Source organism: Hypomesus nipponensis, chromosome 2 (assembly GCF_054491055.1).
Source record: "Hypomesus nipponensis isolate SF chromosome 2, ASM5449105v1, whole genome shotgun sequence".
Taxonomy (NCBI): Eukaryota; Metazoa; Chordata; class Actinopteri; order Osmeriformes; family Osmeridae; genus Hypomesus; species Hypomesus nipponensis.
The window spans coordinates 16933112-17217519 of NC_140362.1; the positions used below are offsets into that span (position 1 = coordinate 16933112).

The 284408-nt window shown below is 40.2% G+C and overlaps 23 protein-coding genes across 38 annotated transcripts in view; 10 read left to right on the plus strand and 13 right to left on the minus strand.

Annotated features, from left to right (window-relative positions):
- Nucleotides 1-23457: 23457 nt before the first annotated feature.
- arl4aa (ADP-ribosylation factor-like 4aa) lies at nucleotides 23458-26036 on the minus strand. Of its 2 annotated transcripts, none has more exons than XM_084708679.1 (2): nucleotides 25911-26036; nucleotides 23458-24943 (listed from the first exon to the last, which is right to left on the minus strand). In XM_084708679.1, exon 2 carries the CDS (start codon nucleotides 24840-24842, stop codon nucleotides 24243-24245), a length of 600 nt encoding a protein of 199 aa, XP_084564805.1. In that variant the 5' UTR covers nucleotides 24843-24943; nucleotides 25911-26036; the 3' UTR covers nucleotides 23458-24242. The 2 variants fall into 2 exon arrangements, with proteins under 2 accessions (XP_084564805.1, XP_084564806.1); XM_084708680.1 differs by lacking the exon at nucleotides 25911-26036 and adding an exon at nucleotides 25274-25434.
- Nucleotides 26037-26253: 217 nt separating this feature from the next.
- c2h7orf78 (chromosome 2 C7orf78 homolog) lies at nucleotides 26254-27544 on the minus strand. The gene is made up of 4 exons (XM_084671098.1): nucleotides 27056-27544; nucleotides 26812-26896; nucleotides 26545-26687; nucleotides 26254-26467 (listed from the first exon to the last, which is right to left on the minus strand). Exons 1-4 carry the CDS (start codon nucleotides 27476-27478, stop codon nucleotides 26384-26386), a joined length of 735 nt encoding a protein of 244 aa, XP_084527224.1. The 5' UTR covers nucleotides 27479-27544; the 3' UTR covers nucleotides 26254-26383.
- Nucleotides 27545-31737: 4193 nt separating this feature from the next.
- On the plus strand, nucleotides 31738-47181 carry vwde (von Willebrand factor D and EGF domains). Its single transcript, XM_084708681.1, has 31 exons — nucleotides 31738-32044; nucleotides 34908-35098; nucleotides 35452-35683; nucleotides 35893-35976; nucleotides 36381-36613; nucleotides 37018-37107; nucleotides 37301-37445; nucleotides 37798-38012; nucleotides 38130-38203; nucleotides 38355-38628; nucleotides 38824-39020; nucleotides 39135-40027; nucleotides 40281-40417; nucleotides 40566-40730; nucleotides 41719-41823; nucleotides 41995-42109; nucleotides 42566-42825; nucleotides 43219-43438; nucleotides 43586-43723; nucleotides 43874-44119; nucleotides 44220-44645; nucleotides 44765-44860; nucleotides 44977-45072; nucleotides 45186-45281; nucleotides 45470-45565; nucleotides 45651-45746; nucleotides 45899-45994; nucleotides 46110-46205; nucleotides 46349-46444; nucleotides 46566-46663; nucleotides 46772-47181. Exons 1-31 carry the CDS (start codon nucleotides 31969-31971, stop codon nucleotides 46784-46786), a joined length of 5397 nt encoding a protein of 1798 aa, XP_084564807.1. The 5' UTR covers nucleotides 31738-31968; the 3' UTR covers nucleotides 46787-47181.
- A 38-nt stretch (nucleotides 47182-47219) lies between these two features.
- On the minus strand, nucleotides 47220-49565 carry seraf (Schwann cell-specific EGF-like repeat autocrine factor). Its single transcript, XM_084708682.1, has 5 exons — nucleotides 49145-49565; nucleotides 48889-48984; nucleotides 48498-48602; nucleotides 48129-48224; nucleotides 47220-47939 (listed from the first exon to the last, which is right to left on the minus strand). Exons 1-5 carry the CDS (start codon nucleotides 49389-49391, stop codon nucleotides 47827-47829), a joined length of 657 nt encoding a protein of 218 aa, XP_084564808.1. The 5' UTR covers nucleotides 49392-49565; the 3' UTR covers nucleotides 47220-47826.
- Nucleotides 49566-51615: 2050 nt separating this feature from the next.
- On the minus strand, nucleotides 51616-55747 carry tmem106ba (transmembrane protein 106Ba). Of its 2 annotated transcripts, none has more exons than XM_084708683.1 (8): nucleotides 55593-55747; nucleotides 54792-54996; nucleotides 54512-54575; nucleotides 54261-54420; nucleotides 53990-54130; nucleotides 53436-53485; nucleotides 53291-53344; nucleotides 51616-53162 (listed from the first exon to the last, which is right to left on the minus strand). In XM_084708683.1, exons 2-8 carry the CDS (start codon nucleotides 54982-54984, stop codon nucleotides 53042-53044), a joined length of 783 nt encoding a protein of 260 aa, XP_084564809.1. In that variant the 5' UTR covers nucleotides 54985-54996; nucleotides 55593-55747; the 3' UTR covers nucleotides 51616-53041. The 2 variants fall into 2 exon arrangements, with proteins under 2 accessions (XP_084564809.1, XP_084564810.1); XM_084708684.1 differs by lacking the exon at nucleotides 55593-55747 and adding an exon at nucleotides 55374-55555.
- Nucleotides 55748-61191: 5444 nt separating this feature from the next.
- Nucleotides 61192-116397, plus strand: thsd7ab (thrombospondin, type I, domain containing 7Ab). The gene is made up of 29 exons (XM_084669146.1): nucleotides 61192-61345; nucleotides 81242-82076; nucleotides 84533-84781; nucleotides 85342-85528; nucleotides 87130-87196; nucleotides 88833-88988; nucleotides 89169-89372; nucleotides 90889-91083; nucleotides 92878-93136; nucleotides 96691-96806; nucleotides 97992-98127; nucleotides 98298-98401; nucleotides 99570-99764; nucleotides 100153-100419; nucleotides 102501-102679; nucleotides 103245-103250; nucleotides 103438-103571; nucleotides 103996-104149; nucleotides 105131-105272; nucleotides 106760-106875; nucleotides 107245-107362; nucleotides 108989-109134; nucleotides 109530-109704; nucleotides 109944-110117; nucleotides 110988-111083; nucleotides 111552-111634; nucleotides 111797-112010; nucleotides 112692-112779; nucleotides 113954-116397. Exons 1-29 carry the CDS (start codon nucleotides 61192-61194, stop codon nucleotides 114039-114041), a joined length of 5037 nt encoding a protein of 1678 aa, XP_084525272.1. The 3' UTR covers nucleotides 114042-116397.
- A 213-nt stretch (nucleotides 116398-116610) lies between these two features.
- Nucleotides 116611-120653, plus strand: LOC146301075 (neurexophilin-1). The gene is made up of 2 exons (XM_084670463.1): nucleotides 116611-116884; nucleotides 118945-120653. The coding sequence occupies exons 1-2, from the start codon at nucleotides 116804-116806 to the stop codon at nucleotides 119707-119709; spliced, it is 846 nt and encodes a 281-aa protein (XP_084526589.1). The 5' UTR covers nucleotides 116611-116803; the 3' UTR covers nucleotides 119710-120653.
- Nucleotides 120654-126113: 5460 nt separating this feature from the next.
- ica1 (islet cell autoantigen 1) lies at nucleotides 126114-131749 on the plus strand. Its single transcript, XM_084708685.1, has 14 exons — nucleotides 126114-126209; nucleotides 126841-126870; nucleotides 126969-127140; nucleotides 127409-127481; nucleotides 127681-127804; nucleotides 127974-128172; nucleotides 128436-128561; nucleotides 128782-128880; nucleotides 128961-129076; nucleotides 129186-129235; nucleotides 129317-129379; nucleotides 129538-129792; nucleotides 130352-130438; nucleotides 130608-131749. Exons 2-14 carry the CDS (start codon nucleotides 126854-126856, stop codon nucleotides 130721-130723), a joined length of 1497 nt encoding a protein of 498 aa, XP_084564811.1. The 5' UTR covers nucleotides 126114-126209; nucleotides 126841-126853; the 3' UTR covers nucleotides 130724-131749.
- Nucleotides 131722-142748, minus strand: glcci1b (glucocorticoid induced 1b). 3 transcript variants are annotated; one of them, XM_084708687.1, is made up of 9 exons: nucleotides 142589-142748; nucleotides 142054-142439; nucleotides 139899-140041; nucleotides 137543-137632; nucleotides 136055-136174; nucleotides 135222-135353; nucleotides 134729-134912; nucleotides 133956-134076; nucleotides 131722-133777 (listed from the first exon to the last, which is right to left on the minus strand). In XM_084708687.1, exons 2-9 carry the CDS (start codon nucleotides 142394-142396, stop codon nucleotides 133420-133422), a joined length of 1491 nt encoding a protein of 496 aa, XP_084564813.1. In that variant the 5' UTR covers nucleotides 142397-142439; nucleotides 142589-142748; the 3' UTR covers nucleotides 131722-133419. The 3 variants fall into 3 exon arrangements, with proteins under 3 accessions (XP_084564813.1, XP_084564812.1, XP_084564814.1); XM_084708686.1 differs by having other exon boundaries at nucleotides 136055-136177; XM_084708688.1 differs by lacking the exons at nucleotides 142054-142439; nucleotides 142589-142748 and adding an exon at nucleotides 141459-141614 and having other exon boundaries at nucleotides 136055-136177.
- Nucleotides 142749-143742: 994 nt separating this feature from the next.
- Nucleotides 143743-150585, minus strand: mios (missing oocyte, meiosis regulator, homolog (Drosophila)). Of its 2 annotated transcripts, none has more exons than XM_084708691.1 (12): nucleotides 150493-150585; nucleotides 148719-149598; nucleotides 148123-148603; nucleotides 147668-147766; nucleotides 147239-147493; nucleotides 146610-146779; nucleotides 146329-146394; nucleotides 145993-146151; nucleotides 145542-145694; nucleotides 145064-145268; nucleotides 144457-144586; nucleotides 143743-144306 (listed from the first exon to the last, which is right to left on the minus strand). In XM_084708691.1, exons 2-12 carry the CDS (start codon nucleotides 149538-149540, stop codon nucleotides 144216-144218), a joined length of 2631 nt encoding a protein of 876 aa, XP_084564817.1. In that variant the 5' UTR covers nucleotides 149541-149598; nucleotides 150493-150585; the 3' UTR covers nucleotides 143743-144215. The 2 variants fall into 2 exon arrangements, with proteins under 2 accessions (XP_084564817.1, XP_084564816.1); XM_084708690.1 differs by having other exon boundaries at nucleotides 145034-145268.
- A 616-nt stretch (nucleotides 150586-151201) lies between these two features.
- On the plus strand, nucleotides 151202-162885 carry col28a1b (collagen, type XXVIII, alpha 1b). The gene is made up of 35 exons (XM_084708693.1): nucleotides 151202-151349; nucleotides 151931-152076; nucleotides 152440-153005; nucleotides 153443-153463; nucleotides 153578-153637; nucleotides 153774-153827; nucleotides 153945-153989; nucleotides 154088-154114; nucleotides 154249-154293; nucleotides 154379-154423; nucleotides 155281-155334; nucleotides 155860-155928; nucleotides 156034-156102; nucleotides 156230-156298; nucleotides 156414-156482; nucleotides 156771-156839; nucleotides 156952-157020; nucleotides 157226-157294; nucleotides 157398-157469; nucleotides 157571-157639; nucleotides 157773-157844; nucleotides 158020-158088; nucleotides 158194-158262; nucleotides 158333-158401; nucleotides 158643-158711; nucleotides 158802-158870; nucleotides 158959-159027; nucleotides 159195-159263; nucleotides 159341-159421; nucleotides 159517-159552; nucleotides 159647-159683; nucleotides 159834-160388; nucleotides 160549-160718; nucleotides 160984-161257; nucleotides 161500-162885. Exons 2-35 carry the CDS (start codon nucleotides 151938-151940, stop codon nucleotides 161670-161672), a joined length of 3561 nt encoding a protein of 1186 aa, XP_084564819.1. The 5' UTR covers nucleotides 151202-151349; nucleotides 151931-151937; the 3' UTR covers nucleotides 161673-162885.
- ngly2 (N-glycanase 2) lies at nucleotides 162379-167785 on the minus strand. The gene is made up of 12 exons (XM_084708692.1): nucleotides 167139-167785; nucleotides 166852-166991; nucleotides 166472-166647; nucleotides 166157-166317; nucleotides 165706-165846; nucleotides 165326-165447; nucleotides 164989-165157; nucleotides 164549-164694; nucleotides 163822-163946; nucleotides 163601-163727; nucleotides 163291-163424; nucleotides 162379-162681 (listed from the first exon to the last, which is right to left on the minus strand). Exons 1-12 carry the CDS (start codon nucleotides 167603-167605, stop codon nucleotides 162556-162558), a joined length of 2034 nt encoding a protein of 677 aa, XP_084564818.1. The 5' UTR covers nucleotides 167606-167785; the 3' UTR covers nucleotides 162379-162555.
- A 637-nt stretch (nucleotides 167786-168422) lies between these two features.
- Nucleotides 168423-169557, plus strand: LOC146301081 (protachykinin). Its single transcript, XM_084708697.1, has 5 exons — nucleotides 168423-168726; nucleotides 168860-168959; nucleotides 169082-169105; nucleotides 169251-169307; nucleotides 169401-169557. The coding sequence occupies exons 1-5, from the start codon at nucleotides 168628-168630 to the stop codon at nucleotides 169409-169411; spliced, it is 291 nt and encodes a 96-aa protein (XP_084564823.1). The 5' UTR covers nucleotides 168423-168627; the 3' UTR covers nucleotides 169412-169557.
- A 236-nt stretch (nucleotides 169558-169793) lies between these two features.
- septin7b (septin 7b) lies at nucleotides 169794-179100 on the minus strand. 3 transcript variants are annotated; one of them, XM_084708696.1, is made up of 13 exons: nucleotides 179095-179100; nucleotides 177768-177870; nucleotides 176299-176405; nucleotides 175609-175709; nucleotides 175372-175506; nucleotides 174334-174451; nucleotides 173909-174001; nucleotides 173630-173726; nucleotides 173420-173471; nucleotides 173172-173300; nucleotides 171673-171808; nucleotides 170965-171107; nucleotides 169794-170839 (listed from the first exon to the last, which is right to left on the minus strand). In XM_084708696.1, the coding sequence occupies exons 1-13, from the start codon at nucleotides 179098-179100 to the stop codon at nucleotides 170800-170802; spliced, it is 1260 nt and encodes a 419-aa protein (XP_084564822.1). In that variant the 3' UTR covers nucleotides 169794-170799. The 3 variants fall into 3 exon arrangements, with proteins under 3 accessions (XP_084564822.1, XP_084564821.1, XP_084564820.1); XM_084708695.1 differs by lacking the exon at nucleotides 179095-179100 and adding an exon at nucleotides 172503-172523; XM_084708694.1 differs by lacking the exon at nucleotides 179095-179100 and having other exon boundaries at nucleotides 177768-177909.
- Nucleotides 179101-180910: 1810 nt separating this feature from the next.
- On the plus strand, nucleotides 180911-189781 carry nek10 (NIMA-related kinase 10). 4 transcript variants are annotated; one of them, XM_084708701.1, is made up of 36 exons: nucleotides 180911-181137; nucleotides 181235-181362; nucleotides 181509-181569; nucleotides 181648-181775; nucleotides 181855-181950; nucleotides 182071-182155; nucleotides 182241-182282; nucleotides 182366-182444; nucleotides 182623-182690; nucleotides 183014-183093; nucleotides 183191-183277; nucleotides 183452-183676; nucleotides 183791-183930; nucleotides 184022-184083; nucleotides 184178-184255; nucleotides 184347-184411; nucleotides 184489-184591; nucleotides 184720-184848; nucleotides 184936-185073; nucleotides 185189-185234; nucleotides 185327-185448; nucleotides 185577-185679; nucleotides 185781-185856; nucleotides 185980-186109; nucleotides 186222-186292; nucleotides 186455-186647; nucleotides 186739-186841; nucleotides 186987-187061; nucleotides 187147-187201; nucleotides 187308-187345; nucleotides 187499-187599; nucleotides 187704-187814; nucleotides 188045-188150; nucleotides 188223-188275; nucleotides 188757-188812; nucleotides 188968-189781. In XM_084708701.1, exons 2-36 carry the CDS (start codon nucleotides 181289-181291, stop codon nucleotides 188987-188989), a joined length of 3201 nt encoding a protein of 1066 aa, XP_084564827.1. In that variant the 5' UTR covers nucleotides 180911-181137; nucleotides 181235-181288; the 3' UTR covers nucleotides 188990-189781. The 4 variants fall into 4 exon arrangements, with proteins under 4 accessions (XP_084564827.1, XP_084564828.1, XP_084564826.1 ...); XM_084708702.1 differs by having other exon boundaries at nucleotides 181254-181362; XM_084708700.1 differs by having other exon boundaries at nucleotides 181281-181362.
- A 1087-nt stretch (nucleotides 189782-190868) lies between these two features.
- LOC146301084 (retinoic acid receptor beta-like) lies at nucleotides 190869-196619 on the minus strand. The gene is made up of 8 exons (XM_084708705.1): nucleotides 196469-196619; nucleotides 194738-194889; nucleotides 194120-194261; nucleotides 193006-193166; nucleotides 192557-192733; nucleotides 191563-191767; nucleotides 191322-191480; nucleotides 190869-191056 (listed from the first exon to the last, which is right to left on the minus strand). Exons 1-8 carry the CDS (start codon nucleotides 196617-196619, stop codon nucleotides 190869-190871), a joined length of 1335 nt encoding a protein of 444 aa, XP_084564831.1.
- A 3448-nt stretch (nucleotides 196620-200067) lies between these two features.
- Nucleotides 200068-205360, minus strand: nr1d2a (nuclear receptor subfamily 1, group D, member 2a). Its single transcript, XM_084708704.1, has 9 exons — nucleotides 205210-205360; nucleotides 204934-205086; nucleotides 203419-203652; nucleotides 203175-203263; nucleotides 202910-203054; nucleotides 202077-202777; nucleotides 201698-201874; nucleotides 201360-201570; nucleotides 200068-201189 (listed from the first exon to the last, which is right to left on the minus strand). Exons 2-9 carry the CDS (start codon nucleotides 204962-204964, stop codon nucleotides 200993-200995), a joined length of 1785 nt encoding a protein of 594 aa, XP_084564830.1. The 5' UTR covers nucleotides 204965-205086; nucleotides 205210-205360; the 3' UTR covers nucleotides 200068-200992.
- A 704-nt stretch (nucleotides 205361-206064) lies between these two features.
- Nucleotides 206065-209240, minus strand: LOC146301086 (ubiquitin-conjugating enzyme E2 E1-like). The gene is made up of 6 exons (XM_084708706.1): nucleotides 209117-209240; nucleotides 207757-207934; nucleotides 207336-207386; nucleotides 207028-207160; nucleotides 206525-206672; nucleotides 206065-206249 (listed from the first exon to the last, which is right to left on the minus strand). The coding sequence occupies exons 2-6, from the start codon at nucleotides 207903-207905 to the stop codon at nucleotides 206152-206154; spliced, it is 579 nt and encodes a 192-aa protein (XP_084564832.1). The 5' UTR covers nucleotides 207906-207934; nucleotides 209117-209240; the 3' UTR covers nucleotides 206065-206151.
- Nucleotides 209241-209724: 484 nt separating this feature from the next.
- Nucleotides 209725-221456, minus strand: ube2e2 (ubiquitin-conjugating enzyme E2E 2). The gene is made up of 6 exons (XM_084708707.1): nucleotides 221306-221456; nucleotides 219198-219380; nucleotides 218055-218105; nucleotides 211794-211926; nucleotides 210724-210871; nucleotides 209725-210478 (listed from the first exon to the last, which is right to left on the minus strand). Exons 2-6 carry the CDS (start codon nucleotides 219371-219373, stop codon nucleotides 210381-210383), a joined length of 606 nt encoding a protein of 201 aa, XP_084564833.1. The 5' UTR covers nucleotides 219374-219380; nucleotides 221306-221456; the 3' UTR covers nucleotides 209725-210380.
- A 20316-nt stretch (nucleotides 221457-241772) lies between these two features.
- znf385d (zinc finger protein 385D) lies at nucleotides 241773-267938 on the plus strand. Its single transcript, XM_084670475.1, has 8 exons — nucleotides 241773-241969; nucleotides 247854-247996; nucleotides 256913-257020; nucleotides 259605-259773; nucleotides 264499-264825; nucleotides 265470-265651; nucleotides 265743-265844; nucleotides 266466-267938. Exons 1-8 carry the CDS (start codon nucleotides 241888-241890, stop codon nucleotides 266700-266702), a joined length of 1350 nt encoding a protein of 449 aa, XP_084526601.1. The 5' UTR covers nucleotides 241773-241887; the 3' UTR covers nucleotides 266703-267938.
- A 5452-nt stretch (nucleotides 267939-273390) lies between these two features.
- On the plus strand, nucleotides 273391-275509 carry LOC146301089 (protein phosphatase 2C-like domain-containing protein 1). 2 transcript variants are annotated; one of them, XM_084708711.1, is made up of 4 exons: nucleotides 273391-273483; nucleotides 273668-274442; nucleotides 274590-274788; nucleotides 274864-275509. In XM_084708711.1, the coding sequence occupies exons 1-4, from the start codon at nucleotides 273481-273483 to the stop codon at nucleotides 275378-275380; spliced, it is 1494 nt and encodes a 497-aa protein (XP_084564837.1). In that variant the 5' UTR covers nucleotides 273391-273480; the 3' UTR covers nucleotides 275381-275509. The 2 variants fall into 2 exon arrangements, with proteins under 2 accessions (XP_084564837.1, XP_084564836.1); XM_084708710.1 differs by having other exon boundaries at nucleotides 274590-275509.
- Nucleotides 275510-275565: 56 nt separating this feature from the next.
- rab5ab (RAB5A, member RAS oncogene family, b) lies at nucleotides 275566-280613 on the minus strand. 5 transcript variants are annotated; one of them, XM_084708716.1, is made up of 6 exons: nucleotides 280507-280613; nucleotides 278597-278817; nucleotides 278187-278338; nucleotides 277653-277775; nucleotides 277411-277504; nucleotides 275566-277221 (listed from the first exon to the last, which is right to left on the minus strand). In XM_084708716.1, the coding sequence occupies exons 2-6, from the start codon at nucleotides 278760-278762 to the stop codon at nucleotides 277106-277108; spliced, it is 651 nt and encodes a 216-aa protein (XP_084564842.1). In that variant the 5' UTR covers nucleotides 278763-278817; nucleotides 280507-280613; the 3' UTR covers nucleotides 275566-277105. The 5 variants fall into 5 exon arrangements, with proteins under 5 accessions (XP_084564842.1, XP_084564840.1, XP_084564839.1 ...); XM_084708714.1 differs by lacking the exon at nucleotides 280507-280613 and adding an exon at nucleotides 280162-280463; XM_084708713.1 differs by lacking the exon at nucleotides 280507-280613 and adding an exon at nucleotides 280077-280463.
- efhb (EF-hand domain family, member B) overlaps nucleotides 280253-284408 on the plus strand; it is a 7729-nt gene continuing 3573 nt past the window's right edge. Inside the window, exons 1-9 of the mRNA XM_084708709.1 lie at nucleotides 280253-280441; nucleotides 280628-280690; nucleotides 282006-282149; nucleotides 282396-282576; nucleotides 282696-282806; nucleotides 282941-283070; nucleotides 283205-283288; nucleotides 283452-283519; nucleotides 284403-284408. The exon at nucleotides 284403-284408 is cut by the window's right edge and continues 149 nt beyond it. Coding sequence (XP_084564835.1) covers nucleotides 280373-280441; nucleotides 280628-280690; nucleotides 282006-282149; nucleotides 282396-282576; nucleotides 282696-282806; nucleotides 282941-283070; nucleotides 283205-283288; nucleotides 283452-283519; nucleotides 284403-284408 — 856 coding nt within the window. The 5' untranslated portion in view covers nucleotides 280253-280372. The remainder of the gene's footprint in view (nucleotides 280442-280627; nucleotides 280691-282005; nucleotides 282150-282395; nucleotides 282577-282695; nucleotides 282807-282940; nucleotides 283071-283204; nucleotides 283289-283451; nucleotides 283520-284402) is intronic.

The following is a 284408-nucleotide window of genomic DNA, read 5'->3' on the forward strand; positions in this document are numbered from 1 at the left end:
TGTGAATTACTGATTATCATCGGTTTCTTTCTCTGGTGTTTTTACAGACACATTAACCATGGTAGCTGCATGAAAATATGACAGCCATGTCAAATCTACTAAATAATGCACTTATTTCAATACACCTTAATTCCTTTCTGATGAGAATTCATGAGATATTCACCTGCGAGATGGAATACAGGTGGTAATGTTTAAGTCATACCTCTCACAGTTATTCTGTGATTCTTCAGTTCAGCTTAAGTATTTAAGTACTCAGATAAGGTTTTCTTACAACTTTCACTAAGTACATCACCTGGCATATGAATGTGTGCACTGGGAAAATAGACCCAAAAGAACTAAGACGTCAGTAGTGCTTAACATAATATGAGCAAACAGTTCACTGTATATTGGCCCAAAATTTTGGACTGAAAAATATATATTTCAATAGCATACATACCACTCACAGACTTTCAAAAGACACAGGACAAGAACAGTTTTCTTTTTGTTAAACAGACGAGAAGTAAGGAGTTGTGTTACAGTGTGAATGGCACACTTCCAAAAGCCTCCCCAAGCTTACATGATGTAACTTCTTGTAAATACCTTACATTTAGATCTAATAAAAAGAAGAACAAAGCATGTGGGAGAGCCCATGGCAGTTAGTTGACCGTTTCAAAACCACTCATGTGGGAATAAATTGTACTCTAGACCCCTGTTGTCTTGTTTTGGCAACGGAGGATTGAGGAATTGAGTGCTGAGCCAGGACAATATGTTTTTTCAAATGCCCCTTAGCCAATATTTATTTAGCTACAAGCTGGCATGTCTGAGGAGATTTGTAGAGCCAAGGCTACTGAGAAACCATGATTTTCTGCACATAACATGTTACAAACAACTTGTGATCAAAAAAGTCTTAAATATTCAAAGATCTGTGATGGAATCATTATTTTTATTTTTTATGAGAACACATATAACAATAATCAAGTCAAGTAATCAAATCAAATAACGAATTTGAAAAAAAGGACATACATATAAATACACTATAAATATGGGCACAAGAATGAATACGATCTTTCAAAAAGTGACCAACATTTATCTTTCTTTCAGAAAGATAGTAATAGGACACAGATGAGCAGCCATATGAGGAGTATCACTGTTCTTAACTAAAAGCTAAACTGCAGCATTGCCACAGAGAGGGAGAGAAAGAGAGAAAGGAAGGGGTTGGTGGTGGGCTACACAGACGGCCTTTATTTCTTTTTTTTGCCTTTAAAACAGATGGTTCCTTATGTGGCGAGCGGAAGTATCTGTTAACTCAGTTGGCTCGCTATTGGTGGCTGCCGGCCAACGACAACACCGGGATCGGGGAGTGCGAGCAACAGTGCAGTTTGCTATCTTCAGATGCACCGCGAACAGAAGGAAGGCAGGCTGCACATACTTACACGGCCATATCCATGGATGCCTGTGCCAGGATAGCTCACTACAGGCAACTACTCCACTCCACTCCTGCAAGTCCAGGCACGGGAAATTCAATGCAAATGAAAAAGAAAGTGATGATGAGAACTCTTTGTACCAAATGATGGCCAAAGATGTCAGTTGTAAACCTGTGGGGAGGTAGGCAGGTTGTTTGCTTTGTTTCATGCCCTGCTCTCCGGTGCATTTAAAGTGATGGTGTAGTGGTTCTACCCTTAAACAGTTAGTTATCGTTTGAAGTAGAATTGAAGAATATAAACCTATGACATTCAGGGAAACATTAGTGTTTGGTTGGTGTATATTTTCAAATAAAGTGTAACTGTTGGTTTCAGTCTGATGCAGTACATCCAAATGACAAATAACACAAATAAAAAATCATGGCAAATTCAAGAATATGAGTGAACTATTAGAGCTTGCACGTTCACAATAAATTCACTATGAGGTATGGATCCACATTTCTTTAACATGCTACCTTAAAACATTCTGCCTGTATGCTAATCAGTAGACTACATGGGCTTTTTATGTGGCATTCTTGATTCTCTAAATATAAGATTGATTTCATGATACAAACACATGTATCTTTACACCAAGGGGTTTGTAGTAGACATTGTGAGCCTATAGGACTCTAATGATCCATTTGGTTAATCTGTATGCTAATGCAGCAATATTGATACTCCACAGTTTGCAGTATTAAGTCTCACAAGAAATAGGACCAACAGTAGTAGCTCTGCAAAGACAGACCAAAGTCATACATATGGTGGCGAACACAGAAACCCAATCTCGTTGTTTCTTTCCATATGGTTGTATTTGTGTTGCATCTTTCCCACAGAGCAGTATACAGTTACCAACCTATATTTCCAGTTGTATTCTCACCTCGTGATGTCGAGTTCTAAGTGAAAATTGAAGGCAGAAGGCTTGTGTGACGGGATTAATTAAAGGGGGCCAAGTGAAGTCACACTCCTCATGGCAAACACACTCCAATCCTCAATTACACACAGTGCACAAAGCAATTAAAAGCTCCTTCTCCCCCTCTGTCCTATGGAGTTACCTGTGCCTGGATCAGGCTCTGTCTATAGCTAAAGCCCCAGGGGCCTTGGGAGCACCACTGGTCTGGTCCACAGGTAGGTAATTACAATTGATCAATGGGTGTTGGAGCAGGAATGACTTGGTTATTTTGGATGGGGCCTATTTAAGATGTCCTCTTGTCTGGTGACCATATTTTTTCTAGGGTTAGGGTCTTTGGTGTTTAGGTTTTAGTTAACTTAACTCATGTTTTGTTTAGTAGAGACATGTGAATCTGAAGACAAAACCCTATATTCTGTTTTTAACAGACTCCTAAAACATTGTTGTATAAGACATTTTTTGTCCTTCCCATATTTCTCTTTGTTGGAGAAACGGCTATTATCCTTCAATGCATCCATTAAACTGTAAATCTTCCTGCTAGCCCCTCTGTTTGACCATGGTGACATATGTGACACATATCTGATTGATTTAGATTTATTTTGTTGTCTGACTGCTCTTCTGGTACCATGTAAGCTTCAGTATGGAGCTGGAGCAAGGCTGAACCGGATAACACTGACACTGTTTTCTTTGTTGTGTTTTTTTTACTATCTGTCTCTCTGTCTGTTTCTCTGTCTCTCTCACACTCCCTCTTTCTTTCTCTCTTTGTCTTTCTCTCTCTTCTCCCTCTCCCCAATTCTCTCCTAGAGCACTTCTTAGCTGGAAGCTGTTTGCAGTCACTGTCTCTCCCGTCCCACATAAACACAAAGCCTTCAGGAGAAAATAAGTTATTCTACAATTTTTTTTGCACAAATCAGTGATTTTAAAGATTCTGAAAGTCCAGCCAAAAGCACCAAATCTGTTCATGTTGGTCCTTTGAGCCTTTTAGGATTATTGTATAATTTAGATTTTGAAAACTTGTTCCAAACCCCCCCACACACACTTTGTTTAGTTATGAATAATAATTAGGAAACCTGGGAGTGCCCTGAGCAAGTTCCATGGACCAAATCCAATACACACATAAGTCTGCAGTATCTCATTCCTAGTAGACTGGTTAGTCAGTCGTAAATGTCTGATATCAAAGACTGATATCTGACATGAGTGGTTTGTTACCTTTCATGTTTAATATGAGGTTCGGTGGTAATAACAAATATCAATGCCTTGACATTCTTTTTAGTCCAAGTGAGCATGCTAAAACTGAATGATTTGGAGGCAAAAGCCACAACAGTATATCCCAGGTGATCAACAGATTAATAGATAAACTGATATTATCTTTCTGGGATTATTAAATTACTCAGAAGTATTCTGTGTCTCTGTGTCTGTTTGTGTGCTGTGTTAACCCAATGAGCATCCTTTAAAAAAAACTGACCTAATTTCACCAATCCTTGGCTTCATTCTCATTGAAGCTGCAAATTGACATACTTCCCTTAAGATTTTGACATATTATTAAGATTTAATGGTGCAATTATAATCATTAAAAACAATGAATGATACTGAGGGCATATGATGAGCTATTCATTTAACCTAGTCTTCCTGTAATAATATTGAGACAGACAGTCTGCCAGTTATTAGATCATAATTAGCTGGTGCAATCTGTACTGAATTGGAGGAAATGACGCCAAGTTAGCAGCACAACAGAGCTCACTCCTTGTGTCTAGAGCACACAATGTTGTTAGAGGCCACAAACAACAACAAAATGGTTGTTTACAGATTGGACTTTATCAGTTAGTTTTCAGTTAGAGTTAATGATTGTAGTTGATAAAATAATTATGAAAACTGAGTAGCTAACACTACTCTATGGACAGTGCTGCCTATGAAAGCCAATTTGAATAGGAAAGAAAACAATTCACCTGGCAAGAAGCCAGATGGTTCCCAACCAAAACATAACTGGTCCAATAGTTTATTGTGATAGTGCTGCCACCCAGACACAAAACTATGTTTTGATTGTGTGTTGTCAATGTTTTCCCTCAGAATTGACCCAAATCAGAGGTCAATTGAGGGTTGAATCTGCCTCCCACAGCTTGTTGCCCATTTCTTACATTCTACATTTAGTAGACACTCTTATCCAGAGTGACTTACAGTAATAAAAGGGACATTCCCCCCTTGCCCAAGGACACAATGTCATTTGGCACGTCCAGGAATCGATCAGGCAACCTTCAGATGAATAGTCCGATTCCCAAACCGCTCAGCCATCTGACTCCCACTTAGTCCCACCTCTCTCCTTTTTTCACTCTTTCAATCTTTCTTTTATCTCTGAATAATGTTTGCCCCTTTTGACACATACACACACAGTACACAAACGCACACACACACAGGGACATATGAACACACACAAATATAAACACATACATCCAGCTTTTCATGCATGGCTAACTTTCTCTGCTCACTGATTTTCCTACTGTATGTGTCTATGTGTATATTTTGTGTGTGAATGCATTTGCATGTGTGTGTGCTTTTGAGTGTGTGTGTGTGTGTGTGTGCACACACACCCACACATTTGTGCATGGCCTGTGCCAGGTCTGTAATGAAAAATCTGCACCTTCAGCTGTTTTCCCTCACACACGAGAGAGCATTACACCATGGGCGCCCTTCTCCCACTCTACCCCAGGCAAACCTCCAAGTAGCATTCGCCCGAGCTGCCCTATTAATAATCAACATATTTGATTTTCAATATGCAACGTATTGTCTCTGGCTCCCAACTCTGTGGTATTCATGACGGAGACATCAGACGTATGGTGAGGCTTGAATTATTCAGGGAAGTCAGGAGTGTGGGAGAGGTGTCATCCCACCCTGGGGTGCCCAACATGCCTTGGGTGGGTGAGAATGTGAAACTGAGAACATGGAGCTCACCAACACATACATAGCCCCAGGCAGGCAGGGAGCTCAGTAGTGTATGCCAAGTCTTGCAATTAGATTTAATTTTCCTTGTCACAAGTTGTGAATTGTAGATATGTATGTACAATGTGCTTGGAATTCACTAAAGCTCCACTTTGACCTGATGATTTCATAGAGAGACATTTGCAATATATTACTAACTTGACCAGAAAACCATCTACAACAACATCTACAACTCATCGTCTTGACTACTAAATGAACACAAGGGGTTCTATTATGAACTCTATGCATTGCAGCCCAGGTTATATGTTGAGTGTAATTCTAGAAGAAGAATGTTGATAGGTCAGAGAGTTCAGATCCTGTTTGGAGACAGAACAACAACATGAGGTGAAGCCATGCTGCTCGGCCTACGGCTGTCTCTGGGCGTCATTGTTTGGGAGTGGTGGTGAGCAGGCAGTGTGTCCTGTGTTGATTACAGTACTGATGGGCATCCGTTTGTCACTGATCTAGCTAGCTCCAGCACCGAGCAGCGGGGTTCCCTGATTACTTAATTGCTTGTAAGAGCTCATTAAAGCTTCCTATCCATCATAAGTTGTATGGCGAGTATCAGAATTAGAAAAAGAGAGAGAGAGGGAGAGCGAGAGATGCAAGAACTCTGAGACAAGAACTCTTGATGACTGAAACTGAGCAAGACACGAGATAAGAGAGTGGAGCCACAATGGAGCTGTACACCTGTACCTGAGCTTAGCAGAGGTCCTGGATTCTAAACTAGGCATAATGTATATAATATAATCATGGTCTTCAAGTGGAACAGTAAAGAGACTGATGAGACCGTGGTCAAATGATGAGGGAGGAAGAAAGACGTCTTGCTCATTCCTTCTTCATCAGCTCAAAATGTGTCAATGATTTTAGGAATTTTGGAGATTAATTTAAAGCTATTGGATCTATAGCACAGAGAGCAACTACATTGAGAGCCATTACCAGGTGCAGTATTAGAATTGGAGGCTGTTCGTATTAATTGGTGATCATTTGCAAAGCGGGTGGAAAAAGCATCTTTTGCCAAGAGCAAGTCTTACAAGCCCCCAGCTGGGGTTGTCAGGGGCAGGCTTGTTGGCATTGTGGCAGCATATGTTTGGTGCCAAGAACACCATTGATTTGCATTTCTTTTATATCAATTTCACAAAGCAGAAATGCTCTCTCTTGTGCAGAAATGATTCAAATGTGAGTGTTGCAATTAATCACAAGTGAAATATATCAGCTGATGAAAAGCCATAATTCTACTTGCAAAATTTTTGGGAAAGTGGGAGCAATCAGTTACGCGTGTAACATCTGCACCACGCTAGCACTCAGCTTTTGATGAATGTGCCTTTAAAAACAGGGTGGCTTGGTACCATTCTAAACTGGCTTGAAGGGTAAAGAAGAAAAATAGCAGTGTGATCCTTAAAATATTGCAAATGCCATAAGTCATAAAAATAGTCCCACTGTCTCAAAAACACGTCGTAGTTCACAAGTAACTTGTGACGGCCCCCCAAAAATTGGATTTTAATCTTTTAAATATCAACAAAAGCTTACCAAATAACGTTGACAAAAATCATACAAAAGGTGTGCTTTTGGAGATATTTAGTTTATTTTTGTAATCAATATAGAAATAATTGTGTCATCCCGTGCAGTACCAGCACATGATTTGTTTCTTTGTTAAAATTGACTAAGAATGCCCAATATAACACACTAATATGACAGATCATACGGATCCTATAGGGACACCTAATTGATCCAATTAACCAATTAATTGTTTAGTAGGATTAAAGACTGTGCAGCCTTGTATCTGTGGCGAAACAGGATGGGCCTTGCCAAGAGATGGATAACAAGGTCCAGGTTTTCCCTTCATCTCCAAGATGGCTCCAGATTGGGAGGGGGCTTGAGACTGATTTACAGCCAACTGGTCCAGACCACACACTGAGACACACTATAATCCACGACATCTATTCCCATTCTAAAATGAAACAGTGTTCCTCAAGAACCATACTGCAGACTTTAACATATTTTTTTGTGAAAACCTCCAAACATGCCTAGTAATGTATTTTAGTGCTGAAAAGAAAAAGCTGAGTATTTCTCTCAATTGTATGGATACTTATTCTGGTGTGTTACAATATATCTGCTTCAGAGATCAAGTATCTCATCCCTGATTTATTGAAGCAGCAACAAAATGGTATTCTACAGTATTGGAACACTACTGTATTGTTCATAAAACTTTGGCAATAGTCTTGAAAATTCAAAGTTGTGGTTGTACATCTCCCTTCATATTTTCTGTCCTTAAAACAATCCCCATATATTAATATGGATGAAGGGAAGGAAAAAGTCAATATCAAGGGCTCTTTAGAGAAACTGTTTATTCTCTCTAGTGGAACTTTTCAATGAAGCCTTGAGTAATATTCCTGTAATTAGTCAGGCACCTACAGCAGCCCTCTTCGCTCCCTTAAACAGCTCCCAGTTGACTCCCCAACTAACATCACATTATGTACAGAGGTTGCATTTACCAACAAACCAAAAGCAAAACATAAACCACCAAAAACAAACTTTCAACAATGACCCTACTTTTTATCTAAACTTTTTCCCCTTGCACCTAGAATTTTAGTGAGTTTAATGGGCAAGAAAAGCAACAGCCCTTTTTTCTCCTTCCAAGGATAATGATTTACAAAATGCCTCTCATCAAAGAATTCATTAACAACGAACATTAATTAAAAAATAAATGAGTAAACATCAATATCAAATCTCAGCACTGTGGAAGTGAATACATTATGCACAGTAATGATGTTTGAAAGGGGCTTTAACACCTCTTTGGGACTCTGTTAAGCCCCTTACCTCTTAGGCAGTTGCTTATTTTGCAACTCTTTGTTGTTTAACAACAAAGAGAATGGGCTCTCATAATGTTATATTAATCAGCGGATTAATATTTCAATTTGATTTGCTTTATAGTTGAGGTGCTGTTGGCATTTCCATTTTCCCTCCATATGTGCAGCGATGTTAAGTGGTATCATTACCATTTTCTACCTGGGGGTTCAGGGAGATAACAGGCACCAGTGATAGCTCTATTCTACACAGGGAGAGGGAGGTTTTGGGGGGCACTCATGCATTTTTAAAGGACCTGTTTGGTGTGCCTTCACATCCATTATTCTCCAATGCTGCATGCAAACAGCTGAGTCACAGATTTTCTGCTCACGACAGGACAAGGAAAAACAAAAATCTCTTCGACTCCAAACTGGTGTCTAACATGAAGTACCGTAGAAATATGCCGTCGACATGACTAGATTTTGAAACGACAGTGACAGAAGGAATCCCATGAGATAGATGGAAGTAAAAACATGTATTTGAAAAGTTCATCACTGAAGGAAACCAAACAATGAGGCCATGGCAAAAACTAAGTACAGCCTTGTGAAAATAATGTGCCGCTAGGATTATTGGTTGGATAAAAACAGGTACAGTAGCTTGAACAACTGTAAGGTATTACAAGGTATGGAAACACTCCTGTCATGCCAAGGCATACATTAAGCCACGAAGATCAAAATGTACCTACATTTTTATTCAGAACATTGGGCCTACAGCATTTTTCGTTTGAGGCTGAATAATGTCACGTCTTCTCTCACACGATACATCAAACTTAATGTGAGGTTTGACACTGTTGGTGTTACCTGTGAGTTAATTTCTATAATGATCCCAATCCCTCAGCCAGCTAATCATACAGCTCATCTCTTAAAGAAAACAGAGGTGCAATTACAACATGGTTCATTTGTCATAAACACCATTCACTGGTATGCAAAAATAACATAATTACCAGACAGGTTTTGAGTGACAAGTCATTAGACAATTGTTCTCAACAGCTGATTATATGACAAGCACATCTCCCCACTGTAGACATATTACTAAGGTTAACTATTTAATTGTGAATAACAATGTTCACTTTCAGAGCAGTATTGCTGAAATACTGGTAAAAAATAATAATAACGTGCCAAGTTGAATACATCATTGCCAAAAGTTCCCAAACTAAGCAACAATGTCACTTTTTATTAATACACCATCCCAATCCAATACTCCATTCCTCTCTGCTTCAGAAGTCTGTGATTGGTGACCAATTCATCATAATGGGTTGCTCCATCTTTTACTATGACCCTTGCTCCTTTGTTTTAGTGGGCCATGATAGCATAATGATACAGTCAACAATCAACAATGCCCCAAGAGACCTGCGTGTGTATGTGTGTGTATGGACACAGGCATTCACATGCACACTTGCATTGGTGGGTGCACACGCATCCCCATGTGTGTCTGTGTGTGTGTCCCCTCTCACCCTTCATAATCAGAGGTCTGAAAGAGCCTCCTCTCACCCAGTGAATTGCTCACAGCTGTGGGCCCCTCGTCGCGCTGGCAGCCTCGGCCCTGTCATCGAGCGCCCGCCTATCTGACCTGCTAATTTGGAGCATATGTAAGTGCTCTTAAAGTGGCGGGCCTTTTGACATGCCACAAACAGCAGCTGTGGCAGCTGCCCCTGAGGAAAGCTTTATTTAATTCAATTACATCTTCAGGAGATATGTAAACGAGGAGCAGAGGTTGGGGCTGAGGGGGGAAGGAGGGTAGGTAAATTCGGGGTGGGGAATGGGTGCAGGATGGGTTGTGTGGGGAAAGGGTAAGAGGAGGGGGGTCAGGGAATTTTGAGGGAACACCCCCTTCTTGTGGCAGTGCCACGCCTCCAGCCTTGCCTCCCTTTACCCCCCTTTACCCCTCCAGAGACCCCCTCCATTCTCTGTCTCTATCTCTCTCTGCCACTTGTCACCCTGTGTCAAGGCCCAGGTGGCTTGATACGCAAATGATTGAGTGAATATCTGTTGCAGCCCTCTCTGCCCCCCCTTCAGCTGGCACGGAGGGGGGGGGATAATCAGGGTCAGGATCCTCTACCATACTGATCAGTGTGTCTCAACCCCCGGGCCGCCCTACAATTAATGCACCGTTGAAAGGGAGCAAAAATATTCGCCATCTGGCAATTAGGCTTCATAGCCTCTCTCCCTCTCTCTCTTTCCTTCCAACCCTCTCTGGGCTATAAATGCAATTGTGATCTTATTCTTACTCCAGATAGCTCCAGCTTCTAATACTGGCCCTAGGCCCAGTCTCTGCTCGGAGGGCCTATAGCCTTCTTGCACTGGAATGAGTGTGTGTGTGTGCGTAATCCAGGGCAATTCAGAAGCCCCTCTCAGCCCTTCAATGGAGATATAATAACGACTCTACACTCTTTTTTCTCCCCTCGTCATGTAGAATACAGCACATCTCGTAGTTCTCACAACACCAGCTGCCATTGGCCTGAAAAGGACCTGAAAGAGACCTGTGTCATCATGATCAAATTAACTCCTTCTCTGGAAGGGTGCAAAGGTTGTCAATGACACCCCCATTTGTGTTGGGGTTATTTCTACACATCAATGATGTTATGATTAGTCATTTAGCCTCACGACAATAGGCGCCAAATGCGCCTGAATGCCCTCTCGTTCCAAAGAGGAGCGAGAGTGGCGCTGTTGAAAGACAGTGATTTTTTTGTGCCTGTCTTTCCAGATTTTTTCCACCTCCATTGTGAGATTCAAATCGGAAGATGACAAAAAGAGTGATTAGCTTTGCCTTCAATCTAAAGGGGTTTTGAGTTGCAAATGCTAAACCTCAACATTTGGCTAGTGTGAATCAAGAACAGAGGACAATGGACAGGGGAAGTAGCAGGTCACAGATGTTTAAAGTTAAACAAAACAACAGACCCTCATGTAAAGTTGTACATTTACAGCAATATGTCAAAGGACTATGCCATACATTTAAGTAAAGAAACATTCCGAAACAAAACATTGTATGATATCATAGAGGGAGGAAGATAAAACATATTTTTTAAGAACTTGAACCAAAAGAGATCTAACATATGTCTGTGTACATGTTATATACTTGTGTCTGTACTACACGATTAGTCGAGGATCAAGCAATCCAACATCCTATTGTCTATTGCACAAAACAAAACATTCTTAATACTGCGAGACAGGAAAAGTTGTGTTCATTTGACAACAATAACACCTCTGACGGGAACTGTGGTCAGCCTCTCCTTCTTGACTGCGTGTGCCTCCCTTGATCCGATGACCTCGATCTTTCTCTGTAATTGCAACCACCAATCCCTACAGCGTCTCGCCAACATTGGGCTTTCCTGTAAGGGGATAATTACACACATTGAATTATTGAGAGTCATTATCAAAGCTTGTGCTTAACTTGTTTTGCTGTAGTGTAAGGTTCCTGTGATCTTGGGCAGTTATTACTTATTAACCAACTGGATGCTTTTCCACAGTCGGCGCTGTGTTGACGTGTGGCGTTAATGACGCACCCATCCTGTTTGCCCCCGTTTTAACTCCAGCTAAACGGCAGGAAAAATATTAGGGTTATGGCACATGCAGAGAAAATGAAGGAAAAATGTCTTTTTATTGGCCCAGATTAACACATTATCATAAAGGGAAATTAATTAAACCAGTATTTTGAATTGCCTGTGTACATAGCTGAGGAGATGGTTTTTTTCTGGGCCTGGTTAGGCTAAAAAAAATTCCACTGATGGTTTGAGCTGGGATGGGTCATGATCCGGTGCACAATACAATTGAACAAATAATACAATGTATGTTTTAATGACCAATAGACAGCTCAAGAAATCCATGATTTGATATATATGAGAAATTGAATGTATACAGTATTTTTTTTTTTTTATACATTAAGTAGAAAAATTATGAAACACTCCCAAACACACGTTCAATCTAAATGTACAGTGTTTTTACTAAAATTAGGGGGCCCAGGTATAGCATATGCCTGTGGACCGGTTGACGGCTCTAGAAAAACCCTGAATGACCTTTGTACCAGCCACCTGGCTCTATATTCAGCTGCAGTCAAATGTTATCAACTATGGAAATAGAAAGACAAACATTGAGGGGGAGAAACTGTGACAGACAACTGTGACCTGTGCTATTTTCACCACTCACCATGCACTTGGGCTTCAGACTGGGAATGGAAATAACATGGAGCCCAGAAAAGACATGACCAGAACAGATATCATATGTCAAAATGTGTGCTAAAAGGAGGTTGTGTATGGGGTCCTTTTTATAGGAACAGACAAGTCACAAACATGGTCGACCACACGCGAGATGGGAGACGGGAAACCATCAACACAGGCCCTTTTTGCACATGCAAATGTGGTGCTAGTAAGTGAGATGATGAGCTGCAGCCAACTAGTTGGCCGTGATGGGAGTGTGCAAACGTGCCCCTCCCATTACCCTAAAAAAAAGATCTCCTTTTCTACCTTCTCTTCTCCTTTTCCTCCTCTACTCATACCAAGTCTATACTCCCTATTCCTTTTCTTTATTTCCTCCGCTGCCATTTTGTCCTCTTGTCCCAGTCCATTTGCTCATCACGTCTCTGCACATGAACTCATCTGTGATTTCAAGCACTCCTCCCTGCATTGAACAAATGGGCAATAAGCACCACTTTGTACCTCTCCCTCTCCCCTTGCTGATCTCTTAGATCCAGAGTGAGGAGTCTGATTAAATAATCATTGGAGTAGCGATGTGTGCAGGAGCGCCTCTTCCCCCTGCTCCTCACCTTGGGGACATATTGTCCCCTGTCACTGGAACCTCGGGGACAGAAGGCTCCGCCGTAGGGAGGCTCAGCGGGGGAGCAAGGAGCTGATGAAACGGAGATCGGGTAATGAAGGCATGGCCCATGGCTTCCGCGGCTCCGCCATATGTTTCACCAAATGCAAATTGCCCCCAATTCAAACAACTTTTTCATCTTGATATATGCAAATGTGTTTATAAATACTGGCTTATAAATATAGCATTACAGTTTTAAAGAGGGAGCATTTCTTTCTGTCTTCCTTTCTGTTGTTGTCGACGGCTATGGTGGTGATGCATGCCATAGTTAATGAACAGGCTCGGACCTGCCGACGCTTAATGGCTTCCCGTGGGACAGGAAGTAGGGAGGCCCAAGAGGGAGTGCTCTATGTCCTAATCACCAATGAAAACCAGCACAACCAATGCAGCCACCAATCAGAAAAAAGCTACATTGTACCCTGAACCAATGAGAAATCAAAAGTGATGCATCGACTGAGACAGACATAGAGCTCAATGCACCTATACAACAAACTGTGACATTTCAAGACCAATATAGTGATCTTAATAAATTATCTTTAAATACGTATCTGACTCAAAATAAAATGATTACATAAAAAATGAAGAAAAGTTGAATCCCCTCACATCAATCCTGTCACCCAGCTCCTTTAGGGACAGATCACCTAAGCACAAGGGATTTCTGAGTGTGTGTGCTGGAAGGTATGAACACAAAACGTCAACATCAAAGAGGGAAAATGTGTTAAATAATAATAAAGCCTTGATTGGAGTCTAATTAACTTGATTGAACTACCCAGGAGTTGCAAGTTAGCCTTTATTTATGCTCTTTCAATTGGAGAAACTTAGTAGTTTGTCATCTTGTTCAAAAATATTTTTTAATTGTGTTACCTCCTCTGAAATGTATTTGGATGCTTGGCAAATATTCTCATGAACTTTTCATAACCTCCTGTGTCGTGTTTTAACAGTCCTTCTGTTATACAGTTTACCTTACAAACACGATACATACAGACTTGTCTATCTGGCTGTAGCAGACTAACGGCTGTTAGCCTGTCCAGCTGGGGGGCAGGAAGGTGTCAGTTGCCTCAGACCAGATCAGAACGGTCACAGCCCTGCTCGTTCCCTTGGAGATTGCACCTGAGTCACTGCCTGTGCCAACATCTTCATCCTTGCTCCAGCCTTGACGGGCTGGCAGCCCAGGACTAGACCATGTGGTGGGCTTGGGCCAAGTGGGTTAGGGCTCAGGGAGCTGGTGTAGGTGGCTGCTCACATGAAGCCTCACGCTTAATTTGTTCAACTGGTCTGCTTGTGTTTTCAAAGGTGCAATCAATATGACCGGGCAAGCAGTAGACAATGGAAAATATCACTTGCTGTCTTCTCTTTTCCATGCACACTCAGTTACAAACTCATAAAATTACAAATACACAGATGGACAGACAGACAGACAGACAGACAGACAGACAGACAGACAGACAGACAGACAGACAGACAGACAGACAGACAGACAGACAGACAGACAGACAGACACTAACAAATACCTACCAGTACATCATATCCTAGATGAAGCCTAAATCATGGGGACAAACTGAGGTGTTGTAGTTATTGTAACCTCTAGGTTTCTAGTCATCTCATTAGCCAGGCTGCTCCGCCGCTAATTTAGGGGGTTATGAACTGGATGTTAATTAATCTCACCGCTCACAGATACCGACGTCCCCAGTTACCCAACTGTGAGCGTGCATACAAAGCAGACGACAACCATCGCCATCACCCGAGTATGCTCAAGTGTTGTTGTTTATGGAAGAAGACTGCCAAGAACTGTGATTATTTGTACCAGGATGACAGCTGAAAACAACAAATGAACAGCACTTACTTTTTTGTGATGTGATTAGGTTTTTTTTTTTGGGGGGGGGGGGGGGGGTCAATGGCAAACTATTAGGAAGTTGGATTTGTTAATGGTGATGTCAATAATTTCTATATTCTGAGCATTAGGCACGATGTAAAGTAATTCTTTTAAATAGTAAAACTCAACTCAGTAAAAGTCAAAGTCTGGACAGACTGGACAACATACATGATATAGGCAATACATTGGACATCTTTGTACTATTGACCAACTGTCAAATTCTCAGATGGACAGACTGAGCAATGTCCCCACGAGGCAGACACTGTCCATTGGAATTACAACAGCTCCCTCTGCTGAGTGTTTGGTCAAATCAGAAATGAAAAATACCTCTGACAGGACATGCTGCTGTGGTACTGCTGGTGATGAAGATGAGGATGAGGAAGATCAATGTCAGCAGAGACAGTCCTGGTACTCATAAAGATGGTGTGTAACATCCTCATGAGACCATAGCATAACAAAAAGACACTTAGTCACAGTACCTCAGTGACTTGTTCATTAGGAATCTGATTAGTGTGAGGGTTACCATATAACATGCTAGCATTAGCATTTCCCACATTTGTCCCATTTGGGAATGACTTATATGCAGAATAAAAGATAAGCCACCATGACCTCTGTCAAATTAGCAATTAAATTAGTAATGCAAGATGCCTCTTCTAACTACAATTGTCAGTAATTGTTCTATTACCTACATTACTACTATTGTCCACTAGAGGACAGAGGAGTCTCAAACAACCAAAGCCATCATCACATTGACTAACCATCTCTTCTCATCTTAGATCATACAGTTTAAATCATGCAAGTCCCCTGCCAGTAAAATTAAATTTTATATGTAAAAATGCCCTCATTAAAAAGGGGGAATGCAATCTAAGTTCAAACCAATCATCAATAGACAAATGAAACATGGGCTTCCATTTAATCCATTTAAAATCCTTTAAAACATATAATGTATAACATATACAGCAGTCTACATTTTCAACACATTATCCCTTCACTATATTTCATACAACCAAAAATTCTACCACATACATTATGCAACACTGTCTCCACCTTGATAAGCTGCTTTGAGAGAGAACAAGGACTGTGGGAGGGAGATGAGCTCCCTGGTACTCACTAAAACAAATATATGGAATATCACATTACTACAAAACTCTGTAATGTTCACCCCCCACTGATGTTGAAACTGAGTCGCTCTCTCTCTTTCTCTCGTTTTATCTCCTTCTACCCATCCTTTTGAGTTCCCACATTATGATTATTCCCTCCAGACATCAACTATAAACAACTTCGAATGGGTATGCATGGGTATGTAATTGCCGAATTATAAATTCTTTAACACTGGGGATGTTGTTGGTTTTACTCTTTCCTATTCCCCAGTGCATACATATGAAAGGGGTGTATTTGTATTTATTTTGCTCAAAACCATAGCTACTATTAGTCCTCAAGCTTCATTCTGCACACATTATAATTAAGCCACTTATAAGGTAATATATTATTTATAAAGTTTGCAATTCAATGTTATGGACTCACTTGGGGTAACTTTAGAACAGTAATGGGCATTGGATAATAATCTGATGCAGAATGGACAAACATCAGGGCTACAGAAGAATAATCCCAAGAACAAACTGATCTTGAAAGGTTAACTTCAACCCATTATGATTTACAGAACTGGGTTCTCCAGTCCACAAACCCGTCCCCCTGCGGCCTAACCTTTAAGTAACAGCCACAGATTGCTCCACACTACTCACCTCACCCCTGTGTGCTGCAAGGAACTGAAGGTTTTTACAAACTTCAAACCTATTCTTGTCTTAAGTAAGTCTTAAGTTCTTAAGTTGCAGCTTGTGCATGTCACAATATCTTGTATGACTAACATTTAGGTCAAGGTTACCATTTATCATTCCAGACAGGTATAAATCCTGTTGTGGCTCAAGATCTCTGCCTGAATGTTCTCCTTCTTCCTTTTATTGCTGCTTTAACAGTAATGATCCTTCTCTCTATTCTATCTCTAATTCTAACCATATGATATATTTTACTTGCTGCTCACCTTACACTCTCCCAACGTTCTCACGCATTATTTTCTTTTTTTTGTGTCTCATGCACTGCCCCTTTTCTGCCTTCAGTTTCTCATTGTCTCTTTCAACAGCTACCTTGTCCGTACTCACCACTTTGAGAGTAAAATCAATGCATTTCTTAGGTGTCTTTATCTTTTTTTCCTTTCTTTTTAACCTTCTCTCTCCTTTTTATTCGTCTTCATCTCTTCCTCATCTCACTTTAGCTCAATTAGTATTCTATTAAAATCTTCAGTCTGCATTCACTTCCCTCCTCTCATTCTGCAGCTTCTATTTTTATTCCTCCATCTTCTTTTTCTCCAGATTGAACATAGCCTTTTTTCCATGACTTTTCTCTTTATCTCCACGCCATCTATTTCCTTTTCTATCCTCTCCCTCTTTTCTTCCAACCCCACTGTCTTTTTTGAGTCCATCAAAACCCTTGTGGACAACTTCCCTTTGTTTGTTTAACTCCTTCTCCTCTCCATCATCTTCTCATTATTTGCAATTCCTTTTCACATATTTCCCTGGATATCTTTCTCTTCTCCAGGCACTACTCCTTCCTGTCCAATGCATCATTTACCAACATAATGGTCTCCTTACATTTCTCAATTGTCTCATTTAGCAACGTCTCTCTCTCTCTCTTTGTATCTTCTCAACTTCACAATTACCTTTTCCCTTCCTGAATACTTCTCTCTCATCTTTCCTGTTCTCCATCTCCTTTCACTGTCGTTCCTCCCACTCCTCTATCAGGTCTTCTTAAACGGCTAGCTGTACATCTCTCAAAACTTTTTTTTTAACCTTGCCTTCCAGGATTTCCTGTTTGCCTCTCTCCACATCATGTGGTATACTATCTGTCACAACCTGCCTGTTATGAATCAGGTCAAGATAAGGACAATATATAGATATATAGAAGATTCTGACAAGAAACATGAGAGATGTTTGAACAGTTATTGTTGTTATTGTGAATGTCAATGCATTGATTGTCATGTTGATGTTCAATCATTCTTGAATTGCTGATGATGTCAGTTTTCTGACCTCAAATCACATTAAAAGTTTAATCAATTATTTTCAACTTCATTTATTTAGGGAAAATCTGTACGTTTTTTTCTTACATTCAAAACAATCAACAGACAAAAAAATTCACTAATACAACAAAAGGCACCTGAACAAAAATTTGAGGTACAAACATCTCCAGGATGTCAGTTCATGAAAAGAATGCAAAACCAGGTTGAATTGATGACGTATGTTTGCTTCTCTGTTTGTTCAATTACCTCATGCTGGGTGATCTCATGACTAATGCTGTCTTGTTTGCTTACAAGGTGTATCAGCCTAGTCATAGCAGGATAGGCTTTCATTGTCTGGTTGTGTGAATGATGAGTTCATTGTGTTTTTAAAGACTACACTACCGTTTCTGAAACACAGCCGAACAATGGATTGCACGGTTATGTAATAAACAGATTTTGGCATAATGTGAATACTGTACTCCTTCTAACATGGATAGTTATGTTCCATTTGAGTTTAGTCTTAGTGTGTTACATTGAAGACATATCTTCTCATCTACTGAAGAACCCATAAAACTAGATGTGCTTTAACAGGAAATTACTATGGTCTCACCTGTCAAATGTAATTCTAAATAATTCAAGATTTCAATTAAAGAGTGCCTACTTACTGTATGAATCCAAAGTCCTTTTTTTCTTTTTTTACAGGTAATTTCTAAAGAAAATCTCAAAAGTGTTAGAATTAGCATTAATCTATTTTATCATTGTACAATGTAGAGAGATCGTATTTTACTTCAGTGTTAATTAATTAATAAATATACGTAGCTCAAGTCACAGTTGACCAAAATGGCCCTTTATGACTGGGTTTAAATAGGACCCATATCAACAGTATACTGCTCTATGCCCCTTGAACAAAGGGGTTGAATGGCTAGGGTCTGGCCTAGCCCCACCTGTGGGTGGGAGAGTGAGTGGGAGAAAAAGGAGATGGAAATGGCAGTGAGTAAAAAAGGGAAATGGAGTAAGTCTGTCTGTTAGACAGGACAGTTTAGGGAAAGCAAAATGTTTCAATTTTCTCCATAAGCAACTTTATAAATAGGATAGTGTAGCAAATAAAAACCTGAGGCTCGCTTGTATTTTTGTTCATATCACAGGTGGTTACTAATCTGAGGAAGTGATTTAAATTTAAAGTGGTCAAATTGAATAAATTAATTTGATAAACAATTTCATTCTGTATATACACATGTTGGAAAACAAATGACTCAAAATTCAAACCTAGAACAAATTGAAAATCATGGGCCATAGAAGTTAAGGAACAAATAGCATTTGTTATCAAGGGATGCGAAAAAATAACATACAGCCCTCAAAGTGTCGCATTTTCACACCAAAATACAAAGCGCATACAGTATATCAAACTGCAGAGAGGCAGATGTTGACAACAGCAGATCAAGAATCACATTTGCATGTGTTTTTCTTCCCAGAAATACTCTCCATTTGGCTGCCGTTTAACCTTCCAACCCTGTGCAGGGCCAGTGCTAAAAACTTCCTGTCTCACAAGGAAACACCTGTTCTTGTGGAACAGGTTCTCCTAGACAGGCATGTCATTCTTCCTGTGGAGCTGGATGCCATTGTTTTTGCTCAAGCTGACAGTTGAACCTCGAAAAACAGGAGGAAAAAAGGTGTCAGCAACATGCAAACAATTTGTTACAAGGGTGTTCACAATAAAAATAGCAATATCACTGCTTAAAGGAATTTAGACAACTAACAGTCAGTCTAGTTGTAATGCATCCGTCCACGAAGGGACTGTCTATTCAGAGTCCACAACTACAGTGTCAACCAACCACAGTTATTGGTACACACAGGGAAGTATTTTGTATAGGTAACCTGTTCATTTTAGTGTATATTATTTTGACTTTAATCTGGACTGCTGTAACGCTTCAATTTCCCACTGTAATTGATAAAGCACTGGCCTACAGCACCTGCCTAAATAGTATGGGTATCCTTTAGCAGTGGCATCATCAAGTGCTTTTTCCTCTCTGGAGATTGCATTTCCTGTTTCCACTTAAATTACTTTCCCCTTATTCAGGTTTTTCCAACAAGCTTCCTGGCAATCCTTTTGTTCAATGGCATGGGCCTGCTGTCCATAATATTGGTCCACCATTACAACTTAAATGGCTTTAGAAATACAGCGTGTAATCCCTTCATTGTACAACAAAATGTGCAGCTTTATATTCTATTTTGCAGCATTGCAGCAAGAATGTCTTATGTAATATGTATTTTGTAGTAGTATTTTGAAGCATCTGCTTTTTCAGAATTATTGTTCTTTGTGAAAGAGAAAAATCCCTTGATTTTTTTGCATTTCAGGATGAAAGTAAGGGTGGAGCCAGCTCTTGTTTCAAATATCTACTTTTCCACTCAATCATTCCTTTTTGAGCAGGTGGGCCCCGATTGGGTATCAGAGACTACACAGAGATACTTTGTCTTTGCAGCCAGATACACAGTAGTAAGGTTCCAAGACTAACTACTGATCAGGTGCTAGGAGTCAAGTGTTTAGATCCAACGGACACAGTTTGGATACCAATTTCTGCAACCGAGTACATCCGTCCACCATGGGTGGTGTCGTCTCTTCTGGAATTCCATTCAAAGAATAACAAATTAAACTGTTATCCTGTTATCACCTTTATACATTTAATTAAAACGTCTCCAGTTTGAGAAACAAAAAAACTGTGATCTACAGTACGTGTAAAAATAACATGTTACAAATAAAAGTTACAGCAACTGCATCTGTTGATTACATGAAGGGTGTTCAAGTGCTGCAGAAAGCAAAGTACACAGCAGGTGTCATTTGGAGTTGAGAGAGAAAGACAAACCGCGAGAAAGAACAAGCAAAAAAAAGATATACAATCATGGAAAAAATAACCATGACACCAAGCACATGACTTGAAAAGTAAACATACCACTTTTATCACCCTTTTCAGTATTTGGGTAAAGCTAGAGGTAGAAACATTGATTTAACAGATTAACTATTGGCTCCATGCTGTTAATAATTAACATTTGAATCCTTACCCATGTGGACTTTGCCAAAGAAAGGACAGAGCTACTGGCTGGTGTAACAGAGAGGATTGTCCTCAGCAGACAAGGTGACCACTTTACTACAGAGTTTCCTACATTTTATCCATACACACGTACGCTCACAGCAGAGTAAATCCCATCTTTGTGACAGACAAAACAGCCGATTGATATACTGACAAATTTCATCTGGCAGTTGAATTACCATGTGTAACCTGAGTATGGTCTTACAAAATCAAGGAAGATCATTTAAAAAATGGAAGCCTTGCTAGTTGATTGTGTGGGTAAGGAAAACAAAAGGGCACTGTCTGAGAAACGTTGTTAGGAGGCTAAATGTTGGCTCAGCTTACTTGTGCAGGCAATGAACAAGGAAAGCTGCTCTTTGAGCTGCGGTTGAGAAAGAGAACAAGAGAGACCGATAGGAAGACAGAAAGACTGTACGAAAAAATGCAAGTGGAAATTTGAAAGAGAAGTGCTGAGAAAACAAATGTAAAGAGCGAGGAAGTGTGGAGGTGACATGATTTAGCTTCCTTCTGATAACAGATTTGTAGGTTTTTTTCTACACATACCCTCCATTGTGTCTTCCTAGACAGGAGTTTACCAGTGCACTAGACCAAATGAGTGCAAGGACAGCCTGTGATGAATGAAGACTATGCAGGATCAGGCTGTTACTGAAATCACCAGATGGGCTGGGAATCCTGACTTTAATTTATTTTGATTCATGACTGAGGAGGCCAGGGGGCATAATCTCCCCTTGAGTGTTCACTTGCATGGAGTCTGCAGAGGGTGGTACACTATCTCCCCATATGAAAGCCACACCATGACTTAAGTTAATTTCTGCAGAAAGCAGATAGACAAAAAGAATGTTGATTGTGAGAGACAAATAGTCCTGGAGCTTCTGTAATAATTGCCAAAAGAAAGTTATTCATCACAGACCCTGACAGTTTTACTTATCCTAAAGGAAAAAAGAAAAAGGGTGAGATTGATGGGGTAACTCCAGGCATTTTCTCAGCCATAAGAGACACACTTAAACAGATAAGGGGCATTCTTAAAAGCAAACTCATTGAACAGACTCTACTGCACTCAGTCAGTTACGTCTTATCTCTTCTTTTACATGGCCAGAAGATGCACATCTGAGAAGTAAAAAACAAGTGTAACCATTCAGACAGCCTCAATGTGAGCCTACAGGTGTAAAGATAAATGAAACGAAAAAGAAAAAAAAACATCTAAAAAGGATATTGATCTCACTTGAAAAGCTCCACTTTGCCTAGTTAAAAGCCTAACAGTTTCAGTTCTTTTTTTAAAATTTTTATTGTGTTTATTCAAAGCTCGTTATACAAAAAAATAGGAACTGCAATATCTAAAATATCACCTAGAAACATGGAACCTAGAAAGTGCACAAGTCAATCAGTTTGATTTATACTGTCAGTCGAAAACCAAAAACATTTGAGACAATGAGAAAAATAAAGAAATCTGAAGAAATGAATTCTCGCCTTGCAGTAGTGTCTGCTTTGCTAGTAGATAATATAATGCAATTATACACTGAAGTTATGTAATAGAAACAACTGAATAGACCTATGGAGATGTTTGATTATGACCTTGATTTTAAGAACACCATCTATTTATTTATTTTTATTCTAGGCAGTTGTAAAAAGACAGGTTATCCTTGCAAAGAAAAACAGAAGCTTTTCTTGATTTATCTCTATTCCTTCCTTAACTCCCCTTGCAGGGGGCTCTGTACATCCTACCAAGAGAGTCTGTGGGGACAATAAAGGAGGAATTTACATTTACTTTAAATAGGCCACTGGCTCCCAGAGATTGGAGAAAGAAAAATGAATCCTGTCAGTTACCCTGCATAATAAGTAGGAAGAATTATGCATATACTGTTACTTCCCTCTCTAAATACAAAGACTGAGAAATCTCAGAACTCAGCCGAATTACATACTTTGCCATTTAGGTTTATGGTTCACACACGGCTATAATATGTGAGAATAATACAGTAAATGTCACATTCACACATTCTTGTCATTTATGAATCCTAAAAAGTTTTACTTAACTGTTATTGATCAATGGAAGTAACTACTTTACAAATGGTATTATCAGCAGATGATATTGATAAATCACTATCTAAAATCAGAAGACAAGTCATGAAAGACAATACAGTAGGCTACATGGCATGCCATGTTGTCATATAGTAAAGGAGATTTGTGAACAGAAACAAGGTTAAAGAATTACAGACCCATCCCCACTCTTAATCTCAGTGGGCGAAAAAGAAGAAAAGTTCTCTCTGTATCAGTAATGTCTGTGGGAACATAGAAGTAGATAAAACCAGGCATCAATCCCTATCCATGAAAAGTACGTCAGCTGCAAAATAGCCTGCATTTCTGTTCAATATTTCAGCTGCTGCATTTAGTTTAGGATACTTCGATTCCAAGAGTTTGATTGAATGGCTTAGCAACATACATCACACCTTTCCCTTAAGCACTGTGGCAGCCAAAACATTGCGGTTATGATAATTTATTAAACATTAAAACAGAAAACATTCAGTCCAGTAACCATACAGAGACTGTTATACTGTAAAACCTAATGGGTGGTGTATTTTTAAGCTACTACAGTTTTGATCAGACAGTAAGCCGTATTGGGAAACATTGAGGCTGTAAACCAATCACGAGGTAAAATATAAAAGCGTGTTTAAGACAGATGTACAGAACAGTACTTCACTTTTGAGACAGTAAAGATGAAAATAAACTTAGTCAAAAAGACAAAACTACAAATACTATTGTATTTTACTCTTTCCCAGAGTCAAAGTTCACTTTCGGAAAGTCAATTATGTTCTTTCAATCCAGAGTACGATTATTTGCCTTACTGTTAGAATACTGTTTTGTTATTTAGAATGACCAGAAGGTAAATCTTTCCCATATATATATATATATTCATAATTCCTTCATAATAACCCATAAAATATAGTCTCACCCCTAAAACCTATTTCTTTGTAGAAAAATGCTGAATCCTTACATCCAAACATCACTCCACATGTGAACTTCTTCCCAGTGTTTCTTGTTCAACAGTTATAAGGTTTGTGGAAACTACAGCTAAAATTAGACATTTCATGTTTCTCTTTCCAACGGGCAATACAGTAGAAACTTAAAGCTTAACATCTGACTGATAAAACTCAGTGTGCAGATTCTTAAACTGCAGTGGAATGCCAGTGCCCACTCAGGTGCAAAATAATCCTCCAAATATCTTTCACATGTAAACTTTAAAAGTCCATCTCTCTCTTCTTTCATCATCTCTTCATTTGTTGTCTGAGCATCTTTCTCCTTTTGACAATCATATCATGGAGTCTCTCCAGGCCTTCCTTGAGCCCATCTCCTATAATGGCACAGGTGGGCTGAAGATGCCACGGGTTTGCTGGACCCAGTTCCTTCAGCGCAAGAGCCTTCTCAATCTCAGCCAGACCCATGGAATTTCTCAGGTCCTGTTTGTTCGCCACCACCAGCAGTGGCACTCCCTGGTTCTCTGACGACTTAGCAATCTTATGCAGCTCAGTCTTGGCCTCCTCCATACGTTCTGTGTCCACAGAGTCCACCACAAATATAATGCCATCAGTGCAGCGAGTGTATGATTTCCAGAGTGGACGTAACTTCTCCTGCCCACCTACATCCCAGAAGTGGAAGGTTACAGTCCCGTGACCCCCGAGGGACACTCTCACCTTTTCAGCATTGAAGCCCTTGGTGGGCACAGTGTTAACAAACTCATTGAACTGCAGTCTGTAAAGAACAGTCGTCTTCCCTGCAGAGTCCAGGCCCAGGATGGCAATGTGGAAAGACTGAAAGAATGGGATGCTTGAAAAGAAATTGTGCTGTTCTGATAATCCATTCCCCATATTTTCTTATGAGAAGGACAGGATTTAAAGGTTTAGAATGCCCACTTATCCAACAACGATGGTGAGGATTGGCTATCTTTCCTTAGGATTGCTGCTTTAACCTGAAAACATAAAGAATATAACTTTATCTAGGAGTAATCAATTATCTTAAAGTCCAGTCACAGCAAAGCAATCTGGTTCATATTAATTTGATGGTAAACATGCTAAAATAATACAATTTACTAATGCATTATTCTTAATAATGGTCACACATTTCAAAAACCAGGCAGGGACACACATTCTTACGGCAAAAATAAGTATAATGGCGTCGAAGCCTAATACAGGAAGCATGTTGCATATTGGCATATTGCCGTTGATTGCAAAACAGTGTCAAATGGCAATACCAGCAGTATACCTTGTATAACCAAAGAGTACACAAAAATGAAAACTACCGTAGGCTACATGCTTCGTCACGAAATGCTCCGTTTTTTAACACTACATTACATCAATTCACTTTGTAGCGTTTGATCTACGCTCAAACGACCATTATCCATTCCCAGTACAATCACGATACAGTTAGTAATGGCACAGTATGTTTCTTATGAACTGTGTATGTCGCACTGATTGCACTCTTCTACGTTGTCTACACAAAATCATTCCACAATACAGTGCAGGAAAGCAATTGGTCCGTGGACTGCGCTGTTTTACAGAGCAAGCAATTGGTTGAAGGGGTTGTCAAGATCCACTCGATATACGCCCACCTGTTGGTTTGATTATTTCTAACCTAGAGGTAGCTAACTCTGTATGTTTCTCGAGTAGCGTATGCCCTCCCTTTGTAAATAGTTATATCAAAACCATCGCGAAGCATATTAATTAGCCTACCGCCTATAGACTAGCTACAGTTGTCTAACTAAACACAGTTTTAATTTTTCTCTGGCGCTAAGATGTGACGGCTACAGTACGCTACTATGGCTGGCTTCTAGCCTAACGAAGAAATTGCACATGTACTGTAACGTTTGTCGACAGAATATGCATACGAAATCCTTGTAGGCTAAAATAAGTCACTATTGAGAACATTTCCCGACTTACCGTTTCAACATCACCATCCATTCTTTTGTGGTTAATTTATCAAGTGTGCAAGCATATCCCACTGCTGGCAAACTACAGAATTCGAAACAGCGCCGCCCCACGATTCATGTTTACGTTTAAACTGATTGGCCAAATGGCTAAGCGAAGACATCCTTAGGACTTCTCTAAAATAAAATTGAAACATAATTATAATAAGAGGCCTATCAGTTCTAGTTAGTTATGTGTACACAACATATTAACCTTGTCTTAATAAATAAATACATAAAAAGCTTATTTATCTTACGTAGCCTAATGAATGTTTTCCTTAATTGAAGATTTCTTATGAACTGTAACTCACAATCGAAACTGTACCATGTTGGGTTTATTAACTTAGTATTTAACATGCATTAACATGTATAAATATTTCAGATATTTCAGTAATAGTTTGCACATTGTGCCGCATGGGCAATAACAATGTTCAGAATCTGAAAGTGTCATCCATTCTTCCAGGAGCTGGATATCTTTTCTTCCACTCTGTCCATGAATGCACTATAGATTCCTCTCCTTCGCCTGTGTCTCTATAAAGCATAAAATATATCAGGAAACATTTTAACATTTTAGATGTGCATGTTGTGGAACATTCAACAAAACCCACTGTATATGAGGCTGATTTTGGAGGCCACAAAAGCTTAGGTAGAATAAGGTTGGCCTCCCATCTTGGTTCTGCTTGCTTGTAGGTGTTTATCTGACTAAATGTGTTCCTCGTATATAATTCTGGTTCATGTCTGGAACCAAGAACTGTAACAGAAAGGTAACCAGTTGTTAGAATGTGCAAAAAGTTCATCCAGCATTGTCTCTGATATACTGTAGAGTAGACCAAGCTATAGTCTCAAAGATGCTTTCTGAAGTAAACAATTCTCACTCATGTCCAGGTGCTGAGATTTGAAGTTTAAGCCATTGGGATCCCTTGTAGATGTAGTCACTATGTTTGGCAGGTCTTCATCAAGCTAAAGTCAACAACCAATAAAACAATAGTTTAATCATAGTGTAACAGGATTTATTCTCCTGATCCGTTGCCTTCATTTGGAATACCATTCAGCACCATCTGGTGTTCATACACCACAAGCACAAGCTGAAACAGGAATTCTGTCAAGATACTACCTTACCGGTCTAAAGTCATGTGGCTTCGGGCTCTTGTAGGGTCCAGTCGGATATTTTCCTGTTTTGACAAACATCAGCTTGGATTTGAATGAATCAGCGGGTCTGTAAGAAGTGTTGAACTGTGGGAGTGCTTTCTTCTGGTCAATCTCAGGTATAACCCCTGTGGAAACTCTAACAGGTCTGACAACTAACTCTCTGGAAGCAGCCAAACTTATGTTTCTGCCTTTACTTCGAGGGATTTTCAGAGATCTGTACAGTTTAGGAGTGAAATTTGGTGGCTTCAGGTTCCATAAATCAACCTGATTTGCAGATTCAGGGAGTGAAAAGTCCTTGCTTCTTGTGGTGGCTAAGTCTTGACTGGCAGAGAAGGAGGCTTTTCTGTCAAAATACACAGATTCTTGAGGAGCCAAATTACAATGAGGATTCATTGTGACACACAAATGCGAACAGTCCTATGCCATGAAAAGGTTAGCTTCTGGGGTTTCTATGTACAGAATGTGAGGTAACCTGGCTGGGGAAAGAAGATCAGAATAGTCGATGCAGTTTTCACTAAAATAACTAGAATTCTGGATTGAATAACAATTGAATAAACAATTCAGCATTGAAAAGACAGAAGATATATTATTGTTTAATTGGGTAACATTTCTTTGTACACTATTTTGCTTTTAAATGTTTTTCCCTTTTTGCATTCCTAAATACAATACAAAAAGTTTGAATGCCATTCTTACCTTACAATTTAAATGAAAGACCAGACAAATATAAAAGGTCTACATTTTACAGAAGAGACATGTTAAAAATCGCGGCTAGTTAAGGTTGTTGTGTTTGACACATGGAGAAGCCATCAGATACAAGGTTGCTTAGAAACCAATGTCTGAAGACATTACATACAGATTAAATCAGAAGACTACCACAGCATGGGTTGTCTTCTCAAAAGACTTAAAAAGAGCCTCCTAGCAATCACAGAACAATGTGCCCTCTGAAAGCCAAGATTAACATTGATAACCCAGAATTAAGTACCCGTATAATTATGCAAATATTGCAAGTACCTATTAGGATCATGACATTACATGAATTTGCACTGTAGAATTGTCATACATATCTTGTAAACACACATATACAACGAGAGTATGATCTTTTGGATTTTTTTTCAAGCTGTTGGTAAATGTACTGTGCTATCAATGTATTTACTTGCATTTGCATTTTAGACGCTCTTATCCAGTACAGGGACATTCCCCCGAGGCAAGTAGGGTGAAGTGCCTTGCCCAAGGACACAAAATAATTTAGCACGGCCGGGAATTCGAACCAGCAACCTTCTGATAACTACCCCAATTCCCTAACCGCTCAGCCATCTGACTCCCACTTCAATGTAATGATTGATGTAATGACGTACAGATGAATGATTTAAACTTGATTCACTGAGATATATGAATCTTTCAACCCAAGCTAGAATGTTAGGTCTGTTTATATGTATCAGAAACACAAAGATGTGAGAAAGACAGATTTTGTACCCTGTTTTCTTTTCAGCCAGAAGTAATTTGAAGGAACATTGCATCTAGATTGGGCTAAAGAAACAACACCAATGTATAATGCATTTTTGCATCATAGGATTCTGTAGTTTGTCAGTGGTTTCTTCGAGACACATGTAGAATGTGTACCAAATATTTACAGATTCAAAAGAAAACTGAAATTGACAATTAAGAAAGTGTATTTGGCATAAATTGTACCACTGTTTTATGACCTTAACACTTGCAATGCAATGTTGCAATTGTTTATGTCACCATGAGTGTCCAATGGAAGGCAATCTGTGTTCCATATGTGGGAAAATAGTTTTTCCAGCTAACTGACCTTTTCAATGTCCTGTGGTGAATGAGGAGACTTCAGTTGTGGCCCAGACAGTGAAAGGTTAAAATGACAGCTGTGATTTACTGGGGTCAGACTGATCTATTTTACGCAAATAGTCATCTGAATATGGAAGTTTATCTATGCAGTTGTTGTGGCAGACAATTAGATTGGATCTACAGAAACAGCTGATGAGAGAGGGGGTGAAGGCAAAAAGGAAACTTGATCTAGGGCTCTGGAGCCGGTGTGAGGACCTGACCTCACTAGCCCTATAAAGTTGAGAATCCGTGCCAGGGGTCAACGTTTGCCTTTTCAGCTTGCCTGCATGTTTGGATAAAGCTATCCATTGCATCCACTCCCCATTATAATTTACAACTAACGGGCACTTCAGGCTTTAACCAATTATGAAAAGGTTGTCAAAGCGATGAAGCAGAGATGCTTCTGTTGACTTCAGTGAACAGTGATTATTAAAATGTCGAATGCATAACAAGTGAAAGAAGCTGACTGCACAAACCAGCCTAATAGTTTTATGTTTGAACTGAAATTGTGAACTACCAGAATGTTAAGTAATGGTTCTCTTGAGAAGTTGGGCCGTAGAGATGGTTGACTAACTGGGTTGACTACTTAGCAGTTTCATGTTTCCTTAGCAGGAATTCTCTTACAGCTTCTGTTTTTAATGTTGAAAGAGCACTGCCACCATTGATTCATTACTACCCACCCTGTTAAATTCTCTTCTAATGGGCTTATTTATTCTGGTTAAGAATTTACAAGGTAATAATTATTATTATTTTGAATTTTATATATAGTGTGTCCTTCCGTTTTGAGGGTCTCAGGGTGCTACAGAAAAAGAAAGCAATCAAGCAAGGTACGTAAGCATTATAAATAAAACTGATTTAACTGTCTGTATTTTTTGTGCCCAGTGTAACAACATTCTAATTTTCCTGTTTGGTTCTCCATGGTGATGAAAGGTAATGAAAGAAAACCAGTTTGCAGGGTAGGCACTGTCACACATTTAAACAGTTCTCAGAGGAAGTGTAAATCTAGAATCAATATACAGTACCGTATACGTATGTTGAACCAAGGTATAAATCAGGGTGCAATTTTGATGCTATGTCCTCATTAGGGCAGAGCCAGACAAGGAGAGAGTGAGAGAGAACGAGAGAGAGAGAGAGAGAGAGAGAGAGAGAGAGAGAGAGAGAGAGAGAGAGAGAGAGAGAGAGAGAGAGAGAGAGAGAGAGAGAGAGAGAGAGAGAGAGAGATAGTTGTGGGCGGATAGTTGTGGAGTACAAGTCTCGACCTGCATGGTGTGGTTTCCTTTTTGTGTTATCGTCATCTCCATGGATAAAGTTATGAAACTCTAAAGCCTGTCACAAGATAAAAAATGAATAATCATTGCTCTCTTTGTCCTACACAGAGGCAAAAAAGAATGACTATAGGCTGCTGAAATAAACATCCTCAACATAATAAAGATAAGATACTGTAGATTGAGTGTTTGTAAAAAAGTTATTTTAATGCAATTAGGAGTTCTGTATGTCAGTAAGGTCAGTGTAATGACAAGCAGATTTGTTCCGAGGTTCACTTAATGAACACATTTTCAGGGGAGGAAGTGCTGCTATTTTCTCCCCACTTCATGTGAGCATAACTGATTGTAATTGCTTAAAATTGCTCAAAATGAGGTCATGTCAGCTTAAATGATCAAACTCACCTCAATTACTTTACATACTGCTTTGCAGTTAATAGATTAGACACAATTTGTATATTAATTATGTACAGCTACATAAGAAAAAAATTGCCTGATTAGGAATACAAAATAAAGATTTGATACAGAGGTAGATGAATCAGATTGAGGTAATTACAGGATATATCCCAGAGGCAATGGGAAAGGAAAATGTCTGTGTTTTACCTGATGGCTTTTCCAGGTTCACTTAGGCTGATGGTCCAAGAGATTTATGAAGGGGAGGTTGCTCCCTCTATTAACTGGAAATCAGGCAGACAAGGCCCTAAACAGGTCAGCCAGGAGTCCTCATATAGAGCAGAGGAAACTATGAAAGATCCTGTGTAAATAAAAGAATATAAGACCCTCAGAGTTCTTGCGGTGATTGGTCTCAACGTATTCAGTGTATATTACTGATTAATTTAACATTTTGAAGTGATAGCAAACCGTTCCAACTTCAATATTGATTGCATCTTAAACAACTCAATAATAGTCCCATGCATTTCATTCTCAAATAATACAGTTGAGTGATGGCAACATATAACACAGCATGTTTAAAAATATTCAACAGATATTTTATTGTGAAATTACACCATTGCCGTCATTACATCATGATGGGATTATGCTACTGTACTGTAAAAATGTGCAAAACATTGTGATAGCTCTCTTTATATTCAGTTTTACTGTAGATGCTTGCAATTGCATTGAGTTTGAAGGATATCATCATCGTTTATCACATATTTCATTAGTTCTTTTGTTTTTTAAAGATGTGAATATGTAATTGATGACACTGAATTAAGTCAACATCTAGTCGCCTATTAATCGATTATTAACGTTGACTGGTCTTCATTATACCTAAGAAATGAAGGAAATAATTAGCCTAATAGCCTACATGATAATAAAAGATTAAGAATAACTTAATGCGGCAAAAAGCTCAGTCAATCATTTCCATGAGGAACGATCCAAATAATGACTATATGGAAATTTCTGCTACTATCTTTCATGATTGAACTTTGTTTTATTGTTTATGCGTTTGAGATAATGTAGCGTTAAGATGCCCCTCCTAATGTGATGCTATAACCTACTTCTTGCTGAACTTGTAGCCACGCTCCGCAGTCCGGTGTGCATGAGAAGTGTGCTTGCTTGCTCGCTCGTCTTTCTCGGCTCTGAGGGACATTTTAAAAACGAATTCCCATTTGGTCGGACAAGGTTGTATTGGAATGCATGCCTGTTCAGCCTTTAGTCTTAACGCATTTAACAACTTGTTGTGGAAAACGGGCGATACATTTGAGTTAAGAAGAACCTTTCAAGTAACGAGGGACTTTCATTGGTCATTTTGACCATTTGCACATATTCTACTGGACGATGGGACGTCAAATTATATTGGAGATAGTTTCCTACGTTTTAATTTTCTTTCCAAATTCTATACATTGTGAAATAGGTATGTGTCTATGTTATGTAAATATATGTTTTACTGGAATGCTCTTAGAAACATCGACCGAGTCCTACATTAATTGCGGAATTCAACGTGTGACTTAGTTCTTTGGGAATAATAAGTAGGCAATCTAAAGTCACGTTGAAATATCTTTAAAACGTATGAAACACATTTTTGCACAATTTCATTGCTGAACATGTATGATTTATAAAAACTTTAGTTGATATATGTTGTCAATTTTCTAGTTTTAAGTGTATCGTGTCTATAGCTTTTGCCTGTCATTTATCCATCTTCCACCAATGCTGCTGATGTGTGGCATTTGTGGAAGTTGATGCCTGTCCATTCATCATTGCCATGTCATCCAAGGACAAATTCTTACTCTCTTTGGGACTGTAAACTATTGTGCCTTCACTGGAAACAGGAGAGCTTAAGGGTGTCTCAGGACACTGACCCTAGGAGTTGTGGCTGGGGGCTGGGTCGAAGTGCTGCTGTAGGGATGTTGGGAGTTTGTGTCGCCTCTTGGAACAACATGTCCTCCTGTTGTCAGTGTGTCATAGAAGGCTATCTCTCATGCTTGTGCAGTTGTTGCTTGACTTGTACATCTGAGGAGACTGGCAATTTAGAATAGTGTCTGTGGACCACATTATTGACTTAAGTTTAGTAAGCCATTCCCACAAATGTGTACATGGTTTCTGTTCTGACTTTCATGGTTTGGAAGTAATCATTAATCTGAAGGACCATTTATTCAGGTTTTCCGTAGTTAGACATTTTAGATTATTCTTTTTCATCTCCTATTCTTGTTCCCATTGTTCCTGAAGCTTGGTTGATTGTATGCTTGGGGTAGCTTAGAGCAAATGTCATTCATTTTGGTTCCAGTCCTGCCCATCATTTCTATTAGCATCCTGTACTTCTCAAAGAAACTGATTGTTTTTCCCTGCCTTTGACTTGAAGCTCTGCTTCTTTTTTGGCTTTCACTTTCTCCAGAAACATTGTAGGGTGTCCAGGGTTAACCAGTAACTCAAGGGGCAGTGGACCAGTCTGAGTTGGCAGGATTGGGATAAGTGTAGGAGCCTGAGTTTGTGGGGTGCATTAGTTTGGATGAAGTGGATAGCGACAGTCCTATTTGCAATGGGCTTGTCCTCTCTCATCAGCAATGTAGAGAGGATGTCTTTTATTGAAACATTTTTGTCCAACCCCTGTAGGTCTTACTTTGGTGAGACCTACAAACACATCCTGCCCAGACTGTTATTCTGTTTGACTTTGAAATCATTAATAATAATGATGTTAGCTTTGGCTGCAGCTTACTTCCTGGTCATAACTGGAAAGTCAATGTTCTGGAACTTATCCTCTTAAACTTGACACTTCCAAGTGCTGTCATTGACCCCAGCTGAGAGCTTTTAACTGAACACAGAAGGGCATAGTGGTGATATACAGTAGGGAACCAGAGATAACCACTCACCATTCCATCAGAAACATATACTTTCAGTAATAGAATACAGTACATTCAAAGACCATTTGTCACTTGAGTTGTTGCGTTACATTATTAAAGCAAATACACATGGTGGAACATTTACAACAAGTGAAATTCATTCTTTGCATATAACCAATAGATTCCTTAAGGCACACATGCTGCACAAGATCCTGCTGGGTTCCTTTAACCATCAAGGCACTTAATCAAGAGTGTACTCCTCCGGTTTTATAGGCACATTAAGGTCAAGGCCTGGTTTGGTTTTCCTTACTGCTTGCTCCCTTTGAGCCTGGGATTTCCTGTGCATGTTTTCCCTCTCCTCCCTCTGCCAAAGGGAGATGGGCATGGAGGCATGGGTGGACTGGGGAAGGAGCAGGGCGAGGCTTGGACGTGGTTCAATTTATTTGAGAAGGCTTGCGGTGAACCCCTATTTCTGAGAGGTGGAGAGTGACTATGGGACTGTTGCGCCTTCGTGGAGTCTTCTTTGAGGTGGGGAGGAAGATAGAGTTGCCTGACTGTTTTGGTGGGATTCGAAAGGAAATGGTAATATGAGCTGATGGGTTGTCCACTTGTTTGGTGGCAAGACAATACCTTTGTAATTGTCTTACAATGGAATAAGATTTTAGGGGTGTACTTAGCCAGAGGAATATCTGACACATGACCTTGGTTTTTGTAATGCTTTATCACGGAGGACCCACTGGTTGTGACATTACCATGATCTGTATCCAAACTAAGAAGGTCTTGATCCAGCAGGCATTGTCATTACTCTCTTTCTCCAAAGTCATTCCATCCTATTTCTTTCCTCTCCCTAATCCAGTTGTACCATTATCATATTTTTCAATCTCAACAAAGAAACATCTATAACGTCCCAGTCTTTGTGGCTTCTTGTGCTTCCATTTCACGATAGCAAAGTATTTTCTCTTTGGCATCCTTCTTGGTCTCTTAGGTCTTCATTTTGGCTTGACCCCTCAAAACAGTGGCTGGATTTTCAATTTGGCTCTTTGTCTTTGTTCTACTGGTGCAGCTGCTGCTGTGGTCTATTGGGGTGCATCAACACAGATCTAGCTCATCACTGGGTGAACTGTCCAGGGCTCAGGTCTTAATGAGGAAATAGTATGGGTTTGCACAGCCAAACGTATTTATTTAACAGAATTCTGAGGGTTCAAGTGGGTTAGTGTTGCTCAGGGAAGTAGGATGAGCCTTAAAGTTGAAATGTAAACAAGTGTTTCGGTCACAAAAAGTTAGAAGATTTTTTGAATTCATTGTTTGCTAAATGCATAGAATAAATGACTGTGATGTCATCATATGAGTGCTAGCTCCTAGATCATTTAGCACAAAGATACTCTTCCTGTGTCAATAATGAATGTTTACTCAACTTTGTGTGCATGTGTGTATGTCCAGTGCTCCCTCCAGAGTGTGCTCCAGGGGGGCACTCCCTGCTCCAGAACCCCTACCGCAGCACCAGTTTCAGCTCCGAAAAGCTGCAGCAGTCGCCCGTTCAGACCCTCATTTGCGACCACTCCCTCACACCTGGCTGGTACCGCTTCCAGATCTTTGACAAGCCAGCCGGAATGCCCACCAAATGTGTGGAGGTAAATGAGCAACTATTGTGATCATTTAGGTATTACCTTTTTGTTGTTTCTGTAATTCATTGTCAGTCCCAACTACCAAACCATCGGGGCTGTCATGCATCATTGCTCTCTCTTACCATCTCATGTCACAGCACATGATAGGCCAGCATCCCAAGGAAATACACAAAAACTAGGCATTCATTTGTTTTTGGTTTATTAATTTTCTGGGGTATGATGTATGTATAAATGTATTTTGACAGCCATTCATTAACACAACAGCTTAGCTTGAAGTACATGGTCCAGTGTTGCACTGTGGGATCTAGTTCCCAGCTTGGTTGACCTATGACCTGTCTTGCTCCAACTGCTCTGCCCAGGTGAACCACTGTGGCACCCAGGCTCCTGTGTGGCTGTCTCTGCGGGAGGGTGAAACTCTCCCCGGTCCCTTGGAGGTGAGGCAGCTGACGGCTTGTGCAACCTGGCACTTCTTCTCCAGCAGCAGCAAGGACTGCTGCCTGTTTCACATCCCTGTGACCGTGCGCAACTGTGGAGACTTCTACATCTACCTGCTGCAGCCCACGCAGGGCTGCATGGGTTACTGCGCCGAGGGTACAGCACCTCTCATTGTCAGTAGACCTAGTGTGATCATAGCTTGTGTGGTAACACTTTAACACAGCAGTACGTCTTAAAATAAATGCTGAAGTGATTTGTAGGACACATCCATTGTTGTCAGGTACACATTTCAAAGTTTGTTCTGTTACTTGATTTCATTTGTTAAAACCACTTACAGTAGAGTAACTTTTCTTCTACACCAACAGAGATGTCTAACACATCAGAATCGGTGGTAGCAGCCACAGCGGTCTGCGGTGCTGAAGAGGATCAAGTAGATGGAACATGTAGAGGTGAGGAGCTTCCCATCCCTTTGGCATTCTATATCCTGAGCCAGAGGAGGCTTTTGATAAAGCCACCAAAACAATTAGGGTTAGAGTTGGCACCATGCATTGGGGAATCTTCCACAGGGGGCCTTTACAGATCCTTTTAATGAGCTTAGCATTATGTATGATGTTGGCTAAAGTCATGAATAATACATTCCCATGCTTTAGAGTTCTGAGAGTGGTGGTGGAGGTCCAGTAGGTAGCCTTTTCCTGCACAATTTTATTGTGACCCAAGACACTAAAGCTTTAATAGTGTGACGTTGATGTTAAATAAATGTCACTCTTATCCCATTAAGAACTATCAGAACAATAACCTCTGGATGTGATTCTGTATTTCCATTTTAAAGATCAATAATTGTTCTCCCCCTTAGCCAAACAGCCCCCCTCGCCCTCTGTCCCAGTCATTGAGGCAGAGCTTTCAGGTAACACTATCTACCTGAAGTGCAGCTTTGAGAGCCAGAGTGTGAACACCTCGCTGGGCTATGTGGTGGCCTGGTCCCGACTTTCCCCTCAGGGCCGCAGAGAGGAACTCAAACAGGAGACGACTGTACAGACATCTGCCTTCATAGAGTTGGATGGCATCAATCTGCGGCTGGGGGATAAGGTAACTGTCTTACAGGACTGGCATTGCACTTTTAGACTACTGGTTTTGGTTTGGGCTGTGTAGGATCAGGATAATCTTTTTTCTAAATGAGTAAAACATTTAGTATCTGTATTCATTTGTGTATGTAAAATTTACAAATCCATGGATTTGATTCATAAATATTGACAGGAGGAACAGTTTTGTCACTCGACAAAAACTCAACATCACATAATTTTTTACAACATTTTACTTCGTCTTTGTGTTTATGACTTGACTCTAGCTATAAAGAGTTTTATACATCCTATTCAATATATTCCTTTCCTTTTAAGTGTGGTTCGTCTGTCTGTCAGTCATTGTCCCTCTCTCTCTCTATTTATTTATTTGCTCTGTTTCCCTCTCTCTTACTTCTTTTTATTCTCTGTCAGATTTACTGCAGCAGCTCCAGTTTCTTTCTGGACTCGCCGGACATTAATGGAAGGCCAGTGGAAAGTGAGGAGTTCTTTGCTGGGATCAGGGTACATCAAAGAGATCATGTACTATATAATAACAGTGATGTGGGTGTGTGTGTCTATTTGTGTGTGTGTGTTTGTGCAAGTAGGCCCTTTGTATGTCAGTGTGTCTTGGTTTTATAGGTTTGTAACATTTAACGGCTGTAAAGCCCTGATCTGCTTCCCTCATTCAGTCAATTTCTGTTTTTGGCCTCTACAGTTGAAACCAGAGAACAGTACAGTGTCTGAAGATGGGAGAGAGTATGAGCTGACTGTGGAAAGCACTGTTCCAATTCCCTGCCCAGGAGACTCCTCCTCAGCAGATCGGTGTTCCTTCTTCTTACACCTGAGCACAAGGAATCCAGGTAAAGACTTTGTAAGTAATTGGACATTCAGTCATTGTTTCCGTAAGTCATAGGCTACCTCTATGTCGTAGAGGTTTGCAAGTAGTGACATACTTCAAATCTATGAATCAAGATTTTATTTGGATAGTTTGCTAAATGTTACAATAGGCAAAAATATGAATCCAAAATGTTACATTAGTCCTATATTCGCCCGCACCGTTGATCAAACACACCTGCTCCGATATATGAAGCGCAACAACTACCTGTTACGCCACCAGAAAGGTAGTTGGTCACTGGTTTTAGTGTTTTAGTGTTTTGCTTTAGTGTTTCTATGTTGTTGTTCTTAACTATTCTTCTTGTCTGGTTCTTTAAGGAGAGGAACAGCAGAGTTCAGACGTGGTCTTGACCTCCTGTGTGGTGGAGCTATCCCAAAGTCCCTGTCGGAGCGGTGTGTGTAGCAAGGCTGTGGTCCACTTCATTGCTGTCACAGATTTCATAAAGGACGGGGACAGGACAACTGAGATAGTTGTTAAACCTGTAGTCACCAATAACTTCCTCTGGAACGGCTATATTCCACAGAGTGTGCAGGTAAAGGTTTACTCTCTTAGGCTGCCTTACATGTCGTACGACTTACGTACAATATGTAAGTACGTCCATTAGCTGTCTGAAATTGATTATTTGTTAGTTGCTGTGCTATATTCCCAGATCTTAGTAAAGGATGTTCCCTCGGCTTACTGCTACGCCTTCACTGACCCTCACATTATCACATTCGATGGCAGGTAACTTCCTTTCTTTGCTCCCTGTGTCCCCACATGCGTGTAGTTCAGTAAAATCAGACCTTTCCTGTATCATGACTCCGATCAATTATTGTACTTCAACACAAATACTGAAGTGTACCAATTGTTCGTTTTCAACTGTAATTACTCCTAGGCAGTATGACAACTACCATATTGGCACCTTTGTGCTGTACAAGAGCACACGCTGGCCCTTTGAAGTGCACGTGCGCCAGTGGGAGTGCGGCAGCGTGGTGCATGATGCATCCTGCGTGTGCGGCTTTGCAGTGCGGGATGCTGGGGACGTCATCGCATTCGACATGTGCAACGGCGAGCTGGGGAGCACTAAGCCACACATACATGTGAGGAACAGGGACCGAGGGAAGACTGGCATCCACATCACCAAGTCCTACCAGGGACGCAAGGTCACTGTGAGTAACTATCATGGCAGATAGGCATGGAGACCTACTGTTTACGGGTTATTTGAATATGTTGAAAGCATCGCGTTGACACGGGTCGAAGAAGAAGAATGACTATGATTTGAAATAAAAAATTCTTCATTCAAATCCGCCTGTAGAAGCCTACCACCGTTGACATTTGGACGCTTTCCTTCCTCCGTACGGTAGATGATGTTCTCATCTGGGGCGTTTGTGCGTGCAGACGTGGCTAACTGGGGGATGAGTCTGACCCTGAGAGCTCCCAGCTCAGACTGGTCTCACACCGAGGGCCTGTGCGGGACGTATGACGGACAGACGCACAATGACCTGCACACACCAGAGGGTGCCACTCTTGAGGACGTTCCTGATTTCATTGCTGCATGGAGGTTAGAAATGTGATAGTCATGTACGGATGTTTCTACATTGCTTGAGAGTACTGAAGACTGTGAGAAAAACATTTGGTGGGTCTTTATTATTTGCGGGTCTTTCTCTCATGACAGGCTCTCTCCTGGCAGCAGCTGGTTTGACACAGTCCCTTCCCATCCAAACACTCAAAGCCCCCACATATACTGCAACTGTGCAAGTGAGACAGACCCTTTATCTTCTAGAAGCCGGTCTCAATCACTCACTGTCTCAGACCCTTCCTGCTCTCACCATGGCAATGTGAGACTGCCGAGTGTCATCCCCACGTTGGACATTACAGCTGAGTACATCAACTCAGTGGAGCTGTTCAAAGCCCAGGACCACCATAGAACACCATCAGGACACTCCAACCAGCGTACTCAGGGTGAAGGCACTGCTGCCCAGCCTCCACAGAGAGGGTCTCCTGCGAGACATTCCAGTGGTGGACCATCCACTTCCATCCATCGCCGCTCAAATAACCAAAGAGCCAGGCGCCAGACTTATGTGGACATCTCAAAAAATCCCTACCAGAGCCTGAGTCAGTCTGACCTGGAAGGCTCAACATATTTCTTCCCTGAGGACCATGAGCCTGTACCCCAGCTTGAGACTTCTTCTCTCCCGACCTGGCCCACCCCATCTGGGCTAACCCAGCCCCAGGCCAGGCTCCGGTGCCAGCGTGTGGTGGCAAACTCTAGCATAGCGCTAGGCTGTGCCCGTCTATTGGGCAACGCCATAGTTAGTCGTTCTGTGGCTATGTGCATTGGTGACTTGCAGATGAAGGACGATCAGGAGTGGGTGGGCGCCACCCTGCCATTACTGGAGAACGAGTGTGAGAGGAGGCTGGTGGAGGAGAAGGGGCAAGGAGGAGAGGATCAGGATGTTCTTTCCTATCTCAAGTGTCCTAGCTTGTGTCATGGGAATGGGCAGTGCTCCCAGTGGGGCTGTGTGTGTTTCCCAGGGTTTGGCTCCTATGACTGCAGTGTGCTTGCTGGTAAGAAAAGTGGGAGGGTTAGATCATAACAACACAAATCAAAGATGTCTGCAACAGAACCAATGCTACACAGTAATACAAATTGTTTGCTTAGTGGAGCCCAACAGAATGCATGGCAGTGTATAGGGATAAAGCACTCAAAGAAAGCTACAACTACAAACAGTATCTTTGTCAGACCAAGCATGTTTTCCCCCGCCAAGCTTTTTGTGAATATTTGCTTTGTTTATTCCCATTTCCTTTTGGGTCTACGAAGACCAGGTCCCAGAGATATTGGAGCTGGAGAATGAAGGATTCTGTGATGTGAAGGAGGGAGACTGCTCCTCAGTGCAAGTCTATGGCCAAGGCTTCAAAGACTCTTACGAGCTCAAGTGTGAGTTTGTGAAAGAAAAGGTACTTTTCTGCTTCCACATCGTGCTTGTCTCGGCTTAAAGGTTTCAGATGGTCACAACCACTGATTACACTCTCTCCTCTGTTCTCCCCCTGTTCCTACCCTTTCACCCTCCCGCCCTCCCTTCCTGTTATTTTCTTTTCTTCCCAGTTTGCAGATGGAGAATGGTTTCTGGATGAGCCAGAGTTTGTGCAGGGTATCTACCTGGATGTCACTTCTCTGGAGTGTCCACTCCCCCTGCAGGACAGGGAGCCCCTTGCAGACTTTGACATGGAAACCTTCATTGACAGACCCCTTGCACGCTGGCAGATAAAAGTCAGTGAGAAATGTTAATGCATTAATAATGCAGAACCTCAATGCTTCAATAATGCTTCTGGCATGCCATGTCTAGAAGTTACTTTGTAACATTAAATACAGTAATTTAGTTATGAAGAATTTGACATTACATTGAAACCTAATCACATTATATAAAGACAAGGCCAACCGTGTACAGATCATAGAACTACAAAACTTGTAATTGTAGTTACATTCATGCATATACTAAACACAGTTTCAGAACAGAACTTCTCAAGTGAATAGTGTTCAACGGCTAGGAACATTCTGGCATGTTTGCCTCAGAACCAGATGGCTGCAAGATGGTGCAACGTTTACTGCAACAGCCGGCCTTACAGTTGTTAGTTCTGTAAACATCTGAGAATATGTCCAACATACATACCATATTCCATGGTGCCACAGCCCTAAAACACAACACGTTCTATGTAAACAGGTACTTTAGCTTTTGAAAATGTAATGACAGATGTTTAAATGTTTGATTAGATCATTATCCATGTTTTGCCATCCTGGTGCCAATGTGGGAAATTGTGGACTTTCCTCTGCAGTTAAAATACATCAACATAGCTTCTATAGTGTTTGTTAAGACTAGCTACCCCAAGTGCATTAAGCAGATTCACGTTCGAGCGAGTGCAGCAAAGACAACGAGCGAGTAGAGAAGCAATCGAGCGAGTGCAGAGAGGGCTCTCCTGGATTACTCTCACCCTCAAGTGCACCTACTTGTGCCCTCTCCGTGAAGGAACTTGTTCTCACTTCTCAGTACTGCTTGTCTCAAATTCACAAACAAGTTTGATTAACTTTGTGATATAAGTAAAGCCAGACCGACGTAAAATTGAGTGCTTTGCTGTTCCCACTGAAATGAGATGAACTTTTTGTACTTTTTGCTGTTGCTCGTAAGATGCTTTCAAGGGTGTTTGCAAACTCAACGGCAGAACTTGTGGCACCAAATGTAAACCATGAACTCTCTTGACAGGTGTCCAATGATGGCTATGGCTTCAGCAATGCCAAGATCTTAACTCTATTTGATGGAACTTGTCAGATCTGCAGCCTTAATGCTGAAGTCCTCTGCACACTTAAGGTGCGTTCTCATGTATCTAAAATGACAATATACAATGTTCCATTTGGATTGTTTGATTGTAATCAGATACTATAAGCAATTATCAGTCTTGTGAAGATACTTCTTGTGAATAAGTATAATTGCAATGTCAAGGTCCAAATTTAACTAAGTTTTCTAATACTTTCCTCTCAGGAGAAAACATGCAAAATTGATGGCCAGTGTCATGAAAAGGGGGACTTTAATTCCAACAGCCCTTGTCTGACATGCAATCCAGACTCCTCCAAATACACATGGTCTATTGCTGACAGTATGTGGACTATCCTCTGAAACATACACTTCCACAAATACATTTAACTTTTAACAAATTGTGACTTTTTATGCTAATAGATTGGAGAACTGTATTTAAAGAAGATACCCCACTTTGAAAGATTTCATTTGGATGGTAGATCTGTAGACCAAAAAGGCTAAATATATACTCGGTAAAGAACCGTACGCATCACGGTTAATATTCTGTTAATCGTATTTAGATTGGATGGGCATCTACGGTTGGTGTACAGGGGACTATCAAAATATAGTATGAACACCTACTCTAGTAGTAAATGCGAGTTTCTAATATTGTTATTAGAGTCTTTTTAATTATTTAATAGGAGGCTACTGTGTAGTGTGAGGTTTGTGTGTGTGTGTGTGTGTGTGTGTGTGTGTGTGTGCACGTCTGTATATATATATATATATATCTGTGCATTTGTGTATTTGTCACACTCAGAGAACAAGCCCCCAGTGTTCCAGTCAGCATCCACAGAGTATCTCCAGTCATTTCAGGGGGAGAACTTTGTGTATCAGCTGGTTGCTCAGGACCCAGAGGGCTCAGCGGTGTTGTTCACTCTGGATTCAGGTCCTAGAGAGGCGTCACTCTCCCCTGCTGGCCTACTTATCTGGAAGGCCACTTCTGTCACCACGGATACACACTCTTTCCACTTCACTGTCACAGATGATTGCAATTCTGAAGTTAAAGCTTCGGTTCAGGTATGGTGGCAAAGTGCCTGTCTATGGAGGGTTGCAGGCTGAGGGGTATCGACTAAAACAGTGTCTTCTTACCTAGGCATGGTTAGCCGACATTGTTCATTTTAGTTTAATATGCTCATGATTAAAACTGACATAATCTTTTGGGAAATGGATAGACAACGTTTTATGTCTAATTTGGCCACAAGAGGGAGCTCATGAAATGCAATCTTAAAATGCAATGATCTGCCCCCAATTTCTTTGTTTGGCTTTAGATTTTGTTCGTAAGGGAACTGGAGACATAGACAGATTCAATCACTATGCCATTAGTGATAAATATGATACAAAATGTATTTAATGTCATCAAAAGATGAACGAGACCACCTCTGTCTCCTTTCTTCTGTGTGCGTCCCTTAGGTCTCTGTGTTCCCTTGTGACTGTCTGAATGGAGCTTCCTGTGTTACGAATATTAACTTCCCCCCTGGCAGTGGGGAGTACCTGTGTGTCTGCCCTGACGGCTTTAAGGGGGACAGATGTGAGGTGGATATAGACGACTGTAAACCCAACCCCTGTCGACTGGCCCTCTGTATAGATGGGCCCAACTCTTTCTCCTGTATTTGTCCTGCTGGAATGACAGGTACAGTACATCCCATACACTCCTTTAGAACTAAAATATATATCAGATATTATAACGGGTATTAAGCAATGCATTAATACTTTTTTTCCTTCCAAAGCTGTACCCCTAATATGTGTTCCCTGAAGACTATGTGTTTGGGTCTCTCAGGTCATACGTGCAGAGAGGATGTAGATGAATGTGCCTCACAGCCATGTTTTCCTGGGGTGGGGTGCAGCAACACACCGGGCTCATTCAACTGTGGTTCCTGTCCAGAGGGCTACCATGGAGATGGGAAGAGGTGTAAACGTGAGTTTGCCTAAACACACACACACACACATGGAAATGCATGTCTTTAGGACTGCATAACTTTAGGTAACTTCATTGTCTTACCCGCCCACCTGTAATCTTACACACCATCCATAATCTGTGTAATGTGTCCTGTCTCCCCTCCTGAAGATAAGACAGTGGTTCCTGCTAAGGGTGATGAGCTTCCGGATACTCATAGAGTGACCCTACCTGCTGGGGGTTCCCATGGCTCAGCTAAAACCATGCCAACTGCCCCATTCCCCTGCTCCAGACGACCATGTCACCCAGGGGTGCAGTGCTTTGAGAGCACCCATGTGTCTGAAGGGTATATCTGTGGACCCTGTCCACCTGGGTACCACGGAAATGGACAGACCTGCAGCAGAAGAACCCCAATTGGTGAGAATCTCCCTTCATTTAAGTTCCTTCTAGGTTTGGCTATATCAACGTGAAGAAGTTCATTTTCAAGCCATACTCTCTAACTGTCAGTGTTTTACAGGGCAAATGCCAGTCACCGGCAGAGGTGGTGGACGGTCTCAGGGGATTGATCCAGACCCCAGTACGGAAACTGCATTTACATTCTCCTCTTTCTCAACCACTCAACCCAAGAAGGACCATGACGAAAGGAGAACATTTGAAGTTTCTCCTTCTGGTACCTCAAGAGAGCCTGTATCCTCTATTGACAAGAAAACCACCAACCCTAGAAACCAAACTATCTTTGCCCGTACAATGATCCACAGAGGCCAATCCAACAGGGAGGATTTGAACCCAGACCCCAGGGTCAGATGGGGGTCATTGCCTTCCATGTTGACCTGTTCAGATTCACCTTGCTTCTCTGGTGTCCCTTGTGAAGCAACAACCACAGGGTCCTTTAAATGTGGCCGCTGTCCGTATGGGTACACTGGAGATGGGATCATATGCAAAGGTCAGCTCCTCTGACTTTATAATGCAGACATGTGCATGCCCCTCTTAATTAGGTTTTGGAAAGGTACATTTGATATGCTTTTTTAGTTGTATAATAACATGTTAATGCTCATATCCTAGCTGTGTGTAGGTATCTATGTGGGAGGAACATGGAGTGTACTTTGCCCAACACCTGCACATGCAAAGAAGGATATACTGGATACAACTGCCACATAGGTGAAGTGCAGAGGGGATTCCATCCTCACTATTTAAACCTCTTGAAACTCTTAAACTCTTGACTCATGTTTCTCATTTCAATCCCTGGGCATTGTGTGGACTATCTTCATTTTCAGCTGTGTGTCGACCTGACTGTAAGAACCAAGGGAAGTGTGTGAAGCCCAATGTCTGTGCTTGTCTGGACGGCTACAGTGGACCCTCTTGTGAAGAAGGTAATCCTATGCTGGGTTTTATAGTATGTAATGTATGAGTAATTAACAAACAATATTCTGTCAAGATTGGTTGTTCTCCCAATGATAATGCTACAACCCCTTGTCCTCTCCAGCTAACTGTAAGCCATCTTGTCAACATGGAGGAACCTGTTTAGCCAGAAACCTCTGCACTTGCTCCTACGGCTACGTGGGACCAAGATGTGAAATCAGTGAGAGATAATCCTATGTGATAAGTTTTTTTTTTTTTACCTTAGCTCTATAATCCGAACCAGCATGAACTGGCTCACCCTTCTTACCGTAGATCTATATTGTAGGTGAAGGTTTTAATAATTTGTTTAAATGGATAGACAATGCACACAAGGTATTATTGACCCTGATATTGTGTTTCTCTGCCCAGTGGTATGTAACAGGCACTGTGAAAATGGAGGGGAGTGCATATCTCCTGATGTTTGTAAGTGCAAATCTGGCTGGTACGGACCAACATGCAACTCGGGTAAAATAAAAACAAAAGTGAAACATTCCAGACTACTCAGAAGATAAGATGAGATGTATCTGAGTGTAGTGTTCTTTGCGCCCAGCTGTGTGTAATCCAGTGTGTTTGAATGGCGGAACCTGCATCAAACCAAACATCTGTGCTTGTCCCAGTGGCTTCTATGGCTCTCAGTGTCAGATCGGTAAAAGCCTGTTTTACTCTATATTGATAAACAATATTTCATATTGTTAATATTCTGTCATTTGACAATGAGTTGGTAAAATACATGGACAAATATGACAACTGTCATATATGACAAATATGACTGCAACTGTTCTGTGGTCTGTGTTTCAGCCGTGTGTAGTCCTCCTTGTAAGAACAGTGGCCAGTGTATGAGGAACAACGTGTGCTCATGTCCCGAGGGTTACACAGGGAAGAGGTGCCAAAAGAGTAAGTCTGCACCTGAACAGTCACTGTAAAACATGCTACCTAACTCCACGGCTGTACTGTATGATAACAAATTTAACCTATCAACTCATGTCAAGTGAATGTATGTGTCCTCCAGGTGTGTGTGAGCCCATGTGCATGAACAAGGGAAAGTGTGTGAGTCCCAATACCTGCTCCTGTGCCTCTGGTTGGAGGGGCAACAGGTGTAATATACGTAAGTGATTGGAGTATATCCATTGCTGGATACATTTCTTCCATTGGAAACTTACGGCAATATAACATTGGTCTGTCAATGAATCTCAGTACTGAGTCAATTATTAACCTGGAGTTTCCTCACATGTTTCTCCTTCTGTGTAGCTGTGTGCTTACAGAAGTGTAAAAATGGTGGTGAGTGTGTGGGACCCAATACTTGCAATTGTCAAACAGGATGGGAGGGCTTGCATTGTCAAACACGTGAGTGCATCTATCTCATCAATATATTTTTGTTGTATTTTCAATCAAGCGTGTCAGGGTTTAGCTACTAGGTTGAATAATTGTCTTTGAAATGTCTCACAATGTCTTGCCTATTTTACAGCCATCTGTAAGAAAAGGTGCCTTAATGGAGGGAGATGTGTCCTGCCCGACTTCTGCCACTGCCGGAAGGGCAACACTGGTCCCACCTGTGGGCTAAAGGTTAGCATGAGGTCACATGTGGGCTACCTGACTGCGCATACGTTGTTTTTTAGAACTTTACGAAAAACCTTTACACTAAAAATTGTTTGAAATGTTTTACTATTATAGGCTCGACATGCATGAGTGAACAATGAGGAAGCAAAGGTTACAAAATGCACAAAGAAGACATGGCCTGGATCAAGACCTTTTGTTTTGTTATTGAGTATCTTTATGTGTGTGAATGAGAGGCAGAGAAAAAGAAAGTAAGCATGTGTTTTTTTACATGATCAGAGGGACTGGATATATTGCACTTGTCTAACTGTCCCTGTATATCACTACCTCATTGCTCATGGTAGCACATCCATGGGGACTGCATAAGAACTATGCAAAATATACTCTCAATCCCAGTGATGCAAATTCAGAATAACAGAAATCCCATATTCCACTGTTGGGAAAAGTGTGTTATGCAGTCTTCATGTAGGGCAGAAAAAAAGTAAAACATGTTGTGTACACGTTTAATAAAAGAACAAGTAACATAATTCTTCTAAAGTAGAAAATAACTTTTTTAGATTGTGTTTAGTTCCCGAAGAGACAAACCTTTGGCCCAGTTATTGGTTGATGTGAATCCTCCTTTATTGTACCAATACTGTTGTGCACTGTTTTCTATTCTTCATTTAACATCTTGGAGAGAATATTTTTTTTGTGAGTCTTTATATATTTTTTAAATAGTTTAGTAATATTGGCATGTGTTTCAATGATACAGATTAGCCTTAAGCTTTGTTTAGATACAACATAGCTGTTAACTGATAAAAGAAAGTTTTAAATACCATCGTAGATACTTGATCTTGTGGCTGAAACTAACATTAAAAGGTTTTTATTTTAGGAATCAGGTTTAATTACGTCACAATGTTGTAAATTCGTCATAAAATAAATTGATAACATAATTTTGAACTATGGATTGTTGTAAACTCTTACTGTAGTTTTAGCAACAACAGAAATGAACACACTTTTTTATTTATGAAATTGCACACATACATTTGTACAGTTACAAATTAGCTTAAAGTAGCATTAACTAAAAAAAACAGTTCACTTACAGTACAAAAGAAATGAGTAGCACCATCGAATGAACCAGTTTAGAGTGAATAATGGTCCACAGACATTTTTGAACGTCTGTTTAGTGTGGTTTAGAACGACTTTCTCTTCTTCTCACAACGCTGTCCGGAGAAAGGTGGGCGGCAGCGGCATGTTTCAGGAGACACACACTTCCCCCCGTTCAGACAGGGATGACTGCACACAGCTGAAAATGGATGAGAACGAGGCCAGAAACCGTTTAACAAAGTTCTTAATCTCACCTTTGTAGGCTAGAGCAGGTAAAAATGTATCTGAACCCTGTGAGCATATATGCCTTGGGGAAATGTGCGTGGTGATTTAAAGCCAAATGTATGTGTGAGACAGTGTCAATGGTGAATATGTAATTGTAACTCACCAGTGTGGCAGGCTCCCCCCAGCCAGCCCTCTGGACAGCTGCAGATTCCGGGGGCCACACAGCTGCCCTCATTCCTGCACCCCTGGGGGCAAATTGCTGGGGAAACATAGCCACATTCTAAAAATGCGTAGAACTAGTAAATCACCTCACAGATGGACATAAAATGTCCAGTTCAATAACTATTAAATGAACTGTTTACAGTTATTTTGTTAAAATACATGGAGTAGTTTGGCAGTAGAAATACTGTAGCTACCAGCTGTGTTCCATTTCATAAGCTGAGGGGTGAAAGTGCTGCTGGTGAGTACACTATCTGAGCTACCAGCATCTAAAGTGTTTTCACTTCAGTGGCACATGAGGATGTAAACAAACCTTCTTGGCATTTAGAGCCAGTCCAGCTTGAGGGGCAAATGCATTTGGCTACTCCATTGACAGCAATACAATCCCCTCCATTCCAGCACCCGCCATCGCAAGTCACTGCAAAATACACACACATCGTGTTATACACAGCTCAGTCTAAACTGCTGTCTAATGCAATACCTCTTCTTGTGTAGGTTAGAGTTTACTTATTCAACTGTGTGAAGCATACCCCATTCAAACACACACACACACACACACACAAACACGCACACACATACACAAACACAAACACACATACACACACACACACACACACAGTATTTCGTTGGTCTAAGCAGAAAATACATTCAGTTAAAATAATCCAAGAATTAAACAGCATCCATCCCAAACACTGACACAATACCTTTATGACAATATTTCCCCCCAAATCCAGGAGGGCATCTGCATTTCCCTGGGCGGAGGCACTCTCCCCCATTCTTGCATTTAGGATAGCAATTTGCTGCATTAGACACAATAAACTTGTCAGCATTGAAGAAACAGCTTTTATAACTGAATCGTAAAAACATATTGGACTCCGAATAATACATTGCTCCATCCAAATTGTAGGCAACTTTTCGCCATTTACAATTAGTCTCGAACAGAAACGGTTGTAACGTCACCATACTGGCAGGTCTCTCCCTCGTAACCCCGCGAGCAGAAACAGGTGTTGTTTCTGATGCAGATCCCTGCGTGCTTGCATGAAGGGTTGCAAATTGCTCTGGGATCAAAAACGAATGGTACCGCGACTCCTCGAGGAGCATCTGAACGCGCGGCGCAGAAGCCGACGAACGCAATCAAACTGACCAGAAAGGCGAGCCCTGTCTTCATAGAGGTTGGAAAGCAGAAGCGTTTAATCCCCATCCTCATGAACTGTTAGGCACTCGCAGTGGAAATAGAGAATGGATGGCACTGAAGTTAACTCCTTTTTAATTCCAAGAGTTCTTCACCTCCACTCCTGACCCAATAGAACAAACTACAACCAACTTTGAGGGCGATTCTTGAACGACTCTGTTTCAACCGAAGGGACATTTCTCCAACCCAACCCCCTCCTGGTGAGTGATTCGTTCACACAGAAGTACGCGGGTCCTCCCATTCATGCGCAGCACTCTTCCAAACTAGATACATTTAGAAGTGTCACAAATTTGATTTTAGGCTACTGCCTAAATATAGTTGATATTAGACTTATTTGTATTTGTAACAGTTGCTGCATATTTAGCATGGGCCTATTTGTGGTGTCCATTCGAATTGCCCGTAAGTGAAAACAGAATAATTTGGTTTCAGAGTGTATCATAAAGGTGTGCACTGATTGCCAAATGTAAATATTTTTTGCGCATTACTGACTGTTCTTCCACAAATAATTCGAATGCCAGGCCGGGACAGGTGTGTAGACTTATGAAACCCAGAGGCCTAAGTCTTCTTTTACTGAAATGTGTAGATGTTGTTCATAAACTGACTCAAATTAACAAAATGATTCAAAGAGATCCAATTTGCTAGACTGAAGAGCCGACTTGGAGAAAAGATTCGATAGCGAGTCATTGGGTCCGTTAGGTGGAAGAAAGGATTGTATTCATTTGTGCCGAAATAGTAGTGGCCTTAGTAGCCTATTGGGGGCAGGCATTTAACAGCCAAAACGACAACAAGTAGGCCTAGGCCTAAATATTGTTGACAAAATTGATGTTTTGATTAGGTGAGAGCCTATAGGCGACACTATATATCTGGAGATGTGTATATATATATATATATATATATATATATATATATATATATATATATGTGTGTGTCAATATACACAATATATATTTATATATTTAATTATTAATTATTGATTATATTAAAACACAGCTACTTAAAGCCATTGTTCCAAGGTCATTACACTTCTAAGACATGGGCCTAATGTAGTCTGGCTTGGAGCAATTATACTGTAGTGAATGGAGGAATGTTTTATGAACGTGTTCATTTCTAAGACGAACAACAAGGAAAGTGAGGTATGTAGGCTACAAAATAAACAATTAAAAGGCTAGCCTGAACCTCACTTTTTGCATGTAACAGGCAAAATGCATCATATGGTTTATTTGAACTTACAGTTAGCCTAATGCTGAGTTGCCTTTCCAAGAAAGTTCTAACAGCCGACCACATCTGGAGAAACAATTTCCTTACATCTGGAAAACAACGTTGAAATGATCTATCGGCGACAGGAAATGTCTCGTTCTAATGATGTTAACAGAACCATGTCTGTCAGGGTTGTTCCTATTTCTACTGCTTGGACTTGGAGTGCTCACATACTTGCCATGCTGTTGTCTGTGCATTTAATCGTCGATACACTATTATAGTTACTTCTCTGTGTTCCAGATGTTTTAAAGCGTGATGAGGAAGCTCAGTAGCCTAAGGCCGAACAAACAATTCCAAACCTTGAATTTCCGTTTGCTAAAATGAAGCCATCTCAGCCCACACTTCAGTGCACCTGTTAATATGTAGTTTTGAAGAGTATTACCCCAAATATTTCGCCATGCGATTTTGCTTTTTGTCTTTGTCTATTGAAATTAGAGTCCAACAACCCTAAACTTCTGTTGAGGAATTCTGGAGAGGAAGTTAAGTGTAGTTTAAATGACAGCAACAGATGTGAGCAAACCTCCCAGCACTGACCTCCAGTGCTGTTCTACATATGGAAGCAAAAAAAGTAACACACAGACATACATCGAGACGAGCACACAATCAAGACCCACTCAGAGATAATACAGGACAGTGAAATATATTGCATACAAACAATTTACCAAGTATAATGCTAATTTCAACCACCTTTCAGTGGTCACTAAACGTATTGGAGGTCAACTACATACAAGTTATCTTGATGGGAATGTTTGTATCAGCTACAGTATTACAGTTACAGTATTTAACACATACATTATCTGCTCTGGTGGTTTTAGTGCAAGTTTTGGTTTCCAATATCAAGTCTCTGCCATTGAAACCCCAGTCAAATCTCAGATTATGAGAGCTAGCGCCCTCTAATGAGTGTATTCGTTATTGCATTGTTTGACTGGTGTTTTCTTTAGACAACAGTCACTACACATGCCAACACGCAACTACTCAAATGTGTGGGGGAAAAAACAATTTTTATTTTCGCTCTTATGAAATACAAATACATAATTGCCTGTCTGCTTGAGTGTATGGGTGTTTGGCAGTGGTTTACATGGACAATGTCAACATTTACACCAACTGGGTATCAGATATGGCACATTAGGCAAATGCAAGTTGTATTATTGGATGCCAACACAATTCACCATCAAGTTCAATAGTCAATACATCATGACACTTCAACATTCAGCAAAATATGCAACAAACTGTGTGTGCGTGACATCACCAGGATAATAATCAGATAAACTTGTGGAATATCTATTAAGAGGAAGTATTTGTACATGCAAAATTGATTTTTAAAGACATATCACAGAAACAAACAAAATATGATGTATTTTATCCCACTGCAATAACTCACACACTCCAAACTAATAAGAGATAACTGTTCTAATTTCCTTATCACACAACAATCTTATCAAACAATTTGGGTTTACAATTGTTTTAATTTACATCATTTAACGCACATTACAGATATTGGTTATATAATCTTGATTTAAAAACAGACAATCTTAGCATGTATATAATACATCACATTCCAAAACGTCAAATTATATCACATTTAAAAATGTATCTCACTGAAACCCTGGAGTATGTTTAATGTACATTAAAACTTAAGAAAACTTGAGTAGAAGGAATGGGGTAAAAAGCAATCAAAAATGGTAAGGGCAAGTTAGTGGTGCTCATAATCAATGCATAACTAAAGAAGGCAAATATAAATGTGTGCTTGCTGAAAGGAGTCAGTCAAATCAGTTGACAATTAAAATAGTAGAAATGGTATCAACATAGGCGTTTAAGACGCTTTTAAAAGTACGGTCCTTTTGCTGTTTTGATGTGAATATGCTACTGCAGACCTAAGGTAAATCCATTACCAGTTGGAATGTAGAGAAATTTGAATACACTAATGCCTGAAAACAGACTAAATAATGTTTTGTTGGTGACAACAGCTTGAATGGTTCAAAGACTGGACTGAATTTTATAAGTGTGCAAACCTTTTGCTTACAGCAAGCACACTAACAAATGATTTCTATGAGTCTACTCAGGTATTCCATGGTATTGGATGGTTAGTGGTAACCTTCTCGCAGTCGTATAACAAAAACATGTTGCCTTATCCCTCACAGATTATTGTATTTCCCATACCTGGTTAAAGTGCATATTTCTTAAATGCCTGTGGACATTCTTTTGTAAAATCTTTGAGGACTTTGCCTACATGGGAGAGAACATCAACAAGGTGTATCAATGCAACCTTACAGTGACAAAGCCATCTTTTTCAACTGTCAGCTGACAATGAGATATTATTTTCCACACTTTCAGTAAAAAGTCAGCCGAAAGAAACTCCATGTTCTTCAGACAGTGGGATAACTATAGCTAATATGCCTGGAACCAATCTACTGGTAAACCTGCACATGTCCGTGCAATGAGGTGGTGTTACCCCCACAGTCCACATACTGGTACATTTCTTGGGATACCTGCTCCGCATGCCCAAAGTAGGTTGTGGTCACAGTAACCCTGAAAACACAAGATAAGAGGTCTTCCAAAGTGGCAAATGAGGATTTACAGTTGATCATCTTCAGTTACCAAAATGTTTCTGTCAGTGTAAAAGGTTAGGGTTGTATAATTTAATTGACAATACTTACTGCATCATTACAACAATGTTGTGCACTTTTATGGTCTGCAAAGTGCAGTAGTCACTGCAAGACAAAAAAATAAGTATACAGCCTAATAATTTCACGTCAACATTATATTCAAGTATGCCAAAATCATCTGCTATTAGATACTTACAACATATAACTCATCTCATCAGCAATGATGGTCGGGACCATGTAGTCAATCTTAAAACAAAGGGTTTGATACAGGAGATTTAGATATGATGTAATTAAATAATATGGGTTGAAAAACATATTCATGAGGCGATCAGGTCATTTTTGTCCCTGTGTCACAAATGAAATCTGTACAATGAGTAACTGAGTCATAAAATCCATTATCAAACAACTGATAAAGAAACAAAGACAGGCTCTAGACTACTGTCTATTTGACTCAATTGTAAAACTGTTCATTTCATCAAGGTTTTTAGATGTAATTAGAAGTAATACCAGTTAACTACAGTCACATGACAAATTCAGTTGAGAGGACTGTTCTCAGAAGGCATAGTAAATCAAACCATGTGGGGCACTTTGGAATTACTTAAAAGTAAACGTTTTTCAGCCTAACTAATCTGCATTACAAAGCTTTGTTCATTTTGTATTACCATGTCAAATGCAGTTAGGAATAATAACTAATTACAATAATGCATGTCCAATGGTTGTAGCTAAACATATTAGAAAATATGGACCAACCTGTTTCTGATCCAGTGGGATTATGGTTGTAACATTGCTAATTTTAGCCTTTCCAATGACTGTCTTAGAGAACTGCACTTGAGCTGTAATGTTGGTCAGTGATACAGCATAGTAGTTGTTATTGGTGATGTTCAGAGTGTTCTAAAAAGAAACACAATGTCAAGGCATAGCAGAATCACAGACTGACAAATCATCGATCAAATACATTAATTTCAACCCTTTGATGACAACACTGGATACATTATACGAGGCATAGGAAATATGACATTACTGTGATGTTGAGATAGACGATCCGCCTGTCCTGGTCATAGGAAACAAAGGCAGACTTCACCCCCACGTAGGAGACATCAATAGAGCGAGGGAAAAGGAAGAACACTGCCAGACCAGACAGCAGTAGGCAAACGGACACGGAAACACTGACATAGAGTTTTCTGTAGGATCAAAAAGACAGAAGTTGCAGAGAATTGCCACACATAACAAAAAAGTTGTTATGTGTGGCATAACTTTTAAGTTAGAACCTACGTTCTTCTTGGCCTTAGCCTTTGGTCACTGTATGGAATCAAAGCCACAAGCTGATTCTCTTGGCCTGTAAGAGAAATGACAAACATAGAGCTGATATTGTGTTGCAAATCTGTAGTTGCTCCATTTAATGACTGATACTATTTGATTTTATTCTCAAGTCTTTGTCTTATTCTCAGCCTTTGTTTCTGCCAGACTGAAAAAAGCTTATAACTTGTTCAATCAGCTATAAAATGCTACTGCATACATTTGTTGACATGCATTATTGGGCTTATTGTCATACCTCGCGGGATTCTACCAGTGCCCTGGCATGTGGGGCATGTGACACTGTCTCTGCCAGTGAATTCAACATAGGGGAATTGAGATACATCTCCATTTTTTCCATCCTCATCATTAGAAGTGTCTGTGTACTCCTGAGTAGACGTGAGGGGATCCTCATCTTTCTGCTTGGCCAAGTGTGAGTGTGACTTGCCCATGGTTCCAACCGTCTGTGTTTACAAGAGAAAAATGTATTATCAGATTAAGCAACTGGAAAAATGCCATTTAACCACATGCCCACACATTTGGTTATGAAATTGTCAATTTGCTGGTGTTAGACAATACCTCAACATTCGTTTCACTGTGCACATCTATAATGCCAACCTTTCTTATTCATTAAGCCACATGCGATCACAAAATAGTCAATATCGTGTGTAATGTCCATACTTGAGACTGGCACCAGTCAGCAAAATCGTTATAGCTATTCATTATGAGGCTAGAAGTTGTTGACGATATATTGTACGCCTATGGCCGCCATACTGTGCTGGCAACCGTATGCAGTACATAGTACACCGTGTACTCTCCCCTCTAAAAGGACTTAACCTACCTGCCAATATACTGTGAGCTGCTCGAGACAATTTCTTAATAAAAGCGTCGCATTTTTGCCTTTGTTAGCGTTTGATATGTCACGTCATTCACATCATGTCTGGTCAACAACAGTTATTATGGTGCACCACGATGCCGTTGGGGGATTCTCGCTCGGTGTGCTATTACTCTACGACGTGCTTCTAAAATTGCCGTTTACCATTAGGAAACATAATCTTACCTCTATGTCTTTTTAAAGGGTTTCACTTGTCATTCGCTTTTCTTCGTTAGGTAGTGCAGCTGTTTGTTATGTAAATACCATATACGACGACATGCGTGACAAAACGCCCCCTCTTTATTGGACAGACGTGGTGTGCAGCTTCATGACGTGGTGGCTTCTATCAGTGAAGTTTGATGGAAGGATAGGAGCGTAAGGAGTGTGTACTTTTTTACTTAATAGATGAGAGGAATATAACATGCGCTACAATAGCATAATGATGTCATTGCGTTGCAGCAATTTCATATCGCAGTTTAGAATAAAGGCCCAAGCAAGACGAGTAGAGTTTAGCATTTTAATTCTTCAAAATCTCAATGTCTGTCTGAAGCAGTTGTCAGAGGAGATAGGGAGGTTGACTCAAATAATAACTCATGGCGTACTAGCCGACTGTATTTTTTATGCAAACAAGATCGTTCAGAAGCCTACATTAGGATTGATAAGAAATACTGCGTTAGTGTTTCAGGAACATGCCTTGTGTAAAATATTCAATGTGTAGCCTATATCAGCCACATGATGGCAGTGTGCTTCAAGAAAAAAAAATTAAAGCCTAATTTATCTGGGATGCATTGAGCAGGCTCTCTGGCGCACACCATACTTGTTAAGTCCTGTTGAACTGCACCCTAGAGCGTTTACCATGCGGCTACCATATTTTAAATCTAAATGTGTTCATTTCTCTCCCTAAAACCCACTAGAGGACACTATTTAAAAGGATATTTTGAAAAATGTATTGTGGGGGGATGCCCCCAGACCCCCGTAGTTTTGCTGGGTCACAGGAAAGATAATAGGTTTTATCTAGGGGCTCAGTCCCCCCAAAAGTGTGAACCTAGATTTGCCCCTGTTGTGTATGTTCTCATTATAATAAGAATTTGAGTTGATTTAGTTGATATAGTTATTTGGCAAGTGCATCTCAGGTGATGTTACGGAGTAATCCAAAAGTAATGTAACTAGTGTGTAACTAGTTCAGCAGTGAGTAATCTAGTAACGTAACGCATGACTTAAAAAAAGAAACTAGTAGCCTAGGCTAATGTGTAATCTATTACTTTTTTTGAGTAACTACCCCAACTCTGTTTAGCAGTATTAAATCATTTTATAGGCTGCAGTCTTACGAGACGTTCTTATTCTCGGTCCCTTATTGCTTGTTGGTATGCGCTCCATATAAACATAACCTGACGGTACTCCATGATGTAGGCTAAGCCCACGATATAAATGTAGAAATTACCAGCAAATTGTACAACTGAACGAACCACGTGACCTTTTTCACCTTTGGACCGTGAGTTTTGCCTTTGTGAACGCAAACCGGATCAATTGAAAACTTTAAACAATGTAGCCTATCATCATTGATTCGATTCGATTGGTTGCAGAATTATTCATAGAGTATGAGTTTCTGCTAATTTGATAAAAACAACTTAATCAGCATAAGACCATGATAAGATGTAGTATGCCAAATTAAATATAGGAATGCTTTTGTTTTGGAAACACTTTGTCAGGGTCTTCCACTTTTACAATCCCAGATATTAAGGTACTTCAACTGTATGCAGTGTCTGCTTCAGCACACAATTCTCAGTTAATCTGAGTTACACAGTAGGAGGCAAAAAAAAAAAAGCCTTTAGCTCCAGTCTGAAGAGGCAGGTGAAGAGTTTTCTGTTCAATGCTGCCTGTGTGTCTCTGATAAAGCCAGAGAGAGTCATCTGGACATATCTACCCATTCCAGGTGTTAACACCTCAAACTACATATTGCAGATAAACACCATATTTAAAAGGGAAAGGAGTCTTGTTTATCTATAGAAACCAGGACTGTGTTGACATGTTTATACATGCAGTTCTAAATGGGATTGAGGTCTTGCTACAGCCCCTTGGAGGTTGACCATCATCCAATACGGTGCTCTACCCATTACTATAGAAAAGTAATATTACCACAAGGGTTGTTAGGCTTTATTAACCACCATAAGTAGTTATGAAAATCAACTAAACCCTGTTTGTGGGGGTCTTTAAATGTGTCGCTATCTGCTGATTGCCCTATTTTTAGACTGAGCGAAAGGGTCACTTGTTTCTTTTAGTTCTGACCTGGTTTTATTCACTTTAACATAGAATTCCACTTATTGGTCACATAGTTACATAGATCAGCCAATGCAGTTTCTTCTTTTTCTATAAATCAAACCATTTAATCAGCTGGGGAAAAAAACGTATGGCATATTTATTTAATTTGAATATAATAAATTATGTACACCTCATTGCACTATTTTCCATTATATTTCCACTATTAGTATGATTTAGACATTTGAGTCTGAATGGCTTGCCCTTTTGACCTCATTCAGTGTGGTGTTAATTTGGTCTCAACATGTGTCCAAGGTCAATTACTTAGCAGCTCATCTGGAATGCTGTGGGTTTTAATCTTGTTTTTTTTTCTCCATCAAGTTGGATTAACTCAGCATTCTATTTTAAGATTATTACAGCTGCTGCCATAACTGGGGTTGCAGTCTTTGGAATCACTAGATGACTAGACTTGACTAGAATGACTTTGGGACAACACTATAGTTGCCTTTTCTTGACATCCTAGACTAAATAAATATTATTAATGAAATATCAGGTCAAGACCCAACTGATATGAAACAAGCAGTCATTAAGCCACTTCTTAAAAACAGACCCTTGATCTTGGACTACGGGCCTATTTCTAATCTCTCTTTTTTATACTTGGAAAACAAATTTGTCCCAACTGTGCAACAGACTCTCCTGAAAGGTCCAACATTGGCAGACCCCATTCAGTCAAATCCCAGCTAGCATAGTCATGAGGTCCCACACTTACTCTTAGTCTATTCTTCTAAATGTCACTGTGGGGTTGACAAAATGCACCCCCAAAAACTATTGGCAGTGTTAGTTTAAAAATAGCAGTCATTTGTGGGAATGCATAGAAATGACCATTACACATAGAGACCCGTGCATGCACAAGCACAGGTTCACTTGTACACTAAGTCTGCCCTGGCTGCTTGTCATAACATATTAACATCGGGTCAGGCAGCCCCCTTCGTGGTTACTATGGCAGCAGTGAGTGAAAAGTGTCTGACTTTAGGCTGATTCTCCAGGCTCATCATTCCATAGAGAGCTGCAGCAGGGATTATACATTGGTCTAACACTTACAGTTCACTACTAGAGAGTATTCCCTTCACGTGTGAAGATTAAATGATTAAAAAATAGCATGAATAACCACTATTACATTTACCACTGCACTCTGCATTGTTCTTTTTGCAATGTTTGTGAAAACATTATCAGTGATGTAACGTGACTCACTGACCCATGCAGTATGTCAATTCCAAATTTATAGGAGCTCTGTCATGAAATGTTACTTTTTGGGTTTGCTAGTCAGTTTCTCTGCTTTTCTCGGGTGTTTATCTGCACACAAATTGTGGCACAGAATTTGCACCATATTCAGATTCTGAAATATAAGACCATCATATATATATATATATATATATATATATATATATATATATGATTTTTGTTTTACTTTTAAAGATGACCTGTTGTGACTGTGATGCAGTTTTGGTTAGCATTATATTATTTGACCTGTCACTCTAATGAACGCATCCAATGGTCAACAAATACGAGCATGGTTTATGGTCCTCAGTTCAAGTCACCACATTATTTTCTCCATCCAATAAAGGTGTAGCTTATCCTAATATCCAGCGTGCAAAAAAGTGCATATCTGCTGTCCACCTTTTTGATGTATCTCACATACATTCCTCAAACAATATGTTATTCCATTTCATGTGACTTGTATCATTTTTTGTATATGTTTTAAATCATACACAGTAGGGTTTCCAACTGGGTTCCTGCAAAGCTTTCTTCCTTAAAAATGTTGCTCTAACCCCACCATATTTTTTGCTCACATATGTTATTGCTCATGTTTGTTTTACTCTCTGAATATTATTTTCCAGGAGCGGTAAAGGATTTCTTAGCCTTTTAAAATGAAACCATACAACTGTCATTTCAATAAAGGCTGGGAAAATTTGAATGACAGCTGTTTATGCACTGTTGCTTTTGACCAAAGCATCTGTTTACAACAATCAGGTCTGTTAGACCTCAACTCTGGTTACATTCCAGAGTTCAGAGACATTGTGTTTTTTTCAATAAAATTATTTAACTTATCATTTCGCTTTGGGGATATAAAAGTGTGAACTCACAGTATGCTGTCAAAGATCCCTTATGGCTCACAGATGTCACAGACCAGTTACATTCAGATTTCTTTATGTCCTACCATATTTGACTTACAGAAATCGTATACATTTTCCCTCAGTTTTTTGCTTGGCAGGATTACATCTTTTATTAATATTGTTCCTTTATCTCTTGTATCTCTCGTACTATTTGCATTTTTACATTTTTATATTGTAAATTATTTGGCTACTTTATATTTTATTCTATATTTTTTATTAGTAATAGGTAGACTTGTACCTTTTAGTATAGTTAGACCACATATTTAAGTTTTAGGATTCCTTTATGTTTAATGTATGCACCTTCCTGACAAAATCAATTCCTTGTCTGTGCAAACTTTCATGGCAAATAAAACCCTTTCTGATCCTGACAATCTTCAATCAAACACCATATACTGCATGATTATTGTGCACACCCCTGCTTAGAACAATATTGCACATACATTTTCACTTATTCTCTTAGTTTCAAGGGACTCCCTCAACAGCAAACATGCACCATAAAGTCTTACATATCCCACATTATCTTTTTCTCCTGCCTTGATCTCTATTCTCTGCTGCTCTGAGCTGAGCTACGATCTCTCTCACACCCTCCTTCCCTCTATCGCTCTCTTTCTCTCTCTGATTCTAGGAGCTTTGTGTGCTTACTGTAGCTCCTACGCTCAGTGCGAGTGCTGCTTGTCTCCAACTGTCCTCCGAGGGCTGCTATAGCGAGGAGAGAAGAAGCGTTTGTCCTCAAGCCCTTGGCTGAAAACAAGAGAGGACAAAAGAGATAGAGGGAGAGAAAGAAGTAGAATATAACAGAGGAAAGCACATTTAGTTCCAAGATAAAGTGAGATAGGGAGAAAGGCGTAAATGAGCGAGCAAGTAACAGAGCAAGAGCAGAAAGAGAAGGGAGGGAGTACTGGCTAACAGAGGGAGAGAGAGAGAGCGAGGGAGAGAGAGAGAGCGAGGGAGAGAGAGAGGGAGACGGGTGTCACACTGCAGACGCACAGCCACAGTCACTGCTCCACAGCCAGAGGACAGAAGCAGAAACAGCAGCAAACAACAACAGCTACGATGGAGGAAGCAGACTCTATCATTCATCTGAAGCCTCATCCTTTTCATTGAAACCACATCTCTCTGGGACCATCCTGCCAAGAGAGGACGAGGAGAGGGAAAGAGTAAGAAAGGAAAGAGAGAGGGCGAAAGGAGTAGGGAATCTCACTCTGCCCTTCAAAAGGGGGTTGCACAGTCCCTTACTTGACTAAATTACGCATACAAACAGTCGTACTTAGCTTAGCTTTGGATGATTTGGGGCTGTTTCCGTCTGCTGGTGACATTCTGGACTGAGTGGATTTACTTTGCTCCTGTGGAGGACCATGGGGCTGTGCTGGAGGGGCACACAGATCCCTCACATAAGGACAGGGGATTGCCGGTACCTGCAGGTGACAATACTGTTGTTCTGTGGCATCTGGAAAGCAGCCCACACACAGACAGCAGACAACAGCAAGTCTGTCTACTTCTGGGAAACAGGTATTTCACTTCTTTTACAAAGAGTTTGAGGTAACTGGTCTGAAAAAAATGTACTGTAGTGAACTGTGGTGAAGCTGTTTGCTCCTTTTTGGTTAGAGTTAAAAAGCTGACTATGTTTCAGTGTGTTCTCATTGTGTTATGCAGGATATCTGAGTACAGTGAGACAATCCTTCAAACAGAACCTTGTACCTTGTTCAAATTCAAACCTTTAAGCTATTAGTTTTTTTTGCATGTTCCATGAATACGGAATGGTGATTCCATGGGCTTCCTTCTCACTGGCCTTTCTGAAACATAAGGCTCAAAGTAGATTGCATGCTGCATTAAATAGTGATTATCTCAACTCAAAGAGCTTACTCAATAAATATTCTTGCTTTGTCAATATTGGAGAATTGTGGACTTGGAAATTTGATTTAAAGAGCAATATGAAATCTCTTCATACATGGGTGATCACATGGAACACCTAGAGCTGGTGGGATTTATTTGAGATTGATTCTTATCTGTCTCCTTGGTGAGATCATGAGTGGAATATTGCTATTAAACAGGTAACAATGAAATGTTAGTAGACTGATGAGTATTTCCACACAGGATTATACTGATTGTATAGTGTCTTAAGTTCCTAACTCTTTGGTGCTCCCATCCCTGCTTAGGACCAGAGCCTCAGTGGCTGGTCTCTTCTCTCTTATGCCCCTGCCATTTTAAAGAGGATGTAGCCGAGTAAGGAGATTAAAGGAGCAAAGATTTAACTCAGGAAAAGCAGCCCAGGGAGTCAGGCATTCCTTTAGAGAGAGAGAGAGAGAGAGAGAGAGAGAGAGAGAGAGAGAGAGAGAGACAGAGAGAGAGAGAGAGAGAGAGAGAGAGAGAGAGAGAGAGAGAGAGAGAGAGGAAAAGGAAGAGAGAGAGGGTGGAGTACAAGACTATTTATCTTAACCTACATCCATCCCACTGTAGGTCATAGTGATTACACCTCTCTCCCACTCTAAAGCACTTCCTCCCACGCAAGACACACAAGCTCTCTCGTCAAAGTGAATTAGGTCTCTAGATTCCGACTCCTCTAGTTAACTAGTCCTCTCTTTAACTAAATGTAGAATATTGATTTGATATTAGTCATGGAGCTCTCTGTTCACATTTCTTTTCAGCAACCAGTAGATAGAGCACTGGTAGGAGCTGTCACACAAGACAGATTTAAAAAACAAAAAATGAAAGAAAGAAAATTAAAGTATTTGCATATGCATGTGTTTGTTCAGTTTTTTGTTGGCCAAGCTGTTTTCATAAAATGTAATGTTTTTGCACAGGAGAATGCAGTGAAGGGAATATTCTGCTGGAAAGCAATGTTCTGATGTTTGCATAATGATGAGTGTTGCTGAAATACAGCTCCTGTCTTCAAACCATAGGGAATTGGCTCACTTTGCTTTTATTGGTTTCTGTGAAAATATGATTTATCTGTTTTGGAGGTAAAACAATTTCAGTTATATTTTCCTCTGGATGGTTCCATTAAAATGAGGACTATGGAGACAGAATGCTCTGACCGACAGTACCCTACGATAGTGATGTTCTTGAAGGTGATGATGTTGACGCCTTGGGAATGATGATATTAATGATCACAAAGTTATTGGCTCGGATGTTGATGGTGATGATAATGATGTGTGAAGGGTTTCATGAGGCTGGGTGGGATTGTCTTAGTTTTGGTATACATTTTTTCTGCCTTTCATATTTTTCTTTGTCCCTGATGAATTTTCTCTTGCTCTCATGTTCTCTCTCTCTCTCTCTCTCTCTCTCTCTCTCTCTCTCTCTCTCTCTCTCTCTCTCTCTCTCTCTCTCTCTCTCTCTCTCTCTCTCTCTGTCTCTCTATCTCTCACTCTCTTTCACACACAGGAGAGAAACTCCCTCCCAGTTTGGTGCCGTGTTTGCTTCATTAGTTCCTGTTAGTGGAGTGACAGGCCTGGTTGGGGTTAGCTGTCAAGACTGTACTAGCAAAAATGCCTATCACAGACCAAAGCAATTACCAGTGTGTGTGTGTGTACCTGTGTGTGTGTGTGTGTGTCTACATCTGAAGTGCACTACCATGTGTGTGGTGTGTACTGTTTAGGACTTTTAAGGACTGGAGAACGATAACCCTGTTAGTGTTGTTGAGATCAATGTGGAGAACAGCACGACTACTGGCTGGCGTGTCTGTCATTACACACAGAATTTTTATATGCAAATCTAAGTAGTTTTGCAAGCACAGGGTGGATTGTTCTGGTGTGACACCAAGGCAACGCATTGTGTTTGGCAACACTTCACTGCTGTTGATTACGGATCTTTTGTGTTCAGTCTTTGTACAAGTCTTACAACTATACACACACTAATTTACATAAAGAAATCTCTGTTACCTAAAAAAACCTTAGAAATACTATATTTATTTTTGTATATTTACAACAACAAAAATCATGTCTTAACATTTGCATTTGGACTGGTCCAGGTTGCTAATCTGCCATTGGGATCCAGATTATCCATTATTCAGATTAGGTAGGAAACGTCCCTGGCTTCTGATCATCCCAATCCCATTTCACAGACTCACTTAGTTGGTCTACTCACGCTTCTCTGCACGTTTTCAACCCAGGCCTTTATAGTCACCTGATTCGTACACGGGCTATTCAGCTAATCACTCCTAATTGCTTTCAACCAACACATGCTGGCCAGTCACTCTATCCACCATATGGGTGTTTGAGTCTTACTACGAATCTCTCTGTGTGTGTGTGTGTGTGTGTGTCTGCATGATTGTGTATGTGCACCTTGTTTCTCTGAAAATACCTCTCACAAGCACAACACAATCCTCTCTGAGAGGCTCAAATATGTCATACAGTAATGCCCCCTCACCTTTTATAGCCGCAGACACTCAGAACTATGTGTCACCATGTTCTGCTGATGTCATTCCTGCATGAGAGGGGACAGTGAGGACATCTGACAGGCCATTGTTGACGGAATGCATTTACCCAGAACAATGGCTCAGGCAGTGAAACATGTCACCCTAGTTGTGACTCTGGGTGGCTCTCAACAACACCACCTGCTATTACGTCAAACAAAGTGAATGGTCGATCCAAGATAGAGAAGGAGCATTGTTTAGAAGGTCAAAAGGTTAATACTGTAAAGCAAGGTTGTAATTGTGCTGAAATTAATGCAGCCAATCATACTGGGCTGCGTTTCCTGAAAGCGTCGTAAGCCTAAATTGATCGTAGAATCCATCGTACGACAAATCCTAGTTTCGGAACGGCCCGTAAGTGTCTCTTAAGTGTCTCTTGAAAATTCGTAGCTTTTGAAAATGCAAAGATTAGCCTACTCCTTACGAGCATGTTTGGGAAACGCACGTAAGAAATATCGATGGTTTCGTTTCTTTCTCGATCGTTGCTACGATCCATCGTTATTGAGAAACGCAGCCCTGGACTGTACCATCCACACGCATACAGTATGGTAGACAAATGCAGGCCATTCTCAGTTGACAGCACTGTGAGTTGATAGATTATTCATGTCGTTGATTGCAGTTCAGCCTTCAGTGGCTGGTTCAGTCATTTATTACTCACAAAGGATGAAGTCCTGGCTACAATGCTGTGGACTTACAGGTCTTAAATGAATGGCCATGCTCCAGCACCTGGATAGACTGGCAACTGAATTGGGCAGGAAACAAGCATATGTCTGACTCAGTTAGTGATGCTGTCTTAAGACACAGTCATGGGAATAGAACTGGCATCATTCCAATGGATTGTATCCCTGGGAGATTCCCTCTTCATTTAGAGAGTGCATTTTAATTTGACCCTTTGTCACCCTCATTAGCATATAACCTGGGGACATACAAGCCTGTGCAATGTAATTGGCTGACCAATCTTTTAGACCCTTGGCAACAGTCTACTAATTTGGACTACGTAAGTAAGGTTATTCCCTTGGAGTTTCATTTTTTATTTAAGGAACTGGCCAATTGGTTTGCTTTTATTTTATCATAGCATGTTTTATCAAACAAATGTGTTATTTGGTTATAACACATACCAATTGATTCAGTTGTGGTTGTGGGCATAGATCCGAAGAGCACTACTAGAAGAATGCAACACCAGCTAAAGAACAGGTACTCCATGCACATATATTTAGGTAGCAAATGGAAGGAGTTATTTTGTTTACATTAAGACTTTTAAAATCTAAAAGCTGAACTAAAAGCTGAACTGCTGAACTGTGAATCAGTACTTCCTTAATATGTTGATAAAATAAAGGATGTTCAATGTCAAAATACTCTAAAAATTCTAGTCTTTTTAACTACATTGAAATGTGCTCATCAAAACCTTACATTTTGACCTATTTTATAGTTCTCAAAATCCGCAATGCTCTATTCCAAATAACCCTTTTTAAAATGGCCATCCTACAGTGACAAGAAGTTTGTTTAATCTAAATGGCAGAGCTTACACTAAAACCTGGTCATTACTGATATAGAAATGCTAGCTGGATTAGAGATAATATTTTATCCCAAAAACTTTATTTATAGTGACATAAGGGGATTTCCACCATTACACCATATTCTGACATATTCTGATGGTTTACAACATATGACATGTAGACGCCAACAATGTCATAAAGCTCTATGCCTTTGCACAATGTGTCATATGCATGGTGAACAAAAAACAGGTAATTTATAATGTTGAGATTACGCTGTGGGTTTTTTTTTTTATTATACTGTAGGACTGAACTGGATTTTGATCTTTCTATCTCTTTAAAGGAATGAGTGCATACTTGCAGCCTGTTAGCCTTCATAGAAAATGTCTGTCCAATTTATTGAAGCATAAACTAATCAAAACATTTTTTGATGTTAATAACACTTTCATAAACATTTCCTTAAAAGGCAGTGCGTGTCATAGTAAAAAATAATAAAAACACTCTTGCAGGAATAGTGGGCGAGGCCAGAAAAGTTTTGAGGTTCAATTTAAATTAAACCTTCACTTGCCCTAACCAATGAAGTGCAATCCCCACCATTAACCTTCAGTGTAACAACATTTTGTAATCACGAGTATGAGTTTCTCACAGAATGTCTGGATTTACGATTTACTAAACAATTATTGTTCAGTGCCAAAGCTGCCATGGCCATGCCCCGGTTGTTTGGTCCTGTTTGGTCCTGCCCTGGTGTTCGGTGTCTCCCTGGGTGTTCTCCAGTGCTGGTCTTGTCTGTCTCTCCTGGCTCCCTGCACCTCCTGTGTCTCGTTCTAATCATCCAGCAGTTGTCCATTGTGTAATCACCCGCCCTGTATATTTGTTTGTTCCCTGTGTCAGTCAACCATTGTCGCGTTCTTGTGGTATATGTTTTGAGTACCCCTGTGTTGTCCCTGGTTTACAATAAACCAGGGTTTACAAGAAACCTTGGTTCCTTAACCTGCCTGCCTCCTGCGTTTGGGTCCTTAACTCTGCACCCACAACGGGACAAAAACAGTGCATTTGGAAGATTAGCAATTCAGACATCAGGGGAGTTCTATTTTATATTTACTCTGATCTCTTGTAAGAAGCAATATGGCAGCTACAATGGTTTCAGAGCATTGGGGTTCATGAGAGAGGGAGCTACTACTGCAAGTAAGCAGTCCTGTATCTAGGGGGGCAACCGTCTATCTTTATAATAGGTTAATGACACAGTATTGCAGAACGAACTCTTTCTATTCATTGTTCAATCTAATCTTCCTCCATACATCCATCTGTTCATTAATTGTATTTCTATTTGATATGACATTGCAATGTCAGAGACTGGCCGCATAATCTAGAATTTGGGGATTTGGAAAACATTCTTTTTGTTTCTGTAAGCAATACAATTACGCCCCATTGACTGTGTTCACGATCCTCACTGACTGTGTTCACGATCCTCACTGACTGTGTTCACGACCCTCATTGACTGTGATCACGACCCTCTCCCTCATACGACCGAGGGTGTGCGGATACAGACAGGGAGGAAGAGTCTTCAATCCTCCCAAGATTCCTTCCCCGCCACATTCCCCTTCCCTGTCCCCATCTTTCATGTCACTTTCACACATGCGCAGGCTAATCACCTTCGCCAATCCCCTGGATTAGTGAGAAGGAAACAGATGGGATGGTATAAGAAAGAGCAGGCCAGGGCAGGCCAAGCCAGGCCAGGCCAGGCCAGGGAACCATGTCAAGTCTCTCTTTCCTCTGTTTGGAGGAGTCCTCATGTACAGTACATGTACAGTATGCATCTCCACTTTTCTTCTTTTTCTTCCCTCTCTTCTACTGTGAAAACCAGCCATTCATTTTTGGTAAGTTTGAGACTGGCATCTTACCTGTTCCTCTTTCTCCTCTCCTACCATCTCACTCTTTATCCATTCATCCATCCTTTGTATCCAGCCACCGTTTCTCTCTCTCTCTATTTCCATCCTCCCACTCAGTTGGCTCCCAAAGATGTTGAGAAAAGGGCCAGGAGTCACACGTGTCACTAAACCAGGTCCGCCAAAAACATTTCACACACACTATGAAAAGCATTGTAATTTACATGCAACTCTAGCAACCAACTCATTCCAACTTATTCCAACTCATTCCAACCAACTCATTCCACAAGTGGAAGCTTTTGCATCCACTCTAAAGCTTGATGGTTCCTGTGGGCCGTTCCTTGTGATAGCTTGCTGTAAGCATGTCATGTGACTGATAGAGGGGGAGAAATATGTTCTTTACTGTCTTTTCTCTGATTTGTGTTGTTGTGCATGTTGACATTTTCAAAACAATTGATCATACTATGGAAATCTTTCCATGGTTTATAAAAATTGATTTAGTGAAACATGATAAATGCTTGTCAAAGAGTATCATTAGGGGCTGACATATCACGGTCTTTGCGATTCATAAAATATCTTCATAAATTCCACTGTTTATGCTCGGTATCTGCAAAGTACAGTAATTTTCTTTCAGAGTTCTTTATTCCCACAACACACAATTGCAGCTGTCAATCATGGGGAAAAAAAAGCTCTTCTACTTCAAGCACACTGAAGACACTTGATTAAATAACCTGTACCCTTTATGTCAGCAGTGAAAGGAGCTCATTCGATAACTTGGCACTTGTGTTCACTTATTATCTTATTCATCCTCTCATACATCATCTACCAAAAGGGCATAGGTGTAAAAAGACATCTCTGATATAACAAAGCCATTTTTTCCAATAAATTCTCTTGATGGTTAACGTCTCCAAACATAGATACATAAATACAGTCTGAGAGCACCTATCAATGTAGGGGAGAGCAAGATCATAGACCATGACAGCAGTTTTTGCTAACCTGTTTGACATTTACCACACATCTGCTATACATACAGTATGCCGATTCGATTCTGTGTTCTAATACATCTTCTGACAAGGGAACATAAGTTAAAGGTAACCATCCATTTAGACATTTGCATAGACATTGGACCAGAAAAACCAAACACATTAAGCTATTGAATGATAAAACAATTTCCAGGCCCATGTAACTGCTATCTCAGTGTGATCAGGTTTTCTCAGTTGATGTGATCACGACTTCTAATTAAACAGCAGCAACTGAATGTAACATAAGCCTAGACTTCTCACTCTGCTCTCAGCTACCTTGGCTTCCAATACACCGATCTTATGGCTGGACTGCAGGCATTCAATGAAGATTGTGTTTTTCCAGAAAGTGTGGCTGATAGGATTATTATTATACAGCTGTCACAGCTGTCAGTCATGCCTCCAGCCCCCTCTTGCCATAGGCTGCCAACAGCGGTGTCCATGGCAACTGTGCTCACATGATAACTGTGTTATGTCAAAGCCTCTGGCTAGGTACCTGTACCTGTTGAACACCTGTCTGCTGCTAGTCAACTCAAACCTGATGGATGCTTAATGGGGGATCACTGAAGTCTCACTACATTGTTTGTGGAAGTAACATACTCTAAACAATAACACATAGGCTACTGACATTAGAGTATAATGAAAAAATACTGTAAAGTTTCGATTTTGTGTAATAGAAAATTGCAAACTAATTACAGAAACCAGGTTTATATGAAATGGCCTGCATATTTTCTCTGCAGTGATGTCCTTCACTTGGAATAAGGGCAACTGTTGAGACTAAATCTAATGTATGAGGATGTGTGGGTGAGTGTGCCTGAAGTTTTGTGTTGACTGCGTGGTATTACTGTAAGTGTGTGTGAAATGTAGGTCAGTTCTTCTGCTGTACTCTACTGATGAACTCCAGAGTGAGGATGTGGATGACTGTGAATGATCTGAAGGTGCCGTGTGTGTGTGTGTGAGAATGTATGTAAGTGTGTGTCTGTGTGTGTGTGTTTGTGTGTGTGTGTGTGTGTGAGTGAGAATGTATGTAAGTGTGTGCCTGTGTGTGTGTGTGTGTGCTACATCTGTACCCACTCATCCATCAACCGCTCCCCCACCACCACCACCATGACCACCCCGACTGATAACACATCTAAATCACTGTTAGAAGAGTCAGCGTGAGAGCTAAAGTCTATGAGCACCAAAAACTCTGGGTCAGCATTGAACGGTTTTTGCACCTCATTAAAAAAAGCTTGCTCTGATAAAATCGTTCTCTGGCCAATGGTTATATACAGATGATTAATATCATAAAGCGTGGTTGGAGGCCTTGACCCCGGTGTGGGACTCTGGCCCAAAGACACCGCTGCATGTGGTATTTACATGATTACCGACTTGAGTGGGGCACATCACGGAGGACAGGACGAGTTGGGATTGAGAAGTGTGATTATGGTGATTCACCATTCAGTTAATCAAATTGTGGGCAACAGAAAGAAAAATGAAATACAGAGGTAGAAAATGGAAATTACCATTTGTTATGAATAAATAAGAGGTGGAAAAGAGCAACTGCTAAGAATAAAAAAGTAAAAGAGGAATGATGGAGGAAGGGAGATAAAGGGTAAGGAACATAGGGAGAAAAAGAGATGGTGAATGGGAGGAATAGTGAACTGAGGATAAGTGACACAGCCAGGAATGCGTGGAAAGATGGAGACGGTGTCAGTGCCCTCTCTCCCCAGCGCACCACTATATCTTTGAAATGAACTGGCTTAAGTGTACTGCCTGGGAATAGCTAGTATTAACCTTTAAGGGTACTTGACATTATACTGGATTTTTGGGGGCCTGAGTCATATCGCATTCCTCCATGTATCAGCATACCCCTCCAGGGGTGCCTTTCTTTTCCAGGAGAGAAATACTGGGCATTACAATAGAAGAAAGAAAGTGAAGTGTGTGAAGTAGAATGGAGTAGAGAACTAAAATGAAGTAAGCCAAGCAAGGCAGCAGAGATGTAAATACTAAAGAAGATTATCAGGAAAAATAATTAACACTTCAAGATGAAAAAGTGTTCAGAAAGAAATAATATGCAATCCTGCCTTGAGTTCACACTGCTACAGTGCCAAAACCAATTATTTATCACTTATTATCAAAGTACAACATCCTCTTTTTATTACATGAATTTCTCTATAATTTTCAGCAAATATAGTGTGTACACCAAGAGGAATGTATGGACTCTAGCTAGAAGGAGCCTAGGCTCCACCATCACACTTATTTTATCTTTAAAATGTCTCTCCACCTCATGTTCCTCAAATCCTATCAAAGTAGTGATTCAACCTCAACCATCTTGGCCCATCTGCTCTTTGAATTGCAGGGGGTCAAGTAAAGTGGAGCGGTGTTTGATTTGGGGGAAATGGGGTCTTGGAGCAAGGATGCTGTTGGAGAGGCTTTGATCCCATATCTACTTTGGTGTCTTTGAACGTGTCTCTTTGGTTTAACCTGTGCCCCTGGTGCGGCATGGTCACTGGTCACAACAACAAAATAGCACTGTCTTGAATCCAACCAATAGGTTTTCTTTTGTATATTGACCAATAATCCAGTACATGCATTTTAGAGCATCTACAGTGCAACTTTTCAGAAAATAGAGTTGAAAGGACTTATACACATGAAACTGCTTAGCCCAACTCTAATTATTACATTGTAAAGCATAATGTAAAATCTTGTCAAAGATAAGAGATGAGGGAGGGGAACAGTTTGGATATAAATGGCATCTAATCTTTTTAACATCTGGTTTGCGACAACATCTACCTGCACTGTTCCCAAATCACTCTCAGAATTGCAGCTAATGTCCTCACAGTATCCTTTACAAACAAATACACATATGCACACGCATGCACACACACAGACACACACACACACACACACTCAAATCCTTCTGTCATCATGTTTATTATTTTCCCTTCTGTCCCCCATGCCACCTGACAGATGGATCTATGAGACGACATGTAGAGGAAGACCTGTGTGTCTGTCTGTTATGGTTTCTGCCACTATGCCCATGCTGCCTGTGTCATACTCTACTGTATGTGTGCCACCAGCTTGCATACCTGGCAGTGCTCCACCCTCCCACGCTCTGTCCTCCTGTCCCATTCTCTGATGATTTACTACTCAAATCAATGTTTAATGGATTCAACAAACTATATCCTCCCAGCCTGATGTCAAGAACAGATCACACCTTCAAGTGTGGAACGTTCCTGATGTGACATGTGTTTGCTAGCGAGGGAAAAGGTGTTTACATTTGAAGACAGTCATATTTTTGCCTTTCTGGAGAGGTTTTGAAAACTGATTATAAAGAACCAGGTTCTGAAACAGGAGAGATATGGGAAACATATTAGATCTTACCAAGGTGTGTTAAGTTCAATTTGCTCTTAAAAGAGAGGAGTTCCGTAAGTTGTCTCTGAGCTGAATAATGATGCTCCAGTATAAGAGGAAAAGGACACAAGATTGTTTGTGTCTTGAAAACAATGTCTCAAATTGCCGATGCAGAACAGGCCTCTTCCCCTTAATGGTTTCCTTTCTGTTTTGATCCATGAATAAGGGAAGAAGCTTTAGGGAGAACACACAAGCAAATCCATTATCTGAGTTTTCTGTTTGTGTGTGTGTGTGTGTGTGTGTGTGTGTGTGTTAAAGAGAGGAAGGTGTGAGCGTAAGAGAGAGGGGAGTATCCTCCCACTCCTGGGGTTCCTCTGATGTTTACCTGGCTAGAAGAGGTGTGTGCTCATTCATCTCAGCATCTCAGCTCTCACCTTCAGTGATAACGGGACATTCTTTATTGCACTGACCCTGTGTGATCACGGTGATGTGTGATCACAGTGACATGTGTGTGTTGGTGTGTGTGTGTGTGTGTGTGTATGTGTGTGTTTGAATGCTGGTTCCTTCCCCCATCAGCAGCAAGGTAGAAAATGACTTTCTTTTGCTGTCACATTGAAGCTATTTTTGTTTCCTCAAATGTTTTGCAAAAGCTATAACCAAAATTATAAGGAGCTGTAAGTGTTTAATTTGGATCTAATTAGTTTTCCTCTCATGTTGCTGTACTATAATTGAGCTCTGGTATTTATACTGATTATAGTTTAAAGGGCCAAAGATGGAAGACTACCATGGAATCATTATTAGGAACTCCCCATTGGCTGTATGATCCTTAATTTCTCTGAAATGCAGTCCAAAATGCCACCATAGCAACTTTGTCTAACCACATTGCACATTTCCAAACTGAAAAGAAGATACCGTATGGCCTATATTGTTTGAACAGTAAGCTTACAGTACATTGGATACAGTTCATTAACCATGTGGATGGTTCTGTGCCGCTGAACGTTAAAGGTTGCATCGCACAGAGCAAACATAATGCAGTGATTTATGCCACTGTGGGCCTACTGAGAGTCTCTCATGATTATTGACTCATCATTTTGTCCAGGTTTTAATATACTCTTTGGGGACCCTTTATGAGACCTCATAAGAAATGTCAAATCCTCAGTTTCTTATTGATATTGATTTCTAACTTTGAACCTTGTAACAATACTGCTGTAGAAAAGTGTCTAAGAATATCTCTGTAGTACCATGTTTAGTGTATAAATATCCCTTGTGTAGTATTTGGGTCTCTGGGGCCCATTTTCAATGTTTACTGAAAGAGGTAACACATTTAATTGCTGTGTTATACTGATACTCATTGGCCATGACTCACTTTCCGTGATCACATTTTCATTGAGTGCCCTCTGTGCACCCCCTTACACATGTATGCTACAGTACTGAGGTGGTGTTTTGGATTGGAGTGCTTGGGCTGTTCAGGGGTAATGACCGTACATGTGTAGCTGGTTAAAAAAGACAAACTAATAGAAAATGTTTGCTGGATGCCTTCTCTCTAATTGATTATCAATTGAATTAAATAGCTTGGGCTTGGTTTCTACAAAGCACTGGCCTTTCCTTTGATTTAGCGCTCTTACAATAACGACAAAGATGCATGTCCCTTCCATGAACGCTATTGATCTCCTCACAGCTTTTTCCCAGACGCCCCATATAATGTGCTCATTTGGCCAATTAACAGGCAGTGTCAGAGGACCAGGAAAGGGAGGTGGTTGGGAGAATCAGACTGCACATAAAGGCCTGAGATTGGGATCACAGATCTATCACCTCCACTCGATACCCTGGCTATTTCCGTGGCTCACCGTTAACAGGTCCCTCCTCATTTCAGCCTAGTAATTTCATTAGGAGCAATGCCGCTGTTCACTGCCAATCCAGCTGAGTTGATCCCACCTCCTTCGCTTTGCCCAATTTCTGTCATAGCAACCGTGAGGTGGGAGAACTACAGAAATAGCCTCCTAGTGAGGTTAACTCCTGTGTGCCTGGGTTGGGCACAGTACAACAAAGAAAGATTGCAACACAGCAGTTTGATGAATCCCTGGATGTCTTTAGAACAGAGTACAGCATACTTCACAGGGAACCTTTCCAATTGAAAGGATCTGTTCTGGTTCTGTTCTGCTACTCCTGGAAGAATCATTAGAAAATGTGTTGGATCAAAATAGTTCTTTGTTCGAAAAACACCTTTATTTTGTAAAATAATTTGAAAGAATATTTCAATGCACTATGCCCTATACTATGTTTTTTTTTTATCAGCAAAAGACCCATAGTTCTGTTCATGTTCCCTGGCATAGAATTCAGCAGCGCCCATTATAAATAATACAAAGGGGTTTGTTCTTCGTTACAGAGTTGACATGGAGCTTATTACCTCATCCTCCTCAGTGCTTGTCATTTCCTCAGCATCTACATAAGAACATTTTGAACACACAGACACATACACATACACACACACACACGTACACACAGACACACACACTCAACACATACGGTATACAGTAGGTGCAAAAGTGTTTAATGATGTGATATTTGCACTGCAGCGATGCTTGTGGGAGTTTACAAGGCCATCTTATATCTGAAGTTGTATTTCTCTTTATGTGTGTGTGAAATGTGAAATACAATTACAGAAAGAGCAGGTGTGTGATCCTATGGGAAAAGGAGCTGTCAATCATCAGAGCTATTCTTGGCCATTTAGGGATGGGTGAAAATGGCTGACTAGCTATACAGTAATGAATAATTGGGATAGAAGCAATTTGCAATACACATTTTGAAGTATGGTTGTCAGATTTAGTTTTTATATTTTACATATATCCACCTCAGTTTGTTTTTTGGTCAGGTGTTATGTTGCTTGAATGTATTGTTAATTTGTTTTTTGATATGAAGACATGGCTTGAAGGTCTATAGATTAAATCTGATTCACCCTAAGGTATGTTTATGTAGTTGTTTTCATCTTATTGTGCCTTACAGCTCATATGAAATAAAAGCAAACATGAAAAGACTTGACAGAAGGGGGTGGCTCAGCCTAATGGTGCGATCACAGTCTGTCTGTTTTGGCCCACTGTGTGTGTGTGTGTGTGTGTGTGTGTGTGTGTGTGTGTGTGTGTGTGTGTGAGGCTTATGACAAGCTTAGCTGAGATTTAACTTTCTCCACACAACACCTCCTACCTACCCTACTGCTGTTCGTGTGGTGTCCAAGCAGGATCCTAGTCCAACAAACGAGTATTAACACTTCCATGTTCTCAGTTTAGTGTTTTCTTAAGTTATCTTTTTGCAAAGCGTCCTTGCTGTGAATTCGAGTTAGCAGTCTGACATGTAACCATTTTCAATCATTGCATCAGCTATTGTTGCATTAATTATTTTCGTGCAGATCAGGATTGCGATGTGTTTGTAATTACACTGCACAATGTATCCTCAACAGTATGCAAAGTGTTTAGGGCTACCTTAAAGGTATATTAAGTACATAGGATACACCAAAATAATTATTGTTTGCTTGTAGTATTGAGATTGGTTATTGGGGTTTTTCGCATCCATTTTTAAATCTTCCATTTTATCCCATCAGTTTGTCTTGGACTAAACAACAAAGAGTTGTTTTGTAGTGTGTCCTCAGCTCAAGTTGTTGTTTTTTACTGAAGAAAAACAACATTGTGTCCGAGTGTTGTGTAACTCGACTATTGAATTCAGATGTAGAGAATAATCTATTGTGGGTGACGCAAATCAAATTGTTGGCACCAGCGTTTCCTGGGGGTGTTGAGATCTCAGCATGTGATTGGTCGTTTTATCTTAATAAAATGACAGTAACGTCATCTCATTGCTGTCCCTCAAGCAACCACCAGACATGCACACATTGGCACACCCACTTGTGCATGCACATTGACGTGCAAAAAGACACATCTACAGTCCTATAATCTTGCAAACACCCACATGCTCCATGAATGCAATGGGCACAATGTTATCATTGGCATACATGCACACTCATTTTCAACCACATATTAGCTCATCTTAATCCATCCAAGTCTGCATTATCAGTCATATAATTGACTGTAGAAGGCTTATCTCTAATATACCAAAGATAATGCCCACTGTTATTTGTGTGCACAATCACGTGGGATTCAAACCATAGCAGTACGGTCCAAGGAGAGCCATTAGATACATTAGATAGATACAGTCTCTTATACTTTCATGTGTCTTATATGTGACACTAAAGCCATCCATCACATATTGTATCAATAGTATTTTATGATTTCCAACCATAGCTTACTTGTAAATATGTTGGATCTGAATGACCAACCCATGGCATATAAAACCTGCTTGCAACTCTGATCACCCTTTCTGCTCCACTTCACTCAAAGGGCTTGACGAGGAAGTCTTAGACGCAAGTGCCTCTTCAGATTGGAGTCAAATACAGGAAACACACTTACATCATATGAATATTTAGTCCACTCCCAACGGGTACCAACTCAACTCTCTTCACTCATCACTGTTTAATTAAGGAAGTATAGATCTTGGATAGAAAAGTATGTACGTATGCATGCACATCTGTGCAATGCAATGAAAAGAAAAACAAGGACTAAAATAAGAGGGCCAGGATTGTGATAGGCAGATGTTTTTGCAGTGTGTGGCTAGCATTCCTAGTTTCGCCACAAAGCAAGCTTGTCAGAGCCTTGTCAACTAAGCGTGAATGTAATCACTTAAAAAACAAGCAGAAAACACAGAAAATATTTTTAAAAATGTAACTTCATGTACTGTGCTGTATATCTTTATTCCAGATGTTCCATATGATCCATATGTTAACCTACTCGTGTTCCTGCAAAATAAGCAACAATAATGGATGTTTACATTTAGTCATTTAGCAGACGCTCTTATCCAGAGTGACTTACATTAAGTACAGGGACATTCCCCCGAGGCAAGTAGGGTGAAGTGCCTTGCCCACAACGTCATTTTGCACGGCCGGGAATCGAACTGGCAACCTTCTGTTAATAGCCCGATTTCCTAACCGCTCAGCCATCTGACTCTACATGTTTGTGCACGTTTGTGCTGCACAAAGACATTTTTCACTGAAGCATTTCGACCCAAATGTAGTGTTGTAATGGTGTTTGCTTGCTTAACAGTCCCGATTGAAGTAGTATCTCCCTAAAATGCAAAAGGATAACTACATGAACCCGCAGACTGTTGTATTGGGAAGACAAGTACAAGTTAAATTAGATGGATTACTGATTTTGTGTTTGTGTTGCCACTTCATTCCTTCCATGACAGGTCTCTGAACTGAATAACGGCTTCCAATATGATCAAACATGTAATAGATCTAAAAATATGTTTTTTAATATGGATTTCTTACTGTACATCATAAATGTTTTTTGTTGTTGTTTTTTTTAAAGTAAAGTTGCCGTTTATATACACATAGTGATGTAATGACAATACAAATTATGTTCACTATCTATGGGGAGGCTTCCATTAAATATGCATAACATTTTACATATAGAGTATACAAGTTCATGTGAACATTAAATGGCAATTGCAAGTGACAGTATCATACATGTCCTGTAAGCTAACATATATAAGATGCTTATTAATTCAAATGACTTCATATACCATTAAGTACAAATGTAGTCCAATGTCGGACACAGAAACATTTACCTTGTAGGATGAGTGTTTGTGTGATTTTATCTTCATTCATGGATACTTCACTAGGAAGGGTCACTTTCCGTCTTCCCTAATTGGAACGAGGAACAAAGAGTAAAAGGAGCACTGTTTAATGTATGAATTGTATCATAGTTTTATGCAGTGCTTTTTGAAAGGGTTGACGATTCAGAATCATCACAGAAGCCATTAAACCATGCAACTCTGATTGTTGTATCCCATCTAATGAAATTCAGGTCAAGTGTGGGATAAAGAGCTTCAGTCAATGGTTTGTATAGTAGCAACACAACCAAGGGCACTGATCGCTCTGAACACAGGGTACATAATTATCCATGAATATTAAAAGCTGTAAGTTTTTCTTCAAACGTTAAGTGCTAGCCTCTGTTCAATTTCCTACTCTTCATTTAGCTTTTGAATATTTGTATACATTCTTGCAAACCCTGGATTTAGTAGTTAGCAAAGGGTTAGCAAACCCTGGTTCCCTTGGGCAAAGGGATGATGTTCATTTGATGGTTCAATGATATTCTTTCTAAACACAGTCCACAAGGAGTTGGGCTATTTAAATGCTAGCACAAAACCCCATGTAGAGGTCTCTTTATCCTCTTAACTTCTAGTCTCTCCCAAGTGGGATATAACAACCTTGCACGATGCAAAGCAGTCGGTTTCAAGATTTTGGTCAAACTAATTGCTCCACACAATGTGATAATGTTGGTTTTTGCCATAGGCTTACTCAAACATAGCTGGTTTGAGTGTCTCCTCCTCTAGATCTCTGAACTGCGATTGTTCTCCATATGGAGTAGGGTTGCTACCCGTCCCAGTTGTCAAGGGATTGTTTTCTTTGCTGAACGTTTTTTTGTAAAAATGTATTTCCCAATTTGAATTCCATAGTTTACAAAACGTCATTTGTAATTTTGTAATTTTGTCTATTGCTATTCTATTTTCATCCAGGCGATGTTCAAACATCTAGTTATGCGTCCATAGAACACAGCGAAGATTGGCCATGTGTACTTTTATTTTATTGGTGGCAACAATACAAAAACTTACTTCCACTTAAAATGGTTGTTTATTGACAGACACTGGGATCTCGAGAGCTCAGACATTCTACAAAAGGAAGTTTGGCCTGTTCCGTTGTGGTTTGTCTAAGTTGTCTTTCTACTGCCATTCTCTGAGCAGTGAGGCAGTGTTGAGGGCTCTACCTGGGACAAGGCTCCGTGAGCTCTCAAGGGAGAAACTAGTAGCTTTCAAGCTAGTCTCAACCTCTTCACTGTGTGTACAAATTAGATCCTCAGTCTAGAGCATGCCATAACTTGCCTGCCTCATCTAGTCATCGTGGCCCTACAAATTGACCCTACAGAAATAAAGGTAAGCTCCTCTGGAAGCAGTCATCAACTACGAATTGATTGCAGGTCTGTCTTTTCCGTTTACGTCACTGTCGCTCATGCGTAGCCTCGCACAGCATTAGCTGGCTAAAGGGGCACTGTTTGTAGACCAAGCTGACCTGCTTGATCCTTAAAGTGACCAGTGGCATGCAAGTGGCTACTCAGCCTGTCCAAGCTTCTGTGGCTGTAAGTGGATTGGTCACTAACACCACACATTCAATACTGCTCAGGGTGTTTGCATGCATGTAATTTCTGCACATGACGTTTGTGATATGGTGAGTAGGGGTAGAAAGAACGCAATGAGATGACTCTATCCAACGTGCCATCAATCACTTGGCAAATGCTCCTCAGTTTTGGGTGGCACAATAGAAACCTCCAATTACAAATTGGGGAGAGGCTATAAGAGGCTAAGAGCAGGATAGGACAGGGTGGCAATGGGCTGATGCATTGTGTGGTGACAAACTCGCCAATCTGCTTGAACTGATCTGTTATAATATTGCTGCAAATACTACCATTGGCCTGGGTAGGAGACAGAGCGATAGCATGTTGGGTGCAGAGGGGATCGGGAGCTTGTTTGTTGTGTCCCACTGTTCAGTTTCCTTGTATCAGGTTAAGGTGGTGTAATTATCCATGGAATTAGATTAATTTAGCTTAATTTAAGCATTATCTGTGCATGTGTTAGATGGTCTGTTTTGCACAGCTAACACATGCCCTAACACAAAGCAGGCTGTTTCGAGATTTTGGTCAAACTAATTGCTTCACACAATGTGAAATTGTTGGTTTCTGCCATAGGCTTACGTAAACATAGCTGGTTTGAATGTCTCCTCCTCCACACAGCTAACACATGCCCAAAACTCAAACTACACTTTCTTTGCAGCTTTTGCTCAAATTTTGTTGTGGGTGTTTCCATTTACACAAATGCCTAAGAGGATTTGCCTGGGTATGCTCCAGATATTTTACCCCCTCCTAGTTTTGGACTGAATACCACAGACATCCGATTTCTAAAGACTATTAAATAAACCCAGTCAGATTTTTGGCTAACCGATGCTTGGACATCCCCAGGATAACAGTCTACCATGTGGGTGGATCTTCTATGTTGATGTATGGGGGGAAACAAAGCAGCCATGTGGGGTCTGCTTTGAGGTTCCCGTGGACATGCTGACACACTGATTGATGCTAGTTTCTGCTATCTAGATCAGTAGCTGAGAGGAAAGATGAGTCTAGCGACAGGCTGCCATTTGAAGCTTTTGGGGGGTAGGATGATTACAGGAAATGCTGTCAAGTGTTCCCGCCAGACCTTGCTTTATCACTATTCTGCATTGGGTCCTTGGTTGACCTACATGGGTAAAGACAAGGTGGCCTCACCCTCACGCCCAATTGGGTGCCACCAAGCCCAGAGACACACTTGTACATCGTCAGCCGGCTACAAGAACAGGGGGTGGTATAAATTAAAGCTGTCCAAAATCCTGGTAGTCCAATGCCTCTGAATTACCAAGTCAGTGCACAACATGGTCACTGATTACGCTAGACTGGGTGGCTGTGTAACTGCACTAGTATTAAACCTCAGGGTTTAGCATGGGGGGGGGATTTCATGTGGACTTTTGAGCAGAAAATTATCTTCACATAAGATCGTTAACATCCTGTTTGTCTCTGTTGGATGGTACAAAGGCTTGATTGGGGTTACCTTTGACAGTATTGATTGTAATTGATTAGTGCCTGTGGATGTGGGCTAATTCTACATGCTGTTTTAACAGTTGTTATTTTTATTACTTTGGCTAGATTTTCAGAATGATCCATAAACAATTGTTATAGAACTCTGCAACTGAACTACATACATGGGTGTAACTCAGTGGTGGCATATTTTCCTATAATGTTATTATAAGTATTCATAATCAAACATAGAACAAGCCTTTTAAAACTAATTCTAGTATTTTTCCATGTAACTGTAAAGGCCCTTGCACACTGAGTCCGAAATTTGTGTCCGAAATGTTTGCATGTTAAAAATAAATACGACCTCACGTTATGTCAATCACGCTTACACACTGCCTCCGAAACTTTTGTCCGTCAAAAAAAGGTTTTCGCATTTATAGCCAGCATTTTAATAATTTTTTGGGCAATTCAGAGCCATCAAATTTGACGATTTGACGACGCATACAATTGTTTCGCACTCAGTGTGCAAGGCCTTAAGTCTGTCTGTGTTCTTGTCATCAGGACCATGGGGCAGGTGCATGGGCAGTGACTGTGGTCCCGGAGGCAGCCAAAGCAGGGCGGTGTGGTGTGCCCATGTTGATGGCTGGACTACCCTCCACACCAACTGTGACCAGGCCCAGCGGCCATCCAATCAACAGAACTGCTTCCGTGTCTGTGACTGGCACAAAGACCTCTATGACTGGCAGCTTGGCGCCTGGAACGTATGTGTGCCAGTGTCAGCAAGGACCTTTGGAGGCCTGCGGCCAACAGTGTGCGCTGGGGGCGAAGAGGGCACCCAGACTCGGGAGGTGGGTTGTATACTCAAGTCAGATGGAATGCCCGCAGAGGATATCATCTGTGAGTACTTTGAACCCAAGCCCCGTTTGGAGCAGGCCTGCCTCATTCCCTGCCCCCAGGACTGTGTTGTGTCCCAGTACTCCCCCTGGACTCCCTGCTCCAAAACATGTGGGACAGGCCTGCAGAATCGGGTCAGGAGTGTTCTGGTGCCCCCACTGTTTGAGGGAGCCGCCTGCCCCAACCTGACCGAGTTCCAGACCTGTAGAACAGCAACTTGCAAGGGGCCTGAGGGGATGTACAGCATGAGGATTGGGTCCTGGAGCCCCTGTTTCCTGCCTGAGAGCCGGCCGGTGCGTCAGGCAAAGCGCAGGAAGGGAAAGGGATCCGGGACCAGGGAGAGACCAGTGTTTAAAGACCCTGAGACCAGAGAGCTCATCCAGAAGAAGAGAACAAGGAACCGGCTAAACCGACAGGAAAGTCCATTTTGGGACATCCAGGTGGGCTACCAGACCCGCCAAGTCACCTGCACACACAGGAACGGAAGCACCATAGGACTGAGGTAAGTGGCTGTGTTTTTCTAGTCATGCCAGTGGATATGTGGGTGTACTTCTAGGTACAAGCTGCACGTCACAAGCTATTACACTAATGTGTAAACTTAGTACAGGGAAGGTTGTGCTTTCCAAGTGTAAGTAGATGTTAACGTTGATCTTATTTGGCAACACAACCTTCAACTGCCCCTTTCCAACTCCCCTTTATCTGTTACACTTCCTACAATTTTGTAAAAACTTATCACGCTAACACTTGTACACAATGTAATCTTTGTATAAAGTCCCAAATCTTTCTTCCCCTATCAGGGAATGGCTGGTGGGAAAATATTGTTAATCGCCCTGTCTTTGTCATGGCTTTCCTGTCAAAGCAGTGGAGCAGTCCTATCTGATGTGCCTTCTCATCTTTCACAGCTACCCTCACCTTGTGTGATCAAATTACTTCAGCCAGCACATTGTGGTGTCATTTGAAAAATCAAAATACTGTAAATATTGTTAATTTATGTTAAAAGCTCGATATCAATGCTATGGTAAATGAAGTAAGGATACATTTTAAATTGAAAAACATAACAGAAGCTTTTGCTAAATGTGTGTTTATGTAAATTACTCACACTTTTGAATCGGTTGAGAATTTCTATTGTTCTGCACAATTCATTTAATTGTGTAACAACCCAAATCAAAGAATGTCAATGTACAGAATAAGGCTTTTGTTCCCATTGTTCTTTGAGAACCTTTGGCTTGATTTATGTATTTGCTTTCATCCTAAGTGTCAATGGTTTCAGGTGTCACCAACATTTTTCTCTTCTGAAAACTTACATACTGTAGTCCCAGATCTCTAGAAAGAAGTCTGTCACAGTCAGGAGTAGATCTTTTCTTCATATAATGGATTTGTCACTTGCAGGGCTCAGATTTGATCAATTATGTACTAAATCTATTCGTTAATGCTGTGCTGGTGCCAACTTCTGCATTGGCTGGGATCAAATATTTCAAAGGAACCACAAAAACAACTCTCTTGCCCTGGGAGCATAAATATTCATCTTTGACTTGTTTATTTCTGGTTCTGAAATATTCATAGTTGTTTTTGCCACTTCAGAAAAGTGGAACAAACTTCTCACTGAAGCCGTAACCCAGTGATTTCTTGCAAGTTGAACATCTTGCTCAATTAATTTACTATTTTCTTTGATGTAAATGAGTCATTAGGGCATCCTTAAGTTTCATCCCATTTTGCCTCTCAACCTGTTTGGAGATCACCATGCACTGTTTTCATTTCAATGCACTTACTGTAGTTGCAGTTTTTAGGATGTATAGAAAAACTTACATCATGGCCTCTGAAGACTCAGTATGTCACTCGGAGCACTTTGGAAAGTATTTTGTTACATCATTAGCTTACATTTGCAACATTTTTCTTTATTGGCATCACTTTTTGACTGGGAGTATAAGCATTCCCTAAGCTCATTCTTTGATATTTCGAAGGCACTGAAAACCTCCCTTAAATGTTTAGTTTGTTCCATGAACTAGTCACTGGTCTCTTTTATTTATTTCACATAAAAATGTTCATACAAATAGCTTGTGATGGTCTGAAAGGGTAGCACAACTTGGTAGAACTGGTGAGGATTCAAAGCATGCTTGAAACATAACTATGATTTAAAGTGAAGATGTGTTTATGTTCCCTTCTTCTGTCAGCATAACAGGACAAAAAATGACTTATTTCCAGACCTAAAACCCCACAACAATTATTAGGCATAGACACCACAAAACTAAAGTGCTCGATTGACTGAGATGCAGCAATAATGAGTCTATGAACAGGTCTTTTATATATTTTATACCTCAGTGCAGTCTTGTTTTTCAATCATAGTGATCTCTCACACCAGGTGTTTTTTGGGCAAGACAGCAAAGCTTTAGTTATGCCCAGTGTCACTTCAGCACCAGATCAAAGAATATAAAACTGCTGTAATATATTGAGAAACAGGGGTATAAAGACAACTGTTCTTGTTAGGCATATGTAGAGAAGCTGGATGTGAAATGTTGTGGCGGCATCTAAATGAGAAGTTTCTAAATGAGGCAGAGCTGTAATTAGCGTTAATAGCTTGTCAGCTGCATCGCCTCAGGGAAAATAGAGGCATTGCAGACCGAAGAACAGAAAATGGTCGACTTTAGTTTGAATTCCTAATCATTTGAAAGGGCCTAAAGAGGCATCATTAGCGTCTCATGTCAGATGAATGATTAAAACACATCAGCTTCTGGTGATGCATTTGAAGTAACGTTTTTTCCATGCTTTATCCCACATATCAAAAGCATATGAAGGGTCATTTTTTTCTGTTACTTTTCTGTCATTGTGGGATGTTATACAAAGCCTTTTGGAGGAAAGACATTTGGATTGCAGTACCTTAGGATGTAGGTTACAATCATGTATACAGTACCGTCTTACACTGGTCTGTTCCTGGCTTTCTCTTTCCTCTTTCGGCTCTAGTCACTGTATACCGAGGGACCTGCCTCTGACAGTCCAGTCATGCCTGCTCTCCAGGGACTGTGAGCTGAGTGAATGGTCAAACTGGAGCACCTGCACCAAGACCTGCATGGATCCCAAGTCCCTCAGGGGCCAACGCTCCCGCAGCAGACAAGTTGTCCAGTTCCCTGTGGGGGAGGGCCAGGACTGCCCCTCCCTAGAGGAGACTGAGGCCTGTGAGCCTGAGGGGGATAGAGTTCCACCATGCGCCATGTGAGTGCAACTGGATAACATGGGGGATGCGTGCTGTAGGGCTGCTTGCATCATAATACTGTGCAGCTCACTGATGAGCTGTGTAATGTGATGTCTTAGCTAATTGCGTGAAGGTATCTGAGATTAACATAGTGTTTCTCTCCTTAGCAACCGTATTTTATACATTCTTCACAACACCGCAGTAACCTTTCACCGCTTTCCTGTCCAGGGGAAACAGTTAGTGGGATATAATCAATGTGTTTAGGAAACCCTGACTACATTCTTGCTGCTGATTTCCCACTTTTCACATCAGTGAAATCTCAAATAACATGAATAATTTATCAGTTGTTTTGAAAACTATGAGAATAACTTTAAAGGTAGTTGTTTCTATATGAAACCACAGTATGTTGTCAGGCAGAGTGATTGTCATAAAACAACCACTAAGTTTGTAAGGGATGCATTTTTGTAGCATGCCGTTCAAATGTGCTCAATATACAGTAGGCCTATCAGATTGTAAATAGGTTTTGACTGAACAGCACACCCACACACCTACGTTTCTGTCTAACCGTCGTCAATCACAGCTACACCTGGAGGACCACTGAGTGGAGCGATTGCCGAGTGGACTTGTTGCTAAGCCAACAGGACCGTCGGCGTGGCAACATGACGGGGCTGTGCGGGGGTGGTCTCCAAACCAGGGAGGTTTACTGTGTTCAGGCTAATGCCGAGCTACTTACCTACCTCAACAACCTCAAAGAGAAAGAAGGTAATGTAAACTCAAAGGTTCAATTGTCAAAGTCATGTTTTGGGCGTGTAAAAGTGTTCAAGACTCATGACCTGAGCAGTGTCACACCACTGAGAGGGGTGAGGGCATCTCGTAAGAGAATACTCACCCCTGAAGAACAACATTGTAGATTTAGGGTGAATTGATTTTGTAAGCCAGCAAACTTTACTTTAGTATTTTGTTATATCAATATAAAAACATTGTGATGCTCCTAATGTCAAACTTAGGTCTACCTTTTCACAACACATGTTCCACATTGATACATGCACCAGCAGTTTTTCATTTAATATTACAGTATGTAGACGTGATAGCATAGAGTAACTCTCACTTTGGCTAAAGTCAATGTACTTGTGTTTATTTGTCCCAGTGTGAGCACATTATCTTCTTTGAGTCTTGTTCCTCCCATGTATTCTAAGTACTGTCTGTTTCAAATCCCAAGCCTTACATGAACTCTGAATACTGTTACAAGACTAAGTTCAGGTCCGTTCATAATCATCTTTGAGGCCATGTCCTACTGTTCTAGTGGAACCTTTTTGGCCTTTGCGGCTTAACTACAAGGTGACACATTGACACTGACTGATCAGACTGACTTTAAGTCGAAGCAGTCATCTAATTAATCGTTAATGATATTAGCATTGATTCAACAAGCAGCAGTGTTAGTGATGGCTTAACTAAAGCAATAGCATTTTGTTTACATTGTAGTCTGTGTGATGTTGCATTAGTAAACTATAGAATAGGTGTCCATAATGCTCCATTTTCTTGTTTTGTGCAAGCACACCCAGCTACAGAATGTAGACATTTGAGAATCCATTGCTGGTCTTTATGGTTTCAATAGTAATATTCAGAGTAATATTGCAGTGTACTTCCTATTTAGAAGGCCTATTGCACGTAGAGCCATAGCAAGTTCTGACACATACAGGACATCAAACGTACATTGCATCAGTATGCAGTTAAAGATGAATGTGCCAAAGCTATATCCATTGTATGTGTTTATCAATGTATTTTAGTGTGTTTGGGTGTTTGTGTGTGTATGAATGTTTGTGTTTATGAGTTTGAATGTGTGCCGGGCTCGTTTCTGTTTGTACGTCTGCTAGTTAAGAGGGAGTCTTTTCTTATCTGACTGGCGCAGGATTTCCCTCCTTCGTCTGAAGGTAATCTTCCAGCAACTTACCAATGAGACAGAGAGACAGTGGCTAAGTGAGGCCTGCCGCAACCACCGCACTCATGCATAAACATGACCAAGTGCTGAGGAGAAGTTCCCTCAGGCCCATCTCCAGGATCAGCCGGGCCTCTCAGGATCGCTAAGCTTAACCATAATGGAAAAAACCAGGCCTGATCTTAGATCAGTTTCTTCAGGCATCTTCTCCCTACACTTCTATCGCTACCGAGTATGGAAATAGGATAGACTATACTTGGAGGGCAGTGTCTCACTCCCACCCATAATATATTCCACCCAGCTGGTAGATGTTGCATGTGTGTGTGTGCTTGTGTACTCTCCTATGCTGTATGTTTAGTGGCCCTCCGCCCTTCCATGTGTGTGGTTTGTCTGTGTAGTGTTGCTAATAGTAGCATCTCCCTCTTCACAGAGGGTCAGGCGCAAAGTCAGCAGATGCCTAGTGTACCCCCTCTCCTCTCTGTCAGCTTTGAGATCACAGGTAGGTGCTTTAGTCAAGCTGATTAACCAAGTCAATACCTCCTCTGCTTTCCCATTTATAGACTGCTTGTATATTTGGGCACTGTTTCCTCTCCTCTCCTCACCGTTCTTCCCCTCCCCTCCCTGCCCTCCACTCCCTCATCCTCTCCTTTCCTCTGTTCTCCCTCTCCTCTCTGTTCCTTCTCAGCCAGGTTTCATACTAGGTTTAAGTTAGGGCTTTAAGCGACTTATCAAATTACTGCCATGTCCAAGTTTAGAGTCAAAACATTATGGAAAGTATATGCAATCTGTTTTCAATTTCCTTTCCTACTCGAGAACACAAACGCGCTTACCAAATAAGGGAATGTTGCCCTTGTTGTAAGTGCATTGCCTAACAGATTAAGCATTGTGGAAGAATGGAAGAGCAGTGTTTTTCTTTAAATGCCATTGCTTGTTTCTTTATTAATCTCTATTTAAAACGAAGTGATGTAGATTAAACTCATCGAATGAAACATGGATTATCATTTGCCTACAAAAAATGTTTTGGTCTGGTTTTGGTTTATTTTCCATAGACTCTAGCCTTTTGCTGTCGTGCAGTGATGTATAATTATTAAAACTGGCAGCTCTTTAAGCTCATAATTATTATTTTTAAACAGTCAAAATGAGTTCTGCTTATCTATCTCTGTGAATGTGTGTGTGTTTGTGTGTGTGTGTGTGTAATAAACTGTGGCTCAGGGGTGTCAATTAGATAGTAAGCCCTTCATAGGGGGTTTGGACCATATGCCAGGTGAACAAGACCCTTTCTTATCAACAAGCACAACCTGTTCTCTGGATGCTGAGATGCTGTGAGATATTCTAGCTTTGAAGTGACAAACCCAGAGAGATCCACACAAACACAACTTTGAAAGACTCAGACACATTTCTGCCAGTACATTTGCAAAACATCCAGTAAATAGTTTCTCTCAGTTGGCTTCACTTACCCTCCTGCAAAGAAAAATACATCACTCCTATGTTCCACTGCTAAATTCTGGATGGGAATTCAGATAACCAAAAACATGCATCATCCATACCAATCCCTGAATCTGAAATTTGACAGTACAACCAGGGAACGTAAGCCAAAAAGTGATCCAGCATCAAATATGTATGAGTAGAGAAAATGAGACAGTGGAGCTTTCTCTAATACCTTCAAAGATTCATGTATCTTGTGTCTCCGGTGAATTAGGCTAGGCCTAGCTTCATTATGTTTCATGCGTTAGATGAAACTATTTGAATGGGAAAATCAAGGCTAATATATCATTCTGACATGTTAATGGTGGATAATAAACAAAACAAGGAAACATCAAGAAAGCTTCACAGAAATATGGCAGCACTTCACAGGGTGTGTTTTCATACTATTTTATGGTCTCTCCTTGGAGATTTATGTGCTGGGGTATAAAGTATATACAATGTAAACAGCTGATCATGGTTGGGTATTCTAAACAATTTATTTTTAAGGATTTTTCTGTCATTTCATCAGGCAAAGTTTTATGATAAATAAAATATAAAATTTAAACTGAATGAAAGTTGTTTTTGATGGAACAATTTTAGTTCATGACTGCATGAACAAAAACTACTCTAGACTAAAATGGTTTCTGAACCACAACCCTCCCTTCCTGTAGCATCCCCTCCAGTGGACAGCAAATTGTGTGAGGGTCGCGTCCCCAACACATCCCAACTGTGTATCACCCCCTGTCCAATTGAGTGTGAGGTGTCTCTGTGGGGAGCTTGGGGACCCTGCACCTTTGAGAACTGTGATGACCAAGCCGGGAAAAAAGGTATTTTTTTCTGATTACAATGGCATTCAAAGTGGCTAATCAAATTTGAATGACAACCAAATTACAAACTCATTACGACATATTTTTTACAAAATCTAATATCCATTTAAATTGCTTTTGAGAAAAAGTTTAATGAGGAGATGAGGATTCATGAATAAAATCGGTCATAATACTTCATAGGTTATAAAATCAGGACACGACAGATTGCCAACAAACCAACGGAGGGGCCAGGGGCCTGCCCACACCTGTTGGAGGCTGTGCCATGTGATGACCCCAGCTGCCATGACTGGCGACTGGTTAGCCTGGAGCCGTGTATTCCTGACAATGAGAAGGAGTGTGGCCCAGGATTGCAGACACCTCAGGTCCAATGCATCAACAGCAACGGTGAGACTGCAAAATATTTGAGTTGAAAATATAGATTTCTTTGTCTTAAATTATATTGATCTGTTCAATCATATTTTAGATAGCTTATTATAATGATTGTTTATTAGTGTATTGACTGAACAGTGTCAGGGTTGACACTCAAAAAAGTAATATATAATGCATCACTCATAAGAGTAATATATAATAACTTTTCTAATATTCTCAGATGAAAGTAACATGCTATGTCCCAATTGCATTTTTGGCCTTGCCCCTCAAAATGTCTGTCTTCTTACTCAATTCAAACAATGTCAAAAAGTGTAAATGACTGTTACAGTGTTTCTTACTAATCTGGAGTCGTTTTCAGTATCCTACAGATACCATGGAGACCATTGTTTCCTTTTCTTGACTTGCGATTGACCTACTTCCATGTCTAATGACAAAGCTGGGTTCTCAGTTATATAAAACAATTCCTATATTGCTCAAGGTGATCCCATTCTCTTTAGCAATCCTCTAACTCCTTTCTAAAAAGGAGGGGCTGGGGATGACTAGCGTGCTTGTTTGCTTCCCTCACTACCATTCATCTTGGTGGTTCCCTCTGGACACTGTCCCCTCAATCCTACTCTCCCTTCCTCAGGCCCCTCTCTCCTGCCTCAGTGCTACCCACTGTAGCAAGCTCAGCATGGCCACATCTTACCCTTTACAACACCCCCCACTTGAATGCACACATGCACACACACACACACACACACACACACATGCACACACTTTTTCCCTCTCTCCTCTGGCAATTAAACCTCACTCACACTAAATCAAATCAATTCTCTGTGGCCCAGGGTCTTGGGTACGCCCTCATCCTTTGCTGCACATTTTGCTGCACATTTTGTTTCACAGCAATGTTTATTACAATAGAACATGCTACAGTGGTGTAGCAAAAAGCTTACTCCTTCATTGACATTGAGTAAACACATTGAGTGAAGTATTTCTGGTTCTTTGTGAGGAACAGAGAATATCTCTGTTCTTTCCTGTCTCTGTATACATAAATTGATTGATCCCACACTCTTTCAGCTGATGAAAATTGATTTGTGTTGCTATGATTTTGAGCTAAACTATACCCTACCGATTGTTCACTTCAGTGTTTGCACCATAAGGTTCAATTAGAGTCCCTTGGAATTTCAGAAAATGGCACAGAACTCACATGGATTAACTTGAGACAAGTCGATATAAATGTCATTGAAACTTCACTGTCAGTAGCTCCCAGACATCACAAATGAGCTATTTGTACTTGTTGGAATTCCTGGTATTCTGTTCAGACAGGGAACGTTTGGTTCTCTAGCAAAGCAAATGGAAGCATCAACAGAAGGACAAATGTTTCCTAGAAACCCAATCGACTGCTTATATTGAGTGCTAAAATTTGGTACGATTCAGGTTATGTCAATATGCTGTAATATCAGAAACATTAGTAAAATGCAACACAATGTTTTTTTTTCCCCACAGTGTGATTTCAAATGATACAACCTCACACTGTTCTCATTCCCAGGGGAGCTGGTGGAGAGTGATCAATGTGGAGGAATTCCAGCCCCAGAGCCAATCCCCTGTGAAGTGCCATGTTCAAGGGACTGTGTCCTCAGTGACTGGACTCCTTGGTCAACCTGCTCCCAGACCTGCTCCAGCAAGACCATCGAGGGAAAACAGATGAGGACACGTTCGATACTGGCCTACAACGCCGGCGAAGGTGACTATCACACTGCTCTGCACTGTGGATCTGTTTTGCTTGCCTTTTTGCTTGTTTCTCTCTAGAATGTACAGGTTATACATTTTCTGTGTGTCTGCACATTCGCTTTGTTTCAATGGGCGTGTGTCTGTCTTAGTCTGCAGTCATGCTGTGTAATGTTGAAACATGTTGTTTGCTTCCTCACAGTAACTGCGATGGTAGTGGCATGGATCACAGTGATGGAGGGTAAAAGTCGCAATCAACTTGATTGCTTGTAGGGCAGTTTAACCTTTAGTGTATAGACTACACAAAAAATGGTAAACTACAGTAATTGTTCTTTTACTGCAAATTAGTTCATTGATAGTCATTAGAAAACATTTTCAGAGAATAGTGTTAGTGTCAGTATTTCCATAATATAAATGCTATGTGGAAAGATATATATATAAATACATTTGTTGTTGGAGTCGTCATGGTAATAATAAGTCTTTGTATTGATGTGGATTGTTTTTGTTAACATATTCTATATGCTCTCCAAAGGTCTGTCAAGGGTACCAAAGTTTCCAGAGCTTTTTGGTAAATTAGTTTGTTTTGGTAAATTAGGTTCGTTTTGAACTGGTGGTAGGCTAGTTGTGGTTGTTATGGTAGTTAGTTGTTTAGACAAACAGTATATGTAAGTCTGTGTTTGTTTAAAGTCCCATTTCAGATGTAAAGTGAAACCGCCTCTGTGAAACTTCCTCACATTACAAAATGGATTGTTTCTAGACATGTATATAATAGTAATAATTTTCTTGGAAAATATTATTTTGGCATGGAAATATTCTGCTTGTTGGAGCCCTTTCAGACTGCTGAATGTCATAATGTAACATTTCAGGCTAAGTGTAGCAAGTGCTTGCTCCGAGACCCAATACATTATGGATGCCTTTCAGAGCAAATTTGTGAATAAGTCAGCAAAGTGCTGAAATTCATACCGAAAACATTCATAAACCCATATTCTATGAAGTGTCCTTCTAGAAGCTAAAAAGCAGTGATCTTGTCACTTATTCAGCTGTGATGGTAGTTGTGATGACAGTTATAAATAGATATATCTCCTGTAAAACATTCTTTGAGAGTACCCTTTGCCCAACAAACCTTTTTTTGGGGGGTCGGTCAGAGCATCATTTGAAGCCAATTTGTCAAGGCTGTTAAGGCTATGGCGGAACCAGCAACTCGACATATTCAGCCAAGTTTAATTGTAGCAGTCAGCATAAAGGGAGTGTTACTTTTGTGCCATCAGGGTTAAATTTGTCTGAGTAGACAGTCTAGTCTGACATGCCTGAAAACACGTGTTCATTACGAGGTTGGGTTGCTTTCATCTCAGGGAAATACAGGTGAAAAGAACTAACACGTTACTCCACGTGGTCTCCATTACTTCTGAAAGCTGTGTGTCTGCAGCCAAGGGCTCTGAATTTCCCTCCAACTGGCTGCTTCAGTTGAGGCTAAATGGTGGCAGAGAGAGACAGAGCAAGAAAGAAATAGTCAGATGTGGGGCGGGGTTTGGGATCAAGTTGATCTTTTTTTTGTTGCACAACTGAAGTAGAGAAAAATACTCCAATTCGATTCAAACAGTTGACTAGCAGTTGGAGGAGATGAGCCTGGGAAAGCCTACTAAAGTGTCTCATAGGTTGACTGGTAACATTGTTTAACTACATACTGTACATTAAGTACTTGTCATGTCAGGGCACTATATACATGTCATGCACAGTACAACGATCAGAATTGTTATACATTCCCCAAACTAGAGTCTGTCTCTCCAATGGCTCCACTCTGTGTTCCCAGGTGGCTCTCTGTGTCCCAACAGCAGTGCTCTCCAGGACATGCGAAACTGTAATGAGCATGCGTGTACCGTATACCACTGGCAGACTAGTGTCTGGGGGCCTTGCACTGAAGACCCCTCAGCCTTGGCCCTTAACACCACCACCGTTACAAACCTCAAGGTCGTTGCCGACGCCGCTGACCAGGTTTCCTGCTCCATGGGAATGCAGACCCGCAAAGTCATCTGTGTCCGGGTGAACGTGGGACAGGTGCCACCGAAAAAGTAAGAACAATGGTCAAGGGTTTATGTGTTGCATGTATAATGTGCATGGATGCATGTTTGACTGTTTGAGGAGGTTGGCACAGGAAGAGATTTTTAGAGAGTACTCCACTAGCATTGAGTTTATAATACCTATCTTTAATTTACAGACAACGACAGACAAATAAATAAATATTCTGTCAGCTCAGTCTTTCTGGGCTTGTGCAATTTCCTACTAATGATAATGACAGTAATTAAGTGGATTTGATACTTAACGGCAATTAAACAACCACCATACAAGAGGCGAGCTGTGCATGTTGATAGCTCGGATGAACGCATACAGTAATGTAGTCTCAAGATGCATCACTGATTTTTCATTTAGCACTGAATCTGGTTCCAACCAGGCCATGTTTTTCTTTCTTCACTGACAATATGGAGAGTGAATGTCTGGTGATTTTACCATGTTAAGTTGCTATCTCTATGTTAATGTTCCAGTCTATGTCAGATCCTGAAGAAAAACACAAGGCAAATGTGCCTTACATGATGTGCTCTCCAAGGTGCTGAAAGGATTTCCCTTTGACTCTGGAACTTTCTTAAGGCCTTCAAAGGCAGATGCAAGAACAGCATGTTTTATCCTTTTAAGGCGATTAAAGCATAGCCTTGTCTTCATGTGATGGATCCTTACAATCCATGGTCGCCTTGTAATGTCTTTTAAGGATTCTGTTTGTCATGGTGTTGTGTTAGGATTACTGTTGTTTCTTACATTAAGGTTACATTAACTAAAAATTAACAATAGACCAACACCTGTAGTAAAAACATGGTACATAGGAATTCTATATCATGAAATAGTATTAAGTGTTAGTTGTATAGGTTATTACAAAAGTGTAGGAAGGCACAGTATGGGGGAGGGGTGTAAGGAGAAGTGGATGTTGTAAAGGGGCAGTTAAAGATTGAGTTTCCAGAACCAGATCATGTCCACATCCATTTACCTCTAGAAAAGCCCAACCCCCCATGCCAAACCTGCCTTGTGTAATAACTTTTACCACTAAACTGTCATGAAGTCTAACTGCATAACAGTTTCTTTGTAACTAGCTGTTGTGTCTAGCAAGGTTTGTCCAAAACCTACACATTCTAATGAGTTAAGACCTCACTAATAGAAAGGAAGGACGGATTGACCTGATTTCCGGTTGTTATCTATCTATGCTGTATTTGACTAGTTTCCCTGTACCCGACATACAGATGTGTCTGTCTTCCCCTCAGGGAGCGTTGAGCTATCTTCATACACCCCAAGGCAGTGAATCAAATACTGCATCACATGCGCACACGCACACACATCATATATTAAGAGGTCTAAAATAGACAAATATGTCATTTTCTTTTAGGCTACTATCATTTTATGCAGATAATTGCTGAGGTGTGAAAATCAACATGACGCTCTATTGACATCTTGAATGGTAAATGGCGTGTATGTGTTTTTTGTAATCACATTGAAGCAGGGAAAGCTGGGAAGGATGGGAAGAATGGGAAATAATAATTATGATTCTGTTAGACATCTGCGACATTAAGCGGAGACAATTGTTTTATGAATATGCTCAATCATATGTAACAAGCACCAGGCAAAGCACAATTATACCATGAACAGTGCCCTTACAAAACTACATTTACATTTATTCATTTAGCAGACGCTTTTATCCAAAGCGACTTCCAAGAGAGAGCTTTACAAAAGAGCATAGGTCACTGAACATAAAAACGAGATAGTCCCAAACATTGCAAGCAGCCAAAACATGAAGCATACATTGTGAAAAAGCTAAACAAGTGCCAAAAGGGAAGACCCATAAGAGCATGTAGTTATACAAGTTACAAATAAAACAACATGAACCACAAAAGTGCAGGACTGTACCTGTAAAAGAACAATCAACAGTAAAATATTACACAGCAAGTACAAGACTTAACTTCGTTATATCTAACCTACAATAGCAACAAGTCACTCAATAAGAGTCGTAGTGATCCTGGAGGAAACTAACAAATCCAGCTAAGCATTCTTAAGTGCCGTTGTACTCCCGGAACAAGTAAACTAGCAAGAAAACTAGCAATAAACTAGCAATAAACAGTTATTTTTCTAGCACAATTTCTTTGCCCTTGTGTAACGTCTTGAGATTTGACTGACAGCCAGGGAACAAACCACTATAAGGATGGAATAGTCACCACACAAAAAGAAGGGGGCAGTTTGATGCATAGAATCTTGGCTGCCTACAATTATTATTCTGACAGCTTCTTTTTCCTTTTGTTGTGTTGGCGCCTTCACATTTCTTTTAGACAAAATGACAATATGGATGTGACAGTTTGAAATGCGTTCTAAATGGTGATGTAGGCCTACACAGACTTGCCAGATTAAGGCAATAAAATCTGAATGAACTTCAGAAACAGTAAAAAGTATGTACTCTGGGGAATTTACAGTGACATTAAATACGGACTTTTGTCAAAAGTCATTAGGCCTTTTGGTATCTGAAGCTGTGTAGTTGACAGTTAAATTCCTTGACTTACTACAGTACGTTCTCGTCAGTCATGTGCTTATTTCTCTCTGAGCAGACTTTATTGGTAGATAGCAGAACAAATACATTTGCTTGGTTGCTCATCTTTGTAGCTTACAGGCCATGCAGCAACATTAGCTGGAATAAAAAGATTACAACTTGAAAAAGCTGTAATGCTTTTATTGCCTATTTAACTAGTGGCTGAGAATGAGACTTACTTGACAGTAAATGTGGCCCAGTGATACGTTTAGTGATTTAATTTAAATGATGACCAGTCATTACAGCATACACATTTACAGTAAATTAAAAGGGGACTCCTGAGTGGGAAGGATTTATTTATTTCTTGATTACTGTTAGTTTAGAATCAGTTTTGTGTGGTTTTAAGAGCGTTAAAAACCTTTGATCCAATCTATATATTATACATCAGTCTTTGGTATCCTTGTCGCTTACCTATTTCTAACAACTATTTGTAGGGGTTTAGAAACACACCAGGGGATTTATTTCACTTGAGAGGGATTAAGCTCTCGCTATTGATATTTTTTTAAGAATCTGATATTTCAAAACATCTGTACTATTATTAAATGTTGCATGTAAGACGCTCTATTTATGCATCCAACAACACCATGCTAATGAGTTGGAAACCCCAGAAAACCACAACCATTTTCACAAATGTTGAACCTGACCCAGATGATCAGCAGCAATGGGATGAGGAAACTGAGCTGCAACATCCTGTTAATCCCCGAGAGCTGCATATCTGAAAAATCAGATTACTCTAAGCATTTTTTTACCATTTATTTTGATCCACTAGCATTAAAAGTGACCCTGTTGGCTGGATTAAACATAACCCCTGTCTCGCAAAATATCAAGCCTCAATTCAACCCAGACTCCTAAGCGATTAAACTGATTACCTCGCAGTGACATATAGTTGTCTCTGGCTAATCTGCGCTAAGTCAGTAAACATTTCTGACATAAGTTAGACACAGACATGTAGCTTAATAGATAGGGCAATTGTATCAAATTTGACGTGTTTATTTGACTGCTTTTCAGGTGTCCCGAGGGTCCTCGTCCAGGCACAATGCGGCCCTGTCGACTAGCCTGTAAAAAGGATTGCATTTTGACCCCTTTCAGTGACTGGACACCATGCCCACCAGCTTGTGATGCAGGTACATTAAAAACAAGCCGTCCTCTACATCGTGAGAACTATGCATTCTATTCTATTAACATTGTATGCTTTCAACAACATTTCGGCATCTCATTTACACGTTTAATTTAAAAAAAGAAACGCTTTTCAAGTGAGTAATTTAATTGTGCTTGAAAAGTCCCCTTGAAATCTGACAGCTGAAGTCCCAACTATCACTCACATCTCACTAAATATAATCAACTTGACAAACTGGCATGTATGACAACCTTTAAGTGACCTCTTTTAGAATCCAGTGTACCCATGGGCTGCAAGTGTCACCCAGGACGTCATGTTGTTGTTTCATTCAGTGAAAGAAAAACAGCCCTCGGATTAGGTCACCTCTGTTAGACAGACATGAGACATTGTTGATTATGAAATCTATTTAATTGCTTTATAAAATTAAATAATTATATTGTAATTAATTGTTAATTTAACACTAAAGCCAAAATATTTCCCTTCTATATAACACTCCCAACAGTGGTTCAGTTGGTTTAGACCTGTAATATTTAGACCCTGTGTTTATACATGGTGACTTCCCACCCATACAGATTGAAAGTAGGGGTCAGAGATGTAGCCGGAGAAATGTCACCACAATAATTTGATCAAGTATTTGTCCAAGACCAAGTAAATCACTTTCTAGATTGAGGTCTGGCAGTGTCATGGGCTATAATACATTGCACTTCCGTTTCATAGAAAGAAAGTCCAGGGTTATGATTCCTCCATGGCATTGTTCATTGCTCAGATCTCCCAGGCCTTTGTGTGTGTTGTTTACGTGTTCTCCCCATACTCATGCCCATGTACCTGGCCAGGAAGTAGTGTGAGCACTTGGACTTGGCTCCTGGACGCCACTGTTAAGGCTGCCCAGTCCTCCTGGCGGCCCTGGGTGGAAGGACAGCAGGATGGGAAACATTCAGAGTAGAGTTTTCCAGTGTTAGTGGCGGCATGCATGTGTTTGCCATGGCTGTGATTTCTTCTTCTTCATGATTATTGAAAATAAATTACGTTTATATAACTTCACAAGACTCAAACTTGGAACTTCAGTCACCCATTGTCCATTTCAGAATAGAACGAAATCCACTCTGACATGTCTGTCAACTTGTTAGCATGAAATATCTTAGCATAATCTAATAGTGACTGTGTCTGCGATGGCTGTGCCTGTTCTTGGCAGCTGGTAACATTGTGAAGAGGAAACAATATCGGTACCGTCTCATCATCCAGCTACCAGCTAATGGAGGCCAAGACTGTCCAGAGGTGCTGAAGGAGGACAGGGACTGTCCGGCTCCAAAAGTCTGTCCTGGTTTTAGGTACAGTTACTGCATGTACTGTGGTTGTTTTTGTTCGTTTCTTTTGCAGAATCATCACACCCTATTGTATTAGTAACATATTGTACTTTTAGTACAATGTTAATGCTAAGGATGACAATGATGAGGATTATCACTACAAACATCTAGTTATCGTGAAAATTCTATTGCAGGTGGAAGTCCCACAAATGGAGGAGATGTCAGCTGGTGCCCTGGTTTATCAGACAAGACAGTCCAGGTGCTCAAGAGACATGTGGACCAGGACTTCAAACAAGAGGTACAGTCAAAATATTATTGTCCTTCACTTCAAATTCAAATGTGATGATGAAATGCGAGCCTTCGTTTCCTAAAACAACCAAATGAAAAGATTTTGGTGCACAGTTGGATCTGGAGACAAAAATAATTTTTCAGGCGTTTACAAAAGACAAACTTTGCTATTCAAACCATCACATCCTCCTACAATACAGCATGTAAAGAACCACGTGAAAAGGGGATGAAACTTTGACATATCTCTGTGTTTAACATATCTCTGTTAAAATGAGAATGTCTTTGCTGATCAGTCACCCACTTTAAAGTATTTTTCAACATTGTGATTAGTTTTCTGTAAGAGGGGTTCTTTGCTCTTCCCATGCAGCGTTAACGTTCAGAGCTATTTTGAGAAAGGTGCTAATTTCCCCCCTTGGCTGATTGCTGCACAGCACAACCTGTACATAATTTACCAATGCATATGATATTACAGTGCCATGGGGAGAGGATTCATTTATGAATTCTGCTTCAATTTATTCCAGTTCCATAACAAAAAGACAAATCTGTAAATCTAGTAAATACGCAGTTTTTTCTTTTTTGTAATTTCAATAGCAGACCAATTCATTTCGGTGAATTCTATAAAAAAGCTATTAACAGTAGTTGATTCTTAGCAAATAATACATAACATTTAATAGTTCAAAACAAACACACAAACATTCTTCACATGTTATACGCACATTTAGGTTATCAACCAAATAGAAAAGACAGCCTCCTGCAAGGCTCAGCAAAAATGCTGCTTTATTTAGAAAGGAAATCTGTCTTTACGGCGAAAGGGCTGAAATGCAATATCACCGGTAATTCCTTTTTCATTGAAAATATATAGAATTATTGGTCTCTTACCTTAGTTGGACTTCCTAAGGTGAATAATAATGTTTTATATATCACCAATGTTCTGGTATATGAAGTGGTGCAACTATTCCTTATGAGTCGTACAGTATCCTATAGAATACAAAGTATTCATATTTTAGTATACAGATACTCTACAGTATCAAGATATATCTATCCTTTTATTTATTTAGTAGTCACTTTCATTCAAAGTGAGACACAAATAGTGTTTTTATATAGTACATCAACAGCTTTTAAATCAATGAGACTACATCTAAACACTTAAACGGTCTCTCTTCTTTTCATTCCCTCAGCGGTATCCTGTCGCCAGCTAGACGGAACGCAGGCAGACATTGGAGAGTGTCTGAAGTTTGCCAATTCCATGCCCCTTATCTCTCAGCCCTGTCAGCTCCCCTGTCAGGATGACTGTCAGCTTACCAACTGGTCTAAGTTCTCCTCCTGCACAGCCGACTGTGTGGGGGTCCGGACCAGGAGGAGGATGCTCATAGGTAAGGATGACGAAGCATTACAGAGAGGAAACACCATGATGGAATGTGGTAGAAGGAAATACACAAGTGTTGTGCGAACACCTGCAAATTGTCTTAAGTTCTTAAGCTGTCCCTCACATGGCCTAGCATTCAGGTCGTACAAGGTCGCCCAATTGCTTTGGCACCCTTCACTATATAGTATGCTGTAAATCAATGTCTGTGTGGACCCTGTGACCTTGAGAAAGATATTCTAGGGTGTTGCATGCCAGGGTGCAGCTTAGCAATTAGTGACAGACACACAAGAGAGAGTGTGCACTGTATATGAGTGTCAGAGGAAGGGAGAGAGAAGGTATAGTAGTATACTTTTATATTGTACTTGACCTATAATATTTTTTCTTTTGTCCCCTAGGACGAAGCAAGAAGAAAGACAAGTGCAAGAACACCCAGATGTACCCTCTGAGTGAGACCCAGTACTGCCCGTGTGACAAGTACAATGCCCTGCCTGTAGGCAACTGGTCTGACTGCATCTTGCCAGAGGATGGCCGCGTGGAGAGCATTCTGGGCATGAGAGTCCAGGGTGACATCAAAGAGTGTGGCCAGGGTTACCGTTACCAGGCGATGGTGTGTTACGATCAAGAAAACAGACTGGTAGAAACTTCACGCTGCAACAGCCATGGTAATGCTCTGTGTGTGTGTGGCACAGCCCCCCCTGAGGTTGGTTTAATCCCCCCTGAGCCTGTCACTCAAGGGACAGATGTAATTGTATGATGCATTTCCTTGATAACTTTGGACCTTGACCAAGTTGTAAATGCACAGCAGGGCTTATGTAGAGCCATGTGGTCTGAGGCAAGGCCTCAAGGTTTGGATTGTTGACAGAAATGTTGTCATTATTTGTTGATCTAATGACAACATGATTGTAAAAACCTGAATGTGTGTCCGATATTGATATACAATATCAAAAGTAGCTCTATTTAGTAATATTTGGATTTTTTTAGCATCTACTACTGTAACTTACTTTGAAAGACACATTTGAATGTGTTTTGCAAGGTAGGAATTTATTTTTGAAACGTTTGATTTGAAACGTGATTCTTCTTTTTTAATGAAACATTTTACTGTCACCAAAATATAGATCAAAGATCTATATTTTGAATACTTAGAGAATGTAAGATTTGATCAATGCTGTTGAATTGCTTTGAACACAAGAAGATGCTGAAGATACTGAAAGAATGAATAGAATTTTGATTCTGATTCTGAAGAATTAATACATCAATGTCATGAAAATCTAAACAGGACACAAGCTGTCTTATGTTACTGTACTGTGGATATGAGTCAGAGATTAAGATTCACATCAGGAAATGTGTTGGTGGACAAGATAAAATTGCATCACAAATAAATAAGGACATAGAGCTTGACAGGCGGTGGGTGGTGCAGAGAGAACAGGGTAACAGCAGGGGGCTGGACTGGACCCTGTTTGGGGTTGTAGGATGGCAGGGGCTGGACTGGACCCTGTGTGGGGTCGTAGGATGGCAGGGGCTGGACTGGACTCTGTGTGGGGTTGTAAGATGTCAGAACCCTTGGCAGAGGTTGTATTTGACATGTTAGCAAAGGGCAGTAAGTCTCATTACTGTTCAAATGCTTGTTGATTGTTGGGGTACATTATTAGCATGGGAAAGAGAGGGTAAGTGGATAATTAGGAAGATGTGGGATTCTGATTAAATGATCATGGTTTGTTGTAAACCCTGATGAGAAAGGTTAGGTAACAGGTTTATCTGGTCTGGTATGATTACTGGATGCTTGTTTGTCCGTGAATGTGTCGACTTAAACTAGAGTCTGTGACTCATAGAAAGACTAAAGACTATAGAAAGACTTTGCCAAGGGCTTATGTCCAGATTCATGTGAACTACCATACATACTACATGATGTGACATACAAGACACCTTTAATGACTTTATGGTCTACAGTCTGAGGTCAAAGGGGATGATCCTGATTACAGAGGTCATGCTAAACCCAGTAGGATGCAGGATATTGACTTGGCTGAGAGCCATATCAGGTTTCTAAGAACAGATGAAAGTGTTTACTGTAATGTCATTTGGCAGTAAGCTATCACAGAGGCACCGCTCTGGAGGACAAACACGCTGTTTGACCACTGACAATTCGCTTTTCAAAAGAAACACTGCAAAGACCTAAAGACTTCTCACAGAATGGAGACAATTTGTCTGAAAGAGCATATTTTTCATTATTAAAAGGAGATATTTATCTTGTCAGATTGTCCATCTCATTGATTTAATACGGAAGGTTTCACATTCTAGAGCTGAATTTAACTTCAAAGAGATTCTTTTTATTGTGTTTGTCTTTTGTGTGAAAAATCCAGGCACACACCCTGCGTGTTTGACATTGAAACCAACTCTTAGCTCAGATAGACAACGTCTCACAATGTATTAGCCATAAACTATACATGTTTGTTTGAGCATCCGCAAATCAAAGCTCAGAGAATTCATTGAAAACATGCAGAGTGAGATGCATAAACCCCAGTCACCTGTCATGACCCAACAGTCAGTGGAGACAAATGTCATTGAACATTTTCCCAAAATAAAATAGTAGTAATGTATTTGTAGTATTTTAGCACATATTTCTCTGACTTTTGGAGGTGTCATTCATCATGAATTTAGAGGCTTCTAGCTACTTCTGACATTTTCTTTACTGGTTTTCGTTATGTCTTCTAATGTCTTCTCATCTCTGTCTCCATTAACTATACAGGCTACCTTGATGAGGCATGCATCATCCCCTGTCCATCTGACTGTAAGCTGAGTGAGTGGTCCAACTGGTCACGCTGCAGCAAGTCATGTGGCAGTGGGGTCAAAGTTCGCTCCAAGTGGCTTAGAGAGAAACCTTACAATGGTGGACGGCCCTGCCCCAAACTGGACCACATCAACCAGGTACTGTTCACCATCTGAAGCACAATCAAAATCTCATATCTGCAATGGTGAGAATGTAATTTCCCATAAAGGCATAAAAGCATTGAATGTTACATTAAAACCAAAAAGAACACTGATGAATACTCATAAAATAGAATCATACAATATGTAAGGGATAATGTATAAAATATGCCCTGACAGGGCGAAAAGCACCCCAACGCGAAGCGGAGGGGTGTAGCTTCGCTCTGAATATAATTAAATGTTTTATAATATAATTAGATACACTAAAATGTCTTTGCATGTTTTCAATACCTTCATTTCAAGCATCCTTTCTGCCCAGTTGAGATTCAGTTGGTTTGCTAAATAGAAACCTGCCTTTAATACTGTATGAATATTGAATGGATTTGTAGTCCTGGATTAAGGCCAAGCATCATGTAGGTTTTTTGTGGTTTGATTCTGAGCAGATCCACTATAATGCTGTATCAATCAAATATCTTGTTGTATGTGTATTTTGTCATTAATCTTGTTTTTACCATTGTGTGACTTTCATTTAACCGATGCTATCTGGAACCTCCTACCATTGCAGGCCCAGGTAAGAATAATGCTGTTTATATTCAAACTATAAAAAGTAAATGATTTAATGGCTTACAGAAATGGGTATATACTGTAGATAAAAGATCTCAAAGGACAATATCAACTTCCATCCATGTTCTAAAGGACCTCATGTAAGTTACATACATGTTTACAGTGTGTTTATTCTAAATACTCTGGATTTTCAGGTGTATGAGGTGGTGCCCTGCGCGAGTGACTGTACCCAATATGTGTGGCTGGCTGAGCCTTGGAGCGTGTGGAAGGTCAGCAACGTTGACCTGAAGGAGAACTGTGGAGAGGGTGTCCAAACAAGAAAAGTCAGGTAGGAATGTATCAAACGACACATCATTCTTCCTCTGACGAAAAGGAGGATTTGGGACTCACACTGTCTACTTAAATGCCCACATGCTGTAGGTTAAAGCATTGTGTGAGGTTTAAAACGTGTTTAAACAGGAATGCACTGGCACCCACATGCCATGGCCCCTGAACTATGAGAATGTAATAAAGTTGTCCCATCAGGACATGGACTTAGGTATCATCCTCTCAAGACCAAGAGATCCCAATCTATCTTTTTTTGCCAGCCTCAGTAGGGCCTTTGAATAGACAAGATCATCAATCCTTGTATTTTTTTTTAGACAAGTATCACAGTACCCATTTGTATTCCAATGGATTGTGTACTTATCATGAACATTATGTTTGATCTGAATGCCACCGTGTGTTCTATTGTATTCTCTGCTATGTCCCAGGTGCATGCTGAACACTATAGATGGTCCAGCAGACCCGGTGGAGGACTACCTGTGTGACCCAGAGGAGATGCCTCTGGGGGCCAGGGAGAGTCGGCTGCCTTGCCCTGAGGACTGCGTCCTCTCTGACTGGAGCTCCTGGAGCACCTGCCGCCTGGTGAGGCATCGCCACCGAAACACACACGAGGGTCAACATACTACATGGCATCTTTTTATTAATGTTTGCTTAACTCTGCCTGGGGTTTGCATTGCTCTAAAACTTAGCGAGGGTTCAAGCTAAATATATTAATTTCATTAATAATCATATTGAGTAAAGATGATCTTCAGAGTGCGGTATAAGCCTGAGAACAGATACATAGGTCATTTTTTATCAAAGTAGAAAAATACAGGGTATGCAGCAGCCAGTGTGCACTCTTTCCCTTTTGACACCTTTGACATGTGCTAAAAGCGAGATTTAACTGGTCCGACTTGGCCTGCTGTTCTCCCCTCATACCAGAACCATTGTTAATCACACAACATTCTTTTTGAGTGCTTGGCATGCTGACTTCCAGCAATTTGGATCTCAATGCGAGGGCACCAGTTGGGGATGCTATGATGTTTTATTCATGACGGCAGCGATGGAGTTCTTCTAGGAGCATCATTTCCCCTAATGTCCAACTGTGACCAATGACTATGCAAAGGCCAGTGTTGGAAAGGAATACTGTATGCATGTATGAGGGTTCTGTTGTTGTAGTTGAAAATACCAGAAAACTCCATATTTCATGACAGATTTATGCTTTTACCAGTCTATGACAATCCAGGAAATGATGACATGGCATTAAAACACGCTACGGTACTAATCCAATTTCTTCGGGAAATTAATTATGGAGCTTTAAACTAGAAAAGAATCTGAAACTGGCAGATTTCCACTGTTTAATTAACTTGACAGTTTGATAAAATGTGGATGTCATATTGGTAAGAGTTCTTTGTAGTAAAAAAGGGTCTTAGTTCTGGTTCAGTGATCTGTCTATATTTAATTATTATCACTAGCTGCTATATGGATTTCTTCCTAATTTATGCATAACAAATAAAATGTACATTTGCTTTCTCAACTCCCCATGTTTAAGACAAAAAGAAAATGGTGACTATTCCATTTCAGCCCTGCACAAGGAACAACAATCGGTTTCGGACAGCGTATCCTCTTCGAGGCCCAGGGGTGGGTAGACAGTGTCCAGAAACCACCGATAAAGACCCTTGTCACCTGAATGCAAACTGCTTTAATTACTTCTACAACATTACAGGTAAACAATACGTCACCAGACATTCTACTGGCAAATGCTACTGTGTCTGTCTTCGAACATCTTTATTTACTTGTGGAGCTTCCCAAACTAGAAATAACTAGGTCTGCAAACTTTGCTAACGTAGGATGTTATGCTGACGAGGCCTCCCTCTGGCTATATTAAAGTACTGGAATGTCCTATTGTACACATATTCCATTGTAGCTTACTGCATAATGAAGTAGTGCCATCCAGTGCAGTAGACTACGGTGGACTCAATGCAGAATATTCCAGTTAGACTTCAAAAATCACCGTATCTCTCCTGTCACTCCACTGCGAGTCCATAAGCACAGCTGAGATTTCTGTAAAGCTCTCTCAACTTCCCTCTTTTCCTTTCCTTTCTCTCTAGCTCGCTCACTATCTCTTTTCCTTTTTCTGTTATTCTACTGTGTTGCTCCCATCCTAGAGGCATACAAGTCTTCCAGAGCATAAGTACATGAAAGATGAGGAGATCATTATTGTACACTATTTTTTCACTGAAACCCTGAATTTTCTCTCTCTCTCTCTCTCTCTCTCTCTCTCTCTCTCTCTCTCTCTCTCTGGCTCTCTTTCTGGCTCTCTAAGGCACTCTCTCTCACTCACTCTCTCTCTCTTTGCAATCTCAATATTCCACTCCCCAGTGTGCAGCAGAGCTCTGCATGGCAGTTGAGTCAGGGCGAGACAGCCAAACTCTAAAAACAGCCCCTCATTTTCGTCAAGAGAAGAGAAGAACCTCTCAGTGACAGGGTTTAAACTAGAGACATGTGTTCCTCTCAAGGCGAAGGGCCAACTCCTCCTCATACTCCAGATTTAAATAATGTTCTTATAACTTTGTAAAGGGCATGCTCTTTGGTTCTTTTGAGCAGGTCTATTGGTTTCCACTAACTCCAGGAGTTGTATCAGAAGCAATCATTCTTAGAACCTTGGATATAACCTTTCTGACAGGCGAGACATCTAGTGTATCTCTCTTTACTCCTCAAATCTACTTTTATTCTACAGCAGAAGGGCTCAAACATTGACCGCACATTGTATTCAGCCTAGTTAAGCTATTAAGACGTGTTGAAAGGCAGATGTCCATCAGTGAGACAGACATGGTTTCAAACGGTCCTCAGATATTATATTTTTAGATATTATGTTTGTAGATACTGTTTGGAGTCAGGTGGCTAAGCGGTTAGGGAATTGGGCTAGTAATCTGAAGGTCGCCAGTTCGATTTCCAGCCGTGCAAAATTATGTTGTGTTCTTGGGCAAGGCACTTTACACTACTTGGGGAATGTCCCTGTACTTACTATAAGTCGCTCTGGATAAGGGTTAGTCTGCTAAATGACTAAATATAAATGTATTTCACATGCAATCGTCATGTTAAAGTACTTCGGTAATTCAATGTAAGAAACTAGGGTTCAGTACAAATCCTAGGTACTTTTTGGGTGTAATTTTGAGTTTAATTTAGGTTCCTCCTCTCTCTCTACCCCAGAGTGGAGCACCTGTCAGCTGAGCTCCAATGCTGTGTGTGGACCAGGTATCAAGACCAGGATGCTTGACTGTGTTCGCGGAGACGGCAAGTCCGTTGACCTCAGGTTCTGTGAGGAGGTGAGCCAGTCTGTTTTTTTAAATCTTATGACAATTACAAAATCTGTGGAAAATTCCTCAACAGATCTAGTTTCTCAGATTAAATCCTACGTTCTTTGGAAAAGAACAATGACATATAAACCCATAACCTTCTGGTCTATCTGCCTTATTCAGATGCACATTGGGTTTCGTATGGTAATGACTTTATAGCTAGCGTCACCACCCAGGCCAGTGCCCATCATGACTGGTGGCAGAGCAGAAGCTCTTGGGAATTGTATTATCCCAGGGTCAGGCAGAGGTCTGGCAGGAACAGACTGGCTGATGGTGCTGGCAGGACTCTGTGTCTGAGTGGATGAGGTAATTGAAGGATAATGTATGGCCCTGTCATAGCTGCGGCTGGAGAGGAAGTGGCTGCTGAACACATCCTGTGTGGTGGAGTGTCCTGTCAACTGTCAGATGTCTGAGTGGTCGGCCTGGTCAGTGTGTTCCCAGATGTGTGGACTGGAAGGTATGCAAACGACCACTTACAATCGTCACTTACAATTATCACTTGCAATCACATGCACAGAGATTTTTAAATATGTACTGTACAATCATACATACACACAAACACAGACCTATTACCATATATACAAAATGGAGCCCTATTATAGGCACCTTGTAATACATTAACACAAAATATAAGCACCGATCCATTAGTACTGGCGCATCCGTTCGCACTAAATCTCACATATAATGTCTTACCAATCTGTTGAGTTGATGTTATTGCATAAAATGAAATAATAATTTTTTGGGCTAGTTAGTTTTTTGCTCGAACTGTAAAAGCTTGTTATTAGACCAACCTTTTTGCCTCAGTAGAGTTAGGTCTATGGTTGCCTTTTAAAATTACCTTTTTATATTCCGTACAGTATTTTCCTTACAGCTTATATATCAATTCAACTCCATTACCAACAATTGTCTCTCCTGCCTGCCCCTCAATATAAAATAACCTCACACGATTAGAAACACATCACTCTCGCCTTGGATGGGAAGACTGGAAAAGAGACAGAGGTTTATTGAAGTGGGAGAGATTGCATCATGGCCTCGAAAGTGGCTGGTGATGGAACAGCGACAACCTCTCCTGTCCCCTGTTTGTTGTTGCACAGGATCAGACAATTGATTGTGACCCATTATATCTGTCTGCTCACAACCTGTGGGAGGCCCTTTGAAGTAATCTCTGTGTTGCACTGGAGGCTGGATCACAGGGAATAAGATAGAGAGAGTTTAAGAATGGTTAAAGCAGCCATGGGGATCCTTATTTGATCTATGGGGGAGGTGTCTTCTTGGGAGAATAACATGTAAGTTATAGTGTGTCTGTGTTTGTGTGTTGGGGCTGATTGGCATAACATATTAGCTTGTTACTCAAAATGGTGAAGAGATTTGTGTCTATGAGTAATTAACAAATTATTACTGTTGGTATTTTGAAAGCATGCTGTCTAGTTTAAAAGTTGGAGCTCAGTTCGTTTTTTTAAAGTTTTTTTATCATTTCTGTAGAAATGTTGACAGTTGTTTGCATACTGTGTGTTTAGAAGTGAAGAAATGTAATTTTACTTAAGTGGAAGAGTGGTGATTATCAACATAGTCAGAGGACAAAATAGCGTGGAAGGCCATCTTGAAGAACTCTTTAGCTAATACAAATGCAAGCATGCACACATACACAAACACAGCAATGTTTTGAATATTAAGTTGTGTTTTTCAGTTATGATAACAATATACTAATAGAAACTTAAATATTTTCAAAAGAAGTCAGATGCATTATGGAGTTGTGTTTTTCACCACTTTACATGAATATTTAAGAGTGGACTAACCCTATCAAAACTGTTAGGGGTGCTTAGTGATATTTCAACAAGCAATACAGTATGAGACATCAAAAAAACTGGTAATTCGGCTTTATCAGATGTTAACTGTTGTTACTGTCAAAGACCATGCAACAGTAAGGCCTAAGTCATTCACACACCTTTCATATCCGTTGTCTAAATTGGCTTATGCTGCTCCAGGACAAAAGTAAACCTAAACATATGTTGTATATTGATACCTTGAGGTGTTGTATCAGAGTGTCCCTTGTTGACGATGTCACATCCTGTGTGCGCTGCAGGTAGGATGTGGCGGAGGCGCATCGTGGTGCAGGCGTCCCAGGGGGACGGACGCCCATGCCCCACTCAGATGGAGCATTGGAAGCCCTGTCCAGTCAGACCCTGCTATCGCTGGGAGTACAGCCCCTGGTCCGAATGCAGAGTGGAGGTACACCAAATGTTTAAAATTGCTTTTATCCTTTCCAATGTATGTATACCCTTTGAACAACTTTTTCCGATCTTGATTCTGTTCTTAAACCTTGTATGTGGAAATTTTATAATTTTCTATCTCGACAGCTCAGATTTGTTTTTACTTGGCTTGCCATCAATTTTTTTTATCTCAACTTTACTTAAGTACATGGCATCCTGTAGTTACAAATTGTCTACAATATACCAATGCAATTAAATTATTGTTGATGTAATTAGTCTACAAGGTTTTCTTAGCTAGCTTAGTAAAGTGAGCTATACTGTAAACTTACCCATACTGAGATACTGAAACATATTAGGTACGTATTCTGCAAACTACTCAACTGCCTCCTCAATTACTTTCCATATCTACCTTAGGATGTTGTGTGTGGAGATGGCTTGCGCTTCAGGAACTTGACCTGCTATGTATCGGATGGCTTAAGCCAGGGTGAGGGCAGCCTAGTGGACGAGGAGTTATGTAGCAGTCTGGAGCTAGCTGTCAATGGAGACACAGAGATCACACTAAAGGAGGCCTGCACTCTCCCCTGCCCAGGTGACTGCAATGTAGTAGTACTGTACAATACCAAAAACAAGTCTAAAGAGTAAATTTATATACTGTCTCGGTATATTGTTTATATAGAATAATATGATTACATACATTGTAATGGTATCTCTGGGATTTCCTTAGCTTTACAATTATTTCCATGTTTTTATTCCGAAACTTATGTCCGAAGTACAGCAACTATGAAGAATATCAAGTGAAATGCTTTCTTTTCACCATCTCTCCCCTAGGTGAATGCTACTTGATGGAGTGGTCAGACTGGAGCTCATGCGTCAGCATGTGTGTCAAGGGAGCTGGGGTCGACTTTGGTTCAGTCCAGGTGCGTTCGCGGGCTGTCATGGCCCAGGAACCGGAGAACTTGCAGCTGTGTCCAGATCAGGACTGGGAATCCCGCCGCTGCACTGGTAAGACTTCAAGGAGCTAGCTACTGTGGTCAGTGTGATTAATTCTGCCCTATAGTGTAGGTGTCCACCAGAGCGCAAAATTCTAATTAGCTGGTTGATAACATAGACAGATGGGGTTCCACCAAATATCTACAGCAACAGCAGTTCTGTTGTTGTGCGGTCAATAAAAAGGGCCAAATAATAATAGAGGCATAGTATGTTGAATTCCAACAAACAAAACTCCAGGCATCGTACTCATGCATTAAATTGGTGCGCCGAAGAATCATGAGTAAATCACCATAGTCCACGAACACAACGCTTAACCCTAGAGCCAGTCTGAGGAGCTTCCTCCCTCTCTCAGACCACTCCTGCCTCCTAGACAGCCAGCCAGCCAGCCAGTTAGCCAGTCTGTCAATTAGTCAGTCAGTCAGTCAGTCTGGCGGGCAGTCAGCCCAGCACTGGGCTGACCTGGTTTCCCACCATCACTTCAGGGCTGAGGGGGAGGTGTGACCCATCTCTTGGAGAGGGGCAGCGGGTGGAATAAGGAGAGAAATGAAGGGAGGAAGACGTAAGGGAAAAATGATAAGAGTTGGGAGAAGGAAAGAAAAAGGGAGAAGAGAGGAGCGGAGGAAAGGGAGGGGAAGAGGATCATAATAAACAGTCCATCTTAAACCACTCACATCATGATAGCAGTATAAGATATGTTTAATTAAATGAAACACCAGCACTGATAAAAAGATGTTTCAAGGTTGAATGGTTCATTTACAATAGCTGGATAGCTTTCACTGGTGATTTAGCTCCCTAAGGATTTTTTTGGCCATTTGTAGCGCTAATGGGAATATTGATAAAACAATAATAGCTACCTTTGAGTTCTCCTTTGTCTTTTCTCAGATGGCAAGTGTTATGAATACAAGTGGATGAGCAGCACATGGACAGGATCTTCTCGCCTTACCTGGTGTCAACGCTCTGATGGACTCAACGTCACAGGTAAGGCCTTCTGGGATAGAGTTTTCTATGTTTACATTACAGTTACAATTTTCATTTTATTCATTTGCAGACACTTTTATCCAAAGTGATATTCAAAAGTTCTGAGGCGTACCAGCGGTGAACAATAACAATAGCTCGATAACATCTAAACTACAACGGTGCTGTATAGAGCTGCAAAAATCAACGTCATATCAAAAGTCCAACATCAAACAGTTTCATGGGTGCAGTCTCTTGCTTGACAGTGGTACAACATGATCTCAAATACGTGCAGAGAAGCAACAAATTCGCAGGTATCACAAGAAGTTGTGTATTGCAAAATTCTGCTTTTGGTGCCCTCAGATCATGCAAAAGACTAGCTTGACCTTAAAGACAATCTATACACATGGTAGATTATTGCAACAATGATGATTTCAATGTCCATCTTCGAATAAAGTATCTGATTCCACTTTGATGACCGTTGACCTTCAGGAGGATGTCCCCCCATTAATCCCCCTGTGGACAACAGCTCCTGCGACCCTCCGTGTCTGATGCCAAAGTCCTTCTGCACCGAGGTCAGCTGCTTTCTTTAAGGCTTTCAGTTGTGCGTTCACGCCAGCAGTTCAAATGGATGAAATAGACGAATTCCCACGCGTCCACCCTAAATCTAAAATGGTTGTCAATCGGACTCTCAAATAGTCGACGTGAACGTGTCTGTTGAACACTGCTCCCTGCAGGCTGGTGTTTGCATGTGCGAGGAAGGCTACACGGAGGTGCTGTCCACCAATGGCCTGCTGGAGCGCTGCACGCCCATCCCCATTCTGGAGATCCCCACTGCTGGGGACAAGAGAGGGGACGTGAAGACTAGTCGTGCTATAAACCCCACCCTTCCTACTACCATCCAGCCTGGACGCTCCGGACGCACCTGGTACTTGCAGCCCTTTGGACCAGGTGACCTCACACACCAAGACACTAAAACATAATCATCTTGGGTCTTTTATATGGACAGTAATCTCACACAAAATATCAAGACTTTGTTGTGTAAGGTATATGAGGTAAATACCATTTAATCAAACTATAATGCCCTGTGGACAATTCTGTATCTGGAACTGGGGAGATGTTTCAGTGCAGATGTGGTGATGCATGAGACGCAAAAGAGCCATCATGCTAATGATATGTTGTATGTTGCATCAGCAATAGCCTTTAGAGAAGCATGTGTTCTACAAACTATGTGTGCTTCATTAATCGGACCTACTCTACATTAACATTTCAAGGAAGCCAAAATGCTTTGTTGTAGCAATGATTTATAATTAGTCGCAACGCATCAATGTCCAACTGTTTTCCAACAGCTTGAGACTGATCCTACCAACCAGTTCTTCTCATCAGTTCTCAGAGGCAGGCATACTGTGTGCTGACAACTTGTATAGTTAATCTTCCCCAAAAAGTGTTGGTTTTGTTTTGGTCACGGCACATCTGAACACTCAATGTGTGTTCCAAAGGATCATCCCCGCCCTGTTTTTCTACACTCGATAACATGCCCTGCTGTGTCTATGGGGGGAAACGAATCGTTCCTCCTTGTCAGGGATTGCTGCTGCTATAATGAGCTGAACTGACAGGCCTCCTCCTCCACAGATGGGAAGCTGAAGATGTGGGTGTACGGTGTGGCAGCAGGAGCTTTCGTGCTCCTCATATTCATAGTGTCTATGATATACCTAGCATGGTGAGTCCGCCCCCCGCCCCCCCCAGACACCCAACCCCCGCCCCCTCTCCCTCCACCTGTCATTCCGAATCGTTCATAAAATATCACCCATCCCCCCCCCCCCCCCCAAGTTAGCTTTTATCTCTCTGTGCCATTGTTTCCCTGTTCCTCCCTTCCCACATCGTCTTTTTTTAATTTTATTTATGTTCTTTTTTGTTTCTTTGTGTTTCCATGCCATCTCGCGTGAGCAGCAGTTACTGTGCGATCCGGCGTTCTCTTCCAGCCACTGAATCTAACAGCAATGGGGCGGTGGTCTGGATGGGCCAAAATGCACATGAATTGACTTACACATGCCCAGATTGCCAAGAGTTAGCCCAAAACAGCGGCTAAGGAGGAAGCTGGGTGGCCCCTACGAGACTGACCCACCCCCTGACCCCCTTACCAGTGTCCAATATCTTGCCTTGACTGGCTGAGTGAAGTTGCTGCTGCAGGTGAAATTATCCAGAGGATCTTTTGAATTTGTCAGCGTTTTAGACCCTTAGACCCTTAGACCAGATACTAATGGTGTCCTGCTGCCCTCTGCTGGTGGTGATGATACATGAAGTATCCTTTTGTTGAGACCAGATAGTATTAGAACTAATACTAACTGCTACAGTATACCAGTCTCTTCATACATTTCATCTAACAGTTTACATCTCATTTAACATGCATCATCAATAACACATGGTTTATGTCTGTTTACATTATCTGTTGCCAATGGTCAAAGGCCCAGGTCAAACACTACAGTTGACTTACATGTACATGGAACTGTGAAGACAGTAGTTGTACACTTTCAAACTGTATTTCTTAGACATATTCAAATATAGTTTTACTTCTCTGTCTGATAATGTTAATGTTCTGGCTCTGACTGGAGCTTGATAAAGGTTATAGCTTGAAGCCATGGCAGCTATGAAACTTTTCTGAGATACTGCATGCAAATGAACACTGACTTAAACCTGCTTGATAATGCGATATGCTGTGTCATACTAACAGGCCTTTGTTCAATGTTTACTTTCAAATGGATGGCCAATGTTTGGGAAATATTACAACCAGAAATACATGTCTGTAGAATGTAAACTTGAAATGTTTTGCATGTATTTCAAAGATCGGTCAAAAGTTTATGGATTTATATAACAACATTTATTATTTTTCACAGCAAAAAGCCAAAGAAACCACAGAGACAGAGACAGAACAACCGATTGAAGCCTCTGACTCTAGCCTATGATGGGGATGCCGACATGTAGCTCCTGGATTATCTTCTTCTTCCCATCACCTTAACCTCTCATATCTACCCCATAGTAGAAAGGAAAACTGTGGAAATCTGATTATTCTCTCAATTACACTTTGATTACATGCCCCCATAGTTGGGAAAATAGGGATTAACTATTTTATTAACCAAGACTGATTTTGACTTAAACCATTTTATGTAGTTCTCTTTAATTACACTATTATTGCTTTTTTATATTTTCTTATGCAAGAGCCTTCAGCACCTCCTCCTTTACAATGCCTTTTTTGTTTGCCCCTTTTATCAGCCAAGACTGATTCCAAAACGGAAGGGCTGCATCCTACAAAGAGAGACAAACTTTGTTGTCTTTGAACACCAACAGCACAAGCTCAAACTCTTTCCTCATGCTTTCTGCTTGTCACTGAAGATGCTGAGTGGCCAGAGGCTCAGGATGCTCTGACGGTTTGCACATTGCCAAAAGTCACCGCGGGGAAGAGGAGGGAGAAAATCTCTATAAAAGGCTTGGATGTCTGTTCTCTAAATTCAACTGGATTTAAATTCAATTCTCTTTCTTTCTCCTTGGAAGAATGAACATGCAACTGTACAGAGCAGATGAGGAATACAATCACTCAGTAGTGGAACTATGGCCCCCCCCCCTTTCTTTTGTTTTAGGCACAATATTGCACTATATTAGTGCAGCATGATATGCACATGACTTCTACCTTGTATTGCCATAGAACGACAGGATAATATGCAGCTGGGGAGCAAACATAAACATTTCAGTGGAATTTCATACCATGGAAAGAATATCATTGCAGATGACACATTTATATTCTACAGTGTGGATGTAATGTATGATTAATGTGTATAGACTTAATTATTTTGTATTCACAAATTTTGGTTGTAAATTTGGTATATTTTGTGATATGTAAGGTTTTACTGGTTATATCCATCTGTCTCTGCCCATTGAATCATATAGCTATCGATCACTGACATAATGACAAACTGACAAACTTATTTTGATGGAAAATAAATTGATAAAAACATATATGTATAGTATAAATATTATATGAAAATAAAATGTTCCACAAGAAAATACACTTCAGTCTAAAACCAATGTCTAAAGCTAAAACAGGGTGTGACTAATGTGTTTTATTAAATTACATATTGTGTCTTACAAATGTTGCATCTGCCTTATTGTCAACATTCAATATTTTACAGAATTCTACTATATTGTATGTTTGCAGTCAAAATACATAGAGGGCCATTTTATTTTGCATTTATTATGCTGTCATATCAAAGTTTGACATTACTGCCTGTCCACTTGTCCAAAACTAGCTGATTTTTGTGCAGAGAAAAAGGCATGATGAAATAATATTATTCTATGTAAATGTGGCACTGGGTTATGGTGTAATTTCCCAGGTATAACATCACAACTGCTAGTCTGAACACCCAAGCATTGGTGTGTATTTTTTATACAAATAGGCTACAGACCATGCCTATGATTAGAAAGAAAAGTATTTTAAACAAATATTAAGCATTTTGAAGATCACATCTTTATTTTCCTCTGTATTTTGGTGCAAGCAAGTCTTCATTTAGTAACTTTTTCTTAATTTTGTGGAGCTCTGTTTAGATCTGTTTCATTTGCTCAAAGAACAAGTGTCCAAAAAAACTTTTGTCGAGCCCTGATTATAAAATTTCGGTTGTCTGTACCTAATCTGTGTCTGGGACAATGATCTATATATGGTAATAACAACAATCAATTTAATCAGATTTCGGTGAAAATCCAACCTATAGTATATTTTAGCACCACTCCACCTTTAAAGGGCTTAGAGGGCTGATAACTGATTCTGTCAAGTTTGGCATGTCTTGACATGTCATAAGGCTGTCATTTAAATATTTTTATTAACAAAAAGTGTCCCATGTCATAAATGACTTAACCAAACAAACTATGGAGTTTTTTCTGCAAAAGGTCAAATATACTGTAACATCAAACTGTATAAAAGAAGGTATGTGTAAGCAACTCACATACAACAGTTTAGGTTTTAATATTGAGCAAGCGTCGATAAGAAGCAAATACACTTGTGACTTGCTGGCCTCTATTCATCACAGTAAGAGCAAATGGAGAGGCAAATGTTTACTTTTTGTTGCAAACTTTAGTGTAAAAAAATCTTTTTTTATTTTTGAAAAGATATATATATGTATGTGTACATTTATTTTGTATTGCACAGAAATGTTTAGTTTGAATATTGCAAAGTGGGTGTATGATATTGCTGATTGTTGTGCTCATGATGCAAGTTGTGTGTTGTAAAAAAAAAACAAGACAAGGCTCTGCCATCAAAGGTTTTGTACATGTTGTTTATACAGTATATGTAAGGGAGAAACTGCAAAAAAATAAAATACCTACTGTACAGTACATTGAGGCTGCGCAAATGTTACAATTCATTACTTAGTCCACTAGATGTCAGTCTCACTCACTGCGAAAAGTTTGATTTCCTCGTCTTTTTTTCAAAGCCTCTCTCCCTCTGTGAACAGTAGAGCACACTATTTAAAACACCTCTCCACACTGACATTCAGACCTACAAACACCTCCATTCATGCAACACTGTGTCCAATACAGTAAATCAGAAGACCTTTTGAATCAATCCTTACTTAAACTAGATTTATTTTGTTTTTGTGAATCATCTTTTCTTGAGTATTACCTTTTTATTTAGAGTTATTTAACATCAACAATCCGACTTTTTGAGCGGTGGTTGAGTTGCGCTCTGAGGACAGGTTGGCATGACAAGTGAAGGACTGCTGAGAGGTATGAAGCCTGCATGTTGGTGTCGGATGGTCGTCCTGGCATTAATGATCTGCATGGTAAGTTGACTCAATTTTGAAGTCCTCTTTTTTCGGAATATCTCATGACATAGATACTGCATATATTCTAAGTATGTGTACATGTAAGTGATAAGGGTTCAACATGCCAGCATGGATAGCATAAAAAATTGGTTGGGTAATATAAAGATGTAATTGTTTTACATTAAATCTACACTAAATCATACCATCAGGTAAGGAGCGTGCCATGTTTTTAAGATCTTAATGTACAGCAAGCATAGTCTGTTAGGGGCAGCTTGATTTCCTTTGATTAAAGTAACATTTAATAATGCACTGCATAGTGAAGCTGCCAACAAGAAATAAACAGACCCAATCTCCTCTTACAAGTAATCTTCTCATTTAAGTCTTCAAACTATAATAACTCAAATTCTCTCCTGGTTTGAAGCCACAGTTGTATCCATTGTATCAAAAGGCAATTGGTATTTTCATTTTTATATGATACAATACCAGCAGAACCTGCAGATCTCAGAGTAACACTTGATGTGCTCAGACTGTGCTTCTAAATTGCTTGGCTATGCTTTAATGGAGTGATAGTAATTGTGTCATGCTCTGCGCATCCTAAGCTTTTGCCTCCAGCCCCTTTGACAGATTGACAGACCCATGGGAATCTTGCAAAACTTATTTTGGATGCCTTTGAACCAAGTCGTGTGTGAAATAATATGATTATGAATTTATCCTCTGGGTGAGTTGAACCACCCCCCATCCCCAACTCCCCCACCACAAAACCCCTTACTTTCAGTTCAGGTCACGGTGATAATTGTGCCCCTGGTATCTCTGAGGGTTGATATGGTTTCACAACAGTGTATGATAGTTTCCCCATGGCCATGATACACTATCGAGTCAACATAAACACATATACATTTTGAATTCCTTCAGTTTTGAATTCCGTCTGTAAACGACATGGGGAACGTTCATGACCCATATGGTAAAGTTATGGTAAACCATTACTTTTTTCAAAACGGCTATAACAATCAATCCTGATTCCTTAAAACGGATCAAGAAAGGATTCACTTGATGCCAGGCTACTTAAAAAGGGTGAGGTGAACATTATGAAGAAAGGTTTCCACAATGTGCTTTCAGTTTTAAACCAACTTGTCTAGTATTAGCAACTTGTCATCCACAGGACACATGCTGTATAATGCTAATGGCGAAAAGATGTACCACCATTTTCACAATTCAAACAAGCACACCCTCATTGCAATTCAGTCCTTTTCTCTCACACACACATTCACCTCTCTCTCAAGCATATCTAACTTGATATGAGTTGATAAAACTTCTCGTTTAGTCATTTTCACAAAATTAATCAATTGTAATGACTTGTTAAGGAAAGTACCAGGTTTTGAAAAAATCATTTTACTTAGTCATTTGACCAACCTCAATGTCTTGAAATTCCATGGAATATAGTTAACTTTTACCTACAGAGTTTTTTGGTTCTTTGTTGTATTGGGTGATCTATTAGGTGATCTTTGAATTTTTTTTCTTCAAATGTATGGGCACCTCGACCCATTACATCTGCAGCTGTTGCAGTTTTATCACTGCAATCTCAATGGCCTAACACAATGTCATACAGTGAACTTTCTGAATGAGAGAAGACCTTATTTTCAGAGTATTGATCTGGGGCTAAAGGTACAAAATGTAAAAGCTTCACCCAGATAGATCGTCTGTCACGTTTTCCACTAGAGGTTAGAGTATCTGTCACCATTCTCCATAGGGTGTTCCTGGGAATCGTAGTTCACTCACATGTGTGATTGTGAAGGGGGAGACTGAAGGAGTCATCAATCATCCATTCAGGCCACATTCAGCAGGTAATGGTGTGGTGTTGCATCATGTCTATTGAAGAAGCACTTCATTCATCTCCATGTTCAGCGGCAATATCTTTACTCTTTATAAAGGACACAATATAGTATTTGAAGCTGTTGATACTGTGTGTTATGGATTGTGTCAATGACTTTCAGGGTTGTTTGGGGTCATCCAATCAAAAGTCTGCTCGTGTTTTTTAATGGAGTAATTCTTTTAACAAAATTCCTTTTTTCGTTTTACAGGTTTCAAGTATCCATCATCCATTCACTTCAACAAGCTCAGATCTTAGAGATAGCTCTAAATCAAGTGTGAGGAACTTTTGGACAAGCAATAGCAAGGTGTTTTCCATAAGTCGGTTGCTGTCCCAGACACTTTATGGCAAAGAGAACCTCACCACCCTGGACCTGAACTATGATGAGTCAGAACCCTACTCCAAACAGGAACTTTGGGACTGGTTCCACAACTCCACCAACCTTCACATTGCTCGTTCCCGGGCCAAGAGGAGACCCATCGTTAAAACAGGCAAGTTCAAAAAGATGTTTGGCTGGGGTGACTTCCACTCCAACATCAAGACAGTCAAGCTCAATCTGCTGATCACTGGAAAGATCGTAGACCATGGCAATGGCACATTTAGTGTCTACTTCCGACATAATGCCACAGGCCAGGGTAACGTGTCAGTAGGACTGGTTCCTCCAACCAAGGCTGTGGAGTTCAAGCCGCATCAGCAGCAACAGTCAACTCTCGAGCCAAAAGACATCAAGTTGTTCAACTGCAGAGTGGAGTACGAGAAGGTGGAGAAGGGCACTAGGAACTCGCTGTGCGCCCACGACCCTTCACAGAGCTGCCCTCAGGAACAGACCCAGAGCCACGTGTCCTGGCTATGTTCCAAGCCCTTCAAAGTCATTTGCATATACATCGCCTTCTACAGCACCGACTACAAGCTAGTGCAGAAAGTGTGTCCTGACTACAACTACCACAGTGATACTCCCTACCTACCTACTGGGTGATTTTCTGATTGAATTATAGTAGAATATAGGAAAGGCACAGGAACAGGATATTGCATCTTGAAAGGTGTGTCATTTAGGACAAATTATGTTGTGTTGAAATCATGGATGATTTAGAATGTGTGTCCTAAAGCTTCTGTACCTCTGCTGCTTGTGAGTTGGCTGTGTCGTTCAGACCTTACATTTGGCCATTGTGAGAGCTTTAGGTGGCAACATTAACAAGCCTATGCATATTCTCTCCTCATGTATTTATCAAGTATATATTGGCTCTCAAAAGAAAACAATCCAGTCTGAGCCTTACCAAAGGTTTGTTAATTGTAATTGTGTAAATAACTGAAGGGGAAGTTAAATTGTCTTTGTTGATAGAATATCTTCCATCTTTTTCCGGCCAGCAGGTAATACAGTTTTTTTTCTTTATTTATGGAGGAATTTCATTACTGTGAATAAAATATACTTTAATATAAAAATATATATAAAAGATTACAATTTGTTGTACGTTAACAATTGGTTTTATAAGAACAATTCAAACCATAGCAAATGGCATCTACTATAATATCCCAATTTAATATAAGCAACAAGCGCACCCTCAGACAATAAGGTATATCACGCATTATAACACCATCATCATTTCTGACACCATGGTTTGTATTTATATTGAATTGGCTATTAAACTTTCATTATGAAAATGTGATGCCTGTAGCAGATTGTGAAGCATTTAGAGGAATATTCATTGTGCAAGGAACATTTTTATGAGGAAAATGGAAAATGGCCCTGCTCTCTATTGTTTGTCTATAGATCTACTGTATATGTATAAAAGGCACTTGAAATTAGATTCAATCAGTTATTGATTTCTATGTATAGGGAGTGTAATGAGGAGATCACCTAAGTCCGACACCTGTCTTATATATTGAGATTATTCATCTGCCATCAATACAAAAAATTTAAAAATAAAGACTTGCTTGAAATTGATACTGTTTGACCAATTTTTCCATTTAAACACAATCCAATTCAAGAGACATTTCGTGAAAAACCTTTAACAAACAACAACTCCTGTGCACATATTCATTTGTTCTGAACATAAACCCTTATAATTTTTCTTCAACGGTGTCACAACTACTGATGTTGTGATGTCTGCCATATCTCTGGTTCCAGATCGTCTCCCCTGGTTCAGTTGTCCTGGGCCAGCTTCATCCATGCCCCTCATCTCTCCCCTGGCTTTCCCAGAGACCCTGATTAATGTGGGCCGGGTGGGAGCTGTCAGAAATGGCAAAGAGAATCATGGGATTTCTCCTTCAGAGTCCCAATGACACCCAGCAGCTGCAGGAGTAAACAGATGACTAACCACTGGCCTTTTGGCAGCCACTGGAGAACCACAAGGGAGGAAGGCTGTAAACGTGGTACTGACATTTAGGTGGATTAGAAAGTTCTTGGGATTCTTGCTTCTCGTGTCAGTGGTAGTTACACTGGTAATTATCAGTGGACCTTTCCTTTTTCGGACCATAGTCAAACCATGATTGCCTAAGTTATTTTGGTAACTTCAGGATTTTGTGTAATTTCACAGAAAACATACGCCATACTAGTGTAGCAACACACAGCTTAGTATAATATATTCAATAACTATCATTAAAGTAGCTGATTAATGTTTTTTCAAATCATGTCCTGTGCAGAATTTGTGTCATGTTTGAGGTTAATTTCTATGTGAGATACCGTATTGACATATTAAAGGCTTTATCAGACAAAAGCTTGTAGTTTTTTGAAAGACTAATACATTGGTCTCCGTATTACTTTCCCGAAAATGAACACTCACTCATTGTGAATGTCTCATATCAGGAGAAACTACAGAGAATTAATTAACCTTTGTCATTTTAATTGCTTTAGTGACAGCTGTCCTTTGGCGGTGGAGCTATCCTAATGCACATACTGTGGGGTTGTCAATTGCTTTTTCAGTGAATAGATTAAAATGCCACCGAGGATAGACTCATTTCATTAGTCTGAGCTAAGGCCCCCCAGGCAGAACCAGGTATGAGCACTCCACCCCTAAGTAGACTGACAAACGAACAATACTATTAAATCCCATATGAAAAGAATGAATTGTGGCAACATGAAATTAAGTTTACGCTCTGTTTAATTCTTTCCCACAGCTCCCGTTGCATTTGAAATATAAACATCTCGCCACCTTGTAGCTCTTAGGAAAGCAGTGTTATTTAGGTCTTGTGATTGATTGACTGGTTGATTTCTAATCCTATATCATACGTATGTGGCAGAATTTGACAACAATCGGACCACCCAAGAACATACGTAGATACTACTGTACAACTCTGTCACAGTAAACATTTACAACTAAAATGTATCTTAATACGTAGTATCTAATTTGTAAATAGTTCTCATATGTGGATTCTTTAGAATTCTCACAATGAAGCACAAGCACACCTAATAACATCAACTAAGTCTTGCGTCATGTGCTTGGCTAACCTGTCTCAGATTACGGCTGTGAAACAATCATAGTCAGAATGTTTTTGAGCAGGGGGTTGGCTTTCAATTGATTTATGTCTAATAACCTCTCCTGGTGCCCCCTCTACTAAAGATGAGACGAACAGCCACTGTTTGTGACAGAGATCGACTAGGTGCGACAGAGAGAGAGAGGGATGGTGCACTTTTATAAAATGCATCACCATTAAATCAAGAAGTAACCTTGAACAAGTTCAGATCTATGCCAACAGTGTGACGTGATATCTGCCCCCAGTGCCACATAGCATGCCAAACAGCAAGGCCACAGAACTACAGTCCAGCACTGGGAAGAATAAAGGCTACCCTTGTTTCTCTCCAAGGGTAACCATTTTGTAGCAAATGCTTGTACCTCATAAATTGTGAGATTACAATTGTAAGGAAATTGAAGTTTGTACACATTTTCATAAAGTTGAAGTCATTTGGGAGTCAGTCATTCAAGAGTCAGATAGCTGAGCGGTTAGGGAATCGGGCTAGTAATCTGAGGGTTGCTAGATCGATTCCCGGCCGTGCCAAAAGACGTTGTGTCCTTGGGCAAGGCACTTCCCCCTACTTGCCTCGGGGGGTTTGTCCCTGTACTTGCTGTAAGTCGCTCTGGATGGGAGCGTCTGCTAAATGACTAAATGTAATTTAAGGTTCTTCTAAGCATGAAAACTAATTCTGTACAATGCAACATATAGCAACATACTGCACATCAGCTGCATAAACTTGAGGAAACTTGTCTCAGTCTAGTAGTTGCTTTGACAAAGATTTGAAAGATGGTCTGGTCACTGGCAGGACAGTACAGAGGTGAAAGGTTTATCACCAGATTCTCATTCTCCTGATGAAGTATCAGCAGCAGACAAGCTTTGGCCTTGTAGGCAAGACTGGAGGTATAGATTTATGTAGGTTTAAAGGTACAGGAGTTCCAAAATGTTTGAATCCCATGAGCAGAGTAAACAACTTCTTTAAAAAATCCCTACGATAATACGTTTGGTTTGTTGCATGAACTTCAAAGTTTTTCCTTTGAGGATTGACAGCCCCCCGAAGTGTGATCACAACGTTGGACCGACTGGCTGATTCCACGTAGGCCTTGGTTTACTTTATTTTCCCCTCGGCAACCACTTGCAGTAACTAGCGTTTGCAGCTGGAAATTCCAATCCAAGTGATATGGATTGAGGAGCTGGTTATGTTTGGGGCTCTTGTTTTCTCAGATTCTGCATTGAGAAGAATCTGTATCTGGCACAACTGGACACAATAGCAACATACATCAAGCAAAGGAAAATGGGTATATTTAACCTGCATAACTTGGGTGGTTGGTCAGCTGGATTGGATTTGCCATTCAACATAATAACAATGCAGAATAAAGACCAGCAATTTAAGACCATACACTACTGCGATTCAATTACATCCTTTTAGCACCTTTTTAGAACATCTTTCACAGTAGCCGTCAGTCTAACTTCAGTTCCCTACCCAGACCTCTGCATTGTGATATCCAGATATCTTAGCCTGGATGTTCTACTTCCTGGGACATGCAAGCCTGCTGCTGTGGGGCCATATTTCAGCATGTTGGAGTGCATGGAGAATTCCATGAAGGGTAAGGGATTATGGATTTTGGCCTCTAAGCTGCCTGAATGCCCAGTGAGGATGCCTCTGAGCACACTAATCTTCAAACACCAAGCAGACAAGTGATGACTGGGCACTGAGGATTTCTACTCAGGATCTAAATGAATTATGGTGACTTAGTGACAAAAATGTGGGTAGAAGTGGGCGCCATTTTGTGAGGAAGGTGTGAAGGATCTGACTTGTTCTCAAAGTAAATGTGTGGCGGCCTGGGGAATGGTGAAAATTTGACTTTTGGGGTAGGTTATTAGGCCTATACTAACTCTGTTGAATACAAATATGTTTAAATCACTCAGATATCTTTGTCACAATTAAAGTCACATCATTTTAGAGTTGTCCTGTGTCAAAAAGTGATAAGGGAGAAAACTGCATTCAAAGATTCCACTCCGTTTCATCATTCGATTTGGCTTGAGACTCTAGCTAACCATAATGTCCAAGTCTAATGTCCAAAACACGTTGAAATGATCTGTTTGTTTTTCATAAATAATAATATACTTTGTGTACATTACAATGAAGTTTAGGGTGTTAACTATACAAAACATCAAAAATCTCAATTTTGACAGAAAACGATTTTCGATCTTTTATGGCTTATTTCAACACTGAGCGGCCGCGACTTCCGACGGGTTTCCGCAGGCCGCCACACATCGGAACAACTGATGATGCTACAATCCAATATGAAATGGCTGGTTCCCCATCACCAGTCTTAATTACAGAGGTAAAAGTCAATTGCGTTACAGATTTATTAATTTCACAGCGTTACGTGGTGACCATTCTAAATGAGTATTGTGTCAGTGTTCTGACCACTACTAAATGTTTAGTTTACATCTGTTGGTCATGCTGTGACATTTTCATTCATTGCGTGGTAGAGTGTGAGGAAAGGGCTGTATAGCGATGAGGGCTCAGAATAGCTATAACAAAACCAAGGGTAGTTGTATGTCATCTGTTAAAGACTAAATCAATCAGGAAGTCTCCGGTGTGATAGAGATCACTTAAGAATTCATAACCTTACTTCTAGTCCTCTCCTAATTAAATTAGATCTCCGAAAAAAAATGCTTTCGGCCATTTAGTTTATCTTGTCAAGTTTAAGTAGACCAATGGCTTTGATAAAATTTAGGTCTTGGAGATAAGATTTGGAAGTGCATTATGCGGACTAGATACGCCGGAGGAGCAGTATGTAGCCTACTGGGAATCAGTGGAGATAAAGTAAAAAGATAAGAGGCTGCCAACCATTGGTGAGGTCAGAGGTTGAGGGTTTGATGTTGCCAGGTCACGTTTGCAACTGCCACGGTCGATTCTAGACTTGTGTCGCAGAAGCGATACAAACAAACATGTATTGTATCTGTGTATATCAACCACTGTTGTCACATGTCACATTGCTGGAGAAATCTTAAATTGAGTAAACACAATGTTTATTATCGTGAATCAATTTAATTAATATTCACTGCTGGTAGGAATTCCCTCAAGCTAGGATGAATGGAAATAATCTATCACAATTTAATAGACTTCTACCACAGAAGCATAATCTTGTTCAAGTGGGTCCTACAGTGGACATGATGTGATGAGTACCTACCCTAAGTTGTGCTGCCATCCTATGGCCACATGTTTTACAGCAGTATTTTGCTTCCTGATGGACAACTGCTGGTTCAGTGTGCCTTCCAGTCCCGTTTTATAGTGAATAATTCTAAACCTGACTATCATTTCCTCATTTATTATGTTTTAGAACTAGTAGCAGCTCAAAGTTCAAGTACAACTATCGTAATGCAGAGATGGCAAAAGTACCAAAAGAAAGAAAACACACTCAGGTAGAAGTACAGATACTCATGTTTGAAAAGACTGGTAAAAGTGAAAGTACTGACTACACTTTTTCATTCATGTTAAAGTAAAGAAGCATGGGTTTGAACATATACTTGAGTAAAAAGGAGCCATTACCTGTTTTAGTGTCACGCTCATGCCACCAAATACGTAATAAAATGTTGAAAAAAATGGTACATGGTTTGAAAATGTAAGAAGTAGAAAGTACAGATATTTGTCTAAAAAAGTTAAGGTAAAGTGAAAGTTAGAAGTTGTCAGAAAAATTACTTGTGAAGTAGGCCTACTGATACCAGAAAAACATCTACTTATTGTAAGTAGGATACAATAATGAAGCATTTGTACTTTGTTACTTCCCATTTCTGGTAATATTTACAAATATCACATAGGATAGGGCCTACATGTATTTCATCACCGTGTGCAACACCGCCCTTGCTCACTTAAAAATTGGAGAGTGGGTTAAAAGATAATGACGTCACCCAGTTTTCTGCGCAAGGATTGAAAAGAGCCGCAGCTGTATCATTACACACAGCCGACGGTTTGGAGGAGATTAAAATATATAAATGGTAGTCCATCGACACAATAAGGTATGTATATCAAGTACATGTTTATTGATGATATTCATAGATTATGTTCATTGATTGATATTTTCAGTTATAAAAATATCAAGAAGCCGATAGGGTACCGTCTTGTTTCAATACGATTGTGTTTTGAAGCCTTCCTAGGCTATTTGTTCTTGTGCGGTTGGGTATATACGCCGGACATTGCAATTATTCACAGACACAACATAATACATTTGCCACAATCCAGGCTATCCGTCTGATATCGTCAGGTCGCCTATGATGCGAGGAGCACCCAAGCAGGCCTCTCATTCAATCTGAGAACATGCTGGGAACTCTATTGGTGTATCTGGCCATAATTTAGAACTAACAGTGCACTAGACAGATGGCTATTAATAATAGTTTCGGATAGCGTATATTTCATTGAACTGCTGAAAAAATGTTTCATAGATAAATCAAACTGAAATTGGTCATTTCTACAATTAAATTTCCCGTAAATTGAGGCTGAACAGATGGCGTGCTCGTCTGCTAGCAACCCTTTTGGTTAATGTTTAATGCTAGGCAGGTGAAACACATAGGCTCTATACCCAGGCATGTAACCTGAGATGTCAGGTAAATGTGTACACACCTTTTGTCATCATATCTTCATGTGTTCCAGGTAACCTTAAAAAATGGAGGGAGGAAATTAGTGAGTATACAAACATGTTAACAAGCTATTTACAGCCTCAGTTAATTGTGTTAATTGATGTAAACAGCTTACACAGTTGTAATATGACATTTCTGCAGTGGCTACTCCAGGGAATACTTTGATCGCTTTATCCAAAGCCAGGACTCGTCTGTCGTGAACAAGTTTCAGAAGAGGTATTGGAAAACCAAACAGGCGCTCATCAAGGTCACTGGAAAGAAAGAGGATGAACATGTGGTGGCATCAGACGCAGACTTGGATGCCAAACTGGAGGTGAGAGGTTCAGAGAACTACATACAGTATAACATCTGGAATTTCTGGATGTCCTCTTGTCCTCTCACTTGATGATCTGCCCATCCTGCTACATGAACTGTGTAGTAAAATTTTGTATTGGACACTTTTCTGTGGATGTAAGATGTCCAGTGGTACAAAAAAAAAAGCTAAAACTATTCAAGCCTATCATCACCATGCCAACCCTCTGCTGATACAGTAGGATGATCATGAGTACATTGAGATTTGTGATATGTGAATGTGTCTGTAGGTGTTCCACTCTATCCAAAGAACATGTTTGGAGCTGCTGAAGGTAATCGAGCAGTATCAGAGAAGAATATGCTGTGAGTTTTCTTTAGCCACATGCACCTGGGGCAGAACTCACATTTGCTAAAAAATGATCATATCTTCTAATTTCTTCCCACGTTGAGTTGGTGTTAAAACCCAACCTCACAAAAGCTGTGTTAGACGCACATTCTGCTTGCCATTTCTGTCATGGACGCACAAGCACAATCTGTATTACATGTTCCCATATATCTGCAGTTCTGTCTCAGGAAGAGAATGAGCTGGGCCGCTTCCTTCGCTCCCAGGGCTCAGAGAACAAGACCAGGGCAGGCAAGATCATGCAAGCCACCGGGAAAGCCCTCTGCTTCTCGTCCCAACAGAGGTAGCATACTGGACAGTTGTCTCATGATGCCACAGTACACCTGGATTGTTTTTGTGTCACAGTGCTGTTTTACAAAGATAAGCTGTTGCAGGAAATGGGATAAGACAACACTGACAGCTATGTAGTACTCTGTTTTGGCAGTGAGCAGTACGTGGTCTGTTGTCCCTAGGCTGGCTCTGCGGAAGCCGTTGTGTCGGCTCTACCAGGAGGTGGAGACCTTCCGTTACCGGGCCATCTCTGACACTTGGCTGACGGTGAACCGGATGGAGCAGTCTAGAACAGAATACCGCGGAGCTCTACTCTGGATGAAAGACGTGTCTCAGGAACTTGATCCCGACACACACAAACAGATGGAGAAATTCCGCAAGGTCCGTAAGTAGCACTCCGTAAAATCTCCCAAAAAGTGTGGCTGAATTGTAAATAGTTGAGTCTGTTACACACTAGTCACACTAGAGGGCATAATATACATAATAGTTTTATTAACTGCATCGGCAAACCTATTGTTTTGTATTAGTGTGGTGTAACACTCGTGTAACTGTGTACATATACTGACCTACATAGTATATCATTGGATGTGCTGAAATTGTATGTGATTTCAGTGGCAACATATCTTATACTTTCTTCATCACAGGTTCAAACGCAAGTACGCACGACTAAAACAAGCTTCGACAAACTGAAGAATGATGTCTGCCAGAAAGTTGACTTGTTAGGAGCGAGTCGTTGCAATCTGCTCTCTCATGTTCTAACCATATACCAGGTACAGCACAAATATATGAACATATGATTCACACACCAAGTTCATTTATTTATTTCAGCTTTTTTATAATAATACTGGGGAGGGCTCCATACTTGTCCCATACATTTTGCCACATTCATACAAAGTCTAGCTTTTTCACATTGGTGATGACCCTGTTTGTGTTTGAAACATTTTTGAATGTGTGTCTACAAAAGGTGGTTTTGTTTAACTATAATTCCAGACGACTCTGTTGCACTTCTGGGAGAAGACGTCTCACACTATGGCCGCCATTCACGAGAGCTTTAAGGGTTGTCAGCATTATGAGTTCTCTACGCTCAAGGTGAGGATGACCTTCAGTGAAGCTGTATCATAGTATCAGAAGTCAGTATACAGTTTGTTGCTCTTGCTTGCTTTTGACAGAGTCTTCAAGACCCCATGGACAAACTGTCAGCTCAGGGATCGAAGAAAAAAGGGAAGAAGAGAGTTAAAGCAAAGTTTTGTGCTGGAGAGGAACCTCTCCAGACTGCAGATGGCCAGTGAGTGCAAATAATGACACTATTTCAAACATGTACGATCATACAGTGCTTGTTTGGAAGAACAGAAAAGTTGTTAGTTACGTGTTTTCGTCATGTACTGTGTCCGTAGGCTCATCTCAATCAACAGTGAAAATCCCAATGAAGAGTCCATCGAAGAAGGTAAAAGATGTCCTTCAGACAACACAATAGTAGCTGATTATAATGTTGTTTTTTTTTTTTACAAAAATGGTCTCATTGCAGCTCAAAGCAAAGCAGTTTCTGGCAAATTCTTTGAAGACATGGATTTAAGAAGACAAATTCCAGGTAATTTGAATCAACTTTATTGTCATTTTGTGAGTAAAGACCAAATAAATGCAGTACAAAGCAACTATACTTTCACTTGGAGTCCATTAATATCCATAAGATAATTTTAAATAGAAGTGGGGACCATGATTTTTCAATAATGTATCGACTGATTCTAGGAGCTGAGGATCTACTCTCAACATATCAGGAGCATGAGGGAGAAAGGGAAAGCATGGCCTTGCTGAACGAGATCCTGGGCAGCACATCATTGGATGAGGGTGAATTCTCGCGGGAGTGGAGTGAGGTGTTTGGAGAGGGTTGGATATCAGAGGGAAGTAGACCAGCAGAATCTCAGCAAGAAGATGAAGACTCCTTCTTTCTCCCATCTCATCTCCTGGACCAGAATATGAACAACCTCCAGTCGACCATCTCAGGTCAGAGGTTGTGTTATGATACTGTGTGTCTCTGTGTGGAACAGTCGTACAATGTGAGGAATAGTGTGTAAAATGCTGGTTCAACCAGATTGTGTCTGGTATAAAGTAAATGATGGAGAACCTACATCCCTAGCAAGTCAGGTAGCAGTTATTTTTGCAATGTTGCTGTGACCTGCCCATGAATCAATTTGGCATTAGAAAAATAGGCTCAAGAATGCTAAGTGATAAGCTTCAGCATGTCTTTTATTTTATTTTATCAAACAACCTTTTCCATTTAAATTTTGCCCTGAGCAAAGACTACAAATACCTCATCTTATAAAACATCTTATTCATCAGGGGCCGTGAATATTGCACAGATGCTTTACAACAATTTTAAAATAAGATATATTGTAGGTTGTTGGAGAGGACATGGGTAAAAAAAAAAGAAGATTTGCACATATTGTCTCATTTTGCAATAGTTCTTGCAAAGTTTTTAAATATAATGAAATGTCTTGTCACAGAACATGCTTTGTTGTGTTATGAGTGAACTCTCAAATCTAAATCTGCATCTCCATTTCAGAATGGGCCATGAGCATACCACAGCCTGTCGTCCAGGCAACAGAACAATCTGGAGCCAATCAGCACCCCTGCAGGCCAGCAGTGAGAGGTGTGCCAAACGAGGAAAACATGTGAAACTATTTGAAAGAAAAGGGTCTAGCTCATAAAAAATATTTCCATCCAAATGCCCGCTTTTGTATATTGCTTTTCCAAGAAAAATTAAATTAATATATTTCTTCAATGTCTGACACTGGCTTTTCTCCCTTTCTATTTTACAGAGACACCAGAGACATCTCAAAACCTTTCAGCCTGGTTCAATCTGTTTGCTGATCTTGACCCTCTATCAAACCCTGATGCTGTGGGTCGGAAAGATCACGAGCTTCACAACGCATAGATGCATTCTCAACAATATAATTGCACAAGACATGGTTATCTTCTATGGTCTGCAACAGTTTTGGGGTAATTTCTCTAAACCATTGTTACCCTGGACCAGTTTTTAATAGTGAAACAGAGTATAAGGCCATTCTTGTGTATTTGAATTTGACAGTTTAAGTGAATGTTGTTCAAGATGTTTTAACAACCAAAGTACTGTAAGCTCTGCATTAAGTTCTACTTTACATTCTAAGCATTATGATTCATCAATATTTTTTGTTTTGTAAACATTGTTGAAAACCCTAACTATACTTCAACTTCCACAATAGAAGATATTACACAAGCATGGGGTTTACATGTCAGTTTGTGCCTAAATATCCATCTAATAGCTGCATGTTTCATGTTTTTTTTCTTCGTATAATTGTATAATTATTTCAAGGACAGAGTCAACATAGATTATTGAAAGTGATCTGGCTTGTTCATTATGTAAACAAGTCTAATGGAGTTGAGGAGAAAAATAAAAAGACAGCCACACATACCACTGCACCTACAGGTAGAAGAGCTGTTGCATTGCTTGCTTAACCAAATCAGTGTAAAACGTATATTTTTTGACTTTTTCTCTACTTAATGTTCACAAAGAGAGTAAAGTGTACCCTTTTGGGCAAACACAGTTGTGTGAAATTAAAACAGAATTCTGCATATCTACAATTCTACCAATTCAAGTACTGTATGCCTTGAAACAAACATTTTTAGATATTCCAACTACCCCTTTAGCATTTACCAATAATGTTAAATATTGTGAAGAAATACAAGAAATGTAATTTTGATGCTTGCAAGATGTAAACAATTGTGTTTATTTGGGTAAATGATGTGCCTCAGACTCAAACATATTATGCTTTAGTTAACTTATATCATAGGTATATCATTATATGATTAGTTTATAAATAAAGAATAAAGCCAGTAATTATTACACTTAATACAACTGCCCTGCCCGCCTTAAAAAGTATGTACACAAAGTGGTATTTTTGTCAATTTTATTGAAAAAAAGTCTACATACAAAACATTAAATACACATAAGAAATGAAATATTAGTGCCAAACTTGGCAAACGTTGCTGAACTCACAATGCTTCACAATGGTTAGTATGATTCAAATGTATCATGGAGCTGTGAAATTAACAATAGGAAGATCCAACTAGGTCTGAGAGGAATTTTGCATATTGTTTTCTGTGTGTGTTATATTTGCAATTATTTAAAAGTGTATACCACAAATTGTACGAATGAACATGGCTAGATGACATCATTAATCTGTCAATCATATTGTCAAAAGGTTTGTACATGGTATTTGTACATACTTCAAATTACAATTTCAATAAGCACATACTTTATACACAGTTGCCTGGATCCTTCTGTTCAGTGATAGACAATGTGTATTAGTGTAGGTTTATTAATTGAATAAATGAATTGCACTTAATATAAATTCTTATTATCAATAATGGATTTGATTTCAATCTCTGCAATTAAGTGATTTGACCCAAAACACAACATCAGTTGTGTATAAAAACAAATCCTAACTGATCTATATAATAACAGAAATTTACTGTATGTTTCATGCTGTTTTAGTAGCACAACTGAACAGAACGTAATACAACTGCCTGTTTTGGAACTGTGGCACTGTAAGGATATCATTGGTAAACTAGTTGAAACTAGTTGCAAGGTGAAGCTAATGTTACAGAGAAGTATTTTTTGTTGTAGGACTGGACATATGTATCCATGGCCATACATAAGCCTAGTTTGGTGTCATGTCAGAAATTGCCTGCAGAGATAAAAAAAACAAAAACAATAAAACACTTTGGAGCACTTCCATAAATTAAAGAGATGGTCAATGTAGTCCTTGTGTACTAAAATGACCTGAGTAAATTCTTCAGAGGGACCTGAAGTGAGGCTGTGTGTAGTCTGTTTCCTACTTGTGGACATCTTTCTACCGTTCCTACAATTCCATCTTCTATTGCAAATAGGGGCACAAATAGGGTTTAGCTCAAGGTAGGATTTGTAATAATTCTATACGGCGTGTTGGGATAACACAAATCATGAGTAAGGTAGCTTTGGCACCTTTGTAAAAACACAAAGGTGGCACTAGGAGTAAGACTGTAGGGACAGTGCTCTGTAACTGGCTGTTTGGTCATTTCCACATCTTTCTTTTTAGACCTTAAATAAGACTTTTCTGGTGTGAGAGGTTGCTAACTTTTTCCTATTACACAACCACAACGCAATAATTTGATTAAACAAATGGGGAAATGTGAAATGTTTTGCTGGAAATTAAGTACTTCCCCAAAGATTTTTGCAATATTAACAGGCATGATATTCTTAAGAAGCTTACCCAAAATATAAATATGATTTTGTATTACTGGACAGCTAAATAAGCTGAATAGATAACAATTCTATGAATACGTGTTCCCCTATCACCATCTGTATTTCATTTTATAACATTTTTGGATTTTCTTTATTTTGATAGAACTCACAATACATTTATAACAGTCAGATCTCAAATTTTCAAAGAATAGTGAATGCTAGAATAGAAGGCTAAATTAGTGATGGAGAAAACAGTTTTCTAGCTGTTACAATGCAAATGAAAGGGTTATAATTGAACCAGGAAATACTTTTTTTTGTCAGGGAAACAAGGTAAAAGCTATGCTGTGATGCTTGGCCACACCTGAAAACTAGCTGGTAAGAAGGAAGTGTGGCGAGCCATCATGGCTTTTGATAATATCTGTGATTGTGGTGGTATTAGAAGAGCTAGGGTCTGTATCAGGACTGTCAGTGCCGTTGTCCGTATTGATGCCTGTGTCAGAGGTTATGGAGGAGAGAACTGAGTGGGCTGAAGAGAGCTGAGGAGGCAGGGCGGTGCTGGTCACCTTGGGCACGGCGCTGTCACTGTCGCCTGGTGTGGAGGAGGAGGAGGAGAAGAAGGAGGAGCAGAGGAGTTTGACCGGACAGAAGGCTGAGCCTCTGGGGATGAAATTCACTTTGTTTTTGTCAGGACAAGAGAAGAGGGGAAAGCCTTTTGACTTGCAGGACCTGCACGGAAGGACAATAAGAGAACATAAGTTAAGAAATTGCAATCGTAACAGTTACGAAACGGACTTTTGATACACGCTGATGCATAGCCACAAGCATGATACTCCCTAGAAGGTTAAGCACTTCTATACATCGAACCTTGCAACCAGGAAAGGCCGTAAGAACAGAGAAGACTTACACCATCTCGTCAAAAACTTTGACTCTCTCACAGCCTTCCGGAGGCTCCCGTTTGAACATGTAGCTGTTGTTAGGTTTAGGGGAGGTGGCAAACTTGAGAAGTGGTGAACTGCATCCACTATCTGAAAATAGAATGTTTAACTTCCATTTACAAACCAAGCACATTTGCATGACATCTAGGGATCTGTTTTACAAATGCTATGTTTACATACATACATACATACATACATACATACATACATACATACATACATACATACATACATACCCTTCAATTTAACTGGTACAGTAGTCAGTGAAAACAGTAATACATTGATCACACCAGAGTGAATAAACAATAAAGCAGTCATGCTTGGGGCAAACATCTTTTGCATGTATTGACTTCCTGAAGTTTGTGACCCATCTGCCTCAAGCAACTTCTCTTGGTATCCTATTGCTCGTTCACTTTTTCAAGCTGAAATGAGATGGATCTACAGTACTGTATGTGTCTATGAACTGTCTCTATTCACTGTGAACCTGACTGGAATAAACAGGATATAATAGTATATTTTTTAAAGATTGCATTTAAAAAGTATTTCTGTTTGACAACAATATGCACAGGAATCCAACAATGCTACAGCTAATGCTAACCTGATGACAGGTCAAGTATCAATCAATTGTGAACTGTGTCTTAATGACACGGCCAACCTCAAAGCACTATGCAGAAAAAGCATGAACTACAAAAACATTACGATTGTCATATTCCATGAATCTCTTTGTGTAGAAAAATGTCACCTTTGTCAGGCTCTTCTGCAGAGCAGGGTCTGCTATCAGAGAAATGGAGAGGGTCCGGGGTACAGCGCTGAGGAAGGGGGCTGGAGCCCCCACTGGAGGGGGCCTGGGTGTCCGTGTCCCGCACGGCCCCTCTGCGAGGATGGGATGGAAAAGGTGCCTGGCGTCCGTCCAACACATCCATAGCCTGACAGGTCAGAGGTTCCAAAAGGAGAAAGGGTGAGAGAGGATCTGGGAAGGAGTGACAGTAACATAGTACAGAGCAATGCACAGGTACAGTAGAGTGTCTTGTTTTTCATACTATCCTTGTATGCATTTTTGAATGGAAAAACGCAACTATAAATGCCGATGGCCATGCTTGATACACACAACTGCAGTTTGGTCTGGTGTTGTGAGCTATAGATAGATTTTCCGGTTCACTAGGTTTACTACCCCACATCACACAATTTATAGCTCTCTTTGCCTCTCAGCAATTCGATTTGCCTTGAGTGTGTACCTGTATTCCCTGCTTCCAGTCCTCTCTGATGAAAACATTCTCCAGCTCATGGTTGATGCCCTCCACACTGCTAGGCACTTTGAATATGAGGGACTTTGGCACAGGCATGTTGACCACTGGAAACACCTTGGCCTGGACGGAATGCAGAGTAAAGGTTTAAATCATTTCTTGAGTCAAGTCTGAATTCTAAATCTAAAACGCACTCTTGTCATTCAGTGTATTCCGAGCAATACAATGTGTATTTGCTCACATACACATTTGCTGTAAAGTTATAATTATGTAAATATATAATTTAACCACAAACACTAAAGAAGAACTGGGCATGCCCAGACACGTCTCTTTCTCCCTCCCTCCTTCTCAGTCAACACCAATAGAGACTCATTAACTACACTAACTCAATCAAGTACAACACTCCAGAAAACACAGTCCACTACTGTAAATAAAGGTACATTCCCATTGGTCTGAGCTAACCAGAAATAATTACACATCCTGAACCCCTAACGTGCACTCCCCAACTGAGTATGAATGCAATAAATCCTTTTTCTTTACCGTAGTAGTAAAACTGTGAACGTGTGGAATATGTCTTGAATAAGGTTTTTTGTACTAACAATCCAGTATCACATATGTCATCATGACACGATCCGTCACACAGTGTCACTTTTAATGACACAACATAATACAATACATAGATTGAGTACGGTAATAAGAGTGAGCATTTCTGTATCGTTCTACAGTCTCCGGAACAGGCATGATAGGCTTACACACTCACCTGACACTGGCATGATAGGCTTACACACTCACCTGACACTGGCATGATAGGCTTACACACTCACCTGAGACTGGCATGCGGCGGAGTGCTGCTGGCCCTGTGGCTGCAGAGAGCTCTGCTCCTTCTCTTTGCCCTGCCTGCTCAACTGTTTGGTGCGCTGCTGCTGCAGCCTGAGTTTCACGATCTGCTGAGTGAACACAAGAGGGTCAGGCTGCTTTACTTGGGTGAACATTTCGAACTGTTGGTTGAAGAACATTTCTGAAGAGTCATTTAAAAACCTGTTACGGTACATTCGGCGGTATAATAACATGATGGAGTTTCTCCTTTAAACATTAGGAAAGTCTCAAAGTAACTTAGGACTTAAACTGGATATTGTAGACATATAAAATGTTATGTGTAATCCTGCACACAGTGAAAATGTGTTCCTTCCCCTAACAAGATTCCATAGGTTTTGAATGGTACAGCATTCAATTTGTCCAGTCAATGAAGAGGCTTCCTGTGAACCCTTTTTGAAAAGTGATGTTTACCCAACATGTCTGCAATGTAATGACCCTGATTACATTTAAACGGGCCTACACCAGGGGTAGGTTTAAATACAGCGAATTATTGCAATTAGATGCAGAATACAAATGTGCATGACAGTCAAAGAGAAATAATCTGACATGATTGATGACTGAATTTTAAGACTAACCTATTGCAAAACAAAAGCATGTAACCGAATGTTCCCTTCAGGAAAATGAGTTATTGGGCTTAATTACTGGCTTAAAACAAGTTCATCCTGCCCTGGGTCATTGGGCCACTGCCTGCTGAACTCTGCTACTGTCTGCACTTTGACACGTTCTTATTTGTTTTATTGCTGTGGCTTTTCTCTTGAGAAACACTTAGCTTAGTACATAAAAGTATAACATCTCAACAATTCAATAAAAATAGGAAGTCTAACATCTGTTAAGTCACAGACATAAAACTTGAGCAATACTGCCTAACAAGACAACATATTGGATGTATTGATGGCATAAGGAGAAAGGCATTTATGAAGCAGATAAGGTTATCACTGTTCATCCTCACCACTTTTGTGTCATGGCCAAGCTGAAGGGGGAATGATATGGCTGTTACACCCTTAAGAGAAGTTCCTGAACTGTCTCTCAAAACAACAAGCCACAATGAGATGCAAGGTAGAAGCAGAGAGAGGGTAAATATAGACTGTGGTCAGGGGAGCTGGAGAGCTAATAGCTGCATGTGGGTGTTGGTCGGCCACTAACTCTGGGCTTCATGAATGGAAACCAACCTACAGAAGCGTAACATTTAGGCTGACCTCAAATCCTGACTATTAAAACACATTTCGAGCAATGGCTGAACCACAGGGCTTGAGAAAAAAAAACATACTGTAACAACTGGCTGGCCAGAGAAGAGCTATACAAAAACAAATAGGCTAACTCTTGCTGCAGGTATTCTGATCCATTTCATCTGAGCGGTACCATTACACTTTTGCTCCTGTTCATTTTGTTCTTGAGACCGGAAGGCTTACAGCACATTAGTAACGCTGGTTACCTACTTCTTTAAGGTGGTCTGCACTTCCCCAGGATGCTGATCGCTGGTGTGGATTCCCCAGCTCTCCTCCCTCCTCAATCCAACAACCAGGCGTCTGAAACACGCAAGCGCACATGCACACACACACATATTATATTCAAGCCTCTGTGGATAAATAAATACATCCACATCATTCCTTTCATTTGTTAATTATTTGTCAAATAAAAATCCATGTACGGATGAAAGCAAAGACTTGTGTGTGGGTCATAGCTACAATTGTGCAACAGTACTAAAGACACTAAACAGACCTAATATAAACCTACTGCTGCTGAACAAGACAGAAAACTGAAAAATATCCTGCTGTCAACAATTAGGAAAAAAGTCTGTAATCTATCCACAAAGGGTATAAAAGGGCAGTGCTGTCCATGTGGTTATCAGACTTAATGTAAATAAGGAAACCGTTAGAATATGTAAATATATGCAAACAAGACGCACCCGCTGAGAATGTTTCAAAAGCATGGTTGAAACCACAAACATCCCCTTGATTCAGCATATAATCAGTGACATTTATCTTCAAACAAACCCCCACATTTCTATGGGTGCTGGTTGACATAATATTATTACACAGTGAATGAGGCAAACACGGTCTGTAGAATGGAGTGAGCCGTTTGACCCTAGATGGATGCCATAAGTTTAGGGCATGTTCCCAGTTCTTAAACCTACCAGTCAGTCTGAGACTGTCAGTAGACTACAATAAGGCAGTTTAATGATGTAGGCTCCTTATCCTCTGGATATTCATTTATTTGGAAATACTGTCTGTTCATAAGAACTCCTAATTTTGTTTACCTTGGAAGTCCTCTGAATTTGTCATGTTTCTACTTTGACTTACGGCCGAGCTTTTGTACTATGTAGACTTTTGTGCCAGGTGTTATACCTGATAATAACCCAGTGAGATAAAGGCTATGTTCAACGGCTATCAACAGCTACCAACAGCTACCCTCACCAATGATTCCCCAACTGGTTCCTATACAACATCCTTGTGCAAGTCAGCTTGGTTCAACAACAGGAAATAATGCCTGTGGCTGAACGCGTATGAGATGGAATCCAAGTTGGTTTGTTTTAATGCACATAAGTGAAGAGCGACAAATTCCATACTGCTATTATTTGGCAGCTACTCATGTTTTGAAAAGGTGGGAACATATCTACAATCCATTTGCGTTATGTGAAATAATTGTCTTAGCTTGTGCATGTTAAAAAATGTAAGTGCTCAAGATAATATCTTTGAGAAATGTGTACCGATTGCTTCAAGCTGTTTTTTGATAGCACAACAAACGGCCACAATGTAACTGAAATGTTTAATCTGTACTGTGTAACTGAAGTTCATCTACTTGCAAACAGAATTATTTCATCATGACTAAATTCAATACTGCCTGAAGTAAAACAATTTTATACAGGACAAAAAAAAATATTAGCTTAAGCAAATCTGAAGCCTGTGTATAGTGAGTCTGTAGATTTAATACAGACATTCTCTGTATTCTCTAACCACAGGGCCTGGAGCAGACAGACCTATCCCGGAACATTGATTAGCATATGTATGGCCCCTCTGCTCCTCAATTCCCACACAAAAGACAGGCAGGCGGGCCAGCCACTATGAGGGCCAGGTGGTAAGCAGTGGGATTCCTTGCCTAAACCACAGCCTGAGGGACAGGTGCACACATATTCACCTCCATACACAGCTACGTTACAGCTCAAAGAAAAAGGCCAACTTGAACTTGTGTGCTACCCAATAAAAGTCTGGGAACATTTAATCTCTTTTGTGTCCTAAAAAGCGTTTGGAAAACCTTGTTAACAGGAAGTAGTCTGAACTGAGAATTTACAGTACATTTGTGTGCGTGTGTATTTGTGTGTGTGTGAGTGTGTGAGGTGGGGGTCTGTGCTGCAGTGTGGTCGAGTCTGGTCCACCACTGTGTTTAAAACACTCGTTTAGTTTTCACTTTGGAGGACTTGCAGAATGAAATGTGTGGTGAATGGAGGGTTAAAGGGATGAAGCCCATGTAAATGAGGATCCCCGGTCCCTGTTCAGCCTGATGAAAGGCTTCTGTTGGTGTGGAGGGAGCAGATGTGGTCAGTGGCTCTGCCGTCATCATACATATTCAATATTCATTCACAACCACCTCGAAAACCAAAGTGTTGTCAAATAAAATGTATTGAACGGTCAGTTCAATTGGGGAGATTATTTGGTTTTGACGTGTAGACAACTTCCCTGCATAATAAACATGACCATGTGCAATGCAGAATTCAAGACGTAAAGGCCAAAAGAAAACTTATGAAAGCACTTGGTAAAAGAACTGTGTATACTTTGTATGACTGTTCGCAGTTACCTGTGTGGCTTTGTCTTTCATGCAGGAGGGATAGGATTCATGGGAATCGCGAGGCCACTGGCCGGTAAGGTACGGCCCGGTAATAGCGTCCAGTGAAGACGTCCGCCAGATGGAACTGCGCACCTGCAGTTTGGACCGTTCAACTAATGTTGGATGGGGGAGGGCGGATTATCATACAGGGGTCAGATCGAAACACACACACACACAAACAGGCAAAAGGTAAATGTTGACCTAACCCACCCCTTACAAGGTTGTTAGGGTGAGAGGCTGTTTTAAAACTATTTCCCAAGTGCCCTCAGTGTAGTGAAAATGAAAATGACTCGGCATACCCGATAAGATAACATTTACACAACTTTCCTGAAGTAAATCTAGGACCAACGCTTTGCTACAGGCCATTTCTGGTTGTCATTTGGACTGTTCCTACAACAGGTTCCTAGACAAATCTGTTCAGCAAGAATTTACGTGACACCAAGTTGTAAGTGCTCACTTACTAGTAGCAACAGCAGTTTATAGCCAGCAATGGGGCAAATGAATAACAAGTTTAGCTTGAGAGGAAGACGGAAGTCGACTTTCAAACAAAGCATTTAAACAGTCATCAGACAGCAATTTAACACACATCATCTATCCACACAAGAATTCAAACACTGGCATCAACAGCAAAGTAGCTAGCATCATAGGATAATTGCACATTCATGTGGTAGTTGAGCAATGGGAGTGGTCACAGATGTTAAAGGTGATTAGGCTCCAAATAAGACTAACCTTGCAAGGCTGGAATTTACAAGCCAATGTATGTTATTCAATATATATATATATATATATATATATATATATATATATATATATATATATATATATTTTACATTTCATGATTGAGTTCACAATTTCCAGTCCAATCTTTCTGTATACAAAGTTGAAAGATTTAGCCAGGTTACAGTTTACAAAATGATTGTTTTCAAATTTACTCTTACTCTGCAGTTTGGTCGGTGTGACAATGAGTGAAGCCATTTCAGCACAGCCGGCACTTTGATAGGGATGGAGAGCCTCTTTGTTGGCCTACTTTGGTGTAAAGATGATGTCATGATGGTGAACCTAGAGGTCATGTGGTGGAATGTTGCCCATTACCATGGCCTTCACCCTTACAACCTTTAACCACCATCACACTCAGATGGGTGAGGAAGAGTGATTGGAAAACAACAGGATGACTGAGCAAGGATCAACCATGTCTATTATCTCTTTCAATGGAAACAGAGGCGAGTCTTTCGTACTTGTGGATGCATTTGTTGCATGTCAATTCAACTTGATACAGTAGATACATCTGTGTTCTTCACACACAACCGTATCTTTGTACGTACAGTTCAAATCAAGGCATGCATTACCTGCATTTTGAAACCAATGCCCATCCAAAGTCAAATATGTGCATTTGTGTGCTCCTAATCAACAACATCCGAGCCAACACTATCCAGATACACTTCCTTGTGCGCATCCCAATGCAATAGGACTGCCAATCCTGATTAGAACATAATATTGATGAAAAGGCTATGGAAAAAGCAGATCTCTTACCTGAATAGCCCAACGGCCCATAGCCTACACATGACAACATCGTAACACTCATCTTCTTGTGCAAACCATGCCCATGTTCAAGCAAACACACACAGGCTTGCCATATGCTCCAGATGTGTGTAGATATACTTTGTCATGGGACTGTTACACCTGTTCCTTTGCTTTTCTGAGTGTGGGGCCCTCTAAGAACTGTGAGCATTTATTCTTTTGAGTGACTCCCCCCCCACACACACCCCCACCCCACCCCACCCACCCACACCAGAAAAGCAACAGCTGGAGAGTGCAAGGGGACACCTGATGAGCTGTCTTGACAGTGTCTAATGCTGTCCTTGTGATTGATGCCTACTTCAGTTATTGCTGGTATGCAACCAAGCTATATCCTATGTTTTCGGATTAATAACTAAACTATCAATCATTTGTTTTATTGTTCTCCTAACAACCCAGTATGTTTCAATTGCATGTTGACTATGAGCAAAATAACTTCATAAGAAAACCTTAGTAGGCTTAGGGACATACTAATGCATAATCTTCATGTAATACCAGCACATTGTTTAGAAAACATAGCAACGACACAAATAAAACGACTAGCAGTTACCTCTGCAAACAGGTGAATGTGGACCCCGATCAGGTGAACATGAGCCGCGGTTGTCTGGGGACAGTCGCTGTCTCGTGGTTAACTTCGGTTCCCCAGTGCCATTTATACCAGGATTCGGTGTCGGACTGGGAGGACTTGAGCTGCTTATATTCACTGGTCCATTGTTGCTTCTAACGCAGACGGACTGCGAGTGTGTCGGGCTGATCTGGCCCCCGCGTAAGAGTTGATAGGGCACGATAGCACGGATGGGGAGCAAACGGCAGCTGTTGGGTGCACTGGATGATCCCTCATTGCTCCGTCGAACTCTCGACTGTTGTTGAAGCGAGTTGGTGGGAGTTGACATTCTGATTGAATTTGTATCACTTTAGAAAATTGTATTTCAGCCTCTGAAAAAAGAAAATATCAATTAGCCAACAAATGTAGTTTAGCTAGCTCGCTAACTTCCTTTACATTTTTTTCTTGTGAACTCGAGCTCATTGCAAACAGCTGCCTCTGACTGTGTGTGAAATGCCTTTTGCTGATGCCATGAACTTACCTGACGAATATCATGTCGATGTAGTCCGTGTTTCTCGACAACTCCGAATATAGCTCCAAACTTATTTTGACACTGAAACGATACCCTGAACATCGACTCTCCCTACCTCCTTCATGTCTAATGTAAATGTCTGACAGTTCTATCAGCAAGACTACTGGCTGATACACGTAGGCGGGCTACGATTTTTTGTTCTGATCATGTGGTTGGACAGCTAAATTGCACAGTAAAATTACTAATCTTTGTCCGATGTCTATATATACAATACAAGCAAGTGATATTGTTCAATAATCCGAAATAACAGTACGAATACACTTTGAAGTTTCACTGTGAAGAGGTGTGTGAAGTTCTACAAAACATTAAACATTTGCATAGAGGGTTTATTGGTGTCTTTGAGTTCCTCTTCAAAACAAAGGCTTTGAAAGTTTGTTGTTTAAATACAAATACATTGTATCTGAATGTAGACCTTAAATGAAAAATATGATAGATTTAAACACAAACTGATCAATATCTCCACAAATGGATACATTTTACAATAACGAATGCAATTCATTTTCAGATTTTACTTCAAAACAGTGTACAATTGCACTCAATTTGTCAACCCTGCTCCATTAGTTCACAAAGGGCACCCTATAAAACATCCCACACTGAGGCAGAGATTTGTGAAAGCAGCATACAGTAGCTTGCTCCCAAGCACCCCTCCCTCCCCATGACTAAGTGATCTAGCCAATTCTGGTGTAGGCCCCTCTCACTTACAATGCTTCCCCATGTCCAAGCTCAAGGAACGAGGGTGGCAGAGAAGAAAAACACATTAACAATGAGGCTTACACATAGCTGCCCCTCGCACTGCACCCAACCCTTGGTTGAAGTGTGGTATGCATATTTTGAGTGAGAAACAGAGGGCTCTCGCTTGTCTGTTTCTCTGCTCTCTCTTTGAGTCAATGGTGTTCCGGCAGCTGAAGTTCTTTATGTGGAGAACAATCTAAAGGGTCTTGTCGGAGTGCCTAGCAGCTGCTGTTTTTTTTCACAGACCACAGGCTGGGAGTGGGGAGGTGAATGCATTGACAACAACCCCCCTCTTCACCCCACCTCACCCACTGTCATCTGCATTGGATTGCACTTCCCAAAATATGTAGTAGAAGCAAGAAACAAGAAAATATAATTATATTTTTGTTTATTTTTCTGTATTCTTTATCAGCATTTACAAATGTTATGAGGAATTTCGAAGTCCTTTTTAATCCAGAAATAGCCCTGGACGTCTTAAAATATAACTAAAATGTATGGCACATATTATTATAGCTCAACATGTCTGAATAATCAAAATATAATCCTGATTCAGGTTAGATGAGAAGACCCCTGCATTGTATTCTGGTACAATCGCTCCAAGTCCTTCATTTATTAATTGCATACATGTCAGTAAAGAAATCTTGCCTCTTATGCCTAACCACACATTTATGTTAGGATATTGGGGTCTCACTCAACTCAAACTGTAACAGTTTTGAACACTATTTGTGTAGCCTGCTAGGTAGGCACATTACGGCCTAAGCTCAGTCCTGTGAGAGAGGTGCTCTAGTGAACCTACACAGGGGTCTAGTGTTAGTGGCTGTGGGTCCTAGAAGTGGATGAATCTCTAGCTGCTGTCTGAAGGCACCAGGTTCCCTGTGGTGTCCAGTTGCATGCATTTACAGGTGCAGGCTGAGACAGGGCATTCTGTGTGGTCTCTGTAAAGAAAAAACGAAAGTAAAAGAATGAACAAATCGTAAGACACCCAAACTATAAAGTGTCACACCTTTCCAAATATAGACTACCAGAACATAAGGTTTAGCTCTAAAGGATTTCGCAAGGTGTCTTATGTTCTTGACAGTGCTGACCTGAACCAGCTCAGCATGTGACCAGCGTGGCCGCCATGGCGACAGTTGTGGCACCAGGTGAACCAGTTGTTAAACTGAGCCAGTTTGTTCTCCCTGGTCAGGTCCACTTTTTCATCGGACTTCCCTGTGCCTGAACAAATAACCAGTATCAGTATAAGTAACTAGTATCACTAATGATTTGTTTTAGTATTACAGTAACAATATTAACATCTAGCAATTCGTACAGTATATTACATTTATAAAGTTAAAACTAAAACAATTTCTGCAATAGTAAACACCATGTAATGTACAGGACCTGCCCTACGTTAAAAATAATCTGTGAAGCACATTACAGATAGTGTTATGATTTGGACATGTACAGTACGACTGTATCATCTGTTTACATTTAAAATGTTGGTGACAATGGCAGCAGTAGCTCGTTGGCTCAGAAAACACACTCAAATTAAAGCTTACTTTGACCCTTAGCCATGGAGCACTATAGCTGCCCACCTCCCCAAATCTAGTCATTTTAGCATCTCAACCCTAGTTTAGACATCTGGTAGATGGTGTTAAATCTGGTTCTCAACCCAGAGCCTACCGGAGTGGCGTGCCCTGCCATGACCAGTACCTGGGCAGTTGGACACAGGTGTTCCCATGTTCATGAGGCAGAGGGCACAGCGAGGCAGGGGCTTCCTGCAGCCAGGGCAGCTGGTGACCTTTGACTTGGTAGGTGAGCCACTGACACCATACTGGCTAAAACCTCGGCCCTGGTGGGGCATGGCTGCACAGCTGTAGGAGATGGACTTCCCACAGAAGTTACAGCTCACAAACACCTGCGGGTTAACAAAACAAAGGTCAGGTGATAAGGACTTGTGAAACTAAAATGGAGTCAGCAGTCTCTGTGTATTCTGAAAACAAATAATTACAGTGTAAGCATGGGGGAAATAGGACATTTCTTCAACTAAAATAGGTAATGGTAAAGTAGTGGGTGTGAACATAAACTGCATTGTTTTATCGATAATTTTTAAGATGCATTTTCAATTCTATTAACAGTAGTTAATGGCTAGTTTTGAACATCCTGTTGGTAAATCCCGGAAGTAACTTGCCTGTGCTAATGGTTTAGAGCTGGGGTCTAGCTTGCTTCTGTGGATGTCGAACTCGGCCCGTTTGTGCCAGAATCTCCATGCATCCAGCAGGTTGCGGTAGTTCTCAATCCAGCATTGGACACGAGGGTCCTTCACCACCTCACCTGGAGAACCCTGGAAGATAGAAGATGGTCACCAAGGTATAACTTGTTTAACTACATGCTGTTATGGTTCTTCCCTTTGGGACTTTATTTAGTTTTCACAATGTATGCTTCATGTTTTGGTTACCCGCAATGTTTGGGGCACTCTCGTTGTTATGATCAGTGACCTATGCACTTTTGTAAAGCTCTCTTTTGGAAGTCACTTTGGATAAACGTGTCTGCTAAATGCATAAAAGGCACAAAAAACACAAGAAAACTGGATATTTGTCATGAAATGCTAGGAAAGCTAGGAATACACTTTCTTGGACTACCTTAAGCATGCAGAAGCTGGCTGTCTGGACATCCCCAGTGCGGTCGACGTAGCTCTCCATCAGGTCCACGCCGTCCTTGGTCAGACCCGTAAGCAGGATCCCCTCAAGGTTTCCCGCCTCCTTCATCTCTGTGGTTAGCTTCTCTACGTAACGAGGCAGCTGCACCAGTCACACACCGAATAGAAATATCACTCTTCATTAGTGTTCAAACGATGTGTATCAGAACAACGAAAGCAGTCTTTAGATGTCCCAAAGCAAATGATAGTGTCATACGTATATAACTTGAAAACAAGAGTTGAAGTTGTTATACACCATGGTGGTGCTAAAGGAGGTTACCTGGGCGTCACTAAGAAACATGCACGCGAACGCCACCCGATCCCTCACCGCCACACTGCTCTCATACTGCAGTAAAACAGAATTCAGAAAGCAGCACTCCTCCAAAAAACATAATTTCCTTTATTCAAAGTGAACAACCGAAATTGACTCATTAAGGAACTTAACATACGCCGCCCTATCCTTAATTAACACTCAACATCCCACTACGTGGTAAACTCATTTTGTAAAATAAAAATAAAAAATTGCAACATTTATTTAGAGAACTCATAAGTCGTACGCACCAGTACTCCATCATAGGCCCCAGCCTCACTCGTGAGAAAGGCAAACATGACACACAGGTAGGGGTTCTTCAGCTGAAGCCTCAAGGAACTGCACATCTCTCTCCAAAGAGAACTCTTCTCATCAGTGTAGCCAGACAGCGCCATGGCAACTACATTCAGGTTCACATCCCCTGGGAGGAACATTAGAGAAGCCACAGTTGGTTTCTCATCAGAGCTGAAAGTGTTGGGCTACATGTAAAACATGAGCTGTGTGAACATATGACGACGAGCACTGTTGACAGCAGCACGTTGTGTGTTCAGCGGTAATGCAACTTCGGTGATCCTTGAGGATGTGGAGGGATTGTGCAGTGCTGCATAGGAGATCCTTTAACACTACCTGTCTAATGACTTCTGCCTCTCAAATCACACCCAACACAAGTTCATTAGAACTTCCACCAGAGAACCATGACAAAGTTTGTGTAGGTGAGTCTACAAATTGCTTATTTTTTGCCCGACCGATGATGGATACTGATCTAAACTAAAGCGCTACCCTCCATGGTTGGTCCCTGATAAGTTTCTGATGAAACCCATTCGAGTTCACAACCCACTGCTGCTAAATTCTTCTAACTTAAGAACACCAGGACACCCACCCTTTTCTGTGGAGGCGCCCTTGTTCAGGATCTGGATGGCGCGGCGGATGTCCATGTTGAAGAGGGCCACAGCGGCAGCCCGCTCCCATTCGCCCTCCTGCTCCAGTGAGCGCAGGAAGGGCTCCACGTCAATGTCGGACCCCCTGCTGGTCCAGCCGCACAGCCGCAGCGCCAGGCTGCGCTCCTCGCTGTGATAGCGCCGCATGTCTGTCTGGCGCTCCGTGCAGCTCCAACAGCGGCGGTTCTCTGTCGTGCCTGGTGTAAGAGAAGAACAAGTTTGACTTGTGACTGCACACGATCAATGCGGATGTATTTTAGGAGCTGCTGGAAGTAATAAAGAGGAAATAATGGGAAATAAAAAAAAAGGTTTAAAGCCTGCTCGTTGGATCGTAATGGCATATGTTGTCATGCGTGTGTTATATTACTCACCTGAGCTCGACTTGACTATGTTCTTGATGCCAGAGTACACCAGAGACTGTTTGTTCCCCTGCTGTTTCAGCTCCATGTCCTCAGTGTACTGCTTCATGAGTGATACTTACATAGGAAATGCAACACCGATGTCTCAACTATTGGTACAATGGCATGGGTACAAGTGCAGCAGAGCAACTCACCCCCTCATTCCTATGCATAGTTAGTACAGTACAAGAAACTAGTGATTGGTAATGAACGTTCATACTTTACATATAGCTCCCATTTATTTTTATCAGCTTTTTGAACTTAAGACTAAATGTACAAATATATATCAAAATTGGTGCATGTAAGCATTAAGAAAAGTTGATTGTTGCAAGCACACAAGAACGCAGCAACTACACAATCAAGCCGATGTTACCTGATGACCATCTAGCAAAACCTGGCATGACTTCAGAACTCCTAGTAAAGGATATAGTAGAGGTCGTACCACAGAGACTTGAGCTGGGGGTCATGCCCCCCGGCAAGTAGATGATTCTTCCACACCTGCACCGTGTCATGGCCATATCTAGACTGGGCCCTCTGCCTCATTTTAGTGGCTATGTCCTGATCCACCGTACCTTCCGCTCCACCTTCGGAACACTCGTACAGGTGCCTCCCGCACGCCCACATGAGGGAGGTGGTGGAGCTCCACGCCAACGAGATGCGCTCGAACACGGTGAAGTCTGTCATGGCGCGGTTGGCTGCAGACACCACCACCATGCGGTTCTGAGAGGAGGGATGCCAAGCGAAGCTGCCTATGAGGCTGTCACAGGGCTGCACGCTGCGCTCGATGATGGTGGGCTCCGTCTCGTCTCCGATGGGCGTGGGCGTGTGCTGCATGTCGTAGAGGCGGACGATGTTGCTGTCCCGCGTCAGCGTGGCTAGCAGGCCTGTGCGTGTAGGGCACCAGGCCACCTGGAAACGGGTTAAATGCAACTTACACTCAAGACAGCCTGGGAGAGGTTTTTTCAACAACAAAAAATGAAAGCATACAAGATAGTAGGATAGCAAGATCACAAACATGTGATACCTTGGTAAGGGGTTTGGGTTGCTCTGTCAGCGTGAGAACGGGCTTCTCAAACTTCCTCAGGTCCCAGATGGCAACCTGGCCCTCAAAGAAGGAGGCCACACGATCATGGAAGTGGGGGTCCACTGTCACCCCTTGAATGGCTTTAGTATTGACAAAGGTCTTCTGGCTGGTGTTCCTCAGGTCAAAGATTGCAAGGTTACGGTGCATACCAGCCAGTAGTAGTTTTTGATCCCGTGGTAACCAGCAGAGAGATAGACATGCATCATTTTGTCCCAATTCATATAGAGGCTTGGTCACCACCATGCCTGAGTCTGTTTCCCCTGACAAGAGGCGGATTTTATCTGCTGCCATGCTAGCGTCTGAGGTAAACTTATTGCTATGTATGTCCCATATGAGAACGGAGAAGTCAGCTCTGTGTTTGTCTAGCCCAGCGGCTAACCAGTTGCTATCTACAGGGTTCCAGGCTAGGGTGTTACATTGGCGGGCATGCTTGGGTACAAACTCTTTCCCCACTAGCTCCTTGCATTTAGAGTTGTGACTCTGGCCCAGGCTAGTGAGGACTACCCTACCATTCGCCTGGCCTACCGCTAACAGGCACTCAGGCTCCTGCTTTGGATACCAGGCAACACATTTCATATATGGGGTATCTGAGTTGATAGCTAATAATGTAGCAGCGGTTTCCTCAGAGAGTGGGAGAGCTCCAGCTTTGGTCTCAGCGCTACCCACAGGTCCAATGCGATAGAGTCCAAGTTCCGAGTCACAGATGACATAACGGTCAGGGTGGTGAGGAGACCACAGAATGTCCGGCTTTGAGCCACTCATTGTTCAACAGTGAGGGCTTTTTTCAGCAGAATATTTTTTGGGGTTCAAACTCGGAAGGCTGGAAAGAGAAAACATAGTACATAACAGTGAATATGGTCCCATTGCAAATGTATTCTGGTTGTCCAATCTGACATTTTGTTTCTACAGGAAATCAGGGGTGCCACTTTGGGAGACGACTTGCGAGACTTGTGCATGTGAAGTGTCTTAGCGAAAGTAGATTTGCCAAGTAAATAAACAACACTTCCACTTTTACATTAAAAACAAAGCCATAGCGCCACCCTACCAATGTACACAAACACACACAACCCTTGAACACACAAGTCTTTATGTCTTTTGAAATCTATCTGAAGGATCCTATACTCAGAAACAAAGACGTACATTTCTAGATGTGGCTGTGTGGAAATTTGGAAAGTAACCAAATTTGCCTTTTCTGACAAATTTACTAAATGTGCTTTTCTCGTCTGTTTCAGGCAAAGTAATAAGAAATATATTGTTATTTTGGGAAAAGCTTGCTGGCTGATTTGAACACATTAGTTAGCAAAGAAAAACAGCTAACCGCTGCCATGTCGGTGCTGTGCAAATTATGTTCGTGGAAAACTCTAAAGTAAAAGTCATGTAGCTATCCGAGACACATTGGCGAATAAAAGGTAATGATTAGACATTACTTTAGACCTTTCAACACGCGTTCTATACTAATTGTACAGTAGCACATTTATCCAAGGAGCATTCAATTTAAAAAGAGCCTGTAAGTAAATTGTGCTAGCTAGCTAGATAGATAGCTGTAGGTGTGGTTGGTATCGTTGTTTGGCATTAGTCGAGTTTTGTAAAAGTTCTGATTATATTATTAATAACTGATAGTTAAAATAAATTGGATTGACTGAAGTAGATAACTTGATTACGCAACGAATTGCTTAACTTGAGTCCAAAAGGGTATATTAAAAGATAAACTTACAATCTGTCACTGACATGTCAAGGAGGTCTTGCGCCTTGTTATTGTGTAACACCCAACACATGTCCGTAGAAATCTCACTTCGGAGAAAACAAGGTTCCGGGTACGCACAACCTTTACTGAACCCTGGAGATGCATTAACGTAGTGTCCACTGAATGGCGCTATAATAAAAGACCAAACACACTTCATCATGCTGGTGCATAATGTTATTGTGTTGTATTTTTCCCCCGCAAAAAGGTCAGCTTTGAACCGTGCCGCGCAAAATTTCAAGACGCAGTTGCATGCAAGTTGCTTTAGGTAACTTTAGGCTACATAATTGTTTTATTTGTGTTAATGATTCCTGAAAATGCATGGGGAGATATCACGCACAGTAGTGTTCTTAGATCACGTTTTGTCAAAGTTTCACACTGGAAATATCACATTTTCAAATTAGAGTATTAAAGTAGAAGAACATAATCTCACCTAGTACGGCTTTGTGTTGCATCCAAAAAATATTTATAAGAAAACAGATCTAAACAATTTAGCTTGATTATACATTTAGAGACAATGAAATGTAATTGACTTCAACAATTGGATTGACCATTTATTAGTGTTGTGACACTTCCGTTCCATTTTGGCAGACCTAATAAGAAAATGCAATTGTGTCGCACACTGTAGACTCAAAAATTCGTTGCACAAAATGGGACAGACCACAGCTTTGGTGTTCTAAAGCTGCGCATCGCTCAATTACAGCCAAGCATCCACTTTGCAAAGCAGACTAACCAGTTCGTGTGTTGGAGATTTGGACGAGATGAGATGCTTTCCAATCCATGCAGACAAGTGATCAAGAAACGTTGGTTGCATTATAATTTAATACCAAGTAAGACCATTTATATTAGTCAATAATTCATTCTACTCTTTAAACTGCAACTGCAAACTTGAAACTTGTAACTTTGTAACTTGTTTTTTTAATTAACGTTTGAAATTGTGGCAAATAAGTTATGGTTTAAAAAGTGATGGGCCTAAATTGTTTAGAATGGTGGTTGATTCATATTTATCGTTGTTTTATGTTGTTTTAGTTTGTTTATGGTTATAACGATGAATCTAGTGTCTCATACATATTTATATATATACATATATTTATGTATTAATTACACAAAATCTAATCTTCAGTCAACTATAGAGAGTGAACATTGGTTAATTACAATGTCCTTAAGTGGGATCAGTGTATGTGTCTGTTAACATCGATGGCATTTGTAGCCTTTACCTTTATACAATATGTATGTATAGCAAAATTACTTACTCTGATGATTTTCTGCACTTGCCTTTTTGGAACATATAGACATATTATGCCTTTCCATGGAAAATGGACCTGTATGCCTACCATTTCAATTTTGAAAATATTATATTAAAAAATGTCACACTTTATGATGTGATCTAACTATGTTTATGTTATTTCAGGGTGTAGATGTTAACAACGGACATAATGGAGAAAGGAATGGCACTGTGCCTTTTACTGTTGGTTCTGATGCATGAAGCTGTGGGCCAGAGAAGGAAAAAGTTGGGGAAAAAAAACTACAACAGCCTACTCAAGGATAGAGGAAATGGTAAATTAAGTATCCACAGTTCTATGTTGATGGTTAGCAACTGTGAACATGAACCTTCCTGTTGACTGTATCCAATATCTGATGCACGTTTGACTTTCTATCGAAACAACATTCATTGTTTGGATTATTGCTGAACCATCCACCTGTTAAACAAAAGCAATTGAAGCTAAGCCTAAGGAATGTGTCTCCTATATGTGTAGCTCACCTGCCTGAAGCTATTTGATCACATTTACGTCAAATGGTCCTGGGCATCAGTAGCACCTCTTCTACAAGCCATAGTGACCTTTGACCTTAGCTTTGGGTTGCACAGAATCTGAAACAAGTGCACCACCATTGACATATACTTATCTGTCTCTCTCATAGATCTGACATGCTGCATGGACGTGGCCTTCCTCTTTGACAGTTCAGAGAACGCCAAAGACTTCCTGTTTGAGAAGCAAAAGTCCTTTGTGATCAATTTCAGCACCCGCCTTGCCAAGATGGAGGTTTCAGGCTGGACGCTAAAAGTGCGAATGGCCGCCCTCCAGTACAGCAGCTCTGTGACAATCGAACACGGTTTCTCCACCTGGCAGGACTTAGATGAATTCCAAAGGACTGTCATCTCCATGACTTACATCGGCCACGGCACCTACTCTACCTACGCTATCACCAATGCCACTCAGCTGTTTGCGCGGGAAACTACAAAGGATTGCGTCAGAGCTGCTGTGCTGATGAGTGACGGAGCAGACCACCCCCGGAACCCTGATGGTGTCAGAGCTGCAGAGGAGGCTAAAGGCCGTGGTGTCCTTCTTTTTGCAGTTGGATTGTCAGACCTGGCCTACCAGAGCCAGAACAGTGTGAAGCTCCGGGCTCTTGCCAGTCAGCCAACTCAGCGGTTTGTCCATAGTCTCACTGACCCACAGCTTGAGTATAAGTTACTCACAGAAATGGTGAGTTAGTCCTAAGTAGGCCTGCACAAGGGGTTGAGAAGGTGATGGGTTTTTACTCCCCAAAATAGGAGCATCATTACTGCATTGACGTGTGGTCTGTCTGATCATTTCACCAGTATGCAGCTATGAACCCCTCCCACCCTTCTTGTCTCTACCTTGTTCTGCCTCAGCCCACACTGTTCAGATGGAGAGGTCAAGCCTCTCAACGGTAGAATTATGTCAATGAAGAAGAGGACCTTGGCAGTACATTGACATTAATAAATGTATTAGTTATCAGTGCACATCGACTTTACCTTTCACTCATAGTATATACTACACAATCTTAATAAGATAATATTGAATTTGGAATCAGTGGTTACATTATTATAACATCATATAATATGTTAAGAATCAAAGGCCAGGGGTTAACAGGTTGTTTTTTATTGTTTTCTATTCAGGTTGATGTAACGATTGAAGGGGTAAGTGCTTTAACATTCAAATGACATTGCAAATGACAGATACAGGAAAAGTTATATTTTGGCAGATGAAAAACTCCACAACTGAAACTGACCTTGTGTCATTCACTGCATCAGTGTCCAAAGCCCAAAGTGTGTTTGTGTGAAAGAGGGGAACAAGGCCCTCCTGGGAACCCAGTAAGTACATTTTAGAATAAGTTTCCCAACAAAGGACTTTTACAAATCTACTGACTTAAATGATCGACAGTCTGACTCGTTTGTTAAGCCTGAAAAAGAGCAAGACTCCTGCTTTGTAACCTTTGGTTTCATCTAGGGTAAAAAGGGAGACCAGGGATACGCAGGACCACTGGGTCCAAAGGGATCAAGGGCAAGTATTACTATAAATACATTTATATACATTTACAACATTTTTATTAAATTGTATTGTAAATTCCATTGTTCATACAGTACCATAGCAGTAATGATGTGTACATTCTACTGTTAGGGAGACCCTGGAGTAAGTGGCTACCCTGGAAGTGAAGGCCCTGAGGTATGACGTCCTTCACTAATAACGTGTAATGATTCAATTGTTGTCTGAAATGAGTTCTGCAGTTCTAGGTGTTAAACACAGTTATTACTTCTTTATAGGGTAAACAAGGATTCAAAGGTGATAAGGTGAGACAGCCACATACGTATTCTTGTCAACAGATCCCCTTTGAACCAGATACTTCACACAAAGTTTACACAAAGTTGTTGGTGGTTGGCCTGAAACCTAAGGATGAATTCAGTTTGAATGTGTTATATTTTAGGGGATGAGAGGAGACTGTGGCACCCAGGGAGAAAAGGGTGATGTTGTAAGTAAAATGGTACTGTATTGTGTGCAATCGATACTGCAAATTATTTAATCTAAATGCAGTGTTACCACTGTGTACCTTCCAGGGCCCTGAGGGACCTATAGGTCTACAAGGACCGGGAGGAGAGCAGGTACAGTGTAAACATCATCGTATTCTGGAATACATTGTTTGCCATCTGCTTGAGAAATCTTAGACTCTTGACACCGCTTTTGATGATTTTTAGTTGGATAACAAGATAGAACCCTCCAAAACTCAACAGTTGAAAAACCTTTAAACATAGAATATTGATCGCATACACACGATGCAACAATTAGTGGACGAACACCCCCTCAACGCTCAAACACAACAGATGGTTGTGTCCATTTCACACTCATGCACTAATGGAATGTGAATATTGGATTATGCCTAATCTCAATACTAATATGGGTATCTAAAGCAGTGAATCCAGGCTTGCAGGATATTATTCTTATACAGGAGCACACTTTGTGTTGCAGGATTAGTGCTGGGACTTGGTTGCCCACTTCCTCCTCACTATCATTCTCTGTGGTATTGGCAAAGTGTCAGAAGCTCTGTTGTTTTGAGACTAGGTCCAGACTGGAATTAAATTGGATTAAAAAAAAAACTGATTTGGGGAATATTAGTTAGTTCAGGTCTAGGAGAGATTCATTGTACTGTAAGTTACTGCATATAATATAACCACTTTAGAGTGTGCAAGGTTACTTGGAAATATCTTTTCAGAATATTTACAAAGTATCATGGTTGAGCTGAATTTTCAACCTGTAGACTTTAGTAATACTGTAGATGTTTCTACTGTATAGTTTGTTACTTGAATGCTAGATTGAAACCAAGGTGAATACCACAGCCTTGTCAATAATATAAAGTAACTTGAAAAGTGTCATTGTACAGTATATGTACAGTACATATGCATATACATATACTGTCATATTGTTTTGTTGTATATTTCTGTGACTTTTCTTTCTTCTCCAGGGCGCCAGTGGACCCCCTGGAGACCCAGGTCCTGAGGGTCAGTTGGGACCTAAAGTAGGCATTCTGAGCCACCCGCAGCATTGATGCCAGAATACTAACACATAACATCTCTATTGTGACATTTGGTTGGTTTGCCAGAAAGGCTACAAGATCTGCCCTTTAAAATGAGTGACCTTTAAAAAAAGTTAATTTGAATGGCGATTTATCATTCACTGAAACAGCAAGCAGAGCTTTTCAACAAGGAGATGTATTATTATAACAGAATTAGACCAGACAAAAGTTATAAATGGAACAACCTAACCATTTTTGAAATGTCATAACATGCTACAAAGAACGTATTGGACATTTGGCTGGAATGAGTCCCATCAGTTTAAAGTAATTTCTACAGCTAACAGACAGACAGAACTCTTTTTGAGTTGACCGAGACTAGCTCTGTTTCCAAGGCACTGAAGATCCCATTACATCTCATTCATATTATTAAATCAAATAGATATAAACAAGTTGCTGTCATTGGATTAAACTAGTATTTCATGATATTGTATTATTCACACTCACAGTAATCCTGTTCTTCCTACACAGGGGGACAGAGGAGCAGCTGGTGCTTCTGGGCCCCGAGGAGATATAGGCATTGGATTCCCTGGTTCAAAGGTCATCTAAGGCAGTTCAAATTCCATCTAACTGATACAGTATACTGTACCATACATTCACATTATACATAGAAAAGAACAGATCAGACATGTCACGTGTCCACAGGGTGACAAGGGAAACCAGGGCCGAACAGGGCCTACAGGACCTACTGGAATAGGAGACCCAGGACAGCCAGTAAGTTAGAAGATCATTGCATTTCTTCCACAAAATTAGTTCCACAAACCAACCTACCAGTTTTGCTTTGACTCTGGACTACTATGCAATGCATGCTGATGCTTTGATTGTTTGATGGTCATTTTAGGGCCCCCCAGGACCACTTGGTGCACCAGGGATCCAAGGACCACCTGGGGAAGGGCTTATTGGAGCAAAGGTAGTCCAACCATAATATTGATAACATGTCTGTATCACCAAACATGTCCACAGATGCAAATCACAACTACTTCAACTAGAGTCTGTGTCAACTAAAATATTGGTCACTGTTTCAGGGGGATCGAGGCTACGACGGCCCCAGGGGCAGCCGAGGTCTTACCGGTTTTGGGGTCAAGGGTGGCAAGGTAATAGAGTCAGTTGGGTGAGCGGTTTGGGAGTCGGGCTAGTAATCAGAAGGTTGCCGGTTCGATTCCCGGCTGTGCAAAATGATGTTGTGTCCTTGGGCAAGGCACTTCACCCTACTTGCCTCGGGGAATGTCCCGGTACTTGAGTGTCTGCTAAAATGACTAAATGTAATGGATGGTACAGCTTTCACAGCAAGATGTCATGGCAACGGTATTGAGATTATTAGTATCATGTTTGCCTATCTGTTGTATCACCATATTATTGTGTGATTGTACGTTTTCACTCAGGGAAGTCAAGGTGAGCCTGGCATGCCTGGGCCAGATGGCCCCCCAGGGGAAGGGATCCAAGGAGAGAAGGTTGCTATTTGCTCTTATTCTTATTCCGTTTATGTGTTGTTTGTATTGTTGTATTCAGTTCAATATTCAATCCAGATGTAATGAACCATCTGATGAAGGCTCCTTTGTGCAGGGTAACCAAGGTCCTGTGGGACCCGTTGGCCCCAGAGGGTCTCCAGGATTGGGACTCATGGGTCCAAAGGTTAGTCTGAAACTGTTTGATCAAACTAGGACAGGCTGTCTTACACAGAATCATACACACGTAAAAATCATGACGCATAATTAGATCGATACAGTAGATACTTCAATGCTGAACATAAAAAATACATTTGAGATTAGAAAGCATGACAGGATTAACATCATCTATTAGGTACATGAGTTTATGAGATATGTATTTTTACCTGCAGGGAAACGAAGGATTCTCTGGTGAGCCAGGAATCCCAGGGGAGAGAGGTATAGGAGAACCAGGGCCCAAAGTAAGTCTGAACATTTGGTGTATTGTATCAAACAAAGTCACTCTCTGTGGACGTTGACGCACATTCAATGACACATTAATCTCTAAACATGTTGATGTTGTAGGGCGACCCAGGCGCTGAGGGTTTACCTGGTATTCCCGGTCTCTCTGGAGAGGATGGTATCCCTGGACAAAAGGTGGGCATAGAAGGTCTAATTTATTAGATATTTTATCAATTGAACTTGAACAAGATCTTGTCTTTTTTCTTTTCTTTAATTTTTCTTTCTAATTATATTAGGGTGACATGGGAATACAGGGACCCAGGGGACAAGATGGTGTACCTGGAAAAGGTGTCCCAGGGGAAAAAGTACAACAATTGATATTTGTATTGTATCATACTTACACTGTCAGATAGTGAGTCACACCCTTTATATTGTCCATGAACTAAAATGTTGAGTCCATAATTATAAATGATGACATGAGCAGTGTTGTTGTCCCAGGGCAACAGAGGAGACAGGGGCTCCAGGGGCCTAGGAGGTGCTGTAGGGCCTGTGGGGCCTATAGGACCAAAGGTATGTCCTCTATCAACTGTATATATATATATATATATATATATATACAGCCTATATATATATATATATATATATATATATATATAGGCTACCTTTGGAAAAACAACCAACTTTATTTGATAAAATGTTGACCTATAACGTGGATGGAGAGGTTAAAAATGTGTACTTCTTCTAGGGAGATCCGGGAAATACTGGACCACCAGGTCTCAGTGGACCACCTGGACGAGGAATGCCTGGTGCTAAGGTTTGGCTATAGTTATGTAGGCAACAGTGATGAACAGTGAAAATCTCAGTTCAAGTTTTATCGCCATGAGGTTATTTTTCCTGGTTCTGTTGTTGACACTGACAGGGTGATGCAGGTCCAGCTGGCCCACCGGGACCAGTCGGGGAATCAGGAATAGGAATAGCAGGTCCTAAGGTACAGTGCAACACACATATCCAAGTGTTGTATTTTGTACATAAAACACTGAATGTGTGACTATCTTCAGGGAGAGAGAGGGTTACCAGGATCCATTGGTCCAGCTGGACTTAAAGGAGTGGGCTACCCTGGTCCTGCAGTGAGTATCTAAATATTGTGTGGAAAACATTGCTGGGGAAATGGGAAGTCTGGAATTCGCTGCTTTGCCTGCTGTCACTGCATGCCGACTCTGGATTGATCAAATGATGGATGGTTAGATGGATGGACATTGGAATGATCTTGTCACGATGTATTACGCATTATTATTATTATTTATCAAGTTGTGTGTGCTATTAAACATAGTAGATGTGTACTTCACCATGTTATGTCATGGTCATCAGGGACCTCCAGGGCTGCCTGGACTAACAGGAGAGGTTGGCCCAGAAGGAAAAGGCTTACCTGGACCCAAGGTACTGAAGCAAATATGTTGACACATATCAAAACCTGTATTTGTTAATCCATCATCTGATTGATGTGGTTGAGCATGTCCTCGTGTTCAGGGAGATCGGGGTTTACCAGGCTCCAGTGGACCAGCTGGAAAACCAGGCATTGGCTTTATTGGTCCCAAGGTCAGAATCATTTATTACTGACTATGGGCCATAGTTTCATTGCCATGGTATCACTGATAACATGAAGATCGCATCTTGATCTGTGCAGGGTTCAATGGGTCAGACAGGAGCCCCTGGTCCTGAGGGGATGCCTGGAGAGGGTATTCAGGGACAAAAGGTACTGTTCCCTCCCACCTTATCATTAGGACAACCATGACAGGACATGACATAAACATGAGATATGAAGCAGGTGTACCGGTTGAAAAGTGTCTGTCAAAATGTCTAGTTTTATCTTATTCTGTGGTCTGACAGATGATGTGGTTCATCATTTCCTGATGTTTCCAGGGGGAATCAGGATTTCAGGGGATTCCTGGCCCCAGAGGCCCCCCTGGGCAGGGTCTCCAAGGAGAAAAGGTAAAATCTTTGTTTTGGTTGTTTATAATGTGATTATACAATTAAAATCTCAAAGAGGTTTTTTACTGGCCCTGTAGGGAGACCGTGGGATCAGAGGTGAACAGGGCAGAAAGGGGGAGAAAGGAGGGACAGGGGAGCCCGGAGCCATCGGACAGCTGGTACAGTACGCGTTGCTGTCATGAGTTATTAGAAGTCAGATAAAATCAGTGGAATCAGGTCATTTGAAAATGTATAGTAAATTGTGACTTCACAGGGTAAACTGGGACAAAAAGGAGAAGCTGGCCTTACAGTAAGTGTTGCTAATGACCTCACTCAAATTTCTGAGAAGTGATGTTATTGGACCAGATGTATTGGGGCACTATTTATGCCACTATCTATTACAGAGAGAGGAAGTCATCAAAATCATCAAATCAATATGTGGTACGTGATGCATGTTATCCTACCATACATGGTGTTTGCAGGGGGACCTTATCATGTTCACATTAATGGAATCAATCTATGTCATGACAGTGTTAATAGATTTGTCATTCCCATAAATTGGTACATTGTCATTAATTTGTCTAACCCCAGGCTGTGGAACAAAGTGTCGTGAGAACCCTCTAGAGCTGGTCTTTGTGATCGACGGCTCAGAAAGTGTTGGGCCCGAAAACTTCAAGGTGGTCAAGGAGTTTGTCAACGCCCTTGTTGATAATGCCTCCGTGGACCGCGAGACCACGCGTGTTGGAGTGGTCCTCTACAGCCACATTAACATGGTGGTGGTCGGCCTGAACCAGTTGTCCACCCGCGACCAGATCAAGACTGCCATCCGCTCCATGACCTACCTGGGGGAAGGAACCTTTACAGGCAGCGCTATTCAGACGGCCAACCAAGTGTTCCAGGAAGCCCGCGTTGGGGTGAGAAAGATGGCCATTGTCATCACGGACGGCCAGGCAGATGAAAGGGACTCTGTAAAGCTGGACGAGGCAGTGAAGGAGGCCCATGACAGTAACATTGAGATGTTTGTGATTGGTGTTGTTGACGAAAGTGACCCAATGAACATGGAGTTCATGGAGGATGTTCTTCTAATGGCCTCTGACCCAAACATGGAACATATCTACTTGATCAAAGACTTTAGCAAACTACCTGGTAAGCTTCATATTCAAAACTGTGCTTACACTCTTACAATGCAGTATATTCAAATGCACTTCAGGAATAAGTCCATAGGTGGCGATGTAAGACTAGCTGACTAGCTGGCTCTGGCTAGAACATAACATCTCTATTGTCTGTATTGTGATATTTCCATCAGCCTTGGAAAGCACCGTGCTTAACCATATCTGTGAAAGAGAGGAGGAAAAGGCTTTGTTTAGTTCCAGACTTTCTCCTGGAACCCCATTTGTGAACGTCATGGAAACCCCAAACAGGACGGACACTGATACGCCCACCGCCACTGGAGACTTCAGAAACACACAGATGGAGGTGAGGCACTGTAACACTCACATGGATTTTACTTTCAGGTTTTTCTTGTAGCTTTGATTGAGAAAAAGAATGAACCAAATCACTAAAACTTAACAAATGCCTGTAACCACACCAGCATCTTTTTTTAGACTGTAAATCCATAAATCCCCACTAATATCAATCCAAACCCCTCTAAATAGATTTCCATTTACAAAATCCAGTTACAAAATGCCCATTATACAGATTTACATTATACACATGAAATGTCTACCCTTCTCTGAGTCAGCCAGGCCTACCAGGACCAGGCCTAGTGGAGAAAGTCTTCATCCCGCAAGGACCCAAACCAGGGGACAGAGACACCTCGGAATTATACAGGGTTCCCTTGTTCGACAGAGAACCTTATAAGCCCCGTACAGAATTAATCCTCCCATCTGAAGTGAAAAGACCCACCCACAGCATGGCAGAGATTGCACCTCAGACCTCTACACCAAGAACCATCACAGAGAGCAAACCATCCCCTTCGACAGCCCAATTCTTCTCAAGGGACTCTTTTATGCAAGGTATCATACTGTATATCCTTGTGTGTTCTAAATGGTATTCCTTTTGTAAATAGCTGTATTTTCATGCAATCATGATCAATTATTCGGTTAATCCATATAACTATCAGGCACAGGCATATGTGTCAATATGTTAGTTTATAGGTGATTAATACCAAATCTACAGTAGCATATACTGTGGATTAAATCAGATACGGCACCTAATTGCAGTGTTTTGTCTTCTCTACTGCTACTGTTGTTTCCAGAGGCGAGATGCAGTCAGACTCTAGACCCTGGGCCATGTCGGGAATACGTTGTGAAATGGTACTATGACTCCATAGCAAATGGCTGTGCCCAATTTTGGTTTGGAGGCTGTCAAGGAAACAAGAACCAGTTTGAGACAGAGAAGAGCTGCAGAAAAGCTTGTGTCCAGGTCTAACAAACATACACTGGTTAACTAGATTTTACGGTGTTTGAATGTATTTACCGATTTTAACTATTTAAGGGGTACAGTAGCATTTCAACATGTAGTAAATGTGAGAATACAAAAATGTGGTATAGGGGCAGCACCTCACTGAAAATCCTATTTTTTATTTTATTTTCATAATGCTAGTCTTACATGTTTTGTTATATTATGGATGTCTTGGAACATTTTAGGTGATGGTCCTTGCCATAGAAAAGTACCATGTCAGCATGCAACTTCTATCATTAAATATACATGAACTGTTACAACTTCTATCTACCACCATTCATAACAAACTATTTTGCATGAAGAAAACCAGTGTCTGTGGACCCAACAGCGTATAAATCCATTTTGTGTCAAGAGGTTGATAATAAGGAGGAATCATCTTCTCCAGGACACGTAACTGAATGACTAATTTCTATAAGAAATGTAATTAGGCACTCTCTCTTCACTTGAAATCCCCTTTTGTGACACCAAGACAGTAGCATTACAAATAATTGATGGGATAATTATCCTGACAAAACACGGTATCTTTTTCCCCCTCTCTTTAACAGTGAATCCTTGAACTGAAATTATGGTGGGCACTTATGTCCAGGATGGATTCTTGTATCATTCTTCTGAGTTAACAGCTCTTGTTAAAAAAACTTGAGTGGTGTCCTCACACGATGACAAAGCCAGAACATGCTTTGATACAGTTGTTATTATTATAGAACATTTTAAGTCTAGAAAACTACAGGAAAAAAAGAAAGTCTCCAAGTTAGATTTGAAAATGAATATTTGCTTACAATTGGCTGACATTCACAAATTACACAGATTTCAACTAAATTTACATTCACATCATTCAGTGTTTCACATGAGATTACTTGTAGAATACAAGATATGAGAACATGACAATGTAGCCTGGATCATGTGCAGGATTTGGGTCCTTTCCACCATACAGACCAAAGTACAAGAGGGTGTTGGCTTCATATCCACTAATGTCCACCTGAGAGGAAGAATGAAAGACACTTAAATAGAATGGGAGCATGATTCATATATATAATATAGCATTTAGAGCTATATTTACTGTAGCATATTCTGTATGAAACTAACATGCTAAAGATCTTATTTACCATGTGTGTAAGTTTGCATACTGGTATGTATCTTCTCATTGGCCCAATACAATAAAACATGAACTATTGTGTTTTCACCTTGTTTGACTCAAGTGGAGATGAAAATAACATTTCTGAATCCATTACTTTTATTTTCACTCCGACATAAAAAAACATTTTATTTCAAGTTTAAAAGAATAATGAAAAAAACGACTACAGTGTTTATTAGGACATAAAGTCTAGTGGGCATATCACTTCACTTAAGTACAGCTGCAATTCATCCTACACATGGTTGGACACTTTGTGACACAAGCACAGATGACTCAACTAATAGAGAGAAGTACAATCTAAGAGTGATATCATTGATAGACAGTTTTGATCACTGTCATATTGGTGTGTACTGTTCGATATACAATACACACATCATCATGCATATATACATGTGTATGATTAGCTGACAAATAATACAGCAGTTGATTTATAAAGATTGAAAGATACTGTACCTGTTTTGTGATGTCGATCCTCCAGGGATTGACTTGTAGTCCGTCACACCAGCCCCCTCGCCCATATAGCCATGTGCCATGTTCATTGGGAACAGCTCCCTCCCGCACCCGCATGGCACATCCCAGCGCTGAACCTACACCGCAACCCAGCGCACCCACATAGGATCGAGAACAGAACATATAGCGATGGCCAGTCAATCAAATGTCGTCAAATGTACTTCAGGACTTTAAACTATAACATTGTATTGGTGATTTGTATTGCAAAGTGCAAACGCAATATGAAAAACATTTATTTCACAAACATTCGAACCTGCAGAGTCAAATATACGGGTGTTGTTGAACACGCCATTGACCAGAAAGTGGTGCGAAGTCACACAGAACTCCCCACAGCCATTCTCATCACTCCCGTGGCCTGTAATCACTGTATACAACTCCACCTGCAAAAACCACAAACAGAACAATGTACAGTGGATCAGTGACATTTCGTCATAGTTTACAATCAAAATGTTGTTGAAGAATCAGACAGCTTACCTTTTTGGTGGAGGCAGGAACAGTGAACTTTATTGGCTCATATTTCTTGTTGTAGCTTTTGTCAAAGGTTCCCCCACGGTACAATGACAGCAGATTGAAGGGATAAAGCTTGTCTACAGGATTACCTTTGAATGGCAAAAAACAATAATTTACATATGCTGAAATGAACTATATATTTACTGAATGTGTGTTCATTTGTATAGAGAACTGCATACAGACAATATTGAGTAAAGAGAATATTGCACAGTAGAATATACAAAATCCAGCATTGTCGTATCAAAGAAGAAAACCTACGACTTGAGAGAGCCATCCCCTTTGTCTGGGTGACTTATGAACAGCAAATTGATAGGACGTCCTCTACCTTCCAGTTGACAAATATATCTACTCAGGACACACCAGGAAGCTGCTCCATACACCTCTCTCTCAAAGACGGTGGCACAGAAAATGGTTCATAATGCTTTGGAGTAGTCCCAGTTCTCCACTCTCACAGTAGGACATGGGTTTCTATTGTATCTATGGTCTCTCTCTCTTTTGAGTTCAGTCCCTGTCAAAGAACTACTGTAGCAGATACACACCAGAGTTTGTTCCAGTCCACTCTTTATCTTAGCTTGACATGTTCTGCTCTTACTTCCTTCTACTGTATTTTATGACAAAAATGAACGATATGACTAAACAACGCGGTTACAGAAGCTATCATACAAATCCTATGGATAGAATTACGACACACCTGATTGATTGGTGTGACTAAATCGAAGGTTCAGTGAAACCACCCAGGGCATTGCCCAGGCCACTGTCTTCATTGTAAATGTACACCTCCCACTGTTCAACAGAGGCATCAGTGGGGACACGTCAGTGAGCCATCGTCCTGTTCCCCTGAAGGAACAACATGAACACACTGTTTAGACAGTGCAAACAGAATGCTGCTGACTCTAACATGAGATTATGATCAACGGTAACATTTGCTTCAGAGACAATAGCTTCAATCTGCAAAATGTTTTATAATTAAGCATTATGGGGTTGGGGAAAAAAGATAATTTGAATGAAATTCCAATTATTTAATATAAAATATTACTTTAGATACTCATTACGTTTTATGATATGACTTTCAAATGAGACTTAAGTGGGTTCTAAGGATACATTTTTGGACAAATGAATGACTGGTCGCACCTGCGAAACGCTGTTATCCAGCGGCCCAACTCCATGTTGCAGTAGAGACTAAAATGATCGCAGCACACATAGAGCTGCACAATGTGATCCCAGTGAGCACAGGTGCTGTCTCTCTGTCCAGGGCAGGACAGAGACGTGTCCAGCTCCAGCATGTCAAAATCTAACATGTCTGCCAAAATAGTGTAATAAAAAGACAAATATTGCTTTATCCAGATGAAAATAGCCATACAAACAACTTTGTTGAGAGTTAACTGATTGGATTACGATGGCAGACTGTGTCACATGGAAGTAGTAATTTGTTTAATAAACACGCAAGAATGCGAAGAATGAACTTAACCAAATGGCATGTCCACGGTAATGACCGCCCCTTTCTCCCCCTGCATTTGGACCTTATCATACACCGAGACCACCTTAGCTGGGCTTTGCAGTCGATTCTGAAGACTATTGTAGTAGTCAAACCTAAAAATAGAAAGGAGAAGCAGTTAGGTTTCTATGGGGCCAGGCCGGATGGCAACTGTTGGAAAAATTGACACTCTTTCAGGCAAACTTGAAATACTGTTTTTTGTTTTCTGTTTTGAGTATTTCAGAACAGCATCATTTTCTTAAATTACTATTCCCATTCATAGTAAAGAGAGTGTCATGCCTTGAAGTAATGACTTCAGGAATGACTTATGTACACATACAAATAATAGCTTACCACAGTAGTAGTCTACTTACCATTGAGCCTGCCAGTTGATGAATTTGAAGGTGGGGTAGAGGAACCAGCCCATCTCAGAGAGAGACCCCTGTTGGTCAATGCCAAAGAAGAAGTTTGGAGATGGGGTTGTCTGGAAAGACACATTCACCAGCTGTCCATGTCTACAAAACAAGATGAGTTGCTAAAAGGACATTCAAAAGCATGTGTGTCCATTTAGTAGACAATTTTATCCAAAGTGACTTACATAGGGGGATTTGAATTTGCTATCTCTTGATCTGCAGTGAAATGCTCTACCACTAAGCTAGACTTTTAAATACTTTTGATTTATATTCTAAAAACTATTAGTGCTAGATTTTATGTAACGAATAAAAATGGTTCATTAGCTTAAAGGTTAAATGTTAAGAGGGCTCAAATGGCTTACAGAAAAGTAACATGACTCCAGATTAAAGCCTTGCATAAGCCTGAACTTACAACAGGGCCTGGGCTACTGATGGCTCCAGATGCACCATGGCAGCAGGTATGCCTATTGGCTCAAAACACTCGTCTGCCACACAGTTCATATCCTGGATCGGACTACCACGAAGGGCATACACAAGGACACCTGACGCATTGGATTTGGCCATGTTCTGCACCTGTAAGAACACCACAACATTGTCAAATATTAGAAAATTACTCTTTGTGGATATGTTTTCATGATTTAAGTCTATCAGAAAGCAAACTGGAAGCATACAATTGAATGCACTTTCTTTCTAATCTTTCTTTTTTTATTTCAGCAACACAACTGACCTTGGTGAAAAAAGAGCAGTTGCCCTCAGATACCCAGGCAACAGCCCCTGTGACAGAAGGGAAAGGCTCACATCCGTTGCCTGCGTAAATAAGTTGGTTTGTCCTCTGCCCCCAGCGACCCGTCAACCAATCATATCTAGCATCGAGTCTCTTGACAATCACAGGCATCTTCCACACTGTCGGGTAAGACCACATTTTAGAATTGCACTACATATTTACAAATACAATGCTTTAGATTGTCAAGATGTGCCCTTGAAACAATTGTTGGGCAATCATTTTTTCATAATAGGCCTATATCAAGACAACTATCTGAGAGCCATCAGGGCCTGCAGGTTGAGCACTTCTTTCAAAGCTTCATAAAAACATACTTTGTTCCTTACATGTGGAGGAGAAAACAGCTTGAGAAAGACCACAGTTGTGTCCTGTACAGCCCCAGGAGTACAGAACACTGGGAATCCAGTTACCCAAAGAAAATACAGGCACCGGAGAGAAATGCAACCTGGACAAAACCTCTTTGTTTCTGTGAATATATATAAAACACTTGTCAAGTACATCATTCATTACATAGGAAGGACAAATCACTGCATAATACTTAATTGCTATACATTATCCACAAGAGTAGGTATGTTAAGGCCAACCAATTGAGATTTCACACGCAGATGCAAACCTTTTCATCGCCACGCGGTGAACTTGTTCCCTCATCCATAGCGCGTCACTGACGCTGGAGTCATCAATTGACAAGAAGAGAACTTGGGTGGTTTCGGGTAGTCCCTGAACTAAGCTAACTAGTGACGATTCTGAGTTCCACATGCATTCCAAAAAACCAGATTTGTTGGTAAAGGCATGAATTATTAGTGACCCTTGCGTTTCTGTTGGAGGCGGGTAAACAAATTCTCCATCCAAGGTTGTCACTTTGAAATCTTTTGCCTTATCCCTAGGCTCGAATCCCGTAACTTTTGGTGTTCTTTTTGATCTTAAGTCAACAGAGTCGCCGAAAATATTGGATGAAAGAAATGCACCCTCGTTGTCATCCAATTGTGTTGACTTAATACGCTTAAATCTCGACTCAACGGATATCACATGAGCTGTCATAAACAAACATATGACCAGAGTTTCTGAAGATAACCAAACCATGTTTCTGCAATATATCCGCTAATGTCTAGCAGATAACCGTGCCCACATCCGTATATATCCGAAAGAGAGCCGGCTGTTTCAATATTGCCATTACAGTAAAACGCGCATACATATATGGCTTTAGTGGACCATGTTCTGTCTCCTTTGGAGTCCTTAAGCTTCCTTGTTTACGTCAAGGAAGTTTTAATTTGATGGGCATGCCGTGCACTTCTACGGTGTCCCATAAGTGACCAAAAGCATTTGCCTATCCAAACGTGCGCGCAGCAAACAAAACAGGTGTTGTACCCTCAGATGCACCAAATCCTTAAAATCCGTAATTCAAATCGTTAAGGAACGAATGCGAACCAATACCTTTCTTGTTCCACGACATCGCATTCTGAGGAAATATACCCCAGCTATGATTACTAAAGACAATGTATTTTGTGAAGCAGGTTCAAAGTATTTCACATGGCTTTTCTTACCAATATATAGGTTCAAAGACATACGCTTTTTATTTTTTGCAGCCTAACTATACTGTTCAGCAGGTAAAACCTTACCAAAATATGAATTTCCTAATGAGTAGAGTGTACACGCCAAGATTTGTTTAAAACTACGCATTTTTGCATTTTGTGTGAGTACCAAAAATTAACAACTGCTTACTTTCTATAGTCGGTGCCCACTATTCAAAGCGAACCTCTGGCTGAACAGCGTTTAGCACAGATTAATAATGGACACTAATAGGTCCAAGTGACTGACTCATTACCCTTATTAAAAATCTATGCTCATAACAACTCAGAGATCAATCCCACACCCACTTCAGCTGTGCGTAAAAACGCCGCGCGCACTGTTGCCCTCTTGAGAGACTGCAATGAAGCGCCAGTGGAGAGGATGCATTTGTATTCTCTTTTCTCTGGCAAAAGAGTATTGCTGCAGAGCGTAGCTTTCTAACGCCAGCACCTTTAATTCCATCGGTGAAGTCATAAAAAACTTTTCCAGTCATAGCTAAAGTCAAATACTGCAGAAAACCGTTACGCACGCACACAATGAAGATACTTATGTTACTTATTGTAGTTTTCTTTGTTTTAACGAATATATTTTCCCAAGAAGTAAATTTTGACGACAACTGGAAAGACTTCGACGAGGTATGTTGTATGATATTGTTACAACGGATAGAATATTAAAACGTATGTATGTATCTTATTTTCTTCATCGTGTAAGCTTGGCTATAATGTGCCAATTATATATTTAGCTGTGCCTATTTCTCTTTAATTCCAGAAGTTGTGGAAATTGGAGCAATTTAAGGAAATCTTAAATAGAATGACCCGGAAATCTGGACCACGTCAATTCTTTGGTCTTATGGGGAAAAGGGGAACTGGTAAGAACTAATAATCTAAGTTTAGTACATGTTTATAACTCGTACTGAGATTTGTTCTGTAGTATCCTAGGCCCTATTTACCAATTATTTACTTTTCATTTTCATCATTTTTTTTTATGCAGCAAAAACACAAATAACACGGAAAAGTAGGTGGATGATCTATCTTTGATCCATGTGCATTATTACATTTTAAATACATAATTGAAAAAGGTCTGAAAATCCACTGGACTATTAATACTATTTACTGAGATGTCTGCAAAGCCTACATATTAAGAATTTTTCTCCTTTAAGGGCAAAAATTTCAGTCTTTTGTTGGACTGATGGGAAAAAGGAGCTCGGACGAACAAGGTACAGTACCCTACTCCCAAGTCTTTAGAGTGACAGTCAACAAGTCACACTTGGACATGGTGTATATTAAACTGAGTTATTTTCCTCTTTCAGATTCCATTTAAAGAACGACCTCCTCAACTAAGACTGATGGCATCAACATTATCTAGTCATTTACCTTTTAAGCATTAAACCATTTTTTTATGTGTGATGTGCCTAAAGTAGTATCTAAAGCACAAATAATGTCTGAATAAAACTTGTATCACTACAACGTTAATGGTTAGTGTTTAATTAATTTCAAATAAATATCCTTCGAACATGTAATCATATTGAAATGTAGGTCAATCATTTGCCACTGATCATGAAAAATAACACCTTCAGAATTTGACAATGCTGCCCTCTAGTGCACATTGAAATTCATTTTAGTATACAGTATATGTGTATGTAATGGTGTGTAGGTATCCACTTGTTTGTATTGTGTCACTATCAGTCACATGATTTCATTGCTTATCATCACAGGTTTATTTAGTGACTTTGTACAAATACAAATGAAAAATAAAATTAAAAATGCAGAGAATACAGATAATACATAGCCAAAGCAATGTGGTGTTGACTTTCATTTCTTGCTAATTCTGATCTTGGGTTATGTCAACTTACAGAAATACATTTTCCAGCTCCTTGCACACACTGACTACTGAATGTATTTAAAACAGTAAATCTTCCACAGGAACAGAAGTCTCAGAATCATTTTCTAACATACAAAAAAGTATTATGTAAATTGGCTCGGTATATAAAAATAAACTAACTGAAATGTAACACAAGTTATAAATGGTGGTGCAAGGCTAGTGGAAATTGCTAAACACAATAAAGCATTACAATTTCGGGGAAAACGCTTCAACAATTTTTTGGGGGATGAAAAGCCCAAGGTGCATTAGACTTTTTCCTATTTCCAATTTCTCCTGTTAACAAGGTGAGTGTTGTGACTGGAGAAACTTGTTGAATGTTAGGTTACACTGCATGGGGAGGTTGTTCATTACAAGGTTTACCTGTTAACCAAGTACATTTTGTTAATGCCATGTTTTTTGTTGCCATTTTAACTTCTCATGATCTTATCATGGAAGATACAGATAATATATAGATATATGCACGCACCTCTGCTTTTCCCTGTAAACAAATAAAACCTTCACCAAAAAAAGGATTGTACAACAGTGCATTTTTCATCAGTTGTTCATTCGAAAAAATGCAACCTCAGGGGAAGAGGAGAAGACCCAAGGTGAGGACAGTATTCAGTTATAATTTGGGTTTGGCCTAAAACAGTTAGATTTAGTTAACGTAAACACATTTCTTGGTTGAATCCACAGGCAGCGCTCTCTGGTGGTCATTTGTGACAGTACATGCAGAACCATGGCTGAGCTGGACCAAAGCTGTTCTGTTTGGTTCAGTGCCACACATAATAGGTTTCCTGGGCTGGCAATATTGGCAAGGTACAACATGGTGGTTCTGAAGACTCTTCTTAAAATATCTTGCCCTTCTTTTTGTTCTTTTCCAGGGTTCTGCAGGAGAATTTTAAAAAGCAAATGTTTGAATGGCAGACTTCCTTTGCTTACATATGAGAGGGTAAGAGATTCGAGTGGCTACAAGGGCAAGGCAGGTGTGTGTGGGAGAGATTACAGCATACCTGGATGCATCCATTTTCTGCTGCTCCAGGCGCTGCTGGGCCTCCCAGTTGGCCCTGTCCTCCTCCAACTGGCGGCGCTTCTCCTCCAGCTCCTTGTGCTGAGCCTCCAGGTTCTTCTTCATCTGCTCGTGACGCCGCTGCAGCTGCATGGCCAGGCCAGGCCAGGGAGAGCTTGTTAGTGTGTGATGATCCACACCCTTCAACTTTGATTTACCCCAAATCATATGCATATGCTTTCTTTAATTACACCTCAAATCAAATGGCCTGAAATCAGCTTTTTTTACACCTATACCATGGCAACAGATGAGTAATTATAAAAAGTCCCTTCAACAAATCTAAAATCATCAAGAGTTTGATGGCATGTTGGTCAACGAGAGAGGATTGAGCTCTACTGTCAACCTAAAAACAGGTTTGACATTCTTATAAGTCTGGCTTATAAGCTATTTCTAGCATTTCCCCAAGGAACTTTGCTTTTGCATTACAAATCTTGCACAACTAACAATCCGAACTAGGCACCAGATAAGGACCAGGTCTACTACACATCCGTTCACACACATGCAAACACTCCCTTGCAGGAAAGCATCCATTCTGCAGATCACCACAAACTCATTGAAACGTGAGGGCGTTAGACACGTTTCAGGAAGTTAGATGTGAAACCACAGAGCGTTGCTGGTGGGACAACATGACAGCCTGCAGAGGATCATTCACCTCAGCCTCGGAGTCTCTGAGCTTCTGGATCTTCTCCTTGACTTTCATCTCAAACACCTGCTCCATCTCCCCCTCCATCTTCTTCATCTTGGCCACGTGCTCCCTCCGCTCCTCTTCCATCTGAGCCAGGGGGCTTCTGCAGGGTCACAACATGTGCAAGAACACACAGCGAGCAAGAGGAAAAAAATACGCCAACAGTAGATCAATCATCTTAAAGTGAACCACAACACCCCCTCCTCCTACAGTGCTACAGTCTGTCCAGTAATGACAGCCCGCCCCCCCCCCCCTCCCCCCAAGGAACTGGAACAGAGACATTTAAAAACAGAGAACGGTAGGACATTGGAATGACAGGAACCCACAGGGCTGTGGCAGAAATGAAACCAGAGCCAAACTACATCATTTGGGGGTATAAGCAGTGCAGAAGAGTTAGCAATACATTCATCTTATTATTATTATAATAAGACAATGGCTTTGTGTTGTTAGCAAAGGTTATTAAAAACTTAAAATAAGGTAATCTCGAAAGTGATCATTCTATAACCACCATAGAAGGTAAAGTTGAATGACAGGGAGCTGCTATTCTATGGTGGATGGAAAACATGTAGGCCATTCAGCACAATGCAGCAACCGACGAACATGTTTTTTTTCTTCCAATTGTGTCTTTTAAGCTTGTGTAAGCTACAATCTGCAACTAGGGATGTAAAAAGCAGAAACACACACACACACACACACACACACACACACACACTTAACACTGGGAGAGAGTGGAAATGACAGGAAAGGGGGAAAAGGAGATCTTTCAGGAGATTCTGAAAAAAAAAACAACCACTTACATGCCTTCAACTGTGTCATTTCTACAAAAACAGAAACACACACACTTAACATGCAGTGATGAGACATGCACTTAAATGAAAAGCTAACTACAGAAAAAAAGATATTGAATACACAGATATACTTTCACAAAATTGACTAAATAATAAGCAAAGCTTTCAACAAAAAAGAAACTCCCATGAAGATGGTGTTTGTGTAAGCAATATAAATGAGCAGCCTGTGTGGGTGACTTAGCTGTGTTAGCATTGTGAGGCAGCTTGTCAGCATGGAATCTACGTATTGTAAATGACAAGCGCTTGTTTATGGTCTGCCAAGTGATACAGTCACGCAGTGCACAGTTGAATAGGCTCCCAATTAGGGTTGCAAAATTCCAGGAATTTTCTAACTGCACGCGTTAACGTAACATGATTGGCAGCTATGACAACCCAAAGTACAATTACAGTTATTTTGCTGTACTAGCATGTACTAAATCAAATACAAGAACGTAGGTTGTAGTTTGATTGTTTTTTGAGGACTGTTCATCCAGCCTATTTCCAACATTTCTGAAATTCTCCAGCTTAACTTCCCGCGTAACGTTTTTGGAAATTTACCGTAAACTATCCTCCCCATTGCAAACAAGACAAACAACACACAATTTGATCAATGTGTCTTGATAAAGTCAGGGGACTCACTTTGTAGACATTTGACCCTTGGCCCGATTGTTGTCCACTCCATTGTAGGTGACTGCAGCCAACTTCCTGCTGCGGTAGTTTTCATAGTGGACATTGTTGGTCACATCCTTGAGGTCCTGCATGTGGGTTCTGGGCCAAGGAAGATGGACAGATCATAATGCTCACACCTCAGAATAGATCCATCCCTACTTGTACAATATGATTATGTTCATGAATATTGGTATTTATATTGTTTACTACTTTTGTACCTGATAAGCATGTCTCGTAGTATGGTGAAATCACAATGGTCACTGTTTTCAACTGCAAAATAGGTGGAAATAGAACAGTATTAGACTAGCTATTCATTTTAATCACATTTGTATTGACCTATGGCATTAGCACCATAGAAAACCCTTTAGAGCCAGTACATCCATCTATAATGTGTGTAAATTGTGAGTGAAACCCTCTCTGTCAGACACCTTCAGCCACTCCCCATGGATACTGTCTCCCTCTGCACTTCTTTCCATCCACCTCGATAATGGTGTTGCTCCCCACCACAGCAAGGGGCAAGCGATCCTGACGAGGGGGGAAAAACAGGTTCAAAATAAATGGCGTGTGGATGGCATACGGCCCACTGTGTTCCATCTACATTCATCCAGATTTATTTGAAAACTCAATTTTTGTTATAAACTCTTTCCGTCCACATTAGCGTTTTCAAGCGCTTTCCAAAAGCTGATCGAATTGAATGGACTTCATACCTTGATCTTCTTCACCAGCCGGTTCTCCTCCTCGTCATCCGTTTCAGGGAATTCGTAGATCTTGATTTTGTGCTCCTGGATCTCCCTCATGATCTAAAAGTACATATTAGGTGGAGAGTTAAATGGTGGAGAGTAATAATATCCCAATGGTAGAAACATTATAATTCAATACAAAGGATACTCGGGACACCAAAATGTTTTACCTTGATACTATACCAATTATAATGCAATATTCTAAATACCACACCAAAGAAAAATGAAGCGTCTTTAAGGCAATAACAATTAGGGAAAATTATTAGGTTCTTTGGCCTCATACGTAGAAGCCAATTCATCACCACCCGGCACTTGTTGGAACTATCAATATGAATATCCCTGAGGGATATCATCCCAGTGCTGCCGAGAATATATAAGGGACCATTACTGACCTGCTTCTTGAACTGTTGGCATTCTTCTGGAGTAAGAGTGTCTGCTTTGGCGATGAGGGGGATGACGTTCACCTTCTCATGCAACCGTTTCATAAACTCAATGTCTAAGGGCTTCAGCCTGCAACAAGGGAAAAACAAAATGCGGCGGGGGGGGGGGGGGGGGGGGGCATCGCAAGAGTTGACTTAAGCCAAAGCAATACATTGATACTATTTCAAAGCATAACATAAGGGTTAGGTCACTTTTAAAGGACACCTGTGTGGAAACCAAAGAACAACGTCTCTGTTCAACTCCTGCATCTGGACTGGCTTTGCTCCCTGTCAGGGACAGTGTCATTGTGTCACTCCAGTGAGGGGGAGTGTGAGGTCAGTCAGCTGGTGGTGTGAGGACGTTGTGTGCGTGTGTGTGTGTGTGTGACCAGCATATGTTGCTCATCCTCAGCCATGAGAACAGCCCATGGGGACAGAATCCAGGATTGTACTGACACAACGTCCCCATAGGGGATAGTCACAGAAGAGAAGAAGGAAGGCAGTTAAGGACGAGGAGTCTCCTCCCTTGCCCTGTGCTTAATACATTCACAGTCCAGAAAACACTCTGGCGTCCATCTTATAACTCATTTGGCCATTTCCAAAGTTTCTACATAAGCTAGATTCTTACCCTCACTCCTTTTTAGAAAAATAAGCTGGTTTTTTTCTCTCTTTTACGCTCTGCCCTTTTCTCCTCTACTCGTGTCTCACTTCCTGCTCTCGCTGACCAGTGCGTCACTCAGCGCTGACCACATGACCCACACCTCCACAGACTTAGAGCTAGAGACCTGCATTTATTTTGAGAAAACTGTACAGTATGTCACGTGCGCACACACACAATACTTTTGTTGAGATATCACAATTATATTTGGGGCTACAATCCAAAGGTTCGGGGGAACCAGCCTCAACAAGAATTGCCTGATGACGCCACTGTGTGATTTCCATGACATTTCATTGACATTTCTACAGGTTGTGAAATATAATATCTCAATTTTCTCTCCCGTCCCGACCTACCCATGTCCTGAGGGGGCGATGAAGTAGAGACAGCATTGCACTCTGCTGTCGGGCATCTGCCGTCTGTTCACACGTGACTCTGAGTTCAGGTAGTCCTCAAACTTGCTGTCTATGTGGTCAATGACTGGTTGCCAGCTGCACGGTACAGACGGGTACAAATGAAGTGAGGAGAACCGGCACACTCAAACAAAATGGCCACCACTCTCAGAGAGAGTAGACATTGCAGTGGATACTTACCAATTACTGTTGTCCACAGCATCTCCAAATCCTGGGGTATCCACTATCGTGAGCAGTAGTTGAACTCCACCTTCCTTTACTAACACCTTAGACTGCTCCACCTAAGAAATAAGGATGTGATTAGGAGTTATTAGTCTGACACAATGGACAAAAGGCACATAGACACTTTATTGTATTAAATACAACAGTGACAGAAAACTAAAACGAAAGAGAAGACGTGTGGTTGTCATGGCATGTCCCAAACACATCGCACCATGCCTGGGATAAGAGGAGAGGAACAGTAACTAGACTGTACTGTCTCACAAGCTGCCCTCCAGTAAGTGATGTGTCAACACAGCACCTGTAGTACAGACTGTGTGCACGTTTAATGTGGCCTGTGATGCTCACCCTAGTAGTTGCAAGTATCAACCTGCAATGAGATACTGTGCCATTAGCCAACTATGCTGGAAAACGAGAAAAACTGTGCAGCATTTTGGAGTGATAGCGGTATGTGTGTGTAGCCAGACATAACACAGCATACTTAGAGGCCACCTCGTGCAGGCGTAACTGTTCTGAGATATGGAAAAGTATTTTTAATTGAGCTGATTCTCAACAACTGCTAACAAAACGGCTTGGCCATCCATGAAAATGTACTCTTGGAAGAGAGAAATGTTGCATGTCCTGTGCGTAATAGGATGAGACAGACATTACCTGCACAGTCTTTTTGATTCGATGTGAAGGCCCAGGGTACTCTGCTGAATACAGGTCTGTTAGGAACAGAGAGTTGATCAATGTGGACTTCCCCAGTCCTGATTCACCTAAAAGTAAAAAAGGATAAAGAGGTTAGGTTTCAATTATTGTTAATAAAATACATGGATTTGTTGTTCGTTCATGCAAAAAGGGATTTTAAACCCCACCCACAGTATCAGCACATTAAAGTATTCTCAGAGATAATTAGAAGAGTTCAAATTGTATAGGGTAAACGTTACTATTAAGCCCACCAAATCCGCTTTTCAGATATAAAAATTGTATTTATCCAAATAAAAGCAAACCAACAAACAATAAAAAGCTAATTTCATTAAAAGGAGGCAACACTGACATTTATCTAAGAGAATACACCTGTCTGAGTAACAGTATAAAGATTAGGACAACAGAGAGGGGCCTTGTTATCTTGCTAACTGTGTAGTCCAGGTTCTACAGCTGCAGCCAGCAAGCTTGGTTTCTACACTCCTACTGAATAGAATCATTTGGGCAGTGGTATTGACCCCTGTCAATTACGGCTTCGGCTCAGCCTCAAAGCTCAATGTTAAACAGGATGTCCCAGACTGTCCCAGAGTTGGACACTACTACGTGTGAGGTAACAAAGAGAAACGTTGATGTCCACTGGTACACTGTCATTGTGGTGCTATGTGCAGTGAGTACATGGTCTTTGCTGTCAAACTGTGCGCCAACTGCAGAATCATGTGGTTTGCCAAGCATGGTGAGATGTGGGCGTCACTGGTGATAATGCCAGTCCTCTCTCACACACTACCATGGTGATGCAACTCTGCAGGAACATGGTGGCTCACAGCTTAACAGAACGCAGTGGATAACTGGTGATGTTCCGACTCAAGTTGTCTACAAGATGGCAAACAAAAGGATTTAGCCCTTAGCAGACGAACTTCATGATAAACTGCCTAGAAATGTTTATGCTTTACATGTTTATGTAAAAGTCAGTCCCTGGTCAGGGCAACCGTTTTTGAACATAGTGGAAGGGTTTGGTGACAAATGTTTCTAAATTGCATCAATATACAGTAAATCCATGCACTGAACGTTTTTTGTTTGTTTTCAGAAATGCAGGATGGGCTATTCTTAGCTGTGACAGTTGAACTCTGTAGGTCTCAGCACAGGAAATGGTTTTGACCCTGAGAAATATTTTCACAGTGGCTCATGAGAATAAGCAGTCTGAGCTACCACATAAGAATGTAAAAAGCCAAAGTACGGAACTAATCCGAAGTAAAAAAAAAGTTTCTGAGCTTGAATGTCCAGTGTTAAAGTAAAAAAACTGAGGTGATCTCTCCTACCTTAAATGATTACAATCCCACATAATCATGGTGTATAATGGACTCATTTTGGCTGCACCTTCCCCCTCAACACTTTGTACATCAGAAAATGTAAGTGTGACCTCAATATTGTCTTACCCACGACCATGAGGGTGAACTCGAAGCCCCTCTTGACAGACTTCCTGTAGACTTGGTTGGGCAGGCTAGCAAAGCCCACATATCCCTCCAGATTCTTTTGCTGCTGAGAAGTAGATTTAAAGCACATACAAATCCAATCATAATCCAGGATTTCTTCTATTTTAGGGCATTATTTTCACCAAACAAAAAATATGATGACCATAACCAATACTTACAGCTATTTTGTGGGAAAACAAAAATCATCGTTCCAGAGTGAAAGAAAGAGCACCAGGCACAGATGGAAAAGTGTGAGGAGAAAACACAATAAGAATGGCATCCTTTAGATTCAAAAACACAGCAGAAACAATCTGTTTCATAAACCATAAAGCCTGGGGGAAAATGTAATATCCTAGAGGTAGTTTTCATTTTCAGTAGTTGTTCTATGGCTATAATTTTGTTGGAAGAGGCTTTGATTGACAGATCATTCAAATCAGTGATATAGCATTTTTTGCTGAATATGATTTTTTTGGTGACTGTGCAAAATAGAGAATGTCCGCTGCTTTAGAAATGACACTTTTCGATTGCAGATCCAACAAGGAAGTGGTGACAGGTGTACATTTGTTCAGGCAAGCCGTGAGCACTAATATGACTACAATGTACATGCTCATGCAGCCAATAATGTGTCATTGGGCACGTTCACAAGCAGTATTAACATCGGCCGTGAACTTCCAAATACCTATAATATATATATATATATATATATATATATATATATTATGATATCCAAATAGAAACTATAATATGTTACAGTATATAATACAGGGGCGATTCTAGGATCAGACCGTTAAGGGAGCTCAGCCCCCAATGAGAATGTTACATAGATACAGTGCCTTGCAAATGTGATAACCCCCCTTGCTAATAAGTCACTAATTTCACTGGATAGCAATTAATACATTTATTATTATGCAAAATATTTAATGAATTAAAAAACTAAAAGTCCCTTTCTTCATGAACTACCAGAATCAAATGAAACAATAATGATGTGTCAGCAATAAATAAACATTGTTTTAACACGTTAGAGCACTGAAACCTATTTAAGATCATAATTCAGAATAATTAAATAATTATTATTACATTTTGTTAGGGGTGCTGAGATGAAATTTAGGTGTGCTTGAGCACCCCTAAAAAGAGTCTAAAGTCGCCACTGATATAATACTTCCTTTACTTATTGGTATATTGCCAAATGAACTCGCTTATAATTAGCTATCTAGGCTACATGCCATAATATCGGACACATACAACATTTATAATTATCCATTAATAAATGGCTTATTAATAATTAATAAACAGCCATCTAAATCAGGTCTTTCAAAGTAAATATACCTAAGATAGCTCGACATCGTAGGACAGTAGTTAAGACTCAATGACCTGACATACTAGGTGCTCTTAGACTTCTGATAGCCATCAAAGCGTTAATAGAAGCTAGGTGTCAGATTTATTAGCTAAATAGTGCGCATGTAGCAGCAGATAGCAAGACTAGCTACCGTTAACTAGCGTCGATAAAAAAAAATCGAATAAAAACCCTACTTTTTTCTCAATGGAGCGTTAAGATTTCTATCCATTCCTATAGGGTTTTCAACAATATGATTTTTTAATATCTATTTTTGAGTATTGACTAAAGAGAGTGCAACCTTATTTTGAAGAACGTAAACTTTCGTTGTAGCTAACGCTATATGTTGTGCCGACCTTCTATGCAAGGTAGCAGACGCAGCAAAAACTATAAACAGTACTTTCATAAAAGTTTTCAATGTGTATTGCAGCCAACATTTGATATAATTAAGGGGTCTACATGCTAACTGACATATTTGTTTTAAATTTGTCGCAAGTAGTCGCTAGTTATTGAGCAAAGAAAAGGAGGTGGACCTGAAAATTCCGGTGCCATGATCGAGTCAGGCGGCGTTCTTCCCATCTTAGCCACATTCACACAGGCTAACTTAGGGTTTCTGAACGTTCGATCCACAAAGTCTATAATTATTTGTCAGTTGTTTAGCCATATGTTGCGTTCTATTGTCTACCCTACTACTGTAGCTTGATGGTACAGAGTAACTAACGCTGCTTACAAGCAAGATCCACCCAAACTAGCAATCTGAACAAATCATCGACAGGAAACTACCCACTCACTCCCTTCTGTAGGTAGTATGTTACTAGCGAGCTAGCCTACAGTAGCTAGTCTAACTTGTTAGATACAAGAACGTTACCCCTGCTTTACAGGGTAACCTAGTCTAATAACATTAGCTAGTCCTGCTGTAGCTTGTAAATCGTTTAGATAGCTAGCTAGCCAGCTACAGTAGCGTCCTGTGGGGGCGGACGACTGGGCGTTGGTTACCCACACAACTAGCCAGCAAACCTACACTATCTAGAAAGCACGGAAAATCACTTATTTCAAGAAATAATTTACCTAGTGCAAATACCACGAATATTAGTGCGACTAAGAACCAGATTTCCTAAATGTTTGGCGATCTAAAATGTACGCTCACCCATTAGCTATGTTGATGTTCCCGGCCGCTTCAGAAACCGATCATTCACAACCCGACATTCCCCTTACAAACTGAACATAGAAACGTCTTCCGTTTACGTACAACAAGTTGGCTCTATTGGAGCATACGTCAAATGAATGCGTACAAACATCGAGAATCGGAAAATGACCTCGCGTGCGCACTGTAATGTTCCCGCGATAGTATATTTTTACACGCTAAATATCTTGCTTTTCCTGCATAAAAAAAAATATATATATATAAACGTAATTATATAAATTTACATATTTTATAAATATATGTATAAAAGTTCACACTGCTAATTTATCGTTTAATTTCACTTGTTTTTGAGTTATGATCATCCTGAGATATGATATCCACCCAAATGAATGTGATGGAGTTTTTGATCAGTAAAAAAAAGTATGCATTTATATATAAGGTTGCTGTCAGAACAATAAGTTACATAACATGCCAGTGTCATTATAATTTAATGACGGCAGGTGAGGTGATGAGCGTCGTCTGTGTCCATAGTAACTAGGCTACACACTAACATTACATTTTCTGATTGGTTAAATATGATTGATTTCAAGTATAACCTTTTCTTATTTGACCATACCTTTGCCTGAAAAGTATAGCTGATAAACCAACAATAAACAAAAACCTTGATGAAAAGTATTTAAAAATATTCATGATAACTTGCGTGGTACAACTTTACTATGGTACCGAAGGCTGAACGGGATTAACAGCTCAATATTGTTTATTATGTTTAGGCTACCTACATTAACAAGCCGCAATAAAGACTTCAACAGTACTTCTGGACAGAGGTTGTGACTTCAGTTAGCTTACTAGCAAGACAGGTTAGTTGAAGTTTACCATACGCTGTCTGCGCTGTCGGTATCTGAAGATTAATGCCACATTTGTTTGTATGTTCGCATTTTATCTTCTGCTGTAAAGCATTTAGTTAAATCCTCAGATATTGGCCCATGGAATTCTTTTGCAGTTTTTAAAATGCCCAACCTGGTTAAAAACGTAAAGCCATCAGAAAAAATACTCCAAAAATCAAAAGGAATTGACTGCAACAAGTACGTTTTTGGTCATTGAAATGTTAAACATGTTGTACTTGCAACATGTTTGTATTTGCAAAATTTTGATCATATCATAATCAGAAAATACATGAAGCAAAAAGTAGTGTGCGTAAAGACTGACTGGATCCCCAAAATATTTTCAGCGAATCACGTGATCTTAAAAGGCTTCTGTCCCTACTTGCAACCACTGCTCCAAGAGAAAAGGTATAACAGTTCAAACCATTATGATCTTGGCAGGTGTGTGCGTCTTCTTACAGCAGAATGTGTCTTTTTGATATTTAGGTGGCAGCACTGAATCAAAGTAAAGTAAGACAAAGAGGAGGAAAATTCCAGACTTCTCTACTGCAAAATAATGTAACCACAAATAGGAGTGAGGTTCACACTGAAGCTTTGGCATTGGAAAAATTCAGGTTTGTTTCACCTGATGTAAGGTAAAAGATTCTTGAAGATATTACTTCCTCTTGACCCTCCCTTGTTTCCCTTTAACAGTGCAACTTATAGAAACCAAAGGGGTTTCAGCAGCCATCCCCTGCAAAAACAATTTTTGGAGATTCTCACCACTTTGGTCAAAAATAGACTCTGCAGGTAATTATAATGTAACACTGTTTTAATATTTATATAGTAAAGTTGTTGTCTGTTAATGTGTCTGTCGTTAAAGACCAAAAAAGAAAAATGTATATTCATATTTGTTTAATCACTTTGTAGTGAATGGATGAAGCATGCATCACCAAAGTCTGTCCATAGAGTGCTGATCTGTTTAAGGTTATTGATTAGGGAGCCACTTTATCAGGTAAATCCTCAAATTTTCTAATGAATTTAAGATGGGAACACTTGAAAACTCTTAATACGATAATGGTTATTGCCTTTGTTTGAAGACATTTTTTTATCAGCTCCAGGGTGTCACCTTTCTTGCCATGGTAAGTACTTTCTGACACATTAGTTTCATTAAATGATACTACTAGAATTACTACTAACACCAGTTTTCTCCGACACGCTGCAGTACATGGAGTCAGAATCCAGTGTTTATCTGCAAAGTGGGGAGCAGCCATTTGCTATGGAGAAACTGGTGACCATGACCTGTGAGTCACATGTACTCATTCATAAACACACACTTATGCATCTGCTCACACAGACACAAACACACAAATAAACACAGACAGATACACAGACACACACACACAAACACACGCACACAAAGGATTATGATATACCATAGTATGCCCTCCCTTAATGACTGTCAAATGTTTTTCTTCATAGGTATGTTTCAGAAACTATCTGCTGTGGAGGATCAAAGGGGGTGGGTTATAGAGAGTGGAGCTCATAAGGTACTGTACATAATTTAAGGACTCGGACTAGTTGTATCATATTAGTATGCCAAATTAGTATTATGTGTGTAACTGGTAACTGATCCTCCCCTCCCATTTCTTGTCATATGTTTCTAATGTCATTTAGCTTTTATATATTTCCTCTATGTGTCAGGCCCCCTTGTAAAGGAGACACTGGTCTCAGTGGGACTTCAGACCTACCCTGAATAAATACAGTTTTAATATGTCTTACTCTAGCCAATATTTCTAGCATATTCTGCAGTATCGTATTGTTTTTATATATAAACCAGTGTACAGTATTACTGGCTTTTGTTTACATTCAGACCCTGGTAAAACTTCTATCAACTAGAGAGAGTAATGTGTTGCTGGGTGCACTCCTAACTCTCACTACGTTGGCCGAGAGGTAACCTTCCCTTGAAACCCTTTTGGAAAATCCTATAAATTGAAAGATGTTTTGGTTTGCTAATGTCTGACCACATCCCGGCATCTCTTTGTTCCAGTTCAAAATGTAAGGAGAAGATAGGAGAACTGCCAGTAGTGGAAAACCTTATAGTGATACTTCAAGAATATGACTTACTTTCAAAGCGGTATGTGTGCCTCTCATAATAACATTCAACATTACGTACAGAACAGTACTTTGAAATAAAATGTTTTTCCCTCACAACCAACACTACTGCTTCATAGAATACAGTATTATGAACAGCTGTAGGTAACCTCTGTTTCCGCTGTGTGTGTGTGTGTGTGGGCATTCCTTCCTGCAGAATAAGCGCTGAGCTGCTAAGACTCCTCTCCCCTGTGGGGCGGGTGCGAGACCAGGTACGGGAGTGCGAGGGCCTTCCCGTTCTGCTCAGCCTACTCCACGGGGAGCACTTGAAGCTGCTGTGGAGCGTGGTGTGGGTTCTGGTCCAGCTGTGTGAGGAACCAGAAACCCGTGCGGAGATACATACCTGGGGAGGGGTGCAACAGATTCTCCACATTCTGAACAGGTGGGAAAACCTTGTGTGTTGGAACACAAATCAGCCCAACAGCAGCTTGTGTGGATGCGTACGCGTTGTCTATGTATGCAGTGGTCACGTGTGCTGGGTCTTGTCTTTTCTCAGTGAGCGTATGTATGTTTCGGACCGCTCTACCATTGAGGCACTCTCCAGCGCCAATGCAGCGGGCCGCATTCAAAGACAGCACATAAGTGAAGATCTTAGCCCCCAAGAGGAGATGGACAACACCATAGCCCTGCAGTCAGGTAAGGATCGAACTGCTACAGTGTAGCCTAAGCCGTTGATCATGAATAGTTTATCTATTTACTCCTTTACTTGAAACTATTACTTTCCTAGCATGTTGTGCAGCTCTAACTGAGCTTGTTCTGGATGACACAACTGCACATCATATAGTCCAGGTAGGAGAGCTTCTCCACAGACAGATTCCTTACATCTTGATGCAAGTGAAGCTTAGGTTACTTTTAAGTAAGATTGAAATGCCCTTCTTTACAGGAAAATGGGATCTATTCAATAGCAAAATTGATTTTACCAAAACGCTCTCAATGTGGACCTCAACCTAACACCTTACAGGTACCCCATATTATATTTCTACGATAGATTAACTTCCAAGGCAAAATATTGTGTTTTTCGTTGAATCACATTATGTTTTTGGTGTCGACAGTGCTACGCATTCCGGACTCTTCGTTTCCTCTTCAGCATGGAACAAAACCGTCATCTTTTTAAAAGGTTGCCTTATGAAAAAAAAAAAGTGGTTACTTTGTTCATTGCTTTGATCCTTCTGAGAGTGTGGTTTTCCTTTCTAGACTCTTTCCTACAGAACTTTTTGAGATGTTTATTGATGTTGGACATTACGTGCGAGATATCACACCCTACGAGGCGTTGCAAGCCAAAGTCTCTCTCTTCACTGTAAGAAATCAGTATTGCCTCTTACAATAAGAGTTGATTGTCTATTTTGATCGATTATCATAATGTTGTGTTTGGTTACCACTGTAAGAGTTAGCATGCTATTTTAAAAAACAATGTCTGGTGTTCAGGACGAGGAATTGGAGAGCCTGAGAGAAAACATAGAGGCTGTGGACCAGAACCGGCCTCCTCTGAGAATGATTAATGGCTACGCCATACTGGACCACCTTGGCACTGGGGCATTTGGCAGTGTGTTCAAGGTACTATCTTCAACAAATAAATCAATTATTATTACTTGTTGTTTAGGGACTGTTTGATGTGGACTTTCTCTCCTGTGTTGTTGAAAGGTACGAAAGCAGAGTGGACAGAACCTGTTGGCTCTGAAGGAGGTGAACCTCCACAACCCCGTGTTCGGCAAAGACAAGAGGGCCAGGGACAGCAATGTGGAAAAAATTGTGTCGGAACTCACTATAATTAAGGAACAGGTCTGTCATGTTTTTCACGGGTGATTTCATAACATGGAGATGTATCACTTGAAATGCATAATGTTCTTCATGCTCACTGGACAATTATTTTTTAAATTTCGATTTTTCCCCTAAGATGACTCATCCAAACATTGTGAAATATTACAAGACATTCTTGGAAGGTAAGCAGTATCCAAACAGTTTTGATGTAAAATGTATATGTATATATCCATTGTATATATCTTCTTTCAATTTGCTCTGCTTCGTTCTATAGGTGACCGACTGTACATTATCATGGAGTTGATTGAAGGTGTTCCTCTGGCCATCCATTTCAACTCACTGAAAGAAAAACAGCAACAAATGATGGAAGAAAGAGTTTGGAACATATTCATCCAGGTAACAAAGTATACACAGTAGACACATTGAACAAAAAGAAAAATGGGATTTTCACTCATGTCTCTATCAGACATGGAAAGTCTACATGTTGCCTGATCCTTTTCATGTTGATTGTCTCAATTTTGCAGATGTGTTTGGCATTAAGGTACCTGCACAAGGAGAAGAGGATCGTCCACCGAGACCTCACTCCTAATAATGTCATGCTGGGAGAGAGGGACAAAGTCACCATTAGTTAGTAGTTAAGATTGTTGGTTTCATATATATATATATCATTTATTTTATGATATATGTATTCAACCATTTAAAATAACTTGTGCCACACCTCTATCTAGCTGACTTTGGACTTGCAAAACAGAAACAGGAAAATAGCAAACTAACATCTGTTGTTGGAACCATCCTTTACTCCTGGTATGTTCTCATTAGGATAGTAATAACATTCAAACAAATACTTTTTGTTGATGTAATATTTATTCAATATTCATACTGTGTCAATATAACTACTCCATAAACAATGTAAATGTGTTCCTTTAGCCCAGAGATAGTGAAGAGTGAGCCGTATGGAGAGAAGGCAGACGTCTGGGCTTTGGGGTGTGTCCTCTACCAGATGGCTACCCTGAACCCTCCCTTTTACAGCAGCAACATGCTCTCCCTTGCCACAAAGGTGACATACACGCACACACGCGTCACACACTGACACACAAGCACATACTTTTTCCTATACACACAAACACACAAACACACAAACACACAAACACTGTGATGTGTTTTGAAAGATAGTGGAAGCTGACTACGAACCCGTGGTCGAAGAGGCTTTCTCAGATCGAATCCCAGACATGATTAAATGGTGAGATCAAGGAGTTGTTCAATACATATCATTATCATTATGTAAATCGGAACAAATCCTAACATTCCACGCTAAGAATCCAATAAAACAATGGAGGTAGTTGAAATGATGTGGAGGAATTGGTTCTGGGGTTCTGAATATAACTCAGTGTTCCTTTCCCAGGTGCCTGACTCCACAGGCAGATCTGCGTCCTGACATAGTGGCAGTCAGCTCCAAGATCTCTGACATCCTGATGAAGTTTATGGATGGCCTCTACATCAGCCAGCATACACTAGAGAAGAGAGCAGACCGAGACAGGAGGAGAGCACAGAAGTACTTCCTTGAAAGCCATCGAGGCAGTATGAGCATGTCTCAGGTGAGCCTTGACAACAACATTCCCATAGATATCTGTAAGGACAGTGGAAAGAAGTCAGATACAATTTTGTGTGCCTCTTTTTTTGGGGCAGATTGTTCAATTGAATCACTGCGAGAGGACAATTCAGGAGTCCAAGACAACACAATCTATTTTAACCTGCAGGTCACATAATAGCCAACACAACCTCACACAAGGTGGGTCTCTCTGTTGCTGGTCTAATTCAAAACTGGAATGAAGTAAAGAAGTAACATTTTAGATGACTCATAATTATGAAGTTCCAGTACCCCCTGAGGAATCTCTTGTAGCCATTGTGTTCACAGAATCTGTGCTTTCTGATAGGTGCTGACACAGATGATGATGTTGAGTCATCAGATACCAGAACCATCTCCACTGCATCTTCAACTAAAGACACTGGTGTGTATATCTTAACAACACTTTCCTTTCCACTTACTGAAATTAATTAGTAATTTTCTAAAACATTGTGTTTGTCATTATTAAGTGCCAGAAAAGTGCAGTGTCAGTGCCTCTGACCTACATGACCAACATCTAGCAGAGTGAGTCTCTACAAGTATTACACACACAAACACACATACTCCTGCATGTCAAGTGTATGTCACCAATGCTTTTGCCATAATAACATATGTTTATTTATTTTCTCAGGGGGGACTGTGCTATACCCAAGCCCAAACCTAGGCCAAGTAAAGTTTGAACACTGTCTATTAATCTATGACAACTTCAGTTCCCTAACGTTAAGAACTCACCAAGACCTAGTAAAATTTGTAGTTACATTGATAATAATTACGTTTACAGTAACAAATGTGTTACATCGTATATACGTGTATTTTTTATAGTGTCAGAAGGAATCTGCGTTTCCCATAAGAAGGTTCGTCAGATTGATGATCCTATCCACAGGCTCCTGGTCCAGCTGCATAAGATCATATACATCACCCAGGTAACCATCACCCAGGTTACTCAGTAGCAATGAGCACGGAGCTGCATTGGACAAAACCTTTAAAAATTGTACCTTCTGGGTTTTCAACTTGTCTGAATTCTCAGCTTCCTCCAGCTTTAAATCATAATGCCAAACGACGGGCGATTGAGCGATTCAAAAAGTCCCTTTTCCAGTATGGTAGCAGTCCCTACAATCTGAAGGTTGAACTCAATAAGGTTGGTGTATAATGTGACTCAGCTATCTTTGATCACTTTCACATTGGAAATCAGGCATTACCCAGTCTATTTGTAAAAGGTTGTGAAGTTTGATGGGAAATAATCTTATAAATTAGGTAATTTATGATGAAATAGATTACAAGATGCCCTACTCTATTTCACGATGACTTACCTCACAACCAAGGAATACAGGAAGTCCCATTTTAAATCCTCCTGTTCTTTGTCTTCAGCTCCTCCAGTGTTCTCCAGAGCTAATGGAGTCTGGCCCAGCTGGTTTAGAATGGTGGTCCCTGGTCCAGTCTTTTGGAGGAGACTCCATATCTGCCAACAGCTCAGGTATGTTTAACTCTTTAGAATAGAATCACAGGTATAATTTAGCTAAACTTGCTAATATCTCACGTTCTATAGATGAGCTGGGTGATGGAAATCTCAAGGATGGAATCACCTATGACCAGATGAAGGTGAGCATTTTATATTGAGATTGCATGAGGACATTATATTACAGTGCCCTTTTTGCACTGTCTGCTATGATCAAGCAGAGTTGTACCTTCTCAAGACCACATACTGAGGGTCTCTCTCTTGTCTCGCACTGAAATAGGCAACATTTACATACATTAAGGTTAACAATTAAGGTTAGCAATACCTATAGTAACACATTGTAGGTGCATAGAATTTGCTATGTAATTCAATGATATTAAGTGTTATTATTAGTTATCACAAAGGTGTAAAGTGAGCTTTGTATGATCAAACTCTTCACAGTGAGCCACTAGTCACTTAGCCACAGTTGAACCCACTTACCTACCTTTGTGATATTTCCAGGTTGTTAAAGTGGAGGCGGACAGGCAGAAAAGCTGGTGATTTTAGTTGTGTAACAAAGCATGTATCAATGTATATCAAGCACTTAGGTTACACATACATGATTACATACTGCCTGTATTGCAGGCCATCATAGAGGAGGTGCTGGAGGAGAATGAATACTATAACACCACAGCTAGCAGGTAACTAGGACCATATCAATAAGAAAAAAACGTGAACCATGTACAATACATTCTGTACATTTCCTACCATGAATTGAACTAGCACTATGGACTATGTGGTATATTTGTTTAGTATATTTTGGATTATGCTTGGTTCCTGATACCTTCTATTTTAGACTACAGGACAAGCCAGGATGAAGCTGGAGTGAACAAGAGCTATTCTGCAGCTGCAACCAAGTGACCTTCATGGTCCTATATCAGGATGTCTGCTCCAAATAATATGGACCCAGCAAATTATTATTCAGCTATGATCAGAATAGTTGATGTAAACTGTATACATACTATTGTTATATGTTATGCAAAAAAATCACACACACACTTGTAGTCAGACACACACAAGAATATGTATACATATAAGTACAAGCTCACATATACACACACATACACACACATCGCTATCTACTGTATGGGACATAATACATTAAATACTATACCGTGAACTATGCTTCCTTACATGTGTAGAGATTTGTAATTTATGATTTTCACTGATGTAACACTTTCATGACATTCTCAGGATCTAACGTTTGTGTCTTTACTGTTTTGTTGCGGAATTGCACATCACATAGCATGTTTATTGCCTCTATCTGGTTGGAATGTAATTGCACTTTACCACAGTCTGTATTGTATCAAATTGGCATATTTATGTATTTAAATGTACACAGTACAAGGGAAGCTTTGAAGCACTCAATACAGAACAAGGAATTGACAGCTACCTGAACTTCTTGTGTGAAATAAATATATTGGCGTGTGGACCCTTGTGATGACTGAGCTTCGCTGTGTACAGCAGCAGGTTGAAGTGTAATATCCCCACATGAACACAGGGGGGAGACTGAGCCCTGCAAATGAGAACTACGTCCAAGCAAATCTTAGTCAATCCCCATTTTCCATGGAAAGAAAAGAGATGGACCGTATTTTTTTTTAAATACGCTTGTGGAAATTAAAATGCAGATATGACTCATTTTCAAGAATGTAACTCGTAGATCATTATTATCTGACATGATCATGTTTAATATCACATACATTTGACAAAAATGCAACAATAATTATTGAGATAAGCATGGCCATACAATGGCCTGTAAATAATACGCTGATATGAACTGTAATAGCGCATATATAACAAAGCCAATCATGCAAGGAAAAAAATGCAGATGTAAACAGTTTTACTTAAAAGTAGGCACCTATCAAAAGCTTATAAACTACATCAGTTACAAATCCAATAGCCACCCCTCCTTTCAAAGAACTACATGCCATGTCATTCTGTTTCAAGATGGAATGTGAATCCATTCACACAACCACATTATTAAGACTTCATGAGAGGGTATGGCTCAGTAGTTATAGCACTTGACTGCGGTCAGCACAAGCAGATTCATATCCCTCCTGTACTGTATGTAGCTGTGGATAAAAGTATCTGCTACTTGAATACATTATTATAATTATAATATGAGTAACTTTTAGGACTGCACTACACAGATTGTTTTGTTGTATTTACAACACAAGAGCCTGCTACATACTGACCAACACACAGGTTACTCTTGAAAACTAGGTTATATCCAGTTATAAATGCAAAACATGTTACATATATTCTCTCCATTTTGTTCATGTCATTTATGTAAATATTGTACCATGTTCGTATTTACATTTCCCTTTTGACTCTTCACTTATTCCAGTAATTAAACTTTTTAAAGAATTTGCCTGATGATTTTTTTATGCAATGGGTGCTCATGAGCACATCAGTATCAGTAAAACTGTACCTAACTGGACAAGAATCCATCCATCTTGCACAAGTGAAAACATTCAAACTAACAATGTAGTGGTTTAATGAGGTAAAATATTAATTCATGTGATATATTTATCATGCAAACAAATCATAAAACAGAAAATTGAGCCTAAACTCTGAGGTAAAACCATAAGCAAACAATCTGTTGTGGTGTCTGTCGTTCTTATTGTTAGCATTTAGCTATGTGGCTCCTCTCTGAGCTTATTTCTGAGGTGCTGTTAATTTGACATATGGTTTACCTCAGGCAAATAGGCCAGAGTCTATGTAGTGCGCAGAGATAGTGACTGTGTGAGGGCCGCCATTCTGCTCTGCTCTCTTCCCCTCCGCCTCTGACTTCTCCAGGTTATCCAGGTCCTCAAGCATCTCCTGGATGAGAGGAGGCAAGGCACCCGGGATCTCCATCTTCAGATTGACCACACGCTCAGCTCCTGCGGGGAGAGAAAAACACTAGTAACATATATCTTTTTTTTTCAATTTATTTTCATGTCATACCCTAACCCTGAATTGCACTGTGTGCTTTCTGAATTTGTACATTGCAATTAAGATACCAACAGAGAGAAAACAGGAAAGGTGAGACATTGTGGAGAATGTTATACCAGGCATTTCTATAACTACATCAAATATATGTAGATTTACAGCTTAGTCTGGCTATTCAGATGTTGACTTCTGGGTCCACAGGAATTCACTTCTGACCTTTGGTGCTGATGGTCCGGAGGTCAGTGATCTTCATGAGGGCCTTGGGGAACATAAGGGGCATACTGGGACGACGCTTGCGGGAGTAGATCTTCAGGGCCTCTAATAGTGGCTCCTGGAGAACCTCCACCTTAGATGGTTCCTCCAAGCACTGCCGGTCTGTTGTGAGGGAAGAGAAGAGGGGACTGTGATAGGTTTCAAGGACATGGGTCATCTCAAAATTGAGTTTGAGTCGAAATACCTCCAGACACCAGACAGATGGCGCTAAGAAGGCCGCTCTCTGTGTCATCCATTTCCAGTGGCAAGAGCTGGCCGGCAAAGGTGAACACCAAGTCAGTGAGGGGACCAAAGCCAGCATTGTGGATCTGGTTGCGGGTAAGTGTCAGGCCATCAGAGAAGGTCATGGTGTCCTGGCCAGGGGTGTATCTGGTACAGATCCTCAAAATCTGTCAAAGGGGTGAAAAAAACAATGAAACACAGAGGGACAAAAAAGAAAGAAAATAAACAGTGATATATTATGGACATCTATCTCAGCCCACTTATATTTAAGTGTAGAGTAATAAAAAGATAAGGCATAACTAAACAGACTTTTAAAATAAACAGAGAACAGAGTAGGATGACTCTTTGAAAGAGTCATTACAAGTTTAGATCTAACACCATCAAAACTAAGGTCATCAAGTTCCGAATCACAATTCCACAAATAATAATCCCACGGTTCATTATAAAGCATACAATTATTGTAAAATGAACATAATCATGCTTATTAAAAGGGCTCCTGTTGAGGTAACAGCCACAAGGGACTCATCACTAATGCAAACCCAGCTTTTGATGGCTAGATTGAATGATAGCGTTGACACTGAATACCAGAGGAGATGGTGAGATGAAAGGGAATAAAACATGCGTTCGGTCTTACACTCTGACTGAACCCACCACAGTTTTCTGCCACGATGACAATCTGATGGGGGATCCATGAAGTGTGAACCACAGGACGCACTGTGGGTGAACTCCTCATAATCGGTCCGAATGATATTGGGTCTACTGTGTGTGTGTGTGTGTGCCTGTGTGCGTATGTGTGTGCTTGTGTCGTCCGTCAAATAATTTTTGACAGGCTAAATTACGCTTAACAACAATATTTCACCATCAATGTTCCCCTTAATTGCGCAGTCGTTATCTCATTAGGAAAACAACTATGATTTTTCACTGATATTCTTACGCATGTAGGATAAAGCGCTCACCAGAATATCCAGACAAGCAGCTTTGAGGAGCGTGATCTGGTCAGCAATGGTCAGGCCGGTAAACCCAGGTACACGTTTGGCAAACTCCACCACTTTGATAATACATTTGGTGGCCAGCTCACTGAACTTATCCCACAGACCCAAATCCAACTGTATCCTGTGGTCTGAGCTCGAATTCTACAGATGTATGGACACAAAGGGGGGTGGGTGGAGAGTGGAAAGAAATATAAAGGTCCAAGAATTCACTGTACTGTTGTCAGACAAAACATTTCAACCATAATTGATTGGACTAACACTGAGGCCCAACTCTAATACAACCACTACAGCTGTCAACCATTACAGCTTTTAAATAACATGATAAAAGAGGGTCATTAGACTTTGTTGATAGATGCAGTAGTGTTCTTGAGCCAAAGAACATCCATACTATGACCCTGAGAGCCATTACTCACTGTAGTGTATTTGCCCAACTGACAGAGAGATGGGAATGTATCTCTGTGGGCCCTGCAGATCTTCTCCACTATGAGGCCCAGCTCTGCCGTCAGCTCATAGGTCTCTATTACGGTCATCTTAACAGTCTCCTTCTTCCTTTTGCTCCTGTCGTTCCTCACAGCTGGACAAGAGAGTATAGAATGAGGAAATATATGGCTAAATAATTGACTACAACGAAAGCTGTAGTAGATTTACGTTGCCATGATAGAACAATGGATTAGGAAGAATCGTTCTCAAGATAAAAGGACTAAGGCTTTCCTGAAAAAAGTATGATATAATTAAAAACAAAACACTTGTCTTTCACGAACATACAGTATTTTCAAAATAAATAAATAACGAGAAATAATTTTAAGATACAAGCAACAACAACAGTCAGTCATATTTTTGTTCATATTATGTTAAATCTGAAAAAAGCATGTTTTATTTGTTACTGCTCTATGAAGCTTATCACACAGGTCACCAGTTGGACTATGGCAATGGCAGTTATTTACATGCACAAGAAGCTCCTCTTACACAACAAGAGCCCATATCCACAAACACACACACAAACTCACTCACACATCAGGCACATCCAGCACTCCCTGGATGTTTCTGCCCTATTTCATTTCTTGATCCCAACACCAAGCAGCGTCAATAATGCTAGTACAGTTGCAGCAGTTTGGTAGCAGTGTACATACCACACCCATGGTGGTGTTAAATGTAGTGGAAATGTCATATGTGTGAAATGTTGTGGGATTACTTGGATCACATCAAAAACGAGTGGTTATCTGTGAGCCACTCCAGTTGTAGATGTTACCTTATTGGTAATCTAGATGTTTTTGTGTTTAACAAATAAGAGTTTTTTATTTTGTTTTGTTTTTTAATATGACCAAGGGACCTTAACATCCTGAGTATATAATACCACGACTATAACTAATTGTTTCACATGCTGAGGGATTAGGAAATTACAAGTGGGAGAAATGTTGCTGGGCAGATTATCAGCAATACAGATATGATATAATGTTTATTAAAAATTTAAAGAAATAGGTTTAGGTGAGTTTCTAAAAAAGGTTCAGAAATGTGTCGGTCACTCACACTCCTTGGACATGCCCACTGCAAAGCACCTTTGTAGTCGACAGTACTGGCAACGGTTGCGGGTGATTTTGTTGATAATGCAGTTTTTTTCTCTGTGGCACGTAAAGGCTATGTTCTTCTGGACACTTCTACGGAAGAAACCCTAAATCACATGGCAAAAGTATTAATTGAATTGAATCAAATACTTCTACCTAATTTTACATAGGGCCTTTCGTATTCCACTTGATATTTTGTAAAAAAAAAAAAAAAATGTTTTTATCATATATCAAGTGGAATACAAAATTCTTTATTGAGAGAAGTGAATCTCCAACACATTCAGGAACTGGCCATCAGTTACACAAAATCAAAAGTTTAAAAGTTTTGTCTAAATGATCAGTTTACAAGGGCAAATTTCTTTTGTTTGTATGATCATAAACACTGTAGATTAACTAAACACAGTCACGTGTCCCATGGGGTTAGTTACTAATTAGCTGACTTATGTACACACACATACAGGCACTCACAACCCCACATAACTTTAAGACCAACACAAAGAAACAGAACATATTATTTGAAGATAGGTAGCTGTAGATTTAACGAGCATGGTAGTAAGATCCTGATTAGGATCTTACACCTCACCTTGCAGCCTTCACAGGCACTGACGCCATAGTGGTAACCAGAGGACTTATCCTGGCAGACAAAGCAGGGCTTGTAGGTGCGAGGAGGTGGCAGGGGAGACTGAGGATTGACAAACAGGTCTTCAGAGCTGGAGCTCTGGGTCTCTACAGCTGCTGACACAGAAGCCAGAGAAAGCAAGGAAAGATCATCACCATACATCATTATCCATATTGTGGATTACATATGGTCAATTCCTGTCCTGAAAATGTAATGACGGTGAACATTATGTGTATAATCTGTGTAGCTCACACAATAGTATCAAGTCCACTTGGGTAGAGGCTAAACAGTACTTCAGTTAGATAGTTTTTTCTCATTTGAGAGAAACACTGTTCAATTGCAGTTGGTTTTCGCCAATTACATGACACTATGAGCACTGGTCTGAAAGCAGGTGACATTACGTTAAGATGTTGAGTGACTTTTAATCATAAAATATATTCATGGTTACTTAATAGTGAACCTGAAAAAATGTCTTCCCAAATAAAATAAGCAAGCAATATGTAATTGTTGAGCAATTTAAAAAATATCAACTACAGTCACGACTCATGAGGCCTGATTCTCTGTTTACTTATACCACCTCCAGTATTACTACATGTACAGTAAGTTCACAGATAACAAAAAAGTCATAGATAAGAGTAAAACAAGAAAAATAGCTTATCTCGATCCCCTTGAATCTATGGCCTCAAGTTGAACTTACCCTCACCCTCAAGAGCACAGTCATTAGCATGTCCTCTCTCCCCCTGCAAAACAATGGTGGACTAGCATGCCACCAGATCCACTAACTAATGAATATGTGGAATGCTTTGTGAGGCTACGTGTGGGGTGACTTCTACTGGTCAAAGATGTTACATGTTAGGGTTGTGTAATTTCAAATGTGCATTTATATCAGAATATTACAAACTGTATCCTCTTTTCATTCTGGAGACACTTAGAGAATGCCAAACCACAAAGATTTTGCACATTAATACTCAAGTCATTATCTTCAAAATAGTCCTTTATTAACCTTATCCTAATAGAAGGTGCTCCATAATGTCATTCTTTTGTAATCATTGGTTCAACTGAAATGAAGTCATAACCACTTAATGTGGTATAAAGATGGAGAAATAATAACGGGTGTAGAGGTTTCTTGGAAGTTCTGCTTTGTTTTAGAAAAAGACAACCAGTCTGGGCCTTGTCTGACCTCTTGAGTTGGTGACCGTACAGTGAACCCAACCTAACCCCACAGTGACAATCCTGACCACATGACCACATAGGCTGTGATGTGATGCTCCATGCTCAAAAAACATATTTTCCTCTAAAGCCTTAATTTAAAATCTGAAGCATACATAACCTGAAATTAGAAGGGTTTGTACTGACCTGATTTGGAATAATTTAATTTGGAAATATAAAATAGTTTAGATTTGACTCAACGTTCTCGCATCTAAAGAATGTTTTCCAATTTCAGTTCACTAGCCAGAAATACAATTGATAACCTATTGCTTTGTTGTGAAAGATAAAGTAAATAGACAGTAATCCCCTACTTTTTCCAATATTTATGAAAACGTATTTGGGTAACTAGCAACTGATTTGCTAAATAGCATTTTAAACCACATCTGTTTGTGTTTCTTCAAACAACATCAACAGCATCCAAAGTCGGTGGAGAAATTATATGATTAAAATGATCAGATCATACAATGCACATAAAATGTAACCTACATTGCGCGCTCCGGCGCACTTGCCAATCCGCCTCAGTTAGTTCAGTGAAGCATGCCGAAAGCGATCGCTCCTGGAACATACAAGAACTTGCTGTATACAAATCCAGGATTTCTCCAGGTCCAACTGCAAAAAAATCTATGTAATCAAACATGATTGGTATTGCACGCGTTCCAACCAAAGTTTCTTCTCTTTCAAGATGTGTCCAGAAGAGGATGAACGAACGTTAACAACCCTATAGTCTAATCGCCACACTAATCTTAGATTCACCCTTTCAAAATAAATAACTACTTTTTAAAAGTATGTAAACGATCCGTATTATTCTGCATTTTAAAAATCAGATCGGATGTGCTCTAAAGACGTTTTCCATCGAGGTTTTCATCCCAAAAATGTTTGTACGTCCATTGTGCGCAGAGGGTCTCTCCGTCTAAGAAAAGCCCTACAAGCAGTGATCTGTTTTACATAACAAAGTTTGTTTAGGAGATCTTATATCTCATTTATTGATGGATGGGTTATGCTGTCTCAACACAACCTACTTCATACTAGTTATGTCACAGGGACGGGTAGAATTACTTAATATATGCGGATGAACTTTCCATGAACCTATTCCGCGGCTGCTAACCTTCAAATGACCCAAATACTGTCTGACATCACCAAGTACCAGGATTCCCTAACCAGAAGTGAAGAACTTCCATTGTTTTCGGTACTTTTGGTGAATATCTTGCTCGGAGTTCGATTTGCACTTTGATTCAAAATCAGATTATTAGTCTGCAGACGTAGGTATACTTTTGAATTGAATTACTATCTTGGTCTCAAAGAAAAGACTGCACAAGATGTACATCTTAGCGAGTTTATTTGTTAAATAGTGTTAAGATACAGCCAAATATCTGTATGTTATCTAAAGCTATGCAGTCATTTATGAGTACATTATGACCTGTACGATTTGTACCTTCAAGGAATGCTTGTGTCTGTAAAATAACTTTTAAATAAGTTTACTCTTGTTTGCTACTGTTGTTTGTATGTGCAATAGGCTACATCTGTGTTATAGTATGATACAGCAGAAATGTAAGTAAGCCTACATTTGGTAAATTATGATACAACTGTAGGTTTTTAGTGCCAGCTAGTCGAAGCCACTTAAACTGCACTTAAAGCACTTTCTCTTAATCCAACAAAAGAGGACATTCCAGTATTGGCATTCTTGTAAATAACATTTGTGTCCCTAAAAAATCAATACACTTTAACTTCCGTTTCTCTTAATCCATGCCCACTTCAATTTCTCAGTCGTGACATAAGTAAGACAAATTCACAGGGAGAGGGAATGGGTGTAATAATAACATCTTGTGCAAGATTTACTGTGTCAGAAAGATAGGATGGTAGAATCCCCCCCCCCCCCATTTCATAATTATGAGATCTAGAAAATTATCAACTGGAAACATTTCCCTCCTCCTAAACAAGAAGGTTTTAAAGGAAATCAAACAAACAAAACCAAAAACTGAAGCAGTTGATCTAGAAGGATATGTTTAAAAAACACTTGGTCTTCCTCATTGCCACTGCTAACCTCATTCATGGAGCACAGCTCCAATGCTAAAAGGCTAATTACCTAGTATCTCCCACACTCCAGGGAAGGGAGGTCATACAAAGGACAAGCTTGTGAAACATTCCTGTGGCTTGCTGCTGCTAGTCCTTCTGACTGCCAAGTCCCCAATCACTCTGTAAAAAAAATTATCTTGATTTGATACAACCATGGCATTTGATATGAAATCTATCTTATTATTTGTGCTGTAAGAAAAATATGGTGCATAGTTCTTGTTTTACTTCCACAATTCACTCGTTCTCTCTCCATCTTCTTCTGTAATTTGCTGTGATGGCGTCCAAAATCCAAGGAAAGGCATACCTTATCACAGAGCTCTGTGTTAGAAGTCAACAGACGATCAGCAGGATTAGATATGCTTTAAACCATAGGCTGCATAGATTTGCATTATCCTTTCAATAAAGCTCAGACAATCCCACCCACAGTGCTTTTGTTTAGACGGGAGAAGCACACGGGAAAATTCTAATGACAATCTGTAGTCCAATTCAATTTCATGAACATTAAGCAAATCTTATATGTATGTTCTCTTCTTTTTTTTTTTACAGATACCACTCGATATGCAAAATGTCAATATTTTGTGTAGTGCTACTTTCTAATGTAAGTAATATTGAATAACCACGGCATAGAGATTAATACGTTTAATAAAATATGTCATCATTTTATTATGGTTACAACATTTCAAAATCATTAAATTAAAAACACTGTGTTACAGCACAAAAAAGACAGTTCATATGAATTTGATCTCAGTTTTTTCCTGGTTGTTGAGTATTGAAACCTGACATCTTTGAGGAGCCATTTATAACCATCATACATCTTTTATACTGGCTTTTACACAAGAAGCAACAGGATGAGAGGGTGATATCTGCTTTAAAACCACTAGCTCTCAATCAAACTTCCTTTGAAAGTTTTGTTTGATTTTCCAGAGGATCCAGGCCTATTAACCAGTAAACAAAGGAAAACCATGGTCTTGATTGATGTGTGGTTGCCATGGTTTTTTCAATTGGTGCATTTTGGGGTGGAACCGGGATTGAGGACAGCCGTACTCAGGATTGAGATGCTAATCTATGTGGGATGTGTATTTGAAATCACTTGAAGTGTGTACGGTCTACACAGTATTTTAAAGATATGTTGTACATATACAGTAAAGTAATCATTACAATGAAAGAATTTCAATGAAAAACTTAACTTCAATGAATACAGTATAAGACAAATTTGGTTACATTTGTTTCTTCTGCTTAAAAAAAAAAGTCTATATGCTGAATGTCTCCACTCATGCTGTAAGAATCTTATTTTAACAGGAAAACATAGTGACCAGCCCATACAGACATTGAAGGAAGGTGCGCAGCTTTGAGTGTCAATGATGCATATCATGTATGTGCCATGTTGCACCATTTTCCCGTCAGTTGACTTTTATGTAAAATGCTGGGGTTGTTATTGCAATACTGCACAAATCAGGCAGTCCTATGACACTGAGTGCTCTTCAAGAAATCTTCAACTACAATGGAAATACCTTTTTTAGGTTTTCAACCACATGGTAATATACAACTAGTTTAAAAATGATTAGATTAAGAGAATACACTTGGATATAAAACTCTGCATTATTTTAAAAATAATATAATTTATCGTTGTGTTAAATGAAGAATTTATACATGTATGTTGTATGTATATACAGCAGTAGCACAGAAAATATGAGCCATGCCTATGACTGTTCTTGTGTGCTTCTCTCTTTTCAGTACATTATGTATCTAATATAAGACTGAGCTGTAGGTGGACAGCTACACCATGTGGACAGCATTGTTCAATACATTATTGTTTTTTCTTAAGATATAAATGCATTACTTGGGATATCCTGTATTTACTTAGGACAAATCCATGAATCATTTTTCTAACTGAAAAATCTAAAATCCAAGCTGTCCTGTAATTCCAAACAGCCAGGCTATGAAACATTGTGACAATTCTTTATACTTCATTTGAAGTGTACGATGTAAAGAATAAAATGCAAACACAGGCATTTAACTTAAGTATGTATTTATTTATACTATTTATATATGAGAGATATACATGGCTATTCACATGGGTTCCATGAAAGACAGACATAGGAAAAACATTTATGTTGCTGTGCTGGAGCATGGAAGAGAGCCTAAAAACCTGGAAGTTTAAACACCAAAATCAATGATGCTTTACAGCTTTGAGTTGGTAGCAAATCCGCAACACATTGTGCAAAGTAGTGTTGCTGCAAAAGGTATACTGTGCAGTTTCAGAAAGTAGTGAGGTGAAGATACCTGATAAAAGATTAACAAACATCAACGGTTCTGACAAGAATAAAACACACTATACACAAAGAAAAGTTGAAACGTCATTACAATAATAATAATAATTAGCAGCAATCATCGCACATTCCTTCTGATACTTATTTCCTTCTTTTTTTAAGTCTGGCGTGTTTTAGGAAATAAGTATAATGTTCCAAAATGAAACCAAGTTACAATGTTCATCAGACATCCTCTTAATTTAAATATACTGAACATCTCACATTCACTGTGTTCATGAGCACAACACTTTGGAATCAAATGGCTTTCTGAGAAACAAAAACCTATGTGGTTTTGAACTAGATCTTTTGTAAAGTCAGTGTAGTACTCACTTATGTCTTGAAAATAAAACAAGTGTTTCTAACTTTGCAAAACCATGAGCATCTCATACAGGTGTGTGTAACAAGTTATCAATTTCATGACCTCTTATGAATACAGAAGACAATTATTATTTTCTCTGACTCTTGTTTTAACACCAGGCAAAAAATATAAGAGCTTTACAATACAATCTAGAGAGTGTTACACAATTATGCAAAGATTGAGGATAGGCAGGTCCTGGTGGTGTTGCTAGGGGTCCTGGTTTTAAGGGCAGCATAGGGGCACAGCTGGAATGCACATGCTCCATAGGGTTCAAGGGTGCACTTTGAAGGCCAGTAGTTCTTCGGAGTGCAAGTTGTTGAGGGAGCGCAGCTCAGGCAGTTTGAGCAGCAGCTTGGTGAAAGTAGTGGCCCCATTGGAGTGGTTCGTCATGATAAGGTTCCGCAATGCTCGAATCAGGTTGTCCTGAAGGGCCTCCACAGAGTTCAGACCTTGGATCCCTGAACGATCTAACCCCCCAAAATTAAGTAGATTGTTAGCATCATGGCGTGGCTGTTAAGCATACAATTAAGCTGACATGGGAAAATTACACAGAATTTGGCTCACAATATAAATCGGAATTTTCAATATTATAGGAGCAATGGTAGACAGGAGAACTGGAAGAAGGAAGTGTCTGTACCGGCAGAGACAAGGACGACGGCAGTGAATAGGCTCATCTCGTCAGCGTCCAACTGCATAGTGGCCAGCTTCTCACTGAAGTCACACATGGCAGACAGTAACTCGCCAGCACCCAGAGACTGCAGGGTCTCCAGGCTGTATCGCTTGCCATTCAGAAAGGTGACGGTCCTGGCCGCAACATCAAACAACGAGGCTAAACGCACCATTAGCACCTGGCGGGGAAGGAGAGGAGATGGATTAGAGATGTGTATGACATAAAGAGATCCTTGATCATCACTGTGGTAGGAGAAAATGGTACATGGTTATGTGCTTGTCAAATGAGCTCACTTCGTTATTTACCTCAAAAGTCCCAGCTTTGAGCAGGCTGACTTGGTCGTGTTCGGAGAGGTCTCGGAAGCCAGGGATCTTCTTGGCAAACTCCACCACCTCCCGCACTGCCGGGGTGAAGCTCATGGAGAACTCCTCCCAGATCTCCTGGCTGGACTTGCAGGGTTCTACGTGGGGAGAGTCATTCACCTGTACAGACAGACATAGAGTATAAACCATCAGCAATAGAAGATATTGAAATATAGTGAGATATTTCTTATACTCAGTCTGATCACAAGAAAAACACTTAAATCAAATAGCTTTGTGAGAGTTACACATATTTTTCACATTTTAGCAAAATGTATATCCAAGACATGCTCATACAAAAGCTAGGTCTGCAAAGGGCACTCACCAGATGTGCCTTCTGGTCCACATTGTACACTGATCCACTGATACCATTGGAAACTGTTTGTTTGTTAATGTTGTGCTGGCTTTGGTGGTTGTCACCTATTATTCCACCAATGGTGGCACTGTTTAGGTGGTGCTGAGCCTTCTCATAAATCACCCTCTCTTCCCTGTATGGACCGCTGGTGATTGGTTGGCTGTTACTGTAGTGACTGTGCTGGTAACCATGCTGGTAGCCGCCAACAACACTGTGGTTCCAGCCATTCCAGTTGCCCTGCTGTTCTTCTATGCTGTGGTTGCTCTGCGTTTCCCTGGCAACTAAAAATGGTGATCCCTGGCACCGACTTGGTGAACTTTGCTTTCCACCATCATATGAGAAAGCACCCTTGTGCTGTCTGGCTGCCATAAAGACAGACTCATCTTCGCCGCTGTCGGATGAACATGAAGAGGCGGAGCTGGAATTGGTGTCCATAGAAACCATGGACTCAGAGTCCTGGGGACATTGCGGTGACGAGGGGTTGGAACATGAGGAGGAAGAGGAGGGGCAAGAGTCATTGGGGAGGGCGTCCATGGTGCGGGCTGGGCTCTGGGTGCCACTGAGCATGCTGTGGAGCTGACCACTGTTGCTCATCATGTTGTTCATGGCATTCTGCATCTCCAGAAGCATACGCTGCTTCTCCCGTTTTGGGATGCGGCCGAATCTGACAGCTGAGGTGGCGGAGGGGGTGGGGGGGACACACTTATTAGATAACATCAAACAATATCAACCAAGTGTAGCTTCCAGAAGATAGTTTTTCAGAAGATATTTCACAGTTAAAGCTCATTAGAGGGACAACTCACCATCCCTAGACATGCCCACAGCCAGGCACTTCTTGAACCTGCACTGCTGACAGCGATTTCTATTGATCCTTATGATGGTGCAGTTTTCCATCTTCAGACACTTCTTGTATTGGATATTCTGCTGGATGCTCCTCCTAAAGAACCCCTAACGAACAAGAACATGATACTCTTAATGTACTATTATTACAGTGTTTGAACACTGAGGAATGACTGAAAGAGTTGTGGGGGTTTGTGTGCAAAAACATGCAGCATGATGGTGTCTCACCTTGCAGCCTTCGCAGGCGTGGACGCCATAGTGGAACCCCGAAGCCACGTCACCACACACCTTACACAACAACACCATGCCATTGATCTCTGCAAGGCAAAACAGACCACCATTATTGCTGGTCGTTACAGACACATAACCAACTTGTCTACAGGACATATTCTAGGAGTTCAAATCCTCTCGCTATAACTTCTTATATGATTTATATGAGTATGGTGAGTTAAGAGTTGGGATTGTAACTTACTAGTAATACCACTTTTAGCTGAGGATGCAGATCGGCCAGTCTTTGCAGTGCCGTGACCACGTGAGTGTCCTTGTTTGGCTGGGGTAGGGGCGATATCCATCACCATGCCCACCGCTCGGCTGGGCAACGAGGGGCGAGGTGGGGAGGAGGACAGGAAGCTGCTGTTAGAGCTGTCACTCATACAGGACTCCAGGCTTGAGGAAGAGGTTGAAGAGATAAAGGCTATCACACCCCCTGAACAGAAAATAGGTAAAAATGAGAAGTTATAGCAGCTGGATTGAAAGCATTAACTGGCACTTGAGTTATAGTAGTTGTATTTAAGCCATTAGACTGACTAAATGCATCTGTGTAGTTTTACATAAGATTATGATGGTGCTGGCCTCTGGAAAACGTGTTTCCTTCATGGCTTTGTCGAGGCTACCGTAGTCTAAAAAAGCTTAAGCCAAAGATCAATGATACCAAAACTGTACCCATTTGTAAATGTCTGAACTTTTGAACTTTTTTTATTTTGGATTTTTAAAATTGTATATTGTTTTTATTGTGTGTTATTGTAGAACGGCCCATCCAGGGACGAGAGTTGAAAATTAGCACTTGCTATAATCTCTATGTGCATTACATTGGCTGCAAACTTTGCTCTACAGCTATGTTTATCTGCATTGTCCCTGTCAAATAATAAATAAATAAAATAGCAGGTCTACCTGCAATTGCATACATGCAATTGCAAACTGATAATTTTGACACATACAATTTCCCTTTAAAACGAATTAAAATGAGCCATCAAAACATCTGATAGAGCTGTCAATTAGGTCCGTTTTTGATAGTTTGGTAACATTTGTATATTGCCTATTTCTGACTCTTGGCTACAAGTATGTTGAAGCCCTCGACATCAGAGACAAAACTGTTTTTACAAAGCACAATACATTCACTTTAACTAGTGTTCAAAAGTTAGCTTGTGTTCCCTGACATTTTTAAAGGTGATTACATAACTATGGTTTCTATGGAGTAAAAATGTAGGTCAAAACAACTGTCTTTGGTTGTCTCACGTGGAACTGCATGCGGCAGTCGAGCCAACTCAGTATATAATTATGCAATGAACACGTCACAATCTCTTTTTGACCAATCAGCATTTAGAGTCAAGAAGCCCGTACAAAGGCACATGGCTTGGCTGTTAGGTCCATGTGAGTTAAGGAAAGGTGGAACATTGTTGTTGTGTCAAATACCCTATAGCACAGTGGCACTCCTAACCCATATCAACAGACTTCGGTTTAAATTCGAAAACATAAACATGTTCGCTTATTTTCGTTGGAACACCCAGACAGGGCATTATGACATAACTATTTGTTATATCGATGTGAATCGATAAACAAGTTAAAATGTGTCTCATTCATTCTTCAGTGTTCACCCTGTGGTTGTTATTGTAACAACGTAATCGGTGATTTTAACAATTTATTAGATTAAAAGATACATTGTAACTACACATTTTACTGTAGCCCGCAACGGTTCATTCTTACTTACCAAGCTTGCTTGATCCCATTTCTTCAGGCATCCTCTCAGGAAAGATACAGAAAGAAACCCGCTGACTGACAATATACTGTCAAGACCTCGCCAGTTCTCCCCCCCAAAAGTAGCCTACGAGATTTCTTGGCGCTGTAGGGTGCTGCTCAAGGTCTTCAATAAGAACAAGCACAAATGGTAAAACTCAGTATTCCGCACTTTTAAAGCGTAAATGAAACGTTTGCGTCCAAATGACAAAAATAATCAAATAATCTTCACTGACAAAATTGAAATCACCGTATTTTTTCAGAATCGTTGAACTAACAAGACGCCAGCACAATCGGACACATCCAAATTGTTTAGTTAGAAATTGTTGATTAAAATTTGAGGAACGCGAGAGGAACTCCCTTGCTCGTTTACTGTTCTGTACTAAATGTTCAGAATAGTTTCCATGTGACCCCGTTGTTGGCCACTCCCCCTTGACTGGCCGCTTGAGTCAGTTTAACCCAGTGACACACTTTTACAGACCAGAGGAGGAGTCAATTCATTGTGAACATAATATGCTGCCTGTCACGTTGCAGGCCACAATGTTCAACCAATGAGTATGCACTGTGTATGTGTATGTATTGAGTCATTTTATGATTAACTCTCTGTCTCTCTCATATACATATCTGATATATTTACATTTGCTTGAAACAGACATATACTATGAAACACGTTATAATCAGTTAAGGCTTTTAAGGCAAATATACCACTAAATGTGTACTTTTTAAATTGTAAACCTAGACCTACTGCTGTAGTCTAGAAGTACACTTCAAGTGAAAGTCTGTTGAGCTCAAATGTCAGATGTATACGACAGATGAAAGGCTCTTGAGTGTCCTAAAAGTTCAAGCAGACGAAAGAGACATGTCATGTCTTTTTTATGATGAAGATCATGAGTTAAGAGGAGGCTGAAATTGATTTGATAAAGTTATGCTTTTGGGATGACCGATTAAGAATCCATGTTCCAAGTCCTATTGCAGGATTTTTAGACCAAATTCATAGTTTGTGACATTTTATAACATGTAAAGCTCAAAAGTATTTAGAGGGACAAATGCCACACTAGGTGTTTTTTTTTTTTTACTAAATAAAGGTTTATACAATACATACTCCTTATATTTATTTTCATATTTATTGAGATAACTTAATCATGAGTCAAAAAATAATAATACACACACACACACGTCTGTCTCTGTGGGCTCATGTGGCGTAGCGCCTTGTCCACTGTTTGGCTGTTCTGTCATGCTCCGCTCGATTAGCTGTGTACTGGGTGGCGATGCTTCCAACAAGGGGATCAGCTAGACAGTTATGGGAGACAGAGGACACAGACATCAGACAATGACAGGCAGAATTAGAAAGCATTGAGCTTATAAGTTAGTTTGCCTTAATGATTGCCTAATTGTCAAAAACATCTCGGATTTCTTATTTAAATTGACTACCCATGACTGAATATCACCCATTTTCTACGTGAACAATTCCCCCCCAGTATCAGTGAAGAATTCCAGGAACACATCAAGAGTTGTCAAGAGTGCCTGTGTGCCCATGTACAAGTTGAACCAACCCCAAATCTTACCAGGGTTGCAGTCTGTGAGCAAGGAGCAGATGGACAACAGCACCTTGGAGATGGTGAGGGCTGGACTCCAGTTGTCCTTCAGGATGTCCAGACAAATTACTCCCTGGCTGTTGATATTGCAGTGGTAGATCCTTGTACGGAATGTTACCTAACATGAATGAATACAAGTCAATAGTGTAAGGAAGAAAAAATATATATAATCATCTGTCGATAGTATTATGAGTTTTATATGCAGATGACCCAAGTGCCCCCTGGTGGATGTTTAAGGCCACTTCATGGTAATGACAGTGACAGCAGACTGGCTTCATAGAATGCCATCCAAATTATTAGAAAAAATGTGTAGAAATAAAAAAGGCTGCAAATATGATAGTAGTACAAAATTACATTGTGACCAATGAATACGATTAAACCCAAAATTAAATTGAAAATCTATTTGGTCAAAATACATGTACTCAAAATAATTAGAAGGGTCATCAATTAAAAGAAAAACACTAAATGAGGACCTTGGGTGGTTTGAAGGGGTAATCAGGTGTGAAGGCAATGTCGAGGAAGAACACCCCTCCCTCATAAGCAGAGCCTGGCGGGCCCAGGATGGTTGACCTCCACTCATAGATGTTGTCTCCTTTGGGACCAGCGCTGGAAGCAAGCAATGTAATTGTGACAAAGTTGAATATGTTTCTTACCTCTTACCCTATCTCGCAACACAGACTAATAGGCAAGTGATACTCTGGCCTACTATAAGCAAAACTTGATGTGTTTGGAGACAATGGATTGTGGGGGAATATGTGTGACGAGGTGCAACAAAACCAACCTGCAGTTTGGCGGAGGGTCCAGTGTGATATCTGCCAGCTCTTTTTGAATTCTGCACATACAATAATGCAATTAGGTCAAACACAAAAATCTTGATTGCAGCCGTATTCTGTATTATAGAAGGACACATCAAGATTAGCTAATACTTCTCACAAATACCATATAAGCTCACATTAGCTGCCCACGATGACATTGTAAACCTGATTATGCTCATAATTACTTGGACAGTATTAAATACTTCCATCTTAAAAGCGACTTAAGAGCCATGTGGCAAACACACAAACATGACCGGTGTGGTGTTAACTTAAATTGTCATATTATTGTTCTTAATCATAATGGTCTGATAAAAAAACAAAATAAAATGAATTATTATTCAATCTCGTGTCATTAATATTATAAGCATTCCTTGGTATGTTAACTACCTCTTGGCGCTGGTAGATAGCAGCTTAGAGGTCTTGCTCATAGTGGCTTTGCAATCCCGCTTCTTGCAAGATATGTCCCCCTGTTTGTTTTGACTCAAGGAAGAAGATGTTGAAGAACTTGTTCTAGCATGTAAATCCTTATCAGACATACCACACTGACCAAGAGATGAGCAGGTACCTAAAAGGTGTGGAAAAAACAGTGGGGACACAAATGGGGATTTAAAACGATTAGCTAGCTTGGATTGCCACGTTAAAGTACACGCCATGTCTAACATATAAAGTGTAAAAGGCAATCACAATTAACAAATACCCACTCTGTGCATACAACAAACAGCTGTAAGGTTTGCTGGAATTTCTAACAAAGACTGGCAATGCTGGATCAAAACCAGTGTAGGCCTACAACTTTCCTGTTTTGGTGACACCATTGAACATGTTACCAAGAAGCTAGTAGAAGTGGATTTAAGATAGTCCAACAAATGTAGCTGATTTGTTACATTAAAGCGTCTTGTAAGAGGCCGTACAGTAACTTAGGAAACATGAACGTATCTGAAGCTAAAATTGGATGATAAAATAAAAGACTGCTAAGCTGTTATGACTGCTATATTGCCCGGCTGAAAAACTGGAGAAACGTTAAATTGGTTGTCAAATAGACAAAATTCAGCGCCTAAGAAAAAATGTCCTTGTTGTTAGAAGTCTGCTCGGCATGTGCAAGTTTGCACAATGGTCTTCCTTACACTGGTTTTCATGGATAATAATCAGTTCAAATTGATATCAAGCAAACTATGAACAGGTGAAGTGATTGAGATGTTTTCACATATTGTCCAAATCAAAGAAATAGCGGCGACATGTCCCTAACGCTAACTGGTGTCTTATGTTAGCTCATTAGAGCTCATATCAGGTTCAGCCAGCTAGTAGCAAGTTAGCCCAACCTCAAGTACTGGTTTTCAGTGTAGTACTAGCTACTTTAGTATTACTACTAGTTGGCTAGCTATCTAAATTACCTTGTCGACAGTTCGATTAAATTATGAACCTTTCAAGAATTACACAGTGTGACCCTTCAAACCTGTCAATGTATACGGCTAGTTAAGGTTAACTAACGCTAACTCTTAACATATCGTTGTCTAACGTTAGCTACCTAAACTCGCTGTTGTTGGCAGTATTTAGCCAACTGGCTAGCAAGCTAGAGCTAGAGGCGAGCTAGCCTTTTTAGCTTACTAGTACTAGTAAAGCCGGCCAGTGACTCAAGTAAACCGTCTTTGATCCATTGCTTTTTCCGTCCAACTATTTTCCCAATCTTTAAAATACACTTTATAACATTTACATTTATACCGACAGTGACAGTCTAATTTGTATAACTTACCCCTTTTGGATAATGGTCTGTATAGTCAACCCACTCTGCCTAGATTCGTGCCTAGCCAAACGGCGGAAGTAATCGAGCGATGGAATCGCAATGGAATCATGTCGCGCGCCGAGCCACAGTGATGGAACACACAGTCGGGGGAAAACGGGCTAGATTTGACAACCTGTTTCAAGTAATCAGCAATATAAATTTCCATCATTTGAATCAGGAAACTTTGTGACACGGTAAATTCCAAAGCCCTGGCTTTTATTTTGCAGAGGCTCACAAACGCTGTCTGTAGCCTATATGTAATTCCCATCGGATAAGGATATCACTTAAAAAAGGAAAATTCTGTACACATAATTGAAATATCCACGTGAATTCGTTGTAATTAAAAATACATGAAAAAGGTCCTAACTTTAGATACTAATTTAGAAAATGCCTATGCATCTGATACATGATGTAATGGCAGATCAAAGTGTGCATATTGATGTTATGGCAGATCAAAGTGTGCATATTGATGTGAGATGAGGAAGTGGCTTACGATTCCGCATATAATCCGATGTACTAAAATATGTTTACTGTCAAACAGAAACCAGATTACTCAGTAATGGAAGAAGTGAGCAGAATCACAAGCCGACCACAGTGTGTTTTATTGGGTGCTTCAGTAATACAAGTGCACAACAAACCACCCTTTCATTACAGAGGTGGAGGGTAGCCAGTAAATATACAAGTCCTGCCTCTTTCACAGGTCGACCTATACTTTTGGGGTCTGCCTCAAAAGCCTTTGAAAAAATACATACAGTACAAACAAAACCAGAGGGAGTTGAAGAGCATGACATTTCTTTTGATGCAAATCACCCTCCTTTTCCATGCATGTAACATTGATGACTGAAATATGTAAAAAAAAACAACAACAAAAAAAACACACAAAAAAAGTTATGTAAAAGAATATACATTGTTCCTGTAGCCACTAACAAAACAAGGATACATGTTGTATAGTTGAAGGACAATGAATGTTTAATACAATAATTCCAACTTTCAGATATTGGAAAATAAAAATCCCAATCTACTCTTTGTATAAAAAAAGCTTTCAAGTCAACAAGGAACAAAGAACAGTTCTTTACACAGAAAATGAAGATAAAGGTTGAGGAAGGGGAGGAGAAGGATAGGTATAGTGTTGCACTTAGTGAGTGTGCTTTAACAGACTGGGGAGAGAGAGGTAGAGAGAAGTACAGTGAGGAAGGGTTAGGAGTGGTAGAGGGAATGTCATCGTTTAGGGGATCTATGTGGCATATCTCTTTGTCCACTGCTTGGCTATTCTGTCATGTTCTGTTCTGTTGGTCAGATATTGTGTTGCGATGCTCCCCACCAGAGGGTCAGCTGTGAAGGACAAAGGGGGGGGGGGGGGGAACAGGCATTTATGAATGAAAATTGCATTGCAATTGCATTGTATGAATTGTAAATTAAGTTTGAGATGTTGGTTTAAAACATGTTATTAAAAGTAAATATACACAAGTAGTATTTTTAAGGACTGGGCAGTAGAAATGTAAATAAATACAATTAACAACAGCAGTTATAAAAAGTTGTAAATTGGAAAAAAACATTTTCTAGATTTAAAATCTTACCAGGGTTGCAGTCTGTGAGCAAGGAGCAGATGGACAACAGCACCTTGGAGATGGTGAGGGCTGGACTCCAGTTATCCTTCAGGATGTCCAGACAGATTACTCCCTGGCTGTTGATATTGCAGTGGTAGATCCTTGTACGGAATGTTACCTGGCGGAAATTAAAATACACCCATAAAATGTAAAAACGTTGAAAGAAAACATTGGTTATATTAACATAGCCTTCTGTTGTTGGAGTTTGTGAAAATGGAGTTTTGTTGAAATGTCGCTTTCACACTTTTAGTTTCATATAAGAGCGTCTGCTACATGACTAAATGTAAATATCAATGCAACTACGTTGACTGGCAAGACTGTAAACACATCACTGATTTAACTTGAGTTTCACATCTGTTTAGTCTTGACACCAACACTCTCCCTCAAACATACACATCTGGAGACCGTGACCCAGACCTTCCAGAGGAAACTTCTAATGAGCCTTGGCATTCCCCAAATCACAAAGGACAGGTTGTTATAAATAACTCCCACAATAATGTTCTCATGCCCAAGGTTGTCTGCGAGTCCTACTTATAGCTGCAAAGTGCCTTTTCAGCTGTCTGGAAGGTGGGGGATAAGAACTGTAGGATCTTTAGAAGTCTTTTTCTTTTTGTGAAGACTATGGATACATTGAGGAATTAGCTGCAGATCACTCATGTGGGGTGATGGGGGGGGGGGGGGGGGGGGTATTCAAGCCCTTTGGCTACTCAGTCAAACTGGAGCCTGCAGTTTTGTTTAAGTATGTTGTTACACCCAGAATTGCTAGTGACACAGCTCAAAGAACCAGAAACAGAGGGATAAAGTGTGTGTGTCAAACTCAGAATGAAGATAAGAGAAAGGAAGAATGAGTGCTCTAGTGCAGACAGAGTTAGTCCCCATTCATTTTAATAATGACATCAACTCAACAATCTAAACCACTCTGAAGAGCACATACTAAGACCATTCAAAGGACAGATTTTGTTTTTTTACAAACTGCCTCAATGAACACAACTTGTACAATAAAAGCTTTAGTACATCTAAAGAATTGTGACTGTGCTGACCTTGGGTGGTTTGAAGGGGTAATCAGGTGTGAAAGCGATGTCGAGGAAGAAGACACCTCCCTCGTAAACAGAGCCTGGCGGGCCCAGGATGGTTGACCTCCACTCATAGATGTTGTCTCCTTTGGGGCCGGCGCTAAAATCAAAACAAAGACTTGTCAATATTTTATGTATTGCAGAAAAAAGGAACGATTCCCAATCACCGCTAGCAGCCGGCTTGACTGTCTGAAAAGGTGAAATATCCATACCCATCTGTGAAAGAATGCTCTAATTAAGTAACATATTTTACTTCCAAGATTTGTAATCATTTTGAACAAGATGAAGGTCACATCCTAACGACCTCATAACCCGAACCTCCCAGATGACGCGTGAGATCACATGGTGGCTGCTCCCTGCATCACTGCCACCTCTGCAGATCTGACAACCACTGAGCTCCGGGATTAAGACAGTTTAAAGTACATGTCTGGACTGACGGTTGCCTGGCCCCTACCCTTGCCAGCAGGAGAGGGTTTGTGGATTGTTGGGGAGCTGTTCAAGCAGGCTAACCCTTCTGAACCAATGTCTCTTTTTAGACCAATAGAATGGGAGAGCTGAGGAGCACTGTCAAGGCCGGGGGTTCCTCAGATAAGTGGGAGGCTTGAAATGTACACTACAATTAAAACAAAAAAATTGAGGGTCTGACAAATGGGCCTCCATTAGTTGATGGCAAATCCTTTTCTGCCAGGCATTGGAGGTGAATATTAAATTATTGAATAGACTAATGACTCTTGAAAGTGTCTTTAATGCAAAAATATATATAAAATGTGTAATGGGCTTTAGACTACCAACCCATTTCATAAAGGTGTAAGCCTACATTTCCTAACGCTAACCTAGGCTCTGACTTTCATAATACCTCAAAGGATAACTTGAAACACATTTAGATAGAGACAGTTCAGTCAAACCATCCCACAAATGTTTAGAGCAAAACGATCTTACGCTGGACACGCAAAAGCAGTGGTGAATACAGATATGTAATATTAGTCTTTAATTCCTTGGTGACAAAATATGTAGTCTCTTCTAACAAAACCTTGAGCTAAATTTGAATCACTGCTTTGTGAATATGGACCATTTAGCTCATTCCAAATGTCAAGTCGCTTAAGGGAGTTGGGGGGGGGGGAACAAAGAAAAAGATCTGTGGCACCCTCTGCCTCTCAGTCTACATCTACACAGCCTCTGTCGCAAGAGAGGGCCAGCCCTCAACTACCTCCTCCTCTTTGTAGGGATGGGGGAAAATACTTCTACCAATAAGTCCCCACGGTCTATGGCCCTAGAAACATAAACATCCTATACATTTTGTATCCATAAAATTACGTTACTAATGGTTATGTCTTGCAAACAATATCTTCTGTGCAATCCCCTATACATCTGCAGCATGTCAGTGAAATTCCTTGATTCAGTGAGTATTTGGGTCAATTGTTCCAGGGGTCTGGGATACATTAGAGTGCGGGTGTCTGTGAGAATGCGCCCCAACCCCGTCCACTGAGTTTACACTCATGTGTGAACCCGCTTCAACAGCTGGAGCACTGCATACACAGCCGAGCACCCAAATAAAACAGCTTTAAGCTGCACTCATTTAAGCTGCTTTCACACGGCTGTGACACTGGTATGCATTTCTTTTTGTTACCGTTTCACTTTTTAAACCCCAGCCTTCCCAGTATCTTGTAAAAAATAACAGGTTCTCACTGCAATGAAAAGCTATCTAAATACTGCTCTTAACTCCATGAGTAATACAGTACATTTCAATAAAGCCAAAACACATATAAAACACAATTTTGTGAGTTAGTTCATGTCAGGTGAAAAATTGGGATAAGATGCAATTGCATGGTCATTAACAGATTAGTTGTTGTTGCTTTTTACATACATTTCTTGGATATGCTTCAAGAAAACATGTCCAAGTTGGAAACATAGAAAATGGATGTGTAACACAGGCCTATCCCTCCAGTCATACAGACAACATAAGATCTGCAGTTACTAAAAACAATCTTGATTTCAACCTGTGATCTGAAAGTAAAGAGACTAGAAATGAATTTCATTCAGTCTTTTGAATGAAGTTTCCCTTTAGCATCATTGTGCTGTGTGGGACTAGAGCCCTCTCTGCTCCCAAGAATACATAGTACAAAAATTAGGGTAATCTGAAGAGCGTGGTGTTTCCTTCCTATCATCTGGAATTACACTATAGGGTGTAATCACTGTCAAATCAGTGGCCTGCCTTGGGCTTTTGGCTGTATTGTCAGCTCTGTAATTCCCTTTGAGATAAGGGCTGTGGTCATGTTGATGAATCAGATGTAGACAGGTGATCAGCCTGGATCCCTGGGTCAGTCATCCAGCTCACAACAGGAGTGCACCAGCTAGTAACCCTGGGACTGTTACATTTTACATGCTTAAGGTGAACTTCTGTTTGTCTGTGTGTACACTGGTTTGCAAATATGCATGGCATGCAATGTACGATACTTTAAAAAAAAGACAAAAACATTCCAAAGATTTCATTTTTACGTAAGCTTTCACAAGCCATCTTGGAGAATGTAAATTGAGGTTAAGGATTAAGGTTCTCACCTTGTTTCACCTTTAAAGTAATGTAATTTTGTTTTGTTTTTGTCTTTTGCTTTTACAGGCCTACAATAAAATAAAACATTGCTACAAAAGTAACCAGACATACATTACATGGAGGCTGCCATTACTTTAAATACAATTGAGACCATCCCCAGAAAAAAATAAAGCTTATGTTATTGAACCCATTAGACCAAAGTGGTAATGGAATAGAATAAATGTTTACTTTTGAGTTATTTGTTCCTTAGCCCAAGATTGTACTGTTTGCTTTCACATCAGTTGTGGATTACCATCCTGTCAGTTTTAATGACCCTAAGCTGCTTCTGTGAAACCAGTTGTGTAATGGAAGCACTTCCCAACAAAATGTCCACATAATGCTTCACAATTGTTTACCTCTGCACCCTATTAATAACATTTAGGATAACTATTTGCAAGTAAGTACCTCACAAATTAGGACATGAAGAGTCTAATGACATGCATGAATCAAGACACAGGCTGTGTTAACTGTCAAACAAGTGCTGTAGCGTGAACATGAAGGATAAAAGAGGTGATGCTTGAGGTCTGGAGCAGAGCACCTTCAGTCACTGAGAATGCTTCATTAGACTGAACGCTCTTATTCTCTGGGAACAGAATGGTCACACCAGGACTAACAGCAACATTTATTTAAAATGTGTAAGCCATATTTTAGATTTTTCATTTCCCCAAGTATGCTGTAACTGGACTAAAATATTAATCAAGACAATAAAAAAATTAAAGCACAATTGTACACCAATTTAATTGGTTTGATTAACATGTGTCCTTGCTCTTGGACACATCACTGTTGTTGTTCCTAGGACCTAGGGCTACAGGGTGTTCCTTGTCTTTCATCATCATCATACACCCTCACCCAGGCTACTCAGCCGAAAGTTGATCAGACCTCAGGTGGAATCACTACAATAGTACCCATGGATCCCTGCACCATCATAAGGAATGCTCAACTGCTAACTTCAGTTTTATCTAACACATCTTCAAATAATGAAATATGTCTACAGGGTTGTCCGAGTAGTATAACTCAAATAGCATTAATGTATGCTAAAGAATTAAGAAAACACATTCTAAATGATCAAATGACAATGACAATATGCATTGACATTTCAAAGACTTTGAGGGCCTATAGTCATCAAATCGATAATCTGTCAGAAAACTGACTGACAAATTATGTTCCCGGACCATCTCTTACATGTATGCAAGCCATCTGCTAAAGTTGGTTGAATTTAAATAATTGAAGTACCCAATAAGAATATTAACAAAGTAGCATAAAGTAGTCAGTTCTGTGCACAGATTGTTTTTCCATCTGAGCTATCTGTCCCTTTTTCCTTGGCAGAAACACATCTGTCTGGACCATGCTTGTTGCAGTATTTTCTGTGCCTGGACAGACATTAATCTTGGATAGTCTCTCAGAATTCTATGAAGTTGATGAACAGATGAGTCATGAAGAAGAATTCCCAGAGGGCCTTCTGCCTGGGGCGTGCGCCACCCCTTTTCCCAGCCCCCAACCCTTCGGCCGCTCATGAATACTGATACCCAGAGCCATCTCTCTATGGCTCTGCTAATACCCAGTCAGCTCCCCGCTGTGTTTAATGGTAGGTCTGTGAAAAACGACTCTAGGTTTGTTACTCGCACAGTCCCTGAGGGGCACATCACCCTGCTGTCATCACAAACATGGAAATGATCCCATCAATGATGGGGGGGGGGGGGGGGGGGTAGTATGTCGAGTACAGTACCTTGTAAAGTACAGCATATCAAATGTGCACAATATTACTACAAGCAAGGCATCAGATAAAATATTCTGACATGGTTTAAGTATGTGTTTGACCTAAGGGCCTGCACCATCAGGCAGAGGCAGCTGAGTTTTTGGAAATCAAACAAGCATTACATGGTTTGGTTCAATGGAACACAAGCGACAGTATCTGTGTTGGAGATTGAGATCATAAGATCCACAAGATATTTGTAAAAGTTACTTCAAAATACTGTCTGGTCAATTCATTAATCCAGCCTCCTGAACCACCCTCAGGTCTCAAACTGAATTCTACCTTGAAAACGCATTTCAGCTTTTGGACGTCAGTTGCAGATTTCAATTTGCTGTTGTTCTTATCTCATCATTTGCTTCATACCGTAAAAACACACAAACTGCCTCTGCAAATACACTTATGACATCTGACTGAATAAATTCTGTGTCTAATCCCTTTTAATGCATGACAATGCCAAGGTAATGAGGGCTGCACAATTCTGTGAACAAGACAGGCTTCAAAGTGGCATTGAAAGACTTCCCATTGTCTTCAAAAGGTGGTCGAAACAACAAATTCATGTTAAGAGACAAGTGTAGAACAAAGCTGAAATAAACAGATTCAGTGGTTGTGTTTGCTTCATAGTACTTTCTATTTACCATGATAAATGTTTAACTTTATGATTCTGATCTGCTGCCCACTCAAGCATGAAAAGATCACAATTAATTTGAGGCAAATTTGATTTAAGAAGTGTCTCTTTTTTGGTCAAAATGTATGTTTTTCATCCTGAGATTCCAAAAACCTGGGCGAGTTTTGGATCAGAATTTTACAAGCTTTTTGAAAATAACTAACTTGACCAGCAGTGAGAAGTGTAAGGTAGACTATGATACCAACTTAACCATGCTAACATACCCAAGCAACTAGTGTCTTTTCTCCCAATTTAATCTTGCTTTTGCACTGCAGACGGGTTGAGTCAAGTTAGTCCCATGCAGTGGAAAGTGTCATACAACTGTTTTCAGTAAACCTCATTTTAGGAGGCTTTTAAACAAATTGTGGTCCTTGTGAACTCAACATCATACTCTGCCTTCAGTGCAAAAATAGAATAAGGCTACTTCTTGAAGTAGATTTGTAAGTTACCTACGTGTATTTACGTGTGTTTTGTTGGGAACAGGGGGTTCAAAGGGAGAGAGATCTAATAGAGATATCATCTAAAGGTATTTATGGTAAAAGTCTTACTTAGATGAGTCATACAAAAGCAATTAGCCTTGATTGTTTTAAACAGGAACTTGTAAATAAAAACATATCCGAAACAATTACAAAACCTACCACATCCACTTCATCTCCCTCAGTAAAAGCCTAATCTTGTCAGGCCTGGCCTCCATTTTCTTTCCTAATTTGCCTCTGAGTGCAGAATCTGAGGTAATTACTGTGGCTGTTCTAAACATAATCAATGACAACCTCACTTTGTGTTATTTAAGTTAATAAGGGCTGGCGTCTGCTCTCTGTCCCTAGGGATGCCTTTTGTCATTCAGTGTGGCTGATGGTTTGCCACTTGCCAGCGACCATATCTTTTCCTCAAAGGACAGACAGCCATGGCAGCAACACACAATGACCATTGTCTGTGGTATATCCCCAAAAGAACAGGGAAATACAAAAGGATTGAAACCGCTTCTGCAGAAGTCACCCTGTTGCATGTTCTTTTTTTAATTTGCTTTCCAGCACACTCTCTAGATACAAATGTCGCTTTTCATGCAGGGTTTAAGTATGTGAAACTTGTGTTATTTAAAGAGCAGCTCATTATGCTTTCATTCTTAGACACTGGAGTCATTTAATCTATTTGTGGATTCCAACCCTCTATCAACATCAAAAGAAGATCTCAAGACATTTCTGATTGTTAAGATTGTCTCCTTACCTGCAGTTTGGAGGTGGATCTAGTGTTATTTCTGCAAGTTCTTTTTGGATCCTGGAAAACAGTAATGAAATAGGTTTGAATCTAAATAAAAAAGCAAATCTCTGGTAGCTCTGATTGCAGGCTTTAAACAAATATACTTAATACTTTTAATTGATCAATTAAAATGAACAAACGTGTGATAAGACAAAATAATAAAAACCCAACAGCATATCTACATGTTGATAAGACCATAACTGATACTTACCTCAATTAACAACATCTCATAAAGCATGCAAGTAGATTCTTGACAGGTAAATCTATTTATTGGCCATAATGTATTATCGTAAATGAACTGCAATGCATCTAATGGTAGTGTGGAAGACATTCTTGATTTCTCCCACACTATGGACTGTTGTCTATGTGCATGTACAGTCTAGGTTAAAATAATGGTTCTCAGCAACAAAAATGTCTGTCCTTCAGTGTCCCTCAAAGAAGCCATTTACAAGATATTTATGTGAGAAGATATGTATACGCTAACTCTTTTATATCTTTGCTTTCTCCATTGGCCCAATGACAATACCAATTTAGCCAATACGATTACTACTAATGAATTCATAATATACAGGGCTAGTGTAAACAACAAGGGCAAGATGTATGAGGCTAATTCTGACACATCTGCAACACCATGGACAACTGAGCTGTTCAGCACATGATCGAGTCACAGAGGGATGTCAGTTGTGCACACGGAGGAATATGTTCGAAATATTAAAGAGATTTTCCTGTAGCCTCAGTTAACCTTGTGCTCAATGTGTTGCCTAATTCTGTCATAACCTTTCCCTCTGAAAAAAGCGTAGGATGGCAGAGTCAGGTTGAGAACGGAAGGTTGTGGTGCACTGCATGAGATGTTATATATAATGTATATACACAATCATTTTCAGAGAAGGTGCAAACATTTGTTTTACTTCTGTCAACTGATAGCATTACCATGTTCATTTTTGTTGTTGTTGCTATAACACGTACTTTTTAAGATAAACAAAATACCATGCCCCCATGAGAACTGTTAAGCAATTTCACATCTCCATCCCCCCCCCCCCCACACACACACACACACACACACACCCTAAAACCGTAATACCACTACAATAATCCAGATTTATGTTTCACCTCTTGGCACTGGTTGAGAGTTTGGCAGCAGTTTTACTTGAGATCTTGGTCTCCTTCTTTTTGGGCTGTGCTTGTTCCCGCTCCTGTTCGGTTGGTACTGATTCTCTTTGTTCAATGTCAGAGCTTCCCCCGCTGGTGCTGGGGCTGTCGTCCGGTCTCTGCACCTCACTGGACATCTTGGCCCTGGGATTAGACACACAACCGTGTGATGAGTTACTATCCTTGACACAGTGATGTAAAAAAAGTTATTTCAACAAAGTACAGCACAAAACTCACAAGATGACAATACGGGCCATGTGTGTAGATTTGCCAAATTGTGCTATGGTATATTTATTACAAAGCAATACATCAAATAAGACAAACATCTATTAATAATGTAGAGCCCAAAACACCAACTGCACCATTTAACTTCTTAAAGATGTGGCCCTCACATTGCCTTGATTGGTAGTACACTTCTTAATTTGGTCATCTTGATTTGAGAAACGGTTTCCCAGGTTTTAAATGATTTCTTGATGACATTGATCATTTTTATTGAGGGTAAAGCGGCATCTTAATTGCCTAAATGAATTGGGCCCACACTATAAACTATAATGCCCACATATGACTACCACCTTGTATTAAGATGAGGGATGGACACAACTTAATAAATTACCATTTTAAGACAAGCGTGCTTAAATACGGTTAATTATATGCAAAGGGTCTGTTTCACAAGATAATTGTACTTTCTTTGATAAACTACAGATGACTGATCTATATCGTATGAAAACGATACGACTTTTACCAAGTCTGTCCAGTCAATGCAAATTCAACTGAATCACTAGCCTCAAGAGAAAGTGTTCACACCAATCCTACCATGTCCCTCCAAAATACAAAATGTATTTTAAATTGAACCGAATAGGTTGCAATACTGTAAGTCGCTCTGGATAAGAGTGTCTGCTAAATGACTAAATGCAACTGGACATGACAATCTTGGTCGCCAAAAGTAAAACAACTGATATCGGGTAAAAAAATGTTTGTGTAGCCTACATATTAGACACCAACATTAGCCTCAATTAAAATTTGCAAGAGAGGTGACATGGTAACAGTCAACAATGTCAAATGTTAATGTGAAATACAATAGGCTATAACTAGCACAATGAATGTGATACTATGAACTTATGAGAATCGACTGTTTGATCGCTCAAATCAAAGGGACACTTCAAAGCAGCTGTCACAAAATCTAGCAAGATGGAGGAAGGAGCGTTTGAGCTCAGACAGCGCACAATAAACAAATTGTGCAACTCACTGAGTAGGCTATGTATCAGGCTGCGGTATGTTTATCTTATGGAGATAAACGCGTTTGAAGAAACGGTATAGTGACTTGAAAAGGTGCATGATATCAACAACTGCTCCGTCTTTTCCGTCGGCGTTCCATGATAAGGACATCATTGTTAAAATGTATCCACTTCACTCAGTCAAATGTATCGTTTTGCAAACACTTTTGTGTCCTCTAGCAACGCCGTGGGAATAATATCCTTTCTTACATTATACAATAACGTTTAACGCATCCGACATGCGCATATTAGCCTACCCTGTGGGCCTCTTGTACAGTGGGTTAAATTTGAACCAAAAATATATCACTTTCATGTTCGTTGATGCTTCTATATGTCACAACATTCTAAAACCGTCTCCCATTCAGGGTAAAACACAAATTAGGTTATGCCCCTTTCGCAAATGTCGCTGTCAAGACCATTGTATAGCACACATCATTAGCTGCCAGTGTAAGGAAAAGTAGCACCCGCTGTGATATACCCTGCTATGGGAAATTTAAATAGAAAGGCCTCCGGTTTAAAAACTCGCAAAAATACCAGTGACCATTTAGCAGGAATCTTCCTAAACGCAACAAGAGCTCACCAAGCTCGTCGAAGCAAGGGCTAAAAGAAGGGCTTGGAAATGTCTGAATAGACTACCCAACATTCTGGAGTGTCCACAATAAGCTTTGAGCACAGCGTCGGCACAAAGGGAGGCACGTCCCACACATTCCCCTCATTGGAAAACCCTACTTTCGTGGGACATTTACTTACTTTCTGTATATACAAGGGACAGTTAAATACGTAGGAAACGTTTACCTGGCAGCTGGCCGTCGATGCTGTATTCTCTTTAATAATTCCAGTTGAGAAATATATCCACACACGGCCGTCTACTCGCGCTCGTGTCCTTGCTATTTAACTGAAGGTAGCAACAGAAAAGCGATTACAGAAAACTGAGGCAGCCGGACCGGACCGCCTCCATGCGCGCTCCCAGATTGCTCGCGCGCTGCTCGTGCACAAGTGTCATAATCTTTGAGATGGAAAAATGTCGACTGTTAGAAGTTATAATTTTTTCGATCGAAATTAACGTAGCCAGACTGGGAACAGTCTGAAGAGAGATTTTAAATAATACATCGAATCTACAGAATACAAAAAATCTTAAAACAACGATGTGTGTTATTGTTTTTGTTGTTGTTTAGTTTAGTTTTGTGATGATGATGCAGTTTGTTTTATTTGAAAGTTGTTTTATTTCAAGGTCAAAGCAGAGTTTGTTGTCACATAATGATATGTGATTTTTATGTTGTCACATTATTTCTCTATCATAAATGGATTGTGAAACCAAACTAACAAACGTCCAACAAAAGCGTTTTCTAAATTGGCTCTCAAGGGTCAAGACAGCCGCTGTGTTATAAAATAAATAGCTAAAAATTAAGCAAGTCAAATTGTAGTACCTGGTTAGTTAACAAAGCAATTAACAATTGTAGACTACTCACTGGTAATAAGGACACAAGTTTTCTGATGGACAAACAACAAATTACATCTTCGCTTCCATGATTTCTTCACACTCCTTCCCCTATAAATGCTCATAGATCTGGATCCCCATTCTTAGGCATGCCTTTTGGATTACCCTTCTCAGCTTTTAGGGCAACATAACAATAGGCCTCTTGCCAATGAGGGGGCCGATAGCGACCTACTGGGCCAGCATTTGAATAGAGAAGGCTGCGGTGTGAGTCCTGCCCTGACAGGAGCCAAGGTCACGTCTGCACTGTGCAAAGGGGCTTTGTGATGGAAATGCAGGGTGTAAAGTTTAAACCACAGAACAATCTAAAACCTGGTCCTCCATGTTCCCCAGTCTCTTCACACCAGATCCAAATGACTAAGCATGCCAAAAGTCTCCTATGGCAGTGCCCTGTTATTGGCCTTTTCTTTGGCTTGGCAAGAGCTTTTGTGTGTGGAGTGTGGTGAGTCGAGTGACGTTAGATTCAAACAACTTTACACAGATGTGCTGCTTGGAAGTAAAGCATTGCAATTGCATCCATCTGTTGACTTAGTCACCTAGAATTCTACCAAATCTGTTGAACAAATGTGAAAGTGAATCAAAACATGTAAGTTAAATGTATACCTCTATTGTGTTATGGCTTTTGGGCAAGGCCAGCAATAGCACTGTAAATATTTTTGATATATTCATTAGCAAGTGATTTTATAATGGTGGGTTGGCTACATTTATTTATTCCAATTCCCATTGTTGAAGTCTCATCGCAAATACCCTCAATTAGTATGACAAAAATGTGGAATGTTCAGTTGTTGATGGAACGGTGCATCTATGTCCTTCATGGATTTGACAGAAATGCATAGAATTGGTAGTATTTAGTACCAACAAATGCATTCAGCACAATTACAGTACACTGGTATTTCTCTTCAACATCTCACCAATTGCTTTCTTTATCTTCATATTATATTCAGACTCATAACGCACACAGTTTTGTGTTGATTCCAATATACTAGAATACAATTGTATGTATGCTAGAATAGTGTTTAATCTGTTAAATATCAAGGCTGGAAACTATATATGTATCCAGGCCTAATATATTTTTTTTCACACTGCCAAATAGAATTGGATTGTAAAGGTTTTTACAATTAGAGTTATTTTTCCATGATGTATGTATGGAAAGACACAAATGTATTGAACGACAAGGACAGCTATTGTATAATTCTGTTTACTGGTTACATGAAACACGTTTTGTGATATGAGTGTACGTCCTTTTAAGGGACTCTCAAAAGCTCTAGGCTACTCTAAATTGATTGCTTAGTGATGACAATTCAAATCCCTTTATCAATGTGGAAGGACATTCCAAAAATAAGACATCTGTCAACTATAACTGTTACAAATGTTTTATGTTTTAAACTGTATTGTAATCCCTAAACACAAGAATTTACTTTTTTTTCTTTCTGACAAGACATACACAGCATGGTCATTGCGTCTTGAGCTTTATCCCCAGTAAGTGCATATTTATCCTTTTTGTAGAACACAAGGTGGGGCTGTGAGACCTGCTGTGTGAATCATTAGCAACCCTCTATTTCCTCACTCTCATGTCTGTATAGTTTACTTTCTAATGTCTGTGTTTTGGACGCCACTGTGACTGTTTGAAGTGAAAACGTCTGCAACCTGTCAGTTTCTCTTCCGTATAGGAAGGCTGGGAGACATTATGACATGGAGGAATGGGTATGATCCAAGGTCACATCATCGGTCCTTTACAGCAGGGGTTCTCAAAGTGGGGTCGCCGGACCCCTGGGGGTCCATGAACCATAGCCAGGGGGTCCTTTGCCATAAATCCTAACATTGTAAAATTAATTGTAAAATTCATGTATCATTAAAAAGTGAAAACATATATAATAATCTACAGATGGGGACCATTTGCACCAATAAAACAAGCCTATTGTGTCCATTTAAGAGCACAAAGGGTAAGCCGAATGGATGTTTATGGGGGGTCCTTGGAAAATGTTCAGCCCTGTAAGGGGTCCCTGGCCCCAAAAAGTTTGAGAACCCCTGCTTTACGGCATATCTTGATCCTCTGAACCCTTACATAGACTTTGTCTCTGTGTTATGTCTGGTAGGTTCTGATTATGTTTTTTTTATTGATGTTACCACATTTAATTTGAGCACAAGACATGTCCACAGAACATTTGAGTGTGCCATGACATTTTCATTAAGTTAGAGTATTAACATAAACATGTTTATTATATGTTTGTAGGAACTTGAGTACTAGCGGTATTAATGATGAATCAGTTATAACCACACAAAGGCACTGAGGCATTGGATCAATGAACTTAACCAGTTGTCTCTACAGTTGCAATAGGGTAAAGGAATTAACTTTGTTTTGTGTACTACTTAGATGCCCTTTCGTCTAATTAAAAAAAATAAAAAATAAAGGGAATAAACACATTTAACAGCAAAAAATAACTTTAAAAATAACTTCCAGGGTAGGAGTTGTTACAAAAAGACAGACAGATAAACAGACAAAACAAAGCAACAAGACACAGAGACGTGATTTGTAAAAATGTATTCTTTTAACTACATTTCTTGAATCTCCGGTATAAAGATTACGATAAATAAAACTATTTGGTATTTTTTATCTGGAATGCCCTTATTACATGGTGTCATAAAAATCAAAGCATTATATTCTCTGAATTTCTTATCTGGTGTGACATGAAGCATATCTAATCATAGAAAACAAATGTAATTGAGTTAGTGTTATCTTACCATGCAAGGAATGGAGATAATTCTTGTCATTATAGATCTGTGTGTGTCTTTGTGTATATTGTGGTAAACAACTTTATTTTCAACTCAAAACTAGTTAGCTAATTTTTTCATAGACTTTGTATTGCATTACACTTCTCTCACTACATTATACAATTTCTTTTGCCTTTCACTTTTATTCAATAGTATCCCCTACTCCTTTTATTGGCAGTTATTAGAAAGAACAGAATTAACTGTATGCAGTTCAACAGCTTGCCTGCAGATGACAGCAGTGTAATTTCTGTGTAATTTTCTGTGTAAAAACATAGAAATGCAAAGCTATTTCCTTTTAAACAGTTACTTAATGCCGGCATTTTATGTTTCTTGACATACACTAATGTTATAATTGTTTTCTATATTTTACAGTTTGTTCTAATTGAGCATTTCAAAAAAACAACAACAAAAACAATTTCACTTCTCCACTGTAGTAAGAGCTCATACACGTTGCTTGAACATTATGTTTTTGCTCTGCCCCTCAGCCTTATTCTTACTCAGTGACAAGAGAGGTTTCTCTTGTGGAGCGGCCACCAAGAAATAAGATGACAATCAGCAGATCTGTAGTTTGTGAAAAATTGTTTGAATCAAAGTTGGGCAGTATGTCAGTCTCATACAATTCCAATAATGTTTCAGTGCTTTGAACTGCTGAGAAAAGCAATTCAAACCTGACCAAAGCAGTTATGTCTAACTCAAAAGGTCTACCAAAAGAGGGAAATGGCTATGCTGACTTTAAAAACTGTGAGATCATGTTTGATTTTAATTGTAGATCTTTTTTGACAGCCTCAGAAATGTAATGCTATCACAATCATCTTATCTCGGTGCCTCATGTTGAGTTTAAAGGCAGGTTTTTTACTTGGTTGGTGCATTGTTGTGACTGGTACAGCAGACCTGCATTACATCCTCTATAAAGGACATCTCATTTGGTAGAGGGAGGGAGAGGTCCTTTTGGGAGGTGAGGGTAGGAAATTAAGTTAGAGAGACGTGAGTGAATTCTATTATGTGAAGAGAGCAGCAGCTGGTGGAGGGAGCTGCCTGTTTTGCTCCCAGACAGGATTGGGAAAAGACCCCTCTGCTCTCTGGCTCTCTCCACTTGATGACCAGAGAAAAGAGGTAGCCAGGGGAGATACACAGACCATCCACGATATCAGAGAAACTAGCTCTAATAATGTCATTATTGCTTTTATTTGATGTGATATGCATTGTAATCCTCGGGGTAAAATAAATGGTGTAAAGGGGACAATGTTTGGGGAGAAAGAGAGAGCGAAAGAGAGAGAGAGCGTTGTGCAGTGGTCCAAACCCCCACACACAGATATACACACACTCATATCCACAGGTTAAAAACACACAAGCAGACACATACATAAAGACAGTCGAACACAAAATATTATTATCTTCTCAAGCTCTCTCAGTTGGCTCATATTCAAAATAATGTGCTCTAAGTGAAAACCTGCTTCATTCCGACATTCAATTTAGCAGATTGTGTTTGTTTTTGGGGACAGACAGATAAGGCTTTTGATGAGATAAAGTGGATGATAACTTGCATCCACAGCGCTCTTTTGCTCAAAACCAAATTGTAGTGAGAAGCTCTGAGGAATTTTAAAAGACACATTTATCTGCCTCCGACAAAACCTCAATGCAATGAATAATTTATGCACAGGGAACTCTTCCTGGCTGCCCTTGGGGGTAGATGTCTTGGAGCGTAGAGCATCCGGGTCGCATACATAAGGTACTCCATGTACTCACACTCGGCCATCCATCAGTGTGTCATAGAAAGTTTACATAGGTGTTGTATCACTGGGCAAAAAAAACAAAACATTACACTGTGAATTACCAATGCAGCTCTTTTGGTTATTTAATGTGAGGCATAAATAAGAGCAGTAAAAAACAGAGCTGTGAGCAATACCCATTACTGATAGTGATGCATGGCTGAAAGGAATATAATGACTGTTTGGTAGAGGGTGAAGATGACTTTGTAACTTCACAACTGCTTAAAATTCTGCAGTATTGTGTTATTAGCTTTATCCTATCTTTCAGGCTTTGAAGGAAAACTTCCATCCTGTAACCAAGCCGTGATTTTCATTTGACATGGTTTTAAAGATTATATAAAGCATGAAATAACTAGCATAAGAACAAAACCATTTCAAATTTCCTTTGTTCTTTTATTTTATGTGTGGAAACTGGTCTTCCTTTATTTCAAAGGCATTCATTTCCTCTAACAGGCTTTGAGTGGTATTGGTACATTTTAGTGTTTACATTAGCATTATTATATTTATGTTAGTTCTGTTCAAAGCTTTGCTTTGACTACTAGGCTGATAGTACAGTATGGATTTCTTTTCTACGTTTTTGGTGAGGTCAAGAACCTACAGGAACTTATACATTTTTAAGTTGTTGAAACAACATCAGATAATCCAGGATATTCTTTACCAGCTCTCATACTTCCAGGTTTTCCCATATTTCTTCATTTCTAAAAATAATGAGACAACTTTTGCCTCTACGTCTCTCTCTCTCTTTTAAGATATGCTTTATCTGTCACATTGATTTGGATAGGTTGATGGATGGCTTGAATTTAAAACAGAATTAATACTGCTGTTGCACGCCAATGGGGTTTCCACCATGTCTTTGTAAAGTATATTTTGTTGATCTAATTAATGTTCACAGCTATTGGATCTTGTTATGTCTTTATACCAAACTTTGAATGGGGGTTGAAAGAAAAATAGGGTACTAAAGGGTTCACATGTTTTGGTTCACTCACAAATAAGCATGGGCATTTTGTGTATGATCCATGTAAAATACCATTTGATTTGTTTAGTTCTATAATAACATGCTGATTTGATGTTAGATGATCCAATAAATCAAATAGAAGATCCAAAATACTGGTTTAGCCAACTCCTGAAGCCTGGTTTATTCTGGTCCTCGGAGATTCTGATCCCACCATCAAGATAGATCAGGTTGACAGCGAGGAACATTGATTATCTTTCCCAGAGGTTGTCTGTGAAATAATCTGTGCACTGAAGTCCTGCCGGGGCTTTCAGTAGATAATTGACCTCCAAGCTTTCAAGGTTTCATGTTCTTTTAAAGACAGAGAGTTGTGTGTGTGGTATGATGTCTGCAAATGAGACTTATTCAAGGTATTGTTAGAATGTGACTTCTTTTGGAAATGGATTTGTTTCTCATTCACTATGGATATAGATTAGAAGTTTGTGACAACAACTGATAAAAGGTATTAAATGTTATAATTTCCAATAAACGGTTGTATATTTTGTCTTGTCGTTGTAAGTCATTATAGGTTACATTGTAGGTTAACAAAACATTTATATCAAATCAGCATATTCTATTTCTAACAGTTCATTATTTGTGGTTTACCATAGGCATCAAAGGCTTTGCTTACTGTACTGCCTTCCAGGACTTCATTTTTACTTATTAGCTCTTCTCTAGATGACTACAGCCAGTGGCTAAGTGCCTTACTTAAGGACAGCTATTCACCCCACACAGGAGACACATTAGTGTTGATCTCTCTACCAAAGGAATGAGCCTCACTATCATGGTTAATGTACTGTGTATACTGTACACACAGCATTCTTCAGACCCCTAGAGCTTACAATGCTGACCATAAACTTAATGGTTTCCCACTGTAGGTTAAAATATGGGGTTAAACCAATAAACCTATGACAAATATTGTTTTTATAAAGAATGATGTGAGCGTACCAGGTTATTTGCTACAAAAAATAAATGAGATGTTATCAATGTCTCTAAACTCCAGAAACTGCGTGAAGAACCAAGAGCAGCATCATTCCTCTTCAGGACAACAGTGTTATCGCTGTATAAGGGCAAAGTAACGTCTTCCTGCACCTGTTTTATCTTCCGTTTCCCATCATTCAATGAGACAGCCAGGATAATTAAATATTGATAGAGGAGCAGTAATTAATGATGAGTCTCTTCGCAATATTATCAGCCCCCGATTCCATCCAGAGGGCTCTGCTGATTGGGTGAGAGGGTCATAGAGACAAAACTCGTTTGTCAAGTCCTTTGACCTGGATCTTTGGTAATGGGACAGAATCAGCTATCGATGGAACTGAACAAAATTCACTGCACTCCCAGTCAGAAGCTACTGAGACAATGATATCCTCTCAGCAGTTTTAGGAGGAATCAGACCGTGTATATAGATTGTCAACCAGTCCGTTAGACCAAATTGTTGTGCGTATAAGCAATCATGTGCTGTTGAATGCTGTAGATATTTGTCTACACATCATGCAGTATAAAAAAACAAGAATTCTTATAAATAATGAATGTTTGACTGTTTGAGTTCACAGCTGGGAGCCACCCAGCTGGCTCAGGGGGTGGAGAGGGTCATGCAGTAATGGCAAGGTTGGTGGTTTGATCCCCGACACCTCCTGGCCATGTGTCCTTGAGCAAGACACTGAACCCCAAGATGCTCCTGATGAGCAGGCACCTGGCATGTCAGCTCTGCTACTGTCAGTGAGTGAATGGATGAATGAAAGGCAACTGTAATGCGCTTTGGGGGTGCATCTTAGTGCCACTAAAACACGCAATGTAAATGCAGTCCATTTACCATTTTACATCTATCAAGTCTAATCCATTAAGGATTTGGTGCAGAATATACTTTTTTTTTTTTACTTTCTGATCAAATTACAACAATCTTGTGAAGTAATTGAGATTAGATTTTTGCAGTAGTCAGTACAAGTGTCCGATCTGAATGATCTGACCTTTACTTTGCAAGTGAAAGAAAAAAAAGAAAAAAAAATGCTGTACAATGGAGACATTTGAAGGTGCTTGCTGTATGTATGTGTGCAGGTATTTGTGTGTGTGTGTTTGCAAGCGATCTCCTGTGTCTCCACTTTACCTGTGTGGACGTGCACGCCTGTGAGTGATGGCTCTGTGTCTGAGACAGGGTTGTGTGTGTGCAGCGGTGCGTGTAATGAACGTTACCATCAGCCCTTACTCCCTTCACTTCTCCTCCATCCCTCACTCTGCCATGCTTGCATTCTGTACAGGGATACTCGCACCTCCCACCTCCCCACAGAGCCCCCTGCGACCAGGACTGATCCTTTTTAAACACAAGAATTATGTACATGGAGCTATAAGACCGTTTCGTTTTTTTAAATTTTTTATTTCAGGTCATATGTATAAAAAATGTGTCTCTTTTTCTTTGGGCAGGTAGTGTTCGTGAGTGCATTTCTATCTCAATACGTGCTACAGTACGTATGTGAAAATGTGAAGTGTAATTTGATATATACTCTGCCATCTATTTGACAGAATAGAAACCAAATTGAGGCAATGAGGCATGCACATGACATATTTTTTTTACCAGGAATTCGTTGAAAATTTGAGAACACATATGTTCTTTAACTAGACTTCAAGGCTACATTAACCAAATTCCTAAAATGTTCAACCATGACACATCATACTGTAGCTCCAATGGCAGTGTTTTCTTGGCATTACAAGTCAACGGTAGCCAGTGTAAACCCATAAATGGGGAACCTCCAGCTGCAGTTGAGTTCCTAATGGCTCTCACACTGTATGTACAAGAAGTCGTAGACATCCCTTCACCACTGATACAAGCAGGACCATACTTCTTCAATGCTTGTCTGAGGCCTAGGAGCTGAACGTCTGAAATGTGTTCTGAGCTATTTTGATTGAAAATTAGCTAGTATCTTTATCAAGTGATCAAGTGCTCATCTACTCGACTATACTGTTCAGCTAAAATGATTTAGATGTGTCAAATATTTATGATACATGAGTGGAAAATGGAATAACAGTGTTTTTTAAAGGAGGTGAAAGGGATTTGAAATAAGTTATTAGATAGTTAAGGTAGCCTGCAGTATGTGTGGCTCTCTCTGTCCTCCTTTTGTTTAAAATTCAGCCATCGGGGCAAAAGGTATTAGCCATTTATCAGGCAACATCATGCCATCTAGCACAAAGTGCTGAATATGGGGAAAATGTGCAAGGGAGGCACATAGTGTGTTGAGAGTTAAGATGAGATGGGTTCACATGTGTGAATGACAAGTAGTTCTGTCATGAACTTTAACGATCAAATCAGATAAGATGCTGACTGTTTTTCATCTCTGAAACTGGAAATATGCATGGGTTTAGGTGGTGTGTGTGTATGTGTTAGTGTACTATGAGAGTAGGTAGGATGAGGTGATGTTAAGGCTGTGTTGAGTAGGATTCATTCTCAAGTGTGCAAACTAAACCTCCCATAGTATTTTTTACCTTAGAAATGGTTTCCATAATGCTTTTGCTCACACACACACATGCACACACACACACACACACACATAGACTTGCAAGGACACACTCACTCCCACACAACAGCTTGAATTCAATTCACTGGAAATGTTTGAGCTCTTTTCTGATTTCTGACTTTTAAGAGGATAAATGTGTGGTGTGTGTGCGCATATGTGTGTGTGTGGTGGTGGTGGTGGTGGTGTGGGTACCACCAACACAGAAAAACACAAACATATGGAAAGCATGTTACTTTCCACCATTCTCCTTCTTTAGCCTTATTGTTGCCATTATTGTCAATTAGCTCGACACATGGTCTACGGAACATGACTAATGGTGAGGAGTTATGCAAGGCGTACATATACCAGAACATTGTCAGCGATTACTGATGTGGTTGGAAAGGATATCTGTGGCTGACTGGCTGGGTACTGACATATTCAAAAAGAAGACTTCTAGAAGTTTCTAATTGATACCAGTTCAAGCTTCTGGGAAATGTTAAGAGTGCTGCTTTTATCCTTGTAAATGTCTTCTTAGAATCCATTATCACAGCTCACATCATTTCAAGAAAGTCTGTGTCTTATTTGTAACTAATACTTCTGTAAGGCTATGTAAATGATAGCTGGGAAACATAGTCATGAGTTTTAATCATAGGCATGAGTTCAAACAAACATACAGTATATCAAATACTGTATCAAACAAACACACTTTTGATGCCTATACGTGATGGACTTTATTCAGGATTGTGGACATCAGTTTTCGGTATACCATGAATTCCAAATTTGGCCATGTTTTGGTCAAATACATTTTATTATGGTTTTGACATAACAACATTTTCACAAGGTTGATGACTGAATATAGATGCTTATAGTTTTAATGGCGGTGAAGGAGTTATGGTTGGTAGAGCGTTAGGGAGTTAGGAGTTAGTAGTGAGTTAGAGTAACGGGGTTAGTAGAGGGTTAGGGGTAGTAAAGGGTTAAGGGTTGTCAGAGAGTTAGGGGTTAACAGGAGGTTAGGGTTAGTAGAAGGAGAAGCAGAACTAATTGATGTATAAAATGGTATGATAACATAAAGGGCTGTACTTAAATAGTTTTACCTCACCCTATCCGTTTGCACAGTGTGTGTGTTTGTGTGTGAGCATGTCTGACACACTGACAGCTCAGGAATGTAAGTCTTTTATGAGACAAAGCATTGCTCTCTCTTGTGAAACTTATTTCAGACGGGGGCAAACGGGAAACATGCACTTTGTCTGTCATGTTGAAGAATGGTTTTTCATTTTTTATTTGATTATTTTCTCATACATTAATAAGAAAGATACTTTTCAATTTATCATAACTTAGTATTCTACGACTTTAAATGCATTTTCAAAAGTACTTTATTTCTGTTAAGTAATATCTATAAATAAATCACTAACAATGCATCCTTACATATGAAACCTCCCCATCTCACCTCAAATGCAGGGACCAAACATTTAAATAGCCATATTATCAGATAAGCCCTCATTTAAAAATATTTATATATTCTGGCAGGAGAGCATGGCTTGAATGGTTTAAAAAATATCTAGTAAATATGCTTAAGAAGAGAACAAGTGAACTGTGTTTTACTGTGTTTGTCTTCCTGTAAATAGAAGTGGGAATGAAGGAGAGGTGCAAGAGCCATTTTGTAGACACCCTGTAGATATCTGTCTGAGTGCAGCACTCACACATGGCTGAAGAAGACAGGTAGATCAGTGGGGGGGCGTCCATCATCCATGGAGAAAGGACAAGGGAACCTTTAAGTCAGCAGGACCCATTGTTGAATGAAGGTCAGACACAACAGTGAAATGAAATAGGGTGGTACCAGAGGAAGGTAATGGAGGGAAAGAAGTTTACCTCCCATGCACTTTATGTTATCTTTTCAAACACCACTGTACTCTGTACTGTAACTTTGTACAAAACAGTCAAAAACAAGTTGGTGATTGTTTCTTGTTTTGTCAGGAAGGAAGAAATCGGGTAGGTTAAAGCTGTTTGCTGTATCATTAAACCCAAGCGCCACCTGACTAGTACAAAAGAGCTGAGAAAATGTGTGCTCTTTATTATGAATTTTCTTTTTTCTGCATAACAGAGGAATTGTGCTGTCTAAATACATGACGTTGATAACATCTTCCCCTTAACTATATTCACCTGGAATTAATCATGTTACCCAGAGGGGAGAATTTACAATCCAACCCCTCTTATATTTTCATGTGTATTTACCAGAGTAATTTTGTCCCAAATAATTATGTGTCCATGGTACCTGATGAAGAGAATATTGAGAAGCACTGCTCTCGACCCACAGCTATTCATTCAGTAGTAAATTACGTTACTGTGAGAGCAATGTACAATCTGCTCATTGTCAAAAATGTTACAACTAATAATTTGTACATTTTTTTGTAGATACGGAAACCTAAAATGAAGGTTTTTTTGATCATCACAAATAAGAGGATTATTCTGGGACATATATAGACAGCCGGATGGTGGTGAGAGAGAAAAAGATCCACAGGAAAAGCCTGTTTTTAATTACAAATGGGCAGTGGGAATGAGCTGAATATCCTCAGCTTTGGAAAGAAGAGATTTGCACTGGGATCAAAGGAGAAATGAGGGATGACAAATATCCCCAGGCAAAAGTCTGTTGGAATTTAACCGTCAGTCTAACCCCCAAGAATAGAAAGAGGGAGAAGGAGTAAGAAAAGAGAGGGTGTATAGTTAAATGGAAAGATACAGAGGGAGAGAAAATAATAGATAGAGTGACAGAAGAAGTGGAGTAGGGTCATGGCAATCTACCGGAGTGTTTGCCTTCCTCTGACTTTTTTTTCAGCCACATCTTGGCATCATTTTTACCCACAAATCACAAACAGGTGTGCGCAATGCTACAGTAATACACCACTTTTTACTACAATTGTAACCTCCTCTAGCCGCATGGGCATATACTGTTTCACAATATTTATTTTGCAGTCCTTGCAAATAGTGAAATCATTGCTCATAAAACTCCACCCAATTCCGCTGTCCCATTTCAGTGATCAACAAAGGACGGCTGAACTTTTTTCAGTCTTCATTTTTTGTGTGTGTACAGCTTAATATGTCACCAGACCCTGTCAGTGAAACTGTCAACTATGATGTTTAAGGCTTTGATGAATGAAGTTAGGTTACCAAAACAGGAAAAAAAGTCAGCTGTCTTTCCTCTCATTGCAAACACACAATAACCTCAAGCTTTGGGAGGTTTCCCAGCTTGGGCACACTATGAGTCCCCATCCTCTAAATGATTTGCCCAGTCAACCCCAGGCCCACTTTATGAGAACCTTTGTGTGCATTTGTAGACTGTTGTGAGGCCACAAAAGAGGATCAAACTAAATTAAAGAGGACTGCCAACTATTTTAACAAGCAATGGAAATTATTTGTTTAATTTTTGTCTTATCTATTAAATACAATTTTGCATAGTGTTTTTTTTTTATACAAACAAACAAAAAACAAAAACATTATATTTAGGTGTGCTTGCTCTCAGCAAGGCATCCTATTGTTATCTTACATAATTATAATTTCCCACTCTAAACTAGTCCCTGAATTTTTTGCATTACATAGACATGATGAACAGTGTCAACATGTATGTCTCCATCCTGAATGCGTTGCTTGTACTTCCATGAAGGTTCCTTTGCACGGTTTAGGAGACACTTAAGGCAAAAAGTGCTGCTAACGGTCGCTAACTAGCTAGCCACAGTCAGAAAAGTCACAACATCACACAACGTGTGCATTTGTAAGAAGGCCTGTACAACAAGTCTGGTTTAATGGAGACCAATGCAGTGGATGATAGTAAGTCTTAAGTCATTTTGCTACCTGCATAGCTAGCTACTACTGACAAAAAATACAGACCAGGGTGGTGTTATTGCAGGAAACATAGCTGCTTACATTCTCAATGTCACCCTGTTAGTTTTTGTAGCTGTTTGTTGGACATCTGAGTTAAAGTTTATTTTATGATTTTTGTACCCAAATGTTGATAGGTATGGTAATCTCACACCAAATACATTTATAAAACTTGAAAGCCCTGAAGAAGACTCTACTTGGTTTAACATGGCTGGCAAGTAGAGATGTGGTTGTTAAAAGTGCTAGATCAACATAACATAAGGGGTTAATACCCATGAGACTTTTGATGATGTCATGTATCTGTTAGCCTTTAAAGTGTTTTTATTAGCTTATTGAGTTAAGGATAAACAAGTGAACATACGCTTTTAAAATGGTACACCATTATTTCAGCGGTCAGGGAGTTGGCTACACAAGTTTTGGAGAATTGCCAAAATGTTTCAATTGCCAAGAACACGGTATATTGAGTCTCTGTATGGTGCACTGTATCTGAGGGAAATTTAATTCTAGAAGTCCTGTAATAGATTGTGCTGTCTGGGTTTGGAATTGTGTTTTCAATATCCGCTTCAATGGGCAAAACAACTTCTACCCTGTGCCAGCGTTGCAGCTATCCAGAAAAGTCTTATTTTATTCCCCTCAGGTTTCTTCCTACAACTGATCATAATCAGAATGTGCAACTTGATTCAATTTGCAAAAGCTAAAGCAAAGAGAACATGCACACACAGGATAAAACACATTAGAAATACATGTTTGGAATCATTTGTATATTTTTTCTCAAAGGAACATTCTAAAAGTCAAATGGTCATGAATTAAATATTCCACCTCTGATCTTTGATTCAAACGGCACAATAAAAAATAGGAATCCTCATGCATATTTGAAATCATCATAATTGTAAAATTGATTGATTCAAATCTCCTCAATGTTTTAGCAAACCATACTGGAAAATTGTGTTCATATTAAACATCCTTTTACTGTGCAAGAGATCTTCACTCACATGTTTTTTCATGGGTAAACAACTAAATGCTGAGTTAATGGAATGAAGAATAAAGCAGTACGACAATACGAGAGAGGTGTGTTAGATAATATAACATGCACAGCGTCAGAAGGTAATGAGAATACTTGGATTTCTAACCTAAGATGTCTAGACAGTGGGCCTCAACAAACTTACGCCAAAAGCCTAAACAGATCAAATCAACTGTTCCAGAGCTTGATCGGGATCAACCTTTAAGACATTTAAGATATTACAATTATTTAATAAGGGTTTCAAAAATGTGTTAGATAAGATAATGTGTTTATTCCTGGTTACTGTTGTCACTTTGGTCTAAAACCATTCTCAGGGCTCTGCAAGGGCCATCATGCGGAGACCTCTAGTCTCTGTACCTCAGAAGATATTGAATTTGAGCTGCACACTATGTCACTGTGTTCCTGTAGATAGGTGTTAGAGGAAAAGCTTAAATCATCGCTTTGAAGGAGGATGAAATAAGATAGTGTCTTGCTATTGCCCTGCTGGTTAAGGAAGAGCTCATCAAAGCTGAGTGGACAAAGTTGAACTCTTTAAATAATGCATGCTGTACCCTCTTGCCTCTGTTAGCCTTGCAAGATATGGGTGCATGGAAAACCATGTGTGCCAAAACGAGAAATTTTACGACACATTTGGCCGTCTTAAGATGAAGGGATTTGCCGTCTTAGCATTGCCATTTTTAAAAGTCAAAAATACCCCCCCCCCTGGTCTCCCAGATTATTTGAACCCAAACGTTGACAGGTATGGTAATATCACACCAAACTTTTGATAAAACTTTCCAGCATGCATTTAGTAGGCGCTGTTGAGTGGATACCTCAGCATGTTCTGAGTCTTCCTAACAAACAGCACTCTACTCAACTCAACACTAAGGAAGGCCCAGCTGGTTGACCAGTCCTCATCTGTCACCCAGTTAGTGTCTTCCAAGTTTCCATGAATCCCCTGTCATTCCTCACCTTTGTCAACCCAGATGCAAGATATTTCCACTTATATACCCACTGCCCAGGACCAGGGAATCGAGTCAAGAAAAGGCTGAATCTCCACAAAGCTCGTTTATTTCTTTAACCTTGATAGTGGCTTAGGGAGGATGGAGGAGGTGTCCATTTATCTTGTGCCTCAGTGGCGGCGGCTGAATTTATTGGACTTCTGGTGTCATCTATGACAAGGTGCACATTCTTTCTGTGCATTATGGGCTACATGATTGCGGTAGGGAAACTGTAAATTATTTCGAGGTTATGTACTTCTTGGAGTTATACATTCTGTTGAATTTATGGTTGGGAGCAGCCGTATGAAAAAATACAAAAAATACAAAATATACAATAATACTCAATGCTGACCAATGATAAATGCTTTGTGGAAGAGTATAGGCTACATCCATACCATTTTACCAGAAAGATTGGATATAATAGCATTGGAACTCTTGGATTTGGACTTATGCTTCCACTCATCATCAAACCATCTTATGAAAATGTAATCAGAAAGATAGAGTCTGTGTGACAAATTAAATACTGCTGTTTACTATCTCTGCTGTCTGCAATAAAGTATCTTGTGACTAGCTACATAATAAGGCAATGATAATACATTTGAATATATTAAAATGGCTGCCACACACAATATTATCCAATCACACTAATTAGGATCTTTATTTGTCTTTATCTGTATAGTAACGTAAAGATATGGTAATGATATCTAAAAATGGGTGCGTCTTAGTTTTTTATTAAACTTATATGCCGACATGGAATTGTTTACTCTCATTGTAACATAACATAAAAGTGGATATTCGGATAGTTGAACGTCTCATCTACTTGCAAATTGGTAACTGCATCTTTCCTGCTTCTGATTTACAATGTCTTCTCAAAACGTTCATGACTGGCTGGACAAAAGGGATGTTAAGTCCACATCAGTATCCAATTAGCAGTTTTTAAGCTGAAAACATCTTGTGTGGAGTTTGGCAATGGTAAACGGGCCAAACCCTTGCTCTTTCTTGTTCCATGTCAGAGCAGAGAGAGTGATCCCTTGATAGTTCTGGCACAATAGATTTGGCCAAGACAAAACAATTAGTTTTTGAAAAGCTTGTTTTCTGAGATCACATTATCTCAAAAGACACAGGTGTTCTATTCCTTTGCTAATACCAATCAACGTAAGATGGTTTATTGAAAATCAATCTCACTTTTTGCAAAAAAACATGTTTTGGTGTACCACTGTTGGTTCTTGTTTTATATATAAATAAATAAAAGCAAGGCACAAAATGGTCAAGGTTAAAAAGAACCGTGTATTTTCCTTACAAGTGCTATTTGTATGTTGCGTGTCTAAAGCTACCACAGATCAATTGTCATTAGATCACTGTGAAAAGAGCGGAATATATACAATATTCACAAAAAAAAATACATTTTAAAAATTCAGACAATGATTGACTTGTTGTGTGAGCCCAGTAAACATTTGTCCATTCAATGAGTCTTGTTTTTGTCCAGTGATGAGCTTGACTTGAAACCAGTTTGTGTTTGTCAGACTACAAAGAGTTCTTTGTTCTCCCGAGATCAATACTCTCCGAGCCAGCTCTTCCTTTTACAAGCTGTAAATGTAGATACCAAAGAAAGAGAGAGAGAAAGAGAAATAGGGGGTGATTACCTAATAGGGATTCCTGTTCTGTTGTCTCTGTGATGTTTTAGAGTCTGACGTGGCTGAGGTTACTAGCTGGAACCTCTCAAGTAGTTCTGTGACATAAACTAAGTATCTGCTTCCAATTACTGTACTCGCTCCAGGACCGGTAGTACACAGACACTGCAGAGAACAACTATTTGGACGTTTTGATCATTGTTGCTTTCAAACTATTCTAGCAAATAATAAATTGCAATTGTTATGAAAGCAGATTCCCATCATAAAGGTTTGTTTATTGGTTATGATTTTGAGTAAAGTTTCCTTTCAGTTACACACAAAATTGTGTGTAACTTTTAGTATTATTTTTTTTCATCATGGTTTTAGATTCTGTCAGGCTTGAAAATCAATGAATTATCAGATAATTATATCCAAAGCACAAATCATGCCCACAATTAAAATGCTTCTTCACACACTTAAATAGTGGGAAAGAGTTTTCTTAGAGCCTACTTCCCTGCAGGTATAAATGGTATCTCCCTCCTGTACGCCATTGACCAAGATGATGTACAACACATGCTGAGGAAATGGTGGGGAACCGAGCTTTAGTCCCAGAAGACCCTGTGGGAGGGATTCAGACCAAACCGCTGTCTTAGCACATGTAGCTCTGGATAAGAGCATCTGCTAAATGACTAAATGGAACTGGGCTACATTCAAATTGCTATTGACTCAACATGGTGCCACTTCCATGTTAGGCTGCCTTTCTAACTGTTTCATCACAGTCATCTGTCATCAGGATTTTATTTTACCATAATTTGCAGTTGAATCTACACTCATTTTGGTATTGTCCTCCCTCAATTGAGTCATGATCTTCTCAGATTCCTCAACAAAGAAAGGGAAAACAGTTTGACCTAGAACTTAGTTTTCATTTCATTGTTTTTTGTCTCAGCTACCATGTTTCTGTAATAGTTACTGTGTATTACAACATCTTGCATTACACGTGGATGTCAGTAAGGACAACTCCCATAAATATTTATAACCTACTCTGCCTTGCATCTTTCTCCTGAGAACATTTGATTCAACATGAAAAGATGACCCATTCAGAATACTAACAAAATAAAATAAAATACACAAACTGAATTACATGCCTGAATTCTGCTCTTCTCAATTTGTATTCTCTTGTACAATTTGTTTATCTAAATATTGTCACCTTTAACCCAATGTTTGACTTTACAGTGAAACGTACGGGTTGTGGTGTAACTGAAGATGACACTGGCCACTGTTGCATGTCATCACACACTCACCCACAAGCACAGGTGCGGGCACAAACACACTCACGCATTATTTATTCATTGCTGTCACACACTGGTCTATAGGTGTGTTTGTTTAAGGTCAAGACACCTGAATTGAAACTCAACACCTCTTTTGTACCATCCCCGTTCTCTCACCATTCTCTCAATCTCACTGTCTCCCAGCCAACATAAAAAAAATGTCCTCATCTTCTTGGTCTCTTCTTCCCTTTGCTAGCTTGTTCTCATCCCTCTCTCCTCTTTCAGGTTCTACTTTGCTCCCATGATAGCTGTTTGAAAAATATTTGAAAAGCTAGAGTTGGCCTGTTGATCAGATATCCCAATAACTAATGAAAAGCGTCTCGGAAGTGACAGGGAGATTAATGAAGTGTCCCAGGCGGCAGTCTCGTGTAGCGCACCGGGACTTCTCCCTTTCAGTTTGCAAACGCCACTTAACCGGTATTCACGGTGACAAATATCAGCCTGTCCTTCAACTGACACCTGCAAGCCAAGGTTAAATTTACACTTTTGTGACTGGCCAAAGCCACTGCACAGGAAGAGGACACAGACAGAGAGAAGGAGAGAAATAAAGAAATTTGAAAGTGAGAGGGGAGAGAGTGATTGAGATAAAGGGGAGAGAAATAGAGAGAGCTGCCGTCTCCGATATGGAATAAACGTATTTACTGGAAATAGGCTCAAAGGGGAGGAGGCAGGAGTGGGGGAAGGGGGGGGGGGGTGCTCGGGAATTAATTGAAGACATGTGTGCGGTGTGAAATGGCCGCCACCAAGGAGCCTAGGGGAGGAATAGAAGAGAAATTGCAACACTTGAGAACATTGATTTTTTTCAGTCTTGAGGAGACAGCTATGATGTCACCAACTGGCAGGCTATTTTGTGTGTGTGTGACTGTGTGTCTGAGTGCGTGGACAGACATTGCTCTGATCAGGACAGACTCATTTGTAGTCAATAGGGATGGTCAGGCTTCAGAGTGGTCAATGCTGTCTGACCTTCAGAAGCATTACAGTGAACCGATCAAAGAGAAAGTGTGAAAACAATGATGAGAGGTGGAGGTTAAGTAGATGTGAAGATGCCAGTACACACATATTCATGCACACAGAAACATGACATGCATTCCTGTTCAAGCCCAGTCAATAAGTGTACATTGACAACATTCCCAACTACACAAACAAACATGTCATGTGCAAACATAATTGGCTGAGACACACATACACATATGTATATATGCATTGACTGAGATGTGATCATACTGCATTCTGTGTGGCTGGTGGCGGTGCCCGGCACTGTGCCTGAGGAGACCAGATATAGAAGAACAAGAGGACAGAAGGGAAAGAGAGAGAAAGAGAGAGAGAGAGAGAGAGAGAGAGAGAGAGAGAGAGAGAGAGAGAGAGAGGGGGGGGGAGGGAGAATAAGAACAGAAAATGGAGCAGATATCTCAGAGGCAGCAGCACCCAGAGCTGCATCGGAGCTCCCAGAGTCAGATTACAACGAGCCTGAGAGAGAAAAACTGAGAACAAGAGAGAGACAGATGGACAGGTGGACGGAGAATGAATAGAGACAGGCGGAAAGTTAGTGAGAGGCTATGTCAGGAGAAACCTAAACAGAGAAAGGCAGAGAGAGATACAAAATCAAATGGACACAGATTGTGCAGCAGAGTGAGTCAAGAGAAAGAGATGTATGCGTCCGAAGAGAAACTATTGCCGGAGAATAGAGAAAGACAACTTGGAGAAAGAAGGAGGAGAATGGAGGGAGAGAGGACCTCATGAAGAGTCACTGGACCCGCAGCACTCAAGAAGAGTAAAAGAGAGGAGGAGAAAGCGGGAGGGGAAACAAGCAGGCAGAGGACAGCGAATGAGAAAGAGAGCAGAAAGAGAGAGCGCGGCAGAGAGTGAAATTGAGGGAGAGAGAGAGAAGGGAGGGAGGGGGAGGGTGACGAAGGTACACACACCACAGTGGGAAAAGAGTGCAGCATGTAGACTGGCTGCACACTCCACTTGCTGATAGAGAGACAAACTCTTGCTCAACACACATGCACATGAAGAGTGTGTGAGAAATGCCCAGGCTACTGCCCATGGACACATGCACATGTACTCTGGCAGGGCATCAGAGAGGACTTACAGACACCCATGCCTAGAAGCCATGGAAAGCAGCATGTTTTTCGGTGAGTTTTTACAGTGTTTTTTTGTGTGTGCATGTGTATGCAGGTGCATGTGTTTGTATGTGTGGTTTGTCTAGATATGGTGTGTGTGATGCAATGTGCATATACGCTATTTGTCTGCTGCTTGTTCTAGATACTAACAGAACGAGATGATGGTTAGTCAACCTGATGGGGGGGGGGGGTGTAAATGCAGACTTTATAGTGTCTGAACCCATCTCTAGGTGGCGATCACTCCCTCCCTCCCCACATGTGGGTTTGAAAGCCCAAGGTTTGGATTTCATCATTCTGTTTCATAGACTGACTCTGTCCAAATGTGTTTTTAGCAAAGGAATTCAAAGAGTCGACACAGCTAGCTCAAATATCAAGGTTTAAGAGCCACTTGATATGTGTTGTATGCCAGTTAGAGATGAAAGAATGTTCCTTCCATTAGTTTTATGGGGGAGATGAGAGGCTTATGTATACTTAAGGCACAAGTGCCTTGAATTCAAGTGCTCTCCAAACAGATGGCTTAGCGTCACTGTGATGGAGAGTTGTGTGCAGGGGGGGGATATTCTTCACGGGATTAAAATGATCTGAAAGTCCATGTTCTTGTTCAATCTTGTAGAACGAGAACTCTATAGCTTGAGGTGACAATAAAGAAGAGCTTAGATCGTGTCCGATGCTGAGGAGTTGGACTCTGAAGTGTTGTCTTGCTGCAGGGTTGAGGTCAATAAAAAAATGTGTCACATCAGTGTTGTATTTTATTTATGACGTTAAAATAGCTTACTATGCTAGCCTGTGTTATCCATACACCTTTTTCAGTTTAAAATCAATAAAATACTCTCAATAATAAGTAAAAAAAAATATATATATATTTTACAACTATATATTTCTGAAAAAATGTATTACTTATATATTCTCTGTTTGCTAAACATGTACTTACTAAACAGACAGAACTGTTGCGTTTGTAGCGGCATGGTCAGTGGGTAAAGTCAAGGTAGGACATGCTTGTCTCCCACCTTGGCTTCTCCTGTAAGATGGAACCAGAGAGACTCAATGTCAACAGACAGAGATAGAGACACGTGGGGTTAATACGTGAAAGCCCTGTGCGGCTGGAACCAAATGTAATATATGCACACTTCTTTCACGTGAAATACTATAAATTAAAGGAAGAAGGGAATTTATGTCAGAGGATATCAAATTGATGTTGTGAAGGCTGTGCATTGTTCCCTGGAAACGCACGTTGATCAGGAACACATCAAAAAGGTTCACACTGGGAAGAATAAAGGTCAAACCAACATTTTAGTTTTTTGGGGACAAAAACTGAAAATGGTTGGGATTTTCTACAAAAACAACATCAAATTCTAAAGCCACATAGATTGTGTCTAAAAACACATGGCCAATAGTATTACCCTTTGTGCCTTCCCCTCTGCCAAATAACCTCTTTAATACAGTCTACATGGACAGCAAAATAGCAATATATTGAAAATAATTCAGAAGCAGTCCTTTCTTTGAGTGCGCATCTGTAATCATCCAATCCATTAGTCTCGGTTGTTGATACTTTCGGCACGTCTATCTGTCGTACCATGGCCTTGTTGCCCACAGTTTAACAGCAAGTAAACATTTCTTTGGTTAACCTCAGATTATAGAGCGCTTGGGAAGTGATTGTTGGATCACATTCAGAGACAGCTGTGTTTATTAGAGGTTTGCACCACCAAAGTCATGACAACAGAGCGGGTTACACCATCGAGGGTTGGAGGGGCAGACTGGAGCCAAAGGCTAACACTTAGCAATGCTAGTGTTTCACTTTGTGAAATATAGGATGTGAAGAGTGAAGCTCATAGGCCAGAGACGAGATAAATCTGTTTTTACTAGCGCAGACATATACAGACAGGGTCATGGAGGGTCAGGTATACCAACTGGAGTACTGGTGTACGTACAAATCTGTTCAAAAAATTGGAACACATTGGCCTTTGAATGACTTTGACTTGCATTTGAACTCATATTTGCTTCATAATTGGATTTGTATTTGCAGAGCATAATAGGAAGACTGGTTTGCTGAAGATTCTAGATTGCTTGAAAGCAGTTTTCCAGCTGTGAGGAATCTTGGCCTGTTCGGACAAACCTTATCAGGGGAATGATCGCGATCAGGAGAGGCAGAGGTAGAGGAGAGCGTCGAAAGATGATTAATTATTAACCTGACTCTGTGTCCTCCAGACATCATTTTTACCCTCTATATCTCTCTCTCCCTCTCTTTCTCCTGACACTGCCGCAGGAGTAAAAGTGGTTGAGCCCTGATGGATGTATTTTCTGAGCTGAAAGCTTTTACACGCACCAATATAGAAATATACACAGCTCATCCAACATACACTACAAACACACACACACTGCAGCTACAAGTGCTTACTTTTGCTTGGCTTTGGCACATTTCCATTTTAGCAATTGTTGAACTGTCAATGAATCTGAGAGCAAGATTGGAAATGTTCAAAGCAAACTCAAGGTATATCCAGTCATAATTGTATTTTCAGAGCAATTCTGAAAACTATTTTGTAACCATGCAAACATGTTGAGTTTTGCTGTACATGCGAAACATGTGTTTGCTGTTGTTTAGGGCAGGGTGTACCTCAGAGCACTTTGGATCAGATCAAGAACTGTAGGTTCAAATCTACCCCTGTTCTCTATGCTGCTCCGGATGAAAGCTTCTGCTAAATGAATGCTTTATTATTTGACAATGATGTGATAACAATGATTATAATGGATTCCAACACTTTACAGGTAGCTCAATATGACAGAAATATTGTGACAGAAATACAATAAATTACTGTTTACATAAATAACTTGAATTAGACCTTATACAGCCAAATAACACATATCTATCAACACACACACACACACACACACACTCCATAAACAATGCAGGAGACACATTATGTCGTATATATATTTTTGGTTTGAAGCTTGCCTGTAAGCACGTTACAGCTGGATGCTGCCTGTGAAATGTAACCTGGCCAAGCAGACTGAGTAGGCTGGTAACTGTATTTAATGTCTTTGAACTGATAGCCTCTCAGTGTTAAGTGAAGGATTGAGCAGTTTTCTCTCCCTCCCAGCCTCCTGTGGACAATACGACAGTGAGTTTCTTAGCCTGTGAATACAGATGATGAACTGTGGAAGAAATTGCGATTTCCTGTGTGCTTACATTATTCACTAATCAATAGAACTAGTCATTGGATACTAGTTAGTATGTTCTCATGTAAGCTTGCTATTGATAAGAGTATATTGTGTCTATGTGTCAGGGTTAATAGATTTTCGAGATCAGGAGAAAGTACTGGCTAAATGTTCCTTGTCATGACTACAAGGAGAGCTCCAACTATGAACTCTCTAGTCTGAGTGGTCATGTGTTGAGAGCTGTGAATCTCTTTCTCTGAGACTGTTGTAATGTCATTACTGCCTGACTGTCACTATCTATGTTTACATTCTTGTGCCCTATAAAAGACCTACAAAGACCAGAACCTTTCCACCAACAGGTCCTGGTTAGAAATGGGCAGTGCTTTACATTTGGTACATATGGACAACCATATAACTAACTTGCAAAGACTGTTGTAATTATAACATGTAGATACAGTAAATGGGAACTTCTATGTGGGCAGACTTACATTTAGGCGGTACCAGTTATTACACGAGTGAACTGACGTGGGATCAAGGCGCAGGGGGGTCCTCTCCAGAGGTGAATTGATGTTAACACTGATCTTTTTTTGGAAACACCATCTTTCACTACCACTCTACAACACCCCTTACTCCCCTCACCCATACCCTGCTAAGCCGAAGTACCATGAAATGACATAGACAATTGATAGATACATGTACCTACAATTTAGTCACATAGTTACATGGAAGTTTATTGGACACTGATTTTATAGTGTTTTCTAGATATCATATTTTAATATTACGGCTGACTTAAGTTCAGTTGATCAACATCAACTTTATATGAAAACTTTTCTACTTCTGTCTTGGTAGGGTGAGGGTTAGTTGCAGAAGTGATTGTTATACTTAGTTCTCGTTTCAACATAGCAGTGGGCTGATGAGAGCTGATCAGCCCAAATAGTGTTGAAACACTTGTCCCATGAGGTCATGTCAGGGTGGAATGTTGTCCTGTTCGGACATGTTGCTCAGGACCACGGTTGTATTGTTAATGTACCTTTAACAAAGGAAACTGAAAATAACGTCTTCCTTGACAGTGAGAGTTTCGCCCATATTGAAAATATGCTACTATTAGTCCCTAGAAGGAAATACAACCGGGGGTCTGTGATCGCCAGTTATTAAAAGAGTGTAGTGGATGCCTAAGAATGGTTCAGGAACCACACCTTAATTGCAGTGAAAGTCCTTTCATCATTTGCGAGCAAGCCCAGTTCTAAAAAAGTCTAACCAATTCCCCTTTTTTTCCGAGGACTAAATTGATGTTGGACAAACTAACCTAACAACGAAATATTTGCAGCTCATTCTTCAGCACTCAACACAGTGTGACTGTAGGTCTGCTGGGGTATTTGTGTTGGCTGTTTGGACTGTGCACGTTACATTTTGGAATCTCGATGTGGCTTGCCCAAAAAAGCAACATGTTTAAGGGATGACGTCTGGCCAACATGTCAAAAGATCTTGTTGAAGGATGATGCCTTCAGAAGGACATGCTTTGTTAAAGAAGAGCTGGAACGTGTCTCCACAGGAGGGTCGGCATGCTCTCTGTCTCAACAGATGGCAGTTCTCTGGCAAATGGGGGTAAAACAAGACTTAGGCTTTCCCCCTCTCGCTTCTTCCCCTCTTTTTTTTGGGACTGTTTCTTATTCTTTTTAATTATGCCTTTACCATGGCCTCAGGATCCAAATGTGGCAAACCTTGTTTTTATTTGTCTCAAGTTGCTGTTTTGAAATGGTATCGGCTCGCTTTTAAGAGTCATACTGGCCGGGAGTTTCTCTGTTGAGCATATGGCAGTAAAAAAATAAAATAATACAAAAAAAACCCTGCATCCCCTGGTTCTAATTACTGCTTTACGGAATGGGTTCTTTAATTCCTAATGTTTTGGAGGGCTGGGGCAGATTCTCAGCTTTTTTGATCCTCTACTGTTGAAATAGGGCTCCTCTGTTTCTAATTCATGGCTTAAAATGCCCTTTGTTGGCATCTCATGCTCATATGACAATAAAAGTGAAGTATTTACTCTTGTTTTTCCAAGACGTTTGGCCACCTCTCACTATTGAATCATTACATAGACCAGATTTTGCCTGGTTTAATCATTTCACAATGTTAAATTAATGGGATGGTTTATGAGACCAAACTTCTGAAACATTGCTTAGCTTTAGGTATAAACAAAGAAAAAAATATAATTGGTTTAGAGTGACCTGGTTTCAAATGATGAAATTAATCTCACTGTGTGTGTGTTTGTGTCTCAATGCTTTATTTGTGGAGTCAAGACACTCTTACAAATGTGTGTGGAACATTGTGTTTGTGCTAAAGCAGAAGATGGGGAGTAGTAGCAGTACAAGCAGTATCTACAGTAAAAATACTAAGTACGTAAAGGTTGGCCAAACATGTTTGTGATGCTTGAACACAATGGCAGTCATTGCATTGCTTCCTCCAAGTAATCTTTGATATAATATTATTTTATACAGCAGGGGTACTGCAGCAAAGTTTCAAAGTCATGAAAGCCAGGATAAAAAAAAAAAAATGAATCGTGAGAAGAAATAAATAAAGTACACTTGACTACCGAGGCAACATACAAAATCATATCTATAACACTCTTACATTTTCTGTTTAAAGCATTTCATCCAAAAATGTCAATTTATCAATGCCAATAAAACCCTAATGTTACCAATGGTAATTCCCTTGAAAACATTTAGATTTCTGTTATTCCTCTCCACAGGTAATGCGTGTCAAAATGGCCTCCTGCCTACTCTGGTGCGTCCTACTCTGCCCACGCTCCAACCATCTCTGGGTATGAAGCATTTCCTCCCATTTCCACTGGATAGAGCTTCAGCTGTAAGGCTCTACCCCAGTTTCAGTGCGGTGAGTACCACTTCCAGGTCATGCGACAAGGGTCATTTCAGGTCACAGAGTATTATAGTTTTAGTTGACCCTGGCAGAGGTCACTCAAAATAATATGTCTTTTGTCCAACGGTTGATTTAGTGTCATGAGATTTTGGACTTGGAAGACGTGATTTTTCTTTTTCAGTATGAATCTCATTTAGAGGTATGACCAGCCATCTGAGACTGTCACCTTCTGATGTAAACATAGGCCATGGTACATGTCCTATATTGGAGAATGTGGTCATCCGGCATAAGTACGTGATTGGATTTAGGACTGCTGAACTGCAGAACTGCTGTGCATGTAACATGGCCTGCACTTACCCAGTGTGCATTTACTTGGAGTCATCTGTACACTGTTAGGGAATCCATTGATTTTTTTTAAGTAGAGAGGAATTATTAGAAAATATGCAGCCTCTCAAGGTTTGAATCATCCAAGTCATCAACAAATATGATGATTCATGGAAAAAATTACTTATCTAAGTCTAATAGTTTGAGCTTTTGCTTTTGAATTACGGGAATAGCTTAATTTAAGGTCTGTTCTGGCAAGTAAACCAGATATATGGAGCACAGCTGGATACAGAGAGAAAAAAAACATCCATATAATATATGCCGGGACATCACCAAACACAGTTCAGATAGCCAATGGGAGCCAGATTGTCTCAGCAAGGGAATTTGTCAGGAAGTTCCAGCTCCCCCTATTCGTCTTCTCGCCCCTGCTAATCTACATCTAACAGACTTTTCCGCAGATAATGAGTAATGTACTGGGAAGCCTTCAAATCTCTGCAATCTGATACTGGATTAACATGAAGTAATCCCCCCCCCCCTCTCTCTCTTTGTGTTGCTCCTCATTCTCGTTCTCACTCCCTCACTCACTCACTCATACTCACACACTTTGACCTTCTATCTCTTTTTCTCTCAGTCCGTTCATGTTTGTCTCTCTTTACTACCCTTTTCTGTTCCACCCTTCCTCTCTAAATCCTTGACGTGTAATCACTGGCAGAATGTAGGGTGATTGTAAAAGCTTGGGCTGGCACAAACGGTGCTATAAAAGTGTTTATGCGTAAGTTATTTTTTCTAGTTTTACAATGCAGCATACACTTGTGTGCTACTTGTGTAGGTTTGGTTTCACAGCCATAACAAAGGGAGGCTAGCTGTTTCTGGACAGGGAGATCGAGGATCTTAGGAATGTGTTTGATTCATTTTTAAACCTCCCCTACTGGGTGGCTCGCTGGGTGTTTGGGTCGTTTCTTATGTGAATGAAATTCATGAAGGAATTGATACATTTGTGCAATTGTGTTACAATCCATCATCCCTAAATGTGCAGCCTTAATGAGAACTGTAGGTGCAGTTGGACGTACAGCAGCATATTTAGCTAAAGCTAGTTTCCATCTGTAGTCTTTGGGAGGGATATGGTTCTATCAGTTATGATGAGGTCAGGTTTGCTTATGTGCCTCTGGGGCACACTAAACATTTATTCACTCCAATACGCAAGATACAAAAGACTCATATAGACAAGATGACTGCAATGTTTCCATTAATCTACAGTGGTAATAAAGAGTCACAGTTCTGGCGTGATATAGCTACACCAGATACATTTTCCATCTTCTTTCCAGAGCCTGGAGTTTGCCACACCTGCACAAAATGATAGATGCCAAGTCTTTTGTCAAGTCTCATGCAATCTTGTTTTGGAATGTGTGACTGACATCATTAGGATGTGCTTAGCCAGAAGGGATGGCTGTGATTTGACTGTTATCTCTCTCTTTTCCGTTTCCTCTCGAGTAATCTTAATAATGATGTGGCTAAAGTCCATTAACACAGTCAACTACGTACAAATGACATTCTTTCTGTCTGACCTAAGAAGTTGCATGACACCTTAATTTACCTAAAGAACAACTGTATAAAATGGCACTGTCTGTAAGATCAAACTGAAGGGGGATTTTGAGATTACGCTGTTTAAAAAAATACAAGTGAATGTGAGAATGAAACAGACAATGGATAGAGACAATGGCAGTAATAATGAATTGATAGTCCAGATTTCCTTTAAAACAGCTGTATAAAGTCAAAGTAATGAGATGACTAGCATAAACAAAATAGATCACGTGAGAGTCAGGTGGCTGAGCGGTTACGGAATTGGGCTAGTAATCTGAATGTTGCCAGTTCGATTCCCGGCCGTGCCAAATGACGTTGTGTCCTTGGGCAAGGCACTTCACCCTACTTGCCTCGGGGGAATGTCCCTGTACTTACTGTAGGTCGCTCTGGATAAGAGTGTCTACTAAATGTAAATGTAGATCAAACCAAAAAAGGAATGAGTGATTGTTCACTGGTAGGTGAGTTTAGAAGGTGCAATGAAAGAGAAAGGTGAAAGAAAAAACTTTTCATTTAAAGGGATCTTTCTTCAGTGTGAAAATAACATTCATCTTGCCAGGGACTTACATTTGTCTTGGAGAAACAATACAAAGTCAATTTCCAGCCTGAGGAGTAATCAGGAATGTGAGTTATTGATTTCCTCTTGCCGATCTGCGCACTGGAAAATTGCTTTGTAGTCGAGGACTAAGAGTGACACACAGGCTTCAGCCTTGGATGCTCAAACATCATGAACCATTTCAATCTCCCCCACTCCTGACTCAATGCTTGTATCAATATCCATAATGGAAATGTTGCTTTCCAAATGCCCACAGCGCAATACAGCTTTATCTGTTCTGGGCTTTGGGAGATAAATGATAGCATAAGTGCACACAGCATGTTGAAAGGAAAGAACAAAGGCGCTCAGAGACTATTTACGTTCCACCATTTGAGTTTCATTTGATTTACACAAGTCCCATAAAGATCTAATGGTTTCTATAAATTGTCTTCCCAGAAGGACATAAACAATATCAGAAAATGGAGGAAAAAAAAGATCAAAGCAGCACATGCCGATAAGGAAATTACCACCATCCAACTGATTGCCCTCTGAGCTAATCCTTCACAACACCTGGTTAAGAAAAGCGCAGACGTTAGACCTCATCATTTAGCACTCAGAGATTTTTTAACCTTTGAACCTACAAGTAGCTCCCTGTTGGCAAAGCCTCTCAATGTTTTCTCCCACGATAATATTTCAACTGCCTGGGTACCTGCCAGGGCAGCTCTCGCTGCAGGAATGCAGAGATAATACCAAGGACCTCCGGCCCATCTTTATGGGACTACGTCCTGCCAGCTTGACTTGCAATATAAGGTTGACAGCACACACACTTGTGTTATTACCTGAGAAGTACTGTAAGTACTCTCTAAAACAGATAACTTGTTTCATTATTTGAAAAATAAATTCATTGCATGTTGTCTCTTCTGAGTTCTGGGAGAGATAACGTAACATAGAGGTACGTGTCAGTCAGAAGTAAGGTGAAGCATTGGCTCAAGCATTGGCTCACCATATAAAAAAAAGGAGCAATCTGAAGTTCTCAAGTGTTGAGCACGATACCATTTATCAAGTTAAACTGTTCTAACAGTGTGCTCATCTGTTTTCCGTGTTGTATGCCCCAGCTGGTGTTTTTGAAAAAAGGTGGAAGCATCCGTCCGGCTCGCTGTCCATGAGGTTCAGTCTGCACGGCACCATGTTTCAGCATTAAAGTAGAACCAGCTGGAAGGTCATGCTAGCAGTTTGCACCTGTAACACCATTGTTTCTTAATGAAAAGCACACTGTCCCGCAGGGAAAATTTAGAAGCTTTGTTTTGCACAGAGACAAGACTCTCAGGATTTCATAATTGTTTCGATGGTTGGTTGAGGGACTAAAAGTGTGCATTGTATAAGGTCTTTAGACACACTGTATCATACCTGTCACTACGAAGAGTAACATTTCCCCTCCCTCCAGGGAGCTTGTAAAACTTTACGATATGTATTCAAATGTGTCGTTCACAAAGCCCTCACAGTGAAAACTATCAACCGAAAGAAGAACTGAAGATAACAACCTGAATTTATAGAATTCCTGGTGAATTGATAGAAAATACCTGGTGTAAGATTATCTGGAATATCGCTGTCCAAAATTCTTTTCTGAACTTCCACGCTTTTCCAATGCTCAAGTTTGATTGACAGTGGTTTCACAAAATAAGATAAGGAGAAAGACATCCCTTGCTGTAGGCGATTGGCTGTAACAGGATTTCTGGAACATAATTGGCTGGAGTGGGCTGCTCCATAATTGAAAATGAACATTCCATTGGAACTGAGCTGTCTGTGTTTCTTAACAACTCTCAGAGGGCCTCATTAACTTCCACAACACTTTTTTTTTACCTGTTGTTCTTTTAATGTAACCTTAGGTAAGTTGATGAATTAAAAGAAATGAAGCTGTACCAAAATACTTTTCATTGTAACCATTGTCACTGCTGGTTATGGTGTTAGACTTGAAGATGTTATTTAGCTGTTGCAACATCTGAGGAAGTGCCAATCACACACACTGCACTTCATAATGTGGTCTCAGTTCCAAATATGGGGGGTCAGATGCTGGTTCAATTCCTGGCCGTGCCAAATGACATTGTGTCCTTGGGCATGGCATTTCACCTTACTTACCTCGGGTGTAACGTCTCTGTACTTACTTTAAGTCGCTCTGGATAAGAGCTTCTGCTAAATGATTAAATGTAAGGTCAGAAACCATTACACATTCATTCAACACTGCTGTAGTTTCCGCTTATCACTATCTCTGCCATATTTTTAGCATGTAAAGTTTGCCTGGGAAGTTATCTTTCTGAACCTTGCAGTCAATGATCAATGCTGACATGGTCTACTGATTGCATAAACGCTCAAATTAATACAAATTATTCCAACTAGATTAAGCCTTGCACTGATCAAGTTAGAGTTAGGGTTGCTTGTTTTGCCATTGAAAATCAATTTCTCAACTTTTTTGCTTGCATCAAAAACTTTTTTTTGTACTGTGCACGTATTAGGCAGCCCATTAATTTGTTTTCTATTTCGAAGCATTGATTTAGCAAATTCAACCGACGGCCATGGTTATTGGGCTCTCATTATCAGCCTTGCTTGATATTCATTGAAGAAATGATGAATCATTGCAAATTTCATTGAAACTTGTACTGTGTGATACATTTTGCCAGACTGGTTTGATAGAATGATGGTTTCGGAATTTGACTCTTAGGGATTTTGACAAAAGCACTATAGAACTTTACCTACAGCGCATCAATAAACTATGATGTAATTGTATTATTCGTTATTTTTGCCCAGTACCAGATCAAGATGTGTATAGAAGATACAAGTAACACAAAGTTAAGGTATGGTTTAAGGTTTTTGATTTCAAAAAGCATTTTCATCTCAGTGGTTGCCATGTTATCGTATTGCTCTCAAGTGCCTCTTTGGAGAAAAGCATTCCTCGGCTCAATATTTCATTCTGATTGAGACTAGATGGGGTGAGAGGTCAGTAGTGAAGACTGATTTAAAATGTTAAAGTATCATCATCGCCAAACTAAACTATCTAAGACCTCTACAGTATCTATGTAAAATGGCGGAAGGAGAGACGTGCAAAACGGTAGAATAAAGTTGGTGAAAGATGGACATCAGGAGAGGGAGAGAAATAGAGAAAGATGGAGAGAAACAGAGAGAAACAGAGAGGAACAGAGAGGAACAGAGAGAGAGTCAAGGCAGGTACATGCCAACAACAATGAACACATGCTTGGAGAAAAGTGAAGGGTTTAAATTCCTTACTGCTTGTGTTTTGAAACACAAACCACAATCTCAACGCATATTGTCTTAGCTCTGTTGTAATGCCTAATGAGTGGCCCAGATGTGCTGCCCTTTGCGGTACATTACTCAGCTTAGCCATTTAAATGGGAAACATTATTTAAATTACTTCAAATTTGTGATGCCTCCACCCTATGAGAGGAGATGAAGCAATATAATAATTGAGGTGAAAAACACTTTTCCCAATGGGCTTTTTGATGAACGATTTGAAAAATATAAAATGAGTCTGTGGTAACTGAGTTAGCATGCAATTCAAATGTGCAATTCAATGATGATTGCATGAATTTCCTTCTAGCCACATTTTTATGCATTTTCTTTTTCAGTGAACAGCCCAAAAGTTCAGATCTCTCTCTGTCTCTCTCTCTCTCTCTCACACACACACACACACACACACACACACACACACACACACACACACACACACACACACACACACACACACACACACACATTATCTTTGTCACTCTTCAACTTACCCTCTGTGATGATAGGAATTCTACATTGCCTTTATTGTGCAATTTACATGTAAATACTGCACACTACAGCTTTAACTTAGTTCCCCCATGTTCTCACTGTCTACCCTTTTTAGAAAGTTGATAAACTGCACAGACAGTTATTGCCATAGGGGTAAAATTATATTTACTGTTGTCTCTCCATCTCTCCCCATCTGTCTTATATTAAAACAGTCCGTCAACCCTTGTCAAGTGCCAACCAGCTGAGCTTCCAAGTTAGGACTTCCTTTTTATTTCTCTCAACCACCTTTCTAAGTGAGCCTTCGTATTAATTACCAAGTGCAAAGATGTTTGTCATTATGAGGTATATGAACAACCTCCGGATTTGACTTGCAAATGTTTGTGTGGTAACAATCTATAACAGCACTGACTGATGGTAACTAAGTGACTGGGCCAGGCAGCAGAGGTAATTGGAAAATACATAGGAGGCAGGATTACTTCTGACAGGTCATTCATCCCACTTAAGTTAATGGTAAGTGAGCTTGGCGGCTGTGAATGGAACATTCAGGCCTCAAGGTGGAAGCTGGGTTGACCAGTCATTTCGTCTATTTCTCTTTTTCTCTCTCCTCTCTCACACTATCTGTATTTTTGTCCATCCATGTAATGCTGTCTCTCTACTGCAGTAGTGAATTCCTGAACACACAGGTAGTATGCAGGGAGGATTCCGGGAAAGCATTCACTGTTTGATATAAATACTATAGGGTTTTCCCCTACAGTATTTGCAAGAATTTATTTTAAAACCAATTTTTGGGTTTCTCAAAACCATGTGTTACTTATGAAATCATTTTCTTTATTATCCCAGCCCTGCTCAATATTATAATCTGATTATATCCAATACATGGGGTTGCCAAGTATTGTAATTGAGATTTTGTGGTTTATCACAGCGTTGGCGTGAACGTTGTCAATTTTTGCTGTCACATTACTTGTCACAACTGCTGCTGTTTGAAGTTCTAGCTGTCTGGTGTCCCTGGCACCAAACCTTGTTACAAACAAGCTTCTGCAGGCTGTCAGAGAGCATCAAACAAACAGCCTGGTTTTTCCCCACCAGGGCTAAGCGACATGCTCCCAGTCTAGAACACTTCAGCACGAATCACAATGGACTGACGATGAAAGGAAAAAGACTACGAGTGAGGCAGACAAATGGAGAAGAGAGAGTGAACAAGAGAGAGGACCACACTACTAGACCTTAGCAGACTAAGAATGGGCACAGGATGAAGATGTGAGTGTGTTGAGCGGGGGAATTGGAGTGTGCTCTCAGCGGTAGGCTCCTCGTGAAGTATTTGGCTCAGTGGGTGGCTGATGGGGAAAATGCATGGGGAATAATGTGTCACTGGCAATACAGCTGTACTTTGGAGACAAGCCCTCAGAGCTGGGGGAAGGCAGCAGTCAATAAGAAAGAGATTTCTCTTAACGACTCAAGGAGCGATAGATGGATAAGTAGATTTGCGGAGGAATTAGAGGGAACACAATGACTTGTGAGCAACTGAGCTGTCAAGACATGAGGTACAATGAAACATGTTCCTATTAGCCACTTCTTTATATATTTTTATTCATAGATTCATAACATTTCCTCAGACTCATAGTTTGAAATACATGTTGTAATGATGTTTACGCCGCTTCCATATTCTTTTCACAGTGGTTTTGCGGGTGCCTGTAAAATTATGTTTCTCAGACTTGAGCGCCATACGTGTTTCTTGCAAGAGCTCATCCTATTTGTGGCCCAGATGTTTTTCACTCTGGATAGGTTTCCAGTTCTCAACCTCTGGGTTCCCAGCAGGCCCCAGCTAACGTGTCTTGCTGTAGAAATCCTTGCCAGGGATCCGTGCCAGCTTCATGTGTCATCCTCTCTCCCAAACTTGGGTGAGATTTATTATGGAAGATTGTTGCATAAGCTTTTTTTGTTGAGAGTTAGCAAGCAGCTTAAGACATGCTTAGTTTACAATGCTCAGATTTTTGTACAGTTTCTTCTCTTTTTTCTTTTACAGTATCTTTGTTCAGTAATCTTTGGTTGCAGTTTTAAAAGGAACTTTTTAAAGTTTGCCTATGCCAACATCCCTGTTACCAAATGTAACTTATAGAGACTGTTAAGTCAAGAAAATAAGGGATTTTACTGTAAAGTGATAAAAAAAGAAACTGTGTCAACAGATACCTCTGTTGCAGCTCAGTCTACAAAATGTATCCCTAAGGAACAGATGGAAGCAATGCCATTCTTTAAGGCTCAATCACCAAACAGATGGAAGGACACAGAGCTGACAGAAGGTGCAGCAATGCAGGAAAATAACTAAATATGGAAACAGAAAAAGGCTTGTTTCATACATACCCAGTTCCCCTCCTCACATGTTGTGACTTTGATTTGAACATGTTTTCTATTTGTTAAAGCTTGTGTCTTTCAGAACTTGCAAGAAAGTTCACTGTTGAATCGATTGCTACTGGATTTAACTTGATTTAAACAATGAAATGTTCGCAGACTGTGTCCACTGGCAAAGACCTGCAATTTATTTCAGATGGAACAAGAAAGTTGTCAGCTGTTCAATGGCTAGCTGAAGTTAACCTCAAAAGTGAAGCATACTTCTTTGTTTGAAGCTCAAGGATCGACGAAGGTTGATTTAAAGGTCTGGTTTCAGTACTTTTAGTGCCTTAATTATCTTTTGCTCTTTTTTCTTGCAGATGGACCCAATACAGAAAGCTGTTATGCCTCACAAGTTTGGAGTACTTCCTTCAGCAAAACGAAAGCATGTCTCGTGCAGTGTGTGCCAACTAAGGTTCAACTCACAGGTGAGTGAGTGTCTGAGATCTAAAAGGGTCAAAATGTCACATGATGATGGCTTCAAAACTTGGTTTTTGATCGCCCCTTTACACACATGTACTGCATGGAACCACTTTTAACATTGAACTTAAAATAGGACCATACGAAACACAGTGAGGATTTAAAAAGGATAGTTTCCTAGTCATTTAGATATCCTAAAAGCAATCAAATTGACTGACACCTCTTTACATAAAATAGGCTATGATATTGGCTGAATAATCCACTGACAACTTAAAGGTTGTTTTTTGTCTGCTCTGCTAAATGTGTGTCCTCAGTATTTTCAGATTGCATGTACCACAAAACAACACAAAGGTCTACTGTCAGCTGACAACTACATTGTTATTGCATCATTGTTTATGGAAAATATAAACCTTGAAAATGCTGCAAGCACATTGTGCCAGAGTTTGTAATTGTACAACTCCCTGATTTTTTTTCATGCAGTTTGAAAACCAAAAGAGAAACACAAACAGTCGCTTTTGAGCCAAGAATTTTAATTTACAAGCTTGGGATATTGCTGAATAATTATCCAAGATGGCTTAATAGGCCAGTCTGGACAGGGTTGTCCTGACTGTGGCACACATACTTTATGTGCTGGTTTGGGAAATGTGGACTTGTAAAGAATAATTAATTGCTTTAAATCCATACCTGTACAATGGTTATCAATGGACAAGTAGCCATGGGTAATAGCATTTAACCTCGATTTATAGAACACCGGGTATTGGCATAATACTTGCATCAGGTAGTGCCTTCTCCCTTCACAACAGTAGGGAGTAGAGACAGTGGGGACTGTGAATCCAGACAGCTCAGGCATTGGAGAAAGGGTATAATGCCTGATGTCCCTCCAACTTGCAGTACCTTTAAAAACTTGTGGAACAGGTGATGTGTCATGAGCTGTTTGGACACCTGGAGATTGGGAGAGCAGGTCATCTTTGGCTTTTTATGTGATTGCGCAGATATCTCCTAGGACATCAAGATGGTGGTTCGACACCGTTTAGACTCCACTTTGAATTGAATGTAATCAGCTCTCTGATTGGCTCAAAACTGACAGACGGTCAATGATTCATCCAGAAAGTGACTCAACAGATCCTGCAGTCCTCCCGTGTTGGCTGGTCGGAATACCAAACCAACAGAGACCCGTCCCTTGAAAGCACATTGTTTGGTTCTCATGTGCTTTGAGTTTAACGCTTCATCCCTTCTTGTCTACTGTGGCTTTTTAGATCTAGTCTCCCTAACTCTAACTTTAACCTTAACCACCCTTCAAATCCTAATGTTAACCAACTTTACCTTTAAAATCCTAACTTAATCCCATCTCAGCCAAACCTTGAATCCAGATTCCCCCTCCAACGCCAACCATGCTCTGATACTTAAACCCGACCATCACTCCTCCAAGCAGGCCAGACAGCACATACACCCCGCCCTGGCCCTCTCAAGCCAGTTCGAGTTTATCAAAGGCCACTGCTCTTTTCTATCACATGGCGACAAACAGCGCAATAAAAACCTGCCATGTACAGCCAGATCCTAACCCTACAATCTCCCCACTTGAGACTCAAAGCCTGGGCACTGGCAGGGCTTCAAGACACTGGTCTTTAGGGCCCACAACCTGTCAATGAATGGGACTAAATGATGACATACTGTCATTGTTTACTTAAAGACAATGCAAAGACTAATCATGGTTGTGTCAGATCAAGCATTGTTAAGGGAATTCTTCCACATCATTGCTTTAATGAAAGATTAATTATCATCTTGATTTTATTAAACAGTAATCCATATAACTTTGTTGACAGCATAGATAACTGGAGCATGTGTAGGGGGTGATTGTCATAGAAGAGCACAATTCATATAAATATTTTGGTATTGCCACACACTCAGCTTCTGATTTCAGGTAGAATCTAAAAACAAAGTTTTACCTCAAAATATTGTTTCATAATTACTATTAGAATAAAATACCATCCTCTCTTTCTCTCATTTCTTATGAGTGAAACGTCCCCCATGGCCAGTTTAACAAACGGACAATACCCTGATGGGAATATTGCTGGCATACTGATTTATTCTTGGAGGCAATCGCATTCTTCCTGATACCATTCTTCTTGCCACGGGCAAAGTCATCCAGGAAGTGCAGAGAAGTAAACAAGGACGACTGAATGCCTTTACATATGGCCTTGTCTGAAAGCCAGCATACATCCGACGTAGAGGTGAATCTTGGTCTACGCGTCTGGACTCTAAATTGTATCCATCAATTACTTATATTTAACCCCAACAGAGACCCACACGTCACATTTGTGTTTGAGAGGAAGACACAATATGCTCATCGGGTCATAGGAAACAGAAAAGCTTATTCTTTGCCTAAAAAAGGCTGGTTTGTGATTTCACAAGTGCACTTTCGATTTTTTTGCCCTTTTAAGGCCAGGTCTCAGTTGGAACTTTCAGGCTCAGTTGGATCTTTGCTAATCTCTAATTGTTTTAATATGATTATAACTTGAAACAGACTTTGTCTGCTTTTTCCTGTTAGGCTTGTCTGGGTCTAAATTGAGCTACTTATTTGTTCTTCTACAGAGCCAAGCCCTGGCCCATTACAAAGGAACCAAACATGCCAAGAAGCTGAAAACTCTGGATGCTCCCAAATGCAAGCTCAAAGGCTTAATGGTCACCAAGGAAACAACCAACCTGGAGATGTCTAGGAACATCAACACTTCAGCAGTCTCCAACTGCACTGACATGAAAGGTTATTAATTTTCATTTTTTTAAACGTCTTGCATCTACAATTGATTTACTTTCTCCAAATCCATCAATGTACAATGTTTTCTCCAATAAATTGGTAAACCTATTAAAACGTAAGTAAAGGGTGCCCTGGTAGCCCACCGGATAAGTGGTGTATAATGTAGGCTGAGGCCTTACCTCAGTGGCCTGAGATCAAATCCAGCTTTTGCCCTTTGCTCCATGTCCTTCCCTTTCTTTCTCTGACTTTCCTGTCACACTTCACTGGAAAATGGTCTAATAGAGCATGACAAATATATCTTATAAAAAAAATGAGTAGAACTTATTTTTTACTGTAATAAAAATGACAGTTATGAACTAAATAATGTTGGTCCTGTGTACAGTAGCTGCCACATTTATTTGATAATTTAGTTAAATTTATTTGATCAGTTTAATCATATTCATAAGCATAAGTATGTGGAAGAAAGGTTCATGATCATGCCTCAAAACTTGTAGACAAGGTGAAAGCAACCTTGAATAACCCTGTAAAACGGCTCCAATAACGTGGAATCTTAGGAAATTGAAAAATGAACATGGGGCATATTTGTTTGGGTCTCTCCAATATTAGGTCTCAGTATGGCATATCCACAGAGTACTAAAGTTCTATGTGAGAAAATGTTAAACCAAAACACATTTTCAGGAGCACACTCTGGCATTTATATTTCAGCTCAGGTCTCCACATCTTCGCTCTATAATATTCAGCTTTGTTTGTTTTCTGTTCAGGCATGCTCAGTCTCTGACATCCACAGACTCGTACACTTGCATCGACTTAGTTGTAGCCAAATTAACAGTTGATACCTGAATTACTCTTAATCATGTATTCTGTCAGCATATTCAAATCAGTTTATCACTTTCAACCTGTAGTCATCCAACATAATATAAGAATAAACAATGGCCATCTCAGACAGAACCAGTATTCTCCCCCACCTCTTATTGTATCTGGACCACATTCGAACGATGGTACATTTGTCACAAGTGGCACGAGTGGTACTTAATGAATATTTATAGGCTCGTATGTCAGTGGAATTAATTGGTGAGGCGGGTCAATTCTACATTATCTGACAGGCTAAATTATTTGAAGGTATATCAGTGCCAGAAAGCTCTTCTGATGAAAAGCAGGGGTCAGGGAAGAATAATGGAACACAGAGCAGAAATGAGCAACAAGCCGAGCAGCCACAGACACTTCCACAGACAGCTTTTAATGTGTTTGTTTGGTTTTGCAAACTTCTGCCAAATATCGATTATATTTTGCAAGTGCTCACTGGCGCTCTTTGGGAACAAGAGTGTGTGGAACAAGAAGAGGTTCATTGTTTCCATTGTGAGTGTGTGTATGTCTTTGTGTGTGTGTGTGCATCCATGCCTGTGTGTGTGTGTGTGTGTGTGTGTGTTGGAAAGGCGGGGTATATTGATTGTGTTTGTTTGGACACATGCTTGTTATTTAGGTCTCATCGAGACCTTACATCGAGATCTATTTTTTCAACCAAATGAACTCGAGAGGGTCCTGTAAATAAAATGCGGCGGTGTGATTGAATATATTAGTCAGTGACTCAGTAGCCACGCGTCAAGCTCCTGTACGTGAGTGTAAGTCTGCTCCAATGCCAAACAGACAGAGAGAGAGAGAGAGAGAGAGAGAGAGAGAGAGAGAGAGAGAGAGAGAGAGAGAGATAGAGAGAGAGATAGAGAGAGAGAGAGAGAGAGAGAGAGAGAGAGAGAGAGAGAGAGAGATGCCTGTAGCATGGCCCGACACCTTTCAGTTCCAGCCCAGTGCCCGAGGAAATGTACCCTGATATTAGCTATTAAAGAGGAGATTGTCAAGGGAGCCTTGCCAGCCCTGACAGCAGCTGTACAGCGGAGCAGGCTTGAAGAGGCAGGGTGCTAGCGTAGGCTTGTTCAGCTAACACTTGCACCACTGCTTCCTCCCTCACTCTCCATGTCTTTTGCAAAGACAGGAAAACAAATCTGCCCAAAACACTTCTTTGGTGAGCACCGGGTTGGAAAAAAACAGTACACAGTCGAGGCACATCAATGAGAAACTAAGATGATGACTGCAAATGACCTTGCCTGGGTAAAATGAGTTAAAACACTGGATAATGTGTCTATCTATCTATGTATCTATGTATCTATCTATCTATCTATCTATCTAAGTAACAATTGTAATAATACATAATAGTAGTTTATGAATCTCAAACTAGGCAGAACAACAGACTTTTACCACTTGTGTATTTGTGTTTACTTTACTTACCTTAGAAAAAGGTGGGAAAGTATTTGTTGGTCGACTTGAGGCCAAGGATCACTGCTGTGATCTCACTGACAGTTGTCCCATAATAAAAATGATGATTGCAACTATTGATGTGGAATACCTATAGAGCTCATTTCACATCTTCATTGAAATATCAAAACCACATTGTTGTCAAGAGAGCCGCTGTAGATGACCTTTTCTTCATTACTTTGAACATTGATAAGCAAAAATGTATTTTAATGGAAGATAGAATTCAGCCTTGAGGGATTCCTGTCCTTTTAATGGTTGCGACATATAATGGGGTCTAATCATTTTAATTAAAGAGCTTAATCCAGCATCATTGAGAAAGGTAATCAGATCTCTTGGGAGTCTTGTGATTGCCTGGAAGCATATCAGGAGGGGAAGGATTTCAGAGGCACATGTCTGCTTTATCACCAAAGGAGATCTCTAGAGAGACTCAAGAGCTATGGAGGTATAGAAACTGAGGATGAGAAGGATTGTTAGCTCTCAAAGAGGGTCACAGTACTCATCTGCTCCTCCCTCACTAATATCTACACTCTTTGTGGCACTTACTTTGCCCTCTAACTTGTTCTGTCTATTTAATTGCGTCTTCCTCTTACTCACGTTTTATATCTTCTCTGTCTCTTTGCCCATCCTCCTCTTAATTTTTTCATGTACTCTATCATTCACCTTTTTACTGTTTTTCAATTCCCCAATTCTCCCTTTCAGTCTTCTTTTATCAGTCCCTCTTACCTTCTCGCTTCCTTCCTCGTTGCTTCCTCTTTCTACTCTCACACTCTCTTCCAAAGTTGTCAGCTCTCACCCACAGCAACTTTAGATTGATCACAGTCATTACCTCCGTTAATGAGAGGGGATTGAGTTCTTAACTGGGCCTCCCAGAGCCAGTTAGGTCACAGAGAGTGGTGCTGTGAATTCCTGGAGGCTTTCCTGTGTAGAGGGCATTCTAGGCTAGGCAGAGTACACTTTAATCACCCGCCTCCAAAGGCCAATGGGTCTTTAATGGCATTAAAGGAAGATGAGTGAATGGTGATGCAAGGACAAACACATGGATAGGTTGACCGGACCCTTCCGGGAGGCAGAAAATGTTACAGTAAAGGTACATGAAGCTATAAGGGCCATTACCAATAAAAGTTGTGTACAGTGACTGGTGCAGGAAGCACAACTCACAAATGAACTACACAGGCAGTCAACATACTCAACAGCATACTCATAAACTCAGATTTGAAAGCAAACACATCCTGTATATGTAAAATCCTAATGTAACTGAAAAGTTGCTCATTGTGCTTTCAAACTGGCCGCGGAAATGGGTGTGGTGACAGCTTTGGGTCCTCAGTGAGTTGGTTTTGATTTTGGGTTACCATGCTGGGGTGTGTTATGATGTCTGTTAGTCCAGAGTGATGTGGGAGTAGGTGGACTTTAATTACAGAGTAGTGTGAGGTCACGGTGTTCCTTCCCTCTCAGCATGATCATTATTCATCACAAGCAAGAAGGTGACTTGCAAATAATCATTAAGTAAATTTGCCCATGCAAATGGCTGTGACTTAGAATGACATAATGAATGAATGTCTATTGAGCTGTTCGTCTATGCAATGTTGGAAATATGATGCTAGGGTTTTTTGCTAGTCATTGTACATGAGATTAAGATGTTCAATTATTGAGAAACATAGATCCCATGAAACATAAATCCTTCCCTGCAATGCATCTTTCTGCAAAAAGCATATTTGTCTGAATAATGATAGATGTCTGGTGCCAATGTGGCTCCGTTCCGTATCTCATTGCTTTGACACTTCTTTTGGGAAGAAATAAGAGCTCACAAAAATAGCACAACATAATTCACTATTGATTGGCCCTCTTGGCTCACTCAGTTTCAGTGGACAGTGGAGTACTGAGAGGCATTGACATTGATCAGGGGATGCTGCCAAGGCTAAATTTCATTTTGGTAAACTAGTAGCAGTTTATAGTAACATGTGTTGTCCATCATTTTATGATATGACATAATTGTTTTAAGGTTTGAGACCTAGTCTTATAAGGTGGTTTTCCTCTCAGACTTGGTTAATAACTGCAGTAGAAACTGAAAATGTCATGCTATACATCGCAAAATACTGTACATATGAAAAGGGTAAACACAAATTATTAACTTAAACTTAAGTTACCCTTTTTTATGTATATTTACGTAATAAAATAATATTTTAGGAAAATTATCTCAGATTTTCTCTGGGTAAAACCTTCTCGCTATTTGTGGAAACAGATGGGTTAGCTTATCAACTCTGTTAACTCTGTTAACTAACTGAATTAGCTAACATGGTCATGTTACACCAAAGAAACAAAACATTTGAAGTGTTAACTAGCACACAAAGGAGTCCTCCTAAACCATCCAGTACTGTAGGTTTAAAAATAATCCATCTAGAACAACCCTTCTCTTACCCTTTGCAGATAACAACCCTGAAGTGGCACATCTGCCATTATCTCCTGTACTCAAATTGACACCGCCTCTGACACCTACATTGGCACCTCTGGCAACTGAGCTGACTCCAATTCCCCTCACAACCACACGGACAGAGACTACCTCAGCCATGTTAGAGGATGAGAGGCAGCCGTCTAAGCCAGCCTCGCCCCTGGAAGTGGACGAGGAGGCGGAAGCTGAGGCCGAGCCGGAGACAGTCACCGAGACGGAGGAGGAGAAAGCCAAGCGTCTGCTGTACTGTTCTCTATGCAAGGTGGCCGTCAACTCAGCCTCCCAGCTAGAGGCTCACAACAGCGGTGAGAGACTGGACTACCATCCCCTCCTCTGGTCCCCATTCTGAACGCAGCTTGGCAAATTCTGCAAGAGAGTTTAATATTTGTTTTAGTGCTATGCCAGTTGGGGTTGTTCATCAAATTGTATGGCATTGACAGGCTTTTTGTGCCGTTTTTCATGCTTTGTTGAACAGTTTCTAAGTGAAATGTGACAGGAAAGGCAGGGAGAGAAAGAGAGAGAGAGAGAGAGAGAGAGAGAGAGAGAGAGAGAGAGAGAGAGAGAGAGAGAGAGAGAGAGAGAGAGAGAGAGAGAGAGAGAGAGAGAGAGAGAGAGAGAGAGAGAGAGAGAGAGAGAGAGAGAGATGCAGCAAAAGGCAATGGCCAGAATAGAAGCCAGATTCAAGCCTGCATTGTATGCGTACTTATCCGGGGAGCTATTGGGGCTCCCCATCGTCATGGTATTTTAGTGCTGTTGACACTTAGGGAGGAATGTCTATTGAAGAGGGATGGTTAGCTTAGCTTGATTTCTGTAAAACGTTGTGCAGTGAGCTTTTGCACAGCATATGCTATATCGATATGAACAAATCATCTAAGAGTATTTCATGTATGGCTGTAGTTTTTTTCAATCCTGTCAGAACCTTGACAGCCTTTTCTTCAACTGCCCATAGGTACAAAGCACAAAACCATGCTGGAGGCCAGAAATGGCATGGGTTCAATCAAGTCCTTTCCCAGGCCAGGGGTCAAGAGCAAAATGACCATGCCCACCAAAGCAGCCACGGGCCTGCAGAACAAAACCTTTCACTGTGAGACCTGCGATGTGCATGTCAACTCAGAGACACAGCTCAAACAGGTGTGTGGAAAAATCTCAGTAAATGTTGAAATGGTTGTTTATGAAAATAAAAGAATTTAGTTGAGAAAAAAGATTTTTCTGAACCTTACAGCACATTAGCAGCAGACGACACAAAGACAGAGCGGCGGGCAAACCAGCCAAACCCAAATACAGCCCCTACATCAAACCTGCAAAAGACCTGACCAAACAACCAGTAAGTCCTGCCACTTTGTTGATATACTATTATGCCATCCCATATAATGTCACAGCAGTACATTTATATGAATAATTAAATGAATGAAGAGAATGTTTCTCTATTTTCTTTACATCTAAAACTGTGTTCTTCATTGTGTTATGTTCCGTACAAGTTGTTTCCATTCATAGATTTACAAGTCAAATTAAAGTAATGGTCTGCAAAATGTGTAATGCATTGAGGAGGAAAAAAGAAAAGAGGCTGAAAAGCTTCACAATGTTTCAGAGAACATCAGACTTACTGTGTACTTATACACAGTATGACAGATTTGAGACACTATGTTTAGCCAATCATCAATTGAATAAATCAGGAAAAGTAAATGTTATGTTTAAATTTCAAAAAGTTTTTTACCTGTAACCCATAACAATAATATCCATTTTACTTTTGAGAGAGGCTGTAAAATCCCTTCCCTTGATTTTACCTGATTTTACCAGTATTTTCCCCTTGACACCAGATGATGGTGTCAGATGACTCTCTTGACCGTCTGAAACCTATGATTTTAGACACCGATATGTGTTAGTTTGTTTTTTTCAGTTCTCAGTTTCCTCGCTATTTCACTGTCTTTCTCTCCCTGGTTTCTAGGTGAAGCTGACCGTGGGTAAAGAAGTATGCCAGCCTATGACAACGGCCCAGATCTTACCCAGCCACCTTGCAGCTATGGCGGCAGCCATGGGCTCTGCCTTCTCATTGCGTACAACCCATACCCCAAACCACGCCCCTACCCTCTTTCAGACACAGAGCCTGTCTACAGCGTTGCTTCGCCCCGCCCCAGGCCCAGTCAGGACCTCCCATCCACAGATTCTGTTTGCTCCCTACTAAATCACAACACAACCCTGTCATGAAAAAGCTATGGATCTCATTGTGGAGCGCATCCGGAGGGATATGAAGCGTGCTATGCATTTGGGCTAAAGAACAACTTTGTCTGTACGATGCGGACTACTGGAAACTATTATCAATAAAACTCGACATCTCCATCCCTCACCTTTGGCTATTTGGATTACCTTGTACCATATCAGTATCCACCCTCAAACTCCTGTTCAACTGGACTATGTTTATTTTTTCTTCAGATCCTTAATTTATTTATGGATAAGATCAGAACCCAGAAATCCTTTTATTTTTCTCAAAAAGAACTTCTGGAAGTTGAACACTGATTGAATTCTGCCTTAAGTTTGAGCTCATGTGTCAGCCTACATGACATGTGCTTTGCAGATCCCCAGCACCTAGCAAAATGATACATCAAAAGATAACAGGAGAGAAAGTGTCATGCCCAATTTACTAAAGATTATTTGTAAGTTTGATTTGACTTATATAGAGAAGCTCTTTTAACCCTGACAACACAAAACAAACAATGAAATGTAGGAATGTTATTAAGTATTCATTAGGATTGTCTGAATGGGCTAATTCATGATGCCAACATACATGGATTCATTACTGCAAACCAGTTCTGACTCCTTGTGTACCTCCCACTGTTACATGCTACACATCCTTTTATCTTGCCCCTGTATACTCCTACTCTAAAACCCTTGACCTACATTGTACCGCAATAATATATAAGACAAACCACCACTATGCAGTGTCATTTCTGTGTAATGCAAACACAGTTTTAGTTAAAACTGTACAAGGGAAATACTATTCATGAAGCTACTGTGTCACACTCAGACCATTGCTTTAGTGGAGGTTACTATCACTTGTATTTAAGACTAAATATACTGAGAGAAGGAGTGAGCAAGCCCCCTTCCACTTTGCTGTATGCACTTTACACACCTTTGTTCTCTGTCTGCTTTAGATGGTTAGACTATTGAGTATTGTATCTTCTCTTGAATAATGTGTGTTTGTGATGTCTGTCAGTGTTTTCCCTGTGAACATGAAAGTGTGTGTTTTTGTGTATGAGTGGTTTCCTCCGCTGATAATTGCCCCAGATGATATACAAGCTAGAGTCTGTTCTGAATGACCATGAGCTTGAGGGACCACGAGAAGCTTGTGTACTGTGCTGTGTCATGTCATGTCAATGTGTTACAGGTGAATAATTCCAAATAAAGAGTCTTACTTTCCTAACATTTGTAAATCAACAAAACATGCCCTCATTAGATCTCTCTCACACACACACACACCCGCGCGCACACAAATGCAGACATACAAACACACCTCAGTATAGCATGTTTGAATGAACATATAGCTAAAGTTCGAGCTCCCAATAACAATGGAAGCAAAGTCACTGACATAGGCAGGTTTTGTAGCTCAGAATTTTACATTTTGGACAAAATCCACTACAACACCATAAGTCATCACATGTTGAACCCAATAAGTCTTTGAACCTTTCCATGAAACTTTAAGCTTCAATCCCCAGTTTGTAGTATATTAACCTGGAGGGGTTGGGGGGTTGGAACTGTCTACACAATTTCTGACACACAAAACTGGCTTTTCCGACTAGTTGAGCTTATTTCCACACCACAATCCCAGCCTGAAAATAACACAGCAGGCTTCCTTGGGACCAGAGTAACTCAGCTAGTGGGATAGCTTACCACCATCTTGCTCCCATTTACTCTCCATGGAACAGTAATCAAGAACATCTGTACGGGGGATGCAGCCTTGTCTAGCTGTGGTTCCAGAGAGCTATCAGCAGGCTGATATTGATTGACCCTCTCCCAGCCGGCAGTGAAAACAGAAAGCTGCAGGGTGCCACAGCTCAGGGAAAGCAGAGGGAAGTCTAAACAAACTGGAAAGCAAATATGCCAAGCTTTTGTAGTTTGAGCTCCTTAAATACAGTTCTCAAACAACTGTTAAATCTTAATGTGGGTGGAGAAGCACAACAACCCGACAACACCATTACTGGTTTGCCACTCATCTCTCATCACCCCTAGATACCACTGTCATAGAAAACCCTGTCTTTGTCTCTAGCTTAATTATGAGCCAGCGTACTATTGTTATCACTGTCCCTTCTGATGATGCACAAAACTTCTGATCAGAAATCCATTCAGAAATGTTTGATAGTTTGTTGTGGGAGAACTTGACTGACATGCACAGATCCCTGATCCCTGATCCCAATGTGTCTTCGTATGTATTCTAATGCCATCTGTGAGCAAGACCTACTTGCCCAAAATCAAACCTGCATAGATAATCCAACATTTATTGGAAATCTATTCCCAGAAGAATGGAGGCAGAATAAATGTAACATGGGGACCTTCTCTATATTAGTTTCGATCAATAAAGCAAACCAGCTCATTTTCAATTACAGAAAACCTTTAAGACTCAGCAGATCAAACTTTTTTTAGTTGACACAGCACAGCAGCAGCGCCATACTGTTCAACTGACAACTAAACAGCCTGGTAACCATTTACAGACCACTACACCTTTTGACTTTCAGCAAGCACACACAGGCTTTTACAGTGTATTTCTGAAAGCTGAGAATAGGACACAAGCATGAAACAGACTCCCTATGTCTTCAGATAATTATGAATAACAAAAAGGGGCTACCTTTCCCCATTCATGCACATACACAGGCTTGAGTTTAATTGGACTTCTGGTCATAATTTCCAGCTGATGCAATTGCTTTCACACTTCTCCCCCACATTTGGTTAGTTGGCTACAGTAGCAGGCCACCATGTTAGCTGTTAGCATTAGTATGGCATGTTTGTGGATAGAAGCTGCACTGTAGAAATTTAATGTGTAGAACAAGGTACGTACTTCACAACTCTTAACTAATGCCTTGCTCAATTGTTGAAGCTAGAGACAAATTTGAATGTGGAATTACATGCAAGGATTTAAAAGGATTTAAAGTCTATTTACATAATATTTTAAGCAACTAGAAATTGATGTGTGTAGGGTATAGAACTGGAAGGAAGTTTACATTGAGAGATAGAGAACCCCGCCCGCTCACAAATGACTGATCTGAACATTTACAGGACAGCTGTCCACTAGTGTTTCTCAGTATCCTACTCTTTTATTTGCCATTTTGTGCAAAACCTAGTTGAGATATAAACTCCTCAAAAAAAGTTCAGAAACATTATTTCGGTTGATTATTCCTCCCCTACAATAATACCAATTGGTATTGTATTTAATATTGTTGGAAAGTCTGATTAGTCACCTTCACAACGAGGTAGGGCCTACAACTTGTAAGGGTCATGCATTCGTAGAATGAGCAACACAGCTAACCGCGTGGGTAGCGGCACCCAAAATGTGCCAAAATCCCCTGCAATATTCTTTTATTGGTATTCACTCTTGTTTTGAGCTTCAAGTGGGATCAGCTTAGGAATAATGTACATGCCAGAATGACCTACGCAAACATGTTGGCTGACTTGCGACAAATCCTGGCTAAGGAAAGGGTGCTATCCCACAGCAGTGTGTGACCAGGATGGTGACCAGCATGAGGAGGAGGTGCCAAGCTGTTGTTGCTGCGTATGGATCCACACGCTACTGAGGTCCCTGACAGTGTAAAATGAATAAAGTGTAAAAATGGCCAATATGTGTTGTTTTTTCTGTATTACTGTGGGAGAGTGCAATCATCCAATCCACCAAACAACTCAAAACGAGAGTGAATACCAACAGAAGAATATTACAAGGGATTTTGGCAAAAAAAAATGGACAGCTACCCACACGGTTAGCTGTGTTGCTCATTCCACGAATGCATGATCCTTTCAAGGTCTACCTCGTTGTAAAGGTGACTAATCAGGCATTCCAATGACATTAAATACATATTGAAGGGGAGGAATAATCAACCAAAATAACATTTCCAAACTTTTTTTGAGGAGTTTATTATCGCCTAAGATTCCATCTGTGTATGGCCAATGGCTATTAAAAAACTGTAATGTTTCATGGTTTCACCAAAGTTTAATATACTGCCTCATATTTAGTAAGTTGTCTTTTTTCAGTCCAAACAATCTCTCATGCAACATGACATCTTTTAGTTGAAAAGGTTGAGAAGTTCACTTCTTTTCATTAGTTGCTATTGGAGATGATTTTCCTTTCTCTTTCCTGGGGTGTATGGAAATTGATCCAGTGCTTGAGTGGCATACAAATCAGAAAATGAACAGGAACTAATTCGGCCTTAGGACACGGCCAGATCCAGGCAGCTTGCCTGTCTACTGTATGTTCAGCTATAGATTCCACCTCCTGATAAGCAACTCAATTATCATTTAACTCCAGTAGGACTTTGACAACTTTGTTCCATCTGTCTTTCTGCAGTTTAGAATCATTTTCCTCCTGGCAACAGTGTTTTGAAATGTGGTTCTGTCTTGCTCAAGTCATAATACGGCCATCAAGAACTGTACGTTGCTCAACATTACAGTAGTTTGGGGATTCTTGTCAGCTGGAGTATGAGAAGCACATTAGAAATCCCAGCTATGTAATGGTTTAATGACCAAAACAACAACACAGTATGACATATATATACAATACCCAATTCAAAAGCTAGTCAGAACCTACTCAGAAGTCAAACATGTTTCAGTACACTGAGCTGTAAGTGAACAACATGGTCTCTTAATTATTGTACACTTAAACTGTACAACTAAACTTTACAACTGAATCCCATTTTTTCTGATGCAGAATTTGCATGTTTATTTGTCATTTGCAACAAGAACTGTACAAGTACAGGCCCTTTCTGGAATTATTGGTCCTGCACCTCTTTACATTTTCCTGAATCAGTCTAATCTAAGTTCTTGGTGGTTGATAGAAAATCGTAAGGGTTTACGCAAACATTTCTTGAGAAAATACGATTGAATAAACATATATTAGCCTATATAAAATGTGTATATAGCTCCTACTGCATGTCCAATGTCCAAATTCCAGTGTAATAACTAGTGTAGAAGGTAAATACTGTAATTATTAGTGAAGGGGGCTGACATTTTGTGGGTGTGATGGAGGGAGTGGTCCAGCAAGAGCAGGGAAAGGTGGGGTAAGGGTAGACAGCCACTCCCATTTTTCTTAAATTTTCCATTGTTGCGCAATGTGTGCCTATACAGTATAACATGTACAGTATAACATGTACACCGTCTTGATGCTAGTTGATAATAATGTAATGATCAGGATAGGAGGCCATAGTGTGAAGTAAAGTGATGTTTGTTACGTTTTAAATTATTTGTATTCCAATGAACATGTTTTATTGCTTAAGGTCTGATACACGATAACCTTTATGAAGATGGAATGAGCAGCATCCTCCAAGATTACATTTACACAGTAGACCGCTTTTTTGAATTACCATGTGACCTGCCCTTGTTCTAATCACCTTGGCCACATGATGGCCGCATCAACTAGCGAGTCATTACATTTAGACTCAAACAGATGTCAATCAAGTGAGAAAGACACTTTGACCCTAATAAATAATGGGGTGCTATAAACATACAGAGAGCGTGTCTGACCGCCTGGCCCCGGGCTCTCTCAAGTGTGAACAGATCAGAGAGGTGCCATAAATTACAAACACAGAGAAATTGTAAAAGGAATGGTTCCGAGTCAGTGACCGCTGGCCAATATATCAGCCCCTATGATGTTATAAATGCTTACTCTGCTCCACTTTACCTCTAAAGAACCAAATAAGTGTTCCGATTTAAAACACACTACAAATGTACTACATTTAACTTGGGCCATATGGGTGAGGTATGCATATGAAATGGGGCAGTGTTATGAAACAACAACATGAATTGAAATATAGAGAAGTTCCATAAACATGCCTAGGACATGGGATGTCTAGGCTTTAGATTATTGGTTGCAAAGGAGGTCTCAATTAATAACCATTATATGTATAAGATATGCAATATTATATTTTCATTGTAAGGAGGCCAGGTTGTAGATGTGTGTAGGATGTGTAGACAGTTCAGTGTGTGTGTGTGTGTGTGCGTGCGCGCATGTGTGTTTACATTTTCATGTGTGGTTGTGTTTGGATGTTTTCAAAGGTGCCTCTTTGTCATAAGTAAAACACTACACTCTTACTATGATTTATGGGAAACATATCAGTAATGCATCAAGAGGCGGGGGAGTTTTCACTGTAATGAGATTGTCACACAGCTGACATCTCATGGTTAGTGGTGAAAATCAGGACAGGTACAGACAGAGCCAAACCCCACATCCCTCATACTTTGAGGAGCCCGTCTAATGAAACTGATTTGAATGGCTGATGTTTTGTTATCACAGTATGCACATCCATTTAGCTTTAAACACTTCTTCTTGGGTGAGAAATGTGTTGATGCGTACTATAACTGTAACCTTTGATGATTTTTATTGGTTATGTTGAAGAAAAGGCATTGATACACAGGTCTATATGTATGCAGCTTCATTAAGCGAAATGTCATGTCAGGTTTAACTCGGTTTACTGCTGCCATCTAATGGATAAAAGAGGTCAATTCAGGAAGGTCATTTTTGTCTTTTGAATTAATTGTACCCTCCAGCATATTTGTTTCTACTAAAACCAACTTTTTGCCATGTAGATCAAATCCTGAACTAAAAACAGCTCAAATAAAAAACCTTTTGCATGACTGCCTCTAGACACAGCACTCTGTCACAGTGCCTTTTGTTACCAAGGAAACTGTTTCCGTGGGAAGGCCTGTAAACAGCTGAATCCAATCTTAAGTAGCGTACTTCAACAACGTCAAGCGAGCCTAATGGACCCATGGTACAGATTAATTCACATAATCTACATAAATACAGTACATTTACAAATGTTCTCAAGATCCATGTAACTTTATATTACTTGAAATGCAAATGTGTTAGAATTTACTCATTTCTCACAAATTCAATATATATGGTAAATTAGTCATGTTTCATCCCTGACTCCTTGCTTACATTTGCTCCCTGAGGATTATTTTGGGTCCACTCCTGATTCTGGCAGCCCCCATACTTCCCAACACAAAAGACTTGATGGCAAAACAATCTCAGATTTCATGAAAGATGAAAGGCACTCCAGTGCAGGGGCCAAGTGTGTGGAGGCTGAGCATCTTTGCCACATGTCAGAATACAGAGTCAGTACACACAAAGGGAACAACCCCTTGGTCCATGCTGTGGCAGTGTGCGAGGAAAAAAACGCCATGTGGAAAAGAGATATGGAGGATGTGACAGTCTATAAGGAGTGTTTCGGAGGCAAGGAGGGGACCAGTTTCTTTGGGATCTTTGATGGGTTCCATGGACAGAACTCTGCCACAACAGCTTCCAGGGAGTTACCTCTGTTAATACTCGATCAACTTTCGAAACAGGACTCCTCCTTGTCCTTGGAGAAAGACCAAGCAGATCTCTTGTCCCGTTTTGAAGCTCTATTCCAGGAGGACTGCAAGCCTCAACCAGGCCAAGGTCCAAACACACTAGTCGCTTCAGAACAGGAGAATGAAACCAAAGTGGAGCAGTTAAACCTAGTCTTCAATACAGCCTTCTCTAAGATGGACAGGATTTTGGGGCTGGGGAGGAGTGAGTCCTCCAGGATTCGCTGGAGTGGCTGCACTGCTCTGGTCTGCCTTATAGACACAGAGGCTTCCCCACATGTATGGCAACATGTGGGGAAACATGGGAGTGGGGTTGCTTCAACAATCAACCAAACTTTACAGGAAGCTCCATGTGGAAGAATTCTCATTGCTAATTGTGGTTGGTAGCCTATTCATAATATGAGCTAATTTAGTGTTACTACCAAGTGCTAATATGTAAATGTAAGTCTCCCCTTACATAATGGTGCAGCAGTGAGCTCATTTCAAATTGTGGTCAACTCTTTCTCCTTTTATACGGTGATGATAGGAAATGTGCATGCAGTGCTCTTCAAGAAGGGACGAGGTTACCGCCTCACGGAAGACCACAGCACTTCCAATCCAAAGGAGCGAAACCGTATCATGCGAAAAGGAGGCTCCATCAGCATCAACAAACAACATGGGCTTGTTGAGGGAATTACCAGAGCCACCAGAGGACTCGGTCACTACGGTGACAGTAAATTAAGGAAGTCAGTCATCCCTGTGCCTCACATAGTATCTCTCCCCACTGAACTGTCTTACCAACTTCTGGTTTTGGCTTCCAGTGGTCTTTGGGAGGCCTTGGATGTGAATGCAGTTGCAGAGATAGCCCAGACCGTCACTGAGATGACACAGAACTCATCCATGTCTAAAGCTCCTGAACTTATCAAAACCTGTGACGAACCATCGTCCATTTCAGATACTCGTGGACAGTCCAAACAGGAGTCCCTCATTCCAGATGACCAAGTACCCTTTAATGAAAAAAATGACTTGCAAGTTAGGATCCAAAAATCTGAAACCCTGCAGGGGGAGGAAGGAAGTGAGGTCATAAGAATACAAAATACACAAGGAGAGGGTTTCTCCCCAGTCTTCCCTCAGGAGAGTGAACCCAGTGGGAAGAAGCATGACGTCTGCGCTCTGAGAACACTTCATGTGGACTATGAGTGCCTTGCAGCTGACATTTGCAGAGAGCTGGTGGATGCAGCAATTGTTTCAGGTTCAAGGGAAAATATTTCAGTCATGGTCATTCTGCTTCGGAGAACGGACACGATAAACAATTACAATCTCAGCGAGGAGACTTGACAGTTAATTTTAATGTCTCATTTTTCAGCAGTGGAAAAAGTATTAAATTAATTTGAATGTCTCATTTTTCAGCAGTATTCAAAAGTATTGTGAAAAAAAATCATCTTGACTTTAGCCTAACACTGCAATACAAACTTGCATTTATGTGTTATTAGTCAAATATGTAAAACAATAAAGGCAATGGATAGACCTCAGGTATTATATTTATTAACTTGGACACATATTAATCAGTCCATCGCTACCACTGTTTTACATCCGTGAAATTGAGCAAAAAGACAATTAGTTTGATACCTAACTGTTTTTGGCGGTAGGCTATGTTAGCAAATCCAAGAGTTCATCAGTTTTATAAAATGTAATGGGCATTAACTACAATATAACAAACAATTGTGCAATGCAATAAAAGACATATCAGACATAAAATGTAACCAAACACAGGGGAAATGCTTTGATTTTGTTAACACTAGGTCTACATATATTTTAAAAGACCACCATTGATTATAATTTGACCAGTTTGTGATGAAGTTGCAAAACCTAGAGCACAATTGTTTGGAAAAGTTAATAACTTTTTCCTGGCAAGTTGTACTAGAAGAGGAAGAAGACAACATTGTCAGCATCCTGTTATACAGTTATGAGAGAGTATTCCACATGCTATGATGAAGTCAAACCTTATGTTGATCGTCTACTACGTCTACTACGGTACTCACCTGAAGGACACTAAATCTGACACCGGTTGATTGCTGAATAACAACAGTGAGTATGTGGGAAACAATTACTCAAAAGTACTACTAAATTGTTAAAGTTTTAGCAATTCATAACAATTCACAAAGGACTCTTCTGAGCACAACAGCCCATGGGTTTAAGACCATGGGCGTTCATTATATTGTTTTTGCCGTCCTTTAAAGTCCCAGAATCAATTACTGGTTGGATGTTGAATGTTGCGGTCTGACAAGGTACTTTCTCATGATGCAAAAGTCAGTAAAAGATTAGACTTCATCATCCAGTCCAATCACAAACCCCCCGAAGAATCCTGTTCAACAGGTTGCTGTGGGGTAGAGGTGTAAAGTCGCTTGGCGTTCCTGCCAAAACTGCTTAGCAGATGATGTTGTGTTTGCAGAAGGTGCAAGGAGAAGGAATGCTCGGTTGGAATGAGTCCTTGCTTGACACTGCACTTGTCACAACACAGCACAAACAGTCAAAGCCTTCAGGCAGGTCATTATGGGATAATTTGGTTTCTTTTAGTTAGAAGAAAACTCAGCCCACAAACAGAGGTTAATCAAAGACAACTTCCTTTCCACCCACTCAACTTAATTCTGTCAAATAACAAGTTAAGTTACACCTTTGCTTTAGGGAATCAGCCCTGAGCACACACCCATTATACATACACACACACTCAAAAGTTCCTCATTCTTTCAAAAGAAGTTAGTCCTCAAACTGAACTAAGTTAAAAATGTGCTTTAGGCCTTGTAGTGATACATGCATCAATTATACTGGTACACACTTAAAAAAAAAAGAAGAAAAAAAAAAAAAGAAGAAAAACAAATAGACAAAAATTGTATTAGAAATGCAGCTATACAGAGTCTTTTAACTATTCCAGGGGAGTGAGGTGGAGAAGTGGAAGGTCTGTTGTCTGGAAGGGGACTTCCATATCCAGATGTTATTAAGAGTTAGATGGGAGAAGAAGTAGAAGGGAGGTGCTTGTCAAGAGGGTGGGGCCTGGGGGCTGAGTTAGTTGCTGCAGCATGGACGGCTGGTGGGCTGTGCTGTCTCAGTCAGGTCCACTCCCCTGTTCCGCCCACTGCTAGTTCCGGCAGCCTGGGGCTCATTCTTGGGTAATTTCTTGGCTGCAAAAACAAAGATGAAAGTTGGTTATGTTGGAATGAATTTAGCTTTTTCATTAACTATCATAATAGTGTGTTGAGTTCAAAATTCATAATAAAATAAATATATATTCAAAAAAAAAAAATATATATATATATATATATTATACTCAGCTGGCAATTCATGTTCCACTTTGATGGTGAAACACTTACCAATGGCCATAAATATCTCATTAACATTCATAGAAGTCTTTGCTGATGTTTCCATGAAAAGCAAACTGTTATCATCTGCATATGACTGTGCATCCTGCAAAGCAAACAAGTACAACCCCGAGGTGACAATTCAGACACTTTAATTAACCCAGTCATTTTGTATTACTTTCTGTTACTATGTTAGAGAACAGAAATGTCAATGTGGCATAGCATGTCAACACGGTAAAGTCACTGGCACAAACCTGAAAGTCCAATGCCCTTTTGTTCGCTAGGTCAGCCTTGTTCCCAGCCAAGGCTATTACAATATTTGGACTGGCTTGTCTCTGCAGCTCTTTCACCCAGTTCTTAGCTCGTGCAAAAGACTCCTGGCAAACAGAAAGGAATCAGGGGATGACATTTCTACAAAATAACAAGCTTCATATGAAGGAGCGATGCGGACAACAAGACCCTCCATCCAATCCCACGCTTCGCTTCTGGACTTTCATTTTCAAATTTCATGGTATGGTCTCATTATACGAGAACACTAATGACAATTAGTGTTTCCTAATTATGTGCATTATGTATGGCAGCAGTCTACAAGATGCATCTTGACTTATGCATCGCTAGCAAACTTGTCTCATTGATAGTAAATAAATGACCTGTAGGCCACATAACCTGGTCATACCATTCTGTACTAGAATTTTTTTTTTTTTTAGAGAGAAGAGTCATATAGACAGTGATACTTTTGTATTTAGGACAGATTGCAAGCTGGATGAAACATGCCCAGGCTGACTCACCTCGTTTGTGATGTCATACACCACTATGGCCGCCTGGGCACCTCTGTAGTACATTGGAGCCAGACTGTGGTAGCGCTCCTGACCAGCTGTGTCCCAAATCTCAAACTTGACCGTTGTGTCATCCAAACATACTGTCTGAGTCAGAAAGGCAGCTAAAGAAGACGAAAATCATCAGCATTTAGAAATGTGTCAGTGCTGGTATGAACAAAAACAACTTGCATTGGCCTTGTTGCTAGAGTTCAACCTGGTATTCATCAGAATTGTGGTCAAGAATTACATGTTAGACAGGTGCAGTACATTTCAATAATCAACTCAAGAAACAACAGAAAGTCAAATACATGATATGAACACACATTATTTTGAAAACCCATTCTGAAGAATGCAGACATCTAGCCTACAAGTTAACATACCTCCAATTGTGCTCTCTTGGAATTCATGAAATTGGCCCTTAACAAAGCGTAGGACCAGACTCGACTTTCCCACTGCAGACTCTCCTAAGAGCACTAGCTTGAACTGGCAGATCTTGTTGCCTGCGTTGGGCCCATTGGGTCGTGTTGCTCCACCTTTACTTGCCATGTCCTACGTGCCTATCTCAATTGCAGACGTATTGTTTGTGTTATCACTCCAAAACCTATTCAAAAGGAAGAACGCATTATTACCTGGCCTGTATAATACTGAAATTGCCAACGACGTGCCCTGCAATCTAACTAACTACGATGCAAATAAGCTTTGACACAGCTAACTTTAGTAATGGAGGCTAAACATTATCTTGAATAAGAGTACAAGTAGACACAAGCTTGTCAAGCCAAAAATACTGTAAAGTGGGTTGAAATCGTGTTACGTCACAGTCTTGACCACAAATAACCTGACCACTGTTGATTGGCTCCGATTAGCTGACTAGCTAGCTAGGTACAGGTAAACAAACTAGCTATCAGAAGCAGGGCGGCTAAAACTGGCAGGCAAAAACTGAGTCTGATGGCTTGTTTTTAGCTCGCTAGCTCCAACTAGGTATATGTAGCATCAGGCTTAAGCTAGTTAGCTAACGTGATATAGACCTATAAGTTGGCAAAGCACATTACTTGCAAGCCAACTACCAAGTTATATAGGCAGTTCTTTACTTAAATATTTTCCATATATTAAGACAAGTTAGCAACATACCAAGATAATAATACCAATACAAGCCATCAGACGAGCTTACGTCGTTAGCCAACTAGCTAGCTACTGTAGACTACTATTGGAAATGTAGTTGACATGAGCTTGCTAGCACTAGCTAAATGTATTGCATGTCGCAGCCTCATCCACCCATAAATGCATTCTATTGGAACAATAAATCAGTTTCAATGTATACATAGAAACACAGCCGGGTAGCAGTATAGTTAGCTAGTAGTTAGCATGAACACTTGGGTAATGCTAAAACATAACAAAAAAGAACGTTCGGCCTAGGGGACATAAGCCTAGTTTTCAAACCTACACTTCTGACCACAAGTCAGCTTGCTATTTAATATTACACACCTTATTTCCAAATGAAGGAAAGTTTCCCTCTGATGAATATTTGCGACACTTCAATGTCTATCCAACAAGAGCAATTTCATAAGGCTTGTTATCCCTTCCCACTTCTGTCAACTTCCCCTTGGCCTGGCTAGCATTGTACGGTGGATGATGACAGATCGTACGACTGGAATTGATATTTGCGTAATGGAAATAACCAATCACTCCTTATTTATTGTCCCTATTTGTGCAATTATTGTCATAATTAAAAACTTCTTAGCCACCTGTACACATCTCAATTATGTACAATGGCGTGTAAGGGAAAAGTTAGAGAAACTATTACAATAAATGTTAACCCTGTAGTGATACATTTAATATAATAAAATGTATAGACAAGCCTACATTGATGGTGCACAGCTTTTTGCGTTCTTTTGTTCTGTGAGAAAAAGCATTAAAGTAATAATTTTCCCGCCACAGTTGAATTCACCTGGATCATTTTAACTCTGGTTTCCAAGCGCCTGTTGCCATAGAACTACAGTGGAGATAAACATAACATTACAACAATGTCTGATGGCCAGAATTTGTTAGCTAGTTAGCTAGCATAGCACTAAAGAAGTTTAACATTTGTTCGGCAATTGTGCTCTAATCCAATAGAAACACAACACATACGTTTTTAAATGTAGGATTAATGCAACAAAATGACTTTAATTGAAAGGAATGTAACCCACAACTGTAAATACACTGATAGATTCCCCGGCATACCAACGGTACAGTAAGCAACTAAAACTGAGACTACTGTAGTGCACTGGCATAGATAGTGTTGTAGAGATACCTGTAGTGAATTTGTCCAAGTCTGACCGTCACGGCTGCAGTGCATGCAATTTAGCTAGACTTGCTAGCCTAAATGAGACAATAATTTCTTCTGTCTGCTTTGCATTCTTATCTCGTCTTAGGCAGGAAAAGTAAAACCTACAAGTGACAGAGCAAAAACCTGCTTACAGGAGATAACATTAAGGGTAAGTCACTCTCACACAAGTCATAATCACACACCTTCTTTAGCTCTAATACAGTAACTACATATAAACAGCTCTACTAGTACAGTACATATAAACACTCTTGACTGATTATTTAACATTATTAGCAATGCTAATTGGCATGTCAGAGTTAGCAGGGGGTGCATTAAGCATTTCATGAAATGCACCCCCCTCTTTTGTCTGTTCTGTATATCCCAGCATCAAATGATTCTTACTGTACACTGAGAGGACTAGTATGTGTAACCAGAGTAAGTTTCAGGCATGTAACACTTTCCAAGCCAGAGTTATCAGGGGGTGCATTGCATTTACATCAAATGGAAAACAAGACCTGCCATGAAATGCTCTCCCCCCGCATATGTTTCTTCCCTTCTACCCCAGCATCATGTACATTTAATAGCATGCATTTAAAACAGTGTATGTGTACGTATATAGGTTGGACAGGTCTGAAAACAGAACAGAATAGATGGTAGGTAAGGGATTATTATGTATTTTCATTTATTTATTTGACTTAATTTGACTTAAAATCTTAAAAATTAATTTGATGTTGAGAACATTTCTTTTGATGTTGATACATAGAGGTTTTATACTACTTGTGTTTGTAGGCTCTGGTTACTCATACTAGTCCCCTCAGTGTACAGTAAGAATCATTTGATGATGGGATATACAGAACAGACATTAGAGGGCGGTGCATTTCATGGCAGCCTTGTATTCCTTCTTGCCATGAAATGCACCCCCTGCTAACTCTGACTAGGAAAGTGTAACATGTCTGAAACTTACTGTGGTTACACGTACTAGCCCCATCTTGTGCAATGCACACACTCACCAAACTCACTGATGTAGGTAATCCCCAAATAGAAAGGAAGCCTTTGTTCCACAAAAGTTTTGTAAAAGCATGGATCTTGAAACTTGTTATACATAATGATCACAGTAACATGTCACTAGCATCACTATATTGCTTTATAAATGACCGGACTGTAATATACAGGGGAAACCACTTTCCTCAGACCTCCAGGGAAATCTGTTCCCCCTGTCTTCTCAGTGTAAAAGATAGATGTCAGTGTATCAATGAAACTTGTTATACTGAACTGAATTCTCCTGAACACCGGGATGCCGTTAATTTAGAGCCTACATATTTTGAGTACTTTGAATTAATTTGGAGACAGTTTTCCTAACTCTGAATAACATCTTGATCTTATGAGCTCAATATCTATTTACACGTTCATGAAACAAAATGGAAAATAAGGGAGAGTGAACACATAAGATCAACATATGGTATAAACTTTTTAACCTCCTCCAGCCAATTACCCCACCTGTGGTACGAAAATTTCTTAACACCACCAGACCAGGTGTGGGATCTATCCGGATATTTCATGGACGAGCCAATGACCCAGACATTGCCAGCAATCTTGTCCATGGACTCTGCACTAAAACAGCTGCTTCGGTCAGTCTTTTTTTTAGTTTGACAAGAAAAAGAGGACAAAATATATTATCATAATGTACTTATCAGACTTTGTTTTTTATCCAAAGCTAAGTTAAATGCTCTTCTGCTGAGCTATACACATTCCTACACACTGGCTGTACCCAGTACATTTGTGAGGAGCAAAATGTGGTTGTATGCAGGGTAAAGAATGTGTATCATATCCGTAGCCAAATATATGACGTCATATTTGTTGTTATTTTGTCCCAGGGAGGAACAGTTATCAACCCACCACCGAAGACCATCTTCCAGCAGAAGTTACACCGGTTCCGTGAAGATGTCTATGCTACCAGACAGAAAGCTCCACTGGGCAAGTCACATGATCAGAGACCTGGACTTCCTTATGGCCTAAACACAGACAAAACAACATTTGGCATGAAATTGTTTAAAGGTGAGTCAAACAAAGATGTCTGTCACTTAAAGAAAGGTTTGCCAGACTTTATGACCCGACGAACACCATGCCTAGAGTTCAGCATGAATGTTGTCTTTTATTCCTGTGAATACTTCCAGGCATGGCAGCTGACGAGTTAATTAACCCTCCTAAACCATCACACCAAGTGGAGAAAGAAGCTCAAGAGGGACACAATTCCTATATCCGTTCCCACAATGCCTATTTTGTTGGTAAGTTGCTGTGTATTATTCTGGGTCTTTATGGTTCACTAGCTAATGTCAGATAAAACAATTGGTCTACTGCTCATTAATTCATCTATTAACACTCATTTATCTGACTGGAACAAAATAAAAATGCGTTCAAGGTGAGCGTGTTGACAGGAATTACAATTGGAGTCGCATTAGCAAAGACAGTAGATTTGGAGTATCCACTCCGCACTACAACAATGGACGCAATGTCTTGAGATCACTTAACTGGTTGTGTGACACAGAGAAGTAAGTAAGCTTTCCTTCTTTATCATGGTTAACATCTGGTCTTATAATTATTTTACCTTCAACGTCTCACAGCTTGACATTGCATGAAATTTGCCAAAAGTAACATCTAACAAAAATGAGATCTAACTTCCCAGGCATCAGAGTGCAAAGTTGGTTTCCAAGATATGTGATGACTTCAGAGAAAAGACACAGTCACAAATTGGAAAAGTGCATGATCCGTGAGTATTTACAGTTAATACTGTATATAAACAGTATTTATGTGTGTGTGCTTTTCAAATGTTGACATTGGCCTCACTATGTTCAGTATCTGCCTGTATCACTTTCTAACATATAGCACATTGTAATGTACCCTTATCAAAAACTGTGGTTTGGTACTTACAGGATAGCAGACACCCTGAAAGTTCCACCAAATCATACATTTGGAATCTTGCTGCCCCCTGATACTTTTGGTGAGAAAGTGTATTTCTAAACATTATACACTGTTTATTACATTGTATTTAATCTTTATGTAAGCAGAGTATCTCACTGAGAAAAAAATATCTTATGCAAGTGAGCCCTGCAATTAAGTAACAAGTAGACGTTCAATAATACGTACATTTAGTACAATTAAATAAAGTAACTTACAATTCAAACAAATAATGTGAGCAGAAATAACTCATAAACATCAGAATAAAACTCCTTCACAAATTGTTTGTATTTGCTTATGGCAGTTTGTCTGTATAAGAAATACAGACTTTATAAGTTCAAATTGATTTGGGCGACCTCAGGAGTTAGTGGGTCATGAGTCAGAATCTTTTCTGCAGGGCCTTGTACGTTTTGATTACAACACAAGGGATCAATGTTATTGAAATAGGGCACTCAGGTAGTTTAGAATTATGTATATTGACATGGTATAGACACATCATGTTTGGCAGTATGGTTCTGCTTCACAATGGAATCCCAAATGGAGAATTGATCTCAACAACAGTGACAGAAAGCTTTGATATCCTCCTAACAGACTGGGTTGGTGGGAGGAACAACAATTTTTTTTGAACATTTGTGACTTATTTAGCAACAATCTCAGAGCAGCATGTGAGTTCCTGTTCTAAAATAGGCTGCCTTTCCAATGTTGGTGAAGGTGATGGGAAGGGGAGAGATGTTCACAATTTGATAGTGCTATTCCCATATCACGCAAAATACCCCTTGGAGGCTCTCGCCTGAAACAGCTTCACCCATTTAAGTTCAAAATGCTAGATTTAACTCAAAGGGCTAAAGGTAAAGTCTCAATTTTCTTATTTAAAAATGAATTAAGTTAAGTTACATTAATTAAATTAATTGGACATTTCTACACAGGTGCAG

Coding starts and splice junctions, on each gene's coding strand:
- arl4aa (XM_084708679.1), bottom strand. CDS start 24,842: ATGGGGAATGGATTATCAGAACAGCACAATTTCTTTTCAAGCATCCCA.
- c2h7orf78 (XM_084671098.1), bottom strand. CDS start 27,478: ATGAATCCTCATTGTAATTTGGCTCCTCAAGAATCTGTGTATTTTGAC. Junction 26,897..27,055: donor AGCCACATGACTTTAGACCG/GTAAGGTAGTAT, acceptor TGTTGACTTTAG/CTTGATGAAGACCTGCCAAA. Junction 26,468..26,544: donor CAAAATCAGCCTCATATACA/GTGGGTTTTGTT, acceptor TATGCTTTATAG/AGACACAGGCGAAGGAGAGG.
- vwde (XM_084708681.1), top strand. CDS start 31,969: ATGGGACGTCAAATTATATTGGAGATAGTTTCCTACGTTTTAATTTTC. Junction 35,099..35,451: donor TGCCCACCAAATGTGTGGAG/GTAAATGAGCAA, acceptor TGCTCTGCCCAG/GTGAACCACTGTGGCACCCA. Junction 36,614..37,017: donor ATCTGCGGCTGGGGGATAAG/GTAACTGTCTTA, acceptor ATTCTCTGTCAG/ATTTACTGCAGCAGCTCCAG.
- seraf (XM_084708682.1), bottom strand. CDS start 49,391: ATGAGGATGGGGATTAAACGCTTCTGCTTTCCAACCTCTATGAAGACA. Junction 48,985..49,144: donor GGGAGAGACCTGCCAGTATG/GTGACGTTACAA, acceptor TGTCTAATGCAG/CAAATTGCTATCCTAAATGC. Junction 48,225..48,497: donor TGGCTCTAAATGCCAAGAAG/GTTTGTTTACAT, acceptor ATGTTTCCCCAG/CAATTTGCCCCCAGGGGTGC.
- tmem106ba (XM_084708683.1), bottom strand. CDS start 54,984: ATGGGCAAGTCACACTCACACTTGGCCAAGCAGAAAGATGAGGATCCC. Junction 54,131..54,260: donor TCGTCTATCTCAACATCACA/GTAATGTCATAT, acceptor GTTTCTTTTTAG/AACACTCTGAACATCACCAA. Junction 53,163..53,290: donor AACATTGTTGTAATGATGCA/GTAAGTATTGTC, acceptor TTGTGTTTTCAG/GGTTACTGTGACCACAACCT.
- thsd7ab (XM_084669146.1), top strand. CDS start 61,192: ATGGGGCTGTGCTGGAGGGGCACACAGATCCCTCACATAAGGACAGGG. Junction 61,346..81,241: donor TGTCTACTTCTGGGAAACAG/GTATTTCACTTC, acceptor TCTTGTCATCAG/GACCATGGGGCAGGTGCATG. Junction 100,420..102,500: donor TTCACGCTGCAACAGCCATG/GTAATGCTCTGT, acceptor TTAACTATACAG/GCTACCTTGATGAGGCATGC.
- LOC146301075 (XM_084670463.1), top strand. CDS start 116,804: ATGACAAGTGAAGGACTGCTGAGAGGTATGAAGCCTGCATGTTGGTGT. Junction 116,885..118,944: donor TGGCATTAATGATCTGCATG/GTAAGTTGACTC, acceptor TTCGTTTTACAG/GTTTCAAGTATCCATCATCC.
- ica1 (XM_084708685.1), top strand. Junction 128,562..128,781: donor ATGTTCTAACCATATACCAG/GTACAGCACAAA, acceptor CTATAATTCCAG/ACGACTCTGTTGCACTTCTG. Junction 128,881..128,960: donor ATGAGTTCTCTACGCTCAAG/GTGAGGATGACC, acceptor TGCTTTTGACAG/AGTCTTCAAGACCCCATGGA.
- glcci1b (XM_084708686.1), bottom strand. CDS start 142,396: ATGTCAACTCCCACCAACTCGCTTCAACAACAGTCGAGAGTTCGACGG. Junction 140,042..142,053: donor ACATTCACCTGTTTGCAGAG/GTAACTGCTAGT, acceptor ATCCAACATTAG/TTGAACGGTCCAAACTGCAG. Junction 134,077..134,728: donor TGCAGAAGAGCCTGACAAAG/GTGACATTTTTC, acceptor TTCTATTTTCAG/ATAGTGGATGCAGTTCACCA.
- mios (XM_084708690.1), bottom strand. CDS start 149,540: ATGAGTGGCTCAAAGCCGGACATTCTGTGGTCTCCTCACCACCCTGAC. Junction 147,767..148,122: donor TCTGTGGTACGACCTCTACT/ATATCCTTTACT, acceptor TGTAAGTATCAC/TCATGAAGCAGTACACTGAG. Junction 146,780..147,238: donor GGGCGCCTCCACAGAAAAGG/GTGGGTGTCCTG, acceptor TGTTCCTCCCAG/GGGATGTGAACCTGAATGTA.
- col28a1b (XM_084708693.1), top strand. CDS start 151,938: ATGTTAACAACGGACATAATGGAGAAAGGAATGGCACTGTGCCTTTTA. Junction 156,103..156,229: donor TAGGAGACCCAGGACAGCCA/GTAAGTTAGAAG, acceptor TGGTCATTTTAG/GGCCCCCCAGGACCACTTGG. Junction 158,263..158,332: donor TAGGAATAGCAGGTCCTAAG/GTACAGTGCAAC, acceptor GACTATCTTCAG/GGAGAGAGAGGGTTACCAGG.
- ngly2 (XM_084708692.1), bottom strand. CDS start 167,605: ATGGTTTGGTTATCTTCAGAAACTCTGGTCATATGTTTGTTTATGACA. Junction 166,648..166,851: donor AGCTGTTTTCTCCTCCACAT/GTAAGGAACAAA, acceptor CTTACCCGACAG/TGTGGAAGATGCCTGTGATT. Junction 162,682..163,290: donor GGATCGACATCACAAAACAG/GTACAGTATCTT, acceptor TCTTCCTCTCAG/GTGGACATTAGTGGATATGA.
- LOC146301081 (XM_084708697.1), top strand. CDS start 168,628: ATGAAGATACTTATGTTACTTATTGTAGTTTTCTTTGTTTTAACGAAT. Junction 168,727..168,859: donor ACTGGAAAGACTTCGACGAG/GTATGTTGTATG, acceptor CTTTAATTCCAG/AAGTTGTGGAAATTGGAGCA. Junction 169,106..169,250: donor AACACAAATAACACGGAAAA/GTAGGTGGATGA, acceptor TTCTCCTTTAAG/GGCAAAAATTTCAGTCTTTT.
- septin7b (XM_084708694.1), bottom strand. CDS start 177,894: ATGTGCTTTAAATCTACTTCTCAGCAGCAAAAGAATCTGGAGGGATAT. Junction 174,452..175,371: donor ATCGCCCCCTCAGGACATGG/GTAGGTCGGGAC, acceptor CCCTTGTTGCAG/GCTGAAGCCCTTAGACATTG. Junction 173,301..173,419: donor CTACGAGACATGCTTATCAG/GTACAAAAGTAG, acceptor TCCTTGGCCCAG/AACCCACATGCAGGACCTCA.
- nek10 (XM_084708701.1), top strand. CDS start 181,289: ATGCCCAACCTGGTTAAAAACGTAAAGCCATCAGAAAAAATACTCCAA. Junction 184,256..184,346: donor CTCAACCTAACACCTTACAG/GTACCCCATATT, acceptor TGGTGTCGACAG/TGCTACGCATTCCGGACTCT. Junction 186,842..186,986: donor CCAACACAACCTCACACAAG/GTGGGTCTCTCT, acceptor GCTTTCTGATAG/GTGCTGACACAGATGATGAT.
- LOC146301084 (XM_084708705.1), bottom strand. CDS start 196,619: ATGTTTGATTACATAGATTTTTTTGCAGTTGGACCTGGAGAAATCCTG. Junction 194,890..196,468: donor AGTGCGCCGGAGCGCGCAAT/GTAGGTTACATT, acceptor CTTCTGTGTCAG/CAGCTGTAGAGACCCAGAGC. Junction 191,057..191,321: donor CCGGACCATCAGCACCAAAG/GTCAGAAGTGAA, acceptor CTCTCCCCGCAG/GAGCTGAGCGTGTGGTCAAT.
- nr1d2a (XM_084708704.1), bottom strand. CDS start 204,964: ATGCCTGAAGAAATGGGATCAAGCAAGCTTG. Junction 203,264..203,418: donor AGCTAAAAGTGGTATTACTA/GTAAGTTACAAT, acceptor TTTGCCTTGCAG/AGATCAATGGCATGGTGTTG. Junction 201,571..201,697: donor TCAAAGCTGGGACTTTTGAG/GTAAATAACGAA, acceptor CTTCCCCGCCAG/GTGCTAATGGTGCGTTTAGC.
- LOC146301086 (XM_084708706.1), bottom strand. CDS start 207,905: ATGTCTGATAAGGATTTACATGCTAGAACAAGTTCTTCAACATCTTCT. Junction 207,387..207,756: donor CTATCTACCAGCGCCAAGAG/GTAGTTAACATA, acceptor TTGTATGTGCAG/AATTCAAAAAGAGCTGGCAG. Junction 206,673..207,027: donor ACCCCTTCAAACCACCCAAG/GTCCTCATTTAG, acceptor CATTCATGTTAG/GTAACATTCCGTACAAGGAT.
- ube2e2 (XM_084708707.1), bottom strand. CDS start 219,373: ATGTCCAGTGAGGTGCAGAGACCGGACGACAGCCCCAGCACCAGCGGG. Junction 210,872..211,793: donor ACCCCTTCAAACCACCCAAG/GTCAGCACAGTC, acceptor AATTTCCGCCAG/GTAACATTCCGTACAAGGAT. Junction 210,479..210,723: donor GCTCACAGACTGCAACCCTG/GTAAGATTTTAA, acceptor TGTCCTTCACAG/CTGACCCTCTGGTGGGGAGC.
- znf385d (XM_084670475.1), top strand. CDS start 241,888: ATGCACATGTACTCTGGCAGGGCATCAGAGAGGACTTACAGACACCCA. Junction 241,970..247,853: donor GGAAAGCAGCATGTTTTTCG/GTGAGTTTTTAC, acceptor TCCTCTCCACAG/GTAATGCGTGTCAAAATGGC. Junction 247,997..256,912: donor TCTACCCCAGTTTCAGTGCG/GTGAGTACCACT, acceptor TTTTTCTTGCAG/ATGGACCCAATACAGAAAGC.
- LOC146301089 (XM_084708710.1), top strand. Junction 274,443..274,589: donor AATTCTCATTGCTAATTGTG/GTTGGTAGCCTA, acceptor CGGTGATGATAG/GAAATGTGCATGCAGTGCTC.
- rab5ab (XM_084708716.1), bottom strand. CDS start 278,762: ATGGCAAGTAAAGGTGGAGCAACACGACCCAATGGGCCCAACGCAGGC. Junction 278,339..278,596: donor CCAAGAGAGCACAATTGGAG/GTATGTTAACTT, acceptor CGTCTTCTTTAG/CTGCCTTTCTGACTCAGACA. Junction 277,776..278,186: donor TGTATGACATCACAAACGAG/GTGAGTCAGCCT, acceptor TCTGTTTGCCAG/GAGTCTTTTGCACGAGCTAA.